Below are 252262 nucleotides of genomic sequence, written 5' to 3'. Positions count from 1 at the left end.
TTTCTGCTTTTGCTTTAAATGCTTGTTTACCTACGTTACGTGTCCTGGTGTTACCCAGAAGGTACCTGCTGTACATGAACTGATGTGCAAATAAATAAATAAACAGATTTAAAAGTCAGGAGGATTTTAACTGTTTAATTATTAAAGCGACTTATATGTTTCAGCTGGCAATGCAATCTGTTCCTCATCCCATGGAAGTGGAAAAGATGTCAGTGTGTTTCACCATTTCAGGTAGCAGAAATGACTCAAATTGGGTTAAGAGATGGGGCTAATAAAAAAAAGGCTTCAATTTGCTATGGAGCACAAATGGTGGACTCTGGAGAAATTGAATATGGTCACGTGGTCTGATGAGTCCAAACTGACCCTGTTCCAGAGTGATGGGTACATCAAGGTAAGGGAAGGGCACAAAGTGATGTGCACGTCATGGATGGTCCCTACTGAACAAGTCTGTGAAGGGTTGCTTCATACAGTCAGGTCAGGTTCAACAACCTTTTATGGTAACAAATAACTTCAGGGAGCATCAGACATCATTTTCACACATAAATGTCACTGCATATGAAAGTGAAGTGATTGTCACTGTGAAACACTGCAGCACAGCACAGTCACACAACTGAATGTGTCCTCTGCTTTTAACCCTTCACTCTTAGTGAGCAGTAGGCAGCTGAGCAGTGGGTGGGGTCGGTGCTATGCTCAGTGGCACCTCAGTGGCACCTTGCCGGAACCTTCTGATGCTGCTTTAGTAAACGCTAGGCCACAAATGCCCCTTATATATGTGCACTAGAATTATGTTATAACACATAAGGGTGGTCAAAAATATTTGGCAGGTCAGTATAGCACCATTATGTTGCAGACAATTTATAGCATCAGTCGTAAATCCCTTGTACAGAGCGATTTTCATTCTGTTAATACAGGGACAGCACCCCTGGTTAAGAGTCATGCTAAGTGGGGTTTGCACCACTCACTTCCATGGTCTTCTGGTACCTAGGTGAGTTTGTTTCCCACTAGGCCATCTCGTGTACACACAGTGTTTTTCTGGCTCGTGCCGCATTGTGGATATTTATGCTTGCTGAGATCAAAAGCATTAACCACTGACTGCCAGTTTCTTTTGTGTAGGTGATCTGTTTCTGGGGAGGTTGGATTGCGCTGTTCAGTAATTTTATGGCAAAAGAGAGAAAAAAAGTGGGGTATAGGTAAATTTGCCCAGGAAAGATAGAAAACACTATTTAACATGCCAAATGCAGATGTGAGCTCACAGAAAACACAGAGGAATGGCTGAATTACACCAACCATGCTTAAAGGTCAGTTATTTAAGGGCCAGGAGGAAATCCACTGACCTTCTCATTCAGCATCTGCCACTGGCATCTGCCACCTAGACACAAGCAATGTTTTTGTAGAGTGTGAAGAGGCTGAGATACTATTGTGGAAAGAGACACAGTCAAGAATGCACTGCTCCAAGATTCAGGACCACGGACATCACCTCATTTTAGAACAAATAACAGACAAAAGCTATCTGGAGAAATGTATTACATGATTATGTGATAAAATTTTAGTACATTTAAGAAGCCATATAACACATAATTAGTTTTACTGTGTAATATTTTTTTTCCCCCAAATGCTACTTACTGCCCATATAAATAACTGAGAATTATTTGTTTAGAAGGCCACTGCTCACATCAGTAATGAATTATCGAACTACAATTTAAAGTCAGTCTTAAATTGTCAGCAAATGGGACCATTCTAGCCATTTAAGTTTGTAAATTGCTCTAAAAGTTACAGCCAAATACTTGATAGATTAGGGCTCAACTATAATAGTAGAAGTTTTTACACATTAACCCACTTGTCTTTCTATCCATCCAACTAATCCATGTCAGGCTTGCACGGAAGCTGGAGCTTATCCTAGCAAGCCTTAGGCGCAAGGCAGGAAGAGCCCAACAGGGCACCGGTCAATCACATGGTATAACCCATTAGTGTGATTTAATAAGACAAGCATAAATCACGAGTACTGAAAATAGTGTATTGAACAGTGGTGAAACCTGGACATAAGCATGCCAGTGGAAGCAGGAGATAAGGATGCTTGGGGGTAGAAACAGAGTTTGGGGGTACAAACAGTAGAGTTTGAGTGATAAGACTTTATTTCCCAGGGACCGTTATTGGTTGGTTGGTGAACTGGTGTATTGTCAGAGCTTTTTGACCACAGGCATCGGTTGAGCTGTAATCAGGCCTAAAACATAGTTGTTCCTGACACGTACAGATTTTTAAAACCCTTTCTTTGCACACACTAAGCTGGACTAAGAGGGAAATGAAATGAGTGGCTTCAAAAACAGAATTATCAGAGTCTAACCTCATCAGCATCCATTTTTGCATCTCTCTCACGATAATTAAAATGCATCACCTGATGAGGGTGGCCAAGGCTTGCAGATCAAATTAACACTTCCTTTAAAAAACATTTCATAAAAAAAATTACGACATGCGAAACACATCACCAAAACAAATTTCCAAGCAGTGGATCACACGGAAAGGATAGATACTATCTGAAAGTTTGTGTTTGCTGTCTGCTCAACTGTTCACTGACCAACCCAACCCAGGATGTATTTGATTGACACATAGCGGTTCGGTTCGGCAGATCTTCTCTACTTCAGATCCTCTCTTCCACCATTTCCCCCTTTCCTTAAGCAAGTGAAAACCTCAGTCCCTGAGGTCTGGAGGTAAAAGTCATTGCAAGACCCCATCCTATCAACAGTCTGTAATCGCCACGTGACTTGGCCCATGTCTCTAGTGTTGTGATGGGTTTGCTCAATCAGCAAATTAATAAGCAAATAACAAATAAGCAAGTAAAGCTATAGCTGAGTGTGAAGCCTTGTGGGGATCCTGTGATAAGGATCAAAGCCAAAGAGATTTGATTCCTGTCCCTCTCCAGCTGCAGTTCTCCTGTTGGGAAGTCAAGAATCCAGAGGCTTAGTCCTATGAGATGCCAGTTTTTAATTGCGTGTTTGCCTACAGCCCAAGCTGTAGTTAAATTTAATGTAAAAATCCCTACTGTTCTATTGGAGCAATACAAACTCTTATTTTTTACCCATAATAAGACGTTGGCTGTAAATGATCTATTATTTATCTCAAATCCATCATCGATTTTTTTTATTATATATAAAAGATTTAGCCAATAACTACTTGTATAAAACATATTACATGCTGCATTTGTCATTCCAGAATCTATGCACAATGTGCATAGTGATGTCTGTGACTTATGTTCTCTTTGACCATAAATATTTGCTTACATCTTAGCTTGCTTACTTTTTTTTACTAGCCTTGTTCCCTTTTAATTTTATTTAATTTATTTTATAATTTCTTTAACTATGCACAGCCATAACAGAGGATGCATCAGGTGACAAAGTTAAATCTTATATCTTGAACTAAACTTTTGCCTTAGATTTAGACACAATTTTTTTTTACCAAGCTAGGAGGTTTTAATTTAGATAAATCAGTAGTTCTAAATCGGGAAACAATTATCAAATAATAAGGCAATATCTGAAGCAAAGCATTTTTTTTGCTTGGGTTTATTAAAGTGACTCCTAACTATTCCATTCTTGGTATGGCTTGTTTATAAGCCTGGATTGCCTCAGGGCTAAGCTTGGGGCAGCCTTTGGGATGGAAATTCAGAGTGGCACTATCCACTGGGATCCTTGTCACTTCTAGTTTCTCCTGAGTCACAAACTGCAAAGTTTGGGTTAGACACATTAAAGGAACGCAATGTGGAGTTCAAGTCGAGTCTCCAGTGCATAAAACAAACTACTGTGAATTGCATAGGTGTCTTTAAATAAAAACTAGGTCATCACTAGAAGTTCAAAATTCAAGATTTTTCAAAGTTCAAGATTCCTTGTGTTACCAAGCAGTGACAACCCTAGAATTTAAGAATCATTTATTCAAAAATCAACTCAGTCATGAGCCCAATACATATGATTCGTTTATAATTTAATAATTATATAATTAATTCTACAGATCTAACTCAGCCATTCTGCAAAATACACATTTTTTTTCATCGTGCACGTGATTGTGAAATACTGCAGCACAGCACACAGTGCACACAATGAAATATGTCCTCTGCTTTTAACCCATCACCTTTAGTGAGCAGTGGGCAGCCTTGAATGGTATCCAGGGAGCAGTGTGTGGGGACGGAACCTTGCTCAGTGGCACCACATAGGCACCTTGGCGGTTCAGGATTAAAACCGGCAAGCTTGTGATTACGATTAATTTCCTTACCCGCTAGGGTAAGGAACTTAAAAGAAAATTTTGATATGCTGATTGATCAGCAGGTTCGTAGCAAGTAGGGCTTTGGTGATTGAACATTTAATTTTTCCTTTTACAAATTTACACTTAAAAAGTATATTTTTAGTACTTTTATACTAAAGTTATTCTTGAAATGTATGTTCTTCAATGTCATGGTGAAGACAAATTATGGCTCTGAAGATTCTGAATGAAGTCAAATGGAAGAAGTCACACTAAATCAGTTTCACAATAGTGACACTACATTGACCATGAGCAGATCATCAATCAATGATAATATCGAAAAGAAAAGTTTCAGATCTAGTGCAATGGAAAGTCAGCACTCCTTATCAAAGTGGAAATGGCAAGCTATGACATCTTAACAATGTGTAAAAAAAATATTGCTTTCTTTGATGACAAAAAAGGCTGCAGCAAAGTAATAAATGCAATACATCACAGCATAGCAATAATTTGCAGTTACACTGATACATAAGGCAAAACTGAATTTCTCATCACATAACAAATAAGAAATTGTAAATATCATATAATATATGAGCTACATGAGTGACATAAATTCAGTTTCACCATTATGAAACACATATGCAAAATATTATTCTCACATTCACACGTCACAGAGAATTTCACCAATGCTCTGTATGCACTCACTGACATCTTCTCTGAAGGGACGAAGAACAGCCGCCAGTGAGAAGAAACCCCTCCGATTATCGGCGCCCTCACTGTAACACAAAAGTGCTACAAGAGAAGCCCGCAGGAGACTCGCTCATCCCAGTTGTCAGTGCAATTTCACTAATTCGTTTTATGCATGTCATGTTCATAGTTTGCATGAGGGCAATGATATGTCAGTTGCAAGATTAAACGTACATTGAACTATTTGCCACTAAAAGAAGATTGATTCTGTTATTGTGAAGGTGCATATTTTAGGTTAGTCCTTTTTATTCTAGAAAGTCTTGTGGTAACGAGGAGACCCAGTGGTCACAATATGAAATTGTTTAAATGTGAAGTTTGTTGCTTTTGAAATGTGTAGGTTATTACATTTACACAACTTACTTACACTACAATCAATAGTTACAGGGACAGTCCCACTGGAGCAACTTAGGGTTAAGTGTCCCCATGGTTGCATGGAGACTCAGTGGTAGTAAGTGAGATTTGAACATGGGTTTTCTGGTTCATAGGCAAATGTGTTACCCAGTAGACTGCTGCTACCTAATTCAATACACCAGTCTTCAGGGAAAAAGTATTCAGATTTTTTTACATTTTACTTTTCATGCATTATATGCAGTTGCAGTAATGTGGTGCATTCATTCAGATAAAATTACTAACATCTTAATAACCATTGATTTATTTGTTATTAAATCTATAACTACTGTGTTTGTATAACATATATAACCATCTTCCCACATGGTTCTACAAAAGAGCAAGATAGCACTGCCAGTCCTACAAATCGCCCCTCCCTAGTGCAATTAAACTGCTGAAGTGCTGAAGTATCTGCAAAAGAGAGAAAGAGAGAAAAAAGAGGTGCTGTCTTGCCTTCACAGCGGCGCTGTCCATCAAAGCAGCAGTTTATAGCTCTACAATCAGCAGCCCCAACAACAGGTTCACCACATTTCCCCTACTTCAAAGTCATTTGCTCTGCACCCCTACAAAAAAACAAGAAAAAAATTAACGGAACATTTCTCTCACACAGATAAGCTCTGGGATTCTGTTCAATACACTCGCCAGTGGAAACCGCGTGAAGGTGCTAAAGACATTCAGCCCCTCCAGCCCACCCTGCTATACCCCACAGCTGCCAGAAGCCATTTTATACCTCACTAATCACTGCAACGATTACTGCCCCACCTCCTCATTTAAAACGGCCGTCTCCCTTCAAGCCCAGAGAAAGAAGGAAGCTCTCACCTGAAATGCATTTTGGTGTGAAGTTTCCAATCTCAGATGCTCCACTTGCTGTAAATCCCAAGATATACATATGTGTGTGTGTGTGTGTGTGTGTGTGTGTGTGTGTGTGTGTGGGGGGGGGGGGGGGGGGTGTAAAATAAATAACATAACTTCCTCATTAACTTCCAGTTCAGTGAGCCATTTTGTCACCATTTACTGGTTTAAAACTAAATGCCATTTGGTGGCTAGAATCTACCCCACGCGTGTAGGACGTAATTACAGCGTTAGCCCTTTAGAAGGGTAATGAATGCCGCCATACATTTCTGTGTTATAAATAAAAAGTACTTAGTCTTTGGTTTGAGAAGGAGTTGAAAGCTGCATTGAAGCTGTAACAAGTAAAGAAGGTCCTAGTGCTGCAGAAGCCTCCGTAGCAGAAATTCATCTCCCCACACCTGCTATGGAGACACGCCTGGGACTCATTACAGTGTCCTGTAATGAGCAGGAGTGCACTTGTATTAAACGTCTATCCATCATTTCCAACAGGTATGACATAGGAACTGAGCCTCATGTGTTTGTGCGTAATAAAACATTTCACGATGTCAATGACCCAGATAAGATGATTGAGGGTAAACAGGCTCATGTGCCCTCTTGGGATTTTAACCAACTTAACTGATAAACTTCCAAGCAGTTAATGTGTTTAATCTGGAGCGCTGTGCACGATGCTGACATTTAGTTATCCACATCCTCACTAATGTGTCAGTACTTACTGTGATGTGATTTTCACGTCAGTACCGTCTGTACCCTGGACTCCATACAAGTATGCATACAATAGGCATCATTCCATAGTTCATTTTAATGCGTGGTCCTTATCCGGTCACTAGTGGGGGTTTTACACAAACCATGTATTTACCAAGGTAAACTTTTCGTCTGGTAAAAGCAAAACTCTGGCTTTAGAGTCACCAACACATCCAGTGTTTATGCTTTTAATTGGCAAACTCAACAGACACAAGGTCCGAAGCAGAATTCAAACTCACAACCTTGGAAAAATGAGACCACATTGCTAATTTTTGGGCTTGCATGTTTTTTTCTTATTACAAAAACCTTAATTATTCAGTTTATCTAGTTAGTTTCATTTTGGAAAATAATGCATGGTTCATTTTTAAAAGCTTCCACTACAAAAATGAAAAATTAGTTGGGATGTAAGCTGTAAGCTGTGCATAATGTGTGTGAAAAACAACTATTTTAAAAGGCTAAAAAGAAACAGATTTCCCATAATGTAGTAGATATTTGACTATGTCATGTGGTGGAATAAACATAAAATGTCTTTCCAAAAAGACAAATATTAGTATTTTACAAATACATGAAAAATACATTATTAGGTGATGTAGTAACTGTGGATTAGTTTGTTTTTAAAAGCCAAGTTACCCAGCTGAATGTTTGTTGTTATTTACATCCATATTTCATGTTGTTATGATAATATGTACCTATGATTGAAGGTCAGGGAATCCCAGTGTAGTAATCAAGTGATTAGATGAATACATATTGGGAATATATGTTAATTACACAAAAGGGAACAGCTTAAATATAATTTATGCCATTTATTATAATGCTCTTTTATAACAGAGTTTTAGCCTGCTGAATGGCTGATGACAAATCATCATATTAATGCATCCAAACCTCCTGCAACCTGCAGATACATTACCATTATTCTCACAGTGCTTGTAATACTAGAGAAGGCCGTTTTCAATAATAATGAAACATTAGAGGTTACAGGCATATTTTTAACTGATAAAGAAAACCCCAAAGGTAATACTACAACCAACACCAGTTTTTAAATGGCTGTTCTTGTGTTTATACAGTGATCTGATGTTCATTCCTGCCAGTATCAAGGTCAAAATGTAGGATTACTGCTAAATTGGACAGTGGTTAAAATAGCTGAATAACCTAGAGCTCAATTTATGTAACCAAATGACCCAGTTATGCAATTGCATCTGTTGAATTGTTTTCTGTATGTGCGTAAAATCTCTAAAGGTTAGCATTCTGTAGCATTTTAGCACAAGTGTGTTACTTTTAGATGCAAAGTAAATACGGGAGGACGTTATTTGACAACACCCAGTAGTCAAATGCAATTTTGTATGTGTACCATCAACAACTTGCTGTCCTGTAGAAATATGGACAGGATCAGTGCTTCATGACGTGTGACCTTCCCAACATCCTTGAATTTGATTCATCCTGTCTCTTGATGACTGCTTCCATATTTCCCAGCCGGGAGAGTTCGAGATGGCTTTACTGGAGCCATTTTGTTTTCCTGGGGGAGATTTGTTGGGAGGTGAGCTGTGCAGAGAGGGTGGTTTATAAATGGAACTGCCGCATCATTTTGTAGCTGTAGGCATGAGGATTATGTTGCTCCCCAGGCTTTTCACTTTAATGTATGCCCAGCTAAGGTCTTTGCATGGACATACTTGCCCATGGTTAAATTGTGTTAAAGTGTATGAGTATTAAGTATATTAATTTCAAGATGTATCAATTCAAACAAAAAAATGGATTGATAGATGGAATGGATGGATGGAATGGAATGGTTTTGGAATCTCTCATTTTAATGTATTACAATTAGGAAAAATAAAAATCACAAATAACAGAAAAGGTACATTTGAGATATATATACAGATATACATTCCATTTGGAATGATCATTCATTCATTGGAAACCTGATCTGAAGGAAGGACTGTTTCCTCTGAGCTATTGAGACTTTTTATACAAAAAAATTACACTTTTTATTTCAAGAACTAGTTATTACAGTCAATAATTAAATGACAAAATAAATGTGTTTCCATTTCCATTTATTCGAATGGACTTTGCCAAGCTTAATTCAGGTAATCTCCTAAACCAAGTATTCTATGCAGAGCACATTATGATAATGTCTTTGCAGCACAGACTACATTGTACAGTGTTCCTGGCACTGGCCCCTGTGGCAGTTAAGCCATCATAGACTGGAATTCTCCAGAGCTCCAGCTCAGGGCGAGATGCTTGGTGCTGGCATGCTCCTGGGGGAAGGAACTGGCCTGGTTTTTTGAGTGCTCATCCCCTTGGCCTCTGGAAAGTTGACTGCCACCAGAGGATTTTTCAGTTCAAGCAGGGCAGGGAGTGAAAACACCTGGTGGATAGGTGATATTACTGCTGACGTGGGCACCCTGGGGAGTGTCAGCAGCTGCTGCTCCACATGGGGACACCAGGAAATAATAGTGTGATGCTCATGACATAACACCACATTGTTCCCTGAAAGCAAACAAATTCTCCATGGAATAAAATTTTAGATTTTTTAACACTTTAAAGTATATTCCTCATGAAATCCTCCATAGATTTCTTTTCGTTCTATGTTACAAGCAAATGAAGTCACACATCATCTGTTAAAAACCAGAGAATCCCGAAGCACCCTCTAAACTATATTGTCCAATAAATAATGTCCCACTAGTTTCCAACAAGCCTCGGGCTGATTAGCTAGCATTAAAATAGCTTGAGTACTTGAAAGTAATTGTTAATGTTGTAAACACGAGTTTAAACATCGCCAATTCCCAATTCAGTAAGGCCGTGGTATAATGCAATGGGTTAATGGGAGGGGTTATTGACTCGAAATGGACCACTCTGTACTTGAGCAAATCAGATCACTGCTGTGACTGTTTGTATGTGTTAGCTCTTAAGGGGACAGGACTGATGTGCTTTTGATCTACTGATGGGCTATTAGCAGTGATCTCCTGCAGAGGCACAGATGGCTCCCTGCACTTTATCCTGATAAGTTTCCTTCCAAGGGGAGGGCAGAGGAGAGTGTGATGCAAGCCTTCTCTTATTGCGTTCATTCTGTTCTACAGCAAAAGGCAGTTATTTAAAATAGACACACACGCTTAAGTGCACCGACTGTAATAGAGCATTAGACAGACCACCAGTGATGACAATTTCAGCTTCTTGGGAATTCAGTTTGGCTCTACTAGAAAGATATGAAAAAGGATTTCAGACTTGTGAACTAGCATTGTGGTTAGCTGATGGGACGTTTTTATGAAAATCTAATGTTAGAGACACTTTAAATATTATTGGCTCATCATCTAGTCCTGGTGTTCAAAACACAACTTAGGTCTGAACATCAAAAAAAACTAAGAGATCATTGTTGACTTTAGGAGGCACAGTATCAACTTTAGATCAACGGCAAATGTGTGGAGAGGGTCCACACCTTCCGGTTTCTTGGGGTCCTTATCGCCGCTGACATCTCTTGGACATACAACATCAAGATTGCTGAGGAAGCACAACCTGCTGCTGACCTTCTACCACTCATCCACTGAGAGGTGGCTGACATACTGTTTGGTACAGCAGCTACACCATTACAGCCCTCAGGAAGATGCTACAGGTGCATCAACACAAAGACAAACCGACAAAAGAATAGTTTTTTTCCCAAATGCTATAACCCCTTTAAACTCTTACATGCACTGACTACAATCCCTGGACATTCTTCCTTCTAACCTACAACTGGGCAATATTAATATTTATTAGCATTGCAAACTGTGCAATATCTGTATACTGTTCAATAAAATTATTGTTAGCACTATTTTCTACATATAGAATTTTTTTTATCTCATTATACATGCATATAGTGACAATAAAAGGAAGAACATGCTATTGCCTGAATAATGTTGACTTCTTTTAATGTAAAAAGCTATAGATGCATTTTAATGGCAGAGGTAGTCTAGCTAGTGCTAGTAAGGAAGTAGACTCGTAACCAAAAGGTTCCACTGTCATGATCCGGTCCGAAAGGGGTTACTCCGGTCCGGGATCCGAACCTGTGTAATGTTCCCTAATCGTTTTCACCCGTGTCAAATGTATAAAGCTGCCCTGTTTGTTTCTGTTCGCCGTCAGGTCTTTGATGTTATGTTCAATGTTCACCAAGTGTCATTGGATGTCTCCCCTGTCCTGTGCTTCACCATTAAACCCCGGTTTTCGTGATGTCGCGCGATTGCGTCCTTCCTTCCTCGTCATCTCGTCACCTCCTTGCCATCACTTCTGTTCACCTGCCTCGTCATGCCAGCATGGTTGTGACATCCACGTTCAAATCCTGAATCGCCAAGGTGCCCCGAGGTCCCCTTGAGCAAGGTACCATCCCCACACACTGCTCCCAGTGCACCTTTCATGGCTGCCCACTGACCTCAGTCTTGACCATAGAAGTATTTACCCTAAACCATATGCTTCATGTGCATTGTTGCTCAGTTGTTTTTAAGTTACATTTTAATGTATTCATAGTACAGGATATTATTAAATAAAGAATAAATGATGCATATATAACCTTTCACTCAAAGTCATATGTAGATCTTAATGGAGGCTGTGTTAAAGATGAGAGACAGCATCCCTTTCTTATAAATGAAAAAGTCATTGCCAAAAATTTGAATAGCATTAACTTTGCATGCAATGAGAAGGTAACAGATGGGATAGATAACAGAGGCACTGGCTTGGCAAATGAAATGGTATGTTTGAAGAGTTTTTGTTGTCTTTTTAAGAAATAATTTTCCGTTAATTGCTGTGACAGAAGTTAGAGACCTTGTCATTTACACACCCATTTAAACAGTTTTACAAAGAAAATCATACTTCCTGGGATGGGGAATAGGTAGAAGTAAGCATTCCTGTTGACTTTGCAAAGTGCAATTCCCTCAGTACCTGAGACCTCCATGACAACCAAACACTGACGAGTCTTATTAAAATTCCTGTGTGTGAGAGGAGAGACGGGTTCTAAGAATCACTACCTGGCTGAATTCTTACTGGAATCTGAGCTCGCACTGTGGTACAAGCTGAGCACTGCATGGGTTTGTTTATGACAAACTGTGCTTTGTAAATTCTAGGCTGAAACGCTTGACGGGATGCAGAGAGAGGGCGGCGTTAAACAAGAACATGCTGATGTTATTGGGCATGACGTTGTTTATTAAATGTTGAACTCCAGAAGACTTGAACGAGAATGCATGAGAAGGTTATTCCACTCAGTTAGGAGAGGAATAACCACAGATGCTTATACAGTGATAGGCATTATGGTTAACATCCACCTTATCCTCTGTAGGAAAGTTTGACAGTAACTGTGTCAAAATTATTATTTTTATGACTTCTAGTCCATTTTTTCAATGTTTCTTGGCAGAGTCAAGGTCCCACTTTTTCTGTATAGGGAACCCCTTTGGTCACACTATAGGTTTACATGGTTTCTCTTGACATAATATCAATTTCTCATCTGTCATCTTAGTCTTCACGCAAATTTTTATCTTTTTTTCATGTCTGTCCAAATACCACCTAGAGCTGATCATTTATAAAACTCACATCTTTAAGAAATGGTTTTGCCATGATCACCAGCTTTATCTTTTTCAAACATATGGCATCTGTCACACAGTCCTGTTGCTTTGCAAAATGTCAGAAAAATCTGACTTATTCAACATGCCATTCAGCTTATGGTACAGGTTATCTTGAGTATTTCAACACTCTCGGCATCAATAATGAAAGACTTTATAGATAATCTAAAATTTGGTGGCCCATTTGGTTTTCTATTTACCAAAGACAACACTTTACCCTAGACACTCTAGCAACTAAATGGTGTCCAGATCTAAATCACTGTTGTCTAGGGCTCAAACGTGCTTATACAGAGTAACTTACAATCAGTAGTTACAGGGACAGTTCCCCTGGAACAGCTCATGGTTAAGTGTGTTACCACTAGGCCACTACAAACATGAGTAAACTTTATTTACACTTACAACTGAAACCTCTCTTCACCTTGACATCCTAGGACCCAGCAAGAAACCTGTCTAGATACAGCCCGCTGTTTATAAAGCTTAGGTGCTGCTGACCTGCTGCGACTAGCCAACCAGAAAGTGTCATTCATCAAGCTGAAAGCCTAGACTTGACATCCCTGCTGCTGAAGTGGATGTAGACCAGGGGCCACCAAACCTGGACCTGGAGGGCACTTGCACTGCACATTTTCCATCATTTAGCACACCTGATTGAACTTCTGTACTCGTTATCACCCAGTCCTTGAGTGGAATGAGGTTTGGTATAATATGGAAAGATGTGCAGGACTGGTACCCTCCAGGACCAGGGCTGGTGACCCATAATGTAGACATTACCGGGCAAATTGAGATTCTTGCTGGGATTGCACCATAGCTGCATTATTACTCAACAAGACATCTTCAAATTAAAACAAACACTTACCCATCAGCATTTCACCAGTTTGATACAATGAACATATGTGACTCCCAGAGGCTGCTGGGTGCACTCAGTGGGCACTCATACGCTTGATTAAGGGGTCCTGATCACTCCCAGCTTATGCCAATTGAGCAGGCAGCCACAGGACGTTAAATGCAGTAGGCAGCCATAGGATGTCCTGACGTAAAGCCACACACCTATGGGTCAGTTTTTATTGTTTCTGTTTCCTTTTTGGCCCTAATGCTTGTTTATTTTCTGTAAAAAAAAAAAAAAGCCCTTTACCATGAAAACGTCCCGCATCTGCGCCTCTTTACCCATCCGACCCATGGTCATGACAGTGTAATGGTTATTGATTTAACTTGTTACACATGCCAAGACATATTTTACAATTGGATAATGGTACTCTAGCAAGAACCATTTGGGGAAGAAAACCATTTGTGGGTCTTGTTACAGTCAAGCTTTTACAAACACTCCCCTTACCATTAGTAATGCCGCAGTAATTAGTGCTGCCATAAATGTTTAGTCCTCTGTTAACTTACTAACTTACTAACATGCCCTTCTCCCTACTTTATCCACTCCCGTGTGGATGGTAGATCTCTACTGGTGAGCCTCCTGGTGTGGAGTGGTCTTGTGGTATCAGCATGGATTTCCCTGCTTGGTCCTATCTGCTGATCCCACCTGATTGTCATATTGGTCTAGTGGGTTATACACTTGCCTATGAACCAGAAGACCACAGCCTCACAGGTTCAAAACCCACTTACTACTATTGTGTCTCAGATTTGCTCCAGGGGGACTGCCCCTGTAACTATTTATTGTAAGTCTCACTGGATAAGAGCATCTGATAAATTAATGTAAATGTCATCTGCTGGAACTAACATACTACCTCATCATTACATCACAAGATACCTAATACCTAATACAGCTGGACTAATGTAACCTCTGTATGCCATACTTCCTGGATAAATCTAATGCTGATCAGAGGAGGGTGGGTTCCCCTTGCTGAGCCTCGGTTCTTCTCAAGGTTTCTTCCTTTTTCAGGGAGTTTTTACCATCGTTGCCCCTTGCTTGCTTGCTAGGGGCCTTGAGCACTGTTCTACTGTTAGGTGCTTTGTGACAATGTGAATTGTAAAAAGCATTGTATAAATAAAAATTTATGGATTTAAAGTAGTTGCATTGATACTTGTTATGCTATGACGTAGAGCAGTTCAGTCATGACAAATGGTTCCCCAACAAATGATTCATTTTTAATTCTGTTGATTTGGTCATAAAAAAAGAAATGTCATAATGGCATTAAGTAAAATTAAGTAAATTAACCAGTGAATTGAGTGTTGGCCCTACTTGCTGAGCTGAACTTGGTGATCTGACTGACATAAATGAGTTAACAATTAACAAAGAGCCTTTGTTCACAATGTAATTAGTTACACAACGTGAGCTTGATTTTAGCAATAAGAGCTAATGAACAGAAAAATGAGCAACGACCACAAGTTGCAGGAGCACCTTGTAGCAGACTTTTTAAATGGGTTTCATAACTGTAAGTCTGATCAGATTTTCAGTCTGATACCTTTATATGGCAGGAGATCCCAAGGGATAGCATGCTAAGTCTGAGCCAGGATTCAATCTCACAACCTTGGGGGTGTGAGGCCATGTGTGGAAAAATTAACCAACCCTAGAATTTAGTATTTAATGCAGAAAACACATCTATTTTGGTCTGTCTAAGGATCACTGTATAGAAGAAGTGCAGAACATCTACAGACAATCTACAGAAATGAATCCCATGCCAGGTCTCACAGATGCCCTCAGAGACGCCTTGTACCAGGCTGGCTGCTGTGAACGCTTTTATCCTGGGTAACACAGTCGCTTCAGCATTTCCCTCCTCACTCTTGCATGACTTAATTATATGAAATTCTTGCCCCATCCTGACTCCACAAGGCTCTTGTAAGACAAAAACCAGCTGCCTGCCAGAGGCAAACTTGCGAGCAGTGCTGAACATAGAACATATTTCATCAAACTCTGTTCTATCAAATCTCCATTTTTTTTCTCCCAAATGAAAGTTTGTTGACAGGCTCTCTCTGCCACACTGCTGGCAACTCACTTTGAAACTTTGAGACCACGGCCTCTTTTAGTCTTCAAACAGGTCTGCTCGCACCGCAGTGTTCTTTAACCTTTTTGCACCTCTGACCAAACCTTGGTCATTATAGTATTTATCAGACGCCCTTATCCAGAGCAACTTACAGTGACAGTCCCCCCCTGGAGACACTCAGGGTTAAGTGTCTTCCTCAGGGACACAATGTTACCCACTAGACTACAACCACCCTTGTGGTAGTCTATATTCTTGCTTGCTTCATCTGAATTCGTTTTTGTTTTAGTATTAGTATTAGACCCACCAGCACATACAGTTAATGCAATATTAAAATTTTGTCGGGGAAAATAATTGTTCTGGCAATTGAACGAGGCAACAAATAAACAGCTCCCCGGTTTTGTAAGCCTTGGCAGAAGATAAAAGGCACTCAATGAAATGGTTTGTTAATAATCTGCACAACAGCTCCTTCACAACAAAACCCAAATTAAATAAGACAGGCGGGATATGACCCATTTATCTTAAACATCTGCAATCAGCCCTGAATTGCTGTTATTCAGCAGCGTCGGTAGATCAAAATCATGACAGCGGAGTGGAAATAATGGGAGCTGTGTGGCAGTTTTGAAGACTGACTGCTCGGCTTTATGATAGACCCAGTACAATGTGGGAGGATGGAACGTCTGGAGGACCGGGGTCCGGCATAAAGGTTCGTTGTCAGAAACACGCTCTCGCTGTGCACATGTCAGCCTTCCCTCAGAACGAAAGCCATTATTAGCAGGCGGGTGGAGTGACAGACTCCATCTAATCACATGCATTCTGGAGGAGAGTCTGTAACGGTGCTGCACGGCATGAAGGAGAATAATAAATCCCCAGGTTTGCAGCTCTCCTTTTCCCAGTAATTTTGTAACTTTGGTGTGTTTGGCTTTGCTTCAATTATTAAACAAGGGTGCTGTGAACAAAGGACACACGTAATACTGTCTGACAGTTAGTAGAGTCAGATCTTTTCCTTATACATCCTGTTAATTCCACTGTGTCTCGAACAGATGAACATGAGAAGAGTATGGACTATTCATTCCTATCGGTTCATTCATTTATTTGCAAGTGAAGGGGAAAATCCCTGCATTAGGAGAAATAGTTTTGGTAGTCAACCAAGACATTCAAAAACCCATAAATTCTTGAAAAATAAGTAGTTCTACTACATATGATAATTAAAGCAAGGAATTACAGTTGCATCTGGTCAGAATAGAATCAGCCTCCTCATCTCTCCAGCAGCTCACCTTTCCTGACTCTCTGAACACAATCAGTGCAGCGAAGCAACAAAGGGAATAAGTGAAATGCTGGTAGGAGAAAGTGAGTGTAAGGAAAGATAAAGAAAGCCCCCCAAATTTTTTCTTAACACTTAATCGGTAGTCTATGAATTGGAATGAATTTTGACTGTGTGGGATCAGATGAATGAAATTAGTTCATTCATTTGACTGCAACTGTGTCTGCATCTGGCATGTCATTTCATTTCTTGCATTCAGCGTGAATGTTAAATGACGTTGCCATCCCTGTCTGAGAAGCCTGCTGTGAGTCTCTGGTGGTCCCAGTAAACTGTGGACCCGAAGCTTTTTTTTAATCATTGTGACATGATGGCTGCTTTGGTTCCGCCAGGTCGAGCCCTCGACTCAAGAGACACTTCGCTCATGTGTGCTTTCACTGACACTTGGAGCACAGGAGAAGGTTGAATGGTAATTTGCATGGGGAGGAGTGATGACACACAACTGTAATAAATCTTGTTTTTGAGCTTGTTTCGCAATATGCCTCGCTTCTCCAGCACTCTGCACCGTAGCTGGACTGCTGCAGTTCACACCACGCAACTAGGCCTTCAGATGAAAGCAATTCAATAGAGCAATTAAAAGGACAATGGAGTGACTGTGTCTTCACCTCCTTACTTACAACTATGTACTATGTGAGCTGTGAAGTATTGTAGTCTTAAGAGCAATTCATTCATCCACAATAAGAAAGCGTGTATGAGAATGAAAATTGACAATGCGTTCAAAAGGGATGTAGAGTGACTCTGTATGTACTCATATTGCCTCCAAGCTATTGAGTTCATGCCATTGTTTTAGGCCATTACGTCAGCAGAGCTTCTTTATTCTTCTCCTGTCTTGTCTATTCATGTCTCAGTCCTCTTTTGGAAGCATGTTTTCCTGCTGTTGTAGTTCTTAAGGCAAAATGACTTAATAAAACACAATTACTTAATCTCCCCATGTGTCATCTCCATCTGCTCTACACAGAAATGCTGAAAAAAATTATATTTGTTGTCATCTTGCAAAACATTTATACTTAACATTTTATAAAACAATTACAGGCAGCCTGTCAGCTGACTTTAAATATGAGCTTTCCTCAAATAAGAACAATCATTTCATAATTTTAAAACCCAGAAACCAAGACCTCATTTGCTGTGGTAAAAAGATCATTAAAATAATAATAATAATAATAATTGTTGTGTCAAATATAATGAGCAAGGTCAAACCGGAACAGGTCATGAAGAGCAGCCAAATTCTCATATGGCAAAACGTGCTCCTCCGGCTATGCGGAGCATGAACCAGATGCAGCCTTTTCAGCCAAGTTCAGATGCAGTGATTTGTTATGACTGTTTAATGGATGTTTGGTGGACGTGCAGCACGTTTTACTTCGGGAACACACGTTCGCATTTCTCTGACTCCACCCAGGATGTGGCTAACAGGATTCGACAAGGTGAGGGCGAATTCGTGAGATGTAAAGTCAGAGGGTGCCACATATAGCAGCAGGGCACGTAAACCTCTGGGTTAGACAGAGCAGACTTGGGAAATGTTGATCCAGAGCCCACTGGCCAAATGTCTTTTGGAGAATCTGGCAGCATAGGGTCTGGAGACTAGAGGGAATCAGCAAGAACTCTTTCCAAGAACGCCACATGACGCAGCCTTGCAGTGGCAGAGGCAGCGGCATCATGCACAAGCCTGTAGGTCAGCGCAGCCGGGACTATGCAAATGTCGCGGGTGTCCTCTCCTGATAGCCTCAGGAATTAGGACAAGGCCAAAGGGGGCTGCCACTGCATGCGGGACAACCTTCCTTCGTGCCATGTGAGAAAAAAAAATGCTGATTTATTCAAATAAACACCCAAAATGATTTAAAGCAAAACATTTCCATTCCATTACACTGAAGGACACATGTTGTATCTAACTTTGACAAGTATAATCCATAATTTTCCTTCAAAGTCAAAGTTAATCTTAGAATCTCTATACAAAACAAAATCAGCCATTAAATTATTCCAACAAAAACAGCCCTGATGCATCAGGGCATGGACTTCACAAGACGCCTGCTGGTGTGCTGTGGTATCTGGAACCAAGTCGTCAGCAGACAATCCTTTAAATCCTTCCTTTAGACCACTTTTGGCAGGTTGTGAGCACTGTAGACTGGGAACATCACACAAAAGATATTATGACCCAGCCGTCTAGCCATCATGTTTTGGGCCTTGTTGAGGCCGCTGAATCCTTACACTTGGCCATTTATTCTGCTTCCAGCTCATCAACCTCCAGTACAAAATATTCACTTGGAGTCTAATATATTTCACCCACTGCCAAGTGCCACTGTAATGAGAAAATCAATGTTTTCCTCTCCCACTGTCAAAATGTTATGGCTGATTGCTGTATTAGAATGGTATGGGGCAGTGTATTAATTAAATGAAAATCGAAAGACCTATTTTAAAAAATGCATTCAGTTTCCAAAAAATATATATATTTTTAAACAATCAATAACCAGTCTGTAAGAAATCATGACGGTCAATAAAGTCATAATCCTTGCCAAGCCACTTTGACCAATGCATGTTTATTGGGAAAAAAATACTCCCTACAATGTAAGAAGATGTAAGAAGGTGCAATTTCCTGCTATAAAACGATTAAGGCAGCAGCAGCCAAAAATGTTTGTCGTAAAGTCAGTAATACAGTAATTAAACTGAAAGTATTGCACCATCAAATTACCATAACACTTCTGGATTCTGGCAGTCCTACAGATGCTGTTAAGAGCTTGAGTTGAATGAGCATGTAATGAATGATAGAATGAACAAATGAACGAACGATGCACAGTGATCGCCGGGATTACGCGAGGACCGGCGATATTGCCGGGGGAGGTTCTTCAGCTCAATAGTCTGGCCTTTCCTTGCCAGAGGGATGGCCTTGTGACAACCTCACTAATAAAACTACTGTGTGTCTTCAAGGGATGTGAATTTCAACGATAATCCCTCAATGGAGACACATGACCTTCAGCAAGGAACAAACATTATTACAACGTCTACACATGAGACTGTGCAGGGCCAGCCAGTCATGATTAAATGTGTGTACAGCCAATCCCTGCACTGACTTGTGACTGAAACAAACTTACCCTCTGTTCTGAAAAAAATTCTTATGTTATTAAACTGTGTGGTACTGAATGGAAAAAGTCATGTTTTCATTTTTAAATGAATGGTACTTTAACATGAATTATATAGAAATCTGAATCCATGAATTCATTTATACATTAATTATGATTTCCATGTTGGTTGCCCCAACAATAGCATTTGGGGAAAGCTTTTGTTTTATGTTATCTACATACTGAGGATTTGTTTTAAGTTTCATTATTTTTAAGTTTCATTCATTAAGTTTCATGAGCAACACTGACATTCAGATGTTAAGTTGAGTTTTTAATAAAAAAGGTACTGATGCACCGGACACTTAATGAACCTGAATTTGTCTAGTTTTATTGTTTGTCTAATCAGTGCAACTGTTTTCAGAAGTTGGAAAATCATTGCAAATGGGCTTGTAATAAGACAAAAAGATTTTAAAGTGACAAACTTGCATTCCATTAGAATTGTCAAGACTAATTATTGCTAAAGCAATCGATTAAAAGATTATCAGTGCCTGGACAGGATTTTTGGTGAAAATGATAAAGCAACTGTTTTGTCAAATTATCAAAAATGAAGACAATTCAAAACTGATGTTTCTGTCACATTCGCATCCCTTTGGCTAATATCTTCTAACCAGATCACATGAATGCATTTCCTCTCCCTCTAGAGAATGAGAAGTAGTTTGCTCGTGCTGGGGTGGTAACAGACAAATCCATTTCCCGCCCTGAACGAGTGCCAGGCAGGCCTATTGAAATGAAAATTTGTGAGAATCCCACGGTGGCGTGGCAGGTCTTATTACTCTCGTTTCCTTTCACCACATTTAAGGGCATGTGCAAGACTGACTCAGACATGATGTCTTCCATTTATGACAGCATGGCATGTGGCATCTTAAATTAACCTTCCAGTGAGGTCACACGTTTGCCAACACTCAACTCCGAGCACATAAGTGATCAACCCAGTAATTAAGCATACAGTAGAAGATGCAGACAGCTGTGTAAATTTGTCCTGAACGCCGCAGTGAGGAAAGATGGAACAAAGGATGAAAAGCTGTTATTTGTCCCTGCTGGAGCTCCCTTGTATAAATCAGCATCGCTAATAGATTTTTCGGCCAGTGTTCTGAAGAAATTTCCTGCAGTGCAGAGCCTAATGTACCATATCAGAGGGCCTTTGCAGTCACACATCCACACTGCCACTTGGGATTTCACTCGCCACTTAAAGAAATATAGCTGCTGAGGAGATGGCAGGGTCCGCCGAGGTCCGCAAATGCCATTCTGTGCTCATCTTCCTGAGATATGCATTGGAACTCTCAGTTAAATTAGTTTCTGTGCCTCTTGTTTCTGCTTTAGGAGGTGCGGTGAAATGCATTTAACCCTTAAACATCTCACGAAGCATCACCATTAACAGCTCTTCCATTTTAGTCAGTAGCTCCTAGATATATTAATTAGCCTGATATACTAAAAAACAAAAGACAGACTGCAACATAGGCTAACAGCAAAAGTATGTTGTCTACCATTTTCGAATAGTCTTCCATGTTCTGGACAATTTAAAAACCAATCCTGTCAGTGTTTCACACAAGCAATGTAGTGATTGTTTCCGTGATTGTTCCTGCCCATAATTAATCAAAAACGTGCCCAAACCAACACAGATCAACAGAAATTACATGGTAAGTGCAAAACCGCTATGACCACTTAACATACTTAAACAAAAATTGTGTTCCTCAGCATAAACAAAAATCCCACAAATTCATACAATTTGGCAACACTGAGCCCAGGGTTTTTTCTACTTCCTTCCACCTGCATTCCCTCATGTCTTCTTTTCTCATAATAACAGTCATCATAAATATGATGAACACTGCATCTCAGAACCATGTCTTCTGTCAAACAAAACACGCCGACCGATAATCAAGAAACCTTACATTCGCAAACGTGCCCAATGTGTTAATGTTAAATATCACGACAAATATATTCCTACTTATGTTAGTTTAGTGAGTCAGTCTAAATTTGTATTGTACTTGTAGTACATCCTCAGATGTTTTTCCAGTGGGAACGGGAACATATGAAATTAGGTTGCGAAATGCTTGGCTACGACCTGTCAATCACACACACTTGCTTGACTCATTCCTGAAATGAGCAGCCCATACTAAATCTATGAGACACCTTACTGTGAAGGGCAGGCATTCATCAACTTCCTTTTGGAACTCTCTGGAGACCAAGTTTGAGAACAAGAGCAGGTGACACTGTGATGGATGTTACACATAGAAAGTGAAGGTGTGGTCCCTTAGGAGGCATGTTAAGGAAGAAACAAGAGTTTTAGAAGAAATCAGTTTCACCAAAAAAGAAAGAAAATAGAAAAAAAAAGAAATACAATTTTATTGAATAAAAGTTCAGCTGAGTCGCTCCAGACATCAGTAGTCTTTTGTAGGCAAATGCTGTTTGCAAATGCTATTCATTTGTCATTGTACCTGCTTATCCAAGTCAGGGCCACATAGTACACAAGGTTGCCTTGGCCTGCCCAATGAAACATGCAGAAAAGACATTGTTACATAAATTGTCATGCCATTTAGGTAAAGAATAACCAAGGCTAAAGAAGGTCCCATGACCAAGAGGAGAACATGAAAGTGAAGTGATTGTCATTGTGAACCACAGCAAGTACAGCACACGGTGCAAACAATAAAATGTGTCCTATGCATTTAACCATCACCCTTAGTGACCAGTGGGCAGCCATGACAGGCGCCCGGGGAGCAGTGTGTTCAAGTTGAGCTTTATTGTCATTTCAGCTACATGCATGTTAGACAGTACAAGTGAAACAAAACAATGTTTCTCCAGAAGTTAAGCACTGACATAAAGTGCACGTGTGCAAAACAGACAAACTGGAAGTGAGAACAGGGGACACAGGCAGTGCAAGAGTAACATTTAACAAAAAAACAATAATGAGACAGACCATGAAATGAATAATAAACGTGCAAAGTAAAAATAGTGCAAATACTGCTGTGCAAAATGGTACAGTGAAATAACAGATAGTATTACTCTATGACATAATACTCATAATAGAGGTAGTGTGTTTGTGTGTCAGTCCAAAGAGTCAAGAGGTGGGGCAGTGGTGGTCTATCGGTTAAGGAAGCGGTTCCCGTAATCAAAACTTGCCGGTTCGATTCCCGAGCCGCCAAGGAGCCACTGAGCAAATCACCGTCCACACACACTGCTCCCGGGCGCCTGTCATGGCTGCCCACTGCTGGCTTAAAAGCAGACACATTTCGTTGTGTGCAACACTGTGCTGCAGTGTTTCACAATGACAATCACTTCATTTTCGCCCTGAGTCATAATGGCACCTTGGCGGTTTAGGATTTGACATTTGAGCCGGCAACCTTCCGATTATGGGTCCGTTTCCTTACTTGCTCGGCCATCCAGCCCGGGAATCGAACCCAAGTCGCGGAGGTGAAAGTGCCGAATCCTCACCTTGGCTCAGTGAGTGCCAGAGTAACTTTTAAAATTAAAAACTAAAACAAAGAAGGCAAATTCATGAATAAAGTCACTTGGGTGGCAATAAAATGCTACGGCACACTGTAGAAAAACAGTAAAGTTTAGTGCCATTGTCCCTCGCCGCTTCACAAATTATACGGCTTCAGCCATAAAGCATGCTGTTGTGACAATTTGTTTTAATAACACGGCCATCAGCTGCAAGACAAACACAGCAGCACGCTGACACATTCATTTTCTAATACTTATTCCCGCAAGCGCGCTGAATTATGCAACGCTGGGGCCTTTTACAGTCTATATGCCCAGATATACATTATACGGCAGTAACTCCCACTCCATTACCCAACCGAACCCTCTATATTCCATACACACTTCTGCTGCAGGCCAGGACTCCACCGTCCCGCTCGGCAATCTATTATTCTGGTGATACATCTCATACTTTTTATTGCTTCGCCCATATTTTCTGCTGTTGCCGCAATCGAATTCTGGCCCGGCCATGTATGCTATTTTCACTCACCCCGCTGCACGGAATACTACGCTACATTAGTCATACGTGGCGCCTAGCTGCTTCGCCCACTTTGCTGTCTCACCTATTCACTGTTCTGTCCTACCTGTGCACTTGAGATATTCCTTATGATGTCCCAGATTCATATTTTATTGCTCAAAATGTGCCCTTTATAAACTAAACAATGACTCTGGAAGTTCTCTGCTATAGAGCTGAACTGTCTTCTCTGCATTTACACTCTTTCATGCCAGATGTGTTGGCAACTCAAGCCATATGAAAGTGAAAGTGATTATCATGGTGAAACACTGCAGCACAACACACGGTGCACACAACGAAATGTGTTCGGTAAGCAGTGGGCAGCCATGACAGGCGTGTGTGAGGACGGTGCTTTGTTCAGTGGCATCTTGGCAGTTCGGGATTCGAACCGACAACCAAAATTCATTCAAAATGCAGTGACTTTTTGACAAAAATCTAATTTTGTTAACTGTGAAACTAGGAGGTATTAGCTAGTGGGTAACACACTTGCCTATGAAACAAAACACAACAAAGTCACAGGTTCATACCCCACTAGCATTGTGTCCCTGAGCACAGAGTTGCTCCAGGCGGATTGTCACTGTAACTACTGATCGTAAGTTACTCTGGATAAGAGTGTCTGAAATGTGTGTGTAAATGTAAATGTAAATGGATTTATACCAGCATCACTTGATCCAGCAGTATATGCTTATGATAGACAGCGCATCGTGATTGTACTGCGTTAGGAGTCAAGCTTTGATTCCCACCACTGCTGGAACGTGTGATGCGATTTTTAATGTGTTGAGTTAAGTCTGGACTTGTTGATCTTTGTACCCTATAGCTGTGAAGGTAAAGCCCCTGGGGGCTCACAAGGCTACATTCAGAGCTGATTCCTTGGCTCATTGAATTGTAGCCAGAGAAGCTTGAATACATCATGCAGCAAGGCTGCAAATGAATAATGCCTGACGTTGTCTCTTTCAAGAGGTAGGTCGCTTGTTTGCCTCGTGCCCCCTATACTGAATAAAAAAGCAGAGTATACACACTCCCGTTTAGATAATCACCATAATTGCTGGCAATCAGAGTTAACCTTGCAGTCATTAGTGTGAGGAACATCACCAGAGCGTATGTAACAACTATAATCCAAAGAGTCTCAGCAATATGGGCTCTGCAATTTTAGTTCAAGCTTTAAGAAATGGACTACATTCCTTTAGACATTGGGAATATAGAGGATGCAGTATCCTTATATCTAAAGGCTACCACCAAACCTGATAATCAGCAGAAACAGCAGGTCATGGAGTTTAAGACTGGGTAAAGGTGAGATGAGCTCATCTTCAGTTGCCTGTAAAGAACTTGACTTCGTCTTCACCTTTAGATATCATCTGATTGAAGAAAGCAAACATCGATCCTATAGATAGAACTGACCAGGGCTCCACATTTATAGGATAACAGTCAGGTCAAATGATTGCTGAGCTGTTAAATTTCTCCTAAATGCCAGAAAAACCAATCAATGCAAACCCCAAGAGCTTTCTAAAGTTGTCAGAAAGTAATAAAAATAGGACCAGTTATGCATGCATAATCTAACTTCCATAAACCATAGCATGTTACTAAAACCAAGCAAGCTTACGATAAGATAAGACAAGATGATCCTTTATTAGTCCCACAAGTGGGCAGAAAGTGAACAGTAGAAGATAAGAGCAGTAAAATTGCATTAAGACTATGCATATAAGACTAACAGTATTATACAAAATTTAAACTATGCAAGTAAACAATATGGAAATAACTGTAGATTATTGTATTAAAAATTACATGCATATAAAATATGTTTGCATATAGAGTGGAAATATGCACATATTGCACGTAAGAAATCCACAGCTTCTGTAAATGATGTAGCCAGTTATGATTTCTTTAAAAGTGTTAAATTAGAAACAGACTGTTGCCAATTCTGAGGGTGACACCTTAAATGCTGCATTCTCAATGTCTCAACTCGAAGGACCTCACACCTGATCTTGTGGGAACGTTGGAATAGTCACCCCCTCCCTTCAAACCACCACCACTGGCAGTCCCTCCCCCCGACTGAGAATCCAGCTGGAACGGACCTCCCATCTTTCAGCCCCTGGTTTCTGAGGCTGCGATCTGCTGAATGCAGAAACAGATTTCCTGGCCTCAGCTGGAGGAGGATTGTGTGTTCCGCTTTATTCACTCAGGGGTGTTTCTAACACCTGGAAACACACCACGAGAGGAAAACAAGACACAAGAACAAAGCTGCAGACCCGATGCTGCAGAGTGTGTTAGAGCACCTAGAGATAGGAATTATAGATCTTATTCAGTATGAGGTGCTGTCTGTTTCCCTGTGAAACATTTTCGAGTCTGAAAACCTGTCATGACCTGAAAGCTTGACCATTCAATGCAGTTACAGGCCTGAGCCATTATTTCAATACTTATTTGAACTTTACAACACTGTTGTAGCTAATAAGCAACAGGGAATGAATGTCAGTTGTAACACAGTTCTTAATCCTTGCAATAAAATCTAGTTTTTCTTTTTGTTTTCTCCTTTAGTCTCGTAGCATGGACAAAACATACAGTTCTTCACTCCCACTTTTGATTGGCTGGAATGAGCCAGGGTCATGTAGGCATACCATGAAGCCTCCGCGGGGTCACATCCTGAACCACTGTGCTGCAGTCTGTTTAACAATTTCAATTACGTTATTCTCTTCACTTTTAGAAATAGCAACATTTGCAAGATCTCGCAAGAATGTGACAAAGTACATAAGTCCACATGTGTTCATTCATAGTTTTGATGCCTTCAGTGAGAATCTACCTATGTAAAGGGTCATGAAAATAGAGAAAACACATTGAATGAGTAGGTGAGTCCAAACTTTTGGCCTGTACTGTATATATTGGCATCTCTGGAGCCCTGTAGTGTATGAACACTGTTTTGTTTGTGTATTGGGGAGAAAAAAAATGCAGACAGCATGAAAACATGAATTTGACAAAGTTTATTGAATTAAATTTGTTTACTGTGCCTTAAAGTCCAAAATTCAATACTGTAAACAATATTAATCTATTATTAGATAATAAAAAAAAACAAAAAAACAAAATAAGCTTCAAAAATGAAATTTAACATTCAGATGTCAGCTTTGCACTAGAGACCATGCATTAGTATTCATGTAATGTGGGAGTTGGGAGTCTGTAAATGTACAAGGGCATGTAACAAGAGAATCTACTGAACTGAGAAAAAAAGGACTGGAAAACAGAAACAAGGACAATGAATTAAGATCAATGGCTCAGAGTCAAAGCAAACAGCATCTAAATAGTAGAAAAAGAGAAGTTTAAGTACAAAATAGAAGAAGTGTAATAGAAGAAACTAATGAGGAATTTGAAAGACAATATACTGAAAGCTCGAGATAACCAACCAGTTCACTGGTTACTTATATGGAAGGACTGAAGAAAAATCCATCCATTATTTTGATTGTCATTATTTTGGTTGATTGTCATCATTTGGCTTAGGCAATGTGCATTAAAGTGAGCTAACATTTAAAATAGACACTTAATCTGACTTTTCATGCCTTTCAAGCAAAAAAACCTTATGACCTTATGATTTATAGTGGCCAGAATTGTTTTTGCTTCAGCATTCTAGCTTAAATATTTAAACAAAAAGTATTACTGAAGAGTTGTGTGCAAAGACACTAAAAGTAAAGTAAAGACAAAAGGGACTGCAAATTACTGCTCACCAGTCCACCAGTAGAAGGCCAGCATGGGTAACATTTGTGTCACACTTGTGTCAGCAGCGTCACATGATCTCACACAAAGGCGGAAGCCGGTTATTCCCACCAGTATCCACAATTCTAGATAAAAAACAAATCTCACCTCCTCTGTTGCGTGACAATTAGGTTCCCCATTTGTGATCTGGGTTTGGCGCTCCATGACACTTCTCTTCTAGGGCCTTATTTCTAGCTCCCTTTAGTGGAACGCCAGGAGTCTCTGACATTAATGTCAATATTCACACCTATTGTGTGTAGTGTGTAGACTTGAGAAAGAAAAAAGGATTAGTGACCTTAGAATCAGGCTTTCAGTCATTTGGTCTGAACTAGAACTGAAAAAGACACTGATTTGGGGTTACCTTTTGAGAATGAAAAGGGACAACATAAATTCTAGGTCTTCTATAATAAGGTACTTTTTTTTGTTCATAATCAAGTGTCTCCAACAAGTTTCCTTTTTATAACATTGAATTGGTAAGACTTTGCAAATAGGTTTATGGCTGTTTTTTTACCTGTATTCAATTATATCTGAAAAATGTGGATTAATTATAGATTAAGTGCCCTAAATTGTACAGTTGTCAGAGAAAAGCACTTGACTTACAGAATCCCAGCTTGCATTATTTAGGTAGGTTAAAAAGGCTCAACATCCTCCTGGACAGAAGAAGAAGGTGACAGCAGCTTCGATCCAGCCAGAACAGAGAAATATGGGATTTATCAGAACGTCGCTGCAAACGTGTTCTTGGCTGAAAAACACATTACAGTAGGAACAATAATACATAGAATTGTCCATATACGAATTGTCCATATACGAATGGTCGGGTGAAAGCAATAACTGAAACCAAATGAAATTGCTAGTCGCCTCTATTCACTTTTCAGAAACATCTCCCTCCACCATTTATTTCCCCCTGTCATGTTAACTTTCTCCTTCCCATTTATATTCTTACTGACTTCCAATTATTAGCGCAAATGTAGAGTGGCATTGCGGCATGTGGATAATAGAACGTGATTGCATTTGTCAGGATATATTGGCCTATATCAGGCCTCTATTTTGCCAGTTAAAATGCAAATGCCTCAAAATCAGTTGACAAGCGTAACCACCAAGACATACTCCTGGTACTGCATGAGGTATTTATTAAGGAACACAGATACATTCTTTCCTGCATATAAAACTGCCCAAGTCGATGTAAAAAACACAGTTCACTACATATTATACTTTATGCTTTAGCCCCTGCATCTACAAATGCAAAATGCTACCAAGAGCAGTTAATGATTTTGATTAATGTTGACTCCTGCGGTAACTTGGTATGAAGCAATAACCTTTCATACTGAACAAATGCCCAAAAGAAAATCTTGAATTACATTTCTTTCCTTTGGCCAGACTTTTTTCTCCATGGGTGCACATTCATTAAACTAGGGGGAAGTCTTATTGGGCAAAAATCTAACTTTAGGTCTATTAATTCCAAAGTTAGCACTTTTATTACATTTAGTCCAGTAAAACCAATGTTACACATTTGTCCTCATGGAGGGATTTTGGTGCCAAGGAACTGAGTGATTAATGATGATATAAATTATATGCTGTGCCCTCTGCACATGGATTTTTTCCAAAAACATTATTTCTTTTCTGGTGTATGATACATTTTCCCTGACTTGCACATCCTGTGAATGGTTTGGAGCCGCATTTCACATGATGCAGCGAACCGAAGTTAAGTACCGAATAGTGCCCACACTCACACTCTCTCATACTTTAATATTCTTCTCAGTTCACTAAGAAAACTGAATAATATATTGAGTTCCTGATGCTAGGCGACATCACACCATGGCATTTATATTAATAATGAGATGTATTAAGTATTCGTCTAGCTTATTTAATTTGGGATGAGTTGCATTATTATGTCTGCCCTAATTAGAATGCAGTTCGGTGGCATTTTTCACAGCGCCGTATTAAATAAATATGCCTCAGAAGCAGGAATGTAAATGCACTTAGTGAACATACAAAACTGGCAAGGAACAACATGTAGGTGTAAATGTGAAGTGACAGACACGATGCAGTGGGAATGGGAGAAAGTGATGTCCCCACACCGTATATGGGTCCCTACCCTTTACCAGGGCTTGGCGAGCCTAACGCAGCTGGACTGCTAAGGCTGCCTGCGGGGGACACTGCCTGTCCAAAACCGAAATGTTCCACCCATGACATTTCAACCATAAGTGTTTCTGAGCTCTGCAAGGATATCACTGTGGACATACAGATGAAGAAGGGGTTGCATCAGTTCCATATTAGCTAAAATGAGGCTCAGATGGCCACTTTGCCAGGTTCTAATGACATGCTTGTCTGCACTTCTTTTCACAGTTACCAAAAAGGACAGGCCTTCTGGCCACATGCTGCTGCTGTTAGCTAATGGTAGCTATGTTTGAAAACTGCAAAAATCATGCCAAGTGTCTCATTGCCAAATGACCGCTCTGTTTCTCCCTGTCGTGAACACTGCTGGTCATGGAGGCGAGAACAGTGAGAGAACCTGACTGTGCCAGTGGACTTTTTTTGGCAATATTTGCCGTTCCGCACGCCGCATGAAGTCAAGGAGCTATATTTAGTGCATCTGCCTCTTGCTGAGTAAGCCGAGAACAATTAAGCATTTCATTAAAAGCACCATGTGGCTGAAGCTCGCAGGTTTTTCGAGGCCGGTAGTTCCTGTTTTTTTTTTGTATTTTTTTTTTATTACTTTTATTATTATTTGCTTAGATTTAATTGTGTGAAGAAAATGCAAAGAATGTTTCTGGGAGATTTGCACGGCCATGTGCATTTGCATATAGCTGCTCAAATATGCACAACTTGCATAAAGAAAACCAGATAAGTCTGTCTAGAGGAACAGAAACATCCATTCCACTCCCATTCCATGTGTTGCCTGGAACCTGCCAAATTGCCTTGCCTTGGGAGTCTGTAGATCCACTCAGTGGCTTCTCTTCTCATCCCCACATAATCAAATGTTCTTACCTCAAGCATATTGTGCCATGTCTTTTTATTATCGACAGGGTGAATAAATACTAGTATACCAAGCATGTGCTGTAACTTTTTAATGCAGATTTTGATGCTACTGTACAAAAAGAAACGTGCAATGCAAATGGAACATGCACAATAACTCTGTGCAGCCATGCAATTGAACAAAGATCACAAATGCGTAAAAGAGGGATGCTTATGAATGAAAGAAATATTGTTTTTTTTTTTCATTCGAGTATTTCTGCACGCAAATCAGAAGACAATAACAATGATGGCACAGTGTGTCTCAATGGATGAAAGCAGGAGTGTCTGTTTTACATGTAATAAAAATGGAGGGTGAGCTAATTTAATGTGACATATGTCCAAACTCGGTGGCATGGTGGCTTCATTTCCCAGCCCAGTCTCCCTCTCTCTCTCTCTCTCTCTCTATTGAACCCTCTGCCCATGTGCACTAGGGCTCCTGCGGGTGCTCCGATTTCACAGTCCAAAGAAGGGTACACTAGATGAAATGACATTGCCCGGTGCAAGCGTATGTGTTCACCCTGCGATGAACCGGCGCCCTGTCTGGGACTTGTTTTTTTTCCCTCCTGATTGGGATTGCATTTTTTCTCAGCTCTGAAGGGAATCACCATGGTTAGAGGATGGGTGGATAAGGCTGACCCCTGCATAAAATGAGAGGAAGTGTGGCATACTGTGAAAAAAATACATGGTGTGAGACAAGGCTCCACAATGATCATTACAAATAAACTAGATGAGACACCATGGTGAATATTTGGACAGTAAATAAAAAAAGAATAAAGAAAAACCTGTTCAAATGATGCTATTCATAGCCTGGGTCCTAGTGAGTCCATAATTAGAAATGCAAAAACACATGATTCTTACTGTGGACAAATGCAAATGTTTGAAATGTAAATGTAAATGGTATATGTTGATGAAGTATTATTTATATAGTCATTAGACAATATAATCTTTGAGGACCTGCCATGGATTCCTGATGTGGTGAAATTTACTGCTGTCATTATTTTAAAGGTCGGGTAATGACATTCTGCTAGTGCCAAAACGACTTAATTGTGGGAAGCTATGCAGTGAAGGTTTAATTCAAAGAAAACGTTGACATGCAGCTTGCATGTCAGAAGGAAGTTTTGGTGTTCAGGTTGATTTGTTGGTGCAGTAGCAATTTCACTTTTGGATCAGATTTATACCTGTTTTATAGTGACAAGATTCAAGGGTGTCTTTTGCATCAGCTTCTAATGAGGTTGTGGCGTTCTGTGTGTAACACTACTCCCTGGTGGTCATTTGCAGAAATGCCAATTCATCTGAGGGAAACAAGAGGAGCCTGCCTACACCCCCACTTTACGTATATATATATTCTATATTCAGTTTCTGGCTGAAATTCAACCATTCAAAATGTTTTAGTATGATAGTCACGTTATACCTGTGGTGCGCTTTGATATGGCCATCAGTGAATGCTTATTTACCCCAGAGTTGAAGTTAATGCTGCTTCGCTGCTGTGCTTTGCTCGGCTGCCCATTTAAAATACAGAAACTGCGGCACCTTCCCCTTATCGCCCAAAAAATGTCATACATTTGACCCGGTTTGTGTGCCTAGATCAAGGGCTTTGCTTTCAGGATTAAATCCCTGCACTAAATTCATATTTATATTTATGAAGGCCTGAAGATAGCTCAGGGATGGTTTAAAGGGCTACAATGAAAACCTTAAAAAATCGTTCCGTCCTGAATGAAGCTGTGGATTTAGGCAAAGCCTCTCAAACTGCAGTACCAGAATGATTACACACTCTTGACCTCTCTCACCTTTGAAAAATGCCTAACGGCAAAGCTATTGGAGGGTATCAAAAGTTTCAGAATGTATTTGACCCGGGTTGTAAACAACATGAACAAGTGTTGCGAAGACCTCAACATGCAAATACCAGAGTCTTATCACAAAATTAAAATAACATTATGTCAGCGCTCTGATATTAAACATCATTTGTTGAATTATTTCTTTTACTAGGGAACTCCCTGCATTGGTGAGTCATTACATTTTTCATACCAGCCAAAATTCGAGCTCAGGTTCTTGCTTCATTTCAAGGCTTTTTTCCAGGTTCTCCCTCATGTTTTGTTGTCACTCCCAGGAAACGCTTGTGTTTACTCAAGTGATATGATGAATCCATATGGATGGACAAGTTCCCTCCGTTACCGTGTAACACACTCACCATACTACACACCATGTGAATATTTAATACAGGGACACGGTTTCGGCTTGCAAAAGCAGCATCGAGCATATGAAGGCAAAGAGATCAGATCAAGAAAAATAAATGTAATTTATTTACTACCCTGACCCAGCTGAAAGTAAAGGAATCTGGTATGTTTCGTGTATTTTGAAAGGTAAAGGTTGCCAGGTCTGAATTCTGTTATTTTTCAGCAATTCAGGGGTCTCTTTTATTTTTGTGAACCCATCCACACAGGAAGCCCAAAGACCATGTAATACAGGCTGAACCACCACAGCAGGTGCCAAAGCAGATTCATGGACTTCTGTTAAGAGCGCAGCAACTCCTCGCCACCCCTTGGCCACCTGTCACAATTCTGCACCGCATTTGTTTCCCCCCCATTTACCCCTTTTGCCACGGCATCATATGTTCTTCAGGTGAGCAGCGTAAATCACGCTGCTAAATGCCCGCTGAGTCAGTGGCAGCTGCCTGCTCCACCTCCTCAGGGAAGCGCACGCGAGACGAGCTCCTGTCAGGGCCGCGGTGACAGATGAAACGGATTCAGACAGGTACACTTTCTGCATGCATATTTTACTATCTGGGCTTGACTGTCCTAAAATCAAGACATCAATCTCCTGGCACTGCAGGAACCCCGCAGTGGTGTGCGGTGGCAACGTCTCAGCCTTTGCTTTGAAAAAGAAATAAAAAAATAGATCTCTGACTTTATTAGGTCACAGTAGCTGCACTATATATGCTGTATATCCACACATTGATTAATTGTTGCAGATAGGACTGTGTATCTACACAAACGGGAATTAAAAAAATAATCATAATTTTCCACTAATGGCATCATTTACAGGAAAATGTTCACAGAGGCTTGTACTATTTCTGATTCGGTATACTAATACATCACAGATTACATTACACCTGTCATGGACTAAGCAGCATGTCGGCTCACTGTTGCTTTTCCTTTTTCTGCGTCTCCAAAACACGCCCTGGGGAGGAATAAATTTGCGACTGCATTATTTTTTTTTTTCAGCTTGTCTGCAAAAACATATATGCTGGAACAGCTACTGTAACAAAATCATTATCTCAGTAACAAGCTGTTGTGCATGATGTGCTAGCTATTATGAAGCTCACACAGAATGCCTTGAGGTTGCCAACAATGATTAGAATTGCATTTAGTCTTACTGATTATAAAAGCAATTTATGCTCATGTGCTTATTGCATCTACAAACGTTTGACTTAGACCTACTGTTAATTTATTTTGTTTCGTCTTAATAGTATTAATAAGCATAATAAAGCATTAAACCATTAGCTTTGGCTGGCTTGGCCAGTGACAGACTCATGAGATTGTGTGCCTTGTTTCTCCTCATGATATATATAGACCCTCACTGTCTTTGTCTGCATTTGGTCTTTCTTTTTTTTTTTATCGTTACACTGCATTCTGCCTTGTTGGAGCCTCGTTCCATTTTTGATTTGTTGTTTGCATTTGTGTTTTCTGACATCAGTGCAGCATGACAGCCGTAACCGCATTAACCACTTTACAGCATCAGGCATGAGATGTATAGCCTGCAGTGTTAAATTTAAGCACATATCCAATCCCGAACACACAGCTCATCGCACAACGAGCATGACAGGGAACCCAGCGTGTCCTTAACTGTGGCCTACCAGTAACACAGGAGCAGCGCCTCAGTGGCTGAGGCCTACCGTGTATTTTGGCACATTTTGGATTATGAATGTGTGCGGATGATAGCAGTTTAAACCAATCACAATTGGCTGGAAATGCATTTGCTTCCTCAGAAAGGCAGTTGGCATCTAGAAGTCCTTTTCCTCCCTCTTCTTCTTGAGGACAACTCATAGAGCAGTGTTTGAATGCCATAACCAGTAACACTTTCTAATGCTGAAAAGTATAAAATGAATGAATTACTATACTTTATCACAATTGTTGTCAATAACCAAGCCCTGCAGGTAACAGTGTAACAGTGTATTTTGGTGCTGTTTCTGTGGTGGAGGATTTGCTGAAGAATTGATCAACAAATTTACGCAACAGGAAATTATTGTGGAAGGTTGTTTATTGCAATAGAAAACAAGACAACAGCCAGCCAGTCGACGGAACCGCCCCGCAGCACATCGGGACATTTTTTCTTATCTTTTGGTCACACGTCATCAAAACATAAAGAAAACCCATAAGTCTGGGGTAATTGTGTGTATGCTTAACCTTTCCTCCTGTCTCGATAATCTGTGTAAGTGTTTGTGTTTTTCTGCATGTACAGTTCATTAAAATGTTTTAGATGCTTGTTTTTAACATTTATGTTCTCTCCCCGAATCCGTGTGAGGTCAGCTAACAGAGGCATCACTGAAGGCCTCAAGGACAGGCCTTGTCTCTTTTATATGTGTGTGCTTTTCATAATACATTTCAATAGCTTCAGCGTACGAATCAAAGTATAAATATAAAAAGCTCAAAATATAACATGCATATATGTATGGGGCTACAGTGTTATATATGTCTCCAACAAATATCTTATTTAGTTGTGCTCCATCACGCATATGCAAAATTAGACCCATAGAAAGACCTACATTGTGTTCAGTGAATGTAATCGCACATCTGTCAGTTCAGTATCTTTTTGAGCTGGTAATGTTATGAACAGCCTAGGGTTAAGCATTGTACACCCAGCTGTGACAGTTCGGCCTTCTTTGGGGGCATATCGAACCTTCCCATAATTTCTTTGACTTTGTTGGGCCCTGCTAGTCTTATCTTGGTTTTTGCATACCTCCCATGCCTTGATTAGCCTTCGACTTCTACAGAGTATCCTGCAGTTTTGTGTGTGTGTGTGTGTGTGTGTGTGTGTGTGTGTGTGTGTGAGTGTATGATCTCATTGAGAGTGCACACAAAGTTCAGACCATAACTGTGTGAAGGGCATAGGCCACAAAAGCCCACAAATACACAATGTGGTTCACAAATATACCATATTTCCAAGTCTGATTAAATGGGGAGTATGGCATCAGGATAGGCATCTGACATAAAACTTTTACCAGGTCAATTGTTCAAATGGCCGGTTGATCTGATCTGGAGACCCCTAATTGGAGCAGCCGAAGGAAGAGAAAGATCACAATTATTCACTATAATTCTAGCAACACATAATATTTCCTTATATTTGTCTTGCAAATGGTTGCCCACAGAAATAATGTCAGTGGTTGTACCAACAAATCAATGAGTGAGAACCATATAGGCATGTGTGCCATCTTGCCAAACTTACAGGATAGCATAAGCAAAAATATCTAGGTCTTGATTACATTTATATAGATTTCTTTAAATGAATGAATGATGAATAGTAAATGAAATTTTATATTTTATCCAAATCTTTTTTTCTAATTTTTTTATGAAAATTGGTTCCCAACACCTTTTTTGGCACTTACTGCTTCCGTGTGTTCATTTGCATTAATAACTCATATCCTACAAATTTGCCCAACATGCCCATGTGGTTCTAATCCCTTGATTCTATGGTGTAATTTTTCATATTAAGATTTGTGGATATTGGCCTGACTGGTGTTAGTTTCATCTATTGTGTCTACTCCCATGACTCCTCACTCAATGTTGATCCATCATTTCTTGTTCTTTTGTACCGTACTTCATTCCATCCATGTAGATGTCAGTTTAAAAGACTCTCAACCATAGAGGATAGTGGTAATCTTTCTGAATACTTGATGTTAACCAGACAACGCAGATGAATTGTCACAAAACAGTGAGAGCTGTCATCCCTTTAACAGAGTTAAGTGGCTCTTGTCATTAGTGTCACGATCAAACGCGCTCCTTCTTCTCTGCGTGACTCCTTCTTGATAACATTTGTCTTTTGTCTTGTCACCAAGATGCCTTACATCACAGTTCACATCATTGTTCCCCTTCACCTGCCATCAAAGGCTTTTATTCTTCCTTGCCGCAGCAAGATTGCAACTTCGTTTAACTACCTGTGTGATGCGAGCAGCGAGAAAATCCTTTTCGAGGGTCAGATCTTTAATGTGAACATCTGTCTTAATTTAAGAGTCCCTAAAACAATCCGGCAAGGTGTATTGATCTTGTCAGGAACCAAAACCTTGAATGTTTATCACCCTGACTCAACTGTGTGCCGCCCTCTTCTCATATTCCTCGATGAGGGGACCTCGTGGAGCATGTCGGCAGCGGCCCCACAACGCACTTTCGCCTCTTTCCAGCTTGCGTTGCGACGGCAAACCGAGGGGTGAGCCTCTGGATCCTCGCTCATCGCGAAGGCTGTATCCATCATCACGGATCCCATTACTCCTTGCTCTCACACCGCAAAGCAAACATCAATCTTAATTGGACATTAGCGAGACCACTCGCGATGCAGGCCCACGGCACTACAAGTCATTGCCATACACAGAGGAAACAATCAAGCGGTGATAGAAATAATTGGCTGTCATTTCCGTCCTCGGCTTTTGCGGCAGTGGGGTGCTTGCTGTGCCGATGGAGGACAATCAGACAGACGCAGAAAGCAGCTCAACAAAGCGAGGGATGCGTTTAAATAAAGGCATTACCTATCTGAATGCTAATTGGATAATAGTCCGAATCATCCAGTGAACCTCTGGAGTGGAGATGCGACTGCTTTGAGTTTGATCGCTCGCTGAGTTTTCGCTCAGTGGGGAGATCTTCTTTTTGAAAGTGTTTAGTTCAAGACTTTTCAAAAGGCCCCCTTTTTCCTCTCCTCTAATTAAACTTTTTAATTCCTTGCAGGACCAACGCTGGCGTGTGCTTTCATGCAGCTTCCCTGGGTGCTGATGGAGTGCAGCACACAGCGTCACCACGGTGGCACACTGGGCCTCATTGTCTTTTGGTGCTGGTTTAAAAGGAAGCGTTTTAGATTTTGATTTAACTTTGAAGGGACGCCATTGCTAACAGAAGGCAGCAAGGATTGTGAGTTGACCTGGCAGGTTCAAAGGATTCATGTGCAGTGGTTACTTGAACCACTGGAGCAAAGTGGCTGAAACATTTAATATCTCACCATGGATGTAACGCACACCATGCGACAATTAACAGAAGCAACAGTTCAAGTTCAATCGCTTAGGTGTTTTTTAAATCCTTGCAACTCCATTTAGCCCCATGTTAACCAATATTGTTTAAAGATTTAATTGCATAAAAGTTTCTTTAAAGCTGGTTGCATAAGTGTGCACACCCTTAAATCAAAATTTGCAGGTTTTACATTGTGGAAGGATTTAAAAGCTTTTATTTTCTCCTCTGGTTACCACAGTTGAATTATACAAATGGCTGGAGTTCGTTTGATTCCAAGAACAACATACCATTTAATGCATTTTGTAGCTCTGAGTTCATTTAACATAATGAATATAACAATCCCTGCTTGGTCAGCACTTGCGTTGAGCTACATAATTAGTGATTATCCAGCCATTTAAATGGATGATAAATTCCTAATAGTCTAATTAAGGCAATCACAGTGAATTTGCAATTGAACAGACAGGATGACCTCTTGACAAACCTTAAAGTCTGCATGATGCCTGTAGCCCATAATCTTGCCCAAGAAGTCCACAGCAGAATCTATCCTCAGTGCAAATGTATTCCTGGCCGCTCTCAGCTCTGCTTAGATGAACTGTCAAGGATTTCATTGGCAAATGTGAGATTAACGTTCTTCTATCAAGCAAGTAGATTTTTTTTAAGCTTGTAGTGGATTTAGTTCTGGCAATTTTCTCAAGTCTGTCAGCATCCACAGTCATGAATGGATGCCTCTGCTCAGCCATCGCCACGGGTTTGCTCTCCTGCTTCTGTTTACCGTGGGAAACAGCACATCCTTACAACCGGTGCATTTGTGCTAGGCATTATTGGGTGCTGTCTGCAGTCACAAAGGGTTACGGGCCCCAATTCTCAGCAAAAGCTACCAATTTCAGATGGATTCCAGTCACAAGAAGGGACTAACTAAAGGGACAGAGTGCAGAATTTCCTCTTCACAGCACAAAGCAGCAATTTAAGGAGAATCCAAACAATGAAAGTGGTCTTTTCAGTTTTCAGAAGTATGTAGCCCTATACCATGTTTAACAGATAAAACTCAAAAACAAATTTTTTTCAGTCATTTTTTGACTTCAGCTGTTGTTGCTTTGCTTTATCAAATTTGCTCAACATGTTTTCTCTGTATTCAGTGCTTGCTCAGTTCTGCTTTTAACACTCCAAGGACCCGCGAGTGGCTGCATGAAGTGAATCCATTAATAACAACGAATGTGAGCACAGAATAAAAAGTAGCCGTCTATGCTTCCTGGAGTCTTGTGTCTTGCAAGACAGTGGCTGGTCAGTTGTTCTCTCACTTATTACATGGCCTGAATACTAGTCAGTCCATTCTCATAAATTCCATGCTTGCTCATTATTCATCATTGCATGATATGTATATAGTGTTTTGACTTGTACAAAATCTTCATATGTGTGTCTGCAAATAAAATCTTAATTGTATGTACAGTGATTTCATATATCATATTGTTCTTTGAATATCCTATTGTATCATGTTGCTTGAGAGGGTGCAATGTGGGATTCTGATCCTAATTCTCCAAATATAACTATTCAGTGCATGAGCAGGAAAAAGAATGGCATTGACTAGACAAGTGTTCAAGAATGATTATGTATTCTATCGGGAACGGCCTGTCATTCACACAGTGCCTTTCACTGCTTCACAGGGGGACATCTGACCAAGGCATGAAGGACATATCTCTGTCTTTAATGGGTGCGACTGTTTGACAGTGGTGCCCCAGGCTGTACTTGGTCTGAGAGCTTTTTGACAAGATTGAATGAAACCTCCCTGCAAGTTCACGTAATCACACACACCCATGTTTCTCAGAGGTAGTTCCCTACATGGAATCTTGTTTGCCTTTTGTCTGCACGGGTGTGAAGTCTATCAGCCCAGAGACACAGTCTGTCAAATCAATGCTCATACCTCCCAATTCCTCTCTCTGGCTAACGGCAGAGCACTAGCCAAACTTTCCCACATAGCCTGTGACTTCATGTATTCCCTTCCCCAACTCTAAGCATAAGGGAACATGGCTTGTTCCTAATTCTGATTGGCATGTGCTGGTTGGGCACAATCTGGGTGGGTTAGATAATGAAACTCATGTTTAACCAAGGGACCTCATATCCCAGTCAGAGAGGAAAAAGTGTGCCCTGGATTGCACTTCGGAAGTCCTCTCAGAATTTGATGCCAGGGGAGCATGAATTTAAAATGCGCCAGGCCTGCCATTTAAAGTTCCTGAGTCCATCTCGAGTTCCTCTGAAAAGCTCCGTGCTGCATATTTGTGAGCGATGCCATTAGGCAAAGGTATTCTTTGCAGTGGTGTTTTTTCAGTTGTAATGCAGGATGAATGACAACAGAAAGCCTTTTCCCCCACGTAAATGGAGTCTGGATTGGATTTCTGACTGCCACGTCGGTTCTGGCGACATTGCAAATGCACATGCTGTCTATAAAACACTTTGGGTTGATTGGGCCGCAATGGGAAACAGTGAATCATGGAGTCTTCTTGGCATTACAATGTTCTCTGTAAGGTGCTGTGAAAAAAAAAAAGCAGAGTGTGGTTGCCGCAGCTTCCCCCGCATCCCTGAAGCAAAGGAGTCATCCTCAGCAACAAACATTATATCAAGTCCATCGCCTACCTATGAAGCACCCCCCCATGCCCGCCCCCGCCACTCATCCACACTGTTATCACTTCCAGACTTAAACTACACCCCAAATTAACAGCTCACTCTTTTTCAGCACGTATCTCACAAGAAATATTTCATATGAAGTGGTTCAGGGGATCGACAAAAAAATGACTGTTTTTGTGATCCTTTTTTTTATGATGAGATCATAAGAGCATGTTGAGACTGGCTCTGGCCTCGGTTGCATGAAGGAAGGAAAGTCTCCATGTGGCTGACAAGTGGAAAAAGAATCTTATTAAGGAAATATGAATTAAGATGGTAAACAAATTAAATACAATGTCTGCAATCATGACATGTAGTCCTACACCTAACAAAGACAGACACAAAACACACACAAATCTACATAGACCGGGCAGGGGCATGGCAATGACAATCATAGAAACTTCTATTCCACAAAATTGGTAATAGTAGTATGTATCTCTTATGGTGCAATCATGATATATGCAAATGATAGTGTTGTAGTCAAGTGTTGTGGGATTCTAATCAGCCGGACTAATTGTCTGCGCATACTGCAAGATAACAGGCTCAGCCAATTTTGTCAAGTCAAGTCAGCTTTATTGTCAATTCTGCCACATGTACAGGACATGCAGAGAATTGAAATTACGTTACTCTCTGACCCATACAAGTAACATTAAATACAAAAACAGTAACAGTAACATTGAATACAAAGTATAAATACAATTAAACAAAAAAAAAAAAAAAACACAATATGCAATTTTGAAAACACCATATACAAATAAGGGTACATGGTGGAGAGTGCAAAGGCCATGTAGTGCAACAGAGGTAAGTTTAAAGTGACGAAGTGACAAGTGAGGTAGTTGGCAGACCAGAGCTGCACAGAGTGACCGGTGCATGGTCAGTTTGTGTGTGTTAGGTCGTGTTATTGACCTCATCCAGGAAAAATTACATGGTCCAGGATAATGCATGTTTATAGATGTGCATAAAGTGCATAGAAAACGGCCTTAAAGCAAAAATAAAGTTAGAATCACCATACAGGCGTAAAAAGAGGCTTCAAGGGAGACAGTACTTCTCAAAGTACACATGGATTCATGTGACAAGTTAAAACCTTTTGGCATGTGTTAATTGGTGCATCAATGGCTTCTCATGAAAAAAAAAATAGTTTTTCCTCATAGTTTGACGACAAGAAACGCAGAGCTTGTCAAAAATCTTGTAATTAGTTATTTTTCTTTTCTAATGCATCTGACTGGTTGCATTTAATTTTAGGTGGATATAAATCATTGTACTGTTCTTTGAGGATGCGCTGTTTTATCTTTTTTTCCACACCTCATCAAGACCCCTGTGTCCAAGATCAAGACAAGGCCGAGACTAAATAGCGTCAAGCCCGGGACTGCAAAAAACACCAGTCTGGAGAACTACAACACTAGTAAATGAACTTTGAAATTAAAAAAGCAAAAAAAAACCAATTAGCTCTATTTTTCTTTTTGCTGAAAGGCAGGGTATCTTACATTTCTTAAAATTAATTACATCAATAGTGGATACCAGCATGTCAATAATGCATCAAAAGGGCAAGTATCAGTTCACCTCACACCAAAAAAGATGGTAAGGTCAAGAACATCCCACTTTTCTAGTCAGCCATCCTGTTCTAAGTTCTTTGGGATTGCCATTGTGTTGCATGACCCACATTCAGTTAAATCTGAGCTTATGGATGGGTACCCTGACATTCTCTTGGGGAAGTGACTGGAACAGGCCAGGATCCAGTGAACCTTTAAAGATGCATTGCAGAGGGTTTAAAAAAAAGGTGTGGCAATTCATCGTTCAAAATTTCAACAGGAACAGAGCTCATTTCTCAAGTGTGCTCAGAGACCTGAGAGCTGTGTGTGATCTCACATGTCTTTCCATTTTCTAGCTATTTGCATCAGCAAATGCAAATGGAATGTGAGCCTCTATTCTCCCTGTGGGGCTGAAAGTACATATTGTTATGAGCCCATTTTAAGAAAGGTTTTCATGTCCTTTATAGTAAATGGCATGTAACTTCATACATAAAATGTACATACATGTTGCAACCAAATATCATGTGAACAGATAATTCAAGAAGCATTTCTCCCTCTGCAGTGCACAATAGGATTACATATGTCATGGAATATGGTTAAATCTCTGTGAATAAAGGGCAACGATACAGTTTTAATTGGCTGAGCTCCCTAATCTGTAATTGATATCAGAAACCAGCAAGTTAAGGCTTTACATTTACATTTACGGCATTTGGCAGATGCCCTTATCCACTCCAGCATATCCAGACGCCCTTTACTGGGTGAAGGTGAAATTAAAGTGATGGTCATTGTGAAACACAGCACAGCACATGCTGCACATGGTGCTTCTCCGTCTTGGCCCCTCAGTGGTGGAATGAACTTCCCCTCGAGGTCAGAACAGCTCAGTCACTGAGTATTTACTGAGTGACCTTCCTCTTTAGAGAATATTTAGATTAACTTGTAACTTTCTTATTGTCGTACTTGTGTACAGAATCTACAACAGAGTGAATAAAAAGATTGTATTCATAGTTGGGGTCCTAGTGAACGAGAACTGATCACTTCATCTATGGTAACTTGAAAGCACGTTGTAAGTCTGCCAAATGCCTTAAATGTAAATGCACACAACAAACTGTGTCCTCTGCATAGAACCCATCACCCTTGGTGAGCAGTCATGAAAGGTGTCCGATGAGCAGTGTGTGGGGACGATACCTTGCTCAGTTACCTTGGTGGTTATGACTTGAACTCCTTACTCACTAGGCCACCACTGCAAAGCAGTCCAGACGAGCCACCATCTCCGACCACATCTGAGAAGAACTGTAGCTCATGGGAATCCTTTCCTGTGGTCAGCTCAAAAATGTGCTGCTGTCACTGGCAAGTCCAAGTTCAGCATCTGTCTTGGCATAGGGCTCATGGGCTCAGCGGGCTCAGTGCCCATGGCATGGCAAACTAAACTCAAATATCGGTGAGATACCGTTTAAAACCTTACAGAGCACATGCTTCCAGGAGACGTCAACCCACGTTCTGCCTTTTTACCGCCAGTGCATGGGTGGCAATGTGAGCGAGCGGGTGTATCAGTATTTAAAGAAAATGTACAATAAAGGTTTCATTCCTCCTACTCAAAGTGATCTCCAGTGACTGCCAAGTGGAATGAGTTGCCTGCAATGTCATTAGGTCATCACCGTGCCATGGGTGGCCTGCTCTGCAGCTCCTTGTTTTGAGAGAGTAGAATCAAAGCAACCCTGGGTCCATGGATGTTCTCAATACACGGTGGAGACCACCAGGTTAGCAGTGAGGAGCTCGGTGCATGACCGAGATGTCGGATTCAGTGGTTGAAAATGCACCTCCCACACCATCTTTTACATTTGCATTTGTAGCTTGACTTTGTTAGTGGGTGCCCATTTTTAAGACACTGAGAACAAACCAAATATAAATAGATGGCCTTTTCATGTTCAATGTTCATTTAATAATTTTTTTTTAAAAAAGTGAAGTGATTGTCACATGTGCTACACAGCAGCACAGCACACGGTGCACACAGTGAAATTTGTCCTCTGCTTTTGACCCATCACCCTGAGTGAGCAGTGGGCAGCCATGACAGGCGCCCGGGGAGCAGTGTGTGGGGACGGTGTTTTGCTCAGTGGCACCTCAGAGGCACCTTGGCGGATCGGGATTCGAACCGGCAACCTTCTGATTATGGGGCCGCTTCCTTAACCGCCAGGCCACCACTGCCACTAACAGTGAAATTATTCGCAAGCATTTAAACCAAATGAAAAATCCTCCTTTTCCACAAGGAAAAAACCCTTGTTGAGCCCATGAGCTCAGTGCTTCCATGCTAGCAACCAAGAGTGTGCATCACTTCTTGGCCAGCGGAAACAGAACTCCACAGGAAAAAACGCGCAGCACATCATGGCAACGGGCTACTCGCCCACCCAGCATCTCTCCATTTGGCTCACAGTTGCAGAAGTCAACTGTTTGGTATGCGTAGCGACGCTTTGTCTTAATTGTTTTTTTGTTTTTTTTTTTACTTTATTTAGGCTTGGTTCAAAGGGACCACTCCAGCACAAAATAACAGTGTCTGCGGCTGCTTTCTGAATTCAGGTTAAATGAAAAATGCATCAAATTTATTCAAGGAAAGTGATAAGAGTGAGTCGAGACTCTGTATCGCTGCCACACCAAAGGCAGTAGGAGTAGCGGGGCGGACGCGGTGGGGGGGGTAATAATAATAAAAAGAGATGCTTGTGTGGGCACAGGTGGGGAAGGATGCCTTTTGGGCGTGTGGTTCCAGGGCTCGCTCCGTACTGGCGCTCTGTCAGGTCTGGCAGAGGGGCGTTAATCACTTCGTATGATGTGCGCGATGAATATTCAAGCGCTAGCCCTGCAGCGAGAGTCTCTCTTTCCCCTATCTCTCCGACTCTGAGGCGAGATGTGCGCTTGTGAGCCAGCATCAGGTCCGACTTTAGATGTAGAATATGAGTCTAGGACACACACACACACACCACACATTTTCCATTTCTCTCACTTTTTATGCCAATTAGGGAATTACTGAATACAGGATGAATTTTATGAAGCAAAAGTTCCTGCTTGGAGGGCCAGGGAGGAAATGAAAGCAGATGATGCCTACACATTTTATGAAGTGAGTCTAATTTCACCGCTAGATGCCACCACATCATTTGTAAATGAATAATAAACAGGGAACTTTTCATTCCCTCTAACCTCACTACTCTCTTTTTTCCATTGGTGATTTCTCTCTCTCTCTCTCTCTCTCTCTCTTGCAGGGATGGATATCGTCTGGGTGTCGTGCTGTTAGTGTCTGGACCTCAAGCTGCCTTTAGCCAGCTGTCAGACCAATGGCCTTCTGTTTAATTCTTATTATAGGTCCTTATGAATTAAAAAATACTGCACATAACATACTACACTAGATGTCTTGCACAGCCCTCAGAAATTGGTTTATGAAATGATTAAATGTGAGTGCATTACACCCATGGTTCTCTTTCCAAAGCGCTTCATTTAAATAGAACCTTTCATGCACTATATAGAGCTGGAGTGCTTCTGCAAGCTTCATCTCCAGAATAATGCATATCCTGGATAACCAGTGACAGTGCTGATTCTAAAGGCTAGGGCCACCTACAAAATATGGTGTATGTGCTCGGTAATCTCACCCCCGCTTTCTTGTCAGGATCATATTTTCATAACTAAACCCTGCCCCCTAGTGGCCATTTGTTCTTTTGCAAATTACTTTTTTTTAAGCAAAAAGATGCAGTTCCCTAACTTCTTGCACTCTCTGACTTGTCTTGATATGAAAAGTCAGTCAGGTGTCAATGCTAATGTAATATTTTAATAGCCCAACCTGCGGAGTAGACGGGAATAAAGTTTTAATGAGTCCTTTTTGCATAGCAATGCCTGGTGCTGCCGCCGCCATCATTTATAATTGGCCTTTCAAACTTCATTTTTCAGAGGTTGATTTTCTGCGATTGTTATTCATTGTTCATCTCAACGAGACCATTACGGGCACCTCCCGGCAATGCTCTGTGTTTGATCAAACTAATTGTGTTTTCCTTTGCCCTCTGTAATGGGTGTTCCATCAGAGGACTGGCCTCATGTACAGTGATTACTCACAGGACTGACATATGTGCTCTGAATAGCCACAGCTTGCCTTGATATATATTGCATCATTAATTAAGACCACAGAGCAGAACCAGCAGGGGGGAAAAAAACATCGATTATATCAGTGGCCATTATTGAGTTGTGCTGCAATGTTGCGTCTGAGAGGTCTTTATGTTCCTGCTACGTGACCTGGCCCACAGCTGTCCCAGCACCCGGTTCTGCTTGACGATTTATATAAATATATAAGCAGACAATGACATTCTTAGTCAAATGCCATTTGATAACTTCTAAAATGTCCGGGTGTACCTCAGCCTGTGATTATGGCAGAAAATTATTTAACATTTTAACAAATGTAGCGTAGAAAGCTAAAATCACCTGTGTTTATCAGATAAGGCGGTGATGGTGAATAAAAAAGTCTGAATGTCCCTTTTGATTCCATATAAGGCAATATTTGGAGCAAAGAGATGCTGTCAGCAAATTACCATGAAGGCACTGGAGTCACTTATGCTGAGAACAGATGGAGTGGGCAAGAGAAAAAAGGTGACATTCTCCAACCACATCTGTTACGTGAACAGGAAAGAAAAGCCAATATATATTTGTGATGCATGCACAGTAAATAGTTTTGCCAAGTAGATAAATTCTTGGCTCAGATTCTGAGCCTCCTGAAAATGACCACAAGCAAAAAAGGTGAACGCAACCAAGTGAAAATGGTTGAAAAGGATTGTGACATGACATACTGCTTCTCATTCAAAAGAAATGCTTCGCAGAAAAAAATGTCTCTCGCAAAAAGTGACAATGACAACATTTCAGATGCCCACAGAAAAGCAATAAACACCATATTTTCATGGATTTTTTTTCTTAGTGTGTCCATAACACACAGATCTTAATTTAAAACAATAAAAAGTCTGTCTGTTGCTGAACGTTCCCCTGTGGCTATCATGAAAACAACCTTTTTTCTTCTTCATCAAATTGAAAATGGATCCATTTAATTCTAAGGACAAAGAATCAGGTGGTGTCCACACAAACAATGACACATTTATTTAGCAAACTTCAGTCTACAGTGTTTAACAATAAAAAAAATATTGAAATCAAGTACACTTCTGAAAAATACTCATGTTCAGATATCATGTGATGCCACAGCAGTGCTGTGATCTTGATTGAGGTTTCTTCTTTTTTTATGATTATTCTAATAGAGGTTTTTAAGGAAGATTACTTTTTTCAATTTGCTGAATCTTTTTCTTGTCTGCCCTGCAGGCGAGGTGATTTGGTCACAGCGACTAATCTCTGAGACGTGTCAGGGGCCAGTGTGGCCCTCTGGGGCCTCAAATTGACTGCTCAGTCCGTTGGCAGATGCTTTAGGCATGTCTACCTGATGGAGTCTCCCTCAACTCATGGTACCCCTGGTGGTTATGGTGGCATTCTGTGAAGAGAGAGAAGGGGAGTTAGGGAGGTGTATTCTTCCATGTCATTTCCTAATTCACAAGCTCTTTTTTTTTTCTTTTGGCAAAGCCTTAAAAAAATTTAATTCCCCTCGTTCCACTGTCTCTCTCTTGATTTTAATAAAATGCTTCACCAACCACAGCATTTGCACAAGAATGAAGTGAAACCATTGGACTGTTATACTGTTTTTTTTCAAAGACCTTTCTTAGGGCCGTGTGCAGCCTTTTAGTCTTTCCAAGTGTTAAATGATAAGTAATAATTGACTAAAATATGAAAATCTTTAGTTTTCTCTTTTTTTACTTTTTATTTGCAATAAGACAACTTATTTACATTTTACTGATTATTTTCTGAACATCCCAAATAATATATGCGAAAATGGCCACAAAAAGGACACGCTTGAGAACATAAATAAGAGTTACGGTACCCAGAGTCATATTTTCCTCCACCAGAGGTCTCTGTTCTGGACAGTTGGTGACGTTGCCCCCAGCTCTGCCGAGGAGGGTCATGATGTCCACCAGGTTGGGTTTGCCCTCCTCTCTTGCTTCCTCTTCCATCTCTGCTATCTCTTCTGCCATCTCTTGCATCTGTTCCACCTCCTCTTCCGTCAGGCTCCCCTTTGTAGGCTTACCCCCCCTGAGCTGCGGGGGCGCCAGAGAGCAGACGGCTCTGAGTTGACCGTAGGAGCGCAGGTGGGTGACGTTGGCGCGCAGGAAGAGCAGCAGGACGTTCAGGTCGTTGAGTGGGCAGCCCAGCTTGTGGCCGCTGATGAGGCCCAGGGCGGGCAGCACCTCATACAGTGACAGGAAGGTGGTGTCCCAGCAGAATAGGCGCAGCAGGCTAAAGAGGACAATGGGAGCCAGCAGGACATAGATGGCACCACTAGCCACACTGATGACCTGGAAGACCAGCAGGCCTGTGATCTTACACTGAACCAGCTCCGGCACCCAGGGCTGATCGCGCAAGAGGCCCGTCCGCACATAGCATGTGAACTCGTCCTGCAGAAACGCTGACAGGTGGAAGTAGACCAGGTACAAGCAGGCAGCCGACATGAAGGTCAGCAGGAGGAAGCCGCGCAAGAAGAGCATGCTGACCAGGAAGTAGGTGCTGTGCTTGCACTGCATGTATCTTTCAAGCAGTGGGTACTCAAAGTAACGTCTCCGCTTGGCTCTGTACAAGTCGGGGAAGAATACTGGAGTCAGCCATCGTCCTGGCTTTTAACAATCGTTTGCATGTCATGCCCTCAGCATTTTAAAAACACTTCGTGGGTTAATTTGTAAAATTAAACAGGGTACAGAAATGGAAATGTTTAAACTTAGCAAACCAAATCATGTTTTTGCACCCATGCAGTGAATCAGCTAAATGAAGTCATTATTCACCAACACAGCTGAAGAATTGTCCTTATTAGCAAAACCATGTGAATAAACAGATCCTCAGAATACGACTTCAGAACTAGCAATAATTGCCTCCATAAGCCATATTTTATTGCCGCTATTTAAGTCAAGGAGGTGTGTTCGCCCATCAGTACACTTCAATCAAAGCATAGAAAATCTCTGAGATGTCGATCACATTTTCCAGATAGAGTATTAGGAGTATGGAGAACAGAGGGAAATGGAGGAGGTGGATGCTGCACATATTGACAGAAGCAGTTTTAACCAGTCCAGTCATTAAAAGTAAAAGCAGTCAATCATATCTAAGGCTTCTTTCCTTATTAAACATAAAGTGAAGTGATTGTGATACACTGCAGTACAGCACATGGTGACACAACGAAATGTGTCCTCTGCTTTTAACCATCAGCCTTGGTGAGCAGTGGGCAGCTATGGCAGGCGCCCGGGGAGCAGTGTGTGGAGACGGTGCCTTGCTCATTGGCACCCTGGGCCGATCGGGATTCGAACCGGCAGCCTTCTGATTATGGGGCTGCTTCCTTAACCGCTAGGTCACCACTGCCCCTTATGTAAGGAATGAAATAAAAATTGCATTCTGAGTGTCAGAATAATTCCTTGCTGACTAAAAGGGCTGGGTGGGTAGGTAAGCTCTCCTCTCCAATATACAGAACTGTCTGTTCTGCAAGCCTAGATCACATACATTTGTTATTTCAGAACATTACAGAACATGGCCCATGTACTCTAATGTAGCACCAGGAAAATAGGGCCGTGAAAGTGCTCATTTTAACAGTTGGATGTATCGAACCTCACTGATCCTCACCTGTCCAGTTCAGCCTGGAACTGCATTGGATCTTCTGCATTCTGACGCATGTCCAGGATGCTCTGCGCCAGGCGGATGGAGCGGTTGTAGGACTTGTCCAACTCCTCGATGATGAAGAGCAGGTCAGAGCCCAGGCTCGGCATGGCCAGGAAGCGCCAAATGAGAGCAGGGAGGTACATCATCATGGACATTATCAGGAGAGAATAGGGGAACATCTGTAACACAGATACAAATGATAATTATTCATTAACGAGACTGATTAATCACCATTCTTTTCACACCATTGTCAGTCATTTTACGTGCTTTTGTCTCACCACATGTGCAATTCAGCATTTCGTCATCATAATTTATTGACTTTTTCTGTGTTAACAGCGAAGCAATGGGTTAGCTAACTAGCAGCTTGAACAGAATCTGAATTGATCGTTGGAAGTTAATGTAACAGTGATTTTTTCCCAAGTCCCATGCTGAAAGCTAATTATAGGAACAGACATGTGGTAGTTGGGTAACTCTGAATGCGGTGTTTTCCGGGTCCAGTGGACCGTGCATAAACGATCAGATGTGAAACACTGACACGCCTGAGTGGGACGGCTCACACAGCCGTGCACCGTCCATTACCAACATCCCAAAACAAAAGGACCTAAACGCCTAAACTCATGTTACATTTGAGGAATGTCCGCCGGAGCGCAGCCTCTGTTTGGTATGGTCGGCCAACTCTTACTTTGTGCACCCACAGAGATCGCTCCTCGAAGTTTCCATCGGCGTCTAACTCGTGGTGCATGAGTGAGTCCCAGCAGTACGTTTCCACGTATGCAGCCTGCTTGGCCGTGAAGTTGTTGGGGGGGAAGCAGCTAATCTGTGGACCTGGCAAAAGAAAATGTTCAACAGCATGAGCATGTGTGCATTTGGAGGGGTTGGGTATCCAGTCGCTGCCTCTAATAAACGTCAAGGAAACCACAGGGAGGGCCGGACACACCCTTGTTTCGCCGATTTTCCATTTCTGTAGCAGCGTACAGTAAAGGGCCATGCCATGCCCTTTACTGGGGAGGTTCCTCCTTTTTATAGACGACTTAAACATCTGTATCATTCTCCCAAAACTACACTCAACCATCAATTTACTGACCCCAGAAAAAAAAAAAAAGAAATATCTACTCCACACCCACTGTTACCAAGCATGGCTACATTATACATGCTGCTAGCAATTACAAGAAAAGGGAAATACAGCAGAAAGACTGTGACATTCGCGGCGCCTTGCAACAAATGAGCACACAAAGGAAACTTCCACTGCCCTGGTTTAATCCGCGAAGCCTGTTTCCATTGCTAAAAAAAGAAACAGGTTGTTTCTGTAAACTCTATGTAAGCAGAGCACAACTGAGCAGAGTGAAGCAAAGAAGAGCCGGCGACATATCAGCCTATCTCCGCACGCCTCATGCACGCTTAATTACCACATCCCCTCATTTGACTCGAATGGATTGCTGGAGAGCGAGCTGACTGGCTGTAATTAGAGACCCTCATCATCTTTCCTCCATCATTTTTAATCATCCCCCTGCCAATTAACATCTGCAAGTGCTGATTGCCCGCCGGAGTTGACAGATCTGATTGCCAGTGCCGATACAGCTCCCTGCTCACTTTCTGGCAGCCCACGAGAGTCCGTTTATGTGATCCACAGACCACAAGAACCATGCGCATGTAGAGAACAGATAGAACAATGCACAATGTTATCTATGTTGTAGGGCTAAAACGTGGATGCTATGAAAATCCACAAGTAACAGAGGAGCTGTACTGACCAAATGAGATCTCTCGGGCTAAGGCCATGGACACCAGCAGGAGAGGCAGCCCCACGGACACGAATTTGATGACCTTGTCCAGTGGCAGTTCGAGTTCCAGCTGCCTGACGCGACTGTCACCACTGGTCTCCTTCAGCAGGGCATCCGAAAGCATGGCCTGGGCAGCCGCGTTGGCAATAGACATGATCGCCACTGACAAAGAGAGAACAGATAGTCTGCGTGAACGTTGCCTTCGATGAAGATGAATCAAATCAAATACATCTTATTTCTTTGCACATTATGGCAATTAAATTATGAGAAAACCTAACCCTTCACAAACGGACTGCTCTCATTATAATTTAAGATACATATTTATTAACTTCAATGGCTAACACCCACAACACTTGCTGAGGAACATGCACAGTACCTTTAATGGTCCCACACCTTCCCGTGAGGCAGACAGCAAATCTGGAGAAAAAGAGACTGAAGAGGGCTGGGATGCTGGCAAGGGCTTTAAATACTGGAGGAAGTCACAACCTAATGAGAGGCCATGGCTGGGGCCTGGCCTGGGGGTTAATTAGAGGGACCCTTCTGCATGCTAGTGCCCAGATGGCTCTACACTGGGACCATGGAGGATCCAGGGTGGAGAATAGCCACTGCTGAGCCTCGCCTCCTCAGCTGGAGAGTCCCCGACGTTCTCATCGAGCTGGTGGCACCCATCCACTTCAAACGCCACCCTAGCGCTCGTGGCTTTTCCTGCCTCTGTCATTTGGCTCACTATTTATACTCTGTGGCCCCAAAGCAGACATGCACCACAGATCCATGCTGATGAGGATGCTGAAGCTCTTGACAGAGATACTGCAAGTTTTTATACATGTGTGTGTTTTTTTTTATATTATATATATATCCCCAAAAAAATATTTTGGCCACAAGACCTTTGACAACATTACAGTTCCTGGTGTGCCTGGTTTCTGAGGGCTGATAAATCAGGGTGGTCCACCAAAATGTTATAGCTTATATAGCTCATGGTTTATATTTTTATATTGCCTTATAGATTTATAATGTTTTTTTTATGGCTACCACTGTGGGTGGTAGTAGCCTAGTGGGTAACACACTCGCCTATGAACCAGAAGACCCAGGTTCAAATCTAACATTGTGTCCCTGAGCAAGACACCTAAATTGCTCCAGGGGGGGACTGTCCCCTGTAACTACTGATTGTAAGTTGCTCTGTATAAGGGCGATTGATAAATGCTGTAAATGTAACTAGAATTACTACACAACTCCACAAGTTTTATGGAACCAGGCTCCTTATATCTATCTTTATCTTTAGCACTTCCTTGATTGGATGTGGGATCCTTAATTTGATGGAATACCTTTGGGCCTTTCCTGATATTTTGTGTTCACATGGATATGAAGCCACAATGATCTTGACCTTTGACCACAAACCCAGGGAGGTAGTAGCCTAGTGGGTAACACACTCATATATGAACCAGAAGACCCAGGTTCAAATCCCACTTACTACCATTGTGTCCCTGAGCAAGACACTTAAACCTAAAGTGTCTCCATGGGGACTGTGCCTGTAACTACTGATTGTAAGTCGCTCTGGATAAGAGCGTCTGGTAAATGCTGTAAATGTAAATGTAAACCCCTGAACACTTGACGCATTGTGCGGTTTTAGGGAGCAGACTTGTGACCAAGAGGTTGTAGGCTTGAATTCAGTTGCTAAGGTGCAATAGGTTGTGGGTATGAGGATGTGTTGAATGCAATGGACACATCTTATTGTGTGTGCTGAGTGCTAACATGCTACAAACAATTTTTCTCTTTTTTCACTTTCACATTCTTCTTCTTTTTTTTCCCCACTTCAGCTATTTCATAATGTGACTTTTCAGCAGAATGCATTGGGTTGGACCTACATGCCAAGTGGCTGATCCTTTATTATCCATTAGTTTTCCTGGCTACCTACTCACCAGACTGCTTCTATAACTAGAAAAAACAGGCTCATTTAAAAGTAATGGAGGATGACAGACTGACATGAACTTCTGTTCTTCTTATTTAACAGATCAAATAAAGAGCAATACTTAACAGTCATTTAGGTCAGTGGTTCCCAACCTTTTTTTGCCTGTGTACAAGTGCAAAAAATAAACAGCACTTGCAGGTTTTTGTTCATATTCTCCTTGTTTTACACTGCAGGCTATATATAGTCTATATTAGAGCTGTAATGTGCCCTAAAAACCCAGCATAAGATGAACAGAATTCAGCACAAGAGCAACCCGACTGTTATGTGGTGCATTTAAATAAATAAACACCAACTTTACTGGGCCGTTTCCATACAGCCATGACCCCGTGTGAAAATAGTGCCATGTGCATGTGCATATGTGTGTGTGTGTGTGTGTGTGTGTGTGTGTGTGTATGTGACCAAGACTGGTCCAAGCTGTTGTGGTTCCATTCGCAATTTACTTTTATCTTACACATAAACCAGTAACGTTTGGTACATGTTATGAGGTGGAACAAATAAATTGACAGAAACCCCATTAGCTGTGTGTGTGTGTGTGTGTGTGTGTGTGTATATATTCATTTCAGCTCTTCAGCATCTGACTAATTACTTCACAGCTCAAGCTGGACTCAATCGGTCCCGAACCAAGCCTAATGATAGAAATTGAGTACAAACCTGCCTTGGCTCAGACCAAGATTTACAGCCTACAGGATTATACGGAGTTTTGATTATCCTATTGGGTGTGTTATTGGGATTTAAAAAAAATTTGTAACCTTAGCTCAAATTAAATTGTGTGGACCACCTGCGACCTCTCGGTTGGGAACAACTATTCTAAAGGGATAAGCAACCTCCCAGATTAACTCATAAACCAATTTTTCTCCTGCCATGACCTTCACAAACGTCACAAACTTTATTCCTGTGCTTAAATTTTATTTTGCCGCTTACTGCAGAGAAGAACACATTGCAGAATACACATCACCCAACTAGCACCACCTGGCTCTCTTGGTTGACAGACGAAGTCATTCTGCTAAAAAGTCGCTTTATGAACTAAAACGTCCATTGAGAAAAACACCATATTGAAATAAAAGGCTGACTGGAAAAAAGTATGTTTTTAGCTGGTAAAAGGACATAAAAATAGCTCAAATTAAATAAAAGGCCTCTAAAATAATCTGTGTTGTTAGGTAAAAAAAAATGACCATGAAACCATTATTTCACAATAATGAGCTGTATATCAAGATGTGTTTAGTTTCACAATTGTTGCTTTTATGTATCATTCTTTTGTTTATTCATTTTTATTTCATTGTAATATTTTTTTACTAAATGTTGAACACTTTGAAGTTCCATAACAAATATCCCAGATTTATTTTCAGTTGATTTGAACCATACTCCATGCAGATTGAGTAATGTGTGACAATAAACATAAAGCAAGTGCAAACCAGTATATCCTGTACATGACGAATGTTTCCAAGAAAGTGAGAGTGATGCTGAATGTAATATAAAACCTGTAATTTGACCACCGTTTGAGGGAGGACCATGGAATGGCACACTGTTATCATCACTTTACCATCAGAACCCACCCCTGCCCAGTCCCCTCTCTTCATCTGTACCACAGCGTGCCATTTCTGAAGTGAAAATTGGTTTGAAATACACCATGGAGTCTGCAAATGGATAGGCAATCAAAACAGCTTAGAGTTTATTGCCTTCTGAAATAAAAAAAATGGTTATAAAGTCTCACGGAAAGAAGGTGACAAACGAGCATAAGAAAATGAAGATCAATCAATCAGCTAAATTCATAACTCATTTTAATTATCAAAAATGGTCTATTGAAATGCAATAGATCATGACAACAATGTGTACAAAGAAAATAAAAATCCCCCCGCCCTGTTCTGGAAGAACCATTTAAAAATAAAACAAGCAAGAAAAGTAATAATGAGAAACATACTTCACAAAGACCAACTTCAGTGAACATTCAAGAACCTTTTTGTTCTTCTCTAGATATGACATCAGAAAACTGTGACTTGATCGGTAGGATCATTTAACACAAAAAAGGTCAAACATTCTTCACAGTTTTTTTTCACAGTCCTTCATATGAAAGAGAGAATCATTTCAGGGGCTTCCTGATCCTGAGGGACCTTCCTTGAAATAATCCTTTCAATGTCATCTGCGCTGTGGATGAGGAAATGTCCGGACTGCTGCTGGACTTTTTGTATGCATCTGTGATTGGTTTTGTGTGTATCTGTCCAACAAAACATTGTTTGAGGGCATTCAAGATTCTGAATTGTAGGGTCATAACCTCCATATATAGTATTCGTGCGGAGTAAAGTTGTCTGGTAAAGGTGTCAGTGTGTGTTCTGTCTGCAAACCCAGCAAAATAAATAAACCCTCACTACTAAACCCACACTACTGAACAAATGTACACTGTCAGGTTTGTGCTCTGTGCATTACAGGGCAAATGTTATTATTGGTCTTAAATCATGCCTTAAAAAAAACGTCTTATCTTTCTATAGAATGGTTTTGTTTATCTGGTACACATGGGTGCTTTGTACTATGTGTTTAACCTGAGAAAACAAGGACGCATTTGTACATGATAAGGCGAGAATGATGCAAGCATGAAGTGCCCATAATTTGAGACAACTGGATGGGATGGTATATGGTACATGTTTTTGTAAGAAGACACGGCTGAGTGTTTTCCCATGTTGTCCATCTGAACACACCAACTGTCCCTTTTTGTCCAAATGTGTCTATTTAGCAACTCCAGGGACAATATAGCTCTGCTTTTACATAAGTTCCAAGCTGAGATTCTGAACAATCACTGGTGGCCAATGGGGAAAGTCCTTGGCCTTTCATGTCATGGTTATCATGACAATGAGTGTTACGGCATTTGTGTCATTTCCTCTCCCTCTTGCCATTTCCTGTTTGTGTTACTCCAGGCCGTCTCTGTGCTCGAGACCCAGGTCTCTTCGGCCCGTGCTGCCCAGCTGTCTCCCACCATCTCTGTCCTCATCGTCTTCCTCTTCCTCCTCCTCCTCCTCCTCTTCCATGCCTTCCTCTTCATCCTCATCCTCATCTTCATCCTCAGTGCCGTCCATGGAGTCGTCATTGCCAGCTAACATGGCCTGCTGCATCGCCAGTGTGGCTGAGTCGGAGGACAGTGACTGAAGGCCATCCATCATTGGATCTGGTCAAGGTAGAGAACAAAGAAAGCTGAAGAAAGGCTCATGCAGAGTGCTTAAATGTTTTGGATTTTAATGAGAAGAACCTGTTTAGTCCCAATGGTGTTAGCAGACCCCCTCTGTGGCCCATTATGAGAAATCCATGATTATAAACCTAGTTGTTAGAATGGACCCTACATTAAAATTGGATGGCCAGGTAAATGCTGTTGTGAAGTCCAGTTTTTTTCCAGTTGAGGAGTCAAAAATCAACCTTGAAACAGTGATAAATACTTTTAAACCTACTCACCTTAGTTATTGTAATGGACTTTCCTTAGGAATCAGCCAGGGCCTCCTACAACTGGTGCAAAATGCCACAGCTCGATATTTAACTGGAATAAGCAGGAGCATATCTCTCCAACATCGGCTTCATTGGGATGTTTTCCAACATCCACTTCACTTCACTGGCTTCAAGTTCATTTATTTGTTTTTGAATGTCTTTGAATGGCTCTGCCTCAGATAATTTGTCAGAACTCCTGCACCGTTACACATCCCGTTCTCTCAGGTCTGCAGACCAGAAGCTTTTATGTGCTAAAATCTCATTACAAACTAAGAGTTGCAAACGTGCAGTCACAGCTACACGACTATTGAATGACCTGCCATGTTAGGCAGGCCACTTTTAAAACACACTTTTACTCCCTGGCTTTAGACCCAGTGTGAGGTGAAGACTGATGGTTTTTGTGCTTGTCTTAGTCTGTTTGTATAGATTTTTTTATTGTATTCTTTTATACTCTTTGATATAATTTTGCAATTGCTTTACTTACTTTTATTTATACTTATACTTTTATTCACTGCTTCTATTGTGCAGCACTTTAAAAGTGCTTTAAAAATAAAATTGATATGGCATTGATGCTTTACTTGTGCTCAAAAAACAAGAATCCACATAAGGCAGAACAACAGAACAAACAAAATCTGAATCGAATACATGAAAATAGTCCTGGGATGGACTCTGGCAGCTGTGACCCTCAGTAAGACATCGGGAAGCAAGTCAGTATATCAAACTAAGACTCAGCAGGCAAACCCAGAACACTGATTAATAAGAATTAAAATAACTAACTGTCTGAGTTGCTTCCTGAGTGTGTCTGCAGGACGCCAGCTACAATCGAGTCAGGCCAGAAGCGTTGGGTTGGGCGATGCTGCGACTTCATTTTCTTGGCCTTAGGAGCAGGGTCGGGGTTGCTAGCATCCAACATGGGTTGAAGAATGCGCCGGCGAGCATTGATGAACCTGTCAATGAGTGACAGACAGACACTCAGTCAGCAACAAGAGCAAGAATTCAAGTAATCGTGAATATCATAATTTGACCAGAAGATGGAGCCAATTTGCCATGGGAAATATGAAAAATCATCGATGAACTGAGTTAAGCTGCCTGTTTAGTAGACTGCATTTTGTGAGACTGCAAGGCTCTGTTGCTCTAACCTTTCAGAGGACTGTTGAGAAGATTTGCACAGATGAATGAAGCTCAATTGAGGGATAACCTGACTTCACTTGAAGTAAATGAGACAAAAATAGTTTGGAAAAGATGTGTAAAATGAAATGCATTAAATAATCCAAATGTGTACTCTTACCAGTTGTTCACCTGTAATAAAGTGAGATTTGTCTGGGCTGCAATCTGTCTTTTCTCATCCTCTGTGGGATACGGATGCTGGGAAATAATAGTCAAAATAACAAATTATAGAGATTTAATTAAATGCAATTACAACATGATATGATATATGGCTTTGATATGAGGTCCAAAGTAATTATCGACCTCCCTGACCTACAAGAAAAATCCCCATCTGCAATTGTGTTGTGCCCAAGCTAGTTCAGGTGCCCACACAGGCAGTGCAGGGCGAGAATGAAAAACATCCCAAATGCATTGCTCCCTTTACCCTACGACCCTGCCCAACCTGTATTTGCCATGTTTTTCTTCATTTAAATATTGTCACATATTTAGAGTGGGGTTCAATGCCCCGAAGTAAGGAAGTATCAAGCACTAAGCCTCACCATGAGGTGCTGGAAGAGCCAGGAGCGCATGATGTTGGTGGCATGCTTGGGAAGAACTCCTCTCTTGTTTTTCGATTTCTTGTCATCACCATCCAAGAGGGAGGACAGGTCCAGATTTACCTTGGAGACAGAAGAGGGAGGGATTATTGTTGCCACGGAAACAAAAGAGTTTGCAATTGCTGTTTCTTTGACAGGGGCTGAAATGGCTTTTGTCACCATAGCAACACAATTTGAGTAATGATACCTAAAGTTAAAACAGATAGTATTGGTTGATATAATTAGAGCTGATAAAAGCAACACTTGAACTTTTACCTACACTGAAAGTATCATATTGATAAATACATATTGATATGTTACACAATTACAGTTCTGAAGGATATATGATCAAAACAGAACCAAAAAATATGCTTGGGTATATAGATAATAATGCACAGCTGCTGTATAGGTTGCAGTAGAAAAAAAGACCAAAAAAAGTTCTCATCAGACAATCGATAATCTTGGAATACATCATACGTAAATGAGTGAACAAACAAATCAGACTTCACCCTGGAATAATTATAAATATTCAGGCAGACGTAGATTTAGAAAGTCTTGAAAAGCCACAGTCCTCCACTGATTTTTAAATAAATGAATTTAAAGTAAATAAATTGAAAGTTGTTCCTCATTCTCATTGTAGTTGCAGCTGGGTGTCATGTGGCTACATTACCCCCCCTCCCACTTTATCAACCCCCCTCCAACCCCCTCCCCTTGGCCCTGGGAATGTGTGTTCCGGGAGAAGGGGTTGAATTAATTGGCGGCACCAAGCCGGGGTATCATTACTAGGAGCTTGTCAGTGATGTAGCTACGGGCTGCAGTCTATTCCCAGCCCACGTGTTGAGCACAGTCTCGGCTGGGGCCCAGGTAGCCGGCGAGGCTGCAGCTGTCTGTCAAAAATACTGAATTACCTGCCTGCCACGCCGCCAGCCGACGGGCCGCACGACTCACGACGGCCACCTGTATTGAGCAGTCAAACACAAATGCTCCCCCTAGGTGAGGCAGTTGAAGAGATCAGCCTGCAGGATGAGCAGCTGGAAGCACGAACGGGTTCAGGCCAGCTTGATTCAAAGCCGGCGCAGCGCTTGAAGGCACCTTTCTGAAGGTTGGCATGGCACACCTAGCAGCTAAGCGGAACTGCGAGCGCTATCTGCGGAGAACAGTTGGGACCCTCACCTGTGTATTCTGGATCTGGATGGTTCCCTGGGGTAAAGCCTGGGTTAACACCTGCCCCTGCGATGTCACCATGGCAACGGGCTGATACAAGGTTCCACCTGAGGGAATAATTTGCGGCCACGGAAGTGAGATGCCTGCTTCACTGCGAAGCCCAGGTTTCACATGCTCTGCAATCATTACCATTTACTTCAGACACAGATATGCAAATCATGTCGCCACAAATGTGTCATAAAATGTTCTTTAATCAGAATCAGGAAGGAGTGCAAGGAATTTTTTTGCTGTTAATTAGCTCTAATTCCCTGGCTAAACCCAGTGCTGTAATTGCTCTGTCTTAAAAGAGAGTTCAGTATTTTAATATCTGATTCCTCGCCGTGAGGACAGTTGAAGGCAGTTCAAAATTGGCTGAGTGAATTGAGCACTGGAAATGATGGCACGACCATGATGTGAGAATCTTTGAAAGTACATTCAGAGGACAAAGATCTTGGAATAAAGCAGTGATTTGGTTCGTCATCTCACTGTATGCCTTGCAGAGCATTTAGACAGTTACTGTAGCTCATGGGTCAAGTCCCCTGCATTATCAGAAGTAAAAGAAAAAGAGAAGAACATAGTGCTAGCTGGGTAGTTGATTTAATAAAATAACATTAAATTGGTCAAACTTGAAGGTCAATGCAGGTCAAACTAGCTGCTGAACCAGCTTCAGCATCTTAACCAGCTTAAGATGGTCACATGTGACACAAGTCACATGTGACACAGCACAGCACTCAGTGCACACAGTGAAATGTGGTCTCTGCATTTAACCCATCACCCTCAGTGAGCAGTGGGCAGTCATCACAGGCGCCCGGGAGCAGTGTGTGGGGACGGTGCTTTGCTTAGTGGCACCTCAGTGTGGCAACTGTCAATCCGCTAGGCCACCACTGCCCAGAGCAGTGGATGGGGACTGTTTGAAAATGTATCTCAAACTGGTCACACTTGTTGTTCAAAGGTAGATCTTAAGGTAGTCTGGCATGCTAGTTAGCTTGCAATCTCTGTATTTCTGCTGACTATGTTTTTAACCTTGTAACGTTTTAAATCGTATAGTATTTTCCTATAATCTATAGGAAAAATAAAATATATATTTGACTATATTTACATGGTTATATTATAAACCATGCAAAGCTAAGGAAGAATTTGTAAAAATGCATTTCTCCTTTTTCTTTATTAGCTTTATTAGCTTGCTGTTCATTTGCTTTAAGCTGTGCTTGCTGGTAAGGAATCAGGTGTGGAATAGAATCGGACAGGACATTGTTGCAGCCCTGCAGGCGTGGCAGGTGGGTGTGTGCTCTTTTGGATGTACCTGACACCACCGGGGAGTTGATGGTGGTCATGGTGACATTGCTCTGCTGCAGGGAGCCAGCAGGTACCACAATGCCTGAGGGATTGACTGAACTGGAGACTGACGTCATGGAGGGAGAAGAGCTCAGCAGATCCTGGAGGTCCATAAGGGAAAGTAGAAGATTCAGCTGAGAATAACATAGTCTTGCTGTTTATACTGTTGGCTTCAATTAATATCACGGCCAGAATGTGGCTAAGAGTAACATTTTGTTATAAACGCTTAACTTAATATACTATTTGCCAAAAATATGATACTTGATAAAGTTCGGTGACCCGCCCTCCCCAAAAAAATGGGTCCAGTCATTTTATTAAGTAAAATCCATTTAAAGAAATATAATATTTGCACAATTCCATCATTTGTTGCTAGGTGGAGGCGGAGACAATTCCTGAAAATCTACTCAGGAGGTGGGAATATAATAAAGGTGCAAGAATCCCATTCAAATTCAGGCCCGTGTCTGAATGAAGGTAGCCCAGACCTGCTGCATCCCGTGACTGGTGTGGGTGGGGGAGTATGGGCTGCCCAGGTCATTCCTCAGCAGGTTGTCACTATGCATTTTGGTCTTGAGGCAGGTGATGTAGCGGTTGCAGAAGTCCTTGCAGAGCTCGTTCACCTTCTCCAGCTCGAGCAAGTGGATACGCAGTACCTGGATGGCCTTCACCATCTAAGTCAAAAATCAAAATCATCATTAATTATCAACTTACATTTTCATTGGAACAGGTACAGTGGACAGTAATCTCTTTTAAACATAAAGCTTTCACACGGACTGATATTTCCTAATATTTCAGCTCCCACAATGCAATGAAGAACCCCTCTGTGCAGTCACAGGTAGTCTCTGGTGACCAGACTTCCCTTTAACTGGCCGTCCATGTGACATTCTTTCAAAGTCAGCACTCAAGGGCAGGCGAATGGGCAAAAAAACGCTTGGCCAAGGAGGGGATAAATCTGCCAATTACCGCAGCTCATTTAATCAGGGCTCGGTGCCACGGCAGTCGGCGTGCGGGTGTGCGCTATAACTGTCGCGCAGAAGAGTTAGTGCCAGGCAGGCCTGCCCGTGACCAGTGCCTCGTAAAGCACACAGATGCAGAGTTAATTGACTGCGCCGCACTTGTCGGCCGAGCACCCCGGTAATGATGAACACTGACCTTTTGAAGCCCCCCTCCTCCTCTTAATTCCTAATTACAGATAGCTGTCATGCGGGCCGAGAGAACAGAGGGGGATTTTTGTGGAAGGGGGACTTTGTGAAAATGTGGGACAAAATTTTAAGAAAAAATAGTGTGAAGGAAACAGGGTGACTTTGCAAATAGGAGCAGCTTTGAAACTTTTGATTTGGAAGACGTGCTGCTATGCAGTGAAGAGAGAACCAAGCAGCAAGGGACTGCCTCTGCCAGCAGAGGGAGCTGTGGATACAAAGGTGGCGATGGAGCTCACCAGATTGTCCAGCTCTGGGTCCTCGCTGAAGAAAGGCTTGTGGTCCTGTTCCTGCTGATGAACGAAGTTCTCGATGTCCACGTCGAAGCTGGCCGAGGTGATGCACTCGGAGCCCTGTGTGGCCTGCTCACACTTCTCAAACAGCAGGGCCAGCAGGGGGAAAAGGGGGTGTCTGGTAAGGAGGATGAAAAATTACAGATATTTGAAGATTTTAAAAGACAAAGAAACATGAAATTAAAAATAACAATGTCGACACTTCTACCTTTATGATACATTAGTGCATCTGTGCATGTTTGTATTTAATAGTACCCAAAAATTGTACATGCTATTCGTATGTGTTCCTGAATTTGAGTGTTTTTCCATCAGTGTCTGCAGCAGTCTCTGTGTAAGGTGTGTATGAAGAAGGAATCACTGTCATATTTCTGTGTTTGTTTCCATATGTGTGCATTTATATTGACTTGTATGTGATTTGCGTGTGTGTGTGTGTGTGTGTGTGTGTGTGTATGTTTGTCTCCTCCCTCTGGAGCTCTTCCACGCTGTTTGAGCCGAGAGAGCCACAGGGCCGTGGGTCTGGGTGAGGGGGGCCCTCAGCTCTGGCTGTAACCCATCGCTCTCATTTGCAGCCTTTAATAGCCCGGTATATTAGACTCTAATCTGCCTGATCCCAATTTAATGTGACTCCCTTCAGACGACGTGAGAGGAATACTAAGCAGGGGCGCTGCGCGCTGCGCGCCGATCTGCACTCCCCCTGGACTCGTCCACCGCTCAGGCACCAGCCTCTTCCTCCTCTCTCCAGTGCACACTGCCGGGCAAGGGGAAGGAGGAGCGGAGGTCTCTCTTTCCCTCTTTATCTCTCTGGATCATCACCCTAAATGCTTTTTGAGACCATCAGCTCTGATGCGTACAGGATGTCCTCAGTTTTTAGAGACGGAAGCTGATGCCGCTGAGCACCTCAGATACGGATGGGAACCTGTTTTTGCTGACATTGTTATCCTCACTGTTACCCTTCTTTACACCGGGACACTTTTATGAGCGTACTCTGTACACCGGCCAAGCAGGCCCCAAAGGCTGGTGTCAAGGCAATATGACACTAGAGGGACTGTGGGAGTGGCAGGTCTCACCGGGCAGGGAAGACAGCAGCATTATTGTGTACCAAATCGAGGGTATATACAAACAATGTTAAGAAAAGTAATAATTGGCAACTCTGAAGTCAGAAGGAGTTGTTCTTTTGTCTCACACAAAAAAAGCTATTTGCTGGGCCAATGCACCAGAAAAAAAAATGAAGCAAAATAAAGAATAAGTTAATACAAAACAGCTCTAACAGGTTTCTGTAGGCTTAAAACGACTCATATTTTAATTACGAGGCCAAAAATGGAAGAGACAGAGTGCACGGCTAATCTTTAACCTTTAAAAAATGTGCTGGCCAAACATAGCAAATTAAGGGCTTAATGCTATTTATCTCTCAGCCCGGCTTATCATCTCATTTAACCAGTGTATTGGAAGGGGGCCTTGACAAGTCACAGCTGCCTCGGAGAGGGGGGATGACACACACTATTCTACCCACACACAATGAAAAAAAGTTTTGCAGGGCTAAAATTTCCCCTCCAGAAAAAAAAGGAATGGTAAAAACAACAATATGATAATTTGACAATCCAGCTGTTTTTAGTTTTTTCCTCTTTCTTCGGCAATTCAACAACATCTGGTTTGTTTGACTGACGGCCCAAAAGCACTATAAACAAGAATCTCCCTTTTCCCCCCAAAATAATTGTAAAAATCCGTTTTTGCTCCTCATGTCTGAAGACGGAAGTGTGAAAGAGGGTGCATGGTGGCCGCCTCAGGGGCAGAGGAAAGTGAGAGGCCATGGCGACGCCCCGCACCGGAGCTGGGACGCCTGGTGCGAAGCCAGAAAGGCAGGCGCTATCTGCAGTGCGGATGGGTTGAAGACGAGCGCCCCGGGGGGGAGTTAAAGCGCCCATAAAAAGTGCCATTTACAGGACGAAGAGGGAGAGGGAGAGGGAGAGAGGAGTCAGCAGAAAGGCTCGACTACTGAAGCACAGAAAATCTCCACGGAGGCCATCTTCATGAATCAAAAATCCGCACAGGTCTCTGTCACTTTCCCCATATGCCATCGCATGACATATTCGTAACAAAGAACCTTCCCCTTTGTTCTCATTAGGTGTCACTAACGGTAAATATTCTATAGAGATGGCTGGTTTCATTTAAAAATTCGTTTGCGCTTATATGATCACAAGAGTTGCAGACAGAGAAAATATTCCGTAAATCAAAGAGTCCCCAGAATTTGGAAATAATAGCAGCCTGTTTTATATTCCTCTTTTCTCTCTCGTGCTCGCTTGTTCATGCTGTTGTTGTTTGGGTTGCATGCTGGCCCACCCACGGGGCACTGGGGAGATGGGGTCTCTCTCTCTCTCGCTCTCCCGCTCGCTCGCTGTGTTCATTCGCCATGTTTGCCATCCTAATCAGGGCGACTGTGTGCGCGCCGGCTTTATTAAATCCTGGCTTGTGGCGCACCCACGCTGTGCTCGTGCTCTGTGGGCCCCTCTCCCCCAGGCTACATGTCTAGAGCTGCGCCCCGCGTTGGGGGCACGCAGGGCCCGCCGTCAGGTTTAATGCGAGACCCCCCCCCCCCCTCCTGCTGCATTTCGATTTCCCGCTCACTCTCGGGCTCCCGTACTGTTCACCTGTGTTGAGGATAGTATGGAAGGGGAGATGCCGTTGGACGTCTGGTGGGTGTCAGGACACACGGGCCTAGGCGGAAGGGGCTGGAATTTTTTGGTTATGGCTTCTGAATGGTGGTCCTACATCCTACTAAGACAGAGGTGTAAGAAATGTAGGTTGACCATTGACTGGTTTGTTGCCTACATTGAACTGCTGCCTTCGTGTTTTTCTCATAAGACCCTACTTGCCGCTTTGTACATCATGATTACAAAAATGGATGACGTGTCCAAAACCACAGCAGCACCCTGTTGCTGCAAATGTTATGTTTAGTTTAGAAACACTTTATTTGAGAAAATTCACAACTTACATTCAAAATTGCTCTTTATGACCTGGCTAGTGAATTCAACTTTGTTTGACTGTTCATACACTCAGAACAAATTAAGATACTTCTGATTGCATACAAAGTCCAGGTAAAGCTCATGGCACTGGTAAAATGATAATACATCACTGACTGACAGCAGGAAAACACCATAACGGCTAATGGTCACTTTAGATACAGAAAGATTGAGGCCAGTATAATTCCCCCCCAAAAAGAAACATAGTGTCACTTTGTAACAGCAATCAAACAATAATCTGAAAGCCTTTCAGATATGCCTGTCTTCTCCACACCCCATCATGCATAGGCCTGTCATAGTCTTGTAAAAGCTGTCAATGTGAAAGGAGGGAAATCCTTGAGGCAAATGCCGATAAGTCAGCCATTTAACATGCTGGCTTAAAAATGGAAAAGGAAAGAAAGAGCAAAAAAAACAAAAAAAACAATGTTCCTAATAGTACAGGAAGTGCAACACCATCAAACAGTGAGAGTCATTAGGATGTTGAGAAGCAAATGACTGCAAAAGCTTTCACAGCAGCAAATGTAAACAGACTTTATGGTGCATTACAGAGGCCTCGGCACTCTGGTTACCCCTTCCTCTTTTTTTTTTTTTTTTTTTTTGCTCCTTTTTTCAAATTAAAAGCCCTCCCGTTGTGTATGATATGGGCTGTCTGCCACTCCGCTGCACTGCTAAATCTCTGCTTTATGGAGGCCTCTTCTTCAGGGCCCCGCAGCTGTAGCCTGTGAATTCCTACATCCACTGGAACTCGATAAACTCTCAGCGTGGAAGCGCACACCAAGCCCCCCCCAAAAATCCTGTCTCAATGCAAATAGATGAGCGCCCCAGTGAAACGGGGCATCAACCGTGGAATGAAATGGCAACATACCGTAGGGCAGCCAGAGCTTTTCACAGACACACGCACGTCGGATCGGCCCACATTCATCCTACAACACATTCACTTACTGGAGATATGGACATGGAAGACATCTGTCACCTAATCCAGGGTGTAGATTTCAGACTAGAATTTAGAACTGGTTCCCCTGTAAGAAGGGTAAAATCTATGAATCCAGTTAACAGTGATTGTGTTGGCCATGTGATGATAGATCTGGCCACATTTTTAATATACGCATTGCATTCTTAACATTTACAGAGCAAATTTCCATAATAGAAATGTGTTCACAGTTCAATGAGAATAATATGTGTGATTCTATATTTCCTTCCCTCTTCTTCATTATAATGCAGTTATCATCTACATAACACAGTTAGAGTACAGTGCACTGCCAAGTCTCATACATGTGATTTCATTTGCACTGAATTAAATGAGGGCAATTAACCTGTCTTCATATAAATAAGTGATTAGGGGTGGTGGTGATACAATACGATATGATGTACCACAGTACTGCTGCAATTTTCAGTACAGGCCAAACGTTTGGACACACCTTCTCATTCAATGTGTTTTCTTTATTTTCATGACCATTTACGTTGGTAGATTCTCACTGAAGGCATCAAAACTATGAATGAACACATGTGGAGTTATGTACTTAACAAAAAGTGGAGACCTGACCTCCACAGTCACCGGACCTGAACCCAGTCAAGATGGTTTGGGGTGAGCTGGACTGCAGAGTGAAGGCAAAGGGGCCAACAAGTGCTAAACACCTCTGGGAACTCCTTCAAGACTGTTGGAAAACTATTTCAGGTGACGACCTCTTGACTCTCATGGAGAGAATGACAAGAGTGTGCAAAGCAGTAATCAGAGCAAAGGGCGGCTATTTTGAAGAAACTAGAATATAAAACATGTTCTCAGTTATTTCACCTTTTTTGTTAAGTACATAACTCCACATGTGTTCATTCATAGTTTTGATGCCTTCAGTGAGAATCTACCAATGTAAATGGTCATGAAAATAAAGAAAACACATTGAATGAGAATATGTGTCCTGTACTGTACATTACTGATAATGCTGTAAAGGGATGTGACTTTCAAGTCACATGCGGTTTCAATTCTGAACATTTCTGTGCCCACTGCACCGTCATTTCACTGCAGATGACTTCCTCAGAAACGACTATTTTACTTGGGTATGGGCTGAAAATGGCCAAACTATTCTTCTAAGTGGCTCAAGTCCCATACAAGAGGGAGACTCCACAAATTTCAACACATGCTTCATTGAGTATGAAGTAGCCTAGATAATTGGGGTATCACAGGTTGATTCCACTGTTAATAATTAAGAGACCGGATAAGGATGGAAGAAATAACTGGAAAACAACACACACGCACAAGACACCAGCAATTAGTGAAGTGTCTAACGGAACAGCAAACGCAACAGTGCACTGACTGCCAAGATGAATTAAGACAAAGTTCTGGGCTTATTATTATCGAGCCGCCCCTACAACGTTATTTATAGCACAAAGTGGGAGGTCTTTATGCATAATGCTGTTTCACAACAATGGCTTATAAAAAACAGAAAGGCTAAATCTGAAGATAAAACTGTATCGGAGGCAAATTTTGAGTTTATTAGTCATATTGTCGTGTTTAATCCAGACGCCCGTGGAGGCTCCAGCTTTAAATGTCTGCCTTCTTTTCATTTGGGCAATTCATCCCACGCCATTTTTCCCCGGCAAGAGATTATCGAAATGAAGTCAGATGGCTGATAGCCGCCTGTTATGCCTGTGGATATATCAAGCATGCAGATGCATCACAAAGTCTGTCGATGCAGAAAGGGGATGGTTGCAAAGTGTGTATGCCGAGAGGATGGTATCTGTATGCAAGTGCATTGATGTGAGTGACTTTGTGAGTTGGACCAAGTGGGTGTGAATAGGCGCGTGTGTGTTTTTTTTTTTTTTTTTGAGGGGCGGGAGCTACAGGATCACATTAACTGGGTCCAGGCTGAGTCTGTGCTTTTCCTCGCCGCCCGCGGCCACCCTCGGGCTGGCTGCTCACATCAAAGGCCGCGTTGTATCTCAGAGTAGCTTAGAAATTCAGCCGCAGGCCTGGGGAGGCCTTCACAGCGCTTGCCTCGGGGGGTGAGCAGGGGAAGATCCACAGGGCAGAGTATGAGCGGGCAGGAGACGCCAGTAATCAGAGCAAGCCAGGCATAGCGAGTAGAGCGCCGAGTACAGGCATCAGAGTGTGCCGTTGCACAGTAAGACCCAGACAAACCGGCAAATGCAACCTACATAACAAACTCTGACAAGAAAGTAACATATACAAAAAAATATGTATCAAGGAGTATTATGATTTTGAAATGGTTTTATTGTTGTTACAGGTCTTGGCCTGCGACAGTGTTAGCATGGGACTGCAAGAATTCTAAATTATTATACTTATATGACTAAGTGAATTGATTGCCTACAAGTAGTGAAATTTATCTTGCATGCTGTGATACTAGAGCTACTCGGCAACCATCAAATTCTCCCATCACTTATTTGCTACCTAAATTGCTGCTACTTACCAATTGCTCATAACATAACATATTATTATAACATAGATATTAATGCAACTGATTAAATCTGATAAATGACAGGCAACAGTTAAAAAAATGATTTCTTTAAAATACATTTCAGCGTGACTGCAGTGGAAACGCACGAGTAACTTACTTTGGAGTTTCTTTGGACAACAAATTTGGAAAATAAAAACAACAAATGCTGCTTTCTGATTGGCTGGCAAGTCACATTTCTTACTTCTCAGTGAGAGATACAAGGTATATGACATGTGAGTGTATATACTGGTTGAAATGCATGTCACACTGTCACTGCATGAGACTGCATATTTTCATTTCACGCATAACAGGCATATTTCAATTAAAAGCACCGTTACTCCAGCTACACCATTTTGTAAAATATTCACAAAGGACAGCACGCTCCACAAATCATGTATATGTGTGTGTGTGTGTGTGTGTGTGTGTGTGTGTGTTTGTGTGTGTATATATTATTTAAGTGGGTTCAGTTAGGTCAAGGTAATAAAGTCATAAAGAAACAATGATATGAAAGTAGGACTAAAGGATTTTCTGGGCTTCTGGGATTGGAATAGAGCACACAGCCCCCCAAAACTAATAGACAGAGGGAAACCGGGCAGCCGTGCATGGACGTTCCGTCCTCCTTACCTGTAAACAGCTCGCTTGTCGGATTCCAGCTGAGCCTGGGGGTCAAGAGTCACGCTGACTGAGTTGGTGCCAGCGTTAGAGGAGGCAGGGATGTGGACCTGCTGGGGCTTGGAGTTCTGTTGCGTGGTGCCTGTCATCTGAGAACGGCAAAGAAAACAGTCAGGACCTCAGAACACATTAGACGTTCTAACGAGGGTTCCGCACATTCCATCACTTTGTTCCACGTTCCTCGTGGCCTGCAGCTAGGCAATGCTATCTTATCTGAGTTCAATCACCTCAGACCTACTGTGAATTGAGGCTTTTCATTGTTTCATCTAAAGAGGGAATGCACATCAATGCAGAATAATCAATGTTATCTTTAAAAATCACATTGGAGAGAAAGAAAAAACAATTTGTGTAAAATATGTTACTTTTATGTTGTTCTTTGGCTTTGCTTGGGGTGCACTTCCCATCTTGACACAAGACAATCATTTGCCTGTGTGCCATTCTCTCTCTCTTTCCCTCTTTTCCTTCCTCCTTTCTGTTTTTCCTCTCCCTCGTGATGAGCCTTTGAAAATGAGGCCCCTCCCCCTCCCGTGTTGGTTTGGGAAGGAAGCTTCAAATCTTAATCTCGGCTCCAAATGGGAAATAAATTAGCTTCTTCACACTTAACTAGCTCTCATTTGCATCTTTTTTGCGCTCCTGCAGCTCGGGATCCTTCCCCTGGCACTAATCCTCCGGGCAGAGGGAAACAGTGGTGCAATGGGGAGGGGGAGGTGCAGCGCCAGAATGGCACTACCCAGTTTGCAATGCTCTTAAAGCCCATAATGGTGAGGACACGGCTGTAGGGCAGGCTCCATCCCATGGCCAGGTCATACGGAACCCAAACTCACTACACATATATGGCTGCTTTGCCTTTATTAGCATGGCTATTTTCACAGAGAACAGCTCATTTGTGTGATTGTGATTAAACACATTTCAGATGATTGTGATTAAATAAGACAGTTTTTCAGTGCCTGGTGCCATTTTCTAAATTAGATTGTCAGCGCAAAGACAGAGCACCTTTGACATCAAGAGATCAACACCTGATCTACTTCTAAGTTGTAATGTAATAAAAACACAGAATAAATCCAATAACATTGACTATGCCTCTTTAATGCTTGAAATGAAGACCAATATTTTATTTGGTTTTGAGCTGAACTGTGCATCACTGCAGTTCTAGTGACACTACACAAAATAGTAAATTTCTTTTTTAATGAACCAGGTATAGAATGGGTATCAAAAGGTTTCTAGACCCACATCAGCACATTGAATTTTTATGGTGAAAGAATGAACACAAAGGCCAATGAGAGAAATATTCTTTATTGAACTAGGAATCTAAAGCAAAAGTGCAAAAACTGGCGCATTATACTATGCTTTTCACAGTGTGGCACAAGGACTGACCTGTTGACTCTCCTGGTACGATGGTGGAGGAACACTCTGTGTGGCCATCATTGTCAATGCTGGTGCTGGGGACACATGTTGCATCATGGGACTGCTTCACATGGAGGCTCTGAGGGGACATTGCATCACAAATGTATCTTTTTTAAGTAATGTAAATCATTACTTAATTTACATTGATTACATGTCAAATATTATCTTGATAACTATGCCTGGTATGTCATGATAACCACAAACCTAAAATGACAAGATTATTCATGAACAGTAATAAGAATATAAGAATTTATTATTCTAAAAAACAATGATTAATACACCAAATACAAGTTGCCGCTGTCATTCAGTAACACAGCAAAAGCCCTCTGCGCATTACAGGATGGCCTTTACCTCTTATGTGCACTCGTGTGGAAGAGGGGAACACTGACAAAGACTCTAACTCCTGCTCTTTCTGTTGATGAACACGACAACATTGCCCGACCAATCAACAACTAATTAAAGCCGTTGTCAGTGGACTAATTGACATTGGCCAGGTCCAGGGTGCTCTCACGAGACTGCACTGTTTGGAGCCCCATTGCAGATAATTGGCCCCTCGTTACAGCATATGGACGCCGAGACCCCCTGCTCGAGTCACGTACTTATGGGAAAACATTACCTGCCTGCCCTTATTTCGCCTTACAAACCTCTCTCCGCCTGTTTCTCCCATGTATTGATAGGTCTCCTCTCCTTCCATGACCCTGTCGATGCGCACGCCACGGGGGACCTCTGAGGTTAATTAACCTCTACCTGCCCTGTAAATGACCCGTTCAGGCATACTTGGCAGACAGCACGCTTGATTTTCCATGGAGCAATCTGTCTCTGAGTCCAACAGAGCAGTGAAAAAAATATACAGGTGGTCCCCAAACGGTCATCTAGGACCGAAAAAAAACACTGGCGCTATATGAAGGTACATGCTGACAAATGATTTTTCTTTTTTTTAAATTGGTTTTCATCAGAGAAGCTAATCAAAATAATCATAAGGCCTTGTTGGCTTTTAAACGTGATGGCAATAAGATAACTTCACATGATATGTTTGTGCTACCTACAGAATCCCTACAGAAGACTTTTTATCAAGGTAGACCTGTTTAAACGTCAAGATCCAGGAGAGGGAAGTCCATCAAGAAGTAAGACAGGACATGTTGCTGTCTGTCTGGGATGGAAAGAAGCAGTTCCCACTGTCATCAAATGCATCTTTTGTCCTGGCAACAGACACTGGAAAAGGCCAAGGGTGGCCAAGAAAAACTTGCAGCTATTTCGGGATCACATGCACACAACAGCGTCTTAGTAATCGCATTGTTGTCAACATCAACACCTCAGTCCTCCAAATGTCAAGCTTCGAAGAAATGCACAGAATTTCCCCGGCACAAATTGGATTCTGGCTTTAGATTGCATATTTTATGAACCTCATCCAAATCATACAAACTGAGGATGTTGTGCGTGTGATTTGTATACTGATTACAAACCCGTCGCTGTGTTCTCATTCCAAACGGTATCAGCCGAAAGGCATCTTCACCGTTATCTGTCCTCATTTTAATTGCAAATTTGGTAAGTGAGTTGGTAATTAAATGGAAAATTGCACATTAATTGATGAGACTAGAGATAAAGCAATTCCAATTATTGCACAGTATTTTAGGAGGCCTCTCAAGCCTTGCTCCCTGGAGAAATGCACCACCTAACACCACATCGCCGTAATAAAACCATAGCAAGCACTCACAATAAATACACTCGTGGGCGGAAATGCTCAGGTTGCATTAACACATAAATGGAGCGCATAGATCACGAGGGGGCCGAGGAGTTGATGCACAGGATTTCCCCTTGCTGGGAGTAGATATCGATGATGGCGTGTAGCCTGCCCTTTTTAAAAACACGCTGTGACATGCCTGCACATCCGGCACATCGACCCGAAAACCGATCGACCCTGAGCACCGAGACGTGCCGTGCCTCTCCTGCCGTACTTGAGACCAACGTAGAAACCACCACCCCCCCCCTCTCAACCAGCACTAACTCTGCTAATTACCACATCATTTGAGGCTGAGTGTGGCAGAACAAACTAGCAGGAACAAGGTCAGGAATTTACTAAAGAGCACTTCAAAAAGTGTATGCATTGCATATCAAGAGAGAATAGCCAGCAGTCAATTTCATAACTCAGCTGCATGCATAAAAAGAAAAATAAAATGATGAAAAGAAACTTCAAAGACTTCTGAATTGGAAGCAAAGCGGCGGAGCATGCTTTTGTTTAATCAGATTCCATTTTTTTTCTCATGATAATTAAATATGTGGCAAGTTTTTCACTGAATGCTTACCTGTCACTGTGATAAAATGATGCTGCAAAGCTGCACACTGTTTAATTCCTAAGCATCCTAAGGATGTTTTACACCTACAGCAAAATAACATTTTCCATGACAGCATATGAGTTAACTGTACCAGGTGATAATATCAGATCACTTATAAATCTGGTCTGTAAACAACAACTGAGCCATATATCACCATAACATTGAACCCAATATTACTTTGGCGAGTAAGACAAGAAGTCTTACTAAGCAACATAATTTTTTTTTGTTAATTTACAATTTGATTATTAAAGCAAAAAAAATCTTATACAACAAATGGAGTACTTTCCAGCAGTCATCTTATGCAATCGTGCTAATTGTTGGTATTGGATATTGGCCTGATGCTAAGTCAAATAAAATAAAATAAAATATAGATAGTTTGAAACAAATTATGAATTTAAGGCCAAGATATTGTTATTGATGTAGGGATAAAATGTCAGACTGGTGCATTTACAATGTTTTCCTGTTGTTAGTTGATTAATGGAGCAGGGAGGGAAATCATGGATAGAATTGCACGGGGTTGATGGAGTCCAGGCACATGAGAAGCAGAACAAGGGAGACACTTAGCGTCTGTGAGGAATGAAAAAGCTCAATCATTAGGCCTCCTACAGCAGACTCTTCCGAGTCCTGCCTCCTGAAAGGCTAAAGTTGTCATCAATAAATCTCGCCGTGATCTCTGACCACGATCGTTAGCCCGTCTGATAACAGCGGATAATTTATACAAGCATCGGAGAGAGGGAAACTATCGACGGGAGAGAGTTCTGGATCCGACCCACCTCTCCTCCTCTTTTCTCTTTTAGATCCATAGCGCTCGATCTTGAGATAGTGCGAGTGCCGGTTAAACATGGGCTAAACAGGAACAGGTGATGTCTGGAATGCTGGTGGATGTGGTTAAGTCCAAATGCACAATCCTGAAGGAACGTGTCAGCTCAAGGGGGATTTAACATTCCTGCTGTTTACTGCATGTCCTGACATATTAGGAACAATAAAGCGACTGTGCCTTATCAAAATGGACAGTTGCGTGAAAGAAAAGCACCGACGGAATGCCTGTTTTGGATCCGCGGCCTGTCAGCATAACCGAACCTACAACCAGGCATTTGAAATTGGCAGAGGTCTGAGAAGGATCTTCAAGAAGCACGTGTTCAACAGAGTCGAGCTGCGATACGGCCCATCCGTCTTAGAAGTTTCATCAGTCGCAAATAAAGGCCCAGGAAATTGAAATGAATAACATTAACGGCAGGTGCGTCACACATCCCCCCCCAAAAATATCATGAATCTTAATGCCCTGAGTCATGGCATGTCTGAGGGGGATAAATAAATCAGCACATCTGAATACATTTTTGCAAATAAGAACCCCTTTACCGCAAGCGTGGTTTGCATTAGTCAAAGCAGACTGGGGTTTTTGAGGGGAGGGAAGGCAGGGGGTTGTTTGAGTGGAAGCCCTGCTAATGAAGTGGGGGAGAAGAAGGACCAGAGGCCTGGACCGGTAGGTCTGGTTGTGGCCAACAGGGCACAGAGCCTCCAGGCCAGGAGAGCTGTTCCCTGCCCTCCTCATTAACCTGCTGGAGCCAGCAGGTAGCAGGCTGGTCCCTCGCCCCCTGCCGTAGCCAAACACACACGCGCACACACACACACACACAGACACACACACACTGCGTGTTCATAAAAACCACACCTGAACGCTGACAACACATACAGCAATCTCCATTACTGCATAAAAAAGAAGCCTAATTGTGTTTGCCTTGTAGATTGTGCTGTACAGAATGAAGGAGGGTGGAAGAACGCGTCAGCCCATCCAATTTAACTTTAGTTTCTGTTCCCTTTGTATTTATGCAAATGATTGTTTGGATGTAACAGATTTGGATTTGATTGCATTCTGTCCTGCTTTTTAAAATTAGATTAAAGACTTTGCTAAAATGGGTGTTGTTGGCGTGGTGAAATTTTGTAATTCCCCAAAGTACGATGCTTCGCATGCAAACTACCTCATTAGCATGGGTAAAAGCCTCTTTTTTTTATAAATCTTCCAAACATAAAGAATGTGTACAGCATGAAAACATTTCATACTCTGGGAAATCAAAAATTTCCTAAATTACACAATTCTCTCTGAATACCATAAAATACCTGATGCACCCATACACCCGCATCACACTAAAAAGTCCAATAACACATTCTTTTTTATAATAAAATGACACCCTTAACAAGTTTAAAGTACATTTCTGCGGCTCTATTAAAGCAATGTACATTCAAGAAAGGTGATTCTAACAAAGTGTCCATTTGAAATAAGTTTAATATCCGTAGTCTTTAAATCCGTGATGTAATGCTTTACTATCGGTTAAGACTTTTTATAACAGTTCCCCGCAGGCTATGCACCCTTGTTCCCATTCTCCAAGTCGTGTCAAGCTGGCTGGAAATGTAGAAGCATTCTGATGTTATTAGTGAGCACAAGAGTCAGCGCCGCGTCCTGCGGTTGACACACTGCGGTCGCATTTCCTCTCTAAGCTGATAAAAATCAGAATATCGACGGCTGAAATTCCGCAGAAATTGGAACTCCTGAGCTCACAGAGAGGAACATAATCTTCCAAGAGCTGGCCGTCAAAATCATTTCTCTCCACTCTCATGTTGAGTGGAGATATGCGAGGGGACAGTGTGGCACTTATCTCACCCGGCATCAGCAGGCCTTTTTAAATGGATAGCTCCTAATCTCCTCATGAGTGAGCGAGCTCTGAGCCACTCGCAGTAGGGTAAAAAAAAAAAAAAAAAAAAACTTTGTCAAGTCGAGCCATGAGACATCAACATCCAAATGACAAATGTGCCATATCATACCGACGCTGCCTGGAGCATCACTTTGTATCACAGTTCTGTCTCCTCGTTCAGATGACAGATGGGCTGCAAAATTCTGAGAAGACAACAGCGAACACCACGGGCCCAATCCGTCTTATCGGAATTAAATCTTTAAAATGGGTTTTATTTACCGAGATAACGTGCCTCCGACCTGCAGGAACAGCATTGTCTTTCAGGGAAAGATTTCAGATTCTTGCAGTGACAAGACTACGGATACACAGAATAGCTCCAGGACTCTACCATGGTAATTAATCCTGATACTGAGAGACACTGAACTCTATTATATTACTCTATTAAAACTCAATTGTGGAGATATTTTTTGCGTAAATTATGTCACCTTCATCCTAAAATGAAATGGACCCACCCACAAAACCCAGAATCATTTAATGATAAGCATGAAAATGATACAAATCCTCTGATTTGACATTTTGAGCATTTTTGTGTGACACCTGTCAACTCTTTGGAGGCTATGGACATTTAGAGTAAGATTCACGAGAGTTTCCTGTCTTTTCCTTGGTGATTGCTCTGTAACCTTCTCATATCATCATAAGCAGCTTCATGAGGTGCTAATTAACATGAATGGACAAAAAGCAGCCATTTCCTACTCTCAATGTAGGAATTATTCTGGACTACCACCCCATTGGTTGATGAGAGAATGCACAATCATCTGTCATCTTAGCCAAAGTTCTCTGCTTTGAAGAAGTTCAACTTGTTCATTGTTCAAACTTGTACCTCTGCCCTAAGAGGGTGTCCTTGTCAGGCCAGCCATAGTCAGATCTGGAAGTCAATGACCTTCATCCTGAGCATTCTGTCCAGTTCTACCATCACAAAATAAAAAGGGAGCGAGCAAGTGTTAGGGCAGAGCAGCATGGGCTAATGAGGACTGGGGGATTAGAGGGCTTGGTCCTCAGCAGATTCCTCACAGAACTGTGCGGGTGTCAATTTCAAAAGGGCGTTGAGAGGGGGACACGTACACTGGGATGCACCAGGGGCCTCTGTCAGGGACACAAAGGGGCAAATTATTGTTAAATGTGCAGCCTCTCAGACCCAAGGGGAATTCGGCATCAGGAAACAGCAACGCTCAGATTCTGACTCTAACCTATCAGAACTGCCTATTTTCGGGGTATTTAAATGCTGTCACATAATCCTCTATAAATTACGGCGCCGTACACCCAAAAACTGCAAATGTTTTTCCTCGGTGACTGGTCATTTTGTATTATCACGTAGGACAAAGCCAAGGTGAGGAACCTGGGAGCCGGCTGCCACAGGAAAAAGGGAAGAAACAGCCATTAAAACCATCCCTAAGAGGCCCAAAACCGAGAGAGAAGATAATGAGGCAGTGTTTGCCGCTCTTGGCCAAGGCAACCAATGTTTGTCTTTGCGTTAAGGCTAGACTCGAGCCGAATGGAATCCTTGGAAACTCCAAACAATCCGATATTAAATTTCCTGCGAAATGCCATGGCGAGTGAGGGAAGCATATGTGGAGATCACAGAGCGGCAGGGAGAGCGAGACATAGTGCGCGAGAGAGAGAGAGAGAGAGAGAGACAGAGCATGATTTTGAACTGAGGAGCCCGGGCTATTTTTACACGGAGGACTTCTTGCTTTAAGGTCACAGCCCTGTGCCAGTTTTCCTGCGCTGCAGGTGCATTGCCAGCGCTTGACCATGTGTTTCCGTCAACACTGTGGCATCCTGCAATTCACCACTCTGGACTTTACAAAAGAATCATTCGGTAATACGAGGAAATTGACATAAGCAACAGGGTAAAAAGCATGGTCAAGTTTCCTTAGAAACTGCCTTCTGGAAGTCAAATGGGATCACAGCTGCTGGATATGCTCACTTTAGAAAGTCATTTTACATTTACATTTTTGTCATTTAGCAGTCGCCCTTATCCAGAGTGACTTACAATCAGTATTTACAGGGACAGTCCCACCTGGGGCAGCTCAGCGTTAAGTGTCTTGCTCTGGGACACAGTGGTAGTACATGGGATTTGAACCTGTGACTTTGGAGAGTGTGTTACCTACTTGGCAACTACCACTCACCTCTCAGGTGAATGTAAGAAAAAGTCCATCCTCACCAAAAGCCCATATCTACCCCCGGCCCCATCAATATGTAGAAGTTATGGATCCACTTTGTAGAATTGGTGTTCCGCACTTGGCAAAAGAAAGTTTTGGGGCGATCCGTAAATGTATTTCCAGAAAAGTTCCTGGCAGAAAAAGGGCAACTATCCTTGCATAATCTCCGAGATGTGGTCATATTCACATTCGCGCGGACATAATGGGAGGAAATTGTGCGTGTCTGTATAAAATGGCTTTATAAATACCCACCAACGGAGGCCGGCATAAGGAACAGACTGCCAGCATCCCGTGGGAGGCCAAGCTCTTACACGCTGACGGAGGAGAGGTGGAGAGTGAGGGAGCGCGGGCCTTCCCCTGGCCGGACATCTGGAGCGCATTAGAGCACAGGGGACATTGGATCCCCCCCGAGCTGCCGGCAGGATGGGTGGCCCACCAAAGGCCCCTTTCAGCAGCATACCTAAGTCCTCTGTGATTGATAGTTGGTCTGCCTGCTGAACACACGCACACGCTAATACACACACACACACACATTCAAAAAGTCTAACGCTGAAAGGAGTGGACCATGTCCCAGTACCTTTAAAAGCACCATGAGATGTAATACCCATCACGTGCCTTTAATGCACCTTTTATTAGTTACCTACAATTCTTTACAGCCTATGTGATTTATTCCTAATTGTTTTGGCAACATTTTTAAAAAGGTTTCAAACTGCATATGACTGAATTAAATATATATATAATTGCACATTAAAAAACATACCAGTATTAAACATTTGCACAAAACAGGAGTGACACACCATGTCAAACACTAACTAGTTTGTTCAGTAGGTCCCCCAAAAATAGCACAGAGCTGTCGAGGACTCCACTATACCTCTGAAGGTTTGCTGTGGAATCTGGAACCAAGCTGTCAGCAGTTAGATCCCTTACGTCTTGTAAGGTGTGAGGTGGTGCCTCGATGGATCAGAATTGTTTTTACTAGACATCCTACAATCCTGTTTGGACTGAGATCTTGGGGATTTGGGGGACAAGTCAACTGCTCAAACTCATTCCAAAAAGGGGTGTACTTGGTCAGCATTTAGGTAGGAATGTCCACATAAATGTAGGACCCAAGCTTTACAGGGTCATAGTAGCCTAGTGGGTAACACACTTGTCACCTGAAAAACCAGAAGATCACAAATTCACAGGTTTAAACCCCACTTACTATCATAGTGTTCCTGAACAAGACACTTATCTGAGAGTGTCTCCAGGGGGACTACTGATTGTAAGTTGCCTCTGATAAATTCCTTAAATGTTTCCTTGCACCTTCTTTCATTGCTCTGTGGTCCAAGTGTTGATGCTCACATGTCCATTGCAGGTGTTTTGGCTGGTGGACAATGGTCAGCACTGGCAGTCTTACCAATTTGCAGCCCCATACCAAACCATGTGTTCTGACATCATTCTTTCAGCATTTTGAGCTATAGTAGCTCCTCTATTGGATCAGACAACATGGGCCAGCTAACACTCTGCACATGCATCAGTAAGCCTTGGTCTGCTAGATCACTGGTTTTACCATGGACCACTGACCACTTCAGATCAAGAATACCTCAGAATACCTACAATTTAGAATATGCTATGGCCCAGATGTCTAGCCATCACGATCTGGCCTTTGTTAAGTCATTCTCATTCAGCCATTTTTTCCTCTTTCAAACACACTTCCTATTTATCCCACCCATTGCCGCGAGCGACTGTAACATAACTTACTTTGTCTCTCATAAGGTTATGGCTTATTAGAGGTATATAGTTTGTAATAAGGCACTATGTGTGAATGTACCCATTTCGCATCACAACTTTTTACTTACAGTTTACTGTACAGTTTCTAATCATGAGTTTCAAATGAGTTTAAATAGTAAAGCCACATACTTGTTTTTATTTATAAATTTTTTTGGTAAATAGGAAAGGAGAGACATGAGGAAGTGCACGCAACGGCAAAAGATGAGGAGTTAAAAAAAGCAAGAAAAGGCGACATTTCAAGTAAATGGCATCCAAAACCCACTCCAATTATCTTTGGCAGCCATGCCAGCGAGACTGACTTAATTAAAGTGACTTGAGAGGGAGGGGAGAGGAAGAGGAACGGAGTGATTGAGGGGGCAGACGAGTGCATATCAGCAGCGAGCACAAAGCTGAGCACCAGCGCCGTCGACCACTCTTTCTCTTTTCAATTTGACTTCAAAGAAAAGAAAGAAGAAATAATAAAGCAAGGGTTCGGTACCATTTTGGGCAATGTAATTGCACTATTCCTATCCAATGTTTTTATCATTATTCGGTATACGACAAAAAAAAAAAAAAAACACATGAAAAAAGAATAAAAATGATTTGATTCCCCACTAAATCCCCCCAATAATCCTCTCGTGCCTTTCCAAGTCTGCCTCCGACGGTGACCTTTTCGCAGGAATCCTGTTTCCATGGAAACCCACCCCCCCCGCACCCTTTTTGTATATATGTCCATTGCCATTTTGACAATTTTGATATTCTTTTAGACATAACTGCCCTAATTTGCTGCCTGCGTTTGACATGCCCGTGAATTCGTATTTAGTTCTCACTTGCGTGCACTGAACCAGATTTGATTGTGCAGTCCCTTGTGTCTTCTGATGGTTAATAAAGAGATGCCATGATTTTACCTCGCATCGCAGTTGTTTGCCTAAATGCTCCGCAACATTTTATTATGTTGAAGAAGATAATAAAATGTTTGACATCCCTTTTCCCAAATTCGTTATCTCCTTGGTGCTAATTGCTGCTCTTATGTCTCCCGCCTCTCGCTGCGATGGCAATGCCGCGCGTGTGAGATGGATGCCGCCGAGCGTGAGGCATCTGGTAGGTAAGGGTTGTACAGAAGGACTGTGGGTGGCAGCTCCATCCATAATGTGCGATGACAAAAATAAACTGCCCTTAACAGATGACAATAGGCATCGCACACGCCCGCTCCAGGGGTAAGCAGTTTCACTTTCAAAAAGCTGATTTGTGCAGCCAGACTTCTGTCGCCTGAACTTAACAGCGCAGGTGATCAACTGAATAAATGTGGGAAAAAGAGAGAGGAGAAGAAAAAAATAAAAAGTCTGCGGCGTATCCGTGCCCTTCAAAACAAATTAACATAGCGCGCCGCATAAACATGCTCATTTTTATGCAAATACCGGACATAATGGAACAACGAACATGCTGCTACCAGACAAGTACTAATGATTAAAATGACACAAAATGCATATAAAATGGCGGGGGGAAATGGCAAACAGTCAAGTGGTGCTAAGTGCCGTAGAACAGAGATGAGCGGGGACTCTGGTGCATTATTCTCCACGGCCTGGGCTGCTGTGGGCCAGAGCTGTAGCCTGGAGATAAGGGCCAATCCACAGGCTTCCCCGAGGGGAACGGGAGAGGTGGATGCAACAGCGAGGGGGCTTGGCTGACATGACAATGCCTGTTGTTTAAAGGCCAAAAGCACAAGGAGCGTTTCGTCCATTTTTCGTCCATCTCTGTGTTCCACTGTCTTGCCCCTCTGGCCGCGTTTCTTCCTCAGCAGAACCTCATCTCTCTCATTCTCTCTCTCTCTCTCCGTTTCTGTCCCGTTGTTTCATCTCAGGTTTTTTTTTTTGTGTTTCTTTATGTCCTCTCTTGTTCGTTCCTCCCGGCTCTGAGAAGCGGAGCATTCCCCTAGGTTGAGCTCAGCACCGAGCGGCCGGCTCTCAGTAGCAGGATTGTTCTCGGCACGCGGGCCCTTTGCCAGTTGCCTAGGAGACCGCCATACCAGAGATCTGACCCTGGAGGCTTGTGCCGCTCTGCCTCAGCAGGGGCCTCTGGCAGCTGTGGTACAGCTGTTACTACCAGCCCGGGCTTCGGCTCCGGCCTGCAACGCCGCCACCGCTAACGCCCAACTCACACATTTGATGTTTTCGCAGGTTTTGCTCACATGGTCTGCCGCCTTCAGACAGTGATAAAACAACAAAGCATAATAAAGCATTTTTTTTAAATCACATTTTGCAGCCATTGTCCAACACAACCAAACATAATTTTTTATGTTAATTATAATAATAATTATCAATATGAATACCTTTCTGTAACGTTGTTATTACGCAACTATTACTTGCTGATGAACAATGCAGTAAACTGATTAATCATGTCAATCAATACTAGAATTATTAAAATGTTATCTTTTAAAAAATAAAGATTTATTGTGAACACTAATTAAGTTGATATAAACATTTTTAAGTGTGTTGCTCTACTTGCATTAAATGGACACTGTATTACAAAGCAAGTCTGATTTGTTGCTATTATTATATATACTATATCAGTCTTCCTGCTCTCTAAATATTCACATCAGCATCAGCCACATCACGCAAGGTACATCCAGCTGTGGGAGTGCTGTTGTGTGTTTTACAGCCAATTCCAGAATCTCTCAGCCAATCGAATTTTTAAAGCTGGAACAAAAGGTTTTACAATGCAGAACACTGTTCAAGGTTGTAGAGTCACATATAACTAGAAGAAGTAGAATGAAACAAAAAAACAGCAAAGTCACTGGCCAGTAAATCTGTTCTAGGGTGGTAGTAGCCTAGTGGGTAACACACTCGCCTATGAACCAGAAGACCCGGGTTCGAATCCCACTTACTACCATTGTGTCCCTGAGCAAGACACTTAACCCTAAAATTGCTCCAGGGGGGACTGTCCCTGTAACTACTGATTGTAAGTCGCTCTGGATAAGGGCGTCTGATAAATAATGTTAATGTAAATGTAAATGTAGTCACGGCTGTTTGCATTATACACACACAAGTGTTGGTTGCATTACACACAGAACCAGAGGAAGTGTTGGGTGCATTACACACACAGAACCAGAGGAAGTGTTGGGTGCATAACACACAGAACTAGAGGACCTGTTGGGTGCTTTACACATACAGAACCAGAGGAACTGTTGGGTGCATTACACACACAGGACAAGAGGAAGTGTTGGGTGCATAACACACAGAACCAGAGGAAGTGTTGGGTGCATTACACACACAGAACCTGAGGAAGTGTTGGGCGCATAACACACAGAACTAGAGGATGTGTTGGGTGCTTTACACACACAGAACCAGAGGAAGTGTTGGGTGCATTACACACACAGAACCAGAGGAAGTGTTGGGTGCATTACACACACAGAACCTGAGGAAGTGTTGGGCGCATAACACACAGAACTAGAGGATGTGTTGGGTGCTTTACACACACAGAACCAGAGGAACTGTTGGGTGCATTTCACACACAGAACCAGAGTAAGTGTTGGGTGCATTACACACACAGAACCTGAGGAAGTGTTGGGTGCATTACACACAGAGCCAGAAGACGTGTTGGGTGCTTTACACACATAGAACCAGAGGTAGTGTTGGGTGCATTACACCCAGAGCCTGAGGAAGTGTTTGGTGCATTACACACACAGAACCAGAGGAAGTGTTGGGTGCATTACACACAGAGCCAGAGGAAGTGTTGAGTGCATTACACACACAGAACCAGAGGAAGTGCTGGGTGCATAATATACAGAACCTGAGGAAGTGTTGGGTGCATAATATACAGAACCTGAGGAAGTGCTGGGTGCATTACACACACTGAACCAGAGGAAGTGTTGGGTGCATTACACACAGAACCTGAGGAAGTGCTGGGTGCATTATACATACACAGAACCAGAGGAAGTGTTGGGTGCATTACACACATAGAACAGGAGGAAGTGTTGGGTGCATTACACACAGAACCGGAGGAAGTGTCGAGTGCATTACACACACAGAACCAGAGGAAGTGTTGGGTGCATAATATACAGAACCAGAGGAAGTGTTGGGTGCATAATATACAGAACCTGAGGAAGTGTTGGGTGCATAATATACAGAACCTGAGGAAGTGCTGGGTGCATTATACATACACAGAAACAGAGGAAGTGTTGGGTGCATTACACACACTGAACCAGAGGAAGTGTTGGGTGCATTACACACAGAACCTGAGGAAGTGCTGGGTACATTATACATACACAGAACCAGAGGAAGTGTTGGGTGCATTACACACATAGAACAGGAGGAAGTGTTGGGTGCATTACACACAGAACCGGAGGAAGTGTCGAGTGCATTACACACACAGAACCAGAGGAAGTGTTGGGTGCATAATATACAGAACCTGAGGAAGTGCTGGGTGCATTATACATACACAGAAACAGAGGAAGTGTTGGGTGCATTACACACAGAACCTGAGGAAGTGCTGGGTGCATTATACATACACAGAAACAGAGGAAGTGTTGGGTGCATTACACACACTGAACAAGAGGAAGTGTTGGGTGCATTACACACAGAACCTGAGGAAGTGCTGGGTGCATTATACATACACAGAACCAGAGGTAGTGTTGGGTGCATTACACACATAAAACAGGAGAAAGTTTTGGGTGCATTACACACAGAACCTGAGGACGTATTGGGTGAATTATACATACACAGAACCAGAGGTAGTGTTGGGTGCATTACACACAGAACAAGAGGAATTGTTCGGTGCATTACACACAGAACCTGAGGAAGTGTTGGGTGAATTATACATACACAGAACCAGAGGAAGTGTTGGGTGTATTACACACAGAACCAGAGGAAGTGTTGGGTGAATTATACATACACAGAACCTGAGGAAGTGTTGGGTGCATTACACACACGGAACCAGAGGAAGTGTTTGGTGCATTACACACAGAACCTGAGGAAGTGCTGGGTGCATCACACACACGGAACCAGAGGAAGTGTTTGGTGCATTACACACACAGAACCTGAGGAAGTGTCGGGCGCAATTATACATACACAGAACCAGAGGAAGTGTTGGGTGCATTACACACACAGGACCAGAGGAAGTGTTGGGTGAATTATAAATACACAGAACCAGAGGAAGTGATGTGTGGTACACATTTTGTAGATATTACTTTACAACAGTGGTAAATTATGAAAATGGCTTCTTAACCAATATAATATAATGGAAGAAAACCAGGAAGCCTTGCAAAAAGAAAATATATACAAAAGTCAGATAATTTAGCAGCAGTCATTAAGTCGTTTTAATATAATTATTCTGGATATAATGACTTTTCGGGTTGTGTACGGAAAGTCTCATTTGATGTGTGTGTATGCGTGTGTGTTAGTACACACTGGGTTAGAAATGGGGGAGGGTTTGCTGTTTCGTTTCTTTCACGTGAGTTAAAAAGAGCAGCCTATGGAGCGCTTTTTTGGCTCTTCCTCTCCATCTGTTTTGTTTTCCCTTCCATCTTCTTTTTTTGATGAGCTGGGTCTTCAGTCCCCCCAATAAAATCCCATTAGCTCTTAATGAAGTCGAGCTTGCAGCCTCTCGCCCTCACCTCATTTAGCACGATTGTCTGGCGGCCATTAGCATGGAGGCAATTACAGCCGAACGGCGAGAGTAATTGGAAATGCCGACAGGGACCCCAAGAAATGGGAATAAATAAAAAAATATTCAAACTAATAAGCTTCCATTGAGATGGGGGGCTGCTAAGCTAAATCAACATAATTTTAATCATGCCTGCTGAAGTAAAGACTGAGAACAAGGGGCTATAGTGGTGGAGATGATGGCTGGGGTTGAGGTGCCCAGAGTGGTTGGATGCTAACGTGCATTAATTAATCGTTACATGCATTATTGGTAACCGTACATGATCAGCACAATTACGCCTCTTCCAGTGACGTACTGAAATGCGATATTAATTTTCTGCTCGTTTGCAGACAATGAAAATATTTTTAACCTTCAACATCTGCTCCTGCTAGAGAACGTGGCCTCAGGTTCTTACAGAACAAAATTCAATGAATTCCACACAAAGAGACCCTGCTTAAGACACACATAGAGTGCAAAGATACTAATCAGCAATCATGTTGAGCATGAGAATATCTGAGACAAGAGGCCGCTAATACGCCCATCTCAATTATAATCAGTCATTTGCGAGGCATTTTCGAGAAACCCACTATGAATGTAAACAGTGCAAACACAAAGAACACTCTAAACAAAATACTACAGGCATATAAAATTCTCTGGAAAAAACGTGTCAATGTTTGTGTGTTTATGAGCGTGTGTGTGTCAGTGTGGGTGCTTTTCCTTCCTTAAAGCCACTCATAATATTTGGGCAGCCAATTTCTTTTATATGTCACAATCAGAGAATCAAAGCATTTTCTGGAAATGCTTTTTTCAAAGCATCCACTGTTTTAAAAAAGTACATTTGCATAAAAAGAGCCAGCATTCCATATGTTCATATCTAAATGAGAATTGAAATTGTTTTTTTTGTTTTTTTTGTGGGTGAAATTAGGGTAAAGCAATTGTAGATATCTACTGACTAATGTAATAAATGATTAATTCAAGAAAAACAACAATTCAGATATGTATATGCTCAAAGTCTAGACAATAAATATGGAGAGATTGACAGACAGGTGTGTGCTTTGTCAGGTTTGCAAAATGAAGAATGTTGCTAAAGACTCATTAGTTGTAATGGTACTGGACAACATGCTGTCCTCATCATGGATCATACTTACCCGCCTCCTCTGCCCACACACTTTGTTAATCCTATCGTGTTAAATTTGAAGGTCTTTCAATGTCAGACATTCTGGGCGAGTGTGCTGCATTCATTGCAAATTGTTCACACTTTGGCACAGTGAATCAGTCACTTAAAATCTAAAGAGCGCATTGGTTATGTACAATTTAGTAGGTCTTTTTTTTTTTTAAGGCCAAAGGAGCTGCAGGGGATATTTAATATATATTAATATATTGCTATATTGCAATTCTTGGCCTGATTCACACCATTGAAAATTTCCTTGGAAGTGTCCTTGGGCTTCATAATGTGTTTTTATGTTTGGCAGTAGAAGCTTCCCAGAGCCTTGCTTCAACTAAAATTAAGTGGCACAGTTAGGTCATCTTAGATCTTCTGAAACCCAACACTAGTTTCTCAGAACGAAATTACACATCAAAAATAAAAAAAAACAAAGGGGAAATTGGACTACTTAAAATTCAATGTTTCTATATTAAAGAGAAAATCAATTTCCAGTAAACTCATGAAAAAAAAATTAAAAGTTGTAAAAGAACAGAACATGTAGGTAAATATGATCCATTATATGTAGATGATATTATACAGTATCTTCATATTCTGAGTCTGTTTTTATAGACCATAGAAATATTGCCTCTATTATTCAGTAGCTGCATAGTATTAATGAACTTCAAACATGGAATAAAGACATAAGTATCTGAGCCTGTTCAGTAGTCATAGACATGTTAAGATACAGATATAGACGTTAAGTATTTAACAGGAATGATGTCACAACCTTAATTGTCTATATGTTTCTGTTCCTTCCTTGCATTCCTTTTGAGCTAAAAACAGTACTCACTAAAGTAACTATTTTTACATGAATTCTTCAGAACAATGAGACAAAGTGAACATAATCCCATATCTCAGGTGGTTCCAGTTCCAGATTTATAACAGGTTGGGAAGGTGCGTAAACCAAAAAAAAAAAACATCAGTCTTGCTCAATTAATTTGTCAAAATTGCTAAAAAAGAACACTGTGCTATACATGAGCTTACTGCTGTCCCTAGATGTTGCCATGGTTACACAGGGTGTCACTCTGATGCAGATATAACTGCGACTGACAAGAACTCTTTATCCATTAAAACATTAGTTTTTATTTACTTATTTTATTTAAATTATATATTTCACTTATTCACTAATTCACCTTCTTTTATACTCTAAATTCATTCATCGTTTGCAGAGACCTGTGCAGCATGAACAGAAAGGCTCAAAAAGGCGTGTTTTGAGGGAATGTAAGTGAAACATCCTCCCATACTTAGAAAGGGGTTAACCGGTTGGTGCCAGATGCCAGGGCATCTCCCCAGACCAGTTCCCCTTTCCAAGTTCAGCAACAGGTGGCTGAAACCTGATCAGTCCTCTACATCACAGGGGCACCTTCCGAGAGAGCTCGGGCAAACTTCCCAAAAAACAGCCCGACAAGGGGTCAGGGGGTCCTGAGGTCCGCACTGGGAACAGACGGGAGGTGTTGTCACAAGCCAGCTTGGCACTGGGTACACAGGAGCCAAACGGGAAACAGAAGGTCAGGCCCCACAATAGTCTAAGAGAATCTCCCGAGGGGCATCCACAATAGCCGGGCAAATAACTGCTGTCAACAAAGCACTCACGGCCCCCCTATTCATCACCATCAATGAGCTGACCACACCCGGCCTTACTTCCTCCAAACACCAACAAGCAAACGGATCATCGCAATATGCTGCAAAATACATGCATATTCATTCAGCATTGTTCTTATTTGCTCTTAAATTCTTGGATTGTTTCCTTACGATTCTTCCTTTCTAGCAAAAACACAATCCAGTCCAGCGCTTGGCACACACAATACCTTTATCTAGCCGAAGGATTTTTCAGACTGAAGTTCATTCGGGTTCAGTCCAGTTGTCATGGCGAGCTACCCTGGCGAAGCAGAATGTTGAGTAACAATTCCTTTTAAGGCTCCTCTGTTATACTGCAAACCCTCCAAAAACGCTCAAAATATTGGCATAATGCAGAAAAAAAATTGTAACGCTCATGACTGAGTGGGGAGCTTATTGCAAGTTGCTCTTCAAAATCTTTATGGGATATGGCATAAGTAATATGATTCAATTTGAAGTTATCTCAGGTTTCCTTGCTCTGGATGCTATTTGTTGGTCTAAAGAGATAGATAATCTGAAATTTGACAAATTCTGCCAAAAAATGTTTCAGTTCTTCTCGTTTCTTATTCTACATGAGAAATAAGTCAGAAATATGAAGCAAAAGTAAGGGATCTACATTACAGGGCAAATGCCCGAGCACATGGCATAAGACCACCGAACTCGAAAATGGAAGGAGCACAGACATCACCCCACCTATCCCCACTCTGCTATCCCCCGCGGATCCACAATGAAAATGTTTATTTGTCTAAAAAGATCTACAAAACAATCACTTTGCCCGACAGGAGAGAAGGGTTTCCAGCTAGGAGGAGATTTAATTAGCAAAATCTCGTTAGGTCTAACAAAATTAAGCGTAAAACAATACTCGGCAGGGCTCCGGGAGAGGCAGGGGCTGGGAGCGATTAGGGCCGAGAGGATATCAGAGTCGGTTCACTTCCATGCGACTGAGGGGGTCTCGGAATATACAGCAGCTTTCACACTCAATTAAAGAGACTTGCCTCGTCTCACCACACCCCCATGCCCGCCTTTAAAAAAAATGCCGCATTTAACCTTCCTGCTTTCTGTCATTACACAGTCATGGCGAGGGTGCCCTCCAACCTCATCGTCCTGCCTCCAGCCATCCACGGCATAGGCAATTCCACCTAGGACCAGTGGAGCATTTACGACACCAAATTGTGTTTCCGAGCAAATCTGAATGCTATTAAAAGGCAGTAAGGCGTGCTATTAAAGTTGGGAAATAAACTTCTGCACGTTTGCAGCAACAGAAAACAAAAAAAGTCTCCTTATTGCATATCTTAATATCATTCATAAGTTTATCATGTTTTTGTTGTTATTTTCTTATCAAGTGAAGTGAAAGTGAAGTGATTGTGAAGCACTGCGGCACAACACACGGTGACACAACGAAATGTGTCCTCTGCTTTTAGCCATCACCCTTAGTGAGCAGTGGGCAGCCGTGACAGGCAACCAGAGAGCAGTGTATGGGGACGGTGCTTTGCTCAGTGGCACCTCAATGGAGCCTTGGCAGCTCGGGATTCGAACCGTCAACCATCTGATTATGGGGCCACTTCCTTAACCGCTAGGCCACCAAAAATGCGGTGGTCTTACAAAATGTGCACTAATACTAATGTAGTATTGTAGTAACTTAATTCTTAACATGCAGCAAGTGAGCAAATTCATTTGAATTGGTTCCTCCAGGTAGAAATAAGGAATGGGGTAAAAAATCCAGACGACATTTAAGTGTCTTATTCAACAGCGTCAACTAATGAAAAATTGCTACAGCATTATTGTTACTTTGTGTTGGCTGTGAGGTGCGGGTTTCACAATAACAGAGGTCAAAAAATATATATATTCCACCTTGTCCCTTCAAAATCGTGCCAGAAGTTGTTTTTCTTTTTTTGGCAGGTTCCATGTATTGAATAGCCTGCAATACCAATATACACTTATGTCACTAGTTGTTCCCACTGTAGTTGTGTAGTGTTCCTATAAGCACAATTGCTCCTAAGTATTTATTTGGTTAGTTTATCTGTTTAAGCTGAGAGACATTGAGGTGTATAACAAATGTTGGAGATGATAACCCAAGGTGATGACCAAGTTTACCTACAGCATGATAGTGTCATGCGGCATTAAGTGCTTCTGTTGGACGGTAGGTCCGGAGAAGAGGATCAGGGGAAACTACTTGGCTATTTGAGGAACCCGGGGCCGGAGTTACTGCCCAAATGTGTCTAAAAATGGTTTTCTTGAATACTCGAGCCACTTACAAAGTTTTTGTCCTCAGCACCACAGCATCTAATATTCCTGTCAGGTCCACACTGCACGCTCCAGGCCTCCTCACGAAAACCTGTGGAGAGAAAAATAGGGAATTTCGGGAAATGTCTCAGTGGCCAAAGACAAATATGTAAGATAATGAGCATTGAATATTGAAAAATGTTGATGAATGCTAGCGGCTAGACAGTTGCTGGGACCCTTTTTTTTTTTTTTTTGGTTTTCTTGACTCAATGGGACCAGTGTGTGAGAAAGTCAAGGGGAAAAGAGAGACGGTCCTGAAGGGAGGGGGGCTGCCATGCTGTCTCCAGGTCTCACTTCACCAGAGACAAACAGCAAAGTAGGACCTTTTTTTTTTTCTTCCAGGGAGCATTTCTCAGGTTTCCTCGGGCTACAAAGAAAACATTTTAGCCCTTTTTCTAATCCCTTCTGCAGCCTCCGAGGAGCTCTGGGGCTGGCGAGGCCCGGGGAGACAGTCTCCACTCGCCGCCACCCGCCAAGTCGCAGCTAGCCTTCCTGTTGACGTCAATGTGAATTAGAGCGGACCGCGGTGGACCGGCTCCCCCCAGGGGGCGGGAGGGCTAATCACCTTGTTCCTCGCAAACCACAGAGGAAACATTAGCATTCCTGGAGCAGCAGACCACCACATCTGCCCAGGCCGCCTGCACGCCTGGCCCCCCTCGACAAACAGCGCACGCTGGGGCTCCCACTCGCAGGCAGGAAAAAGAATGGGGGTGGGTCACTTCGGCCCCCCTCACATCACCCTTTCTTACCAGTCGAGCCCATTCAGTCTCCATCACGCTCCAGCATTCAGGCAGACGTCCCACCGTCAAGGAATTCTTCATAAAGTGGAGCGGTAGGAGGATGAAGGGCTCCTGGAAGATCACGTTTCCGACTTGATTCATTTTTTTGCAGGACGGGCCTCGCTCTCGTGGCGATATTGCAGCATTTTAAAAACACACCCGACTCCCGATATTTATTTTTTTCCGCCTTCAGCTTTATCAGTGTGTGCAAAAAAGGAGAAGCTCTCTGGTATCGTTTAAACAGATCGTTGTTAATCATGTAACCAGCATGAGGGCTTTCTGCCACCTCCCCCTCCCAGATTCACTAAGGCTTCACGTTACTTTGAATCCAGTCGAAGTTTTGATCTGAAAATCTCCTCCTTTGGTTAGGAGGGGCTGGGGATAAGATTGTCTAGGACTGATTCTCCCACAATGCACTGCTAGAAGCAGCCCGCCAGCTGTTCAGTGTCTGTGATAACAACAGCTGCTCTGAGGTTCAGTGCTTCATGTTACTATGACAACAGCAGGCTGGTGCATATGCAGCAGCCGCATCTTAATAAAGTGACATAATGCCATCGTTCCATTTCCATAAGAACAGAGGACACGTGTCAGTGCTGAGATATGCATTTTGAACATGGTCATTTTTGTCATCTTTTATTGCGTTGCATTTATAAAAATATGTACATCAGTACAATGCTTAAAAAAACTTTCAAGTGAAGTATGAGTAGAAATACCTATTTATAAAGACAGCAGCACAGTGCTGTCAGTAGCTATTGTTTGCAATCACAGACCAACAAATCCTGAGCTCTGGCTTAACCTCTTAAGAGCAACGCATTACACTCGTGTGTATGAGTCCTGAGTTTTACACGACCGACACCCAGCGTGCAGTAGTCACAACATCTGTACTAAGAATATTCCAGATGTGGCACACGTCCCATCTCTGAATTTTCAACTAATCATGCATTTGAATGGCCAGTAAAACGTATTCCAGTCTCTTATGAAACCGAGACATCATGAAATATTTCAGAAACACTTTTTAACAGTTCACAACAATGAAGTAGACAGCAAAACTGCAACTGCGTAAGGATGGCTAATGCATCTTAAAGTGAAGTTACTGTACAGATAATTGTGCAATTACTCAGCCTAATGTGTTCCCATCTCAACACGCTACACTAAATTGTCGTGGGATCTGACTGTACAACTGTCCGCTGCGAGACCTTCTACCCCACAGTCTGCTAGATTTCAGAGTGGAAATCGAGGGATTTTTTTACACCAGTAAATGCTCAGATCCGAAACATTTCCTACTTGGATTACCGGCCTTGGAGGTTGTTGGGGGGGAGGGGTCTTCAAAACGGAACATTGTAAAAAAAAATCATGGGGTGGCTACTTGGAGTGTTATTTTTATGGGGATCAACCCCTATAAGTAAGTTCATTTGTTGTATTTCATGCTGCATAGCTTCAAAGGTTACAACTACGGGAAAAAAGGATCAAAAGAAAAGGAAAAAAGGAGCATGTTCTGAATTAGAGACAATAGTCATTTTAATTATGAAATAATTGTGTTTCTTTTAATACTTATGAATTACTTACTCCTTTAATTATTATTGGAACAATATTACCTAGGTATATTTATGGGCTGATATGTATTATCTCTAGTTTAAAAGTGTTCTGCTCGTTTTTACAAATAAAGAGGGTTCTGCACCTTCAAACCTGTCTGACTGTATTCATCAGTACGTTCTTGTCGGCAGCCTAAATGCTCACAGATCATTACCAAACCCTGATCTCCATTTAGGACAGTTGCAAAACATTCTTTCACGTCTAGTTTAGGAGTGAGCTAGTGGTTGTTCAGAAATCAGGCCATCACCAAAGCTCAGCATAAACAGAGCAGATAAAAAGACATCAGAGGCACTAAATACTCTATTTATTTAACGGATCCACCTTATTTACACTCAGAATTCCTCTGAAATGTGGAAAGAAGAGCACCAAAGCCAGCTTGAATTTCCGTCCCACACCAGTTTTCAACTGGGGCTCGCTAGGCACTCCAGAGCTGAGATTTCCTGATTCTGGTCTATTGAGGTATAGGATAAGTAGGGGCGCCCCCATAAAAAAGAGGCAGGAGGCACCGATGAAAACCTTTTATATCAGACTGTTGTTATTAAGCACTTTACACTGGCCGTATAATCCTCAACGATTCATATGGTACTTCAGACAAATTAGCTACATGCTCCGTTTATAAAATATTACAGCGCGTATAAAACCAACAGCATGTCCGACACGTTTAAACCTGGCCCTAAAAACGCAGCAATAATCACGTCCGTTCTACCTCAGCATGGCTGTAAAGCGACCCAGACAGCAGGATCAACAGTGTGCTGACAAAGTGAGGCATTTCTTTTACTTCGTTTCAGTAGCCTGCGTGTGTTGCACCAGACAAAAACACACCGTCACATGAATGGCACACGAACTAATCGAATCGACCCACACTGCGTGCTGACAGGAGACATTTGCTATCTATTCATGCAGCGCCCACAAAGAGACTGGGTAGGATTCAACCTATGGCTGTTTAAGAACAGGAAAAGAAGAATTCTTAGGAATTAGGAGGGATTTTGAGGACAATGGCAGGTATTCCCAGTGGGGTAACAGGACCCAGGCTGGCGTCGCGAGGGGTTTTAACTGCACATTAAACCACAGCGCAGCTGACGCAGGCAGCTGGACCAGACACAACACCAGCGGACAAAGACACACGCAACACACAGCTACAAGCATGACATAAATAATACAGCTGTGCATAGGCAAACGTATACGAGTTTAAAGTAGAGCACCATGTTTACTCCATCTTCATCACCGTCACCAGTTTCTTCATTGAAACCCTAAAGATATATTTTTTAAAAATCACCAAAATTATTAGAAAAACACTTTTTTCTCTTATTCTGAACCCCTTGGTGCTGTAAGTATCATGATACCACAAACAGCTACTCCGTTATAAGCGCTATAATCGACTGTACGGCCCAGGCTGTTATTTTTAACGTTCTCCAATTCCACGTATTTCAGGTCACTGTCCTGCTGGAAGTAAAAATTTTATTCCCCAGTCTATCGCCTTATCTTTTGTGAACTGAAATTCTCTTTGTCTCACTTCATGCTTTTTCTCCTCTCTTTTTTTGTAACCATTTTCTCGGTCGCAATATCACAGATGCATTCCCATGGAGCTGAGCTACCACCACTATGCATCTTAATCACTGTGCATTAGCCCAAGAAATAAAGATCGCCTCATTATTATGATTAGTGTCAGTACTAGTATTACTAGTATTACTATTATAACTATGCTAAAATATTATTAAAATCATTTGATCTTGCAGTTGTCTGTGCACCTTCTGAGAAGACCTGCCCGATATTTGAAAGGTTGCCGTTTTTAGTTGCCACACCCTCCAATCAACCCCTGGATGAAGGATTCATCCATTTTGTCCCAGATGCAGTTCCTAATATCTCCATTAAAAGTGCCATATGTTTGGTGAGCAGAGGGCTGTCACTCTCCTAACATCTTCTCACACATTTTACACTCTATTATAGCTGTGAAATGTTGTAATGACATGCAAAGAAAATATGCAAAAAGAACATAGTCTTAAATGAGTAGAAATACTTATTTATAAATACTTTATAAATACTTATTTAGTCGTTTTTCTTAAATGGTATGATTTCTTTTTGCAATAAACTATATAAACACTTTTAGTAGTAATAGCAGTAGTTGTACTAGTATTAACATGATTATGTGTTATGATTATGCATTAAACATTTAGCAGATTGCATAATCAGTCTTATCAGATGCAACTTACAATCAGTAGTTACAATCAGTAGGACAGTCCCGCCCTGGAGACTGGAGGGTTAAGTGTCTTGCTCAGGGACACAATGGTAGTAAGTGGGATTTGAACCTGGGTCTTCTGGTTCATACCCACTAAGCTACTACCACCCTAGAGTGATAAGACATGCTCATTTTATACTGTAGAGGATGATGAAGGGTCATCTGCTGTACTAAATAACAGAAGGAGCTTTTTGATAGCGTCCCGGTCCAGCAGGCCCCTTTCAGCCCTTCTGTCTCCCTCACACAGCTCATATGCTCTTTCGCTTTTACCAGAACTCCAGGGTACCCTGGACCACTGCCAGCCCTGGCTTCTCCCAAACCAGACATGAGCTGCTCAGCAAGCTTCCTGTCCTGGGACTTGAGGAATGAGGACTGGGGATGAGGAGGGGTGGGAGAGCAAGAGACAGTGAGCTTTCATCTGAGTCTTCAGCCCCAGCTGCCTTCCTTGGGCCCCTTTATTTTTTGTGATGCTCACCAGCACTGGAAAACCTTAAAAGGTCCTTGTCTGTGTCCTGCCAAACACTCCCTTTCTCGCCTTTTACAGTTTGAGCGCTCTGAACCAACCCTACAGCTGCTGCACACAATGGCGGAATTCCCCTCCAGGTTCTGAAGCCAGCATGACCTTTACCCCTGTTTTTAACCCTCCATCACGGCAGGAAGGAAGGGGTTAACCCTTTCCTCATCCCTGAGCAGGAGTAGTGTTTTATGTAGGTGGGGTTGGAGGGGATGGAGGAGAGGCATGGTGTCATTAAGGATGCCAGAAAGCCGAGAGGCCGAGGTGTGACAAGCCATATTAAGTGACCTTCTGAAGTTTAAAAATACTTTCGCAATGGTGGCCATCAACCATTGGTCCTCGAGGTTTCCCTTTCATGATGCAGGGAATGGAAAAGGAGACATGACCCACGTCCAGGTTACCTTTCATCAGGGCTGAAGTCCAGGTGCTCCCATTACAGGGCACAGGCAGAGGTCCCAAAACACCTGTCCTGACAGAAAGGTCATCGTAACCCCTTGTTATAGCCAGAAGATGGCAGCGGTCCACATCGCTGCATCTACATTTAACCCCGCGCGAGCAACAGCTGTTTAAATTTTACTTTTAGCGCCGAGCTGTCATCAGGCCTTCAGATATGAAGGGCAGCGTTATAAAGTTATACAAGCGGACGTCCCATCTGAACCTGGTTTTGAGTGACCAGATCAGATCCAAATGGAGTAGAGCAGGCCAGGCTATGGAAAATGTTTCAGGACACACACACACACACGGAAATCATCCAGCCCAATGCAACTATGTGTATGAGTGTCTGTGTTAAACTGTAAATTGCAAACAGAGACAGGTGTTTTAAAAAGAAGCACCATGTGAGATTTCTGCTTTAAAACATGTGCCTGAAATTCTTATTTCGCTGCTACAAACGTCGATTCGCAGAGACTGGCCCGGACAAACCAGCAGTGACAGTCAGACGCATTATTTATAAAATGATTCTGGAGTCATGTGTGGGTGTTCAGATCAAATTTAAGCACGTTAAGCCTCTCGCCATTTTACTCCAGGGCTCCTTTTCAGGGGCAAACGTCCCTACTGCTGCAGCTGGCATTTTTCTTTTTTCATTTACAGACGTACGTAAAAACAGATGAGAAATAAAATCCTATTCCCTGTACACTAGTGGCCACCTCCATAACCAATAACGTCCTGACCTACACTGCTCAAATCAATGTTCCTTTCCAATAGATGTCACATGTATGGCATTTAACAGAAGCCCTTATCCAGAGACTTACCATCAGTAGTTACTGGGACAGCCCCCCCGGAGACACTCAGGGTTAAGCATTTGCAAGTACAGTTTCACCCTGTGACTTTGTGGTCTTCTGTTTCATGGGCGAGTGTGTTACCCACTTTCACCCCTGGGTGTCTCTTGGTGATTGCCATGCTTTTTATTCCCTTCAGGATGTCAATTAGCCAAAATGCTTATTATCGTGAAGATGACAGCACTCACATCTGGCTGTCACTCACGTTATACTATCTGCTGGGCTTCAGAATTAGAAACGGAAAAGACCTCTACTAATTGGTTAATTCAATCAGCAAGGAACTTGAGGAATGAGGGAAGGAATTATGCTTTTGATAAAATTGCAACAGATGGGGTTTTACACACTCAAGCTTGCGGAGGTTTTTTTTTTTTTTGTCAATGCACATGCACACGTAGCATGTGAAGAACTACTGTTTTTTCTTGCAAGCCGAGAGCATTTTTATACAACACCCACCGGGAAAGACTTGAAAATTCCTCACCTTTCTCTTCCAAAAGTATAACCTACCAAAACGACAAAATGACTAATTCTGTCTACTGCCAGTGCTGAGGCCTCCATATAGCTCTGTACATAGAGGGATTTGAACCTGGGTTTTCTGGTTCATACTCGAGTGTGTTACCCACTAGTCTACTAGCACCCTAAATCTGTCTACTGCCAGTGCTGAGGCCTCCATATAGCTCTGTATATAGAGGGATTTGAACCTGGGTTTTCTGGTTCATACTCGAGTGTGTTACCCACTAGTCTACTAACACCCCAATTCTGTCTACTGCCAGTGCTGAGGCCTCCATGTATATAAATGTCCTTTCCCACTCAAGTCTGTCTTCTTTAAACTGCCTTTAAAAGTGTCATGCCACAGCATCTTTGTGACATCCGGATGTGACAGAATCTGGATGTGACATCTTCGGGGCTGATGACAACTGATAACGCTGATTATTTGGACTAACTGAGAAAAGACTGAATAAAATGCGAGTAAGCAAGCTGAGCAGTTTTTGATTGGATATTGATATCAGTGGCCATCCCTTTATGCTACAAGAACAATGCAAAAATCTTTTCAACATTGTAAACATCTCTGTGTGTCCCTGTGCATTGCTGATTATGAACTATAAAAGATGTAGACGACGAACCTCACAGCAGGAAGCCAAAGCCGAAGGCGGCTTTTGATCTTCATTGTTTCAGCATGTCCTCTGCCACTGCATGGAGCCGCACGGCAATTGGTGGAATTAAGATCAAGATATCATGATTCATTAAACTACCTAAACACCTCATTTACAGGGAAAGTTTTCGTGGTGGCGTAGCAAAATGGCATTAGGCAAATCCTGTTGACAAATCCTCCAGTCATCTTGGCTTTGTCCAAAATTCTAAGAACTCCACCAGCTCTCTAAATGCAAACACAGAGCGTTGCAGCCTTTCAGAGAGCAGGATTCGTTTTTCTCCAGCGGGAAAGATCGCTGCCGACAGTACCTACACCCGCCGCCTTATTCCACAATCTCCGTTTACTGCGCCACTTGAAAGGGAACAGGATACATCCAAATAGGACAAAGGAACAAGATGTGGAGAGACTGTTGAGCGACCATTGGCAAGTCAAAAAAACCCTCAGAATAGAACCCGCGTCTGTCCCCAACGTCTGCCCGTAACTATAGGAAACGCACAGCATGCAGCCACGCTTTTTACATTTACATTTACAGCATTTATCATACTTATCCAGAGCGACTTACAATCAGTAGTTACAGGGACAGTCCCCCCCTGGAGCAACTTAGGGTTAAGTGTCTTGCTCAGGGACACAATGGTAGTAAGTGGGATTTGAACCTGGGTCTTCTGGTTCATAGGCGAGTGTTTTACCCGCTAGGCTACTACCACCCCACGCTTGAAACCCCTGCAAGAGCATCAGCAATTCCATCTAAACCTGTGAGGTTGTGGTTTGATGCAGATTTCAGGCTTCGTAGGTAACGCACACAGTCCCAGGAGTTGGAGGAGCGGCCCCGCCGTCCAAGATGGCCTCGCCGCTTGTGTATTTCATTCGTCTTTAATGACTCGCGGTATTTCTACAGCCGGAACAACGGAAAGAGGTGCCCAGCAGAAAACAGAAATCCGAAAACGATGCATATTTCATACTGGTGTACCTCGTGGCGAGAGCTTTTATTTATTCTTCCCTCCGACGGGTGAACTTTTTAGTGCGCCGCATATTCATAGACGCTACAAAGCGGCCGGCAGAGGCGGTCCCGGACGGTAATGCGCGCCGCTGTCGCACCCGGCAACTGTATGTGCACATATGCTGTCGGTGGGCGGAGGGGGAGTGTGAAGGACTGTATTAACCTTGGTTTTCATGCCATTCGGGAAAACAAATCCTGTAGACATGGGCTGGGGCCTAAGCTTTGAAAGTAATGTGAGAATGCTCACACTCTGTTGTTTACCGAAGCCGATGAACTTGAACGTGTCCTGGATGCAGAAGGAGAAGAAAAGTAATGAAAGCCATGAAACTCTGCCCAAACGTTCCAGTGCGACGCATTCCGTACATTTTTCATGGTGTTTTATAACTGCATTTGAACAAAGCGCAGTACTATATATACATGCTCATTTAGCAACGACCATAAATTGAATCAACTTGAGGCCGTGTTAGATAGTTTTTATATTTCCTTTGATTATTATATTTTTTCACACGGACATCTTGGTCTTTTCAAAATAGTCTTGTTACTCTAGTTTCAATGTGTTTGAGTTCCGTTGACTATTATCCAGCTAAATTCAGCATTCAGAAACACAAGAAACATAGAAAAAAATGGCATTGGTGTATCTTTGTAGAAAAAGACGAAGTGAGAGGAAACAGGCAACTGTTTGTGAGACGTGCTTTGGACATGTCACTGTATACTAGAAAGGCAATGGCAAATAAAGTGTTTTAATATTTCTCCGCTGGACGTAGTGTTTTTTAACTGAATTAATACAAGATGAGGCATTTCTGGACACACAAGCACCTCTAGTTCTATACCGGAGTAAAGACTATCTCTGCTGTGTGCAGATCTATAGAAGTTGGCCTTCAGCTTTGTGTCGACGCCTACAGCACACAAGTGATCAACGTGAACTTGAGTGCATATCAGACTGTGACTTTAGATGCGCCTCAATAAATGCCAGTTAGATGTCAAATCTGATATTGAATTGTGGTAAGAGCCCCTTCCAGCAAAAAAAAAAATAAAAAATCCACAGCAGAGTCGAAAGGTCCAAGGCCATCACAGTCTCACTGTGGTCAACCCGCCTTAATGCATTATATGGCGAGGATAAAATGGTAGTCCTTAAAGCATTTGGGGGATAAACACCTCATAAAGCAGGAGTAATATACTGCTCTGGAAAATAAAATGCACATCCACTTATCTAGATTGACAGACAATTGCAGAGCTCTTACAGGACGCGGAAGCTGCCAGGCATGAGCATCAACGTCAACAAGTAATTCGTTTCGGTGAATTATATTCCGATGACTTCCAGCGCCTAATGCCCCTTTTGGCCCTCAAACAGCCTAAACTGTCTAGCAGTGGGGCAGACTGTGAAGCTGCATGAGTCGACTGGAGAGAACACGGAAGAAAAATGATAAGGGCTCAGCGCAGCCTACTTCCAAGTTCGACAACCTCTAGGCCATTATCACGCACCGGGCAGGGTGGGACATGCGAGGATCGATGCGAGGAGCGCTGGATCACCGGAAAGCCTCCCTCTAGGCCTTGAGCCTAAGTGGCCGAGCGACTTTGCGAAGGAGGGACGTGCGAAATGTCCAGAACACGTGAGAGCTGCGCCTAACATACTGCACCTCGCTGAAAGAGATTTAAAGTGTCACCTAAACTCTTCCCAGCTGCCAGTCTCTGCCAGTCCCTCCCACCCGCAGCACGCGGTCCTGATACGACGGGGAATTTGGGATATTTGTACACGCGATCGCTCATTTGATGGCACAGAGGGGGGAAAAGTCGGCCAAGGGGCGGCGTATCTCTTTTCTCTTTTGATCTCCAGTTTTGAATTCAAATCAAATATTTTTTAACCTCGACCCTGCTCGGCTACGGCCAAGGCACCTAAACATAATAAATTCCGGATTTGCTGCCAGGACCCAATAATTCTCGTGCTGAGGCAGCATATCTTTATGAGGATTATCAGCATTCCACAAGAAATAAGAACAAAGGAGCTCGGAGGTTTACAGTCTTGTCAGAGGTCTTTAAATGCAGAATTAATAATAAGCTTTTGGTAATTTGATTTTTGCTTTTGATCATTCTGTAGTAATTATTTCCTCCCCTCTTCCTCCAGAAAGAAAGAAATATTCCCATATCAGTGTGATAAAAAAACACAAAACAACAAAAACAACAAAAGCCACCACAACGCAATTCTGAACATGATATTATTGTAAGTAATATGTATGCATTTATTATTACCTTATTATAAAATTAATGCGATATCTATATCTGTATCATACTTTTTGATCTTACTTTTTAAAGAACATTAGTCACAAAACCAACATTACAGTTCATGCTCTCATTCCATGCTGTGTACTTATATTGAGCCTGTGTTCCGATTTACTCTGGGACTTTTTGATGTGCAGTGAAGTACGGGGTGATTATAAAATATGTCCAGCCTGCCTCCATCTGCATAAATCCGGCGGAACCGGGGACTTGCCCACTTCACCAACCGGCGGAGCACCTGGCCAGGGGCAGGAGGGCGAGCGGTGAGGCCGCTCGATGGTAATAGCAGGCCCCGGCTCCTCTGAGAGCCATTGGGATCAACAGGGCTTAGTGATTCCTGCCGGCCCTACAGAGGCCACCTGCATGTGAATTGCGCATGATGAAAAAAAGCATGCGTAAGAAAAAGGAAAAGGGGGAAAAATGTAAAAAAAAAAATTGACTCATACAAGCTTATACAAGACCTTGACGAGTTCGAAAGCAGGGCCCAGCAGACAAGGCCTTCATGAATAATTCTGACATGATTCTTTCTGCTCACCAGGAAACTACAAAGGGGCGAAAACATCTTCCATTGCCTGCCAATAAGGATATGACGAAAAAGACTATTAGCTGTACATGATCCACAAGTCATAATGGTGCTGGGCAGGAGGAAACTTAAAATGGCATCACTAAGGTGACATTAGGTTGGTTGTAGAGACAGAAAATGACAGACAGTAAGGCAAATTCAATTTTCTAAATAGTTTTACGGCAGCACGTAAGTGCCTGAATTGGTTTATTAACATATGCTCTTCCCGCTCTGTTTATTTCCTTCATTTGGGGAGGCTAAATCTCTTTTATTAGTGATTATCCCAAAAAAGCTGCAGGACCTAGAAAATTGCGCCTCACAATGTAATTTGCCCGTAATGTGGGGGAATGGGGATATGCAAATATACGCCTGGCTGTTTTGGGGCTGCAGCTTTTGCCCCTGGGCTGGTTGTCCAATGGCAGAAATCATCAATTAAGATCCCAGCAGGGACTGCAGCATCGTCCCCATTCAGCATCTCATATTTATCAGACAGCCGACATTACGGCCCTACAGTGTTAGTCTTCAAAACTTGGTGCACATAAGAAAATAAAAAATTGCAGTGTTTTTTTTTTTTGCATGGGCACTTGTAATAACACTTTTGCATGGGCGTGTAATAACACTTTTATTAGCACTGACTGGCAAATATAAAAATAAAAAAACTTTTATACTTGACAACTTTTCGTTTATTGGACGTGCTGGGGTGAAAAGAGCATTCCTCAGATTCCCCCCATTTCCACATGTGTCAGAATCCTGATTTACTTTAAATAGCTGCTCCCCGCCCGGGACAAGAAACAATTCATAAACACTCTGCAGTGCACAGCGGCTGGCAGATGTTGCCGCACAGTATCTGAGCGAATGCGTATGAAAGCGGCGTTTTGTGGGGAATAAATCCCACCTGGGATGCAGTAACAGTCTTGGGATGAAATTCACCCACAAGAGCTTCACAACTGCAGCGTGCCTGGGTTCATAGCTGTCTGGTACAAACGCTTACGCTAACTGGGCTACACACACATTGGTTATTTTAATGTATTTTAATAACTGTAGTCAGTGTACATGCAAGGAAGCCATAAAAAAAAGAATATTCTAAATGTACTTGATTTCTATGTTCAAATGTAATTTCACACAACCTGACCGGATCGAATCTGTAATCCTATGTATGGAATATGACCAAAAAAATAACATTTAACAACTTCAATACACATGCAACTAATATTATTTGTAAGACATAGCTGATTGATTCTTACGGTAAACTAATTAAAAAAAATATATATATAGACACCAATTCAGTGACTTATTTTAACACACTTTTTAACACAATATTTAAAAATATTGAACTGCATATTTGTCAGAAACTTTTTTTTTTTTAAAAAGTCGGTCCATTAACCAAAAGTTCGCGATATTTGCCGCACCCATGTACAACAGTGCGAGATTATTAACTTTTAAAAAGACACACACGCACACACGGCCCTTTTTTTAATCGCAGGAAATGGACATAACGCGCAAAATGCCACAGACATCACACATGCCGCGTTCACCCAGCCAGCTCGTCTCCGAAAACCTTTATTCACGAAAGGGGGAGCATTTAACATTTACCGCTCTTAACCACGAACTAACTAGTCCATGCAAATCATTTACGACCATTAATAAATATCGCGCGGCGTTGCGTAACATGTTTGCAAGCGCGCCGACACGAAACAAGCAAAGAAAGAAGAAAGAAAAAAAAAACCCCGAAAAGCCCATTATAACGGGAGCTTCCCACGTTGCCAGCAATTTACCATAAATTTTCAAATCCAAACGCAGCAACGCGCCAAAATAATCCAGGCAGGCACCGCACCTCGGCAACACACACACACACGCACGCACACACACACACAAATCCCTTCTCTTTTTCTCCTCTTTTCCTCTCTTCCTCCCTCCCTCCAGCTCACTCAGTCTCTCTCTCCCTCCTCCTCCCTCTCTCTCTCTCCCTCTCTCTCTCTCTCTGCCATGGCCCTGTCTGTATGAATAATGTCCAGCCTTTTGTAATGAGAGCGGAGGAGAGAGAGAGAGAGAGAGAGAAAAAAAAAAGAAAGAAAAAAAGAAAAAAAAAAGAAAAAGAGGCGCTGGAGTGTTAGCTCGGTCTGCGCTCTGACATTGGAAATGAATGACAGCTTACCTGAATGCCAATCTTCATCAGACTGACACCAGGCTGACAACACAGCCTATACTCCCCTACACAGGCGGTGACGTCTGCCATGCGAGACCCCTCCCACCATCCCCCCCTTTCTGCCTGCACCTCCGCCGCGCTGCCGGTGGCGCGCCGCGCACCCCGGGCCCCGCGCCCCGCGTCCCCCGCCTCATTACGCGCGGTGCCCGCCGGCCCCCTGTCGGCGCGGATTATCACTTGCACCGCGCCGGAGCTGGAAAGGATCGAACCTTTGCAGGGCTGCACTTTACTCATAGACGCTATTCATTTATTCAAAAGTCGAATAATAGTGATCATAATAATGACAAAACCTACCGTTTTAATTAGAGCCTAATGTGTGGTCTCATCAAAACTCGCCAGTCTGTAACTTGAGTAAATTTAATGAAAGAAAGGACATTTCGTCAACTGACTGAATTATTCAAAAAAAGAACAGCGAAATGTGTGGGTGTAGTACGCGGAACACGGTTAAAACACTACAACTCCCAGCATGCAGTGCGCCCACTGCCTCGATTTGATTGGCCGCTTGCGGGCAGGTTGGCTGTCTTTGTCGTTGCTTAAGTAGCCAAGGAGATTAGCATCGACATGCTGGACAGTAAAGAATCCTAAAATTAAAGCTATTTCTATGTCTTATTGGTATATACATCTAGTTACATAATAGATCGGAACATTGACGCGCGTTTTGTTTAGCTTTGCTGGGTAACTGGTTTGCTTGCTGAGTTAGCTTTATATATTAGCGGTATTGCTAGTATTGTTCACCGTCCAGGGCGATATATTATTCCGCCCACGTTGGTTGAGTTGACATCTACGCCTTGCTGCTTTAGTTAAATACTTGATGACTTTTCAGGGTCGAATTGGTTAACGTGTCGGTACACGTATTAATGGTCTGGCTTAATTTTATACAGGAGTGAAATAATCTGATCCAAACTGGAAAAAAAGATTCTTACTGCTCACAGATCATGTCCTAGACAGCGTTTCCATAAGCAGCAGAAGTGAAGCTTGATTTAAAGTTTTTATTATTGAGAAATGGCTACTCTCGTGTTGGGAGTAGGGGCTGGTGTTTTTATTATTATTGTCATATGGATTGTGGCTCTGGCGTTTATTATGTTGCTGTCAAGAGCATCAGGTGCAACAAAGTAAGACATTATGACGTGCTTCACACTTCATTTCTAATGTATGCCTTGTGTTAATATATATTTTTTATTATATGTCATCATGTATGGGCTTTTATGTTGCTAAAGTTCTATGCCAATTCATCAAACAAAGATGACATTTTAATTTGCTGACTTGTTCGTTTTTGAAACTGGTTTGTGATTGTGTGTTTCTGTTCTGGCCAAGACTGGGCATAATCCCCATTTTACTCCTGGCACTAATTGCCACCTTGATCCTGGTGTTTTTTCCCCGCGCTGCTGAGGCACCCTCTCCTGTGAAAGAAGTGCAGGTAGGAATACCTCGCCACACAAGCAGACACGGATGAATCGAGCTGGAAACAATACAGATGTGCAGCTACTTCGGAAAATGCTTGTGCACCAACTTTTTGATTTCTCTTTTTGGGACAAACCACAGCAAATCAATAGTGGTTTTAATCACGTGAATTCATTCACTTGTCACTGTATTACAGAAGCAAGTGAAATACCAATTATTTATGGGGTGGTAGTAGCCTAGTGGTTAACTCATTCGCCTATGAAGACCCAGGTTCAAACCCCACTTACTACCATTGTGTCCATGAGCAAGACACTTAACCCTTAGTTGCTCCAGGGACTTTCCCTGTAACTACTGATTATAAGTTGCCCCGGATAAGGGCATCTGATAAATGCTGCAAATGTAAATGTAATTATTTGGACTTTGATTAAAGCCAACTGAACGACACAGTTATTTTTTTTTTTTATTTTTTTTTTTTTACCTGCTTATGCAGACTTTTCAAGAAGCATTTACAGCATTTATCAGACGCCCTTGTCCAGAACGACTTACAATCAGTAGTTACAGGGACAGTCCCCCCCTGGAGCAATTTAGGGTTAAGTGTCTTGCTCAGGGGCACAATGGTAGTAAGTGGGATTTGAACCTGGGTCTTCTGGTTCATAGGTGAGTGTGTTACCCACTAGGCTACTACCACCCTGCATGTGGTAGACCCAGCCTGGTTAATCTCTCGGCAGCAGCACAGAGCTGCACTGACTGAGGATACCAGCCAGGACGCTCCACTGCTTCCAGCTTATTCTCAAAGAAGCCTGTTTTACTGGAAAGGAAAGCCAGGGTTGGTCAGTTCGAGTGAACTGTGCTTATTAATCCTTCTTTGGTGAGAGTTTTAAACCATGAATTATTCAGTTTCTCATTTAGATTAATATGGTTATATGTGTCATGCCCGACCAGTGAATATTTAACTTAAACTAAAATGTATATTTGTGAACTCTTGTTAACGAGCGACAAGGTATTGCGAGCCCTTTTTTGCAAGCTTCACAAAAGCATGATATCACAGTGCCAATTAGGCCGACCCCAAACAGGGGGCCCGTACAGAACGTTCGATTGCACATTAATAAAACATGGCCCCAGCACTGTGCATCGCTAGCTGACTAATTGGCGAATTAGAAAGTGAGATGCGTTAAACGAGAGAACACCGCATCCGCTAGAGACAATGCCCTCCCCCCTTCGGTCTGGTCTTTAGCTGGCAGTTGGCTGCTGCCCTCTCGTATGATTTGGCCTTCACACATCCCAGCTGCTCCTGAGGGAGACGGCTTTATATTTGGTGTTCGACTCCACCTCCGTTCACTATATATTGTCTTTTTCTTGAAACACTATGCATGCATGTGTAAAGTCAAGTGATTGTAATTGTTCACATGTTTGATGTTTGAATGTTGCAACATGCCATTCATTGTTCTGTACATTAGAGAGCAGTTATTAGGTAATTATATCTTACATAATATTAATTCACTTACATTTACAGCATTTAGCAGACGCGAGTTACAGTTGGTAGTTACAGGGACAGTCCCCCAAGTGTCTTGCTCAAGGACACAACAGTACTAAGTGGGGTTTGAACTTGGTGGTCTTCTGGTTCATAGGCAGGTGTGTACCACTTTTTCTTTAGAAATTAAATTGCTCCTATGCTTATTAAGTGAAATGAAAATAAATGAAATGAAATCCATTCATTCTAAACACAAAGATCAACAAAATCCTATGTTCCCATGCTGGTAAGCCATCAATCCAGTGGATTTAGTGGCACTCTTCTGACATCTGGTGGCAGGAGCCTGCAACTGCATTCGTCTGAAGCGTAGGAATATCTCAGCGTTACTCTGTTGTTAATGCGCATGTGCACTTCTCTTATGTTGCAGATCGTGGACAGTCTCTTCATTGGCCGCTACGTTCTTCTGTCCTTAGTGAGCGTGGTGTTCCTGGCAGCGCTCTTCATGCTACTGCCCCTGCATTTCCTGGAGCCAGTTTATGCCAAGCCCTTAAGAATGCACTAGAGCAAAAGGCCAAGTTGGCCAGGCTTCTCGTCAATGTTTACTGCTCAAGATGACAAGGACCAACAAGAGGCCTTAGTGTTTTTTTTTTTTTTTATTTTCCTTGGACCTCAATGAAAGACACAGTAAACATTGAAACATTTAAACACAGAGAGGCTTATGTGACACGTGAAGAATTCAGATGGTGCAATGGCAGAAAAACAGAAGTAGCATAACTGACAATTTAGGCGTTTTCTTCCAGTTTTTGTTCATTTTTAGGTCAACAAATCTACATTGCTGTTTTTCGTTCATTTGTTAAATGTTTTTTAAATAGAGATAGATATTTATTTTTTTGTCTTATAAGAGGAGTTGATAGTTTTATTAACAGAATTATTATTTCAAAATTACAATGAAAGAACTGAGAAAGTGTGCAAGTGCTTATAATTCTTCAATAAAGTTGTTGAATTGGGTGAATGCTTTAAATATCATTAACCTTGTGGGATTTCACTACACACATGTATGCCGTACGTAATTGTAATGTTTTACAGGTTTGTAGTTTTTTATATATATATGTGTGTGTGTGTGTGTGTGAGTGTGTGTGTGTGCGCACATTTCTAAGTAGCATGTGCTACTTCAACTGACATTGGTGCAAAATTAAATATGTTGAGATTAATTTTGGAACAGAAAGATAAGAACATGAAGGTATGTTTTAGTACCCATATCTTAAAAAAAAAAAAAAAAGTTAAAAGTGAAGTGATTGTCACATGTGATACACAGCATTTAACCCATCTTGAGTATGAATGTAGGCCTGTATGATGTAGTGCAAATGACCAAATACCATAAATTGCATCCATGTATGAGTGAAGTATTAGCCTCTTGACTAAGCAAAGCTTGAGGTGAACAAAAACGGGTAAAGCTGTAATTTCAGCATTTTACCCTAACAAAAAATAAGACAGATCTAAAGGCAGTTTTTCAAGAGTCTCATTTTCAATTCCCCTTGAATAGCAACTCATGCTTGCAAACGTCCCCTGTGCCTTATCCACTGCTTTATTCAAAAATGGCAAGCCATTGAAGCATTGGAGCTGTGCATGGGGAGAGATGAACCCACAATTTTGGGCTCAATTACATGGGCCTGCACACCCCGCATTCTCTGAGCTCTTGTTAAAAGTGGGGAGTCTTGTGGGACGTGCGGTGAAATTCCAACCAGGATGATGAAAGAGAATCTAATGAATCAGATCCAATCCTATTAGTTCCAGCCCACATCTCAACACAGAGGCTTTTCTACATGGTGATCAGCTATAGATTTCACACAGGCTGAGAATTGGCGTGCAAGGTGGGTATCGCTGGATTAATTCATGCAGGGCTCTATGCCAGCCATAAATCTTGTAATTACAATGTTTCCAGATTGCAGTTAAGTGTTTTGCTGTGTATGTAAATACACCATTTTTTGGAGGAAAGGGAGGGGGTTGGATAAAATTTTTTATCCAATTTTATGTCAGACTTGTCCCTGCTTTAAAGACAAATATCAAAATGATCTACCCACAAAGGTAAATGTTGATTTTTTAATTTAGAAGGTAAAAGTTATTTGAAAAGGGAAATATTTTATATTTTCAGGTACAATTTGCACCATAAATAGCTACACATTTGAACTACAGTTCCATACCTGTGTACCTGTGTTTCTGTTAAAATATAGATCTTTAAAAATTTTTGTCTGTGTCTGACCCATCTTCTAGTTTTTGTTTTTTTTTTGTATCTGGTCCCTCTTAATTTTCATTTCAGTTGAAGAATTCTCTCTGGGAAAATGGCAGAACAAAGTGTCTGGGGAACCAGGCCCTATTGGGAGTCTCAGGCGGGAGGGGTTTTGTGTGTGTATGTGTGGCAGCCAGCTGGACACACAAAGAAACGGGGTGGGGGAAGAGAGAGTGAGCAAGGAAGAGGGAGCGAGGGCAAGAGAGACGTGGGGGAAGAGAGGTGTGAGCGGAACCCCAGGATGTGGGTGTCAGTGGTGGATTTGGGGGGTGCAGGGGAGAGGGGCCGAGATCCTGGCATTGTGATCCACCGAAGCAGAACTCTCATGCACTCCCACCCCGTCCCACCCGTGCTCGTCTCCGGGCTCAAGACGGTCCATTGATGTCCTCCTTAAATGAGCCCCCCACCCCCCCCCCCCACCCCCAACCATATTCCATAATCAACAGTTACTGATTTCACAAATAGATTCTTTTGGGATACATTAAATATCGACATTCACATGACATTGCGTAATGAGATTTTTATCCCCTTTTTATCCTATTAGATTTACATGCGGCTGCACTAAGTTCAGTATGTGAGAGTGGTGGATAGAGCTCCATCTCCACCAGTTTTTGCTTTATGTATTCAGCATGCGTTTCTTTTTTTTTCAGCTGCTGAGGTCTCGGAGGAGACAGACATGCGTCCGCTGAACCGGCCTTACACAAGAAATCACACATTAAACTCCGGATTTGCTGTTGAGTGCTCCTTTAGCTCACTTTAAATTAGATCCCAGCCAATCCCAAGACCCGCGTGGAGCGGAGGCGTCAGCCACTTTTCTCCGTTTCCAGAGGAGAGCCCTCTTATGAGAAGTTTTATTGACAATTTGTCTTACATCACATGGCCTGCGCGCTACAAGATGCAAGGTCTAATAAAAGTGTCTGCCGAGATGTATGAAACCACGAGCTAAAGTGGATCTCCAGGGGAAAAAGAAGAGCGCCTGCAGTCAGCGACTCGGCGCCAGATCAGGAGTGCTCCTGCTCAAGTTGGAGTAGGTTGCCAGGCAACCACTGATGTATTTCGGGGGGACAGCAGAGCGCATTTTCTCACTGCGGCCCGGTCCCGCTCCATTACACCCTTTGTGTGAGGCCAGAGGGTGCTGTCAGTACCCCACACACCCAGGAACAAATCCCAGGCGGCCAGCACCTCAGCCTCTACCCCTCTCCCAGGAGGGGATTACCACAAAGCCTGGCCTCCAGAGGCAAAGATTAAGGCCCAATTTAGAGGTCAGAGTGGTCTCCAATAACCCCTCGCTGCTATGACCTGACACCTCTACATGGGGCCGAAGTGTGGCTCTTTTTGCTTTCCTCGACAGAGTCCCGCAGCAATGATGGAGGGGGGGATACTTGTCCTGATAGAGCATCCACCTATAATAGGGGCACAGCGTTGGCATAGACATAATGGGGCCTTTGTATCACAATTATATGGATGTTTGGGGGGGCAATCGGGATATGGTCATTAAGAAAATCAGTCGCTGTCGGAGCGCTACACATCAAACCTGCATGAAATATGAAGGGAATATGGAAATTCAAGAATTATCTTCCTGGCCACAGCTACTGGACAATTCAAGCTCTGCTCAACAGCACAGAGATCTGGCTTTAGGTATGTGTCTGGCATACCATACCTATCCAACATCTCTGCCAACCCAGGAACACAGGAAGACCTTGTGCTCAACACAAGGCCTGAAAATACATATATACATTACAACATCCAAAAAACTTAAAAGCTGCAGTGGTGTGGTGTTCCATCCTGGTTGAGTCCTTGCCTTGCTCTCAGTGTCCCGGAATGGGCTCAGGAGGCAGGACTGCATGGTTGTTGAAAGTGAGTAGGAAAGTTAGCAAAACTTAAAGCAAAGTAAGGAAGATGCTTTATTAGATAGATTACATTTTACATTTACATTTATGACATTTATCAGATGCCCTTATCCAGAGCGACTTACAATCAGTATTTACAGATTATTGTGCATATGTTTGATACATGGTGAAAAGGGCCATATAAAAATTTACAACGTTTGTGGTCCCCTTTTCAAGGGTTCAATTTCCTTAATGTCCCAGCTGGATGGACTGCAAAGTCTGAACAAGATTAGTGGTCTTCCTGTGATACTTAATCAAATGGAATTCATATACAAACTATAGATATCTGGAGAGCCATACCTCATTATTATTATCAAATTTAAAATAAGAAAGTTAAGTTATTTTAGAACAAGAGCAACAGTTGGAGGAAATTAAGGTTATTTTCATCACCATAATATTAAACATATGTCTGTTCTCTATCATTCACTCCATCATAGTGTCTTGAAATGTATCAAGTTTCACGTCTAACATTCTGTAATTACAATCTTGTCATTCTGAATTAATATCATGATGATATTGTTTTTGATAAAATGTTTGAATTTATTCCAAATTTCTACTCCTTATCTACACACTGTGAACAACCTCTTATAATAAATGATAAGGACTGTGGATCACACTGGACAACACATGGTATTGGAAGTATAGAAAGTTTGGAAACAAACCCCACATGCCCCACATCAGGCAGATTTGGACAACTAGATGCATACAAATATGTTTACAGGTGAGGAAAATAAGCCTTCAAATCGCTTGAGTGCTTTTAAGGTTACTTGTGCCATGAGCTTCCCGGGACTACATGCTTCTGACCTCCATTAGCAAGAAGGACAAACCTGAAACCAGTCAAGAGGTTTCTGCAGCACAAGAGTAAGTCAGGGCCACAAGTTCAGCATGGCACCTCCGTTCCCGCAAAGTGTTAAAAGCTGCTGGACCGAGAAGCGTCGCATCGCGCCAGGCCAAGAGCGCAAGCGACAAGTCACTCTTTTTTTTTTTTTGCCCGGCTTCAACAATTGAGCCGCGATGCTGTATGAGACTCATACTGTGCGAGAAACGAGCAACAAATTTCGACTGGCTAGTGTGAAAGACGGAACGGGGTGGTTTTGAATGTGGCGCTACTGAAGAAAGGAAAGGGGGGGGTTTTAAAAAAAAAGTCTTTTGTGAGCCCAGTCTCGCTCCCCGTCTTAGGCAATCAAAGGGAAACGGCGTTCTCGGCGCCAGATAATTGATACGTTGGGTCAGGAGATTGAAATCGCCCATCGGACACAATGAATTGCCACCGGTCCTGTCGGCGAGATTGTCCCCCTGGTTCTGTCATGCTCTTCGATAATTTGATTATTTTCAGGAAACAAGAAAGGAGACAGAAATATCTTGTTGGGCAAAGCAGAACGACGGCCAACAAAGACATGGCCTTTTATGGCAGTCGCATGGTAGAAGCCATTGGAGAGGGTCAGTTTTGTTTGAAAACACCCCCCACCACTGAACCTTTTCAGTGAATGGCGTGCTGAAGCAACACTAGGATGGGAGGGTTGCCTGTTTCCCTCCAGTCAGTGACAAGAGCCAATGGGTGTAGCGCCACACATTTCAGGCCGTTTGATGTTTTAAGCCCGAGAGAATGTCATTGTGGAGGATTTTGATCAGTCACCTAGTAGACACTTGATTAATGGTACTGATCTTGCACGCTAAATGAGCCCCACTCAGCGCCTTGCCCCGCCCACTGACTTGATTTCCATGGCACGGTACGTGCAGAACGAATGACACAGATGTTGTTGGAGAAGACGGCACCCTCGCTCCCCAATCCCCTGAGCTCCACTCACAGCATGGGGCCTGAAACTTGTTTTTCAATCATTGTGTCCCCCCAACTTCGTTCCCAAAAGAGGGAGGGAGAGCAGGAGAGAGAGTGAGGACAGAGAGAAAAAAGAGGGTGGGAAGGGCAGCACAAAGCAGTGCATGAATATAAAGAGAAAAAAAAAACATTCTTTATAACAATCTCCAAATAATTTAACACAGGGAGGTCCTGGAACTGTCAAGCAAAGGGGGGTTCAGCTTCGCCTGGCGGTTTCAAAGTGTCCCTGGGTTGGGATGGATCTTTAGCAGGAGCGGTGGAGACTTTGTGTCCCCTGGGAATCTCCGTGTGGCTGAAGATTACGATGCGGGTTGGCGCATGGCTCCTGTGGGTGTCGTGGCTTTTGACCTGGGCAGAGGCCTCACGTCAGTGCAAGTGCCAGTGCACCTGTCTACAGGAGGGCACCTCGGGAGAGGGGTTGGTGAATCAGAGCAAGGGAGCGCCTCGTCACCATGAGGCACACCAACACCATAAAGCCAGGGCCCATCGTAGGAGAGGTGAGTCCATTGCTTCATTTTTAATTGGATTTAGAGGGAGGGGTTCTGTGTGAATTTGTACACAAATTCAGAATTTCGCTTCAAACTATACTTAATTATACATAATTCTTTGTATATTGTATTGTATATTGATGAATTTGTGCATTCTGAATTTTTTTATTATTATTTTATTGTGAGATGATACTCTTAATATTGACTTTTCAGTCTGGAGAAGTGTCACGACCGGTTCAAACACCAGCAGACCATTCTGAGACCATTCTGAAATCTTTACCAAAATAGTTAAAAGAACTAGATGATCATTTTCTTTCTATAATTTTTGAATATTGTTTATTAAAGTAAAAAAAACAACTGGTGTGTTGAATGCTTGTGGACACCTCTTTTTACAAATTGACTTAAATTAATTTCTTATATTTACATTACTCTGTATATTACAGCCGCTCTACATATTTATACAGTTTTAAGGTAATACATAAAATGTCTGCAAGCAACTTTTGTTCCATCAGCATATGCTGATATTTGTTACGTTGGTTGTCAGCAGCTTTGATCTGTGAGGAGACTAAATGATCCCTGATTCTCAAGCTTAGCGCATGCAGTTGTGTGAGAAAGCAAGGAAGTCGTATATAATGTGAGACGTCTCCGTGACTCAATTGTCTTGTGACCTTTAAACCCAGTTGGGGCCTATTGAGAACTGTGCATTAAAATGCATTCTTCAGCTCAACTTGTTGAATTCATATTTTCTCAGGTGCTACTGATAAAGCATTATGCACCTATGTCTTTGCATTTACAATTTTTCACAAATGCGCATCTTCTATTTACATTTGACCTTAGTAGAGAGGCTTTTGCACAGGCGGATATTTTCTTTCTTGTTCCATCTCGGGCTCCTTTAGTGAACGAGCGCTGCCCTTATGCTGCCCTAAACCCTTTGTTATCCACTGAAAGCTGTCTGATGCTGAGGCCATCTCGCCACTTCATACATCTACATAAGCGTCCATCACTCAAGTCGACTCTTTTTACCCACACAATGCCCAGTTCACTAAACACCACTTTATATTTGTGTCCTTTTTGAGGAGAATGAGCACCGGCACAGTGCCTCTCTGGCGTGTTTGCGCAGTCTGGGCCACTCGGGATCACTGGAAGCCAACACTGTTCTTTTTCCTTTTCTTTTCTTTCCGTCCTCTACTCTCTTCTCAGCTGTGCTGGAAGCACAAACACTTTATGTATTTTTATTATTATTATTATTTTATTATTAGTTTACTAGTTAGTTAGGTAGGTAATAAGTTATTGTGAGTGAAATTTGGAAATGTACCTGCACCATATTTAAGGCATAAATCTAATTGTTTCACCATCTGTTGCCATGGACAGCATCATTGCCCCTGCTCAACGCGCATGCGCATTGCCCAAAGAACATTAAAACGATGACATTTAATGACACGCAACTGCACGTTTTTTTTTTTATGTATTAGTGGGTGAAACGCTCCGGAGGTGAGTCGCTGGGGGCGTTCGGGGGGTGTCCGCGCCGGGACCGCGGGCAGGGAGTGTCCGACGCATTCGGAGCTGCGCCCACAACTTTTCCGCGTCGCGCCACGTGACCGCCGGGCTCGGACCCGCGTACCTGTCGAACCCGCGTAGCCGCGCACCCGCGACGCGCCGCGACGCGCCGCGACACCATGACAAAACACATATACACGTGCGTCGTGTGCATCGGAATCATTCACAGCCTCCGAGGTAAGAGCCGACTTCGCGGTGCTGCTGAGATGAAGGTTATTTCGAGGCTGCTTGCGTCGCTGAATAGTTGTAAATGTTTAAATGTGAATGCACATTCAATTTGGTGTTGTTGTTGTTTAGTTTTCATTTTTACTTTCATGACTGTCTGTCTTAAAATGAAACTTTTTTTCCCCTGTCGGACTGTTTAACCAAGCCCAGTTTTTAATATATGCGAACATTGTCCTGATCTAAGCAAACCTTTAAGCTTTTTTTGTATATAAAGAAATAAAAAAATAGGCTCGTCAGAAACTCAGTGTGAAGATATGTGCAAATATTCTGGTTAATTGGGAGAAGTTTTGTCTAAAAATTCAGTGGAACTCAACTTTTGAAGGCTGGTGGCAGAGGATGTAGCGCGGAGAAACTGTGTCTGGCTCTTCCTCTTCAGGAAATGATCCCTTTCAGAAACAATAGGAGCTTTTTTTTATATGCACAGCCAGAAATCCTTGCCAAAGAATTCCTCAATCACATTCCGATCGGCTGTGTCTCCCTTCTCACAGCACAGGTTCTTAGCTTGTGCTGATGCTGAACTGGAACAGAGATTTCCTGTTTGTCTCAGAGGACCATGGGGGAAAAGGTTCAACTGGAGACAGAGCAGCAGTAAATGGGGAAAAAAAAAGTCTCTGTCAGTGCCACGTCGTTTATCTATTCCCACAGGAATAAGTGTTTATTCGCCCTCCGGATCAGTAGAACATGTGCCACATTGTTGTACGAGAAGCCCCCCCATCTGGTGGTGTGACTGGCGTGTTTTGACATCAGGCCACAATGGGAACACTGTCAGTGGGGCAGTTTTTAGCAGAGACACCGGTTACACTCCGTGGACAGGTGACGGATTTCCTCTCGGCCCGAATTGTGTTTGTGTGAAGGCGCCTTTGTTCTACGCAGTGGGAGAAAAAAAATGACTTGCGGTGTTTCCCGGTCCAAGCAGGAAAAACAAATTCCCGGCCCATATCTTGCTCATCCAATGCGCTGGGAGTTTGCAGACAATGAAAAATTCCAGCGCCAACCGAGAACAGAGATTGTTGGTGGTGAGCGTTAGCTCTTGCAATCTTTTGTCAAGGCCTGAGGTTGTAATTACATGTTTACATGGGCTACTTCCACCACAACTGTAATTATTCTGATACATTTAATAAAATATCTTATTTTTTTTACTTGTGTCTTCTAGTAACAGCCTTAGAGCTAGAGTTACCCAGATTCATCACTTCCTGTGAGTGGTGGGGAAATACAGAGCAGCAGGCCATTTGTGCCTTTTGTCATATCCTGCTTCTCAGTTTGGAAATTGTAATAGCGACTTTTCATGCATTCAGTTTGCTCATATTAGAGGTAGAGCTCTAAAGAGCTTTTTTTCGTCGGAGAATGTCAACTTGTATTTCTTATTTAGCCCCAAATCACATACAGGACCTTACAATTGACACCCCCACAATTTAGACCCTTTTAGAACACAAGAGGGATAAATGTAAGGACCCTTGGGAATGAGCGTACATGTTACATAATTGTATGTTAATAAATTGGCATCTTAGATAAATTGGCATCTTAGATGAGAATACAACTTTGAGGATTAATGTGCTCAGATATTAATTCTGTGCGCAACACCCATCCAAGATTCATACATTCATCTACGTATTAAATAAATTTTTTCGTGTTTGTGCCTCAGGGTTCAAGCTCCGGACAAATGAGAGCATACCAAGGATCGTCCACCACCCCTCGGATGTTGTTGTGAAGGTTGGCAACCCCGCCACGTTGTCCTGCAGAGCCGAGGGCAACCCCGAGCCCGCCATCGAGTGGCTCCGCAATGGCCTGCCTCTGGACCCAGACAAGCTGGAGGGTCAGTCACGGCCCATTGTCCTGTCTGAAGGGAGCCTCTTCTTCCTCAGCGTGGTCCCAGGGAGGAAGGGCCACTCGCATGAAGGGGTTTATGCCTGTGTGGCTCGGAACAGTGCTGGCAAGGCCACCAGTCGGAACGCCTCCCTTCACATTGCTGGTGGGTGACATAGTTGGCAGTGAACGAAAATAACAGGAAGTGCAGATAATGGCAAGCCCAAGAGCTGACCTTTACTTGAGATACTTTCTCACTGTCCATGTGTCTCGTTTTTTTCTTTTTTAATGAGACCTACGGTCACTTGCAATTGGCCGAGATTGAGTAGTTACATGTATTTATTACACCAAAGGTCAAAGGTTCACAGGATCGGGGGTCTGCAGGAGACAAATTAAGATCATCAGGGGAGCCAGTGTCAACGTTTGCCCCTGTCCCTCCCAGCAAAACCAACACTCTGCTAATTGACCCCTGACTTCATACCATGTTTGCATCCAAAACAGAGTCCTGCCTGGCAAATTCCAGCTCTCAGGCTGACAAGCGTTAGCCTTATAATTAATTCGTTTTTCATTTTGGCATTTCGCTGCAAGCATGTGGCAAATTTAAATGTAGTATTGATATAGCATACGCGTGGATGTGCAAATGAAATGTGTAATGAAAGTTGTGTGACTGTGCCCTGATACTTTTTGCCCTTGCAGCCCTGCGTGAGGAGTTCCAGGTACAGCCCGGTAACGTGGAGGTGGCTGTGGGTGAGGTCGCAGTGATGAACTGCAGTCCTCCTGTTGGCCATCCGGAACCCAACGTCGTCTGGAAGAAGGACGGTGTGCTCATCAATAGAACGGATGACCACTACACTGTGAGCTCATTTGTAATTCAGGGTCCAGTTTGTAAGGTCGTTTAATTAGACGGTCCATTCAAATCCCAGTAGGTGACTCAGAGGAACAGGCTGACTTGCATTTACTTTAAATGCAAAAAATGAAAATGCTCCACTGGATAAAATATGATGTCATTCTGCTAATTGTGCATTTATTCTTTTCTAGCAACTCAATGGGAAATTGATTGTTGCCCCAGCTCGGAAGACTGATGCAGGGGTTTACATTTGTGTGGCCTCCAACACAGTCGGGGTCCGTGAGAGCCGAGCAGCAAGACTGTCAGTATTAGGTATGATGGTCCACATTGATGGTCCACATTGTAATTTGAAATCAGCTTTCCACTGAAAACGTCTTGTTCTGATTTTATGTGGTTGATACTGAGATTCGTTACCCTTCGTCTTTCACAGCAAAGCCTGTGTTAGTGCACAAGCCTGAGAATGTCTCGGTTAAGGTCGGGGAGGCAGCACAGTTCTTCTGCGAGGCGGAGGGTGACCCAATGCCTGCTGTGGAGTGGAGCAGTGAGCAAGGACCTCTGCCAAATGGCAGGTCAGATTTCAGAAATCAACTATTATTCATTCTCCCAGAAATTCAACCTCTTATGTTCCATTTTTCTTTGTAAAGATGATTTGCCGTGTATTATAAGACTTTTCTTATTGAGGGTGTCCAGAAAGTTTCAGTGCTTCGGTGTCCCAATACATCTCTCATAATATAAAGGTGGCCCAATTTTTCACACGTCTAAAACAGGTTTTTTGGTATCATAGCTACTACTAACTATCATTGTTAAATGACTAGCTGTCTAAAATCTTGACCGACAGAAGTTTTATTCTTGATTCCAGATTAGCTTTTGATATTGAAAGTGAAGTGATTGTCATATCGGTGTCTTTGTTATGCTTTTACAGATATTTGATCAATCCAGACAAGAGCCTACAGATCCATTATGTGACAGAGCAGGATGCTGGGAAGTACACCTGCACTGCTGTCAATGAAGTGGGCATGATCTCATACAGCGCAGAGCTTTTTGTAGAGGGTAAGGCTGGAATGAAGATGAAACTCCTTCGCCTTCTACTGCACTTCTTCACTTCACAGAATTAAATTTATTTTCAAATTCGTTTGACTAAAATATTTATGTCATAAATGAGAGATCCAACCTTATAATGAAATATGATGCATTTTGCACTCATTGTTCTTACATGATCAGCACCAGCAGGGGTTCTTGTGTCTTGTGAATTTTACAGATGCCTCTCGTACCCTCACACGGGATCTTCACAAGGAGCTGTCAGTGCTGCGTGTCGAGCTGGACAGTGTTGCAGTGATGACGACTTCCTCCAGCATGACTCAAGTGCGGTGGAGGGTATGAAGGATTCATCTATCACAAGTTGCAATTGATGTCTGGAAATAGACAGTTTACTACATCTGTATATTGTTGAAAAGCTGTAAGATTCAGCTGCTGGAAACAAAAAATCATCATGTCAGCTTGCCCCAATTTTCATCCGTTTTTCTGCCGTTCCCTTTGCTCTTTGGTCTCAGCTCCAGTCCTCTGCAACCCAGCCTCATTTTCTGGATGGTTTTGAGGTCCTGTACCGTTCTCTTCTGCCTGCCAGCTCAGACTGGGCAGCTAAGAAGGTGCCTGTGCCCAGTTTCCAAACACCCATTGGGCCACTCAAGAGGGGGTATAAGTACGAGTTCAAAGTCCGGCCTTATGGAAGAGGTTTATATGGCAGGGAAAGCAACACTAAGCATTTAAGGGTCCCCGAGACTGGTGAGCATGATTTCATTAACACAAAAAAACATAATCTGAATGACCATTATAATTGTATTATTAACTTTAGCTTTTATCACATTGAAAGGCTAATATGGATTATTTGTTTGACATTTTAGTACTAATTTGGCCTATTTAGTAATATAACTTGGTCCAGATGCAAAATGGTTAAGATTTATTCAAAATTTTATTTAGAAAGCTTATTTGTCTTAAACTACATATTTCCTATACACGTAATATCATTTAAGAATCTGATACAATTTCAGTGCAGTTTCACTGAATGCATGGTATTACTTTATTGAATTTGAGTCCTTTGTCACACGGTTTTCCCACAGTCCCCAGTGCTCCACCTCAGGGTATCACCATAACGATGCCAGCTGACCGAAATGACACAGTCCACTTGAGCTGGGACCCTCCTCCCCACGACGCACACAATGGGATCATTCAGGGTTATCAGGTAACAACAGATAAAATTCCGAAAGACCACCAACCCAAAAAGTTTTGCGCAGTTGAGTCGCTTTCCCATAAAATGAAGTTAAACGGTGTCAACTGTGTTTGGTGACATTTCTGTGTGTGTGCCCTGTCAGGTGTGGTGTGTGCAGTCGGACGATCAGCAGTTCTTTAATTGGACTGTTGACAGCGGCACTCACAGTCTCGACATCGGAATGCTGCACCCGGGCAGGCCGTACTGGGTGAGGGTGGCAGCAGTGAATGGGGCAGGGATTGGTGTACAGAGTGACCCTCACAGACTTCTCATAGGTTAGTGGAATAAAGGGTGACAGGTTTATACAAAATGAACCGAGGAATGCTGCATGTTTTAATAATATTAACCGTTTTCATGATAATATTCTGTTTTGCCAAGAACTTCCATACTACATTGTGTAATATTCAGATTTATGGAAGCGTATTCCTTTATTACATTAAGCAAGATAATATACTGACCCAAATATTTTTTTCCCTAAAAAATTTTATTTACTCTGTCGTCTTACATTTAGGGTCCAGACAATAGTTTAATAACTGTTGAAAAGGTATTTGAGGTTGTCTCATTTGAGGGGCAATGTTGTATTAACGTTTTCAGAGACCAAGCAGGCAGTCTCCCCCCAGCTTGGTGGCTCTGGCGCGATGGCACACATTCTGGCGGTGGTGCGTGAGCCCGTGTTCATTGGCAGCGTCGGTGCCCTCCTGTGTTGTATTGTCATGGTCACCACCGTGTGCCTGTGCCGCCACCACTCCCAGCCTTCCGACCTGAAGCACAGAAACCGCAAGGCCCCAGGTCCGTTAGAGATATTAAGTTTTACTGTCATTGTTAATATTGGTGTAGAATTTTGAATGCAGTTCTTTTCTTGGCCCACTGTAGGTTTGTACAGGCTAGCCAGTGAAGACCTCATCATAAAGCACAGGTAAAGTATATATAAAATTAATGCTTAAATAAAAATTAAATGAAAAAATATGTTACATAAGGAAACAGCACTGGCTAATATCTTAACGCATTATTGTGAGGGCAGAATGGCAGCCCCTGACTCTCCATGGATTTCGGGGGCCTGGAGGCCAGCCCCATGTAAGGATCAGTACCAGGGCTTATGGACTCAGAGCCAGGATATCCTGGGGTCACAGAAATCCAGTGAGTCACCACCATTACCAGAGTTATTACAACAGGACCATCACCATTACATACCATTACACGGGCATTAAGAACACCAGCAGAAACGAATGTGGGCAGCTATCAAAAAAATATATACTTTATTTTTTACATTTGATAGGTTCTGTGTAAACCTATCTAGAGACTGTACATAAGTTACATATAGAATTCATTCAAACTGAGGCTTATAATGTTGGTAAGCAAGACACTGTGTGTAAAATTGTGCAACATTACTTAAACAATGTAGCTTGATTTACAACCAGATAAATTATGAAAAAGACATTGGTAAAGTCATGGGCATAGTTCTGGAAGTTTGGAGCCATTTTTAATTGATATGCAGCTCTGTCTTGTGCATGCATTATCTGGTTTTATATTAAATGAAGATGCAAACAGCAGAGGTTGTAGAGAAAGTAGTCTTGTGCTGGGCTGTAATTATGTAGTAGATGACGTAATTTACATAAATCTGAAAACATTAGTGTGTGTGTGTGTGTGTGTGTGTGTGTGTGTGTGTGTGTGTGTGTGAGAGAGATGATGATGGTGCTGTATGCAAAACAAGTAAATCAAACCCACTAAAGATCACTGTGAAATAAGGAACTATGGCACAGTTTTTATACTGAAGACAGTGATTACCAGTGATTAATAATCATTAATCAACAAGTGCAGCATACAACACTGTCAGTCTCTTGCAGTATTATCTCGTTTGCCTTGCCGTTCAGCATTCAGCATTATCAAACACAGCGAGCCAATTGCGCCGGTGTAGTAATAATAGTTGGTTTGTAATCCTGTTATTGAGATTGAAAGCAAGATGTTTCCTGTCCTTGAAAATGCTGACAGAGTTTACATATTTCTCTATGCACTGTTGTGTTGTTTCTTTCTAAAAAGCAGCCACTAGGAAATGAACACTTGAACATCCTGTACCAGCTACATTATGTATACATGTACATTATGTAGTGGATTACTTTAATAAACTACAGATAAATCTATTGCCAGATGTTTTGTCCACATGCCAGGTTATTAGCCTTAGTTTTTTATTACTATTTTCTTTTTATGACAGCACTTCCTGTCACACAGAAGAAGGACCCCGGTCATCTTGAAGCTGTTGTCCCCATAGTGCCAGACAGCTGTGGGGTTTATGGCACTTTTTACGTGGATCTTTCTGGCAACAAACTGAAGACGTTTAACAGCCCCGCCCGCTGCCCCAAAAGGCCTCACTGTAACGCAGCGCAAAACTGTGAGACGGTTTGCATCCCTCCAACCGTCCACGACCCAGAGGTGACCACTGATGAACAAGTGCTTCCATGGAAACGGGCCCTCCCGGCTCAGCCCAACATGGGCGTTCTGAAGGAATCGTGGGAGAAGAACCAAAAGCGAGGTAAATCAGTGGCGGTTATACGTTTTCATGCTTATTGTTTTTAAATGAGTGAAACATGACCACTTCAGTGTCTTCTGATTTCTAGAACTTCATGCTGTCAACAGCGCCCCACTGGTACCAGTTCACCAACAGGCCTTGGTCGTCCGGAATGCATCTGGTGCTCATCATCAGCCTTCAGGTCAGACCAGACATTGCATGATTTAAATGATTTAAATACACTCACTCAGATTTTAAGAGGGCCATATCATCATAGATCAGACTAATTTGTGTTTTAGAAGACACCTTTAGATGACCAATAATAGCATTTGTTAATATGCTCTATATATATATATATATACACACACACACACACACACACACACACACACATGTACACACACACTAATCAAATGAATAAAAAACAGATATATGTTTTACTTGCCAGGCAAATAAGGATGTTCTAAACAAAATAAACTGCTCAATATTAACATGATTGATTTTTTTTTCTGATGTTACTTAAATTCAGGTGCGTTCAAGCAAACTGGGTCTCCTCGTATACTCCATTACTCTGCCTCCTTGCACTTGGTGGATATGCTCCCCACTCCTCCACCTCTTCCGATAGATGACACCCTCAGCCTGAGCTCTGAGGAAGGGTGAGTCTGGCGCCATCAGTTACCTTTTTCCATTTTCTGTGCAACCATTGTTCAACGCTTCCTCCCGTCTGTCCATACTTGCGCTGCAACACACAGTTAACGGCACTCTGGAATGCAGGATAATGGCACAGACTTTCATATCATAAGTCTGTCATCAGTACAAGAATGGCTAGGAATTGCAGAAACAGGAAATCAATTTAGCACATAGACTTACTACAATGGCCTTGTGGAGCTTTGAGTGAAAGAGACGTGTTGTTCATTAGTGAAACCTTGGAATGAACATTTTCTGGTGGGTACGTGCCAATTTACAAGCTGCCATCAGTGATATCTTCTTTCATGTTTCCTGTAATGATATGTACACAATGAGACAGTTTAGAAGCAAATAGCACTGTTAGCTGTTCTCAAGAAGGTCGACAAATATTCAAAAAACAATGATCAGGAATTCATGTCAAACCTGTGACAAGAAATACACAAAACAAGATGTTAATGTGCAGAGACAAGGAATCAAAGACATTTTTAGACCATAGATGATAAAAAATTCATCTTAATTGTTGGAAAATTCCACAAGGGGACGCCAATTCCCATCTCATGATATCATGCAGTTATAAATAAATTACCATCATGGCCACACTGGCTCAGGATGGGCTCTGGCAGCCGTCACTCTGCTTCGGATTCTAAATTTAACACTGTGAAATTCAGTCTTTGCCAGATTGTAGTTTATTTTGGACCAGCATGCATGAGTCCATTCATCAGTTAATGATCAGGCCCTTTCTGACTGTTGTGTCATTTGTGTTAATTCATTGTATTCAGGCCAGTGAGGCTGTATGACAAGCTCTATGACTGATGTAATATAATAATGCTTCAAATAAAATAATACTTCAAGTCATTACTAGGGGTGTTAGGTTATGAGTTATGTTAGTTTGGCTAAATTATTAATGTAACTACCGAGATCGTACACAGCATCTTGTATATCAGCTCTGTTTTTGCATTTTCAGTGAACTGTAGAACATTGCAACATTTATCACAGTATCACAATTTATCAATATATACAGTATCACGATATAAACATATTGTGATCTGTATCGTGAGATCCTTGCCAATACACACCCCTACTCATTACTGTATCCTCCATTCTGAAGAATATGCCTGAATGTCTTCCCAACCAGATCCACAAGGTCTACCAAGCTCACTGTCGACGCGGGCTCACTGCAGTCTGTCTGCACTGCATCCGCAATCCGGGGTCCTGTTACCATCTCAGGCTGCCCGTCGTTCCCCAGCCCCACCTACAGTCGTCTGTCCACCGCCTCCTTCTGCCTGTCGGCAGACACTGACATAGATGTGGACACTGACCTGGACCTGGACCAGAACACCACCCTCTCCACACAAGGGGCCGCACAGTACCTTGAGCTGAGTCCCAGGGCTGACAGGCACAGGTAGGGAAAGTTAAACGGAACACCTGCCAGCTTCTTTTGCACAAATGACAGATGAAAAGATCACATTTTGGTTGCACGGCACAGGTTTATTTTTAGACCAGACAATGCCCTTGGGAGGAAGTAGGCATGTGTCTTCCAAACGCTTGGAAGTATCCACACAGGACAGGCTGCAGATTCTCAGACAGGACCACATAGCTGGAATGTTGTGCTCCAGATCTTCTCTAATTAGACTCAATGAATATCTTAAACACGTTTGTCAGAAGCACAGAAAGCTGGCTTGAAGATACGATGTACAGAGTCTCCTGGGACAAGGCTGACAGAATAAACTGTGATGGGGTAGCACATGTATTAATACACACACATGTAAGTGTACTTGACATTTAAATAGTCAATTAAAATTCCCCTATACATAAATTCTATGAAAAAATGTCCAATTTACTGAGAGGTTTTAAATCCTCAGGGTGCCACGCCCCCACTGTACTCGTAAGAGAGAACACAGACTCTGACCTCCAGCCCACCAAAATAACGTTTTGTTTATTTTTAGTTTTTATTATCTGTCATGACATTTCTTTACCCTCAAAAAAGCCTCTCATTTTTAGATAAGATTTTACCCATTGACCCATTGTGGCCTATTGTTTAAATATCACACACCTCAGTTTAAACATGCTTATTGTAATTAGTCAGCTTTGTGTGTGTTATTAAAGTCTTTCGTACTGTAAAAATTCCTTATTTTATTTGACTTGTGCTCACCTGGCTTTTTCAGTACCCTGTCAGACGCTGTCCCACGACCTTTCTCCCCCACACCCACATTTGGCTACATCTGCGGCCCGTCTGAGTTGGAGGATGTGAATGAAAGGCAGGAGAAAGTGAAGCTGAGAAGCACGCCCTCCTCCTGCTGCAGCGAATGGGAGGGGTCACTCTGGAACGGGTGGGGCTCAGCCTCTGGGAGCAACATGGCAAGTGCCCGTACCAGCCTCATCAGCTCGTCTGACGGCTCGTTCATGAATGATGCCAACTTCGCCAGGGTTCTGGCCATGACTGCAGAATCGATGACGGGAGGCACATTTTCAGGTACAAAACCTGGTGAAAGTGAAACCAAGAGCTAAAATAATACAATAAACCACATGACAATAAGACTTGTTTTCCTACCTATTACCATTTATAGCCACTAGGTAGTGCACTTGATTAAAAAGTGATAAAGTGTTTGCTGACATCAAAAGATATTTCCACTAGATGGCGCCATATCACCACAGAATTACCATTGTCAACACATTTTAATTGATAACTCTCGTTAGAAATGTGTTACATGTACTACTAAACATCATACCGTCCAAATGTAACTTGTAAAGTTTAAAGGTATTTGTTATGTTGATTGATTACATGTAATGTGTTTTTTTTTCATAATGAGACCGTATTTAGCAGCACTCTATACATATAAAGTGGAATCATATCCATCTGCATACTCGTTCACTTGTAGTAATCATGCACTCATTGCCATATGTTGTCCAGGACTGAAAATAGATTATGAAAAGTGTTTTTTTTCCCAAAAGCACACCATTACATCATAAAGTAGATTAGTGCCACCACTAAAATGCCTGATTCACACACTTACAGGTTTATCATGTTTTTAAAAGCTTTTATAGGATAAATTAAACATCATGAGCTGCATCTGTCGTGCCTGCACATATTATTGGACAGTGCACCATTTAGGCATTCTGAAGGCACACAGGTACAGCACATAGCACACTGCCTGTAGTACATAGTTAATGTGATTCTGGTCTAGTGGGACTGTTGTCACCACAGCAGTGACACTGACAGGGTAGAGGCATGTTGTGCTTGTAGGAGTGTGTCAAGATTTGTACACATGTCGGTGTTATCCACCGCCTAAAAATACCCAGTCAGCAGCTTTCCTGTGGTCAGAAACAGACCACTAATGAAGGGCTAGATGACACCAGGCCAGCAGCTGGACTATAGTCTCTGACATCTTAGCAGCGTGGTGGGCTGGAGGTCAGAGTCTGTGTTCTCTCTTACGAGTACAGTGGGGGCGTGGCACCCTGAGGATTTAAAACCTCTCAGTAAATTGGACACCACACCATTACATTAACGGCATCACCAAACCAGTCACACGGAGCAAACTCTGTCCATTTGTAGAATTGTTTTTTTGTTTTTGGTCTTCATTGATTTAACTGAGCTTTACTAATTGAGGCAGTAAGGACAAAACAATAATTGAGAATGTTCGTTAGGCTCATTCTTCTTTTCTACATGTTGATCATGGATTACTGATTTAACAGTAGTTCTTGCAGATATGCAACGTATGCACTCATTACTTTGTTCGTCTGTCAGATTTCACCCCCCCTGCATCTCCCCTGAGTGGACTGTTCCCCACCCAGGACTGCTTTGGTGAGGTTGCGCCCCTGCCTGTGTGGGACTGGAGCATGGCGTGGGTAGAGGAGATGGAGGCTCAGTACCGTCAGAGCCAGGCTGGGGTTGGATCCACTGGAGGAGCAGTGGGAGGTGCCCGAAGAGGAGCCACAAGGGGACCAGTTGACCTCAACTCGGCCCCTGGGCGCTGGGGTTGTCTCCCAAATAACAGACCAGGCAGCCAGAAAGTTTCCTCCCATCAGTCACCATCAACCCACATCAGCCCCTACTAACCTCAGACCAAGGTCAAAAGTTCATCTTCCATAATACCTCAGGGCACTGAATTTCCCTGCAGTCAACCTGGATTTGCTCCGCAGAGGATTTTTATAGAAGCCCACGTGTTCAAAGCAAGACACATGTAGGATAATGTTGTTGCAATCATAAAATATAATGAGAACTTTTCTACTCTTACTGTTCAACTTATTTCCCAGCGTGCCACCATGATGACACAAATATAAGACAACAACGTTTTTCAAGACAAGTTTATGAGAAAACTGAAAATTATTTTATTCAAAGATAATGGCGATAAGGTAGGCTGTTTTTAACTTCATTTATATGAATTCATTAAATCAATTTCATTCATCTTTTAGATTAATTTGTCATATTTAAATAACTGGTAAATTAGTGTGCACTGCATTTAAGTAAGCAAAGGGTGCAAATAAACTATTATTTCACTTTGTTACATCACTTTTTTGACATAAAAAAACCTGTGTTAAATTCAAACCAGTACAGTATTTCATTGATATAGTGAATGTTTTTGCATAATTCGGTCATCAGAAATGCACAGAACATTTCTCCATTTATATGCAAGTGCATGTAAATATCTTGCTGCTCTATTTAAAGTATATACACTGAGATTTTCATACTTTTTAGTTTAGCACAAAGTTTTATACTCTTAGCTGTAATTCTCTCATTTACTGTAACTTGCTATTACTAGGATTGTGTGATGTTTAAATGTGTTTAATTTAACTTTATCATCTGTGCATTTCCCCAATGATCAAGAAACAGTCCTTAACAGACTTTAGACTGCACAGTGAAGTGTAATTACTGGGATATTACATATCTTCTGTTCCCTTTTTTTAAATTCTTTTTTTTTTTTTAATGTTACACGTTTAGAACTACAGAACATGTGGTCTTTTTTAAGATAATTTTACTGTGTGTTTTTTTTTGTTTTGTTTTTTCAGTCATAAAGTAAAATCATTTTGAATTATTTTTGCACTGGAACTAACCTCATGTTGATTCTAATGATCTTTTTAATAAAAAAAAAAAAAGAAAGCATCCACTTCCGCATGAAGTACAGTACTACCCTGCTCACCCGGCAGTCCTTTCATGCTTACTCTGATGGGTAGATCTTTCATATTTAGCCTTCTGGGCAGGTCTGACGTGTTACCTGCCTGATGGGTGGTTTTCACAAACATGGATCCTCTTGGCCGCTTGTTTCATACGTGGTGCCTGGTGGCCATCAGACTCGTAGCTGCAGCCTTGCGGCCGCAGTTGTCTGGTGTTTGCTCTCCCGGTTCATCTGACTGGTAAAGAGGTCACCGCAGAGGCCACGTACATCATTGCAAAACCCCTAATCCTGAGCGCAAAACAAACCAAATTTGCGTTACAACCACAGCGGCTGCCGCCTAACACGTTTGCCACAAATCTTGAAGGATTATCCTTCGTCTCCATCACTGCCTACCGCCATATGCTTGGCACAAAAAGCCACCTCCCCCTCGCATCTCTGCTTCAGCCCTGTACACCCACCACAAGGATCTGCACTATGGCTACGCCACAGCCAGAAAGCCCTGCTTTATATAGCCCGCCAGTAATCCAGTGACCCACATTGCCATTTTACCACACTACGTTTAAGCTTCCGCTCGTGCCTCCATTTATGTTTCATGCCATTGCTGTCATTTGTCCAGCCGGATTAATGTTAGAAAAAAAAGAAAAAGAGAGAGAGAGAGAGACCAATAAAGAGTTTGATCTTCTAAATCCTCTCTCTTCGGCACAGTGCTTTGGTTTTTATGAAAGAGACTTAATGTAAGTCATGATGATAAAAAAAAGAAACCTAAATAAGAGAAAAACCTCTGGGACAGTTAAAACCAAGGGACCTTTCCCAGGAGGCATGAGCATTATTGGGTCGAATCTTTGTGCACGGTGGTGTGAGTCTTCCAAAAAAATAACAAGGCCAGACACTCATGTTTGAACAAAGTCAGCAGGCACGGCTGGTCATTCAATGGAGGTTTTTGTCTTCGGTTTAATAGACTTCAAGCTTTGCATCCAACATAAAGTGTATTTCTTAACCTGAAGGACAGGCAAATCTGTCTACATTTTCAGTCTTTTGTTCACCTGCAGGCGGAACTCGCAGCGCTACAAAATGCTGTTAAACAAGAGGCTGTAAAAATTAGAGTAAAATGCAGCAATAGGCCATAATTCTATAACCCGCTTCATGCTGGTTGTGAGAACTGAGTCTAAAATTGGTGGCTTTACAAATAAATCCCATTAGAAAAGTGACATTAAGGAATATTTAGGAATGCATTTTGGCCGAGCTCAGAGAACATTCTGTTTAAAGACAACTTTTATAACTACGTCTATTTATTTATTACATAACCTACCCTAACAGGGTGAAACTTAGAGACTGGGACACACTGGAAAACAGTTAGCAAGGATAATGTCCATTCAAATAAAAATCAACGTTAGGTTAATATGTTGAGGTGTTTATCCTTTCATGGTTTATGGAGGTTGATTACTTTGTACTTAAAATATTGGTTTTGTTGATCACCTTATTCTTAAATAAGTCTACGTGTGTCTCTGAAGGGACATTCTGTTCACCATCATTTGTTCCTTCTGTATTTTGCCATGACACCCGTGCTTAGTTTTGTTTATTTCTCATTAAACCCAGCCACCTTTAATCACGCCATGCATTTGTAATAGGTACATATTAAATTGTGTTTTAATGTCTATCCCTGCTGGCACAGTGCCGGTGGCTGGTGGTCTTAGATTGTACCGGTCTATCAAACTTCAACTTACTGCTCCACCAGCCTTACCAGCTCAAGCTGGCTTCATCACCAGGGTTATCCCTGTTGAAGGAACAAACAGATCATTTAATCCATTCGTAATTAATATGTGACTCATTATACAAAAAGACAGAGTAAGTCACAGTATAACAGCAACCACTTAAATACACTTTCATTTTGGCTTAAAACTACCCAGACCTTTTTTGTGACACCCAGTGAGATTTAAATGATCCTGCTATCCTCCAAAAATTGAGTGAAACACCTGGGAATATAAGTACCCACTCTGTCACAACTGTCATGTACCTGCTGGTCCCACGGATCCTCCTTTTGTGGACCGGATCCAAGAGGGGTCCAGAGGTCCCAGATGCTGCTGGTTTATCCTATAGGGTCGGGGAATGAAAAATTAGTCGAGTGGCTTGCACTGAACCCAAGGGAACCAGCTCTGACTTGGCCCTGAGTGACCCTGGATCATGGTTGGGCGAGATTAAAACTGAGGTGGTCTGTCCCGCTCTCTCTGAAGCTCTTAAGAGAACACGGCGGAGCATAAAATCCTGGGTAATTGAAGTCGAAAGCTCAATTTTATGCCACTCTCCTGCCTCCTATATTACCGCATTAACACATTAAATCTCGCTTTATCGACAAGCATCTTGACATTATGGATAGAGGAGCTCCATGGTGAAATGTCACTTCGCCGGTGTTTTACTAGCTTCCGGAGACAATGCCTTATTATTTTGGCACCGCGGCTGTACACACTTTGCATACATTAGACCGACAATAAAGTCAAAAACATCCATCTCCCCGCTAAGTAATTAACATGGAAATTGGAGAGCAGTATTCCGAAGCCGTCCTCTTTTCCCCCGGCCCCGGTGGGCGTGTCCTCGCTGACACCGGTCTAATGAATGAGCCGGTGATTTATGGGGAGAGAGGGCCCCTCAGATGGAATCGAGGGGTATCCCAGACACCTGTGATGTCCACAAGGGTCAAACCCCCAGGCTATCTATGGCTGCAAGGACGTCTATCGGAGGCCTTGTGACCTGGAGACCTGGACTCCATTGGCGATAGCCCACCCAGCAGAGATTAAAAGGAGGATGTTTGTCCCTGTTCTCCAACTCCAGCATAAAACTGGTGTTTACATTTACATTTACAGCATTTATCAGACACCCTTATCCAGAGCGACTTATAATCAGTAGTTACAGGGACAGTCCCCCCCTGGAGACACTCAGGGTTAAATGTCTTGCTCAGGGACACAATGGTAGTAAGTGGGATTTGAACCTGGGTCTTCTGGTTCATAGGCTATTGTGTTACCCACTAGGCTGCTACCACCCTACTCCTTCCTCTGACAGGCTCTGTGGGGACAGCACTCAAAGTGAGCTCCTAGATGTGCTTGCCGGGGTCGCGTGTCTCAGGTGGTGTTGTCAGACTGCTCTTTTTTTCCCCCTTCCCCCCCATCTTACTGCTCCTAGCAGGATCCTCACCGAGGCAATTTCATGCTACTCAGTGCAAGCTCACCCAGGTGGAATCTGCTGTGAGCTGTGGAAGGTTAACAGAGTGCGAAAAGTTTCTCATATTAAATTGAACTGGTCAAGCGGTGTTTGATTTTTTTTTTTTCCCCCAAAATATATGAAAAATAATAAACTTAAGCCTCAGTGTCCTTAATATCAAAACCTGGCAACACAATCCAATGACTATAGTGTTTACTTTCTGAACAGCGCACATTTACATTTGACATTTTATGACATTTTAGCAAACTCCCTGATCGGGAGTGAGTGACATTTGAACCTGTGACTTTGTGGTCTTCTGGTTTACATGCGAGTGTTATGCACATTAATTAGTACCACCCTGACTTACATAATTTGATTCTGAAAATGAAAGCAACTGAACAAGAAAAGTACACAACTGTTCATAACTGCCGGTCATTGAGAAGTGTCTTTGTTTCCCATTGAATAAAAATCAATGAAGAGAAGTGACAGTCTTGCATCAGTGAACACTGCATCATTCCAGTGGAACTCGGGACTCACTGCCATTCTACATTAACGCTGATGTTTTGATCAATTTGGTGTTTTCTAATAGACAAAACAGTAAAACTATCCAAAATGGGGACATTTCCAAATTCCATCTTTTGAACATTACTGTAGCATTGCTTTCTATTCTTACCCGCTGTAGGAGGTATGCAGCCTTTTCTTGTTCCATTTCTGAATATCACAGAAGACGTCCTTCAGAGTCCTTCATATGATATGACAAGGAACTGTGAAATCACCAGGCATGTGTTAATCATCCTGAAGGAGGTCACTGATTGGGCTGGACACAAAACTGTTAGTGCATCAGAGACTCAACAGTTTTGTGATATCATTATTGTTTATATTTTGTCATATTGAAGGATTCAGTGCAATCCGGAGCCCTAGACACTAGTTTTTATTTTGGTTAACAATGCAAGAAGGAGACGTGTGTTGACACCCCAATTTGGGTGCTCTCACTGCGGTGTTGTTGTTAGCTAGTTTCTCGGGTGCTCTGCATTCCAGTCCCTGTTTTGTCTGTGTGTTCACCCTGTGATGAATTAGCAACCCTGTCCTCAAAATTATTCCCGCTTCTCTGCAACCCTGACCTGGATCAGCGGGCTTATAAAACGGATGAATGGAAGGTATTTATGGGTCATCAAATGTTTTTTTTTTTTTTTTATTTGATTTTTACAAAACAACAAAGACTACCAAAAAGTTAGTCGACAGAACAGGTCATTTTGGTTTCTCGTCGAACTGAATACATTTTCACACTGTCTCCGAAACAGAACAAAACAATAAAGGTATGGATACAATCTTTCACAACCGCTGTCAAACGATAAACTTTCTCTCTCATAAAAACCAAAAATCCAGAATCCAGAACCACATTCTCATCAGACCTTGACAACAGGGATCCAAAGACGGACGGTAGGTGACAGAACTGGCCCGGGGACCGGTTCTACAGCGAGCTGCGTTAACACCACATATATTGTGCTTCATATTTTTTGTTGTTCTGAGACACAACAAGAGTGCAATATCATGTTTTTGTTCAAATGTATACATTTCTACAAAAAAAGGTTGGCACATTCAGACAGTATTATATTGGACCTTCTTTTTTTTCTTTTTTGTTTCTATGTTTTTATAAATACAATATATTTGTCTTTTCCTGCATCTGGAACTTATGTAAAAACCTTACAGAGATGACTATTTACAAAAAATGAGGGACATGGGATGTGAAACACTCCCACAGAGTCATAAATAACAATAATAATAATAATAATAACAACATAATCATTTGAAAAAGTCCAAGATTCCACGTCGGCCAAGGCAGACAGTGGTCTCTGTACAATTGTCCTCTTGTTTCTCAGCCATCTTCTTTAGAAGGAGCAGGGGGGATGGGTCCGCGGTCAGGAAAGTGAAGGACTACTGATGTTCCTCTTTCCTTCAGACTCTTATCTCTTCTCCTGCAAGTGCAGACAGAGAGACAGAGAGGAGTTATCAGGGAAACGATACTGCGGTAATGCTGTGCGCTGTGTTTTTTTGTGATGCGGGTGAACTTTTGCCCCGTCCTTCAAGCAGTGAAGCAAGCGGCTCAAACTGGGCAGGAGATTCTGGGCCTCTGACACTACTTGCTGTCTGATGCAGAGCAACTCAAGAGGAAATAAAAAGAGTGCAGATGCGAGCAGCTTTTCTGTTTGTTCTCTGCACTAAAACCTAACCAAAATGTTTATATAAATGATGCATGTAAAACATTCCCACAGAGTCATAAATAACTATAATGTCCTTGAAAAATCCTCATAAAAAACACATATTAAAACCAGGGTTGGGCAAAATACATTTAAAAATTGTGATGGCTAAATAATGAATAGATTGCAATAAAGGTTTTCAGTATTCAGAATACTTTTAGATGAACTCTAACACATATACAGCTGGATGATCAATTTCTTCTTGCATATTGGCATCAACATTAATAACATATCAAAATGAACATGATACCTTTTTAAGATTATTTTTGTGTTAAATTGATAGCTGTTGGTTCATAAAATGTTTAAAAAGCATGTTTAAATATATTCCATAATTTCATTTAATGCAGCGAATCTCGCTATTTCGCTATCTCGCTATTTGTTTTATTTTTGTACTAATTACGTTTTGTACCTTTGAAGCTGAGTTCCTCAGACACTGAAGACAGTCTGTGGTTTGGGGTTTAGTGCAGGATTTTAAGGGTCACTGGCCATGAAGTGTTATAGAAAGATCTAAGGCAATAAAAAATACTGACTCTCCTTTACCCTCCTCTGGGGCCAAAGCCTCTAGCCCCATACTCTACACATCAAGTGTCTATTCAAGGCCACAGTCCAAGTGGAAAGATAATGTTAAACACTATCACAGGAGGGGGGGGGGGGTGTAACCCAAAACTCTCCCCTTCCCCTGGTGGTACGTGACGGCGCTCTTTTGTAAAGGCGCCCTTTTTATGTCCCCTTTCAGAAATTCGAGAAGAGAGAGACATCAGAGGGCCGGAGAGCGTCCGCTCGCGCTAACCTCTCGCTTCAAACGCTTTCTCATGCCGGCACGGAGGGAATAAGAAAAATACTGTCGCCTCCACCACCTCGGTAATCTCTTCTGACCCGTAACACTACTGAATGCCTCGACCGCTGAGAGACAAAGTCCCAATAGCATTCACCGAAGCTGAACACAGAATAAAAAATTTTTTTTTTACAGTTTTGCAGGTATGGTCTAATAAAATGTCTTAAAGCAAATGCTAATGTGGGTGGGGTATTTTCAAGGTGTTATATAATGTGTTGGGAGTGTTTGTGAATGTATAATACACTAGTCCACCAATCCAAACGCACAAAGTAAAGTGCTGATAATCTAATTGCATGCTTGGTTTGGTAGTGGGACGACTGTAACTGATGGCCTATGAACAAGGCATACAGCAAGCAAAGAAAATGATAGGAAGGAGATGGAGTTCACCCTGTCCACGATACAGATAAACAACAACAGTTCTTGCTATCATCGACTTGTTAGTGAGTCCTGAAGTACACTCCCCATGCTAAAAATCTTCTCCCGCACAAAAATACATTTGGGCCGAAAAGACACTACACTACATATTTGTGTAGAAATGAGATTTAGTCAGGATATAAGCATTTATTTCTGGAAGCGAGGCTGCGTTTGTTTCCTAAATAGAGACCACACTGTTTCATGTGAACACAGAGAGTTGGTGAAGTGTGGCCAGATATTATTGTTGCAGTGGCCTCTTCTGCCTCTTCTAGGCCTGGGGGGGTAAGCATTGTGGAACTAACAGCTTTTCTGGACTTAAAAGACCCTCTATCCTGCAGTGAGTGCTCTTAAAAGAGCCCTCAGCAGGCCTTTCTCCACCACCCATTCCACAGCACTGGGGAGATCCCTCACACACGCCGAGCACTCTGCCGAAACATGAAGTGAGGTCACCTCACACGCTAAAGGGCATGGGGGGCATGTGGCTTGTGGGGTGTGAGGGTGTTCACAGAGAGTGTGCATATCTCTATGCAGTGAACCATGATTTCTTGATAAAAATGAATCTGAGTGACTAACAATTCCAAAGAAGAGTTACTGAGGTTAATGAAAAGCCAGTGTGAAGCTCTGAGGATTCTGCAGAAGAGGATTCCCAGGTCCTGGCATTCATGTGGATGTCACTTTGACATGTACCGCCAACCCAAAAGATCTTTGCAGACCACGTCCACGTTTCATGGTACTGCCGTTGCCTGAGAGCAGTGGGCTCTGGATAATAAGCCCTGCTACACTGCAAGAATGGTTTGACGCGTTCTGGCTCTTGACTTGGCCTCAGAATTCCCCAGAGCTCAATCCCATCAAGTAATTTTTCCAGTTGTTCTAGTACTGTGGTTTTCAAAGTGCAGGGTTGAGGGCAAAATTGAAACAATCAAACTTGACATGACTTCATATCAGCATGGGCATTTTGAGCAACATGTGGCAAGAAACCGGTATTTGAACTTTTTTGAAATTAGCAACCAAATAGCAAAATGATATACACAAGGGTCACACATTTCATAAAACAATTGTCAAACAACCTGGGCCAATAATAATTTAAGATACATGTATGTCATTTTTAATAATTCCACAGTTTTCACAATGTGTCCGTTTGTTTTTATTTATTTTGTTACGTTTGCATAAGAAGGTGCAACTGAATTTTAAAGCAAAATGCAGAAAACATTTCTGGAACCACTGTTCAACTAGATGTATAGAGTGAATGTATAGAGTGAAGATTGCAGACTAGTGTGTCAAGCACACTCGGGTGTTAAACAAGCTGCTGACAAGGCCCATAATGATCCAATGGCCCTTATCTTTAGCGCTTTAGATAAGACCCTTCACTTGTGAGCCAGTCTGTGCAAAATATGCACACCACCACATGTCCATCAAAGCTGGGTGTCATGTCCTGGTCACATACCTCGCTCCGCTTTCTGCCTGACCCTTGACCCCGGGATCCTGTAGACCCTCGTGATGAGGAACTTCCTGTTGTGGAACAATTGCTTGACATCTGGCCCCTGGCAATGAAGCTGGGCTTATTGTACGGAATGATGTCTTCATCTGTTGGAAAGGGTTTTAATGCCAGAGAAGGAAAATGGAATTATGAGACATGGTGGTATTTCGTTTGAATCCTCTTAACCCCCACAAAAATATCAAAAGACAGTATGGGCAGGTTTGGATTTTTTCTGTGAGTTGCTGCCTCACCCTCTCTACGTCGCTGTGCTGAGCCCTTCCTGCTGGAGGCGCTGTGTTCTCTTCTCTCCATGGAGGACAGTGAGCCCCCGTCTCTCTCCAGTGATGTCTGACCGCAGTCAAGTCCATCGGTGGTGTCCATGAGGCACTCGTCTACTGGAGGAGGTTCTGGAGGCGGAGGGAGGTCTGTGGAGACAGACAGAAAACACGAAGAGATTGCATTATCAACAGACACACACAAACATGGCCAAACTATATACCTATACACACTGTACTACACACACAATGGAAAAAAAACACTACACGAACACACACACACACACACACACACACACTGATAAGAGGCTTACCTCCTTGCTTCAGCTCCCTTCTGTACTGGCCAGTCTTTGAGGTTTTCTTTTTCACTCTGGATTTCTGCCCGGGGGGTGTCTGCGTGTTGTCTAGAGGAGACGGTCTCCCTCGGCCTACGAGTTGGGCAAAGACAAACAAATCAATCAGACAAACAAACATTTCTTCTGTAAGTAGATTATGGTGGGAATCTGTTTCCTGAATTTCTCTGTGTGTGTGTGTGTGTATGAGAGAGTTCCAGTAAAAGGACATTGCAAACCTGGTGTGATGGCGCCAACATTTTCAACACTGTGTGTCGTTCCTTGACTCGCGTCTTGTCTGTGCAACAGACGCTGTGGTGTTCCAATCTCTGGCCCGTCGTGATTGGTTGAAAGGTTTGGGTTGGACTGTGTCAGGGGCGGGCTGGGCGCACGCGGCACTGGGACAGGTCCACAAGGCAACCGGCTGGGTTTAAAAAGAAACTTGGTTATCCACTGGTTTCATTTAGAGATTACATCAATATCTTCATTTAGCCAAGTCGCTACATGTAAACCAGAAGCGTGCTGCGGCATGAATTATTCAAAAAGTCTCTTCGTTAACGGCAGCAAAATGGAGAAAAGTAGCGTTTCTCCTCAGAGAGTAAAACCCTATGAAACATTCAGTGATTGTGCTGAACTTCTGTGAAACGCACACTATGCGATCCCTGGAGGAGAAGCAAAACACTCAGCTGGGGGACACGCTATGTCCTATAAATCAGACCCACACCTCCAAACAAACAAATAATGATCCTCATTACGCTGTCCAAAAAAAAAATATATATATATCCTACAGCACAGGCTATTTTATCTTCAGCTGTCCTGAAATTAAATGAAATATAGAATTTCAGAGTTAATTAAAATCCTGCTGAGATGTGCAGTTGACAGATTTTGCTGGTGAAGTCTGCCCTGTCTAAACCTGTGGGTATTCAATCCTAACACAGCTAATAAGGAACACACTTAGAATATGAAATAACTTCTAGCAAATTCTCGCGGGACCAAGATCTAACATTCAAGCTATGAAGCTCTATGCTAATACTATAACACAGTTATCTCTGACCTTGAATTTTGATTGGCTGAGAAGAGTTCTGGGTTCAGAAAAGAGCTCACGGTGTCAGTATTCAGACCAGATCACACTATCTTCCTGACTTATTTACACCACTTTACTGGCCAATGTCAATAATCTCTAGCCTACTGCTAACTCTCTTGAGAATCTCAAGAGAAGTTTTTACAGCCACACCTCTCTGCTCATCTGAGCACTTTATCTGAACACTACCATGTAATGTCTGCTTATAATAATTCATGTTCATGATGCTGTTATGGGAAGAACAAACGTGATCTTTCACTAGCAGAAATCCTCTTGGGACCATATTTACTACCAAACCAGAATTATCAGGAAATAGTTTAAAATGAATATTGGTGTACTAGTTAAATGCGGTATTCACAAGCAAAGCCCTATGCCTTTTATAAGATCATGAAAAGCATGGCGTTCCATACCGTACTAATTGTTGGGCATCTAGGTGGTGCAGGCGGGCCATATCCTGGCAGGCCCGGGTCTCGTCGCGAGGTGATGGAGTGAGGGTGGCGGTGGACTGGTGGCTATAGGATGTGGCTGGAGATGAGGCATCTCCTCGAATGGGCGGGCAGGGACCACACTCTTCATCCATGCCATCCATAAGATAGGTCCTCTCGGGCAGAGGAGGGCACCATTCCTCTTCATCAGAGCTGGAGGGTTTCAGGTTACAGTCACTAGTACATTTATTTCTTGACTTCACTCCTTATAAATTTTCAAGGAGCTTCCTAGCTGCACTAGAAAATGCAAATCTTCAATATAAATACATTAAACATTATAATTTCAGTTCAGTAGTTTTAGCTAATTTTCAAAGGGAATGTTTGGGATGATGAACCGTCCAGCTTCTCATTAGCAGTTTTTCTTCAGCTTTCCTTGCTAACTCTGCATCACTATTAAATCCCATAATTCCCAAAGCAGATTTTTTTCCCCACTTTTCTTGCTCCAGGCAAAATACACTGTTAACTTTTAGATAGAATGACGAGCCTAAAGCTAAAGATGCCAGTAACATTTAATTCATCAGATAGATCTGAAGCCACACTGTCACCTGTTTAGAGCTGACAAAGAGCAACAGATGAAGCAGTCTTCACATGGTGTCGACTCTAGGTCAACGTTGCGGGTCGGTGCCGTATCGATTTCCACTGTTCTGCAGTCAGATTAGACAGGCTGCCCCCTGGCCATCAGCACATGTGGATAACCTCTGGTGTAATGTGTCATCAAGACCCGCATGAGCATGAGTTCCGAGAATGACATTTGCTTAATGCTGCACCCAAGGCTCTTGGCAAAATTCCGCTGAATTTCTTTTTAATGCAGAACAGGCGCATGTAAAACAGCCACTTGTCAATGGCCTTCCCTTGTGTGTTCTCCTGATCGCTGATCACGAAACGTGTGTTCAGACAAGTGGATGCAGCAAAAGGAGAAAGAAAGAGAGCGTGAGGTGGAGTAATGGCTGTAATGCAATAAAGTGGGAAGGAGCGGCCCAAAGCGCTACGGGGTGCTACCCAAAGGTCAGCCCTGTTATCCGTGGTTCATCTAAGAACCTGAGAACTGCACTGTAGGCTAGTAATGGAAATCACGTTTTGCTCCGTCGCCGAGAGTGATGGGAGGATGGATTATGGTCACAGCTTTGAGAACACGAGAAGGTCTGTACTTGACAGCGGCTAATGTTATTATGCAGGACCTTTTACATGCTTGAAAGCATGAAAGAAATAAAGGAAGGCTGTGTGACTGCAGCGCCACAAGTCCAACTTATCTCCACGGTATAATCTACATGTCAGGTCCAGTTAGACGGACCAGCAGAAGTGGTGGAGCCTCACTCAAACCCCCGGAGCCAGTCATTCATGGAAGAGGGATAACCGGCGATTTTGTGCCTCCCTCACGTCGCCCTGCCTGTCAACCGGCATGCCACAGGAGCCTGCGGTTAGCCTGTCACTAACATAGCACAGTAGGTAACCTGAGCCTGGTCGAGAGGGCAGAAAGGTGCATTGATGTTGAAGAGTCAGCAGGGGCTTTCAGACACCAGTGGAGCACGGGCTACACAGGGCGGCCACACGTCACCAACCTCATTAAACTCCACAGGGTCCTGATGGAGTAATAACAGGCCAGGGAGAGTTGAAGCATTGGGAGTAGAAAATCTATCCACCATTTTGTCCAAAGCGCCTGAATTTGCAGGAATTCTTCTGCAGTTGCAAACTTATGAATGAACATGATGTTCATTCTTCATATATTTCCCCAGCATCCTTCAACACATTTCAGTAAGGTGTTTACCAGCCATTTTTCAGCTTATGGGGGTAAAAGGAGCCATTTGTTCTGCTGATTAACAAATTAGAGTGCATGTTAATTTATGCCCACACATATTGATTATTCTCCATACGCACAATCGCTCTTTATAGACAAGGACCTTTGGATGGCAACGTGGGGTCTAAAAATAGAACTACTTGGCAAACACTAGTCCGGAGTGATGGATTGAGATCTGCGCTTGAAGCTCTTACCCCAGGTCCTCTAAGTTGTTTTCAACCTCCGACTCCTCTGCACACTCCTCTAGTTCTCCTGAAGTGGGTGGGGGAGGCAGGGAATCCATCCAATTCAGTGAGGAGGTCTTCACTGCTTTGCCCATTGATTTTTGCTTCACGTGTTTCCCTGGGTTAAAATTTTTTTTAATGATTTTAATTTAATTCATTAATTGAGTTCTAGATTCATTATGCAAATAATCATTGCAAAGCAAAATTTAGATAACATGTATTAATATAATATATGCACACATTAATTATAATTGTAAATTGCTGTCACCCTTGTTCATTTGATGTAATTAGTATAATTTGAAAAAAGATACAGTTTCACCATGACACATTTACATATACAGTAGTGGCCTTCATATCTTAATTTGCTTAATTAACGTCTCAGTTCGTCTTTACCATTGTCGACCTTGGAGCGGTCGGGCTGGGCATACTGTGCCCCAGAGGTACCAGGCTGAGTCATCCAGTGACTGGCACCATCTTGATCAGGGCTACAGGGTCCCTGGCTAGAGAAGGGCATTATGGGAGTGCTGGCATAGGGGGTGGTATGCTGTGAGTAGGGGGCAGAAAAGCTGCGCAGGTCTTCGCTGGTGGGGTCAATGGTGCTGTAGATGGGGCCCTCGTTAGAACCGTTGCTGTATTTCTCTGTCTGGTTCAGGTAGTTTGATATTCCAGCCTCTGAAATGGCCAAGAAAATACATTCTTTAAGAAAATAAATATGTTCACATACATGTCTAGATATATTTTTGATATACATTACTTAACATACGTATTGCATTACAGTGACTTAAGTCATTGCTGTTTTGTACAAATTAGTTGCTGTATTGCACATGCCCTATTTCAACTCTACATTATACATTTTTGTAAAACTTTGAAATTGAATCCTCTGGGAAGAATTCACATCTCACCATTATAGTATCTTTCTGCTGTGTCATGCTTTGAGGTGCAGCAGTTAACCGAGTCTTTGCCGCTGTGGACGAAGTTAGTGGTGGGCCATGAGTCAGCCAGCCAGGGGTAGTTCCCCATGTTGGCTCCCAACATGCCAGGCCTGAGTGCAAATGCAAAGGAAAGCTCAATGCAGTGATTCATTGTGTCTCTAAAGTGCAAATAAAAGCGCCAGCGTGAGTCTCACCTTCCATTGAGACCTGAGGCCTCGCCATGAGGAAAGCCAACTGCAGATGTGAAATGAGTGATTTTAGTCTGTGTTATATACATATATATAATCAATAGCATACTGAGTGAGTTCATGCAAAGCTTCAAAGTATTGGCATAGCAAGTAAAGCACAATAGAAAAGAAGTAAAGGTGTTGTTGCTTAGGAAAAAAAAACGTCTGGTGAGCAGAACAGATTTGAAGTTAGCATTAGAAAGGGTGACAAGCTATATTTAGTGCTACCTGCAGGAGTGTAGGCAAACGAGGCTGTGTAGTGGCTCAGCTCCTTCCTCTTTTTCCGGCGGCAGTAGATCCACACACTGAAGCCCATGAGGATGACCCAGCATGCCCCACCGATGCCCGCAATGAAGGCTGGCTGCTTCACCACGTCTGTGATCTGCTCCGCCAGGCTCACGTTCCCGTCCGGCTCGTTGGGGACAGACGGCTGCTCGGCTGGGTGCTCTAGCGAAGGCAGAGAGAAAACACAGTGGTCATCCACAAAAACCAAAGGGAACAACTTATTTAGACTGTACACATAGCAAAGGTGACACATAGACATGGAAATGTAGTTATTTCTATTACAACAGCAATAGATTACATTATTATTATACAGAACATGATTGCCTTTTGACCAAAAAGTGTGCTTACTGATCAGGACAGACACAGGTTGACTCCGGGTCCCCACACCAGCGCTAGTGACCGCTGCCACCTCCACCTGGTACAGGATTCCTGGCAGCAGCCCTTTCAGGACTGTAGACAGGACATTCCCATCCACTGTCTGGTTGATATGGTAACGCGTCTGGCTGTCATTGCCCAGACACCAGATCTGAAAAGCGCAAGAAAGCGGCGTCAGGGACAACGCAGAGGGTGACAACTACTCTCTGTCACTGTGGCACCAGAATACCTTGTACTCCAGGATGACTCCATTCTGACTGTCAGTGGGGGGAGGCTGCCAAGAAACACTGACGCTGGAGCTGTTGCCAGGTTTGACAGTGACCACGTTAACAGCTTGAGGAGGGGCGCTAGGAACTACAATATGGAGAACAACTGATGTCAGCATATTGGGAAAAAATACAGAGTAGACAGCATGAGTCAGGTCTTTCGTGCTAATTTCTCCACAATGAGTGCACAAAATGCAGCTCACACACACAGAGTACTAATCAACAGCCATTTCCTCGCTCATTATGTGCCCGTTGCTGGTTTTTAGGTCTCTCTGCCTGCTTTGATGAAGCTGCCAGCTAATGTCTTACCCTCCTCTGGAGTGCGGATGAGCAGAACTTGGCTGTCCATGCCCTGGAACTCGTTGAAATAGGGGCGGATTTTCACCTCGTACTCGGTACCCTTCAGCAGGCCGGTGATGACTGCGCTGTGCTCGGGGGCCGCCTTCACGTCCTGCATCAGCCAAGTGCCCCCGCTGGCTCGGTACAGTAGCCGGTAGCCCTGGATGTACTGAGACTGCCGGTCCACCTGGAGGGTTATACACAGTAGACAGTAAGCCTTACATTTTCTCTGCAGATTGCAATTAAAAAAATTGAAATAAACATTATTGTAAGCCGTAGTCATAATCATAATAAAATTCATTGCAAATTGTGTGAGTTAATCGACTGGCAACCCTACATTAGATGGTCTTTTGGGGGATTTACAAATACAACCTACGAGTAGCATTTGCTAGTAATAATAAATCTTCTTGGCTGGAGAGGATTTAAAAATATGGTTCATATCATATTTTTATCAAACACTTCCCTCCATGAAAAAATATAGTTTTGTGTTGTGTAGGCAGACTGCTTCTGTTGAGTCAATCACGTCCAGATTTTGTCAGGTTCGGGATAAAGAGCTCATCCTGAACAGGAAACTTGCAGCCACATTCACGAATGAAAATCTGTCACCAGATGTTTACGCCAACTTGGACTTATATTCAGTGCCATGTCCAAAAGAGGCATTTTTTTATTCACAATATCAAAACTGTGGAAGAACTGTTTGAAAGATTTCTGTTGCATCAGGCAGACAGTGAAAATCCAGAGTCCACAGGGAGCCAATTCTGAGGTGGTTCCTGCAGAAACTATAACTGCACTTCCCAGCTGTTACTGAATCCAGGGCAATTCATAGCTCAACCAGGATTAAACAAAATCTGCTTTCACTGATATTAAGAATATTAAAAATATTCCTTTTCAAACATGCATTCACAAATGAATGCTTCTATTCAAGTATGGGCTGTCAACATTGGTGAACACAAGCAATAGGTTACTAAAAATGCTAAATGGTAATAATTATATAACTCCTTTGGTTAAAAAACATAAAAATGCAGCAGTCAAATGCATTCTAGGCAGGCAGAATGCTTCAGTTCAGGAGCGCTCAAGGATTCAGGATCAGCAAACAAAATGAAATTGAAAGCAAATCCAGGAAGAGTCACATTACTTTAGCCTATTTACATGTGGTGTTAACAGGACAGTAAGCACGGTATTGTTTGAACACATCAATGAACATATCATTTAATATTTTAATAGATTTGGTGGGCCAACTTGCACATTTGCACATATTGTGAGCAAAACTGGTGAAGTGAAAGTGTTTGTTTTTGTGTCATCTCATTTAACTCAATCTCATTTTGGGCCTAGCGGTTAAGGAAACAGCTACATAATCAGAAGGTTGCCGGTTCAAATCCTGATCTGCCAAGGTGCCACTGAGGTGCCACCGAGCAAAGTACTGTCCCCACACACTGCTCCCCGGGTGCCTGTCACGGCTGCCCACTGCTCACCAAGGGTGATAGTTAAAAGCAGAGGACACATTTCGTTGTGTCACCGTGTGCTGTGCTGCGGTGTTTCACAATGACAATCATTTCACTTCATTTTCACTAACCATCTTAGTGAGCAGTGGGCAGACATGAGCAGTGGGCAGACATGAAAGGCACCCGGGGAGCAGTGGGTGGTAGCGGTTTGAGATTTGAAAACACAACCCTTTGAAATCCACTGCCCCAGTATTGTTTTTTTTTTTTTTATTCAAACCAACCCTAAATGTATATATATATTTTTACCTAATGTGAAACATTATGATTGAAAGACTGACTCACCGTCCAGGAGAGCTGCACACTAGAGGCTGTAAGGAGAACCGGCTCCTGGAGAAGGACCGCCACCTCACCCAGTGACTTCTGTACCTGCCGGTGGTCCACACCCTGTCCAGTGGGGCTCACATCTGTAACACACACACACACACACACAGATTAATCAGAAGAAAGCATGCCACTAACATTGGGCATCATGTAGGTGATGTCTATAGTACACACCTTGTGTGCGGACAGGTTCTGAGATGGGGCTGGGGTCACTCAGGCCATAGGCGTTCACGGCCCGAACAATGAAAAGGTATACGGTGTTGGGGACAAGGCCACTGACGGTGTGTTTCTCCAACTTCACCAGTTCTGCTACTGTCTGCCATGTGCTGCCTGCTGATTGACTAGAGAGAGAGAGAAAACACATTATACTGTGAGATTGAAAGAGCAAACAAATATAAGACAAATTACTACAAACAGTAGTAACAAAATAATTTACACATTTGACTGCAGTTTGTTGGCATCCTGCCCTGCTCCCAGTATCCCAAAATGGGCTCTGACAGCCGCAACCCTGATATGAAATAAGCGATTATGGAAAATGAATGAATGAGTGAGAGAATACAGACCTGAGATTCATTCAGTGTCTTTTCAAAAAATTTATTTCTTTATCAGTGTTGCAAAGTACCACCTACTAGACATAGTTTCTAATGAAAATGTTTCCTTTTCTGACAATTTTGGATTGGATTTCCAGTCCAGCACAATGGTCATATACTCCTTTTTTCTACTCCCTTTGGAGGAGAACGATGCTTTACAGTCGACCTGCACAATTAGGCTGCTGCCCGTAAAGCAGCGCGGCCTCGTAAATATTCCTCTCACAGGGGCTGTACCAGCTGCAGTGATAAATCCAAGGTCACTTTGTCTAACGCTCCTGTCGCTGATGCACCGTCCTGCACCAGCGTGAAAAAAAGAAAGTGCTTTAACACCATCTACCACCCCCACCCTAAACCCCTCTAAATCTGACCGCTTTTATAAACCTGTGTCAGAAATGAACCTTTACCCCCCCCCCCAATCGCTCCTCCACTCCCGCATCCCCCTTTGCAGACACCACCTCAGGCAAAGAAATGTTGTTGTAAACAGCCCCCCGCAGTACTCTATAAAGAATCAATTTTGGCGACGTGCCCCACTGCTAACTGCCGCCCGGGGGGTGAGATAGGTTGGGTTGTTGCTGGGTGATGGTGGTGGATGGTGAAGTGGGCCTGGGATGATAGATCGAGGCCTGGGCTGAACGTGGACGGGGCCGGCTCTAGCAAGCATGGCTGCCTGCTAGTGCACAGCGTGCTGCGCCTCTACCCGAAGCCCACAGGACCTCTACGACTGTAATTACAGCTGTCCAAATTCTGCAGCTGGCCCACAATAGCCCAAGGACCACGTCTGTGAGCAAAGGATTTGAATTCATTACCATTTTACAGTGCAGAAATGCTGTTCCTGAGTGTGAGTGATGGTTTTTAAAGGAATATGGCGAATGGCTATATGTGGGGATATAAATGTGTGTGTATTTGAGTGTGGCTGGGTTGGAATTAGCTGAAGGAGGTCAAAGACGGGACGCCTAGAGGGCTGTGTGTGACTGTCCATCATGCCTGTCCACAGCAACTCTGAAACAATTAATGAAGGGAAAGAGAAATGGCCGCCTACAGCACACTCGGGATTAGAGGAAATATGATTCTATATGAAACTTGAGAAGAAAAAGCCAATGCAATACCCAGGGTTAGTGTGTGTGTATTTCTACAGAACTATCACCAAATAACACAGTGCAGTTCTGCCTATTGAGTCTGCCTTACCTGAAGGCCTCGATGATGTAGGAGGTAACAGCAGCACCTCCTTCATGGGCATTGGGCTGCCAGGTCAGGGTTACACTGTTCAGGGTCACATCTGTCACCACCGGCTTCTGAGGAGGACCAGGCAGCTGGAAGGGTTCTGAGGCCTGGGGTACAGATGAGCCTCCAGTCTCTTCAACACACATAAAAAATATATTATCCAGATGTATGGCTTGTAAGTTTTGCAAGAAATGTTTATTGCTTGGCTGTTGCGCTAAGGAACCTCAAGCTTTAACTGAAATTAATTTATGGCAAAAACATTGTGTCAAAATAAAAATAAGTTTGCATCATATTGTACCAAATTGTACTAAAGTTGGGCTACAATAATTAACAATCAACCTAAAACAAAGTGTAATTAATAAAAAATGTGCAATGTTTTTATTATACTCGTCCAGAGTGCAAGCCACATCCCCATTAGCAGTGTTTGTGATGGTTTTCAGCAGCCCACAGTGTGTGTCTGTGTGAGAGTGTGTGTGTGTGTGTTTACCTTTCACCGAGAGAACTCCACTCCAGCTAGTCTCGCCACTCGAGCTGGAGGCAACACAGGTGTAGGCCCCTGAGTCCGTCTCCTAGCAACACAGGCTCAGGGTCAACATTTGTATGGACGCACTAAAACACAATGGCACGCCTGCCTCCGAGCCTCAACAGTGAGGAAAATCTCTCTGGGTGAGTAAACATGCCTCCTCCCAAATATGTACAAGACCTTTGATTCAAGCTATTAAAAAACATTTTTTTTACAATTCTTTCCTTTTAAATGTCTAAACATAAACCCATCTAAGAAACTTCCATAGACTACTGTTGTTTTTGTTTTTTTTTTATTCAGGTTGGGCTGCGGAAAACCTGTTAAAAAAAACTGCATTACCACTGGCCTGATAAAAATTGCAGCACTTTGGAGATCTCTCACTCTCCTTACACCAACTCCAAACCGACTCTGAAAGGGAATACTGAAGGAGTCTATCTGCTGATGTTTCCTGCATTCTTCTCACTGACATGCAGCATTTTAATTCTTAAGCATTCACTTCATGAATAAATAACTAAATAGACCATAGCAAATTACAGACAGAAAAAAGAACAATGAAACATTTTTTGATGAAGATGAAAATAGTGTAAAACACACAATATGACAAGTCGGATTTTGGTGTGGTGTCTTTGACTGCCTCTCCACCATCAACCGACCAATGAGGGGAAAATCTTGCAGAGGAATCATGTCCTTGCCTCCAGTAGGGGCAAAATATTCCGTTTCTGTCTTCTATTCGATGTTTAAGAGAGGCCCAGACATTTCTGTGTACTAAATGGCACCTCATCAAGTCAGATTTATTAGATGGACGACGAGTTTGGTTAACATTTGGGCCCTAACCAGACCTTATTTACACTTCCATAATATCAGCCAGACCTCACTTGATGCCCAGTAAATCAGAGCTTCAGTCAGCGGTGCCTGTAAACACGGCAGATTTATATTTTGGCTGCAGCTGAGCTTCATGCCATCTTCTCAATGTTAATGCGCAGCCTGCGATGGTTTCCTGCAGACGCCTAACAGGGTATGGCTGAAGCAGGACAGGCGGTGGGGGGGTGGGGGGTGGGGGTAGGGCAGGGTGGGGCCGTGTTCGGAGGAGAGGAGCGGGAGGAGAGGCCATTAAAATTTTACTGCTACTAGAGCTGAGACAGCTTACAACGGTGGAACCTTTTTTCCCTCCCGCTTCTCCCTGTGACAGGGATCTAATGATGCTGACAGCTCCGTAGGCATCGCTCTGAGCTTTGCAGCTTTGAGTCGGCAGGCGGAGCAGCACAGGTTGCGTTTCAGACACGTCCGCACCCCTCATTCCAACCTCTCCTGTGACTGACTCCATTCCCCACCACAAGAATAACCTTCAGAACTGCCTCCGTTATTACATTTTATGTTATAACAGGTACAAATTTTCAACTGAGACTTCAAATGAAGCGGCGCGTTTGGACACAAAGGGCATTAATGGTGTTGTTGGTGCTGCTGCAGAGCTTCTGGCCCACCTTGCGGCTGTGCGTGAATAAAGATATGTGTGAATGGTTATATTTTGGCAACTCGAGAGGAAAAAAAAAGGTAAAAAATGGGCCTTTAAAGAAAAGAAAAATCAGCGATGTCTTATCCTTCTCCTTGCCGAGATCAGGTGACGCCAATGGGCAGACCTTAAGCATGCTGACTGCTGATTGGCGGTGGCCGGACCCGTTCTGAGGGGTAAACGGGCGGGCATCTGCCTATTAATCATGCCTGGCAGCTCAGGGGCCTGCGCTAAACAGATTGTTAAAAAATGGATGAGGGGAAAAAGTCGACAGGGAGCTAAATGTTTTTTCGCTTGCGCTCAGCTTTCTTCCTCCTCTTCCCCATCATCGCGTGCTCTTCCACTTTCTCCCAGTCACCCCGTCCTTTTCCCTCTTCCCCCTCTGTGCCTTCCTTCCTCTCCTTTCTCGCTCTCATATTTTGGCACATGCTGATATTGTGATGTTGGCAGGGCTCCCAGGATAATGGCATCTCTTCACAGAGCACTTTCACACAGAGATGTCCAGAGAGGGACAAGATCCCATCTGTTAGCAGAACAGGCTCCTGACCCTGCTGGGCCACAAACGTGATGGTGGTGCCAACACCAAGAAGCTCACAGGAACTGAATGTCCCTTAAATGGGGTCAGGGCCCTGGGGGAGGTGAAATTCACAGGAATTGATTGTAGGCAAAGCACATGAACCCGAGGAGGCTAAGAAATGTAGATCTCGCCATAGAAACGTATCTGCATAAGACAGCCTTGCTCTCCCACAACACCTCACTGCTGTCTGCATCAGCCTTGAAATACTGATGCTCGCCTACAAAGCCAAAATTAGACCAGCACCATCTCTCAAGGCACGAGAAAGACATTGTTGTGGGGATGAACTTCCCATAGATGTCCAAACAGCCAGTGTCTTCAAACCTCATACAGAAGTACTTGCATTGGCAATGTCATTTTCTGTTTATTTGAATTCACATAGGCATAAATGTAAATGTATCTGCATAAAACATGTGAGGAATGAAAGGAAAAAACACAAGTCATCAGAAGAGCACCACTGCTCCTTATCAAAGATTCTCTACTGCTGACATGGAGACCATTCTTCTGGTAGATACTTCTACAGTTGCTGTTGGTGGTGAAGGCGCTGTCACTGGAGACATTTTTTCAAAGTCTCCCCGTAGGTGTTCATTTGGGTTCGAATCTGGTGACAGCACATGAAGGCCACAGCATATGATTTACATAATTTTCATGCCTATCAATCCCTCAGTGACACTTGTGGATGGGAACATCCTCTGATCCTCCTGTGGGGGTAAATGGACCTGTGCAACAGCACACCAACAGTTGATAGGTTTCTCTTTTAACATTATAATTCCTGAAAATTATGCTTTCAATTAAACTGAAATGTAACAGAAAGCAAAGAAATCATCTGGATAGTAAATAAGTGGCGGCAAGATTACTGAATATTTCTGCTGTCGCTCTCACTTTCCTTCTTACTCATTCTCTCAATACCTACCAGAATGAGCATTTAATTAAAGTGTACACGCTCGTTAATCATCTGCGTTCGCAATCGATTAACATATCAGCTCAGCTTGTGCGATTCCATGACCTCAGGTGGGTCCCGCGTCATCCCCAAGAGGCACGGTCGAATGGATTTCATTAAGCCTCCGCGTGCCTGTGCTAACAACTGCATGCTCTCATTATGATAGTAATTACAGGCATCACTATGTAACACATTCGACTGGGTCAACCATAAAACATGAGAACAGAATAGGACAGTGATTTTACTCTATTACTTTGAATTATCTGTGACTCATCAAATCGTTACTAACAAGATGATTGAAATTAGCACTGTGAAAAAAGCTTAATTCTTTTATTAAAAGGCTCTAATTTAAATGAGTGCTATAAATTGCTCCGAACTACTCACAGATATGTCAGAGTAAAGTAGTGGTATCTAGGGGTTGTGACATATGGTGTCTGTCTTGGCTCTGCGACTTAGTATTGACTACTGTTTGATTTAGCATTGCCATATGGTGGCTAATGTCCTAAAGGTGCTTTTACTGATAAGACCACCAGGTCTGTCTGGGTTCTTCTGTCGTACCTGCAGCATGGTAATTTGCAAGGTGCCGTTATCCATGAGACTGATGCGATCGTCATTGCCCAGGATTCGCTGCCCGTCCTTCTCCCACTGAATGCTGGGTAAAGGGTTCCCCATGACGTGACACTGTAACTGGGAAGTGGCTCCCAGGGCGAGCGTCTGATTGGATGGCCCTTGGCGTATGATGGGAGGAACCCGGTCTGATGGTGCTGCAAAAAGGATGGAGGGAAGACGCTATTACTTAATTCAATACTTGATAGAAATGCCAACATGTACAACATAAACCGACTCAATTCCAATCCCACCCGTGACTAATGGTGCCGTAATCAACCCCTTTCTTCCAAATCCGGCTCTTCTGTTACATGCACTCCGATCCACTTTGCACCGGCGTGATGACTTAATGTGCTGAGGTCTGCATGAATAATTAATGCTTTGTTTGACAAGAACTGAAAACCTCCTCTACTATTGACCTAAGTGAGAAGAGCGCATTAATAAATAATTAAGGAGCCTTTTACTCCAGGCATGAACCGTTCACTCTCGGATCCCAGGATCCTGGTGCAGCGGTTGGTGTGAACTGCTATGGTACAAAACCAGACAATTTCATTTTTTTAACATTCGCCTGCACTCTAGCTACCGAGACCATTAACTTTACATTTAAAAAGTCCAATAATGTGATTGATTCAACAGTCCATCAATCCCATGTAACCCCCTGGTAAATGGATGTGGATGGGCCTCGTAAAGCGGAGCGGTCGGCACCGCAGTCTGCTGAGGTCACCCTCCTCAGAGGGCAGTGCGTGGGTAAAACAGTTTGCGGAAATAAGATTACATTTTGCAAGCCCACTGCTTTGTCGAGGGCGGTCCCAGAGCATTACAGAATAAGCAATTGAGTGGAGGGCTACACAGAGGAGGACGAATATAACACCAGGGCTTGCGGTGCAGAGGATGCCAGGCCGTTGAAAGGCGCCACGCACACGCGCACACATAAACAGTTTATCCATTTACTGTGGGGGCATGACAGAGGCAGCATATGTTCCCGAGGTTATTTGCATAGAGCGATTCCAACTTGTCCTTTTTGATTACGTCTCACCACCCTCCTGCTGCTTACTCATTTGGGGGACGAAGAATTTTTTTTAATTTGGGGCTTTGAAGAGTTGTTAATTTATTTTGCTTTAAGCAAGAGGCTCCCTGCAAGCGCAGGCAGCACAAATTAAACATTGTTTTAAAAAAAGTCTTTACTATAAAGTCTACAAATGGAAAATAACGACTCTGAGTTTAATCTGGATCTGCATTATAAATGGTGAGATTGTCAAGGGACCACATTTGGTGTAACACTAGTTAAAAGTGAGACCGTAGCTCTGAAGTCTCATTAGCTGTGTTTTGATGTCTATCTCGCTGGAATTGCAGGGTAACTGGTACAACTCTATAACAGGGGGGCAGTGTGGAAAGCCTCTGTTGATACTCACCATCCTCTACCTCCAGAAGGGCTTTGGTGAGGATGCTCCCAGCCACGCTGATGGCCTGGCAGATGTAATATCCCGAATCCTCACTCTGGACGTCAGTAATGGTCAACTCCCCGCTCAGGGACACAGAGAAGCGTCCCGACTGTGCAGGAGGCTGACTGGGGAAGAGCAGGATCTGCACAGTACAAACACACAGCATGTCAAATCGTGCAATTTATTGAAAATTAATCAAAACCAAAAACTAAGCAACACAATTTTGCCAATGTCAGGTTTTTTATACATTTTTTAAATCCTCTAATACGTCTCCACTGTGTGTGCTCATGAACTGGCACCTGAAAAGGCTATTAGACATGTCCAGCCTTTTGAAGTGATCTGTCTGGGGACTGTCAGCAAGTATTGCCACAACCACCATGCGCCTGTGAGTTAAACAGATTGAGTGTAGAACTCGCGCAGCTTGTAACTCACTTGTGACCTTTTTCCATTAAAACATTTCCAAGGTAAGACATGTCCTCATTTGGTTATAACAAAAAGTCCCAGCCTTGTCAGTTAACTACAAAAACAAAAGCTAAATATTTGTTCTGTTATTGGAATCACAGTCAAAAGCTCAAATAGCTGTGATTTTCATTTAAGCTCAAATTGCCCAGAACAACACTTTCTCCTTCACTGGTCACTTCTTCAGTAAAAGGACTGGAGAACAAAGCAAGAACATGGCCACAGCTATCATGGGCTAATGGAGATCTGTTTGCTGAAAGTGTTCTGTTTGTTTGGGGACTCGGGTTCACCAGAAAGAGAGTGAGTGAGGAAGATGGAGTGGTGAAGCGATGACAGTGTTTGCACTGGGAGGCTGCAGAGTAGCTTGACTGATCTCAGCTGGGGCTTTCAGTAAAGGGGTGGGCTGGGGAAGGAGGGGGTTATGGGGTTAGACAGATCATGAGGAGACGCGCTTGCCGCTGAAGCTGCCACACTGACAGCTGCCCCTTTGTCTGGATGGTTACGGCCGCAGCCGGACAGGATGGGAGCAGGGGAGGGTGGACAGCCGTGGGGTGGGAGATGGACTCAAAAGAAGCTTACAGGGCAGTGGCGCACGGCCACAGGGGCCGGGGCTAAGGGTGCTGGAGGTCAGGGGATTTTCTGAAAAAACTAAAACAAGAGGCTGCGCACAAAACATGCCACCCCGGGCACAGAGAAAAAAAAGGACAAGAATGAACAACGAGATTAGGCCGTTTTAAGTTCACAACCCCTAGACTGCAGACAATACAGTAACTACTAGAGATTTTGAATCGATTCTAAAAAAAAGAAAATAATTTTGAAAAATGTCATTAAGAACTGTTACTAAGTCTAGAGTCGCAAATACTGTAGAGTAAGTAATGTCACTCATTGTGGTATGACACCTTTATCAGAAGTGTTTTGTTGAACATTACATAATATATAATCCCCCATTGTGCAGCCCTGTTAGCCGCTCCAACATGAACAGAAACATACCAGTTCAGTTTAACCTGCTGCATCAATGCAGTAAGAATATTAACTAAAAATCCAGCATCAGAGGACCAACTACAAACATTGGTCTTACTGTCTTGTCCTTGTTTGGATGATCTACACACCATGACTTGTGTCAGTATTTCAAACCCAGTATGTGGTTGGGCTGACAAAAAAACAGTCCTGAATCCAGAAAATGTTCTGTGACACTATTATTAGAGAAAAAGTTATAAACATTAAAACCTGGGACCTTGTATTTTTGTTTTAAATACAAAATAATTTTTTTATTTCATCAATAACAGTCACACTTAAAATCATGACCAAAGAGAATCATGAAAAGTAAAGATGTATAGTATACATCGCTGGCCTTGCAATAAAAGTGTGAAGAAAAAGATAGAGGGATGGGAATGGAGCTACAGAGATCCACCGAGACATCCGTTTGTTGCACTGAAGAGTCTGAAACAAATGGGCGTCTTTTCTTGCACGTCTTCCCTACTTCTGTCGCCCGCTATTTTTAGCTGTCGGGCCCGAGACCCGGGCCCGGGCAGGGCTCCTCTCCAGCTCTGTTCCCCATCCATACTCCTTCACACCTCCCACTCTCCCCTCCTGCTGCCTCTACTCCGTCCCCCGAGTACAGCTCTGCCAGCTCCCACACACTCCCAGCATGCCTTTCAGCACCCTGGAATGTTGAAATCTGTAGGTTTTTTTTTTTAAAACTATTATTTTTATTAAAATGTTTCACCTTTGTAGATTTTTTTTTGCAGTACAACACATAACAAAACCCCCATGCACTGTAGCAAACACACAAGGGTGCTAAATCAGTGCCAGTATTCCCAGAGGATGCCATAGCTCCAGAGAGATCAGCTCAGGAGCGAAAAATAATTCCATATGGCAACGCATGCATGTGGGTGCCAAGGTTCACCTACTCCACTCCCACCAGCTCTGCACAGAAAGAGCTGCTCTTATCTGTGCTGCGCGGTGGACAGATTTGGAAACGCGCCGCTCTGTTACATAAGTCACGCAAGCAAAGAAAAGACGTGTGCGTGTAAAACAAATGTGCCTGTGACGCCGCCAGGGGCCGAATTAAGAGCTGAGAAAGCGACAGGGAGGGGCTCTCTAATTCAGGCCGATCCATGATGATGTTCCTCAACTGCCAAGAGCCCACAAGAGGCAAGTTCTGCAAGTTCTACCTGGCTGCCCTCTTTCTGCCAGAACACGGCTGGAGGAGGGTTGCCCTTGGTTCCGCAGAGGAAGGTGACGGTGCGTCCCTGAGCTGAGATCTGGTCTCGAGGCCGTACCACGATCTGAGGGGGAACTGAAAAAGACAGGAAAAGACAAAATCAGAAACAGACAAACAGAAACAAACGTTTTCTATGTGGTAATGTGGTGTTCTCACCATACCTATGCAATGTGATGAGAAGTGAAAAGAGTGTCATCCTGTCAAAATACATTCTAACGAAGTGCTTTTACTACAATAATGAATGCTGAACATGTTTCATAACGAAAATAGTTTTTTTCATACCCGTGAACGCAAATCTACTTGTATGCGTAAGAGTGTTATACTGCAGACAACATGCCCTGGTTTTTGACATAATCCTATGGTCAACAAGAAAAAAGCACAACCGATGTAGATATAGAGGACTACAAGATGTGTCACATTCGGAGTGTTTGCAAATGTCTCAATAACTAGTTGGTCCATCAAACTGCTGGATGTAATGACAGGAGCGAGGTTAAACTAGCCACAATAAGGAAGCATTAAACTATGTTTATAGTTTTAAACATTGTTCGCCATTTTGGTGTAAAGCCTGAAGACATACTTTAAGTTACTAACATTCCCATATCTACTAATAATGACACAAAAAACAGGCCCATGTAGGTAATTATAAGGACAACACAGTAGATATGGGACCTCTGTTTATTTTCAGTCATCTTCCACATTACAGTGTAGCAGGAAAAAACTAAACACAGGGCGCTGAAATGTAATTTAATGTAGTACAAAGATAATTGTGGGCGTGCATGTGTGTGTTCTGAAAGCATGCAGTAAACCTGCCAGTTCTGAAACTGTGCATATGGGTAGCCAGAGAATCCGTCGTGTCTGACCCGGAGGTTATGTTTACAGTGACTCACATGCAGATGGCAACAATGACACCAGAACCGCAAATTGACGCTGGGCGATTCTCAGGACGTCCAGCAGGGCCACACACATACACACACACAACCTGGTAAATTTAAGGCTTGTTTGTGCGTACAGTGCTTTCAGGCTTTTGTTATTTTCACTTGGACCGTTATTCAGTATTGTTTTGACATTGGTTGGCCCCCACAGATGGCTACTTAGCCTAAAGCATAGCACAATTCAGCTGGAAGCTGCATTAGGAAAGGTTTTAGAAGTGTTCTCAACAGATGCAGCATAAACACATGTCTAAAGACTTTTTTATTGTAAGTGCATAGTCTGTTTGGTTTTCATACAGTTGTAATGTGCAAAATGATATTACAAACCAGCACAACATCATTTCATAAGAACCTGAAATGATGTGACATCCCTCTATGGTTTAAGAAAAATGGGCGTATCGCGGCTCATTGCTCTCGTTTTCTGACTCTTTCTTCTCTGAGCTGGTCAATGAAGACTAAGGGAAGGGGCCTGAAAGGGGTCTTGTTAGCCCAGGCTCAGCAGAGCTGGAGTGGGTCTCCCAAGTCGCTGCGGTGAGGGTGATCAATGGCCCGGCCTGATGGATGTTAATCTTGTGGGCTTATCTCTCCCACAGGCCTCTTTATGTGGGGAAACACACAGGCCGCCCTCCACCACTGCCCATCCCAGGGAAGAGCTCCTGGAATGGGAACAAACCATGTGATTTTGGCCAGGTAGGTGGTACTGGGCTCATCCATTCAAATACGCACACACGCACACACATCGTGGAAAACATTATTGATTAAAGCCATGTGCGTTTGCCCTTTATCTGTGGCACCGTGAATGTGCGATGCTGTCACCTTTAACCTTCAGCGGCTAATTGATTTCTCATCCCTCGGTCCTTTTCCTCACTTTCACAAACAATTAAGGGACGGACCGGGCACCACTGACACCCCACATTAATAGTGCATCTGGGTTTTTCTCCTTCCTCTCACCTCTTATTTCCACATAATTCATCACGCCGGCGAGACCTGTGATGCTGACCCTTCTCTCCTTAACACACCAAATGTGTCGCCGCAATCCGCCTCCAGGGCCTTTTGTCCCCAAATCGGCTGCTTAGCAACAATGGTTGTGTTTCTTCCACCTTGATGATTCTTGACCACCCCTCGCTGATGCACTAAATGCCCTTTTTACTGCCGGGATGCCAAGGATGCTGCGTCCCCCCAACAGAGAGGTCATAGGAGGGGTCAGGGGGTCAGAATCTGAGGGTTAAGCAATGACCCAAAACCAGGCCCTACAATTTCAGGGGTCAGCACTGAAACACACCTCCTTTTCTCTACAAACGATAAGCCCCCGGTCAGTGAAAGCGCTGCTTCTGTTACAACCGGGAAAAGGGTAACGATCCCAATTCTACGCCCCTTCGGCTGTCATCTCCGGGGCACGGCTCCTTATTGATTCTATTACCTCCTCTCAAGGGCTGATGCAACGCTCCTGAAATATTTACGAAACTGCCTGTAATACCCACATCTTATGCAATGCCCGCTGACACCCTATAGAAGCTGCCAATCCATTACCCAGCAGTCACAACCATTTTCACACAAAAATCAGCATCTCAATGCGAAGCGGATAACACCTTAGGACGCACCAATAATCCATTCACATTTGTGCCAGAGTCAGTGATTGTTTCCTTTCGTCTTTGAAGAATATCACTCTCAAAGTGATCCAAGGAGGGGAAGAAGGATGAGAGAATTCCTGTTCTGCAAGCACGTAGCACGCTGCCTTCGGCTACAACAAACTATTACCAGTGAAGGGAATGTCTGGGCATTAAACCTCACTGTTAGATTTGTTAAACCGTGGAAGTATTAGAACTTAAATATGGAGTGACTTGGAGGAAATAAAATGCCTACAATACATAATGCTGCTTCCTGTGGCTAAAACAGACATGTCGGGATATGGGAATTGTCCTCTTTCTGTCTGTCATATCTGAAAACATGACAGTAGATCTTTCTGAAATCCCTCTTTTACAAAATATATGGCAGTGTTCAGCTCGTTAAAATTCAATGTTTAATTCTGTATGATGCGCCAGTTTTCAGCATTTTATATGTTGACAAAATTTATAGAGACTGAAAAATAATAATTTCCAAGTCTAACAAAACAGAACTGTGTTACACAGCCTCAAATTATTAAAGGGCACTTCAAAACCCAGAAAATGGAAACAGATTCAGAAACACGGCCTCTTTACCTTCAAGTCAGTGAACGGCAAGAGAACAGAGACTAGTAAATAGCAACATCCACCCATCGAGCGGTCACGATAAGCATTTGGCGCTGCCCAAAACTCCCCGATGGGGCGCTGAAAGGGGCGTGAGTGAACCGAGCTGCAATTAAAAACTGAACACATGGTTAATGTCTGCTTTAGCACAGGCACCAAGCAATCAAACATCCAGACTGCAGGGACAACCCGCCGGGCAATGTAAAAAACCAGCATACGACAGTGAAATAGAAATTTGTTGACTAGTTCAAATGCACTCACCTTGTCCAAACATATCTGCCTATCTGTTTCCTCACTTCATGATAGTGTTTGAAGCTTGTTCTGAGTGAATGTCTGAGTGAGTGATGTGTTTTTTTTTTGTTCTTCATTTATTACTCAGAAATATGGGCAGTGCTGCACTATTAATGAGCTTAGAGGCTTAATCTGGTTCGAATCACTGTTACACAGGCTTATTTCATTTCTATTGTCGCGGTCCTTAGACATGCTAATAAAGAGGGGCAGTTAGGGAAATGACACGCCAGTATTATTCCATGACTTGTATGATGAAACAGATCCTTCATCTCTGTGGAACAGGAAAAGCCCACCCCCATCATCTATCAATCCCTCCCTCCCCTCCTCCCTCCCTCTTTTCAATCATTCAGACCCTTGGTGTGCAGAAGCAGACACACTTCTCCAATTCTCTTTTGGCCTAAAAAAAAAAAAATCCTTTTCCCGCTGGCTCAATTAGGCCCTACCCTTTCCAGACACAAAGATATATCAGCCCAAAGGCTGAAAATTAACAGTTAGCATGCAATTGTGGTTTTGTGGCAAACCACCTCTGATTTAACCAACCACCACAATACCACAAAAAAATGTTTACTCTTTGTTGAGAAATAAATGAATAGCTATATTACAAGAGATGACAAATTATTTATTAATATGTCTCAAACAGTCATGAAAGGTCATTTGTTATTTAAAACCCTCAACCCTTCAACCTCACCATACTGTTTAGAATCTAGAAATTTCTGCCTTTTTTGTTTGACTGTTGATAATAATTTGAGATGTTGGTTTTCAATTTTTTATGAAACAAAAAAAATTGATGTGTAATGAACATAGAATATTTAGAAATTCATTTCTCTAAACAAATTAATAAATAAATTGATTTTCATTCATTTTGATTCCAGTGCTTCCTTACATGATCTTTTGACCAATTCTGGAAAACTCTGGAAAGGAAGAACAAAAAAAGCTACACGTTTACCTTCTGCTATTTCTGAAAACCTTTCAGGCCAGAGCGATTGTCTGGGTCATCTTCTAGCCAAACCGTAGTGAAGTGGAGCCCACCCCGCCCCGGCCAGGGGAGTCCGGAGGGGAGCTGAGAGAGCCAGAGGCTCAGGCTCAGCTGTCACCTCCACTGCCTGGCTGTATCGATCGCCTGTTCCTTCCCTTTCAGCCTCTGTTCAGCGTTATCATGAGTGGCAAGTCAGGGTCATTTGTGAAATGCAGGGGTCAGTTGTGCTCTTACCACCCCTATTGAGATTCATCTCAGCACTGTGGGTGCCTTTTATTCCCATACAAGTCTGATTCCAGCCAACATGTCTTTTTTTTTTTTTTTTTTTTGCTGTCTGCAGTTTAGGTGTCACTGGCCGTCTGTGTTTTAGCTGCTGAACCCCAAATGGACCCAATGTGTTAGTGGATGCCCTATTTTTGTAGATTGTGAAATGTGTGTGTGTGTGTGTGTGTGGGTGGGGGGGTGGGGGGGTTGAAGTTAATTCTGCATCTTCACATCAACATCACGTCTCCCAACAAGTGGGCTGCCAATCATGTGCTGTTACAGAAAAAACCCTCCCACTGCATCGTACAAAACACACACAAAGCCAATCATAGCAACCTCCCCCCACCACTTCCACCCATCCCAGCAGGCAGACAAGGCATGCATAAGATGAGATGAAATGGTTACTTACGAAATGGGCCCACTGGAATAGTGAAAATGGCAAGAATGGGGCAGAATGAGGAAAAAAGAAAAACAGATGAATAAGCATGAGGATGGATAAATTGAGGAAGAAAAACAGGGGTTAACAGAAATTCACACAAATAAACATGGCCACCATGACGATCAAGGCACTAAAATACCAGCATGACACAGATGCAAGGCAACGCGAGAGAGACATGCTGTGTGATGATTAGAGGGCAGGAGAGATGAGATTCTGACCCAATCGCAGTCTTGTCTATCAGATCAGACTATGTACGCTGGCACCAGTGTGGGCCATTAATTTTGCAAGGGCTCTCAACAAGCTAAATCTTTCCCCAACAGCTGTCAGCTGGAATAATCTTCCCATTAGGTGTATAAAATATTCTGGCTGGAGCTCGTAACTTATAGAGGACCTAGAACCCAGGCATCTCATTTTGTTTCCGTGGAAAAATTTAAATGTTGAAGCAGAAATTTTATTCCTAAATAATATTTCTTAATCACAGACAGTTTGGGGCTGCGTAGTTGAATAAAGAATGATTTGAAACAAAATAAGACATTTTAGACATTTAGTATTTAGATAACTCATTATCTGTGCATTGCCTGGGACATCATCAGTGTCAAATGTAAATAAAAGACTATAGGCCCGTTCCTTCATGGAAGTTTGCAAAACCTACATGACAATACAAAATTTCATAATGACACCCTAAGAGCATTATTTGCATTGCATTATTATATGTCGCCTGTCGTACCATGGACCTGAAGAGTGCCGGATGCTTCTGTTTTGCCGACACTGTTTTCCGACACACAGGTGTAGGTGCCCTCATCCTCCGCCCGCACTTGTGTGAGACGCAAACTGTTGTCAGGTCGGATTTCAAACCTGCAGATGAGAAACAGAGTTAGACGTGTTTTTTTTTTAATAATACCTGTTAAACAGGCTGCCTCTTTCCACTGATTCCCTTCCCTGTCAATCAAACTTTGCCCATGAGTCCATCTGTGTTTCGTACCTCCCACGGGGAAGCTCCCCTTCCTCTCTGCGCCAACGAATGGTGGGTGTGGGGTCTCCTTGCACCTCGCACTGGAAGTCTACGGTGTCGTCAGCCAGAACAACCTGATTCACTGGCCGACGCACAAACATGGGACGTTCTAAGGGGGAAAAAAACAGTTAACCTAAACACAGTGCTTCGATATGACATTCTTTTTTAATGCAAATTTTATTACCAGCCATTTCAGCAAAAGCCCACCAAAAATCTGATTGTCTCATGATTATGAGCAGGTTCCAAAGAACAATGCTGTAATGATATTGAATAACACTGGACACTTTTATATATGCAGTAGGTGCATCCAAAATGTGCTTAAATCAGAATCGTATTTATTGGCCAAGTAAGGAATTTGATCCTGGTAGATGGTGTCTCTCAAGTACAGTGTAGAAAAAAAATAAGTCATTATAGGTCGAAAGGTTCTGCAAACCTTTAAGTTCTATGAGGTTTTGGGAAAAACTAATTGTCCAATTGACAAATTTATTGTTACTATTAAATAATATAATGATAACACTTTAGCTTACTTTCAACAGACAAAAGATTTCAGTTCATTTGATCTGATGATTAATGACGAGGAAGGTGTGAATTCAACAAAAAACTATGGAATGATTAGCATAAAAACAAATATTTTTTCTTTATGTCCAGACCTGTGTAGTTATGTCATACATTTTGTGGAACTGAATCTAAATTCTGTTTATTTTCAGGTTTGACAAACAAAGAGACTCACCAAACACTACCAGTTCAGCAGGGTCACTATCCTTTTCGCCCACCATGTTGGTTCCTACACACACATACATCCCGGCGTCACTTTTCCGGGTGTTGGAGATCATTAGCTTCCCACCGCGGATCTGAAAACAGGCATAAGGAGAGGAGATTGTTAAGGGCCCAGGTGACTGTACAGCATCAGTTCCCAGTTCCAATTCTGAAAAATCAGCTCCTGGACAGACCCCTTAAATCCGGTGCCACAGGTGTGCATACTTTCAATTTTCAAATCACAAATCCTTCTCTATCTGAGATAAGACCTTCCCATTTTTGGAATTCAGGTTTCAAAAAAAAAAAATCAACCATGCAATCACCATCCTCTGTTCCGGTTATTGGAAATGAGGAGGGTATTGCCAGGGGGGCTTAATCTTCTATAAAATAGAACGTGTCCCATGGACAGGCATCGCCTGCACACCGTCTGCGCGCGGTAAAGCGACGTCTGGCACCATCGCTTATGCACCGCATGACATTCAGGGAACCTTCCCTCACTGCTGATGAATCTGCAGCGTGTTGTCAGAGCTCATTTAGATAAGTGGCTGGCGAGAGTGTTGCAGGCTATGTAAAGCTGCGATGGAGCGGGGGAAGGAGAGAGGAAAATAACTGAAAGCCACTCTTTTGACTCATGGCCAGCAGACGGGAGAGAAGCGGGGTGCTGACTCACGGTGATCCTCTCGTCCTTGTCGTTTACGCGGACGTTGTTCCTCTTCCAGGAGATGGTCGGCTCCGGGTGCCCGCGGGGAGGGATGCATTCCATGACCGCCGGCTCACCTGCGGCCACCACTACATCATTCGGGGTCAGGCGAAAATCATCACGCAGAACTGCGGGCCAAGGAGAGCAGAGAATGGCATGGTCATAAATGAGCAAGAATCATGAATCAGGGCCAGTTAATGGTGTACAGTGTCTGAGCACAGCATTTACGTTAAAATAAATAAAAAAAAAAAAACCCTGAAAGACCTGCAGTTTGCCGTCGTCCCAAGTTTACTCACTCGGCCATGTTTGAACATCAGACATGATAAATAATTAACACCTTCCACACTGACCTGATGTGGATGAATTATTTAATTACAGACGCACAAAGACACCCACGCGTACCACAACCGAATCACAGAAACAGTAAATGGAATGTGCTAGACTATGAATTCCACATTCAAAAATCTCGTCCACCTTTAAGTATCATTTGATAAACCGATGGTATAATTAGAAACAATTTAGGCTTAATTTGAAATAGCCTTGCAAACAGAATAGTATATTATTGTATGGATAAATAATCTTAAGCCCATCAGCACCATAGACAAATAAATAAACAAGAATTTAGAAATAAGCTCTAAACTCACAGCAGATTAAAGAGCAGCATGCAAAATCAGGCGCCGAACCCTTGAGCTGACCTTGCTTTACCTGCAGGGCTGATGCCATCGGCTTGCCACTAAATCTGGCTTTCCATTTCAACAGCATTTATCAGATTCCTCTGCAACGGCGCTTCCATTACTTTAATCTGCTCGACTCTATATCTCCCTGATTGCAAAACGGCCAATCGTTATTTCGGCCTGCACAATTTCTGAGCGCTGTTGATGCCCCAGAGCGTGCCAGGTCTATGTCAGCATGAAATTTATGAAGAGAATGATCTTTTTATTTTTCAATATTCCGATATCCTCCGCAAATACCACCAATATCCAGTACTCCTTCCCCGCTAAATTTACCCTGCCTGTACCAATATACTGCAATGAGATTGTTAATAACAGAGAGTTTTACGAATTGGGCTGTGTGAAGATCTGCCACAACTGGGCCAGTCACCAGTAACTACCGAGAACCCTGGTGCTGAATGGCCTGTTTTTGGCTGAAACACTTTGTCTATTAATAAATTACGAACACTAGGTTTGCAGCGGGGTCAGCGGCTCCCCTGTGGAAATGGCTAACCTCAGGCTCTGTTACCCAGGATCCTCCCACACTCAGACTACTGGTCTGAGACCAGCTGTATAGTGCTGCTTCTGAAGATGGTAAGAACAGGTGCACCAAGATGTCCTTTCCCATATGTTGTGCTGCTCGCATCATTTATCTAGTGGAAAACATGGTTCATGAACATTTTACATCTGTACAAACATAGTCACTGTAGGTTTCAGAGACAGAGAGAGAGAATAAAGAGGACTTCATGGAGTCTAAGACTTGACACCTAATGAGTATTATAAGATTCTTTTCCCACAATGTTCTACACTAGATCGGTAAAAATAATCATTTTTATGGATAAATGAGAAATCCATGAATCTTGTTACATTAGAAAGCAAGACGGGGCAACCACCCCTGACCACTCGTGGTAGACATGTCATATTCTGTCGCTTTTGCCTCTCATTTTGATTATTGTGCTGAAGCATCTACTCGATCACTCTATAGTCCACTTTTTATTGAACTAGGAATGGTTGGCATACATTCTGACAGATTTGTTTTGTGGTGCATTAAATTGTGAATGTGTGGTTTTAGGTAAGGCCACAATCACAGCATATGAGTTGCGTTCATCTCATTTTGTCAAGCACTTCAGTGACCTGCAGACAGCTAATATTTGATATTTTACCAACAGTACACTATTCCTGCCTTTTAGGGTACTGTCCCGCCTTTTTGTTAGGTTGTGTTTTTCATTAACATCTGTATGAAGGTTTCAAACCCTACTTACTACCACTGTGTCCCAGAGCAAGACACAAAAAAATGTGATAATTGTAAATGTATATTTGTGTTTGTGTCTGCATCTGATACCACAAACCGCAACCTTCAACGTGCATTTATTCTAAATGGAAATGGAAACCTTTTTTGGCAGTCATGATATCTCATTCCTGTCAGCTATTAATCAATTATCTACATGTTTAATAAAACGGTAATTAATAATGAAAAAAAATATTATCAGGCCAATGCCAGTGGCCAATCAGTAAAGCCTGTCAAATGGTTTGGACATCATCACCAATTTCTCTCAAAGCCTCCCCCCTTCCTCATGGTGAACATGCTCCACATGAAGCTCTTTAAAATATGACCATCAAAAAAAAATGCCAATCAAAAAAGGGCCTCTTGAAGTTGGCTCATTTTAAATACATTGCACAGCATTTTTTCACCCTCTCTCTCTATCCAAAAAGTCAGTCTGAATTCATGAGTGAATCTAATATATGCACATCAAGGAATGAATATGATTTATTAACGACTGAGAACTGCAGGGTGCAAAATCAGTGCATCTTTCAGGACAGAGCACCAGTAATTTCTCAATTTCCTCAGCATGCAGCTTAACTTGGCCTCTACGCAGCATGCAGCACAGACAGACTGACTCATCATGAGATCGTTCTCTGTACCTGGTACTCTGTACTCAGAAAAATAAAATAAAATGCTGCAGCAAAGTAGTGAAGGCTACATTTTAATGGGTTCTGATGATGCTACACCGAACTCTGAACAACTGCGCATTCATAAAAAAAGCCTCTCTGAGACCTCAACACACAGGTCAAACCAATCAATGACGCATCCTGAAGTAAAGATGGCCTCAGCTTGGATCAAGGTTCTGTTTGCATAACCAGAGAAAAAAAGGAGAAAAAGAAACTTTGTAAGTTTCCTGTCCATCAGCACAGTTCGATCTCCGTGATAGTGGGAAGAAATCTCATGGCTTTGTCCAAATCCCTGCTTTGAGGTTACATGGTGTGGGTTTTAGAGGAATAGGACACCCTTATCTCCACCCAGGATGAAGCACAAAAAAAAAAAAAAAAAACCCGCAAATCTTCAGGGTTGGGTTAGCCGCCTCCCCCTTTGGGTGTGAAGCGATGTGATTGACTGATTGTGTGTGTGCACACATTCCAACATTTGATTATTGGAACTTTGATTATATGGTCTTGCACAAGGGGGTTTGCGCCTATGTGAGTTTGCGAAGCAGCCCATGAATTAATCGTCCACAGAGCTGACTCCTGTGTGCTGTATGCGCTTACACTGTTGCGCTCTGGGGGTTGGGTGGGGGGACAGATAGCCATTAGGACTGAATTACAGAGCTAATGTCACCACAATGTCACCCCAGCAGGGAGGGCACAGTCCAGTCTGATTAATGTTGTCCTTCTAATGAAAAAGCAACGAGGCAACAAAACCTGTGGATATTAGTACCACTCCGGGGGTCGCCTCGCTCTCGCTCTCAATGGAAGCCTGTCAGCTCACATGTTTTGATTGTAATTTCTTTAAATGTCAAGATAGCGTGGCATCACTGCATTGTATTAACACGCCAACGCGGACTGGTATTTGTATGGCAGATGGGGCTTTCTTACTCATTTGTTCTCTCTGCTATCAAATCAGTGTTAAAGAAAAGCGAGAAAAATGGTTTAAATTGTGCCCATTTTACCACAATGCACTGCATTTTTGCTGCCAGCCTGTTCCCAGAAGAAATCACTTAATTGTCCAAAATCCACCTATTTCTTTCTCACATCTACAGTTCCCATTGCAGGGTTATATAGTCTCCATGTCCTGCTATACCCCCTCATGGTAGCACTAAACCTAACTCCTATCCATGACATCTCCTTCACTAATCCCGAGACACTAACATCAACCGTCTGGAGTTTGAGAACCAATGAACACCACCTATTTAGAAGGGCCATGACCAAGCAGGGGCTCCAAGGGGTTATGGAGATCATAATGATACTGGACAAGGTCTGGGCCAATGGACCTCTACCAAGCCTTCCAGCTCAAGCAGAAAGGCCATAGCTAGATTAGGCACTAGCAATTACCCACAAGGCCCTGGGGGGGTCGGATTAAGTCCAGTGCACTTTGACCCCATGTGGCCACCTCAGGGGAAAGCCTCCTCTGACTACAACAAAGCTGGTGTTAATCCGCCCCGCAAGGTCTGCAGTCCACTTCAATTAGAAGGACCCCTGTGCCACCTCTGGTGGATTCTGGGGGGCGCATGCCTAATAAGTCCCTCAGCTCTAAAGTCTGCCCACCCCACAAAAAGAAAAAAAAAATCAATTTCTCATCCCATCTTCATTAATGTTTAGTTGGGTCTTTGGCATGGCCAAGGATCTCTAAAAAACCCCAATGTTCCTCTGTTTCAGCCCTCAGGTTTTACCTAATGCAGCTGTCTGGATACTTAATGGCTGGTTAGTTTTGTGGGACGCACCGTGGCAAATGGTATCATCCATAGCATTTGCAGCAAAGGCAGCATAATGCATCTCCCTGATGTAAACAGAGCTGGGCCAAATTTCACATCAGTTCAATATGTTCTGCTGCATTGTGGTTGCATAATGCTGCCCGCAGAGCAAAACAAAAAAAAAAATCCATGTTAGCATTTGCCCTATGCTGAGATGTCAGTGTGTGTATCATCAACAGACGCTCAATCAACCAACGCTCCCTCGGAACCCGGGCATGCTTAATAATAAAAAGGACACATTAAACAGTCCCTCCAGGATCTTGTGGGATTATAGCAGCCTGAAATGGCAGATTTCATGGCAACTTCATAAAATGCAAAGCCAAATGTAATGTTTGCTTTTTTCTGCAAACTACTTGAAAAAATATTGAGATTTCTTTTTTTGTATGACTTATTAAAAAATAAAGGCAAACTGTTCCAATAAGAATAAAATCGGACTCTCTCTATCATTTATCTTTGGCAGTAATTTCTAGTCATTGTCACATAGGGCTGCTCAATCTTCAGTTTATGACATCATAAGACATGTAAAAGCATACATGCACGATCACAGGAATAGCCTCTTTTGCTATTGAGAGTGAAAGACGATCTACAACTCCTTCCCTTCTGATGTGTGTGCAAGCGTGTGAATGCTTAAGTCACATTTCTGGCAGGATGGTAGCAGTGACAGCAGCCGTTGTCTTCTATGAGTGGAGAAACCCAGCAGAAGACACTTATTGGTGTCAAATTTGTAAAAAGTTTGCAACGCCTGGACAGTTTGCGTTAATTGCTGTTTTTGGAATGCTGCAAGATCCTGGAGGGACTGATGAAATCTCACCAATCATTTTTGATGAGATGTTCTTGATGACAATTCAGTTTTTATTGAGCAATATAATCCTTTGGTTACTATAAAGGACACATGCAACCTTTTTCTGGAGACAAGAGCAGATAAAATTTACATCAGGACAAGTGTAAAGGGAGCACCCCCTCACATTTAATTATGGAAAAAGTTTATCTTCATCATCAAGCACTCCAAAAGCGAGAGGGTTTTATTGGGCATTCGCGTTCATTCGCATGAACAAATATATTCACATTTGAGACAAATGATGTGCGCTTTGGGCTGAAAGGTTTATGTTTCGGGTCGTATTGTCAGGATTTGCGGCGGTCATCTGTCAGTCTTGCCTGCCTGCATTTCTGATCCCTGTATTAAACATCACTTGGTCGCATTCGCACAGCAAATGCACAAAAGCACAAACCGCTTGGAGATTGTTGCATCTCAGCAAAATGAAATGTAATCTTATCATGTTTTTCAGCATTGATCGAATTAAACCAAGGTCATACGGCTACGGTATCATTATCCATGCTACAGCATGTAATATAGTATATTTTTCCTGCAGAGAGGCTGAAGCGTTTAATGTGGTAAGAAAAGAGGCAGGTTATTTATAGTTTTTAGGTTACTTATGTCTTACATGCCCTGGATTTGTATGTAATCTCCCATATATTAAAATATATTAAAACAAGGGGAAATAAAAGGTCAGTATAATGCTGATAATCTGAGTTTTATTAAAGTCTAGAGTCTAATAAGGTTTTGCAGTTTCATGTTTATTATATTTTACAGTTGAGATCCACAAAATTAGTATACGTTTCACATGCTCAGGTGGGAGGCTGGAGGAGCTGCGATCGGAGATCAATACGGATGAATGACGGGAGATCTGCCTGACATATGCACAGCCCTGGGCCAATCTCTCTCTTTCCCCGTCTTCAGACGATGGACCATCTTCCCTGCGCTGAACGAGGACGGGGACTCAAACTTCATACTCATGTGAACATCCTGTTATGAGCCGGGGCAGGCAATCCAGATATGAACACAAACCAAAACCAAAAGGCCAAGGGATGAGAAAACGGCCTAGCTGCTAATAACATGGCACTTTGAGAGTGCTTTTTAAAATCTTTTATTCCATTTTAGGCTTTACAATGCACGTGATTAATATTTGCTCGGTTTTGATCTGACTGCGAGTGACTGTGTTCTCTGTTTGCTCTCCAGAGAGCTGTTTGCTTTCCGCGCTCTTCCTCATGGTGTCAACATGATTGCTCCTCATCTTAAGAGCTCTCCCCTTATATAAGCCTGTCCCTGTCCCACATCAATGAGACATCTCAATACCATCTCTGTGAAAGCTGTTCCCTTTCTCTCTGTCCGAGAAAAAAGAAAGAAATAAAATGCTTAGCGGCAACTGTCAGCCTCAGGACACCGAGATTGTGCGAAACGTTTTAATCACGCAACGAAAATTTGTACATTTTTGGTAACTTCACTCGCAAATGAGTATGACGGGTTGGAGGAAAGTTCCCCAAAAGCTTGCAGGTGTCAAAGCTGGCTGTCATGGCCACCACCACCACACCTGAGGGGGCAGGGTGTCTCCAGTTACTGCCCATAATGGGAGGGAGGAGCAGACGGCAGCTTGTCCCCAGGCTCCTGTCATGCGGGCCGGGCCCCGAGCTGCTTCTGCATCTTATAGGAGGGCGGCGGCGGTGGTGGCTGCCTGGTGCTTAGAGGCACGTGCTGCCTGGACATCTGTCCCATATCCATACCCCCCCCCCCCCCAACCAAGCCCCTCAAAAGCCGTCCCTCGTCCCCACCCCCCGCTTCCTTATGCTCCCCTCCAAGTTTCATCAGTTCCAAAACCCCGATAGGATCAAAGGGGCCCACTCCGGATAATGAGTCCAGCGCTGTGGATGAAGACCGGGGGACTAGACAGATATTGCCTTGGGGACAGTGGGAAATCATCGTCCCAGCAATGTAGTGATGCCTCTCCACCCGCTCGCCCTCTCCTCTCTCCCCGCCACGTCTCCTTTGTTTGTCGTGGCGAGCGGCCGTGCATGTTTGTCATCATCGCGCCTCTCATTTAAGCGCCGTCTCCCCCCGTTTAGTTGTCACCTGAGTCCAGTTAGACAAGAGCAGCTGGGGATCTGGCGTCCCCCGGCCCCTCCTCTTCCTCTCCCTCTCGGCCTGATGGATGAAAAGCATCTGGTCAAAGTAATACATGCAGCGGCCGCGCTTCGAAGCGGTTTTCTTGATGCCAGGAAAGCGTTCTGAAAGGTGCCTTTTAAGTATGGTCCCCCTTGACAGCGCGGGTGAAAAGTACTAAAAGCCGCATTCCGCATTTTAACTGGCGGGCGCGCGGGCTTTAATGGCGTATGTCTTTTGTCTGTTATTTTCATTCTAGGCTTCGCCGTCTGAATACAAATAATTCAGAGGCCGCTCCGGAAAATCGCGGAAAAAAACCAGACAGATGCTAGTTAAAGGCCACTTTTTCTGTTCGGCTCGCCGTCCTTTGGCGAGAGGAGTCGCAAAAAAAAAAAAAAAAAAAAAAAAAAAAAAACCACGACGACCGCAAGTCAACTTTTACAAGGGGGAGCTCATAAAAACGCAGCCTTCCGTAGCATGTGGACAGGAATAATGGCGATATTTCACTCGGCCGCCTCAGCCCAGCCAAACGATATGCATGCAGTTAAGGGCCAGAGAGATGAGTGTGTGTGTGCGCGTGTGTGAGTGTGTGTTGGCGAGTGCGTTGCGGGGGTGGCTGATGTTAGGCCGTCGAGATGTGCTGTCGAGGTGCATCATTTCAAGGCTTTTAACCGCTCGTAAACACCCGACTCGGGTCTTCCCTGACACCTTTTAGACCCAGCCATGTCGGGGCGGCAAATTGAAGTAATAAATGAGCGTGGTTTACGGCAAGGCCGCATGTGCAGGGCTGGAGGTGTGCCTCATTATCGGGGGCCTGAGAGGGGGGTTGGAGGATTGGTGCGACCTGCACACCCAACACCATCATGTGCGAATCACCATCTTGCCAGGGCTGGCCCGAGGCCCCCGAATTTAGAGGGGGTTCATTGCATATGTGCCCATAATTCATGTCCACGAAGAAAAGGTGCGCAGGAAACATAAAGGGCATTTTATCCCCTCTGCAACGGCAACTCAGACGTTCCCGGCCGTAAATCCTTCCATCCCACTGGCCTGCCAGCCTCCTTCTGCCTCGGAAACAATCGCAAATCACCGAGCGGCTCGTCCCGAGTGGAGGGCGAGGTTAATCTCCACGCGTTCCCCCTGCAGTGTGGCAGGCCGCCATTCCCTCTTCGCCTCTCCTGCTTCAGCCAGACTTACAGAGTCACCAGCGGAGAGCGGCGCAAAAGGGCAAACCACACACGCTTCCCTGCCGAGGCAGACTACCCAGAATTCCTCTTGTAGAGCAACATTATGCACCTTATTTTAATTCATAGCCCTCAATTGAATCATATCCTGAAACTTTAAAGCGACAAAGCCTCAGTGAAATGTAATGCTACGTAACGTAGCCCTAGGCAGAGCACTGTGAGATTCAATTACACCGCCGCATTATCTTAATGTAAATGATATGCTGCCAGACACGAATACGAACTTTCTTCTTCGGGGCTCCAGGTGACCATTAAATATTCAAACTGTTACTTATGTCTGCTCGACGGCGCAGCCGAAATAAATAACATCCGGCGCGAGGGTTCCATAAAGCTCAGCTCAGACTCAGAACAACGGTCTGTCTGGCTGTCTGGGCTCTGTGGGGCGGAGGACGCGGGGACAAACCGAGTGAAAATACCCTCCGCATCAAGGAGCGCAAACAATGGCAGCGTTACAGTGACATGTTAAAAGCCGGTTTTCGGCGGGAACGTGAGTGTTTGGCAGGTGGTGCGTTGCTGCTGACGCACGGTGTGGCACGTTGTCATTATTCAGTACTTTTACTGCGTGTGTGTGGGTGTGTGTGTTATATACGTGTACAAACTATAGCCAACCTCCTGTCGTGGGACAGAAGGCCGGCCAAAAAAAAAAAGGCTGCATACAGAACAAAAGAGGACAAGGGGGTGGGGACTCAGGAGGGAGGGGGGCAGCTCTGAGGTATTTGTGGACCCCCCCCCCCCCCAACCCATTGCTCCTTTTGTATGCAGATAGATGCAAAAATGAGTCCATAACTGAGGTGGCCTCATCCCACGCGTGTGGCCGGCGCATTGTCATTGCTAATAGACGCATTGTTCGCCACAGCAAGAGGATTACTTTAATCTAGTAGTGGCCTGCGCATGTCACAAAAATGAAGTTGACCCCTATCACCACCGATGTCCCCCTTTTACCTGCTGTAGAAAACTGGACCCGAAAGAAAAAAAAAAATACCAGTGCTGCAAAGTACTGCTTAACTCATTTTATTAATAATTGAAATCGAATGAGATGATGTTCAGATAGAGAAAATTACATCAGTGGGTAAAAGGTGGTATTTTTTTTTTTTGTTTAAGTCAGGCCTTAATTCATTTTTAACAAATGCCTGAAGGCACGAGCAGGCCGGTACAACACTCCAGGGTGTGGATTCAGCCTGTAAAAGAAATAATAAAGCGTCTGGAACCAAATTAGGCCCGAATGCGCAGACTTTTAAAAAATGCTTAGAGCAACAACACGTGTGTGAGTGTCTGCATCTCGACGGCCGATGGCGGCTTGTGGTTCAGCGTTGTCTATTAAAATCCCACGCAATCCCACCTAAAATCACAGCACCAGGCAGTGGTTTCACGCCAGCTCCTAGAATAATAATAAGAAGGGGAAAAAAGGGCACGGGAGAAAGTTTAACAGAAGAAGTATGGAGTTGTTTTGTAACGAGGCAATTAGGTTTCTTTCGCCGGCCTGCGCTTTCTCAAGGTGAATCATCTGTTTGCAAATTTCGCTCTCCTCTTTCCCCAGCCAGACACATCAAAGCCGCAACGCAGACACCACAAGCATCAGCAGACAATAACCTGGGCTCTTTTGCAAGTCATTTTGGGTTAGATTGCCTCTCTTCTGCTTTGAAATATGATTTGTGCAGTCACCTTGGATGCCGGAGGGCCCGAAATCTCTCACGGAAAAATTCCGAACACGCTACAGGTGGAGAACGCAGCTAACACGTATTGTGGAAAAACACCAAAAAGCCTTAAAACTGAATTGCAAGTATAAGAGTTTTTTTTTTTTTTTTCTTTTACTAAATGGATTGTGCTCATGCAGCCCACCACATGCAGAACGAGGGCTTGGCCACGTGCCGGTTCCCCCTCCACTTCTCCTTCACTGCCCACTGGCACTGCCAACGCTCAATGGCAATCAATCATCCGATTTCACAGCAGCTGGCTCGCTTAAACGGAATAAAACATTAAGCAAAGTAATAATCCAGAGGAGCACTTAAACAACACAGAAAGGCCATCAACCCACTGGTCGGCAGTATGTAGAGCGTATTACGCGGTGGTTAGAGAGCATAGATTTAAAAAAGATGTCATAGCTAATAAACGACTGGGGAAGATTTTAAAAGTGATTTTTTTTAGACTAACCATGCAATATAAAATCAATAGTTAACCTGATACAGTCTAACTTGGTACTACAACACAGTGTCGAAGTGACTGATGAACAGAAAATGAGAAATAAGAAATCATTAACATGAATCCTTATTTTAAAATTCATCATCATTTGATGACACCCGTTTCTCCTGCTTGCGTTCCAGTTCCACAGCTCCCAGACGGTTTGTCTATCCTGATTCTGAACACATACAAAATGTGTGTGTCTTCTGCATGTGTGTCTTCTGCATTCCTTTATTAGCCATATTTGTTTAAACAAAACTCTGTCTTGTGATGCATATATAAACCGGTCAGCCCATTCTTCCCAAAATATTATTAAAAATAAATAAATAAATTGACAAAACATTTCCTCCAAACACTTTTAACAGTTCTGTCAATAAAAAGCCCTAGACTTAATTAAGCCTGATGCTGACTTTCAAACAGCTTCCAACCTGGCAACAAAACTCCTGGGAGCTCAATGGAGATGGAATAATAAACCAAGAGAACTTTCTAAGGAGGAGTTGCAGGAACCTAAAAACAGGAACACATTCACCAAGCACGACCCCATGGGGGCCAAGCATGGAATAAAAATAGGGCAATTTGCATGAAGCGCTCCTCAAAAATGGATCTGGTTCACAAACCGAACACTTTATATTGATATTTCCTCCACCAAAATGAGATTTAAAAAAGGCTAAATAAATAAACAGCGGCGACCAGAAGACTAACATTAAGTCCGGTGATGTGAAAGTGGAAATGCATTTCCCATTTGGTGCAAAACCTGAGACAGCAGGAGAACCTGTAGGTGACCCCGTAGGTGAAAGGAGGTATCATCTCTGTTGGTCAGCAGTGATAATGGGCCCTGATGGGACACAATAGCCAGAGCCAAGCTCCATTGTTCTCTGTAACCCACCCCCCCAGCCATACAAAGGGCTCACAGATGCACCCCTCCCTCATTAGCATTAAGCAGTGAGTGAGGGGCTTTTTTTTAAAGCTCTTCCTCACACCACCTGTTGTCAGAACACCCCTCCTCTTCCCTCTCTCTGCTCCCTGGCCACCAGCCTGGTTGCTGTCTCATTAGCCCCCGGTCTGCTCTAATTAATTCATTAGTCACAGAAAGAAAGGGGGGAACGGTGGCCACTGGACAGAGGGTCTCCGCCCCACCCTGTCCATCTGACCCCTCGTACCCCATCACTCGATGCCCCGGGCCAAGCTCTTCATTCCATCCCCCACACAGGTCCGGGGGCAAAGTGATCTCATTAGAGATGACCGGCACAGTCAAAAACAACAAGGGGTCAGGGAGGATGTTGCCTCCTGTCAGAACTCATGCTGCCCAAACTCGCTGCAGCAGCCCGCTCAGAAGAAGTTTCTGCGGTGAATGCCGCCGGCTTGTTTTTGGGCCTCCAACGCAGTCAGTGTGAGCGGCACATTGATTCTGGTGATTAATGGCTGCGGGCGGGTGTAGAATCATCTGATTTGTTCAGATTAAGGAGTAAATAAAGCAGCATCATTGCATTAATACTGAGCGATTACATTTGAGCACTAATGAAGTTGACGAGTTGTCTGCGTATGAGATCCCCTGGCCAGCATTATTCAGACTGTATGCAGAGGATAGAATCTTAACAGTGACAACAATTTAGAATCATCCAGTGCCAAATTTGCTTGCAAAACACATTTCCAAAAAAAACCTGGATATAGAACAGACCAAACATCAAACAGAACCGTAGTTAAAGCTAAAGCGGCCTAAAGAACTTTCTAGAACATTGAAAAGTGTTTGTGACACATGGGTCACCATTGGATTTTATGGGCTCATATTTTACATTTATGGAATTTATGAGACACTCTGATGCAGAGCGACTTATAATCAGTAGTTACAGGGACAGTGCCCCCGGAGACACTCAGGGTTAGGTGTCTTGCTCAGGGACACAATGGTAGTAAGTGGGGTTTGAACCTGGGTCTTCTGGTTCAAAGGCGAGTGTGTTACCCACTTGGCTATTACCAGCCAAATTTTTGTTGCGGCCCTTGTGCCGCTCTACGTCACTCCACGGCTAAAAGCAATACCATGTACTCAGTTCTACTGTCATGTTACATTTATTTTTTTAAGCCTGAATGTGAGTAAATAATGTTCTTGTGATAGAATATGGCTGAGCATCATCCTAATACACAAGCTTGTCCATTTTCACGTAATGAATTACAAAAGAAGAAGCAAAAAACACACAGCTGTCCACCGCTGTCCCTCCTGTGGGATCACACAGGGTGAGAAAGTTGGCCCGTGCCCCTGCTAGTCACAACAGGAGAAAGCGTCCAACTCCCCTTTCACCTGTTCTTTCCGACCATTCCCATGGGCAGCTGTCACCCGGGTGTCTCAGGCTTCCCTGGAAAACTGACCTGAACTTTTAATGACCCTCAAATGCCACCATCAGCGAGGTCAGCAGCACAGAAGTCAGATTTTTAATTAGACCCCGAGCTGGAAAGACAAGAACTGCCCTCAAAAACACAATCCACAGTAAAATGAAGACAAAAGGACATCCGTGCGCATATCGGATGGATGCTATTTTCCAATAATGTCAAGCTCACCGTGGGATGGTGGCAGATGGAGGCATTTGAGAAAGCTCACATATGCACACATGAAGACCTACGAAGCACACCAGCAAGCTGGCGGGCTGAGCGAACCCGGGTCGTTTCATTTTTTTTATTAATCGGGTCCCTCTGTCTGATGAGAGGGAGCAAGGCGGCAAGTAAAATAAGATAAAAACGAAATAAATAAAAGCCACAGCGAGAAGTCCGCCTGACGGACGCATGTGTTATCTAGTGCACCATCTTCCGCCCTGATCCGAGCCGACAGCGCTGACAACAAACAGCTACACCAGTCTCCAGGGAGGGTAGTATGGAGATGTGGAGGACAAGCCCCTCAATGCAAATGTAAGGAATGAGCAGTTACATCATCGACAAAAGAGCATGTGTGTAGGGAGGCTGGTGGTGTGTGTGTGTGTGTGTGTGTAGGGAAGGTGATGGAGCCAGCTGCACGCCCAGCAGAGAAACTCGGCTCCTGCCAAAAAAACTGATTCTACCCAGCCAAGCCACCCCAACAGCGCAGCAGGTACACCAGCAGCAGGGAGGGACGCCGGCCAGCTGCACCCAATGGTACACGCTAACAAATTCGATTCTGCTAAAGTAATTGTTACGAAGGACAGAGGATGCAAATTACCACACTACGTGCAAAATGCATTTTTTTTCTCCACCTTGTATGTTTTATTTCTTAGAAGGAAATGCCACTTGCAAATGTTTCACCAGCTTCACTGTGTATTAAAATAGAACGCGATCTTTCTTCGCGTGTTGGGCTGAAGGTCTAATTATTTGAATGGTTTGTCTCCTAATCAACAAATCTTCCAACCATCTGCAATTAACACCAGTGACACACGCATGGTCATTATAAGACTCTGAATGGCAAAACAGGAAAACGAGGAAACAAATGAGTTATTTAGCCTGCATAAAACTTATGTTCTTCGCTAAATGTGTTTTTTTTTCTATCATGGCCTCTTTTGAAACGGAGAGGAGGAGCTATCACAGTTGGGAGGGAGAAAGCGGAGCAAATCAATGGGCTGGGCGCAGCACTACAATGAAATAAGATTTACTCACTTCACTCATTTTAAATCTATTAACAGTGATCGATGTCGAAATTGTAGCACGCCACCACAAATAAAATCAATGTACGGCGAACCCTGCGCTCCTGGTCATCATGGTACGGCAACAAATCCATACTGTAAGGTAAATTCACGTAGGACCCAAAAATCTGTATGCAACAATGCTTTAGTAAACCCAGATGTATATGTGGCTATAGCAATATGACTCTCATACTACCAAACCCCCCTCATGACTAGGTGGAGTTATTTATAAAAATAGAAACTCAATATTGTATATAAGGTGGAATTAGCATTAGCATTCATGCTGCGTCGAGAATTAAAACCTCTAATTTAAACACGCAGACCATCAAGGTATTGCCATTTCCTAATTCTATTTTTACATAGCTCTTTTCGGCAAAAAGAATCTAATGTAATTGAGCATAATAAGCATAAAAAAATCGAAATATTATCATCACCACGTAATTATGGTGCTCTGGTTTCTAGTTGCCCGGCTGTTAAAACCCGGATCCTGTCCATTCAGCCATGGCTGTATTTTGGGCCCTGGCTTCTGCTACCTGAACACCTCCATCCGTGATCAGCAGCTTCCTTTACCGCGGCAGTAATTATCTCTTGCATGAGCTGTCACATATTCACATGAATACCACAGAACCAGATTACCGGGACATCACTCCCTTCCTCCATGCTGAGGGAACATTTTTAAAACCTCATTCAACCACAGGGACACCCAGCCAACGGTTAAGAATTATAAGCAACATTCTGGTGAATTCTATGAAATACTACATGAAAACACTCTGGAACCGTTGCATTCCAGGAGATTATGTTTTGGCAGCATTCCTTAAAAAAAAAAGGGGGGGGACATGGAAGCAGAATGAAGAAAAGCAACTCACTTGCCACCTCCAGAGAGGCGTTGCGGCTGACAGCCTCGCCCAGGTAGTTCCGTGCCACGCAGACGTACACGCCCTCGTCGGGCTTGCTGCGGCGGCCGTGGACAATGCGGAGGAAGAACAAGGAGCCGCTGGGCAGGAGCATGCGGTGCGAGCGCGGGTCCTCCCTGTCCGTCTCCACCCGCTCCCCATCTTTGTACCACTCCACCATGGGGCTCGGCCGACCCTCTGCCTTGCAGTTTAGAGTGGCCGGCTCGCCCTTGGACACTATCAGGTCAGAGGGGTGCTCGACAATGCGTGGAGGGGCATCTTCCAGCCTGGGACGGGATCCTGTAAGAGAATTACGGGGTAAACGGTAAACCATCGTGAGCCGGGAAGTGACTTTAAGAAGAAACTGAATTGGCATCTTTACTGCTGAACGAAGACGCGTCTCAGAGAAGCACATGTTCGTGAACGTAAACAAGCCTGATCTACGTTATACTTAATTCTGTCTCATTTATAGACACTTCTGACAAGATGGAAACAAACCGTTTTAGACTAACAAAAAAAAAAAAGTTGCCAGAAAATGAGGGCATGTTATTTATGCATGACAGCTGTACACAGCATGTCAACAGGACAAATAAAATGACACGCTCTATATTCACCAGTTATCATAAACAATGGCGAAATACATTGATTTTCACACCGCAGGAAAGAATGATATGTAAATAAGTCAAAAATGCGGCTTTGAAACGGATTGTAATGCATTGCGACAGCAAGCTCTGTTTTCGTAGGGGGGGCTTTGAGAGAGAGGGAGATTTTTCCCTTTGTGAGATTGTGATGAGAGGGCGGGACAGCGGCGGGGTAATTCCAGTGGCTTTTCAGAGTGCTTTGAAATTGCTTTTCTCTTCCACAATTTGAATGACAGTGTGTTGGTGGGACAATTTTTTGCTGAATAACAAACACAGCAACAGAAGCACTCACGGGAAATGTATTACCCCAAGGACGAAGAAAATGATCAGAGGCATGTGTTTTTGTGAAAATAATTGTTTGTCCCAGCGACGGCCTATCCTTACTTTCTGTTAAGGGAACTGTGGGAATGCCGCAAACTTCCGGCGGGAGGAGAGCCGTATCCTCCCTGTCGTCCTAAAAGCCACCGTAAACTCACCTTCTAACAGGCACAGGTGTGAGGAGGATGAGGCTCAGAAAGATCCTGATATTGGCTGATAACAGCACTCAGGGATCCATTGGGAAAATACCTCTTCCCAATCATCCCTCAAGGGTTTATACAGGATTACAAACAAAAGGCAAACCCTTTTCCGCTGATCTGGCAGATAAGCCCAATTTTAAGGGTGGGGGATGTCACTAAAATGCGTTGCTGGACATTTAGCATCATGTTAGACTAATCAGCTTTGTGGGGGGGGAAAAAACACTGCAGCAACTATAAGCCACAGCTAACTAAACATTTGGACATAATTTGTCAGCTGCGTGTCAAAGTCTTATTTCTCTTTATGGAATTTTAAGCCCTGCAGTGATCGATGGGATTCGCATTGTGGGCCTCGGTCTATTTAGAAAATGAAAAGCTCTCCTTGCCAGTTTAAGAGAGTCAGGGCCATTTAATAGCTAATAGCTTTTAGGAGAACAGCGCGGAGCACTGAAGAAGGTTCGGAGGGGGGCAGGTGGTGGTGGGGACCTGAGAGCACATTTATAAATATTATATGCCGGACCTGTCCAAGGGGAAATATTACAACCTTTTTTTTTCTTTGTTTAAGCACAACCAGTCAGCGTGAGCTGAACTGTTGCTGTATACACAGCCAACGCCCAAAAATGTTTATGGGCTGTAAAAAAGAGGGCTGTGATGATCATGCTATTCTAGTTGTTGATTAATTTTCAAGCAAATAATTCCAGTAAAAAAAAATTATGGTGTAATGGTCTCTATAATGGTCTATTTTTGTACGTAATTATTCTGAAAAGACCCTATTCATGGTTTAATAAGTCTACACACACACTCTATCAAGACCCTGGGAAATATAAATACATTTGCATAAAAATTTAATAAAACATAATATATATATATATATATATATATATATGCATGCCTTCATGTTTTGTGCACAAAGTGCAGGATTACTGTCCATGTAATTGGAAAACATTACGTAAATTACTAGAATTCCTACCGTTTTGCCAAAGGAAAGAAAGGTGTTTGGGGGATTTATTTCCCAAGCAATAAGTACTTCTTAACACCATGTCAGAGAGCTACCCTCAGGGTAAGCAACTCGTAGAATAAGGGGCCAAACCTGATGTCTGAACTAAGCTAATCTATGGGAGGGTAAAAGTGAGCTTTTGGGAAGACGACCCCATAAAAGGATTAAACTCAATTTAAAAAAATTGAATAATTGGCCCTGAAATCACACCAGATTGCTCTGCTAAATGCTGCCATTGTTTCATAACAGTCAGAAGAGAGCAACTTCAGCAAGGAGAAAATAAAAAAATAAATGCGGTATGAAAAACATGCTTAACATTTGTTGCAGTGGTAATGAAATTGGGCACAATGCTGAAAATGGCATTTCCAAACACAGCGATGCAGGATTACAATCATTTCAATAATGGGAAGGTATCTGAATTAGGACACAGCAACCAAAAAATTAAAAATAATATAACCCTCCAAATTCCCACTGAGAACTTCCTCCATGTGACTAAGAGATCCAGCGTTTCATCACGTCCCACAGTAATGAAGGTGGGCGTGCGAATGTCTGTGCTGGGAAGAAAAGCGCCGTTCCGTAAGTTATTAAGCTGTTGGCTGCCCTGTGCCACAGTGACCTTGTTGTTTTTCTTCTGATCGGTGAGGGAGAGAGAGGGAGAGAATCCGGAGCGATTCCAGGGTCTTTCCAGTTCACTTAACAGTGATCCCCGGTGGACTTTCAGTAACAAAGATTTATCTCCTCAGCTCCGAAAGAAAACACAGCTACTGTGCAGCACGCTGCGTCCAATCAACTCGCTAACTTAACTGATCGTCCGGCACAATTTTACAAGTTCACTGCATAAAACATACCCAATTTCCCCTCAGCTGATGCAGGTCAATGCAGTAAGCTAAATGCATGCAGGATATTCAGGATGCCTGAAGACTAGGGTTGCATTACAGCCAATCTCCATGACAACAGGTCATGCCCTCAAAGAAAGGCTAGAGGTCAATATAATAATTGTCCACACCATTCAGGCATAAGAGAAAGCCTAAAGGTCAACAGAGATTAAAAAAAAAAAAACAACGCAAACACCCAAGGCCGATCGATCCTGGGCGACCCAGCGCCAGAATATTATACAGTACTGCATCCGTACGTGGTGAACGGAGATCAAGACAGGGGCGAGTTGCCTGGCGAGCATCCATCACATCGGCTCGGAGAAAGCGCTTTTCATTTACCAATGACAGACTTAACAGCTAGCCCAACGAGTCCAATCTAAAGCTCGCACATCAAATCAGCATCCCTAGAGAGGAAGTGACATACATTTGAAAGCAAAGAGAGAGAAAAAATGGCCAGACGAATGGGAGAGAAATGTACAATGGAAAGGACACACCTAAATTGACTAGTATTCTGCAATATATATATTTCAGAATACTAGTATATATATTTTCGTAATATATATATTTGCTTTTAGCTGTTGTTCCTTGCTTTGACTTTTATTTTGTGACTATGCATCGAACTGAAAAAGTTTGTTGTTTTACAGCCTCCACGGTTTCACTAGGGCCTGGCAATTGATTTGCAAATGCATTCTCATTTCCCTAAGTTAAATTGGGCGGCGGGGGTGTTCCCTTCGGCGGCCCTCTCTCCAGCCGCCTCTTTTTCTTTGAGGAGAAGGAACAACAAAGGGCCACTTGCATGAGAATATCAACTACAGGGCTATAAAGCCGTGGCCTTCATTATGAGTCTCCCTGGTAGCGTGAGGGTGAAATGGGCCGGTCCGAATGCGAAAGGGGGTTTTTACGAGGGAAAAAAGTGGCTCTACTCGAGGCAACCTGCGAGTTCAGGGCCACAGATTGGCTCCTCACCAAACAGAAATTCTGCAAGGAGCTTACGAAAACATTCGCACCTCCGGCGCTTGTGAGAGATGCAGCCTCCTTAAATTTGTGTGCCAAGACAATTGGAGCCTTTAACATGCGGGAGGAATTTTTTTTTTTAGCTCCAATAGGAACAGACAGGTTAGCTTTTGGAGCATTCCTAGACTAAAGCTCCTACGCAAGTAAGCATGGTTCCGAGGCCGCACGTCCTCAACATGAAGCTTTGATGTGGTTCAAAGCCAAAAAAGGGAAGAAAATCAAACCCTGAATATCTGCACCAACTTTTTCACACCGAAACAACTCACACTGGAAGGAAAAAAAAAAACTATTCTTTATTTTATTTCACGGCTGTAAAATTCTTCATTAAAGCAGGCGCTTAGAAAAAAAAAATCAATGTTTTCTGAAAAAGAAAAAAAAAAATGTAACCAAGATAACGCCATAGGCTGGAACCTATAGTCTGTATGAATAAGGCTAAGCCCCCCTGCTAAGCCCCTGAGAGAGGTCTGCTTGACTTAGGAGGCACTGAGCAGAAAGTATCGATTTTCAGGAGAGACTCTGTGGAGGGCTGGACGGGGGCCGGCGAGAGAATAAATGTGAGCAGTTCAGCAGTTTGACCCTCTGGCCATACACTGACTCTGAGCAGGTAAAAAAATGAAATACAGCTAAAACTGCGCTTTTGGCTACTAAGCCACGTCACCACTTGGCATGAATATTATTACACATCACCAACATCACCGACAACTAGAGTGTGAAAAAATATGCCCTATCATAAAACATTTATGATTTAGGAACACTTTGTTAAACTGTAAATTTAAATAAAAGATCTAAAGGCCTAAAGAGCTGAATTCTACCTATCTGAATATTTTCAGATGCCCTGATATTGCCCAACCCTTAATCCAGCAAAACCTAAACACCGATAACAATCACACATGATGAGGGTGTGGTGGTAGGAAATGGGTCATAAATAATAAATGGTGCGTGATGGCAACAGTCCTCCAGATGCTCCCGGTCGGTAGGGCTTCCTGGACCCCACAGCGCCCCGCTAATAGAGGTTAGATGGCTGGGGTTACCAACATGCCACAGACTGCGAGTGATAACATCAACTTCCTCGTCCCACACAGCAGTGGCCCATCAACTCGCCGCATTCCTCAGGTTTTTAACTTTTGGCTGGGCTACCCTCCCTGAGCCCACTTCCTGTCTCCCCCAGGCTCTGTGTGGCCCAGACCCCCACAAATCAATCAAGAGGTTGCCAATTTCCCATAACGTTCTTAGAAACGTTTTGAGGGACATGGAGCCCTGGCAGAACAAAGCCTACTTTCCTGCCCTGCTTCGTGTTTACCCATGACACAGCTTTACCTCTTGACAGCCAAAAAAATTTACCCCCCAAAAATAAGACAGAGCTCTGAAGTCATCAACAGGCAGTTCTCTTCACAACGCTGTTCCTGGTATTCATCTGGGCACAGAAGGGGCACGGTGCTTCAGCTCTCCTCAAACGTCCATTTAAGGACCGCGGCTAGAAATGACTTCGTCGCCTGGCATGGATTCCAGTCCAAATAGAAAAACGAGGGGGGGGGCTGCATTCTGATTAATTAAATTGACTTGGCAATTCAATAAACTCCAGCCGGCCGCTGTAATAAAAGCATCTGAGAAACAGACATGCACTGTGGTTTCGACTGTATGGGACTGAGCTGGCGGCGCATTCAACATGCTAATAACAGTCGTCCTTTCACCGCAGCGTCGGAATCAGTCAATGCCTGAAAAAGAGGGTGCATTCAAGATGAGCCTGTACCAGTCTAATGGGAGATGATTGCCACATGACGCATTCGAGGTAAAGAAGAACCAGGAAAAAAAAAAAAAAAAACGAATGTTTTGCTGCCATGAAGCCAGACGAGAATTAATATGATGAATATTTCTTCCATACTAACTAGGCTGGTTATGGTAATGATATATACTTATACCAGATCAGAATATGTACCAGTATAAAGCCTTTTTAGCAGCCCTGCACCAATTCTGCTGGGTGAGGAATCTCTGTAAGAAGCCCTTGTTCTTCTCATTGCAGTAAAAACCTTGAATTTCAACAAGAATCACCAACCATGACCTGACTGATGGCCTCGGGCAATTCTGACACCGTATTTAGTGAGCACTTCACAAATGATGTCCTTCAAGCACTGTCTGATTCTTAAAAACACTCTTTTCCAACCAATGCAAGGCTTTTTTGCTTTTAAAAATATATATTTGAAATATACGATTATAAGATTTGTGCCTGGAACCAACGTTTAGACCGACTACCCTGGCTTTACTGCTGTTTCCCGTGTACTCTGTAGAATTATTAAATGCACATAACTGGCTAGAAATCTGTTTGCATGATACATGATACAGCTTGTCCTGTGAAACGTTTGCTGTGTTCTCACATCTGAAGTGAAATTCACATTTGTTCAGTGAATGAGCCGGCTGATCTTAGGCACAGTGTCAACAAACCCCACTACATGATGGTCATGTGTCTTTTAGACAGGTCCTCTTTTAACAAATCAAACAGACAAAGCTGCTTGGCATTCAGACCAAGCTAGTCGATCGCGTTTCATCACGCTTACAGAGGGAATTCCTAATGGCCACTTTTTCAGATATGCAGAAAAAGTGGGAGTGGTGGGCAGTGGTGGCCTAGCGGTTAAGGAAGCGGCCCCGTAATCAGAAGGTTGCTGGTTCGAATCCCGATCTGCCAAGGTACCACTGAGGTGCCACTGAGCAAAGCACCGTCCCCACACACTGCTCCCCGGGCGCCTGTCAGGGTGATGGGTTAAATGCAGAGGAAAATTTCACTGTGTGCACTGTGTGCACACGCATATATAGTCCTAGCTATGTTTCGACTTTGGTTTCAAGCCAGACTTTAATGTATTTTTGCCATTCCTGGAACGTCCTGAGACATCTGGGACTCAAACTCAAGGTCCCACATGGTCAGATAGAGGCTTAATTAACAGATTCCATGATAAGTTCCACAAAATGAATGTGTCCCCGGGTCGGACAAAGGGAGGTGAATTATGATTAATGTGATCGGCGCACTTAGTGACTTCAAACAGGGGTCCGTGTGTGGACAGATAATGAAAAGTCCTTCAACAATTTTTGGGGGATTTGTTAACTATGAGACCCATTAATCCTCAAGTCTGGGAAACGAGGAGGTCTGCGCCACCAAAGCAATGAGTTAATTGTCATATTTCAGATGGTCTCCTCCACTCCCACCGAGTCCCATTCAGAGCCACTCACTGCCACATATACACTTTCAAATCTCTACAAAATACTCATAATTATTACACCAATCCAACCAAGAGTAAGATACAACAATTCATAAAATGAATCGATAATTGTGCTTAATTGCATTTGTCTTTGAGGACAGACAAAGTCATGTAGCCCCGGATTATTATTTCCACCATGACGATTGGTTTGATTGGACTGACAGAGATGCTTTTTTGTCACAGTGAGGGAGGCCAAGAACAACCAAAGTGGGTCAGTAAATGAAAACGCTCTGTTAACAGTATCAGCTGTCAGTCACCGAGAAGTGCGTAGAGACGCCTACAAACAGGGACACGTGGCACACGTCCTCCTGAAACAACGCGTCGGCACGGTCAGTCCCATTTACTCAGCGGCTTGGGTAAACACCTCTGGGTGACAGAAGCGCCTGTTCACACAGAGCTAAAGCACACACAAACACGGGGCCGGCGTTGGAAGGCGCGCGGCGTTCCTCGGCGTGGCAGGTGTCAGCCAGGCTCTGACTGAGCGGCCGGGCTGTTGCTGACTCTCGGCCTCGCAGGTGACGCGCCCCGTCACGCTTTTTCTCTCGTGACGGGGGAAAAAAAAAATCGGTTCCATCTGCGTGAGACTCGTGGGCCTTTTCATTTTCAGCCCGCCTTTGCATATTTGTTCGTACGAGCCTACACGACGGAAAAGCTTCTCCGTGGCACCGTCTCTTTATCTCTCACATCTTAAATAAAAGAAGACATCATCAGTTCACTACATGGATGGTAAGCACTTTATGTAGGAAGAAATGTTAGAAGAAAGTCCCTGAAGCAAACGTTCTCTCTTAATCGGGTTTTAAACTACAACCAACAACTATGAAGGCCTCAGCTTTTTCGTCCACTTTTGGACATTTGACACTTGACCAGCAGTAATTTTATAAAAATTTCTTTCCGAGAAAGTTGCCTCAGCCTTCTAAGACACCGCTAGAACTTCCATCAATTAGTGGGGAAATGTAGAAAGTAAAAGGAAGAGCTTCACCGTCTCCTTATCCAGTTGTAAAAAGCGAAATCTGAGGCCGTGACGACCACTGGAACTAATGCGGAAGGCCATTAAGCTGTCCACGACTTGGGGCCACGTCCCCAAACCAAGCAGATTGATGCCGTGCCATTGTTGCGTCCCCATTCAGGCCCCGGCAGCTATGCGGAGCGTCCAGAGGTCTCCAGGGTTAGCGCAGCCGTCCTGTCAGCGCCACAGCTATAAATGGAGGCCCTGTGAGCTTTTCGTTTTTCTGGATGGCCAATTAAAATGCCTCCCTTTTTATGACAGGACTTGAAGCAAAAACGCATACGTGGTCCAAAGCCCACTTGTCCCCGGGCGAGGTGTAATATTTGTGTATGGGGTTATTCGGTTATTCGCAGCGAGAAGTCTTTTTCGAGGCGAGAGGTTCTTACATGTGAAAACTTGACTTGCTGGTGACCGGCACAAGCAACAGGACCTTGTCTACGGAGCCAAACAGGAAGCTCCTGGTTATGATGTAATTTACAAAAAAACCCACAACTTGAGCACAACCTCGCCCCAAATTTCTGCTGTGAGTCAACGTCTGTAATGGCTGCGCATGAGGACAAAAATACCTCCTCTGAACAGATGCTGGAGGCTTTCACGGTTACCGTTCGACCAGAAGACACGACGAAGGCTGAATTAAAATGTCACGCGAATCTTGAGGGACAGGAAATGACAAAGATGGTTAAAAAGACATGCTGGCCCGCGGCGCGCAAACGTATCATTACACATGAGAGCGGCGGGTTAAACGCCTGTTTGGGGACAATCATGGGAAAACTGACAGCTGTTTTGGGGCAGTTTCGGTTGACTTCAAAAGAAGCTGAGCAAACACACGTCCTCCTCCGGTTACAAGCGCACACAGGGAGACGAGAACCGCAGCAGAGCCGAGCCTCCAAGCGCCACCAAGTCACCAAGTGAAACCTTACCCCACGACCTCCCCAGACTTCCTTATCAGGTGTGAAAACGGCGTGCCACAGAGCCGAGAACTGTCGGCGCTGTACCGACATGCGCTCACGTCCAAGCCTTCATTTTAGCCTCCTTAGACTTCTCCTCTCATCACGATGGAAAAAAGGTCAAATAAATGAAATATGGTGTGTCCAGGGAGAGGACAGATTGCACATTCTCCATATCGACCCTTTGGATGCAAGCATCACAGGGGTAGGGATGGGGTGTTGGGGCGCCACGGGGTTTGTAGACAATGTTTAGTGCCTCATAAAATAGCGAGTGAAGTGAAGAGCGCGACAATAAAGCCGTACAGGAAACGACAATGTCTCCATACAGGAAAGAAGAACTTCTCAGTGGTACCCAGTAAACCAGCCTCATGATCCTTAAGAGGACCAGTTCTGTCCTGACTACATCTTAGGGGTCTTAATCATATAGGTCATAAAGGTTTGGCAAAGGTTTCTATATTCCTATCAGATTATGAAGGGTGCATATTAAAGGAGATGAAGAATGATGAATTAAATGATCTGACGTGCCAATGCTTTGGTAAAATTTCTTTTTTTTTTTAATCAGTTTTGAAAAGTCACATTTTTTTGATGATCCAAAGATCCCAAGATTATGGCTTGTTTAATTTTAGATCGTGTTCAGTGGAGAGGAATTAAAGTTAAGCTTGTGGCTTGCGTTACGAAGCAAGTTCTTAATCTTATTCCCAACAGGGAAAAAAACCCGCAAAGAACGAAGTAAAAAACGAAACCGGCATCCATCCCCTCCTATGCGTATTCGTTTCGTGCATCTCAGGATCGGATCCTGTCCTCTCGTCTCTCGGAGATAATCGACGCTTTTGTCTGCGGGATTTGAGCAGAAGAAGAAGAAGAAGAAGAAGAAGAAGAAGAAAAACGGGGGGAAACGCGCTTCGTGTGACGCCGTCAGCGCGCGTTTTCGGAGGAGAGTTTTGGGGACATGAACTTACCCAAAGTCAGACCGACGAGCGCACACAGAATCGTCAGCGCGTCTAAAGTGGGACGAAACTCCATTACAAACGGGTCAGCCGGGCCGGGATTCGGTTTCTTCGGGGAGAGGGGTGGGAATAAAATAAAAAATATATATATATACTTTTGAAAGATGATAATCAAATTCCGAGACGAGCGAACGGGTGGGCAGGTCGAGCTACTGCCTTTTCTGTGGTAAAGTCAGTCGGATCCTGCGCTCCGCACGCAGCATCACCTCAACTTCCAGCCCCGCACACGGGCGCACATCCTCGGACTCTCCGTCCGCTCTCCTCCGCTGAGGTAAAATCCCCCCGCGGGTAGCGACTGAGCACAATTTTCTTTTTAAATTCTCCCCGTCTCCTCAGTCCCTTCTCCTCGGCCGAGAGCGCATCGTCCCTTCTGACTTTTCTCCTCCTTCTTCTTCTTCTTCTTCTTCTTCAGGTTTCCAGTTCGTCCTCTTCGGCGGGGGGGAAAAGGAGGTTTAATTGACGCCAGTAATTCCCACGTCTCGTCTGTGCGCGTCGGTGTCGCCCCAACTCGTGCTCCGCTCCCTCTGAATGAACAGGGTTACAACTCACACGTACACGCAGCCTCTCTCTCTCTCTCTCTCTCTCTCTTACTCACACACACACACACACACACACACACACACACACACACCGCCGCTGTCTCACTCGCGTCGTTCTCAGGCCCACCCTCCGGCCACCCTCAATACTTCCCCGAACTGGAAACGCCGCCTTAAAGGGACAGCGGCACCGTCGCAGGACCCCGAGCACGGAGGGTGCGACACTACAAACGCCTTACAACAAGTTAGTCATTTAGTAGAAGTGGAAAGAAATTCCAGATGTATGTAGACTTTTCGCTTTAAGAACGGAAAATCCGTATGTAGCCTTAAAATACTTAAGCTCCTGTTTTATATTGTGTGCAGCATCTAAGGGGAAAGAAAACACCATTATATCGATAAGAAATACTAAATTGTTGTAAACAAAATACATGACATAATACAAAAATAAAGAATAGAGAAATAAAGAATACATTTGAAAAAGAAATGATCTGCTCTGCATGCTGAGATATGGATATTGTTCATTGACACTGACATTCAAACACTGATTGACAAGTTGAACACCCAGAAATATTGTAATAATGACACAGCACTTTACTTTTAAAAGTAATGTATTCAGCATTCATAATACTAAATTTAAATTAATGGAATAATACTATTCCATTAAGGTATTACTTCCATTACTTTAACTGTCTATGTATTACATTGTAATTACATTGTAAAAAGTTGTGTTTTGGTGGCACTATTCTACTTCTAGAACTAAAGGAGCTGAACCAACTCTGGCTGATTCTTTCAACAACTTGGGACTTTTTTTAAATTAAATCCTGAACTGTCAAGGTACCACTGAGGTGCCACTGAGCAAAGCACCGTCCCCACACACTGCTCCCCAGGCGCCTGTCATGGCTGCCCACTGCTCACTCAGGGTGATGGTTAAAAGCAGAAGATGCATTTCATTGTGTCACCATGTGCTGTGCTGCAGTGTTTCACAATGACAGTCACTTCACTTTCAAATTTTCACCAAGATTTTTAACTAATATGTTTTTTTCTAACTTATCGGACATGCCAAATGGATACATACTCAACCTGCATGGGTTTGAAATACAGCTATTACTGAAAGGCTCTTATTATAATACTGCATACCTCAAGTCAAACAAAGTTAACAAAACACCGCCTACAGTTAACATGGAAATGCATGTGTTTTCACATCTTTGCATTCACAAACGAGATAATGTATTAAATGTCTTATGCTGTGTTTCAAGCATATACATGAAAAAAGGCAGTGTGATAACAGAACAGGCACACCAGTGATGTTATCAAAAGTGAAAAGTGGTATTACACATGGTTCAGTACGGGACGAACGGCAGACAATGAGAAATGACACAAAGGGCCTCACGTCTTGTGGCAGGTAATAACACTGAGAGATTGGATGGAACGTGTGCCCTCCTCGACATGAGAGAAATCTAAACAGGCTTGGCATTCATAGGATTGTCCCATAATGCCATTTCTCTGAGCATATATAAGAGGACATTTGAATGTACGCATGCTATCATCACATGCTACGCTATTTGCTTACAGGCCATCCCTATTTACTATTCTACAAATGTGGCCTTTTTCCTGCTGAGGGGCCAGCAGCAGTTTCTAACATAATGTGTTTTGTGCCATTTACATATAAAGGCCTTCTGCTTCCAGTTCTGAAGAAGGAAATTCTCTAATGGGAATACCCTTGATGCTACCCTCATGTTTCATGGATGTGCATTTTTAACTTGATTGCAGAAAAACTGATTAATTGAGCTTGAGTGTGTAATTGAATAAAACACGATAATGCCACTCTTAAACACAATTCTGGCTTGTAATGACGGATGTTGCTACTTTGGAGGTCCATAAAATATACCCTGAGACCCTCAGCAAAATAGACGCGACCAATGAAATGCGGGGAATTATCCATATTAGTCGTCAAATTGTGTTGACAGCTCATCACCGTGCCCCAGTAGGACTGGTCCCCTTGAGGTTGCAGGGGTATTTTGCATTTGAGAGGCTTTTATTCTTCGTCGACTAACGTTGCCCATAGCTACAGATCATCTGTGAGCTTGTCATGACTACTGACAGGACTGTTTGCCTTCATCATGCCATAGTTGGAATTCTAATTTGGTTTAATTTAGGCACAAAGGTTGAAGTGAACAAAACATTTAAGTGTTCAGTTATGTGATTCAGAATTCCGATTCAAAAGGGTTGCAGCGACACATTGTGCTTCCGCGAAATAAATCTTTGCATGTCTGCTAGAAGTGCACTGGTTATTCTTTGACAACAATATGATCTCTGTTGTGAAGGTGAAAGTATTAAAGTCAACTTGTTACACCAGCAGAGTTTTGCTGGCAGTGTTTATTCCGTCTGCAGTCCAGTAGCATCTTGCTTAGCAGCAAATAGCCTGGCTAAATTAAAACGTTCCATTCATAAAGACCATTAACAAGTCTTACACTAGATATTAAAGGTTGAGCTTCGGCTGAAATGCCAATTCTGGCATATCTATAAAGTAGCTGGAATAAAGGGCACTTCACACATCACACTGTTTTCTCCAGATCACCAGTGATGCTACCTGCAGCATATCAGGGAGCGTGGTACCTCATAGCTCTGCGGCTAATTAATCCACCAGTGCCAGGGAGGCATGATTTATTACCTTGATCAACAGCTTACTGAGAAAGCTGACAACTCAACTTGGGCATTGGCCAAGAATCTTAAACCATGGGATTTTCAGTCATGCATTCTGCTTTGGTACTGCAGTGAAACATGTGAATGTTTGAGATGTTTTGCAGGACTTATAAGCCAAGGCCTAATATGTGACATGTTTGTAATTAACACTGTCAGCGTTAGATTTAATTTCTAGCTGTACGTTACATTATCGATACATAATTACTTTGCTTCTGTCATGCTATCAACCTTGTAACACCAGAGCTACACTTGTTCTCTGACTTCCAACATCCTGTTCCATCCTAGTACATGAACTATGAGTCCAATTTTATAATAGCACATTATTGCTTATCTCACTTTTGTGTGTATTGTGTTGTCTTGCTTTTAACCTAGACACTAGGAATTCACATGACAGTCTCTTGGTGCCGGTCTCAAGCCCGGTTGGGTCAGAAAGGGCATCCGGCAAATCATTTTTGCGGACAACCATCCGCCGTGGCAACCCCTAATGGGAGAAGCCAAAGGAAGAAGAAGAAGTATTGTCTTGCTTATCATGTCAAATAATATGTATATTGTCTGTAAGTAAGGTGTAATACACATTTTTATAGCATATTATTCTTTATACTATATATTGTCATGTGTTTCCTGTGACAGCATGCTAATACTTATCAGATTCGGATTCTATCAGAAAGTGATTGTATCAAAATTATCCTTTTCATTCACTTTTTAAAACCCAGCTTCTTTAATACACAATTTTTTATGAGGCCTTGGCTCTTTAAGAAAGTGCATGGAGTATATTATAGATTCATTGATTAAATGTCTACTGTGAGAAAATTACAATACATCTCCTCATTGATGGGCTTCGCAGTACCTGTCCTCCCCTGGGAGACAAGCTAGCATTTGGATGCTTAATTTCCCCCTTTTTTTCAACAATTTGATGCTCTATTGCTTTTTTCTCTCTCTATCTCTCTCTCTTTCTCTCTCACTCCCTAGTCACCAGCATCTTCTTGCTATGTCTTTGGACCTGCCTGTGAGAGGCCCTCTTAATTGTGGATCTGTGAAGCGAAAATGTCCCTCCGTCCTCATGGGCTTTCGTGAATAGAGCTGAAATTGTTTTATTGGAGGAGGGTCCATCCCCTGCCTTCTGCCATCCATGCATGTATGCAGGTCTGGTTCCATGATGAGGAAGTCTGATATTAACCCTTGGTCCTTCTTAAAAAGCTGCTCTGACAACTACTAATTACATAATGAGGCAACATTTGCTTGTGGCATGCAAACAACACCCTCAGCTGGTGTTGCTCAGATGACAGGACAAAGTAGGTCCACAGAGAAACTTGCACATGGCATGGTCTGAAATTCTTTCATCGCTCCTAAGTGGCTATTAGCAATCATGCCGGTTGATCTGTCCTGCTTTCACTGGGCCAAAGACTCTCGGACCTCGACACATTGCACAGGTTGTCGTTGTATTTTGCCCTGCAGATTTGCCTCGTCCTCGCTAATGATACGCTCCACATCCCTTCTTTCTTCCCCCCCAACTTCAGCAGGAAAATTGGAGCGCCCATCATTTTGTCTCCCTGGAGATGAAATGGCTCTTCCAATTCCCACAGTCTATGGGCTGGGAGTCAGCAGGGAGATGACAGCAATTACTGCCCACACTAGCAAACACCGTGGCGGAAAGCAGCTCTGACAGGGCCGGTGTGGGTCCCATTTTCTCTCAGCCTCTGCCTGCAGAATGGCCCAGGGTTGATGCATTGTATGTGCCGTCCCGGTTTTTCCCACTTTTTTATTATCACAGGCCAGCCTGGCGTGTATGTGCTACCCTTCAGCCGGAGATCTCGCGGAGCTTCAAGGGATGTATCCGTCCTCCTACTCATAAATGGCTTCTACATAATCTCTGCACAAGATCCTAACAGCTGTAGTCTGCTAGGCTTTCCAGATGTCATCACTTCTGCACAGAAGCTGGTTCCAAAAGGACAACCAAAAAAAAAAAAAAAAAAACCCAATGTTTAGCAAGCATGAAATACACTACATGCTATTTCAATAAGCTATTTAACTAAAGACACTTGCTATTGGATATAAACGTATGTGAAAAAAGCGGTTTACAGAGTGTTTGCTGTTAATACATGTGAACTCTCTACCCAGCTGAACGTGACTGAACTGTGATTCCCCCGTTGTGTGTATCCAGAACTGTCACATCTCATGAGACACCACCAAATGTCCTGTCAGATGAAAAGCAACTCAGATTCTCTAAAAAGGTATCGTAGTGTAGTGGGAGTGGAAGTGCAGTGACAGTCTTTTAAAACTGTCACTTTCTAAAGCCTAGCCTGTCTCCACATGACAGCGTAAATTAAAACAAGGACTGTATATCTGGTTGTATATGTATCTTGCATTAGTTGTCAGAGATTCTATTCATTGTGCAGCCCTCAGTTTGCAGATCTGACCTTCTACTGTGATTGGCTGAGAGAAAGTTTATGTAAGTTTATATGATATTGTATTTATTTACAATATGTTAAATAAATTCTATCTTGTTTGAGATTGTTATGGCAGATATAGCATAAAAGTAAAAGCAGGACAAACTTTTCATAATAGAAAGGTAATAATAAAAATAATAAAAAGGTATACTGCCTAGCAAAAAATGACACAAAAATACTTTTGTCTTTTTGCTTACTTGAAACCTGAAAACAAACAGTTCCAAGGTACTATCGTTTTCAAAGCATTCAGTGAAACAGAATTTCGTATATTATTATATATATATAAAATAGTGCTAGTACAATTATTATGTAGATTTCCAACTTGTGGGACTAATAAAGGATCATCTTATCTTATACCATAACCGATACTGTTTAATAAACTGACACATCGATATTGTTGTACTCATACCTGAAATCTAATAAAACTGTGAAACCTGACCTCTATTTTCCCACATTCTTCAAATTTAGAAGGGGTTAAAAAATGATGCCCTTCGTATAATTTAATTACTGCCTTTGGGCTGCTGGCTTTCAGAATGATCCCCTCAGACAATAATATGTCAAACATGCTACAGCCCATCTGAAAGTGACACTGAAAGTTCTCTATCTCTTCTTTTCAGGCTGTCAGTGTCGGCCTCAAACTGCTGAGGGGGAAAATGTGAGATGATGGCCTGGCAGGGAGGAATTGTTCCAGGGGTGGAGGGCAGGAACATTCCTGGAGCTTGTTTACAGCAAGGAGCGATGCGGCTGGCGGAAACGGGAACGACGCTGTGCCAACCAGGGACCCACCGAATAAACCTGCTATGACATGCAGAGTAAACAAAGAGTATGGGCCTGAAGAAGGGGCTAAATATAATTCAAACTGGGATGTCAGGCTGAGCACCGGGGGATGGGTGGAATGCGTCCATCGGCCATTAAACCCAAGCCATTTTGTACAGCCACGCGTAAAAGCAGCATTGTGTTCAGAGTATGTAAAAGCAATGGCGCATGAAGGCGATGACCAGAGTATAGCGAGGACCTCGCCGGGCTTAAAATAAAGTGGGTGACTCACCACCGATCGAGGAAGACGGGAAAAAAAAAAAATCACAATTATTTCTGTAGCTTTTCTGTATCACACCTCTCTCTTTGACAAACACTTAAAGGGATTCTTTTTGTCACTCTGCTGGATCGACAAGAGGAGACGCGAATAGATGTTTGATTGCCACAGAGCCACCAGGAAATGAGTTTGTGCCCAGGACAGAGGCACAACGGAATAAAAAAGCCATTCCTCATCCCCCTCCATGGTCATACCCATGGATTACTTCAGATGCTCCACATCCAGGTACCGAAGTCTACAGAGGACAGCAGAGTACAGTCAGGCCCTTACAGGGCACATCTCTCACAGTATGTTTGTGCTGTTTTTCTTTCCTTCTTTCTTTCCCACACTGAAAATCATGACATCAGAAATGGCTTCAGGCCGCCAAGGGCATCGTGCTGGATAGGGTCGTCTTGGAGGACAATGCCTTCCATCAATCACGGCGTGAGCTGGTTGTTTAGAATCGAGGGCTGTATAGACTCAGACAATCTTTACTCCACAAGCTGTATCTTTCTCTGTGAAAGCCAAACACATGATATCAAGGAAGATAAACGATTGAACAAGACACTCTTTAAGGGAGAAGGTCTGAGGGCAACTTGAAACTGAAAAGGAAAACAATCAGTGCAATGCAAAAAACTCAAAATCATTTCACCATATTCATTTGTACTTTCACCATTTTCAGAGCCAAACTTTCTTCTTGTTCTTAATGCATTTGGATCAAAAGAAATCATAAAAGAACAGGGTCTTTGGCAAATGGATTTAAAAAAAAAAAAACATCGCTGCCAATGGTTGTCTTAAGGCTATGGCCCTTTATCACACCTGTTTTTCGTTGTAGTTTGAAAAACAGAGGTCAGAGTTCAAGACCTGCAAGGTCACAGTGCATGAGGAGAGGGAAAGAAAGAGTTGTTAAAGTGCTAACTGACCATAGGTACGTTTCTTTCAGATTTATTAGCAAAGAAAAACTGAAATATCACATAAGTAGTCAGACCCTTTGCTCAGTGTTTAGTAGAAGAGTCTTTTTGGGAAAGATGCAACAAGTTTTTCACACCTGGATTTGGGAATTCTGTGCCATTCTCAACTGGAGATCCTCTCCAGTTCTAGCAGGTTGGTGAGTAAAGGGCAGTGGTGGCCTAGTGGTTAAGGAAGTGGCCCCGTAATCAGAAGGTTGCTAGTTTGAATTCCTAGCCGCCAAGGTGCCACTGAGCAAAAGCACCGTCCCTACACACTGCTCCCCGGTGCCTGTCATGGCTGCCCACTGCCCACCAAGGGTGTTGGTTAAAAGCAGAGGACACATTTCACTGTGTGCACTGTGTGCTGTGCTGCTGTGTATCACAATTACAATCACTTCACTTTTTTTGTAAACATTTGGGACTGTATTGGAGAGGTGATGAGCAGTGCCTGGTTTTCCACTTAGAATTAAGGCCAAAAAGTTATATCTTGGTCTCATCAGAACAGAGAATCTTATTTCTCACCATCTTGGAGTCCTTCAAGTGATTTTAGCAAACTCCATGCAGGCTTTCATGGGTCTGACACTGAGGAGAGGCTTATGTTGGACCACTCTGCCGTAAAGCCCCAACTGGTGGAGGGCCGCAGTGATGGTTGACTTTCTACAACTTTCTCCCATCTCTTGACTGCATCTCAGGAGCTCAGCACAGTGATCTTTGGGTTATCCTTTACCTCTCTCACCAAGACTCTTCTCCTCAGAAGAGTCAGTTTGTGTAGCAGAATGGTTTTTGCAACCTTGGCCAGGTCTGTGCCTTGCCACAATTCCGCATCTGAGCTCTTCAGGCAGCTCCTTTGACTTCATGATTCTCACTTGCTCTGACCTGCATTGTGAGCTGTAAGGTCCTATATAGACAGGGGTGTGGCTTTCCTAATCAAGTAAAATCAGTATAATCAAACACACTGGACTCAAACGAAGGTGTAGAACCATCTCAAGTGTGATCAGAAGAAATGAACAGAGCCTGAGTTAAATATATGAGTGTCACAGCAACCATATGATATTTATGTTTTACTTTGTTCTTCTGTCAATATGGGGTGCAGTGTGTACATTAATGAGGAAAAGGTAACTTAAATGGTTCTAGAAAATAGCTGCAATAAATAGCTGCAGGAGAAGACAGCTGCAGAAGGCCCAAACTGCCATTGTTTTTGAGTCCCTTGTAATTAAAGTCCTTTCAGTGCTTGAGTGCACAAAACTTCTATACAATACTATATGAATGTAAGATGTGGGGGCTTAGGTGACTGAAAGCACATTTTCAGTGAGGAACAAGGGACTCCTATCTTGCTGGAGAGTGGTTTGCCCACTGGTGATATTCTTTTTTTACCTATATTGTCCTACTTCAGTGTCAAAATAAAAGCCTATAATAACTTCCATTTGTTATAGAAAACCCACACTATCATGAAACACACAGACACACAGAAAATAGTAAAAGTGTGAAAAGCACTTATCCTTGAACAGTATAAAAGGCTAGTGTGTGTGTGTGTTAACAAAAGCAGGGTTATTGGATGGGTTTATGAGCCACTTCTAAAATGTATGGGTCATCAGTGAAAATGGCGAGAAGCGCCAGATAATTCAAATAATTATTTAATAATGCATAATTCAAATCCTCTGTTACAGTATATTTGGACTGTGAGGTGACATAAAAAATGTTTCGTTTGCTCAGTGAACACTCTGGCTTTGTCAAACGCAAGCCTACAGCCCAGTATGTCATTGGCAGGACGGCTGGAGTCACTGCATACGACTGAGCTCTGTTGGTAAAACTACTCTAATCTCCACATATGGGCTCCTGAAATCAGGCCTGCCTTTTTGCAAGGCCTAATTCTCTTGTGTGTACAGCTTGCATGTCTTGATTTGAGACATAATCTTGCTTAAAAGCAGGGTACTGGAATGGGTCCATGTTAAATCCTATGGCTTTTAAACAGCAAGCCCCAGGAAGCCCAGCAAACTGAAAAGAGGGGAGTTTTTTTCTTTCCCCCCTCTTTCCTTTCTCCTGTCATACAGCTCATGGAGCAATTACCACCATCATGATAAAGCCATATTAGGGGGTTACACAGCAAGACTCAGAATAATCATCTTGGGCCGATGGAGAAAAGCAGACCTCGGAAGCTACTGGGACAGTTTGAGGTGCGATAATGAAGCTGCTGGAGACGTCAACAATGACGACTGTCTGTCACACACAAGGCCTTGGGGTCTGACATGAGCCTGAGTCAAATCTGAAGAACTTGTCATTTCCACAAATCACGCAGAATGACCCAGTTTGAGCTTCACCAAAATATCCCCTTCAGAATGTTACTGATTCAAGTAACCCCACATCATGCAGTCTGGCACTTACGTCAGAAGTAGCATCATCCAAATGCCAAGCCTGTATAATAATGTTAGTCCATCAGAGGCCCAAATTGCCAAATTAGAGAGAGAGACAGACACTCGTGAAGGGCTCTTCATACTAGGTGATGGGCAATAATAGCAACAGGCTGTAAGTAGGGCATCCTTGCTTTTTACATATATTAATATTCTTTAAGAGAACATGTATAAAGCTCTTAGACAAAGGGTTCAATCTGACTGAAGACTTTAAAAGACCCTCTGCAGCTTTATGAAGTGTGTAAAGGGCCACTTACAGTAATGCACACATTATGTGCTGAACTGTACGAACCGCAGTGTGCAATGCACTCTGAGTAATTCAGTTAATTCTAGCAGCGTCAATGTGTTCCACAGATACAGTAGACCTTGAAGAGAAGGATTCATTGTGCAAATTTACAAAAAAAAAAAACTATTTTTCAAGAACATGAAAGTTTTTGCACGGAACTAGTAGAAAAGTAGGCAAAGCTACTGAATAAGTCATGTATTCAACCTTGCCAAGAAGGCCACACTGCGTGGGTGTTAATGAACGTGGACTGGCAAATATACCTTCTTTTTCCGTTTGACATTTATCAGAGCTGCAACACATGTTTTTCACGTTCTGGGCGTCGCCACATGGTGACTTTATGCAAAGGTGTCCCTGCAGGAGAGAGATGGAAAGAACAAGGCAGCTGAAAGTGGAGAAACACCACCAGTTTGGACCCCCCTGAGAGAAAGAAAAGGCAAGATAAGAGAAAGCAGACTGGCCAGACCCCATGTTTGTTGCAAAACTGAAGACAGAGAGGTTTAATGGGAGCTGGTGGGTGGCGGGTCCCACCGTGCCTCAGGATTTGCTGTGTATGTCATCACCACTAGATGCTTGAGATGCCCAGCTGTCTATCTGCTGCCCTGACCTCCTGTCCAGGCCTTTTAGACAAAAGCCAGGGTCTCAGCTGCCCATCCTACATCACTGTCGGCTCTGCCCCGTCTGGTCCCCATCGCTGGCCATGGAGAGTCTACACAGACTGTTAAACCAGCACTCACTCCATTAATGGAGCAAACATGTGCACAAATATGTATGCATGTGTGTGAACTTTAGATATATAATAGACAAAGTGATATGAGTTTGGGGATATTTTTTAGATTGTGTTTGTGTCTATATATATATATATGTATGTATGTATATAGAAACACACACAATATATTTGTCTATTATCGTCTGTTTCAATCTGACCATGTTTCATCAGCTTAAACTGCAGTAAACACATAGGTCTACACAGAACCGATTGGTTGCTGATGCATTCGGTGTCTTTATGAGGTGTTTTGATTATTAACCTGCAATGTGCGGCCTTACTGGTTAATCACACGGGTTAAAAATATCCAGAAAAAGGCAAAGGGGGAGAGTGGGCAGAGTATGAAAATGTGGGCGCTTAATCAAGACAGCAATCAGGATCACTTGAGATGGTCTCTGCTCCTTGGGTTTGTTTAAACCACAAGACACAGATGGGCATCACGTGAGAAGTGCCGCTCGCAGGCGGCATTTGTTCCTGGCCCTGCCAATCTACTGGCACACACGTACACACACACACACAGAAGAGATGCAGCAGCTGTCGGGGCTTTAACTTCAGCTCCCTCACTGGACTATGGCTTTAAAGCTTCATAGGCTGGGGGTCAGACAGGCCCAATTTAAAATACTGGCAATACCGTTATATACTTCTTTTGAGCAGAAATGTCATGACATTTCCAAATATTGGATAAATGAACATCCAGTTTATGCTAAGTCTGGACTTTGCTGGGCCAAAGACGACTTCATGTTCCAATTGCACGAGTGCATAGACTGAGAAAACGCTTAAAAGAAAATAATAAAATTGACAATTGTGATGTGAATTAAACATTTTAAATCACTTAAAATCAAACATCTATTATACACAGCTAACAAAGACTATACATTGATGTACGCATATATTAAAAACAACACAGCCTTAAATAAGATCAATGTGAATAGCTCACTAAAATTTAGTGAGTAATATTTGAGTTCGCTATTAGAGATTTGGGGATTTTGCTGAAATGAGCACATTGTGTGACCTAGTTGAGATCTCTGTTGAACCTCATTTTGTGCCAAACGTGGCACTTACTGGCTTTTCATTTTCTGAATAAAAATGAGAAGGAGACTCTGACTCTTTATTCCATTTTAGAGTTAGGGCTGTTTACTACTGACTATAGACATCTCATCTTCGGTTTTTCTTTCCGTTGGGGAAATCTGACGAATATGGTCACATCTCAGATACAAGATCCGGATACAGATTGAGATGATGGTTTGATGATTGTTTTGTTTAGATTTGTTGAATATTTAAGGGTTCACCTCAAACCAAATACTCTATGCATCTTTCATGTTTGAAAAGCCGACGGGGGTTTTGATGGAAAGGATGCAGTGAATCTGCGCTTGCACATAAACTTTCACATCCATTAAATTGCACTTATAGTATGTTGTAAAATGACCATTCAAAATCAGTCAATTGATTATTATTATTTTATGTATTGTGAAAGAGCAATGCAGGCCCATAGGTGGACACATGCTTCTGACTGGCTATCGACATCTCCACTACCGAAATCTTTGTAAAAATAAAAAAATGACAGTCAAAATATAGACTATAAAAGAATATGGAGAACGCTGTTATTTACACTGCATGCAATCAAGCACGTGGTCAGTGGTTTTTGCTCCATCAAAAATTGCACAGCCGTGCTAGTGGAATTACAGGCTGATATACACACTCTGTTACATGAGCCTTTAACACTGTGACAGTCACTCAAACACAGGCAAGAAACGTCTGCATTCAAAACTGTAACCACTTGAGCTGAAGTTCACTCTGGGCCATGCAATACTCGACCGAGGAAGAAGGCGCTGTCGTATCAAGTTGCACAGATCGATGCGCCGCTCTCCGCCAGATCTGTTCCCCCTCTCCAGAGTTCTCGTCTGACTCCCAGGGCTCAAGTGCCATTGGCCTGCAATGCATTTTGTCAAATACCGCAGCTTTTCCCCACCAGAGAAGGGAAAAAAAATATTTAGGTAAGAAATGATCCAATTACTGGTCAGTGTTTCTTTTTCAGAAGGAGCTGGAGATGTCTGCTGACAGCAGACATGGGGATAAACAAAAGGCTGGCAGTGCTGTCTCAGAGCCGGTCATATCAGAGCTTCACGTCTGGGGTTTGGCCGCTGCCAGGTGGCGCACTGCTTGTACAGCTGGAGAGGCTTAGCCGCTGGCCTGACTCGCAGACATGAGGCTAGTGGAGGTTCTGGGTTTTGGAATGGGGAGTCTGTGCTATTCACACTTGGTTTTATTGGATGTCAGAGATTGGCTGGCTGAGGAACAAAAAAAACGTGGGAAAAAGCCAAATGTGAGGGAAGTTAGCGGGAAACAATGTTAAAAAAAAATTACCTCATCAGTGTAATTGTCTGTGAACTGAAATCAACTCTGTGTGTATGAGCTGCATACCGACTCTCAGCTTTACTTAAACGCACAATGAGATTGCCCCACAAAATTTTTTTTACAGACCGTGAAGTTTAGTCATGGAGTTAGTTAATGGGATCAGAAAATTATGGCAAATGGTGGCAGTTAGTGCTGGGACACCCTTGTAAAAAAATTGTTACATAGCCTGTTACATATATACAAACATGGAAAAGCAATAAATGCAAGTCTGTATCAAATATGCACACAATGATGTACAGAACATGCAATTGCATTTTGGACTTCTAGAAGTGAGAAAGAAGAAAACCAATCAGATCCAACATGTCAGTGTTTATAGTTGTTAACACTCTAGATTCACATTTTGAGGCATCCCAAAGGTCTATTCTTATGCCATCACTCAATCAGCTTGTGAAGACAACATTGACATTTCCTAACACTGTACAGCAGTGCAGGTTCATGTAAACTGCACAGATAAAGCCTGACATTAAATTTGTCTTTAAAGGTTACAAGAAAGTAGTAATTTTCCCCCCGTGCTTCCAGAATGCCAACATATAAATGTCTACAGCGATGTGTGTACCACACAGTCGTTCCTGATGCAACTAGATAAAGACTTTGCCTTAAACAGCTTAAGTCAAGTCAAGAACCAAGGACAAGAGAAAATGAAAGCTTAGTTTAAACATGTATAGTAATGTACAACAAATTCCATTATAAATGACCATTCTACCAAATTAGCATTCTTAAAAATAATAATGCAACATTGCATAAAGTACTTAATGTTAATTGTTTTTTGTCATTTTTGTTAATGAATACTATAGATGTATTGCATAGAGGATATATGAATTTTGTTCAGTATTTGGAAATCTTTTTACTTTATACTGTACATGTCATTGGAACTATTATTGACAACTGTCTTGCTGTGATGCAGTGGCCAATGATATATGTCTACTGCAATGCCCACCTGATTTATTGGGCCAGGCCTAGGCTAATCTAATTTTCTAAATTAGCAAAAAAATGTATCGACTGATACCTGAATCTTCACTTGATTTAGTGTGAAAAAAAGGGATAAAGGAGCAACTCAGCTGACAAGCATCTGGATTGTCATCATTCGCAGCTTCTGGGAAACAAATTAGGATCCAATCCAATAATTAATACTCCCCTCTCAGCGAACCTCCTGCACCATTACCAGTCCCCTGCAGCTATGAAGGATAAACAGTGGCCGTGCGTATGGCTCAGAACCCAATTAAATGTACTTCATCAAGAGCACAAACGATAGACCCATACCTTCTGGGCAATGTGGTAATCAGCACAGTGAGGCTACTGTGAGCAGACAAACAAGACCCACAAACACACACACAGTTAGTGGCAAATCACACAGCAGCGTTCCCTTGTTCGGTCGACTAACAACTCCTCTTTTCCAGAGACAGGAATCTTTAATTACGGAGCTAAAACTGCAGACGGAGATGCGTGGCTGCTAGAAAATCCCCCCCTCCGCCCATAACAGCACACTTTGCTAATTGAGCTGCAGATATTTTTAGACCATGCCAATTCCCAGAATGCTTAATAAGCCAGTTGGGCAAACTCTAGATCTCTGCGGCTTTGAAACAAGTAACTCGTTTCTGCTTTGGCTCACGAGTAAACTGCTTAAAAATTCATATATTTGCATAAGAGGGTGCTGATACTGGCCTCTGTAGCAGTTAGGAGCATTATCCCAGTCCGGTTTGCTCGTGAAATTTTCATAGCGTCAATAGCCATGGCTGCTCATTATCGGCGAGTGCAAACAGAGATGGTAAAGAGATCAGTAAACGCCGGCCGCAGGGATGGGTGGGGGGGCTGAAAGATATGCCATGTCTATCAAAACCCGTAGCCCACTGCCATACTGCCTTTAGAATCCCCGCTGCTGCGAGCAAGGCTGTGGGATTTTTTTCAAATGCCTCACCTTATTGTGCGTAGCATTAGAGGCACCTGCAACCTGGTGAGCCACGACTTGCTGCGTGATTGTCATTGTGATGCAGAGCAAGCACAGCACATGGTACATACAATGAAATGTGTCCTCTACATTTAACCCATCACCTTAGTGATCATTGGGCAGCCATGAAAGGCAACCGGGTAGCAGTGTGTAGGAACGGTACCTTATTCAAGGGGCAACACTTTGAATGTGAGCCCGCTTCCTTAACCGCTAGGCCATCACTGCCACGCTGTTTTCATACACTGTTTTTTTTTTTATATAGATCAGTCAGCTTTGTTTTTTTTTCAGGTTAAATTATTGTTGCTCTGGTACAAGCTGGCAATTGCCCACATAGGACTTGGTGAAACTGAGCTGCAAGGTCATAACATGGTGTGGGATGGGGGTGCTTCTTCAAGCAAGCTGTAAAACAAAGTGACTGATAAGCCTGTTGGGTGTCAGTGAAATGAATCTTTGTTTTACACCTGGCCCCATAGGAGGAGCTGAAGGAAGACAGACAGATAAAAGGCACTGTGTGCATATGAGTGAGTGTATCTCTGAAAGCGAGTGTGTATGCGTGTGGGAGGCAACGCGGACTTGTTGCCCCTGCTTTTGCGCCGCCTATGTCTGCCCCAACATGCTGCCTGCCTCAGCCGTTCAGTCTCCCCAGAGAAAGCCCTATTGATCAGGCAGGCATCTCCCTAATTAAGCCTGAGACCATGGTGGTAGGGAGGGGGGGTAGAGAGATGGAGAGAGAGAAAATAACATGGCTGGTGCAGTACAGTTGTCGAACAAACAAACAAACAACGGATATCCAAATATATGAATATTAAAGGATCTAATTAATATTAAATAGTGCATAGATAGATAGATAGACAGAGAGACAAAGAGACATAGCTTTTAGAAAATCCCCCAAAACAAAAGGGCTTCTGCTTTTTGATTCCAATCACCTCCAAGCTCCCAGTGCCCCTGGGATTCAATTAAAAGATGCAATTATCTCCTTCACCCCCCCGGCTTAAAGTGCAGCGATTTGGGGAAGGAGTTGCAGAATTTCTCCTTGAGTAATCACTCCAACCTGACAGGGCAGGAAAAGGTTAAAATTCAAATGAAGTGAAGTTAAATTTTAATATAGCATTCTTCCTGTCATATTTGGTGCAATGGGTTCTGTTTCTTTCTCAAAGAAACATTAGAAAGCTTACCCTTTCATTTCACACTTCTGAGACTTTGCAGATTTTCAGTAGGTTGCCGATGGTAAAGAACCTCCAGTAAGTGTGAAAATTGTGTGTCAGGCTGGTTTGTGAGTGTGTTTACTGTGTGCAACTTTCTACCAGGGGTGCATGTGATGAGTGGGCGTTGTGTGTCACTGCGTCAAATGCACAGAGCTGAGACGAGGTCGGGGTGCTCTTGGGAAACGTTGACATTCTTGCCCAGAGCCACGTGCTTGCATGTCAGCGCTCTCTCTCCACGTCTCATCACGCCAACTGCTTCTGATTTTTTAATTTGGAGTCTTCGGCTCATCAAGCACCCATGCCCTACTTTTGACATCTAGCAATGCTAAATAAATCTAATAAGCGCTGCAGACACACAAGGAAAAGCCACACATCAGATGGCACTTTTTCCTCACCACGTCTTGTGCTCAGGCAGTTTGCCTTGAACAGCACAAACTTTGAAAAATTGCTAGGAAGCCCACTAATTATGGGCAGCCCCCCAAAAAATATGCCAAACACCTCGAAGACAACAACAATGTGATCAAACCCACCAGTAGAGACATAAAAACATTGCAAGGTTCCGCAGCTCTGTCTAAGATTTTGGAAGACTTGAACAGTTCTTCTTACAGTTACACAGTCACAATCGGAGTCCACACCTCTAGAACCAAAACTGTCAGCACAGGAACCCCCCAGGGTCAGGTAGTATTACCCCTGCTCTACACCCTCCACACTCATGTCCTGTGTAGCCTTCTAGAACAGCGCCACCAATCATCACAACTGCTGACAATACAATGGCCATTGTATTGATCAAGAGGAGTGATGAGACAGCCTACAGGAAGTGGGAGTGGTGTCAGGACAGGCTCCCCAAATACTGGCAAGATTTGAAAGATGAAAAGAGGAGAACAAAGGACATGGAAATGCCAGGACATTCTCATCAGGAGCATCATCAGCATGTTTACACTTAATATAGACATGGCTCCATTAATTGCAAACAAAAAAGTGCCCAAATATGCCCAAAATGTTTAGATACACACAACACCATTGATGACTATGCAATATGTAGCTAAATTCAAATGAAAACACTTTATTATCCCATTTAGGATCTCTGAACAGGTGAAAATGGGCTTTTCAGTAGAAATGCCCTCCTGGGCATTATACAGCAGATCCTATTGAACAGCATTACTCATCAAATGTTAAGTGGGTCGCTTTTTTGGGGTCCACAGGACCTCTGCAAAATCATTATAGACAATGACCCAAATATTTCTGATAAATGGCTACTGCATGCACAGGTTGTCTTTCTGTCATTGCCTGCCCTCTTTGGCCTTCATTGAACATTGAACTGTAAATGGAAAGGACTGTGCTAAACTTAATTTTTTTGGCAATGATTGTTTGATAAGATTATTGCATGAGAAGAAAATCTACAAAACATTACTTCCATTTGGTGAAACCCACATATGGTGGGACACAAGAAAATCCTTGTGGCATGTACAGTTGTGGCCAAATGTTTTGAGAATGACACGAATACTGGTTTTCACAAAGTTTGTTGCCTCAGTGTTTTTAAATATTTTTGTCAATTGTTTCTTTTATAAGTTGTAAAGGCTTTTATTGACAATCACATCAAGTTTATGCAAGGGTCAATATTTGCAGTTTGGACCCTTTTTTCAAGACCTCTGCAATTTGCCCTGGCATGCTGTCAATCAACTTCTGGCCAAATCCTGACTGATAGCGACCCATTCCTTCACAATCAGTGCATGGGGATCTTCCTGGCCATGAACCCAAAATTTCAATGTTTTGTTTCACAAGTCACTTAGTTATCTTTTTTCTTGGAGATAAGTGGCTTCTTTGCTGCCCTTCTTGACACCAGGCCATCCGCCAATACAGTCCCTGACAAAAGTCTTGTCGTTTATCTATTTTCCTTGCTTCCTCTTTCATCCTACCCCACACATGCTCAATGATGGTCATGTCTGGTGACTGGGCTGGCCAATCCTGGAGCATCTTGATCTTCTTCGCCTTGAGGAAATTTGATGTGGAGATGGAAGTATTTGATGGAGCACCATTCTGCTGCAGAATTTGGCCTCTCCTTATGTTTGGGAATATAAAAGGTAGCAAAGATTTCTTGGTATTTCAGATTATTGATGTTGCCTTCCACCCTGCAGATCTCTTGCACACCCCCACACTGGCTGAAACATCAGACCATGATTTTTCCGCTGCTAACCTTCACTGTTTTCTGGGTAAATCTCGGATCCATATGGGCTCCAGTAGGTCTCCTACAATTTTTGTGGAGACTGTGGTGTAATTCAACAGATGATTCATTCTGCCACTTTTCCAGCGTCCATCCTTTTAGCAGGCTGTGGGCCTTGGCAAATGCCACATGATTTTTCAATTGTCTTTTGTTTAGTGCTGGCTTCTGGGCACTGATTCGACCATGGAGGCCATTTCGAGACAGAATCCAACAAATTGTTCTAGTTGACATAGGAACTTCAGGTGACCAGGTCTTGTGGAGCTCTGCTGCAGTGGAAAATGGGCCGGCCTTGCATTTTTGAGCCAACAAACGGTCCTCCCAAGCAGTTGTCTTGCGAAGTGTGCCTGACCTGGGCTTGTCAAAAACTTGATGATGAGACACATTGAAGTTGTCTGCCACATCAGCAGTGGATCTGGTCTTCAGCCTCTTGATAATCAACATTTTAGTCTCAGGGTGAATGTTAGGCATGTTTGCAGAGGTCTAGTTGCAGTTGATGTGAAGGTCTAGTGTGCTGGGGTTCTTTTATACACACCTGAGACCTCATTCATCCATTATTAGTCACCGGTGAAGCTCATATGACAAGGCGACAACACTTATGTCTTTGCAAAAATAGACTCAATGGGCTTTACCAAACTTTGAATATTAGAATGCTTTTTGACAGTTTCGTTTTGCGCTGAAACATTACAAAAGCTGTTGGACCATTTCTTGTAAAAAAAATCTTGATTAGAAATATATTTCAGTGGCACTTGAGGTCAAGTGGGACTTGAGGTCAGGGCCATCCCTGAGCAAGCTTTGCACTGGTTGCACCCCGATCCTGCAGCTGAATCCTCTATAGGAGATGGTGCTGGTGCTTGCTGGACTTTCTTTGGTCACCCTGAAGCCTTCTTCACTTGAACATCTCTCCTTGAAGATTTTGCTGATCTGATGAATGGCTGATTTAGGTCCAATCTTAGTAGCAGTAATATCTTTGCCTGTGAAGTCCTTTTTAGGCAATGCAGGTTACCACAGTTTACAGAGGGAGAACAATGATTTCAAGCATCACCCTCATTTTAAAGCATCCAGTCTGATACATTTACATTTACATTTACAGCATTTATCAGACGCCCTTATCCAGAGCGACTTACAATCAGTAGTTACAGGGACAGTCTCCCTGGAGCAACTTAGGGTTAAGTGTCTTGCTCAGGGACACAATGGTAGTAAGTGGGATTCGAACCCGGGTCTTCTGGTTCATAGGCGAGTGTGTTACCCACTAGGCTACTACCACCCTCTACATATATTTTTACTCAGTCAGCATGACTGAGCCTTGTGCTCATTAACAGTCTAACAGAAGCAGCAGACTGAAAAATAGTATTTGTGTCATTCTCAAAACTTTTGACCACGACTGAAGTGAAAAAGGGGTCCACCGTGCTAGAAGACATTTATGACAACACAGACATCAGGTGGATCCACAGCATTATGAAAGACACCTCCCAGGACAGACCTTCATACTGTGCCACCATCGGGAAGACGCTACAGACGCTTGAATCCAATGACCACAACATTGCAGAACAATCTTAATCACAGGCCTTCAGGCTTATGAACAAATCTCATTCATCACCCCCTCCCCCCAAGTCCCCCAAGCCCCAACACCTTGACTACATGGAACCTGTGAGAGTCAAACACACACAGACACACCACACACTAAGCAATGCTGCAAAAATGATATTGAAAATGAAGTGATTGTAATTTTGAAACAGCACAGCACACAGTGCCACACGAAATTTGTCCTCTGCATTAACCCATCACCCTTAGTGAGCAGTGGGCAGCCATGAAAGGCGCACGGGGAGCAGTGTGTGGGGACGGTGCTTTGCTCAGTGGCACCTCAGTGGATCAGGATTTGAAGCCGCAACCTTCCGATTACAGGTCTGTTTCCTTACCCGCTAAGCCACCACTGCCCGATTATTTTTTTTATTTTACTTTGTGCTAGATTTGTCTTAAATGTCTATAGTGTGTTTTGTAATGTCTGGGTTTGATGCTCTGAATTTGACAACAAGAATTTTTATCTTGTTTTATCTTTTTCTTATGAAGGGAGAGACTTCATTCTAAACAATTTGCTGCAGCCAAAGCAGAGCAAATTTTATTTTGGCAAACCTGTAGCTGCTCGCCTGCTCTGATGCAACATTAATGGCCTCTATTGATTTGTGTCTGTCCTTCACGGACAACGCAACACACATACTGCTCATAACCTGTTTTTTTTTTATCTCTGTGAACAGAAAAGGCAACATCCTTGTGGCTCAAATAATGGAAATGATGGAAGGCAACCCGGAGCTGTTTAATTCTAAAAGAATACAAGTCTCTTTCCTTGTGTCTCCCCCAACCCTCCCATGACTGCCTGAAATCCATAGAAACACTAGGCTGTGATGAGTTGTACCTTCATATGATGGGAGGGCACAGGTTGGGGATGAGGGGAGGAAACACTTCAGGTTCAATTGCATTTTGTGTCGGCATGTTTTACACAATAAAAGCGGCAGTGGCGCCCTTGCAAGGTTACGGGCAAGGTGAATTAATATTTCATTCTCAGGGGCCTAGCCTTCTTTTTATTTCTACGGGAGGGAATAAATTCTCCGTCAGCACTCGATAAGGACCTCCAGACAGTCCCCTTCTTGGGGGTGCTATAAGGAGAAGGCTGGCGGAACGATCCTCCGCCTACCAATCGTAAGTGTTCAGTATGCAGAGTGCAGCGCGCAGCCTATGGGCTCTTCTGAACCCCTGGGCATCAAGAAACAGTTATGCCAAGTCGAAAGATAGTCCTTCTTGTGATAAAGATTCTCATTTTAGATTTAGAGACGTTGAGGCTGCGCATTGTTAGTTTGGAGAAAAATAATTCGATATCTGCTGATATGAGCAACACGTTCAAATGGAGCATAATTAGACACACTTAGAATGGTCTTCACTTTACTTCACTGTTCACAGGAAGAGCGAGTTACAGCCTGTTTTTTTAATTGGCGGTTTTACTGCAGCGGCAGCATTTCCATGCAAATCTCAATGTGATATCTGGACGTTTGTATCAGTGAGTTAACCTAATTGAATCTCTGCAATGCAGAAGCATGGGCACGGAAAATGAACGACGCCTCGTGCCCTGGGGGGCCACTGCAGCCGCACATTTCAACATGCTAAAGCCATGTCAGAGGCGACCTTTGGGAAAATTGCCCTCCCGCACTGTGATTAAGCATTTACATGTCGGCATGTAACAAAATCTGATTTGATTTCATCGGATTAATTGGACGCATCTACCACGTACACCGATGTACTTAAATTGGGCTCCAGTTAGCGGGCTCGCATCAGCTAATCGACATGTCATCCCCATAAGAGCGAATGGGAGGTATGGAGTGGAAATGAAAGGAACAGTCGTGAAGCTGCCATGGTTCTGGTAGTCACATCACCCCTTGCTAATTTACTTAGTTCACCATTCAGCACGTCATGATTTGCAGCACTGGCCTTTGCAGCAGGTCTGTGTCACACGTGGAAGGCTTGGAGGAAAAAATAAATACACATTATTCTGTTTGACTGCAGAAGTCAGCGGAAGGATGAAGATGGTAATTAAGTGGCCAATGAGATGGCTTCTGTCGGACAAGGCTCAGCAGGAATAAGAAACACAAGCACACAAGCTTGTCCCTCTAATGGAGACTGCAGTACAATGCTTTTCACTTTGCCACTCAGCGGGCTGTATTTCATACGCGCCACGCCGACGGCGGATCTCAGACGGCGGTCTGCTCGGGTAAAGAAAAAAAAAAAAACCCTCCTTGTTTCATTACCATAGAACTCTCCTTGAAAGCAACGCTGCGTTCAAGTGGAGAGAGGCAGCGGGACCGCAGCGGGGCTCCAGCCAGCGCTCAAGATCCCCGCGACCGGAGCAGCGTGTCGGGATGCGGACCAGTGGGACGCCCGGCTCGAAGGCCATCTTTGTTCTGCTTGATTTCAGGTGGGAGACGAGGCCTCTCGCTGTTAAATAGGAGCCAGCCGAGCGCAGGGACAACGTGAGTGAGCGTGCGGGTGTGTTTGTCCTGTTGCTGGCGATTGCCAGGCCTGCATGCAAGTGCCATTACCCGCCTCCAGCTGTTCCGGAATATGTGCACTTCATTTCACTTTGGTGAAAGGCCCCCGTCTCGGGGAGACACCACAGAACACAACACAAAAGCAGCAATTTCTGCACATCTCGACGCGGCCCTGTGATGTCTAATGATGGCCCTTCACTGCAACATCTGGCCTGTATTATATTCCAACCTCATTGCACTCCAAAAGACCACATTTGCTGGCCGCGTCTCCTTGTTTTCTCTTACCTCAACCGGTTTACAGCACCAATTTACTTTTATGGTTGGGAACAAAAGAGGCGTCAGGCTCCATGACATTGAAAGAAAAAAGGGCTGGGCCCTTTGTTCAATTTCCCCTTCGCCCGTGACCAAAATTAAAAAAAAAAAAAAAAAAAAGATGGAACCATTCATGCTAATCAAATTAATTCCTGCATTTTAAATGCATTTCTGCATCAGATGTTGTGTTTAGTCAGCTAATTATACACTTTGTCAACTCTGATACAGCTCTAATGTATGAGTGTCTCCTAATTATGGACAAATGTACACAAACACAGTCGGTATGGTCTGGTAAAGCCAGAAATAATTAAACACTTTTCTTTTATCCCGTGAATTCCAATTACACCGCGGTGCCGCTGATTAATGTTTTCCATGTACAGTTTTTTCAACTCTTTACTCTCTTAGGCTCCAAACAGTCATTCAATGTGTTTTAAGAAGTTCATGCTTTAATAAAATGTAGTAACAAGCAAAAAAAAAAAAGATGTTGTGTGTGGCATTAAAGCCCATTGACGGGAAAAAGCAAAATTTTGAAAAATCACCCAGGTGAGATGAAAATGCTCTCTACATAATCAAAAGGGAGCCATTCATCAACAAGCTCTTTATGTTTCCCTTCCTCGTGTCTCTTAGCGCAAGTTTCTGGAACACAAGGTCACATAGCTTCACCCACAACAAGGACATGGGTCCATTACACCTTTTTCATTGCTTTCCTTGTGACACTCGTTTACCAACCTTTGTCACAATCCCCCTCCCCTCCCACCAGACTAATGATAATTTAGTAGCGTCAAATGTTGAAGGTAAAGGATATGTCCTCATTTGCGGCCGCTGATTAGCTGTCAGAAGAGAGAGATGACCTCCCCCCTTCTTCAGAAGTCGCCGGTACAAAAGACTTTAACCCTGGCAAATCCCCGTACCCCTGTCAACCTGGCTTCACCAAAGCCCCCCTTATTTATTACCTGTGTGAGGCGGACACCGGGATCACCTATGGGTCATTTCATTTCAGAGTGGGGATAAGCAGGAGACGATAAGAGCGCAGGGCGTTTTTCAGCCTCCATTTTCTGGAGGATTTCGTTCGTGCCCCGGGACGTGTTTTTGTTTACCAGCATGAAATACATAATCGCCGAGAGGCCTGCCTGAAGCACGCCAAGGAGGTGCCAACTCCTGGGTTCGCCCATACTGTCATCCATCTTGGGAGTACGAACGTTTATTCAGCCTTCACCACCGTAGTCTGGGCTCTGCAGGGAAGCCATACATCAGTCGCTCGCTAGATAATTCTGGGACAATTCCTCAGTGCTATCCTTGAAAGAGCCGATGCCTCTGCTGACTGGCTAGAGGTTGATCAGGGACCTGCAGAAGAAGCAGGGGTGACCTTCCAGCCTCCACTCTGGTGACGTTGGCTGTGTCTTAATTAACGCACGCCAGGAGTACACAACAGGGGAGTGGGCGGAGCGGTGGCCTGATTGATATGGTGTGGAGCAAAAGAAGAAGGGACGATTTGGGGAATGAAAATGCAGGAGCGATGGTGTAACTTCCTGAATCAATCTCCATTATCGGCAGCGGCATAATCAATTAGCCCCTGTACGGCACAGGAGGCATTGCACAAAGCGCCGAGCCCCACTTTTACTGGGCCACCAGGGGAGGAATCATTAGTAGTGCTGGCATATGCACCCATTGTTATAAGCTTTATATAATGCAATCAATTTTGCAATCACGGCCTTGGTAAATGAGCTGGCCATTTCGTATGGGGAGATAATGCTCAGACTTCATGGTGGCCCTTGGCTGTGCTCATTCAACACAAAAAGTCAAATTGGGAGGAAGCTGATCCTGCCTGTATGCAAGCATATTGAGTGGAATTAGTGCCTTCTGACTGCCATGGCTGTCATGGTCTTATTACGTTTAAGCAATTTTGCTAAGCCTCAGTAAGTATGTCATTGGCCTCCTTATCTTATTATTGCAAACAATCCAGTTTTTCGTATGGCCTATGTGCAACCCAATAAAAGATGATGAGCACCTTCACACATATGAAAATACAACTTCCCAGAGTTTATGTATTTTTTATAATGTTTTTCCTGCTTTAACAAGTAAATTGTATCCGGCATATTCTGTATTGACTGAATAGGAAATGAAGTACCAAGAAAAAACGTGCATCAATATGTGCATCTGCAAAATAGGAATTTGTTGCAAGTCAAAGGTGGACGGGCCGCTAGCCTTCAGTGACCCGCATAAGGGCCCGCAGCATGTTTAATGAAGCACAATGAATGTTTAAAAATCGGCGACGGAGGTCTACTGCACCATGAAGCAGCAACAGATGGACGGACACATGGCTGGGGCATTGTCATTCTAATGCTGAACGTGTTGACTTTTATAAGAGAGGGCATAAATTCACCAGCTGTTATGATCTCGCATCTATCACTAATTTCCCTCTCCGGCTCGAATCAATAACGCTGGCAGGAAACGCGGCAAAGCGGGTGGCGTGGAAACACAACACACATCTGGTAGATTGTTCAAGCGCATGCGCTTGCGGAATGTCGAGAAATGGGAAGTGGAGACGGTTTTGTTTGTCCCTGTCAGAGGAACCATCATTATGCTCTTCAACCAGACAGCTACCCTTTGCCCTCGAGCTAACATTCCTACATCCATCACGGACGACAGCCTACACTACAACCCAGTGCATTAAATCCATAGTATCTGCGGGTCTATGTCCTGCCTGTGAGTGACGTGTTTTCACCAATTTCAGTATAAGATTCTTGAGGGTTTGGGGGTAGCAGGGGGATTTGCAAGCAAGCGATTTGAACTTTGAACAGCCTTGAGGGTTTGCTGGTCAATGCCCAAGTGAAACCGTTGTGGATCTAATGAACCAGTTATTTCAGGGGGGGCCAAACTTAACAGCAGAGTTGTGCACGAACTGTTCGAGGAAACGAGCACGCATTGATGCCGTCTCCATTGACGACACGTTCTACACATTTACACAGCTGCGCACTCAAAGAATATTAGAAATGGATCAGCACTGAGGCAGCATAAGAATAGGTTACGCACATGTGCCAACTTGGTGCCAGCTGGGATACCCAGCACGGCTGGAGCAGCGGATGTACAGAGGTACAGATGCATTTGCTGAAGCTAGTTTTACAGGTAAACAAGCGTAGACTCAAATGACATGAACAGAGGATTGGGGAACTGTGCACCTTACAAATCCTAAATAACTAGTTTGCATTCATTTTGAAGTGTGAACTGGCATTTCAGGGCATGTCAGTCCTTCATGTACAAATACTGACATCACTAATCAGATTTGAACATGTGCATACCTGATTAATATCTTGTGATTCTGTTCCCCCTGGAAAATTGAATTATTCCAGAATAATATATCAATGTTGCAAGTTATTTTATCATTAGGTAGGAAAAAAAGTTCCAAATAACATCATCAAAAGAGAATATGAGAGAAGAGTTTTTTCCGCACCCTGCATTGCTAGAGTAGCTTCAGGAACTTTGGCACACCGCCTGAAGACCATCCTACTCTTAGACTTGAGTAGTCTGGGGTCTTATTTCTTCTGCAGCAGTGGGGAAGGTAGCAGGATCAACACTGCTGTGATCTGCTTCCCTCCTCAGGATGGTTAATATGCTGGAGCAGCATCGCGGCCTCACCTCACAGCTTGTATCACCCTGGGCAAAATGCTGGACCAGCGGTTGCCTCCTCTGATCTGAGAGTCGGCACAACACAACACAGGATTTCTGCCCGAGCAGCATTCTTGCCAAAGCCGCTATACCTACAGGCTACTTAATCAGTAACATCTAACCTGTACTTAAAAACCACGTGGATGTGCTGGTCCGTATGTTGCCATGAACAAGTCCAATTAGTAATCTATGCTGGCTCTACATTCCAGGTATAAACAGCTGTCATACTTGTGACAAATAACCGGATAATGCACAGTCACCCGTGGTCCTGCGTGCCGGCTGAGCAATTGTGTACTGAAAACACACACATTGAAAAATGTGGCACAATTTGTAAATCCTGACTCGTCAACCTTTAACTATAGGGCAACTATGGGCACATGCACGTCATTAAATATGTGCATTGTTGGTGCAAGGATAAGGGTTTAAGTTATGTGTCATAAAAATTAATACAATAAAAATAATGTAATGCAGTTAACACATCTGTGTTTTGGTTACTTCCTGTCTGGGTCAGACCCATGACAAGGAAACGATGAGAGTTTCAGGGCCAATTCAGATGATGAATCTACATTATTTTTAAATGAAGACAAATGGTTGACGACCATGTGACACAACTGAATCAGCCTTTAGACATAAAAATGGCAATTAAATGCAAGTATTTCTCTGGCATAATAACATTTATAACAGTTGCTTGTTTCATCTTGTGAAAATAGTGACCTAGCCTTGATGGATATTTGGAAATATCCATCAACACTCCATGAAGCTATTTCACGGCTACTTCAGACAGGGACAAATAAGGCAGCGGAGGGTGTGAGGAGGTGGCCACACAGAAGCTTCAGAGCTATTTGCTCCCTGGTGTGACAGAAAGCCCTTGGGAAAAAAGTGAAGGCAAATCGGGTAAGAGATCATCGATGAGCTGCCCCGGGAGCCGAGCTCACCGATTGTCTCAGCGAATTTGATCTCCAGGAGTTCTCATTTTCGCCAGCTCACACTTTCCTCGCACCGAGTTGGAAACAGGACGGTCCGTCATTAGCCTCCTCTGTAGACAGTATTTATAGAAGCTGCAGTCAGGTCGGGGCAGGGAGGTGTGTGGGAGATTCCAGAAGTCATTACAAGCAAGAGGAGGTGGACAATCATGGTTGGATGAAAAATAAATAAATAAAGGGTGCTGATTCTGCAAGCCCGCTCACATTCATATTCCCAGAACTATGTGTCTTATTGATCAAATTGCTTCTGAGTCTCAGCAAAATGGGGCCCACAAAAGCCCCAATCGCGCTACCAAATTCAATTCCATAGACAACTGCAGAAAGTATTAGTGAAGTAATGGATTCCCTTTTAAATAGGTTTTAGCTAGTGTTTTATATCGCCTCTTTAATATTTCAGCCTCCTGCCTTCTCAGTGAGCTGGTGTTTTTGGTATTGATCTATTTTTTTTTCTGCTCCTCGCAGCCCTTCCACAGTGGGAGACAATATATTGGGGAATTTAATACCCTTTCAAGGACCTCATTCCATTTTTGCAATGACCAAGAAAGCCCTTTATTTCCCAGACTGCTGAATCCATCACAGAGTGGCTCTTTGAAGGGTTGGTTCAGAGATACTGCATGCAAGGGTGCAGGGTAGGGACGGCATATTGTCAATGTGACGTCATTCGTCTTTATTTTGTCTTGGTCAGCAAACAAACAAATAGAACCAGGATGTCACACAGGACTTCCTCAGGCTTTATCCTCGCAGAGTGCACAGGGCCGGTCCTGTTACAGCCTGTTATTAGCCGCATAATTATAGATTTGGCTACCCTTCCTGTTGGGGATGGGAGCTGTGATCCAAGCCCAGGCCCTGGAGACTTCCAGGACTGCCTGCTTTGCAGGTGCCGATAATGGAGCTTCAAACTCTGCAGTCACCCAGAACGTAACTGTCCTTCCTACATCCTGTCCCTCACAGCACCTGTCAAACCCATTATTCGCCTTTACAAAGGTCTGCAGATGGTGGTGTGGCGGACCCCAATTTTCAAATGGATCAATTAATTCTCATTATTACGTCTCATTACAATGATATGACTTTTCAAATGGAGCTGACAGAATATATTGCTCTTTAACGAATGAGAGCTAACTAGCAGACTTTGATAAATGAAAAACATGGACTTGGCACAGTTGGCTAAATTTACCAGGGTCCAGTGTTTCTTTGTGACTAGTTCTTTTGTGGCAGACTTGGAAAATGACTAGTAAAAATCACATTAGCAATACACTGAAATAAGAAAAAAGGATTCAAATTAGCATTACCATTAGCAACCCAGCCCAGTATTGGTATTGGCCATTAACCGTTGTTGCACCGCCCCAACAAATTGCTCCTCTAGGGCAGCAAGCCATGCTCATAGATCTGCTACACCAGGCAATGCGTAAATCACACACTCATACACTCGCCGTCGGTGATAACATATATCAGGCGGTATCGCAGGCTCGTCGATTGCCACGGGGGACTTGACTGTGATGAGGCTTGTGCTGAAATGAACAAATTTCAAACCACATTTTTATCCTGTCTCTTCAACGCTGCAAAAAACAGACAACGAAAAATGTCTAATTTCATTGTAAAATGTGCACACGCATTGTAATAAATTGTAATAAGACTATGACATGGTGCCACAATAAAAGAGTTGGCATCTTTTTCAAGTTGGCTTTCTTTTCAATCAATTTTTTCCTAATTAACAGGGTCACATGACTATGGCCAAACATTGTGATATTTTGAATAAAAATGTCAAAACTATTGCAAGCTACAGTAGGGGTGAAAAGAATCAGCACCTGAACACATTGTTGTACTTTCATTGGTGAGATATTATAGATACAGGGCAGGAGCGGTGGGGCAGGTTTAAGAAAGTGGTCCAAATCCCGAACCGGCAAGTTGCCACTGAGGTCCCGTTGAGCAAGGTACCGTCACACATCTCACACACTTCTCCCCTTTATGGCTGCCCACTGAGGGTGATGGGCTAAATGCAGAGGACACACTTTGTTGGGTGCTCTGTGCTATGCAATGTATGACAAAACATGACAAAATGACAATGTTGGTATTCAGTAATGATGCCTTAAACACTTAAACTTTGTGAGAAACCCAAAGGGGGAAACTGAGAGCCAAATTTGCCAGACAGCAGTAACATCAGAATTAGTTATTTATTTCTCTATTGTTTCGAATCACAGAGATTTCTACAAAAATTCTGATTTTAGTATCATATTATTGTCAATCCCAACAATATGGTGAAATTGATAATCTAACATAACGCACAACACAAAAAGACATAATTTCACAGCACTGCTATTTACTAAATTATAAACTTTCCTGACAGGAAACCTGAGAGGATTCAGCGTGCCCATCATTTACATCTTTCTTATCAGCTCTCTTATCTTTCAGGCAATGGACTGGAACTATTTGATATCTCTACACTGCATCTTGACTGAAGTCAGAGTGTTTCAGAGCAGAAATTTGCCGCAGTCCCCCTAAATTATAAACATTTACAAGGAAAAACACATGGAGGAAAAAAGGCTGCTCTCCAGGAAAACCCCACAGGAAGGAGATAAGCCATCAACCTGGAATGTGACTGGCTTATTGGATATAACTGCGTTCTTCCTGTCTCTAAAATGGGGTCCCTCTGTGTAGGAGGTCTCACCAGAAACACTCGCAGGCTACTTCAGCGGACGATCACGTGCAAGGCTAAAGCGGCCACAGCCGTCTTAAAAAACCCATTCCTGAAGCCCTTATGAACAGTGAGGATGGGAAAGGAAGTTTGTTAGCGGTGGGATCCGCTTGTGGTTTCTCCTGTGCCAAAGAAAAGGAAAGACACAGAGGGACAGGAAGAGGGTGGTGGGGGGCAGGGGGATTGAAAAAGAGAGAGAAAACCTGATCCGTGGGTCAATGCCGGGGGTGGGCAATCAATAAGAACCAATGAGTGAAGGAAAACGGGGCTCGTTTTGTTGAGAGGCCTTATTCGCTTCTCGCTGCGGACGGGCATGGGAAGCCACTCAGGACGCAAATCAAGAGCCCTCGCTCTAGTGACCAGCTTTGTCAGGTCTGACCTATATCAGATAGAAATTAAACCTGGGAGCCAGCAGTTCATCTGCGCTGACACATCTGTGTGAGCGTGCCCCTTTGTTGCCCCCCCCCCCCCCCCCCCCCCCAAATGATGGAGGTTCACGGCTGCCATTTACTTATGCTAAGCAATCCTTACACATATGGCTGACCCCGACAGCCAGAGCTTTCCCCCGTCAACCGTTCTCAAAAGGGCCGAGATGGAATCTGACGACAGAAGGTCACACCCAAACACCCAAACACAGACTCTGGTCTCCTCACAAACAGATGTCCAGACACCCCAAAGCGCACATGATCTTCGACAGGACCACATAAGGGGCACAAAGCACACACTTGCAGAGCCTTTATCATACATCAAGCAGAGAGCACCACAGACTATCGAGCAGCATTTTAATGCATGTAATCCGCTACACTAACATGCATGAATGAGAAGCAGCCAGCCCACACCCACCTCCGGGAAAGCCAAGGAAAACACAAGTGAGTGATGACTTTTTTTTTACTGTTTGCAGTAAGGTAAGGTAGGCCTTTTTTTTTGGGAGAAGGTTAGCCGGAGAAATCCATTTTGGTTGGGGGTGCAATGAGGCGAACTGGCGGAACACTGGGGATCGGAGCAGAACCGCCCCCTCACCTGCCAGACTCCCCCAACAAAACCCCTAATCACATCCATCAGAATTTTAATAGGAGTCCAGACTGGCACCCCCGAGCCCCAGTGTCTCCAGCACTTTGTTATTCCGGCCAAACAAAGCGTTAAGGGACCAAGGTCCAAAAAAATTTGGAGGCATTGAGACCCCACACAAAAAGTGGGGTGCATAAAGGAAATTTCCTCGGGTGGATGATTAGCAAAGATGGTCAAATGACAAATTAACAATACAAATGATGTGAGGGGGCAAATAATAAACTGTTACACCTTTCATCTGGAAAGGTTTGTGACAAGGTAAATAATGTTGCCATTTACTCAAATGGCCAAGGTCCTTTCTGTCAAAAGTCTCTCAGGTTTTGATCCCATCTCGAAACTGCAGTACAGAGGGAGAAACGTGCAATTATGGAAAATCAATGTGAACTCATCAGTGGTAAAGTATTATTAGTCTAAATGGAATAAAGTAATCTGCCATGTGCCAAAGCCTATCCATGCCTTCCACTATTCTCTGTAGACTAGTAAAGTCACAGATTCTATAATTTATTATGTATTGATTAAACATCAAGCCACTGGAATTTTTCTGTGTACCTGCATGGCACATTTGATTCTGCTGCCCCCTTGTGGAATATTTGAATAAATTAAATTGGCATTTCCTGTCAATTCTAGCAGAATGCTTTATCTAACATGCCTATAGCGCCACCTTGTGGTAGACCAGAAAAGTCTCTGGGGAATTTGCTGTGATTTGCATTTGCACCGCGTGATCACGCAGGTTGGAAGTCAACGCGCAAAAGCCTTTAGCGACATCGTGTGTCTGAATCGTAGTACTGCATGTTTGAGGTTTGTTCGTGGGGCGAAGACGTTTAACTACTAAAGTTGGGAAACTCTTTTTATGTAAGTGACACATCTCATAAATCAGATATGTATAATGTTATTTTAAGAAAGTAAATTGGTACTTTAGTAAAATAACATCAGTTATTTTAAGATTAAGCACATTTTTAGTTGTCAAGTTATGTTACACTTTACATGATAAAGATGTCCACAACCAGTGAGCAAGTTTAAGTGAAAGTGAAGTGATTGTCACTTATGAAACACTGCAGCACAGCTCACGGTGACACAATGAAATGTGTCCTCTGTTTTTAACCATCACCCTTGGTGAGCAGTGGGCAGCCATGACAGGTGCCTGGGGAGCAGTGTGTGGGGATGGTGCCTTAGTGGCACCTTGGCAGATCGGGATTCGAACCGGCAACCTTCTGATTACGTGGCCGCTTCCTTAACCACTGGCCCTAAACACTATTTACCGCAATTGTGTTCCAGAGCAAGAGACTTAACCCTTATTTGCTCCAGGGAACAGTCACGGTAAATAACTGTAAGTTGATTGGGAAACAATCATCACTTACTCACTCACACCCTCTGCCTGTAAGCCATTCCAGAACATTGGGTGCAGGGTGCTGACTCACCCAGGGTGGGGTGCCAGCCCACCACAGGGCGCAAACACACACACCAGCCATTCACACACCCATATATAGACATATATGAGGTTGCCAATCTATATAGTGTCGCTGCTTTTGGATGGTGGGAAGAAAGTAGAGAACCCAGAACCCAGAGGAGAGCATGCAAGCTATATACACTATGATATACACTATCAATTAAAAGTTTTTTTTTTTTTAAACGGATGGGAAACTATTGTTAAAGACTTTGACATTGAAAAAAAATTGTTGATGTTGGAAATTTCTGCATACTTGTATAGAAGAACATTACTTCTAAAGGAATGCTGTGTTTGTTGCTGTTCTATTTTAGAATTACAACCATTAAACTGTTTTGCAGATTTTACAGGTTTCAGCAGGTCATTCAACTTTACTACCTACAGAGCAGTTTTGTAAAAAAAAAAATGTATAAACAAGCACATAACGATAATAGTGGTTATTCCATATTTCAGCAATTAACAATGAACATTCTCTCTAGTGGAGCTTTGACTGGTAATTAAATTGTGTACTCTAAAACCCCTTGTATTTACAAAAATGGAGCCCAGTGGACATCAGCCGCATCTATGTTTTGTCCCGTGTGCCACTTCCTCTCCTGCTGGCAGGTTAAAGCCAGATATGCAGAGATCTTTCACCCTTACAGCATGGCATCTCCCTCGGGGACTCATCAGAGTGGTCCAGCTAGGGAGGGATGGGGGCTAATATTCATCGGCCGCATGGTGATGGGGGGAAAGGGAGCTCTCGGAAATGTCAACCAGCAACCGGCCTCTTTGATGCGCTGCTATCTGAGATGACCTCCGACCCTGACATTTCCTTTCATGTGCAGCGGACGCAGTGGAAGCCTTTTAAAAATCGGAGCCAGGTCTGGTAGAGAGAGGAGCTTCCCAGCCTGCCTTGCTCCCTTTAAGTCTCTCCCCCTTCCCTCTGTGTGCCTCTCTAATTGGAGGGGTAACCTGCATTGCAGGCGCACTAATTACGGGACGAGGCCATCAAGAACATGGTAGAAACCAGTGACCTACATTCCAGATCACACCTGACATTTCAGTAACGTCTCAGTTGCACGTTTCCTCCAGTTTCATGCCTCTTAACACCTGTAGCTCAATGTATGATTTCTAAATTATTTAAAATATATACTCAGCTAGGTCCTGTGACAGTGTGCAAGACTGCTATGTGTATGTATAATACTTATCCTTATTCTAATATTCATGGCCTATGTTCCAGAAACAATTACAAGTAGTAATTGCTACTTGGCCATGCAGAATATATTTTAATGATGTGGTTTTAAATAATAATTGCCACTTAACCTTACACTACACAATGTACCCCGGTGCCACACGTGAAATAAATACCAGCTTTTGATTTATGGCTCTGTATAGTAGCTGGAGATTATATTCAGAGAGAAGCTGGCAACAGCAGACAACATGTTCTTTCTATAATTTCAGTCAGTAAGTACCAAGAATCTGACAAAAGTTATCTTATGCAGCTTCAAATTCACAGACACTAAAAAGAATGTCTGAACATGTCATTTTGAAATTTTAAGAGCTCTGTTCAAGAGTTTTGTGATTTGTCACCGCTATTCAACCACCGTTCAAAACATCTTAAAACATAACCATCAAATATCACATCACAAAATTTCCTCTCATCAAATCCATAAATTCCTGGTTATAATTTTTTTCACATAACGGACAAAAATACTTTAGATTTAATATGTTCATTCGTTATAATCCTATGTAGAAGTGCGTCGCTCTGCCCTCTTGCGGTGATCAGTAGAATGACAGCAGGAGCGCCTCTCAAATACCCCACTGGGTTTTGAAACTTTTAAAAATATGTGAGAATAATTATACAGATAATCAGAGCCGTACAGTAACAATGGATGCAATTTCATTAGGAAAACCATTTTCTTGCACTGTTATTACGCAAAATAAAGAGTTTGGCAAGAACAATGTGGACAATTATATATTTGTGAGATGCACATGCCTAATGCACATTTACATAATTAGTTGTTTTCCATCAGTAAAAGTACTCTTTTTATCCTGAGCATTTTGTGGAATTCTGTACTTTCCTATTTCCCTGTCGGCTGCGCGGAGGTTGTGTGATGCGCTTCACATTCTTGGGAGTCTTCTCTTTTGACTTGGTGGTCTGTGTCTGCTGTCTGTCTGAAAGGTCATGTGCCATTGATTGGAGTAAATCACTCATGGGAGACAAAAAAAGGAGGGCTCTTCTCTTCCACATTTCACAGTTAGCAATGCACACTTCTGTTGACTGAAGTATATGTGGGCATAATGTGTGTGATAATGTGTGTATCTTCCTGTGTGTTAGAAAAACACATATGGTTGGTATTCAAGTCCTGTACACAAGTACATAAGTAACATAATATTATGCCATGGTTAGTTCATTTTTGATTGTCTCAAAAATGTAACGCTGTCTTTGTCTCATATATTTGAACATCAATGCACATTCTACGGTGTATTTGGTCATGGCTTCTGCCGAAATAACAGTTGGATCTGTTTCTTCATTGTCACAAGAGTTATGTAATTATTAAAATACAATCATACATTGAAGTCATATTATCAGATTTCTGTCTATCACACTCAAACTTTTGTTAAAACATGACAATTTAAACAGGAACTTGTTGAAAACTATTCCAAACAATTCCTCTAAGTCTTATCCTATGAGTGTTTAATGAGTGTGGGAAACAATATCAAATACGGGGTTGGAATTTCATTTTGAAGGACCTGTCTTTTTTCTTTGAAGCCGGACCAAATCATGGTTTATAATGAGAAATGGCCCCCGGTGACACACCAATGCCACCGTGAGGACCTTGGATTTTCCAGGTCTCTTGTCATGGAAAATTGCCAGCTGTGCTAGATAATGTTCAAATAAACCAGGGCCTTATTTTACCTTACTGGGGGAGGGTGGCAAGAAGGGGGGTGGAATTAAACACTGGGGAGGGGCTTCCAAAAATCAAGTCGCACTTCTCCATGTCTATTTTTCTACTCCATTAAAACTCTGGCGCTATCGAATCTGAAAGCATCACTCATACCTTATAGGAAAAGTGATCATATGAGCCGTGACCTTTCATCATTTCTATCACTTCAAAGGGTAGCATCTGTGTCATCGCTCTGAGAACCAGTGCCATCAATCACTCGGTCAGCAATGAATTCATTCATACGCACAAAAACGGCAAGCCATCAGATGAGATTTTTCAGCCGATATTAACCACCGCTCTTGCATACTGCTGAGCTTGCTGTAGGGATAATAACCTGAGACTTTATGAAGATTAAGGCAGAGGGGTGGGGTAGCTAAAGAGAGATAGAAAGAGAGCGGGTGAGTCCTAGTGTTCAGTAATTACTTTCTAAAGGTGGAATGGTAATAAGTTTGCTCGCTGCCATCAACTGTTAGGACTTTTTTCACACCCCCGCTGCTGGATGAGTGAAATGTGGAGACAAACACCAGCAGCACAAAGTCATTCCATGCAGTTAGCGGACACATGGATTTAAGGATTAATATAATGCGAGCAGTCACTTTTTTATGTAGTGGAGATTTTGCCTGGAACAGACAAATCTGTAGTTTCTGTGCACTTTAAAACAATATAGTTATTTCAGCACTTCACTTTGGTTATGCTGTTTGCTTCTATACACCAGCAGCACAACACTATTCTGCAGCGGTACATATTAATGGCTGTGATGGAGCGCACATTGGCTCCAAATTTACATTTACATTTACAGCATTTATCAGACGCCCTTATCCAGAGTGACTTACAATCAGTAGTTACAGGGACAGTCCCCCTGGAGCAACTTAGGGTTAAGTGTCTTGCTCAGGGACACAATGGTAGTAAGCGGGATTTGAACCTGGGTCTTCTGGTTCATAGGCGAATGTGTTACCACCATTTAAAAGTCCCCTATCATGAAAATGTCACTTTAACATTAATACTAGTTCCCCTAGCCTGTCTATGGTCCTGCAGTGGCTAGAAATGGCGACATGAACAAGAGTAAAGAGTATCATTCTGTTTTTGCTGTTCAGTAAGTGGCAGCTCAGACAGTCGGATCTGGAATGTCAGCCCTTATGTCATCATAAGGTGAAAGGTCACCTCCCCTTTCTCATGCTTTTTCCACCCAGAGAATTTCACACGCCGCCCCTAAAAGAGTAACTCCATTGACCATCATGGCTTGCAAACATGCAAAGTTTTGCAGTTGCTCACCAATTGGGTGTAAAAATGAGCACAAATGTATTTTTTAGTTTTGTGAACCAAGAAACAATGGGATTTATTTTTTCTGGAAAAACAGCAAACCGATTTCTTGTCTGCACCAAATGTGGTGGTTGGTGAACGATGTTCACTAACCGTGAATGCTCGCTCACTTCTACAGGCCATTCTCCTCCTCGTCCCGCCTCTCTCCTCCTCATTAGACACCAAAATGGCGCGTCCTGGAGAAATCTCATTGTGGGACGAAATAAAAGTCAGCTGTAATTCTGCACCAAGACTGAATTTTGGAAAGAGACTTCAGTTTTGTTAGGAGACCACTAAGGTCGATAGAAACGCAAAAAAAACATATCATGGGACCTTTAACGAAATGGTGGAGGCACTTCTGCTTCACATAGAATGTAAGAAAATTAGGATTTTGTAAACACATACAATGATATGCACAGTGCAATGATATGAAAAGTCTATATTTCTTACTCTGTAGGTCAATCTAAAAAAAATTGTATATGAGCCTTGCAACTTTGACAGTGAATCTAGATAAAAAAACCTCTTCAGATATCTGGCAGTGAAGAAAATTTTGAATTTCTCTGTGCCCTCCCTATCCTCAGCTGGATTCTCGCCTCACATTACGAATAAGTAAATTCATCAGCCTGGCATTGCACGTGACAAAGACCCAGCCTTGGCCCAAGGGTCCTTTTCCCTCGCCTCAGTCTCCCTGCCTCCTCCTCTCACCTGGCCTGCTGTGCGCAGGGTCTCAGGGACTGGGATAAGCGCTCTAATTAGTAGCTGCAGGGGGCTAATGGCGGATTAAAGAGAGGCGAGGGACAGTAGCCGAAAGCAGAATTGCTGAGTCTGCTGGTGACCACACGTGCCAGTCTGAAATGGTGGTTGGATGTTTCAGAGTGCAAGATTCACCGAGATGATTTCTACCGGGAAACCTGGGGTCCAGCACACTAGTGGGTGTTACTTTGACTCAAACCCCCCCTTACTAAACATTGCTGCTGACCAATTACACCGCTTCATGGAACTGGAATTCCCTGGTGGTAGTGCACTATTTCAGCAAGACACAGTTCAAAGTGTTGACTGGTCTCCAGATTCGTCACATCATAATCCAATAGGGCATCTGTGGGATGTGGGATCAACGGGGTGCCACCTCACAACTTATACTGGACAATGTATACCACATATTCTGTGGTTGCTTGTGTCCTCTTCTTCAATATGGTGTGCAGGGGGGAGCAGCACAGCAAATCCAGGCTGGAAGAACTGATCAGGAGGATCGGCACTGTGCTCGGCAAAGCCCGGGTGGAAGAGGTGTTTGCACATCATATTGTAATTCTTCGTCTTGGCCCCTCGGTGGTGGAATGAACTTCCCCTCGAGGTCAGAACAGCTCAGTCACTGAGCACCTTCAAACGACACCTCAAGACCTTCCTCTTTAAAGAATATTTAGATTAAATTGTAATTTTCTTGTTGTCGAACTTTGTGTACAGAATCTACAACAGAGTGAATAAAATAGATGTATTCATAGTTGGGGTCCTAGTGAACCGGAATTGATCTCTTCATCGATGGTAACTTGAAAGCACGTTGTAAGTCGCTCTGGATAAGGGCGTCTGCCAAATGCCATAAATGTAAATGTAAATGTAATTTCTCTGACTTAAAATTTTCTGCTCCTTGCACATTTTTTCACTTTGCAAATACACAGTTAATACTCATTCACATCTGCACACAAACTTAAGTCCTCAGTACCTTTTTTTACAATTATAATTATTTATAATAAACTTGGAATTGGTATGTGGAGGGCAAAGAAATAATTTCATTGTACAGAGAAACGTAATTTCTTCTGTACATATGACAATAAAAGCTTTGAATCATGAATCCTTGAACCCAGCATGGAGCTGGACACTCTTGGGACATAAAAAGCCAGAGTAGCCTGCTCAGTGACAGGACGCCAGAACCAACAGACTTAAAAACTCCTGTGTCCCACAAGCCATCAAACTCTGAGAACAGAAGGACAGAGGAGGACGAGGAGGAGCAGGAACAATTAGCCTAACCAGACACAAACTGGACAATCAAACACTGACACTGACTGTGCAATAGGACACATGACCTTACATTTTACTCATGCAGTAATTATTTAATTTTTTGCCCTTATCCCACCACATTTTTTATTACCCTGTGTCTCTGTGTGATTGCTGTTATTTTGATATCTAGTTTCGTATTTCTTATATCGGTGTGTATACAGTACAGGCCAAAAGTTTGGACACATTTATTGTGTTCATTCAATGTGTTTTCTTTATTTTCATGACCATTTACATTGTTAGATTCTCACTGAAAGCACATGTAGAGTTATGTACTTAACAAAAAAAGGTGAAATAACTGAAAACATGTTTTATATTCTAGTTTCTTCAAAATAGCCACCCTTTGCTCTGATCACTGCTTTGTACACTCTTACATTTACAGCATTTACAGCATTTATCAGACGCCCTTATCCAGAGCGACTTACAATCAGTAGTTACAGGGACAGTCTTGGCATTCTCTCGATGAGCTTCAAGAGGTCGTCACCTGAAATGGTTTTCCAACAGTCTTGAAGGAGTTCCCAGAGGTGTTTAGCACTTGTTGGCCCCTTTGCCTTCACTCTGCGGTCCAGCTCACCCCAAACCATCTCGATTGGGCTCAGGTCTGGTGACTGTGGAGGGAGGGTCTCCACTTTTGAGAGAATCTACCAATGTAAATGGTCATGAGAATAAAAAAAACACATTGAATGAGAAGGTGTGTCCAAACCTTTGGCCCGTACTGTATATTTCTCCTTACTGATGAAGTTCTACCAACCTGTGTACATCACTCCGCGCGGGGGCGCGCCTCCTCCCCGGTCCAGCGCGCGCACACGCCTCGGCGCCATGGCAACGCGCGCCACGTCCCCTCGGCTCGGGAAATCAGACTAATAAATAGTTTTATGCTAATAAACCCCGGCGAGCGGAGAGTGCAGCTGCCAATCCTAATACGCTTATTAAATTTCTATCAGGCGCGAAGAACGACGGCGGCGCGTCGCGGGTCGCGGCTGATGCCACGCAAGCGCGCCTCGCCGCTTTCCCTGGGTGGGTGTGTGGGTTGGGGGGGAAGTAAGGTGACAAGAGACGCGAATATATAGCGGATTGTGCGTGGAGACCTCGCCCGCACTTCAGTGTTTGGGCGCTGGCCCCGTGATGGAGCGGCAGCCGCTGCATACCAATCGACCTCGGGCAGACAACGAGCTCGCAGTTGCGTTTATCATGTCAGATTAAAAAAAAAAAAAAGCACAGCTTTGATCGGCATGTTTTGCCAAGTGTTTTCATGCTGGTTATCCGATTTGGTTTGCTGATTGATACGTCCTAAGGTTTGGTGGAAATCTGTCTGACAGATGATTCTTGGCTGCAGATGGGTATTCTGGGCTATGGAACGCATGCTGTAAAATCTGCAGAATTAATTATGACGTTACGACTGGCTGCAGTTCCCCATCTAGCCACAAAAACCGTGGCGCTGTGAGCTTGGTGTGGCCATAGACGTCCAGTAGCAAATTGAATCTAATTTGTATCTAATTGTATAATTTGGTTGAAGAACCGGATTTTCAGCTTTTATGGTTTATAAACATAATATGATTCACAGCTTTAAATGCCTGCATACATAATGAACAACACTCCACTGCAAAGGTGAAGAGTTTGAAGTTAATGATTTTGGACCATTATCATTTGACCCACCTACCAATAAGGTAATACATATGTTTAAATGTTCATCCTGTGTGACTTTTTACAAAATACATTTGGAGTACTCTGTTTGTCCCTGGTTCATTTTGTTTCTATGTCTATGTTGCTTAAGATCATGACATCAGGAGGTACACCTAAAACAAATCTAACCTCGTATACCTCTTACCACACATCTTCGATTCAACACTCAGAGTGTAGATTCATTATTCAAAAGGTAAGTGTTCCATGGAAATTCGTCTGTAACGCGATATTAGTTTACCACAGAGACAATAATGGAGATTATGCACGTTGCCAGGCATGACAAAGCACACCTTAAGGCTCCCATCACACATGACTGAAAAGGAGGAAGTAGAGTGTATTGCTGCTGGATTGGGCTGCTAATTTCATTGCCATCTGTCTAAGAAAGGGAGGGGCGGAGGACTGACAGCACTGCCCTGTAACGACTTAATTAGTGTTTAAGTGTGAAACGCCTATCGATTGGCTGCAGCCTCTCGCCACAGGCCCTCACAGCTTGTGTGGAGCTTGAGTGATTCATCATGTCTGCTCATTTATTCTCGCTCTCTCTCTCTTTCTCCTTCAGTTGCACTCTGGCCATCCATTAACAGACAGGGCTAATTAATCTATACGTACACATAGCCACATCCTTGCAGAAACTGAAGAAATATTCGCACAGTTCCACAATTCATTATGTGCATTCTAAAACAGGTTCATTTTTTTCAAGGTTAAAGCACTCTGCATATGCATTTGGAGAGCTTTCAGTCGAATCACATCTCTAACCAAAGCAAAAGCTAGATTTTTTTTTAATCAAGAAAGTTACCAATCAAACACGAAGAGCACATTGCAATGTTCCACACAGTTTAAGTGGATCATGTCAATCCATAGGACTTGCTTTAAAATCCTAATAGTTCCTATGGCACTAATGATAAAGTTAAATGTAGTCATATGCACACTCTAGTTGTGCACAGTAAAAATTGAATTTTGGAATTCTAAGCAGAACCAAAACCAAAAGCAAGTAAATCAGTTAAGAATGTGTGAAAGAAAAGGGATGCTGAATGAATATGCATGCGTGTTTTTTGGATTATCGTATAATCCTATTGAAATAAATGTGGGCATTTTGCAATTTTTTGTTGGACACCTTTGCATGCATACATTCGTGCACGTATGCATGTGCACACACACACACTCATAGTTTGTGAGGGAGCCTGCATGCATGTAAACGTGTGTGTGTCCAGTACATAAAGGAGGCTAGAGAAATGACAGGGGAATTGCACTGATTAGAATAACAATGCGCGGGGCAGATGTTGTGAACAAAAGACCGAACTCACATAAAATAAACTCGACGGGACTGCTCCACTGGCTCGCAACGTGGGCCCATTGACTTCTGTCACGGGATGTGAAATAAATGAAGCTCCGCTCCATCTGATGATGAGGAGTGGGCGAGGGGTCAACACCTTTCTCCCTGTCCCTCCCTGCGTCCCCCTTTATCATCAGCATACTTAACCCAACCCTTTCATTGACCTCAAGCCTTTTCAGCAATTCACCCCCCGCCAGAGTCCGGCACCAGGGGAGTTATCAGTTACAGAATAACATCAGAGGAAAAAATAAACTCAGGGATTACTGTAAATTTTTAGTAATCAAGTTATACACTGGTAATGAGAAAAGTACTTGGGGAAAAAAGTAAAAAGAAAGAAAGCTGGAGTAAACTGCAAAGTAAACAGTAGCATGAGAACAATCCATTAAACCTCCCAATATTTAATGCAAAACACGCTGAATGTCATTATATCCTAAATATGAACAGTAATAAATCATCCTATTAGTGCTTATTATGATGGAATATTTCTGCACAATACCTTTGACAGTTTTTACAAATGTGAATATCTTAAGCCTGGCTGTCATAGCGTGATCTTCGCCATGCAAATGAATCTGCAGGCATTTCAATTATGATGCTTTTACATCTGCATCTCCATAAAATATATAAATAAATACCCCTCAGAGTAAGTTTGAAGCGAAATTGCATATGCAAAGGATGACACCTCTCAATGCAATTTCTCCTCAGATGCAGCCCCCTTACACTTTCCCTTGTATGCTTTCCCACCTTTACTAGCCACCTTCATACTTGTGCCTTGCACTGTTGCATTTTGTTATGTACATAATTCTGCATATCATCTCAGGCGGAGGGGCTATTAAAACCTGGGATTAGCTTGTCAGCGCTCCAGTCCCGCTATGGTTGATTAAACTGGAGAGGAGACTCCATCCTTGACGCCCAGGAATAGAAATGACAGCCATTTGCTGCTACATGACAGCTCTGTTTTCACAATGGTATTCATAGCGCAGCCGCTCGCAGGAGAGCGGCATGGCTGTGAGATCTTGAGTTAATGTAGGAGCCAGAAAGTCAGGCTGAGGCTGCGGGAGCGAGAGACGCAGGCAAGGGAAAAGATGGAAAGATGAGAAGACGCATGGTTAACATCTTGCAGACATGAAATGTTGAATTCATGTTTAGTATTGACTGGAAGAACAGGCATACAGTATGTGGATAAAGCAACAGGTGTTGTTTTGAAATGAGGCATTTCCTATAATTCTTTCGGCATATTCTGGGCACATGTTCTTGGAAGTCATACTTGAAGCTAAAATCAAACAAGACTGGCAAAGTAAAAGTTAGTGATCTGTCACCAAACCACAAGATCTGTCACCAAACCACAAAACCAAAGTTTGAAAGGTTATGACAATAGATTTGTCCAAAATTCTCCATGTATTACTGACAGTGTTTTATTGACACATGGCAAACAAAGAATTTGCCTGATTTTCTGACCCCTACTAGACCGGCCTATTATTAATGAGTGAACAGATTTTGATATTTTTGACAGTTTAAAAATGTATTTTTCAATGCACATTTTCAAAGAAATCACCCATACACTCATACCGTATACATTTTTTTACTTCGATGGAAGTGAAATAGTGTTACAGAGGACGTCCATCACAATTGAGGTCTGGAACAGACAGCTTGGCTCATCAGCGATTCTCTGGCTGTCACTCAGCCCTGCTGGACCCTGATGACATGGTGCAGGTGAAGGTCTGTTATAATGATGCATCACTGGCAGTCGTATCTAGCATCGCTTAGGAATAGGAACTTTATTTGTCCGTGTGTGGTGCTTATGTTGGGTAGGGGGTGTGTTCATATAAGCTGCAGTACGGCTTCCTAATGACAGACGTTCGGCCTGTGCTGCACCGGGGGGGTGGAGGGACGGAGGCACCTTGTGCTCTCTGTCTCTGCCCTGAGTATGAATAAACATGTTTGGCTTTGGTAAAAACTCTTCATTAATAATGCAATAGTGACCAGCCATTCCAAACGAGTGAATAAATGAGGTATTCTGGTGTCCTCCAGGAGAGAGAGAGAGAGAGAGAGAGAGAGAGAGGGTGGATGTGACAGGGTTTACGTGGAGGAAGGCAGAGGGAGAGCGGTGTCTCTCTCTTTCGAGCAGCATGGTGCCAGAACAGCGGGAGGGCATGCGACAGTGTCACGCATTTCACACACTTCCTGAATTACAATGCGCTTTCGTGCACACCAACCGCCCAGCACTGGCAACTCACATGGGCACTGGCAGCGCCACTTAGGCCCCCGCAACAACCTTTCCATTCTGGCTCATACCTGAACAACTAGGATATTCAGAAGCCACACGCTCCCCGAGCAGGATATGAGGGCCTGCCAGTGGCTTCTTGATTCAGTGATAATGAGCTGTAAATTGAAAATGGCGTATTTATCCTTTTCTTAGGAGGGGTTGTGGGGATTTTTAATTCAGGTCTTCCGAACCATGAATAATGCATGACTTGGCTGAGCACAGTGGTGTAAGAGTGTGGATTAAATTTGCGGAACGTGGACTGAAAAAGGTGATGAGACTGAAAGTTGAATAATCTACAGCTCTAGATCTCTCATGTCAACACAATATTTTCAGATAATAAACCCAACACTATGTATGTATAAATTCTGAAATCTGAAAAAAAAACTCTACTAGCCAAGCCAGATAAAATAAAATGCATGCTCCACAAATGTATAAAGCTATAGTTTCGAATGATGCTCAATGTGTTTTTCCCAAAATGTTTTCTCTAACAGCAAAGCTTCTTCAACGGTGTCACGGTGGAAAAGATGGTAGCAACGGGAGCGGGTATTAGGCAGGAAATGATTAGCGATGTGCCACTTGACCTCGATGAAGAGACAAATAGCTACATTAGCACAAAGGGATTAGAGCCCCGGCATGCACCGCCTCACAAAACAGCCCTTTCCCCCAACAACAATGCTGCCAATTAGAGAACACGGGTTTGTGCCCCGGGAGTGACAAGATTCTTAAAAAGATTATTTAAGGACACTGAACACCATTAACATATGAAGGGTCACAGGGGTGTCAGTAAGTTGTGTCTAAACAGGGGTTTGTAATAATAATGAAAACAACTTTAAACTTTCATGAGTAACTATTTCTTTGCATGATGTCATGTGTCGTGTATTAGGCCATGGCTCAGGTGTAGCCCCGCCTACCGTGTCACAAAATAATTCATGGTCAATTTACCATTGCCCAAAGAGATAATGCGCCATGACATTTCTGATTTTCTTCTCAAATGGCAATTTTCTGTTGTGCTGACAGTTATTGCCAATAAGGGGCAAGCAACAAATTCAAATGAAAGCAAATCGCTGTTCCGGCAGTGACAAAGCTGAAATGATGACATATGAGTCAACCAAGATGTACCTCCAGCAAAACACAGACAGCAAATTTAATCACAGGATATAGATCCAGATTTGACTTTGGGGGCTAAAAGTCAAAGGTCACAAATGCATTTGGCAAAACCCAATCTGGAGGAAAACTACTGAAGATTGAGCAATATAGTGTGAATTGGTCCATCAAGCCATTCCAAGTGGAACTACGTTAAGTGTGTAGAATAAGCAGAGCAGAGGTAAGGTTAACTTATACGATCCCCCATGGTGCACTGTGTGCTCTGTCTGCCTCAATGCACCATTATTTTCTAGATTAGCTATTGGTTGGCATTGATTTTTTTCCCCATATACGTCTTCAATGAGTTCCACGGAGACCCAGCCTGCTGACCACTTCTGCCCCAGTATTGAGCTTGGCATGAGGGACTCCAGTGGTCTGACAGGGCAGTACTCCACTCGCTAAGTGTTTCGACACGACGGGAGAGGAGCCCCTCACCGAGCGAGACCCCCAGATAATTCCTCTTCTTCGATTCAGGTGGTGATGCGGCATATAAGTACTGTTCCAGAGCCGGCGAAGGATTTTCTGCCCACCCTCTTCTAACAGCCTTTACATGCAACCCAGCTCGTCTAAAAAAATATTGTCTTTCTCGGCTGACGAAGCTGAGAGACTTTTTTTGTTCCCTTTCTGCATCTAAACAACAAAGGAAACTAAAAAGAAAGAAGTGGATTACGCCGACGTGTGGCAGTAAGCGTGATCTCTAATCGGCGAGGGCTTTTCTGTCTGTCTTTTTTTTTTTTTTTCGACTGGGGAGGGGGTGGTTTGGCACAGCGCTGCTTTTTCATCAGCCCTCTATTAGGGGCTGGTGATGAGAGCCAGAGCCAAGGCAGAGATCACATTGCGACTGCCCGTACCCCCTCCCAAGCCTCGGCACTATCAATACCAAGCCACTGTAGAGATAAGCAGCTTATCTGTGCTACATTTCAAAAGCAAATTTACCTCCCACTTGCTATGCTCCGAATGCGCCGCCGTTCCTGCTTCTCCCGGGGCCAAAACCCTGACCCCTCCAGTACCACTATACTTTCTACTTCCATCAATCTCCCCAGACAAGCTGAGACAGACCGCTGCTGGAAATATACACCGAACATGACACTTCTGATTATGTGTCTGTAGGAAAGAAAGCCAAAAAGAACGTAAGAAAGGAATTATACGGACAGAAGTCTTTATAATTGCTTGTATAATGAAAGGCTCCAACTTCACAACCTATGTTCTGGTTTATTGATCTAGAAGGGACATTATGGTGAAACAGAACTAAATTGAGCTGTTTAACTGCCGCAGAAGAAGAGGTTGTGGTATTGATTGAGTCAAAGCAGCATATATGAAGGTATCAAGGTGAATTCACCTATCAGATCCCCCCCACACTCAACCACCCACACATTCAGTCTGCTCCATCATTACTGTGTCTGAAAAAGGGGGCACTGTGGGGGCTCCCCTATTACCCTCGCTATGTACCAGCTCTGACACACACACACACACACACACACACACACACACACACACACACACACACACAGATACATTCTCACTCTCTTATATAATGGCAATTTTGCCACATCATAACAGAAACATGCAGAAAGCATGTTGATGAGCATGTTTTTGGACAAACATCCAGAGAAAACGTGTTTTCTGTTAAGACATAACTTCATACACCGCTATTTTAGAATTCTTACAAACTATTTAAAATAACCTTTAATGTACATTTTTGCACAGTCATTATCCTTCAAAAGTAACACTTTAATTTACATCAGCTATCCTTGTTTAAAAAAAAAAACTTGTGATACAAGACGTCACTAAAGATAAAATCTTACATTAATGTATTGTATAGGGTAATGACAGCATTAATAATTATCTTATCAAACTGATTATTACCACAACATCATGTTTGGATATCTAGTTATTTTTGGATTTAAATCAAGATTTGTACAAACAGGTAAAATAATTATAGCGACATAAACTTAAATGAAAACTTTAGTGGATGGAGAGACCTGTCCATGTCCCCCAGCACAGGAAAATCTCTGCTATTCATTACTCACCATTGAAGCTGAAATTGCCCCAGTCCAGCAGGGAAGAGTTGAATGTGGGGATGGAGGAGAGATTGAAGAGCAGTTCTGTGCCGTTGGAGAGGTCTCGGATGGTGTCTGTGAACAGGTTCATCTGGAGCAGGGTTTTGATCAAATAGCGCAGCATAATGCCTTGTGCTGCCAGAGGAACGGTGTTCCTCTGCTCCTTCTGTCAGTCTCTAGCCTGCTCGCTCTCCGCCTCAGCCAGGAACCAGTGAGTGCCGCTTGAGGCAATTCAGGTATTCTGATTTCTCTGATAGAGCCACTCAGTTTTCCACTTCCAAGTGCTCCTCCTTCTGTCTATCTCATAAGATATGGAAAAAGGGACTTATTCTGCGAAAAAGCTGCTGAAAATGTCCAAATGTGTCCAAATGTGGAAGCTGTAAAAAACTTTTGTCATTAGCTGTCACACTCCAGATGTAGTCTCACTGGGGGGGACCCCTCTTGCATTGTTCAGGTCTTCCTTTCCGGAGCGCATCACATTCTTCCTCCTGTTGTCCCTTTGTTCTTGCACCACATAACTTCACACAGTGGCCACATGCACGACAAAACACCTCGCTGGTGTTAAAGAATCCAGCTATCTGGTGACCCTTTCGAATCGCTGCTCTTTTTGCCCCTCCCCTCCCTCTAAAGCGGTCTCTCGCTCCCTCCCTTTCCCCCTCCCACCACTCCATCCCTCCACTCCTCCTCTTCTCTCCCCATCCAGGCTTCCTGGAACCTTGTGATGGGGTCCCAGAGGGTCCCAGTTAAGAGAGAGCAGGTGCTGTCGGCAATAAATGTTTAATTATTGGATTAATAATCTTCCCTGGAGGGGGGGGGTCCGGGGAAATACACTGTGACTGTCTTAGCACTGGCCGCATAAGAAACCTGCCATATATATTCCGACCATAATGGATGCACGCACATGCACTAAAGTAAACTAACATGAAAAACAAAAGCCCCGATGTCGCGGCTTACGGTCTCCCAGGGATGATGTTTCAATCATGGCATCATCCAACAGTATCATGTGAGGAGATCTCCACGAGACGCAAGGAATCTCAGTAAATCACGTTAAGGCTTAATTCTCTCCATTGTGCACTAAATCATGCTTGTTTGGTCCTTCATCTCAGCAATTTGTTTTAGGTAATTAATAGGTATTTAATTAGTCAACTGCAAATGCATTCTCCACCACACCTTGCAGAATACTGAGCTACGTCCCAGTTAGCACTTTGGTACCCAAGTGATTCAGACCAGCAGATGTCCTTTGTACAGAACGTTCGGAACAAAAAGTGATTCATCTGGCCCGACATCATGACAGCCGTTACACATTCTGGGATTTTTGGCCATCGTATGCACCTGTCTATTTTCCATGGGTTGAATCTACTGAAACTGAAGGTAAACATTAGTGAAGAACAAAGGCACCTTCCTCACATACTGGGAAAAATGGCCAGCATTTCTACACATTCCCACGTACCAGAAGAGGCATGGGAGAAGGGGGGGGTGTAAGCCCATGCCTTGGTCTTATGTATATGTATGTTTAGGATGTGTGTGGTGGGGTGGTCCAGAGGGGTCCCATGTGCCTTCACCACCCAAAGTGACAGGCACAGTGTGACTCCCATTAGTGTAGCCCTTCCCTGGGACGTCCCGCCATGGCTTGCAGACAATAGCAGCCTTCCATGCTACAAACTTGCCGTGACGACCCCCATCTCCCATGCTCGGAAGGGAGTTTGCCCATGTCCTCATTTTGCAGGGTTTTCCATTCATGAGGCAGCTGTGCCAGTAGACCCTCCTCGGGCCATTTATGAGTGGGCAATATGGAAACTGTATGGGCTTGCTAGGTTGATTGATGGCGAGTTAAATCTACGTTTGGACCCCTGTGTGTTTGGGCAAAGCATCATACCCTCTCAGCCATGGCTTTTAAACATGGTGTAAGATGAAGTTACAGCACTTGAGTGGAAATTGACATATCATTTCACTGCTGTTAGCTGAACAAAAAGCTGAAGAAAAGAGCCCACCTCATCTAAACATGTAGAAAGGTAATTGCTTTATGTGATGAGAGCCCTTGTGAGCTTCTTATAGACACATTGCCATAAATTGCAATGCATAGAAGGTCTAAGACATCATCTTTGCCAATTAATTGGATTTCAAAACAAGATTCAAGATTTTTATTTGTCACCTGCATAGTTATATGTCACAGCAGCACAGTGTAGGAAGGACGCAAGTGCTCAACTGAAACACATGGATTTAATAACAGGACAGGGAATATAGCAGTAAACGTACCGAGTGACAGGAATGCTCACGCAAGGACTGGACACATTCAGGATATATATTATACTGACATACCAGTTTTGACAATCAAAGTAATCTGGAACACGAAAGACATGGAACACCAGGAAAATCTGGCCTGGGTGCCAGGTGAAGTTTAGGTCATGAAGTTAGGTCATGAAACAAACAGACAGTGTAATGTAGGGTAATTTATCTGATACCCTTTCTAGTTCCTAGATACAAAATACCAGAAAAACATTGTCCTAATGACCTGGAAATGCACTCATTTGCTGTCTGGTTCTGTATACAGGATACAGTTTCCTTTAGTAACAGTTTTGGTACAAACCCAGAGAGGTACTTGAGGTTTTTGGTGCTCCTTATTTTGAATGTGGGATACAAAAGGGTTTTCCCAACTCACATAGCTCTCACAGGAAAACATTTAATGTGTGCACATTGGTTAAAAAAAAAAAACTATATTCTCATAATTTTGCCTTGTAACAAACAACAATTTATCTTTGTATGTTTTATCTGCTATAAAACAAGTGTAATGAAATGTCTAGTGATAAAATGTGTTGTAGAGACATATGTAATGATCATCTAATAATCGTTTATTCTCCCTCTTGCCCCCCACAGCAATTCCGTAGGTGGCATTATTGTTCTCTAATGGCCTGTATGCTTTGGCACATGACCACTCATTCTCTGGGTAAGAGCAGCATTCTCGCTCTGATAACCTAACAACGGTGACAAATCAAAACTTTATCTGGCCCCCTTGGGCCACACAGAGAGAAAAAAACATGCCACCCTAGACAGGTTGAGTGCACAGCTAGGAGATGTTGCTCAGAAAACAATTGCTGGTTTGAGTCACAGTCTGGCCGATAAAGGCAAGCAAACAGGCATCTTTTGTTTCACTGAAGCATGGAGGAGTGTGTATCTTCTATTTTGTTGGCTTCGACACAGCCTCTATATGTACAGAATGGTGAGGCACAAAGAGGACAGGCGGAATGAAATGAATGTTTAGAATGCAGCGAGCTGTACACTGTCCAGTTCTAAATTCTCAAAGGCCAGGGGCAGTGTGGCAGAAAAATTGGATAGAGCAGGAAAACCAGAGTGGAGCGAAATGGTCTATTACTCTGAGAGGAAACCAGACCAAAAAATCAATCAGTGTTGTCACTTTTACCCCCCTCGCCTCTGATCGCAACCTTTTTCATTTTATGTAGCTCCCAGCATGACGTCAAGATCTGACGGAATCAAAAAAAATTTCTGGCCAAAAAAAAAAAATTTTTTTCCGGCAGCATATGTTTAAGCATTCATTTGCAGACATTGTTGAACAGTCGCATGAACTGCGCCTCTTTTTCGCTGTCTGGTGCTGTGAAAAGTTTCCTCAAACAGCCACGTTACAGTTAGTGTTCAAGGGGAGATCAATATCCGAGTTCTAGACATCCAGTCTTATTCCGTACCTGCTGTAGAATGCCGCAATCGAAGTCTCATTACAACGACAGCTTCCAGCCACTGGAAACAATTAGTCTGACTCAATTAAAACTAAAGCACAGAAATGGCCAGATCATTGACCAAATTTTACATTCCGTAAAGGGCCAGCACACAGGAGAAAATGGCTTTATTTACCCCCACCTATTGCTTGTTCAATATAATAGACTTGTCCCTGGACATTAATATTGGTTTTGTTACAAGATAGACTTTATCGAACTCCTCTCTTACTTGAGGGGTCACTGTAGCTGTCATCGCAATCTTTAGGTCAGTTTTAAAAAAGAAAGTTTGTTCTTCCAAATGGAGCACACAGTAAAAAGATAATGTGATTTATGGAGAAAATAATCAGGGGGCCTGTTGACAAGAGGGGAAACAAACTGCAGTGCAACACACACACACGTACACACATCAAAGATGTATCTTTCTTGTCTTTGTAACTAGGCAACAATAAAAGGAAAAATGCATCCCTGGAGAGATGTTTGCTGGGTGCTGTGGGTGGTTTTAAAGGATGGACAGCTGAGCGGGCCGGATGGTCCCAGCATGCCAAGCTGTGCCCAGGGAGGCCAGTGCAGCTGTGCCCGGGTCTGTCTGAACAGAGCCGGGCTGATGCCGAGGCTTCCCGCCGGGGCTCTAGGACTGGAGATGAGGGGAGATGAGAGCGGACAGACGTTGGGGCCAGGAGGCAGCGGCCCCGGCAGACAGCTGGTCTCAGGGCGGCCGGGGCTCCAGGTGTGCAACACCGCTGTGCTGGAGGAACTGCCTGCCCCTAAAGCTGGATGAGACAGCGCCGTCGGGTGAAGGCGCTGGTAATTGGGCCACTTTTTGGCACTGGCACAAAAGTAGAGATGACCCTTGGCTGGTAAACATTTGGCTTCCTTTGTGATTAGACGGATGCTGGGCTGCAATGGCCATATGCTTGGTGGCATAATTGGTACGATGTTTTTCCTGGGCACCCTCACATGAATAGGAGCATGATGACCACGTCCATGTTTAATTCCTTTGAAACAGACATTGCCGAGACATCAAGGAGACGTCAAAGTAAATACCACAACTGCCCAATTATGCCCAGACGCCGCTGACATGCTCTCATCTTAGCGGGGCACCTAAGCAACTGGAATGGGTGAAGCTGACATGTCCAATATGCTCTGTACCTTGGGAATTTGCTGATCTCCAGAGTGTGCTGAGGGCAAGGAGGGCAAGCAAGTTAAACAACCCCCCCGTTTCCACCAACGGTCCTGACTCCCTAAACCTAAAGCAAACTCTGAGTAATCGCTCAACAAAGGAACAATTAGCCATGACTCTATGGGTATTAACTCAGGAAACACACCCCTGCCATTTGTACCCTTTAGGTATTTGCATTTTCATGAATAATTTTTTGCCAAACAGCTCTATTTTGATTAAAACAGGAGGAAAAGGGCTAATTTTCAGAAAAAAATGCGAAGTGCTCATTTAAATATGCATTAGACAGTCCTTTTGCCTGCCCCCTCCTACATGCAAGAAAATGCTAATCAAGCAAGCCCACAGACCATGTCTCCAACACTTGGGCTACTGACCTGAGGGCTATCTTTTCTGTGTTCTCAAGGCTTAGTGGGTCCTGAACAAAGCTGCTTTGATAACTTCAACTTGAAAAGATGGCCATCACTTAGAAGAGGGGTTCACATTCTCGCAATCAGTGCATCAAGACTTGAGTAGATTGGAGTCCATTCTGAAAGAACACTATAAAAAGAAATGGAGTCATAGAGGAGCAAGAGGTTGTGCGGGCTATTGATTCTAAAAGAAAGATGAATTATTTGTTATCTCTGCCATTTGAAGGTGAGAATCGCAGTCTTCTGATTGCTTTAAGACTGTGATATTTGCTATCAAACGGCACTTCTGAGACCAAGCGGGAAAGATCAATTGACCCCAGTGAAAAAAAATCTGTCTCTTTGTCTTTCACGTGTTTTCTTAAATCAATTTCACACCAACTTTTCCAATAGTGTGCAACTTCTGAAGATTCTGATTTGCAGTCTGATGGCCAGGTTGCATGGCCAGGTTGAAATTGACAGCTCAGTGGAATTCTGCAGGCATACAATTTCACTCACTCCCTTTCCATAACCGCTTAGTCCAATTTAGGGCTGCGGCTGCCAGAGCCCCTCCTGGGACACTCTGCTCAGGGAGGGTGCGTGGCCAATGCAGTACACACTAACATGCACACACTATTCACTCAAACACTCACACCGATGGACGGAGTTGCCAATTTACCTATTGTGCATGACTTTAGATGGGAAGCCAGAGATTACCCATATCAACACAGGGAGAACATGTAAACTCCACACACACAAGGCTCGAGCTGAGATTCAAACTCATAACCTTGGAGGTGTGAGGCTATGTCGTTGACCCACCACGCCACCATCCAGCCCTGTGCATACAATTTACAGTCCAAAAATAGAAAATGTCATTTCAAGCTTAAAGAATCTACTTCAGAAAAAAATCTACGCAAGCACCTCACACCTCACCAGCTACGGACACAGAGCCACAGCCAGACGAGGCTCAGCCTCCCAGCCTTGATGAGCTGGGTAGGAGTGTAACAGGTAGCATCCCCAGGTGCTGGAGCTTTATCGGGGTCGGTAACCCATCCTGAGCAGAGCAGGCAAAGCTGCGCTTAATTAAGCAGAGAGGGGACTCTCATTGGACCGTAATGGGGCGTTATGTGGCGCCAGCACTGAGCTCGGTTTTTTGGGGGGTAGAGGAGGAGGAGGACAAGGAGGGGGTCTCCTCATTTTTACTCTGCATTATGGATTTCCCCATCTGGCAGTGCGATGGTTGATGCACCAACGGGCCAGCTTAAACAAAGAGGGGAGTGTCCGTTATCACACGGTGAATTACGGTGCCCGTCGCTCTGCTATTGTCTGACTGATGGGCTTCACATTCACAGCTGGGGCAACCCCAAATTGTTCTTTTATACTCTTTTATTTCCCCTTACTGAAGCCCAGAGGGGCTGGAGAATGATTAACAGACAGCAAAATGAGGTGGACTCTTTGTTATCCCGCCTTTCTCAATTTATTTTCCTCATTTTTTATCCCCCTCCCGAATGCAAACGTTTGAGCCTCGCTTGGTTAACTGTGTCTATAGTGATCAAGACCTGGAAAATTAGTAGTTGCTCTGCTGAAACCGAGGAGCCCCTCCGGTCATTTTCCAAACTCAGTGTGTAGATGTTGGCATGCATCTTGGTCGCACACTAGTGAGAACTTTCTTCAGATAGGGAAGAGTTGAAAATAAAAATATATTTTAAGGTTTATGATGTGGTATAAACTAGAACATACACTTTTCAGGTGTGTAAACGTCTGACAACTAACACACTCGTCAGAGAACCCAGATGTAACAGACCCCACTTATTACCATTGTGTCTCTGGGAGACTTTAGTGACCTGTCCCTGTAACTACTGATTGTAAGTTGCTCTGAATAAGGATGTTTACTAAAATGCTATAAATGTAAAACTTGGACTGTCTTTTAAAGCTCATTGGTTTAATTGAGAATTGAAATTTTTCAAATGTATTGGAGGCCATGGTGTAAGTTTTGTAGTGTAATGTTATGTGTTGTGGTTTCTCAAAACACTTGCTTGGGGAACGTACAGAAGTATGGTTAGTTCACAGTGCCTCAGAATAAAAAAGCATGAGCTGAGCCTGACCTCCACGTGGATGTGTCTGATGTCCATTTTGCAACCCAGCGCTGTTCCTCAATGGCATGGGGGAGGACCGGGCGGGAGCCGAACAAAGCCCTCAAATTAGGCTCACCCACCTCTTAACATATACCAGCTTGATGGAGTTAGATGGCAATTAGAAGAAGAGGAAGCTGCTCTTTTATTACTTAAATGAATGAAAGATTCGGCTGGCTTGTCTCCAACCCCTGCTGCTCTTCTCCAGGTCGAGCTGAGACCAGCCGTCTTTTAGATCCTTCACACTAAAGACATAATAGTTCCGGTCCTGGTCCTGAGCCAAACAGCGTTGACAAGAAATGACAATATCAAAATAACATGGCACACGTTTCCTGACAGTGACCTGGCTCTGGTATGATGGCATGAGACCTGTGTGAGCCCATAATAGCCAAGGTGCATAAAATTCATGAACAAAAAAATTCAAATCATATCATACATTATCCATCATATTACCATTGTTTCCCATAGCAGAGTTGGCTGGCAGTTTGTTAAAATGGCTGCAATCGAATCAGTGGCTGACCATTATGAATGAATTCATGCAAATTCCGAATGCAAGTGCATTACACAACAATGGTTCTTTTTTTCTCACTGGCACAGTAGCACAAAGAGCTGAAAGGCTCTGGCATGAGGCCACAATAACAGTTTCACCTTCATTCCTCTGTCACCAAGGCCACCAAACACGTTTTAAAAAATTTCAGGACTTCACTACTTTGTTTCTTGCTGGTTTGTTTCCTTGATTGAAAGACTCGTGTAGCTGTTTCACGTTCACATTATTGACACGAACAAGACAAGAAGTCACTGACCAATCAACACACAGCAAAACTCTGCTGAGATGTAATAAATGGTATTTTACAATCCTTTGTTACAACAACAACATTTAAGTCTTGTTTAGCCCCAAAATCACATACATTATGTCTCAATGGTTTTGACAGGTCCTGCAGTCGACTCCCCCCACTCTTTGACTTTTTCTGCACACAAGGAAGAATTCCTAAAAACACAAAAAAACTGGATAAAAAAGGAGAAAGGAGTGAGTGCGAAAGGGACCCCCTTCCAGGGCAGCATGGCATGTAATAGATTTCAGAGCAGGGTTGGTGTTGATTTGTCTAAGAGAACAGTCCAATGGGTGTAATACATAAGGTTGGTATTAAATTAGTCCACAACTGGCTCCCATGAGCTTGCTGACCACCATACCTATGTTACTTCATGTCGGTCCAACGTCAGGACTGCACCATGCACCCCTGTGCTCTGTGTTGTTATACCATATTTAGCCTAATTGTGCCTCCCTTTCATATCTATCCTTTCAATTCAGTCCATGTGATGAGTGCTTTGTGTCTGTGTTTTAAACTCTATGTGAAACTTTCATGCCATTGGTTTCTTTGTTCATAAAGAGTAATGTGAACATTTTGACCTCATCGCTTCAAAATGGAACACTGACCTACTCAGGCTTCTTCCCTCGGCCATGCCTGATTTCAATGCAGTAACATACAGCAAAGACGAAGCAATTCAAATTTTACCTCACAAATCTCAGTCCATTTCTATACAGCTTTAAATTGGTTATCATTGCACAAAGAAAGACACACAGTTCAAAAGGAATTGGCCATGAAAAGAAACAGAGAATGGAGCGAGATGCATGTTAAAATGGATGGTACAATGGAAAGCACAGTGAGGTGCGTGTATGTGAGCAACGGCAAAAGTCTTTCATGGAGGGAAATGAGGGACATTGACTACACCCACAAATGCACATTTGACAAGCTGATTATATCATACGAGGGACACAGGGTATCGTATTCCCTTAACCCACCCCCACCCCCCTGAGGACTGCATTATACCACCAACACAATACTCACGCATTCACACACAATGACAAGAGCCCAGTAATTAGGTGGGGATCTTCTCATAAAGATAATCATGACATCCCTGGAACAATTTTATGCACTATCAACTCACAAAGGGGCATGATGTGCCAGGCACTTTCACAAAACTCTAGGTTACTCATAAAATAATGGCAGAAAAGTTTGCTGAACGGTTGTGAAATGTTTTTTTATTACATTTGGGCATCAATTTATTTAGGAGTGTCTGCGTTTGTGTATTAAGATGACATTATATTTGTTTCTGCATAAGAGCAGAAGACTGCATCAGATAATGAGTGATAGAGTGAACGCTTCATGTTCATGCTAAATTGATGAATTGGTGGTCTCCATCTGTAAACTCTAACTTGCAAAAAAGACATTTTGTTTCATGTATTTCATCTTTCACACTTGGATATGTATCGTGTTCAGTCTAAGTTTGGAGCAAACAGAACCGATCACTAGAATAGATCACAGCTGAAGCTTTGTTTGCACGTTTTTATTATAGAAAGGGCAGTTTTCAAAAGTCCAATATGCAGAACACATACATTGGGTAGACCATTAATTGTGACCCTTTTTTCTATTAGTTATTGTATCCTAGCTGAAGTGGACCAAATGGGGGAAAAATAGGTGAATGCATAAAGTGATTTTTTTTTTTAATAAATATGCAGCATAATCTATGTGTATGAAAATGTCCATGCCCAGCCATGACTGATTACTGATCATGCAAAGAGGCAGCCCTTTAATTAGCCAGTCATTCCCAAGGGGTGCATTACTGAGGGGTGAATCTTTACGCTCTTTATTAGCACATTTTAATATGGGGGTGAACAAAGTGGTTCGGGGTTAGGCAGTCTTTTCCTCAGCAGGCCCACATTTATCCTGCTTTAGGGGGTTGCTGGTTTTCCCCTTGAATATGCATGGACTGGTGTGGCCTGGTCCCCAAGAGCATCACATGAGACAGTGTGATGGACGACATGGCCCTGGCATCATCTGGGGCCTCTGGTAACAAAGGACGGGATCCCCTCAGACCTTGGGCCCTAACAGGAATTAATGAAGTGCCCATGCAAATGAGAGACATGCCAGTACTGGGACTGAGATGTGGCCTGAGAAAAGGAATCTAGGCTGGCCAAGATCACAGAAGTGCATGATGCTAAGCACATAGGGTGGCTGTCATAAGAACAAAGGTCTGTTAGGCCAATTCATTGGGACCTAAACAAAGGCAATAAATCAGTGTCAAAATCTAAGTCAAATATAGGACAAAAGACTTAGTCTAAAGTCTTAGACTTAACACTGCTCTGCAGAAAAATCTTTTCTGGAATCTAGTTACAACTATGGTGTCATTAGCTTACATCCAAACAGGTAAAGAAATTATACAACACCAAAACTATATACACAAACTACGAACAAAATAAATTAAAGTAGCCATTGAAAAACCTATACAAGACTGCACAATTCTTGATTACATGGGAAGGTGCATGGTTAAGATTATAAGTACATTATGTGTTTAATTGTGTCCAATTATAAACATTTGTTTGGTAAATGTTGTTAATCATTCAAAGAACAGTTATTTTCACAATCCCATACAAGGGGAACTGGTTTTAATAAAATGGTTAATCCTCTCTGTTCTGAGATGATACAACATATGTCATCACTGGTCATTGTATTAAGGGGACAGGTTTGCGTGTTTTAATATACTGTAACTGGATTCCGATGTAAAGTACAATTAAATTGTCACGGTTTCATTATACAAATTATTATGCAGCCCTAAAATGTATCTCAGTTTGTTACTCCAAGATTCCTACATTGTTTCAATGGGTTGCAGTGTCAGGGGGTAAAGTTTTTAACTTGTTTTAAACCCTCTCCTGCAAATTTGATATTTTATTTGAAGACGGCAAAGACCACAAATGCACAATGAGGGACAATCAATCTAATTTAGTCACATTCTTTTCCCTAAATGGAATGGCTCTGAATGAACAAAAGTACAGCACCATTTTAAATTGGCAGTTTACTGAAACACACGTACACAACCCACTGCATTTGCATCAAAGGCTAAAAGTAACCAAAAGTAATCAACAAAAGGCCACAATATCCATGAGGAAACTTGTTCCTTTTGGAGGGGAAATGAAGGAAATGAATAGAGGGATTTCAAAAGAATCAAGAGATGCAGAAAAACAAGTGCTCCCTGACCTTTCCCAGATCATTTGAACAAGCCCTCCAGAGGGCACAGGCACGTGGCAAAACGAGACTCTCAGTGACACTGGAGCAACCAGAACATCTAATCAAAATGGGGATTTAGAGGACCATGCCGAAGCTTATAATGAACCAACACAAACCCGCATGAAAAGCTGTGGGTTTGGGTGTGCTGTGGCTACCGGGGTTTGCTTATTTAAGGGACCACTGGGATAGGTAGTTCTGAGACACTCATGTGTGGAACCATATTTGGAGGGGTTTATCGTGCAACGTTAATCAAAGGAATGGGTGGTGGGGGTGGGAGAGGGGAATCCAGAACCCTGCTGGGCATCCAAGCAGCCCCCTCTGCTCCCCACCTCTTTTAATTAGGCTCACGGCAGGGGCACCACCCTCACATGCAATGCTGGCCCTCCCTCCTCCTGGTCCTCCTTTACCGCTGTTCAATCGTCCTCCTCACTACAGTCCATCCCGTAGTGGCCAGTGGGTTACAGAGGTCATGACCTGGCCAGAATAAAGAAGATGTCTAGAGCGGGGCAGTTCCCCGATGTCTGATTAAGTCAAGACGTTGATTCATGTTATTCTGACCAAAGGAATACATGGATATGAAGCTGTAACTACATGTCCAGCTGCAACCAGGGGACGTGTCCTCTACTTTTGGTATTGGACAGGTCTAATGATAACGGGAATCTTTCATTAGAATAAAAAAGTACTTTGTCACCTGTGACATTATATAAAAACTATATCAAATGGATTCTGATTGTGACTCTGCCCACTTTTCGACACAATAATTCCCACTGACCATCTGCCTGACACCCAAATGTGTTGACATTTGGTTGAAGACCTTTAACCTTGCAGGAAAATGTCATGGCACCAGATTTCACCCTCAACACAAAGACTTCTGAACCCCCAAAGAACGGACACAGAAAAGATGTGACAGGATGGGGCCCATTATCCATCAGAGATGATTCATTGATCAACATTTTTAATATGTTACCTTCTGACACAGTGTTTCCTTGCAAAGTTCCGTCCTTATTATGGAACTTCCAGAAAACATTACAAAATACTAGGACTAGCAAACATACTAGCAAAATACAGCGACATAGAACAACGAAGAAGACCCTTTATCCCTTGTAGATGGGACCAGACTGAAATAACTCTCTGTGAAGCACTTCCAGACTTTATTGCCATTATCAATCATGACCACACAAAAGTGAAGAGACAGCAGGAGGGCCAATTTTCACACACAGAGCAGACTCATTATGAGGGTGCAGAAAGGTGCCAACTGAATTGCTGTCAAGACTGACTGAGGTGATGTTGGAAATGACACGCTCTGATCCATTTCATAGTTCTCAATCACATTACTATGGACTTTACCACATTTTATGGGGAATTGAAGACATCTAAGGTGTTATCTATTGAGGCATCCATTAAAGGTAACCAAAAGGTTCTGGTGTTTTGTGCTAGTACTTCATTTCCAATGAGACATTACATAAGCCTATTTCAGATAGCCAATTCCAGTCCAAGAGCTGCTCACAGATCTGCAAAGTGTCTCAATAAAGGACAGCAAAAAAAAAAAGTAATTTCCATAGAAAACAAAGAGAGCAAATCTAATGGAAGTGGCGATTCCTTTTTAGAGCAAGTTGCTATTAGCTGGACCACACCATTAACCATGACAGCGGTGACAGTGCTGAAAAAGATCTCTTTGGTCAGTGCAGCTGCCGGGGTTGATGGCATATTGAGCTGTGGACCTCGCAAGGGGTCAGGGCTTCTCCCGGGGCACCAAGTCTGGCTGCAGCTGCTTCACACCTGGGCCCATAGGGGCCAAGGACCTGTCCGTATGGGGGCCACCCACCACCCACACTGAGGAGTGTCCAGTTCATCACTCTCATGACAAATAAATCCTAAGAGCAGACATTCTTCATCGGGGGTGATAGTTAATAACGCTCCATCCTTCTCACGACCATCATTTCTCAAATTTCTTTGACAACCTTGAGAAAGCAGTAGAGTGCACTTCAATTCACTCTAAGTTGCTCAAAGCTACTTTTAATGTCTGTATAAGAGACGTGGTAATCAATCATATTAGCAGAGAGAAAATAGTTCCTTTGCCCAAAGGGATAATACTGATTTCAAAGAGAGTGTGTCAGTTAAGACTAAATCAGTAAAGACAAATAGTTTACGGTCATCCCAAGATCCATTTTAAGCATGAGGCAATCCTAATTTTGTCCTTTTTTTAAAAGAAGATTTTCTATCTAGTGCTGCCCTACTATTCTACATTAAATAACAATTTTAAATAATGTTTCTAATATTGAAGCAGTAGAATTTGGTGTTATATTATTTGTTAGATTTCAATTGCTAAACATATTTGAAATAAATAAGTTTGGCAAAAATGTCATAGTTATAGCCTTAGATCCCAATGCCCAATGGACATAAAAATTATGTCAGTGTTCAAACAAACATTTAGTAATTTTATTTTAGGATTAAATATTATTTTATCATTGATTCCTCAAAAATCATTGTGTAAAAAGACCTCGATCCAAGGCCTCCAAATCTTCCTAAACCATTTATTCTTAATCACAGTAACAGATGCCAGAACCCATCCCAGAACATTGAGCGCAGGGTGGGGACTAACCCAGGGTGGGGTGCCAGCCCACTGAATGCACTCACACACTCGAGCCTACAGACATGAGTTGCCGGTTAACCGAGAATGCATGACTTTTTACGGCAGAGGATACGAGGGTTCAAACTAAACTCGAAAAAATGAAGTAATCTGTCACACCTAATATTTTAGCATTGACTTAATGTAAAAAAAACAGGTTACAGCAGGTTTGATGGGTTTACCTACATTAAGGCAGTGCTAAAATATAAGATGTGACAGATTACTTCATTTTTTTAAGTTTAGCGCATGTTCACTTTTAACAGTGTATCGATGCACTGAATAAAGTAAACCGTAGCTTTAGTTTGTTTAATGTTTTCTTCTCATTACAGTAGTTAAAAATATATATATTAGTTTGCTATTTTAAACTAAGCTGTCTAATTTATGCTTATGAGTAGATTTTTTTGTTTAATATAATGCTACTGACAGCAGGTTTGTTTTGTTTAGTCACATTATGGCAATATTAGGTCTGACATATTAGGTGTGACAGATTAATAAAAATTTTACATTTTATCCAGTGTTCACTTTTTTTCAGCCTAGATGGGTGACCATCACGATTCACTGTGGTGACCCCTATCAAGAGTAGCCAAAGGAAGAACAAGAAATCTATCTTTCTATCCATCTTGGTCTGGGAGCTGTGAAGTGGGAGAAATGGGAACATATTATCATACAGATATTTTAACAATGCACACCTTATTTTTCCTTAAAACATTCCACAGTCAGGGCCTTCATTGTACTTTAGCTGCAGATAAAAAATTGATGACCGCAGTTTCATTACAATATCATTAGACAGCAATTATCTGCTCCTTGATTTCCTTCATAAGAAGTTAATGAAGTGGGGCTGCCCAGTATTCTACATTTAAATTTCAAAACTCAGGATTGTGGGCTTATAGAAGTGAAGCGTGCAGCACTTGCAATTAGGAAGTAAGGGACGGCTGAAATTGATCTAGCCAGTTTTTTTGGGGCACACCCATTCTAGACTAATAAAATCTCAGGCTAACCTTGAACTTGGATTCCCTCACTGCTCTCAGCACCACCCCCTTCCTTTGAGATGCAAAGAGGCATGACATGACTTTGGCCCTGACCCAGTTACCTGACTGTTTGGTTATCGACAGCAAGAGATCAGATGTTTTCAGCCATTACACCACTTCTCATTAGGCTCTTGCCGTCTCTGCGTCAGCCTAATGAGACAGTGTTTAATGAAAAGTTGGGCCCCTGTGAGGGTTTGGTTGATGAGGGTGCGCGTGTGTTTTGGGAGCCATGCCGTATTACCCCGACGTCTGACTGTGGAACAACACCTGGGCCTCCATCGCTTGGGGGACATTGGCTGGGAGGGGTGTGGTAATCCCTCGAGGGGCTGGAGGAAAGGCCTC

General features: G+C 43.0%; 5 protein-coding genes and 1 long non-coding RNA gene across 10 annotated transcripts; 3 read left to right on the top strand and 3 right to left on the bottom strand.

The window, feature by feature from the left end:
- Window positions 1–47101: 47101 nt before the first annotated feature.
- On the bottom strand, window positions 47102–52070 carry LOC114792918 (pannexin-3). Its single transcript, XM_028984446.1, has 6 exons — window positions 51919–52070; window positions 51513–51704; window positions 50447–50589; window positions 49729–49943; window positions 47951–48693; window positions 47102–47506 (listed from the first exon to the last, which is right to left on the bottom strand). The coding sequence occupies exons 2-6, from the start codon at window positions 51694–51696 to the stop codon at window positions 47442–47444; spliced, it is 1350 nt and encodes a 449-aa protein (XP_028840279.1). The 5' UTR covers window positions 51697–51704; window positions 51919–52070; the 3' UTR covers window positions 47102–47441.
- A 3199-nt stretch (window positions 52071–55269) lies between these two features.
- Window positions 55270–104652, bottom strand: pknox2 (pbx/knotted 1 homeobox 2). The gene is made up of 12 exons (XM_028983290.1): window positions 104560–104652; window positions 90995–91074; window positions 71255–71363; window positions 69833–69969; window positions 62689–62860; window positions 61736–61921; window positions 61222–61354; window positions 59889–59986; window positions 58680–58799; window positions 58262–58338; window positions 57751–57920; window positions 55270–56662 (listed from the first exon to the last, which is right to left on the bottom strand). The coding sequence occupies exons 3-12, from the start codon at window positions 71339–71341 to the stop codon at window positions 56406–56408; spliced, it is 1437 nt and encodes a 478-aa protein (XP_028839123.1). The 5' UTR covers window positions 71342–71363; window positions 90995–91074; window positions 104560–104652; the 3' UTR covers window positions 55270–56405.
- LOC114792301 (uncharacterized) lies at window positions 62751–64000 on the top strand. Its single transcript, XR_003750106.1, has 2 exons — window positions 62751–62863; window positions 63377–64000. It is a non-coding gene; the product is annotated as an uncharacterized LOC114792301 (long non-coding RNA).
- Window positions 104653–104863: 211 nt separating the features above from the next.
- Window positions 104864–108490, top strand: tmem218 (transmembrane protein 218). The gene is made up of 3 exons (XM_028984260.1): window positions 104864–105722; window positions 105925–106027; window positions 107910–108490. The coding sequence occupies exons 1-3, from the start codon at window positions 105613–105615 to the stop codon at window positions 108042–108044; spliced, it is 348 nt and encodes a 115-aa protein (XP_028840093.1). The 5' UTR covers window positions 104864–105612; the 3' UTR covers window positions 108045–108490.
- A 5096-nt stretch (window positions 108491–113586) lies between these two features.
- Window positions 113587–128899, top strand: robo4 (roundabout, axon guidance receptor, homolog 4 (Drosophila)). 2 transcript variants are annotated; one of them, XM_028983734.1, is made up of 19 exons: window positions 113587–113992; window positions 117408–117734; window positions 118265–118422; window positions 118607–118727; window positions 118846–118984; window positions 119338–119465; window positions 119674–119789; window positions 119966–120197; window positions 120533–120654; window positions 120785–120956; window positions 121276–121470; window positions 121555–121597; window positions 121703–121818; window positions 122891–123208; window positions 123294–123386; window positions 123714–123840; window positions 125007–125273; window positions 126037–126344; window positions 127617–128899. In XM_028983734.1, exons 1-19 carry the CDS (start codon window positions 113800–113802, stop codon window positions 127925–127927), a joined length of 3486 nt encoding a protein of 1161 aa, XP_028839567.1. In that variant the 5' UTR covers window positions 113587–113799; the 3' UTR covers window positions 127928–128899. The 2 variants fall into 2 exon arrangements, with proteins under 2 accessions (XP_028839567.1, XP_028839568.1); XM_028983735.1 differs by lacking the exon at window positions 113587–113992 and adding an exon at window positions 115479–115717 and having other exon boundaries at window positions 127617–128898.
- Window positions 128900–133366: 4467 nt separating this feature from the next.
- Window positions 133367–237313, bottom strand: robo3 (roundabout, axon guidance receptor, homolog 3 (Drosophila)). 4 transcript variants are annotated; one of them, XM_028982789.1, is made up of 28 exons: window positions 236750–237313; window positions 178596–178922; window positions 163252–163409; window positions 162556–162676; window positions 161796–161934; window positions 161541–161668; window positions 160784–160795; window positions 155640–155764; window positions 152977–153148; window positions 151517–151722; window positions 147899–147980; window positions 147376–147544; window positions 145775–145941; window positions 145562–145683; window positions 143748–143964; window positions 143402–143526; window positions 143146–143323; window positions 142741–142959; window positions 142480–142519; window positions 142256–142395; window positions 141747–142025; window positions 141324–141471; window positions 139260–139487; window positions 138008–138192; window positions 137751–137864; window positions 137413–137586; window positions 137129–137268; window positions 133367–134153 (listed from the first exon to the last, which is right to left on the bottom strand). In XM_028982789.1, the coding sequence occupies exons 1-28, from the start codon at window positions 236901–236903 to the stop codon at window positions 134142–134144; spliced, it is 4281 nt and encodes a 1426-aa protein (XP_028838622.1). In that variant the 5' UTR covers window positions 236904–237313; the 3' UTR covers window positions 133367–134141. The 4 variants fall into 4 exon arrangements, with proteins under 4 accessions (XP_028838622.1, XP_028838625.1, XP_028838623.1 ...); XM_028982792.1 differs by lacking the exon at window positions 236750–237313 and adding an exon at window positions 188825–189525; XM_028982790.1 differs by lacking the exon at window positions 160784–160795 and having other exon boundaries at window positions 236750–236903.
- Between the last annotated feature and the right edge of the window lie 14949 nt (window positions 237314–252262).

The sequence above is a fragment of the Denticeps clupeoides genome, chromosome 6 (genome assembly GCF_900700375.1).
Source record: "Denticeps clupeoides chromosome 6, fDenClu1.1, whole genome shotgun sequence".
NCBI lineage: Eukaryota > Metazoa > Chordata > Actinopteri > Clupeiformes > Denticipitidae > Denticeps > Denticeps clupeoides.
The sequence above is the reverse complement of the archived record's forward strand: the minus strand, read 5'-3'. Positions and strand labels throughout refer to the sequence as shown.

Bases quoted from the DNA above. Each gene is read 5' to 3' on its own strand.
- LOC114792918 (XM_028984446.1), bottom strand. From the start codon at position 51,696: ATGTCTATTGCCAACGCGGCTGCCCAGGCCATGCTTTCGGATGCCCTG. The intron at 48,694-49,728 runs GTGAGGATCAGT...CGACTTGTACAG, and splicing joins TTCCAGGCTGAACTGGACAG to AGCCAAGCGGAGACGTTACT. The intron at 47,507-47,950 runs GTACCGTAACTC...CTCTCTTCACAG, and splicing joins GGAGGAAAATATGACTCTGG to AATGCCACCATAACCACCAG.
- robo3 (XM_028982789.1), bottom strand. From the start codon at position 236,903: ATGCTGCGCTATTTGATCAAAACCCTGCTCCAGATGAACCTGTTCACA. The intron at 145,942-147,375 runs GTAAGGCAGACT...CTCTCTCTCTAG, and splicing joins TACATCATCGAGGCCTTCAG to TCAATCAGCAGGCAGCACAT. The intron at 143,965-145,561 runs GTGAGTCAGTCT...ATAACCCTCCAG, and splicing joins GTGTGCAGCTCTCCTGGACG to GTGGACCGGCAGTCTCAGTA.
- robo4 (XM_028983734.1), top strand. From the start codon at position 113,800: ATGCGGGTTGGCGCATGGCTCCTGTGGGTGTCGTGGCTTTTGACCTGG. The intron at 120,198-120,532 runs GTGAGCATGATT...GTTTTCCCACAG, and splicing joins TTTAAGGGTCCCCGAGACTG to TCCCCAGTGCTCCACCTCAG. The intron at 121,598-121,702 runs GTAAAGTATATA...TTGTGAGGGCAG, and splicing joins GACCTCATCATAAAGCACAG to AATGGCAGCCCCTGACTCTC.
- tmem218 (XM_028984260.1), top strand. From the start codon at position 105,613: ATGGCTACTCTCGTGTTGGGAGTAGGGGCTGGTGTTTTTATTATTATT. The intron at 105,723-105,924 runs GTAAGACATTAT...GTTCTGGCCAAG, and splicing joins AGAGCATCAGGTGCAACAAA to ACTGGGCATAATCCCCATTT. The intron at 106,028-107,909 runs GTAGGAATACCT...CTTATGTTGCAG, and splicing joins CTCCTGTGAAAGAAGTGCAG to ATCGTGGACAGTCTCTTCAT.
- pknox2 (XM_028983290.1), bottom strand. From the start codon at position 71,341: ATGATGCAACATGTGTCCCCAGCACCAGCATTGACAATGATGGCCACA. The intron at 69,970-71,254 runs GTCAGTCCTTGT...TGCCGTTCTCAG, and splicing joins CGTACCAGGAGAGTCAACAG to ATGACAGGCACCACGCAACA. The intron at 59,987-61,221 runs GTACATCCAAAA...TTATTCCCTCAG, and splicing joins CAACTCCCCGGTGGTGTCAG to GTGGAACCTTGTATCAGCCC.